Source organism: Vidua chalybeata, chromosome 1, assembly GCF_026979565.1.
Source record: "Vidua chalybeata isolate OUT-0048 chromosome 1, bVidCha1 merged haplotype, whole genome shotgun sequence".
Lineage (NCBI taxonomy): Eukaryota > Metazoa > Chordata > Aves > Passeriformes > Viduidae > Vidua > Vidua chalybeata.
In genome coordinates, this window is record NC_071530.1 from 67,389,969 (window position 1) to 67,678,326 (window position 288,358).

Sequence of the window (288,358 nt, forward strand, 5' to 3'; positions counted from 1 at the left end):
CTCCATGCTTATGGTACCTTGGAGGACTTAGCAGAAGATTAGGTGTTGTCTAACACCAGCTATGTATTCCTATATCTAAATCTCTTGACTTAGACTAAAAAATGTAAGTGTCCATCCACACTGCAGGCATAATTTTTAGTTCTTCCACTTAAGCACAGTAGAACCAAGGTCTCCTGAGGTGCAAAAGAACTACAGACTAATTTTAATGACTGGCAAATAAGCTCAGTTTGTAGAAGCATGCTGCCTGAAGAAATATTTGATTTATGATGAAATAGGTTTATTTCTAACACAGAAGGATTTGGCACAGAAACTCCTTTTTGGATTATAGAGTTGCTATATTTATAAACTGCAATCTCATCAGACAATTGCCTTCTTTTCACACCATGTTCCATTCATGGTCCCTTTTGTTATATCTGTTATTTTCACACATATCCTAAAGAACTGGGAAATACAAGCAGGCCTCCACTCCCCAACATATGAAATGAAACTAACCCAGTCCTCAATAAGCTTCTTTCTTCCAACTAATTAAAAGGCATAAGAAGAGGGTAAGGATCTGGCCCTCTGCCCCCTCTTGCATCACCTGGGAGAGCTGAGCCCCCTGCCCTGCTCCCCAGGGCTCTTGCAACTTGCTTGGGAGGTCCAAGGAGAACAGTGGTCTCTCTCTACAACTTGATCCTGGATGCTAATCTGAAAATCACCAGATTAGAGAAATGTTCAATTCCATCCACTGAGCCAAACACATCTTGCATTTAAATCCGTTGATATCAGTGCTCAAGGGATGGATTTGCTGCACTGCAGCTAACAACTGGATACCAGAAATTGCTGTTTTCAAATATTGTGTGGGTTTATCTCCTTTATGTCTATATTGTCCTGGCCCTGCTGGCCTCGGCCCACCTCCCTTCTTCATGTGATTGCTGGAGCAATGCTATTGAGCATCATCCCCATGTGGAATAGCAAGGCTAGGAAAGTACAGCAGTGTGGAAACTAGAAAGCTTGGGTGAGCACATTCCATGGGGAAAGGAGCATAGAGGCCTCAAATTTTGCCCAGACTTTCTTTCCATCTAGCTCCAGCACTCTACCTCCAGCACTGGTCTTCAGAAAGAAACAGTGCTCATGAAAAATAAGTTTGGATAATGCTCTGATGAATATGATTGTAACAGTGCTAAGAATCATCTGTTTTTCGAGAGATCAGAAGGGATCATTTTCCTTTTCTCCTCTGTATTAATGGGAAGTGATCCAAAACAGTCAATGGTCTAGAAATCCATCTTTTGAAAAGAATCCTGCAGATCCTCTGGTAGGTGATATTTGAGAACCTACAGAGTAAGCTTGCAAAGAATAGAAAAGCACATTGCACATACAAGTTTTCGTGTATTCCAAGCCTTTACCTTAAAGCACAGGTTGTCCACAGGTATTTCCACCACACATTTAGTTGTGAAGGACTTCCAGCTCGCCAGCCAAGAGTTTTATCTCAGAGTATAGCCACCTTTACAAGAAACCATATCAACATGCCAGCCAGACTCCTCCAGGAGTTATTTCCTACTATTTCCCACTGGCTCTTTCCAAAGTCACACTGCATCTGACCTTTTCAAAGGCCAGGCCCTTTTCCTGGGCCAGGAAAGGAGAATTTGCCTCTCCCATGCATCCCTGACACAGCTGCCCTAGCATGGAGCAATGGGTGTGGGAGGCAGGTAGCTTCTACCCTCCCATCCCCTCACTATCAAGAAACCATCCTTCACACTGAGTTGCAGGTGGAAACGTGCCCGTGGATGAGCTGCAGGTGGGAACATGCCCCCTGGCTGGCTGCCTGCCTTGGTTCTGCCACTGGTGGCTGTGAGTAATTATCAGTCAGCCCTGCAGAAAGAACAAGGTACTGTTTTTACAGGTTTAGCAAGCTGTGATTATAGAAGGGACCACAATAAATGTTGAAAATAAACCCACATGGACAACCACCAGTGGAGAGGGAGTGCTTTGCTGCGTGGATCCAGTCAGCTTTCCATTTTCCAAACTCAAGGAAATGCCCACTTCCCTTGGCAGCTACATGTCCGTTCTGCCACAGTGTTGTACCAGCAAGCCAGGAACGTATGCCACTCTCTATTTGCACACCCTCCAGCTCTTCCTGACATTCACTTGCCTTCCAGACTGAAAATCACTGCCCAGGTTAGCAATCACACTGCCAACAACAAAAAGGAGAGAGAGGGGGGTGGAAAACCCAAAAAAGCCTGTGGTGGTATAAAACAGACCCTGCAGCAATGGGGCTGGATAGGAGCAATGCCTGCACTGCCAGACTTGGTGCTGGGAGCGGGTGGGATTGCCTGCATTCATCTGTGGGGCTTATGGAGATTGAGAAGATATAACTTCTACAGGGCATTATAAGACCCCACATGCTCTGGGCAATCAGGCAAATAGAAACTGGAGCCCATATGCTGTGCAAATTCAGACATTACATCGGCTCCAGCAAACACTGGGCCGGCAGAAAGGAAAACCTTTGGGCTTTTTTAGGTGGGAACTGTCAGCAGTGCTAAGGGGAAGAGGGTAAGCTCCAAACAAAGAAGTGAGGGAGGGTCAGCCTGGGAAGACTGCTGCTGCAACCTGGCCCCTTGTGCGAGCACTGGCAGGAGACCCGACAGGGAGTAAGTAAAGGAGCTGATTCTAGAGGCTTTGAACTTATCCCTGCCCACAGCAGAGGCTGAGCACATCCAAACAAAAAGAAACTGGAACAATTCAGCACTTGGGGATCTATTGCTGGCACCATTGACAAGAAGAGTAGGACTTCAGGATAATTCAGGGGGTTGTGATCTTTTACTCCACCTCCTCTCATCCTTGTACTATTTTCATTCAGAAAATGAATCATCTGTCATTTTTGCTCCTCCAGGAAAGTCTTCCTCTGTTTAAAAGGAAACTTTTCAGAGATGCCTTAGTGAGGCATTAGTGAGTCCCATTTGTTTTCTATAGGTTTTATAGTTACTCAGACAGCTATTTTAGAAAAGCTTTGCTTGGAAACCAGGGATATTTATCCAGATGAAGGTTAGGAGCCCAAAAATCTTCAGACAGGCATTTGCCAAAGCCCAGTGGGCTAAAGTGCTGAACTTCCTTCCGCTGGGATATACTGTTCACCAAAGAAATCTTACCTCTCCCTTCTTTTCTTCATAAAGGCAAACAAGGGGAGAAATTTACATTATCCTGACATAAGTGTGTTTAAACACAGTCAAAAACTTCTGCAAGTTCAACCCATGATTTCACCCAGTCCAAACCAAACTGCTTCTCACTAAGCCCCTTGTCAATACATGCAGTGTGATAAAGTATTAGCATATCATAGAATGACAGACTCATTTAGGTTGTAAAAAGACCTCTTAGATCATGAAGTGCAACCATGAGCCTAGCACTGCCAAATCCATATTTCCTTAAAAAAACCAGCCACCCTTAACCAGTTGCGCAGGGATACTCTTATTACTTCACTACTATACAAAATAATGTCACTTAATCTGAAATGACATAAAGAGATCATTCCTACAGTGAAGTTGTGCTGTATTTAATGCAATATAATTAAAAATCTTTCCACATGTCCTGCATGCCTATTAAAGCACTCTAATTGTACCTGCTAGGAGAGTGCCTTTGCAGAGAACTCTCTGCAAATTTGGTATCAGCAAAGTTGTGAGAAATCAAAGCCCTTCTCTGGCCATCAGTGGGAGTAGCTGCAGTCCCAGTGATTAATGCAGCTAATAAGTTACAAAGAAAACTCTTCATCTGACTGTCCTCTGACTCAGCCAAAAACAAACTTGCTTTATCTCTCCTTCTCCAGTCCAGGCCCCCTCCCTTGCTCCTTTTCCACATCAACAAAGGAAAATGTGGGACAAGATGAAAGAGCAGGCCCAGGGCTTTCATTAGCATACCAGGCCAAGGAAAAAAAGGTAAGAAGCTCAGGGAAGAACTCAGTGCCCAATTCATGCCTTGTAACCAATGCCAAGGAGTTCTGTGTGAAGCAACATGGTTGGTGTGTAGCGTTTAATCACATTTAATGTTGCTGCCTCCTGCCAATACCAAATGTCATCCTTCAACATGGTTTTCAGACAGGCTCTGGTTTTAGTCCTGCCTTCCTTCTGACTCAAAAAGCACATGCAATAATCAGCACAGAAAGAAAGCTCATAAACCCATCCTGCTGAACACCTCTGTCAAAAGCTTTTTATTTGAAACTACTTTATTGAACTGCCCATCACATGGTTTTAGCTTTATTAATGTTTCTTCCTAAACCTGCTTAAACATATATTTTACTATGCCATGTAAAAAGGCAGCACTTTATCAGGAGGTTTCAGTGCATACAGAATAATTTACAGCAGCTGAAGAGTGGGCCAAAATATATTTACAGTTCCATTATTTGTTACTTTTTATTACTGTGTGTTTTTTAAGGTACTGTGTATTCAATCTGAAAAGACAATATAATCCAAGCAAACAGTACCAATAATGAGCACTGAATAATATCTTTTATATCACAGAAGGATCTCAACCAAGCTAGACATTGTCCCTTGCCTGCAAAGAATGCAAGTGACACAAAAGAGGGAAGATAAAAGAGGGAAGGAGGGAAAATCCACATCATCACTGCAAGGCCCAGTGAGATTTTCCTAGTTAAGCTGGCCAGGTAAGCTTCTACTACAAGAATATTTTCACTAGTATGTTACATTTTGGTATGGATGAACACATTCTTTTACAACTAGTCCTGACCTGCTACACTCTTAGCTGGCCCAAATAAAAGCAGCACTGTCTTCCATTTCAGGAATGGATGGGGAAGAACAGTGTCTCCAGGTGATGTCAGGAGAGTTCAGTCCTTTTTGCTACAACACCCCAGATTGTGACTCACCCCCCTGGCTGTGTGTAAAACCAATCCTTCAGGATGTTGCTTCTATGAGCCCCATCCTACTCTTACGCCCTTTTTCCCAAATGGAACAAAAAGGCAAGGGACAGTTTCCAGCATATGCTTGTGCCTGCTGGATTTGATGATTTATTTCATCCATTTCCTTATTTGAAAACCTTTTTATCTGGCTGGGGAAGAGGCTGAGCAAGCCCTCTCTGTGTGCCCAGTTCCCACCAGTCCCAGATGAACCACAGTGAGATCTCACATAGCAACATAGGATAGTGATGGTGTTTCTTCCTCCCACCAAGTTTTGCTTATCACACACCTATTAAGCTTCTGTCCTCTTCTGGAAAGAGGCTCCTACAGCATAAAGGGCACCCCAAACTTGCTTAAACCTTTCTACAATGCAGGAAATAGTACTATAAAATTTGTGAATGGAGGAAGAGCAAGTCCTGAAATGCCTTGCTTTTCCTATCTGCTCTTCTTTTGCCATTGATATGGAGCAAAATGGGCTGCTGTGGCTACACAGGGCCTCATGAAAGAGCACAGGCAGGAGTGAGCTATGGTGCCTCCCTCTCTCCTTTATGCCACAGTTGTTGGTGGAATCCTCTAGCAGCCATCCATCCATCCATCCATCCATCCATCCATCCATCCATCCATCCATCCATCCATCCATCCATCCATCCGAATAGCCTGCATATTTTCTCACCCCACTGATGACATCCCTCCGTGGCCATGGTTCTGCATGGACTTTGCCTTCCCCCAGGGGTGACATCTCTCCTAGTAAATGGTGAAAGCTCCTTGTGTTTCTATAACTCTTTAATTACTATGGCAGTAATCTTCCAGTAACTGACTTTGCTTTTCCAATAATTACACTGTACGGGTATTTATGGGTGTAATGGACACATAGAACAACAGATCCACCAGAGTACCTATAAAAATTAGGATTTATACTCCACCCAAATGCTGATTTCAGTAAGTACATATGTACATCATCTCCCAGTTCAGTAAGGCTTTCCACAGACATCCTCATGTTGCTCCTGGAGGCTCCATTTTCCCAGAAGACCAGTGGTTTGAATGCCTGACACATTTGCTGGTGCTGCATTTGATGCCAGTGAGCATTGCTTCTCTGTGACTGAAGTAAAGTCCAGTCCAATCAATCATCATCATCATTACTAACTGATTTCCCCGTTCCATCCCTTCCCCAGAGAGTGAGCAACCAACTAACCAGGCAGAGAGGTGTCACCCTGATTTTTTAAGATTTTCTAAAGCCTTCTGAGTTTACATTGTTGTAGCAAACTTTCTCACACAACTTTCTGTAAATAACTTACTGTTTTTTACATTCATTCATAGAGGAAGAGAAATTTGATGGACTAGTAGTTTGTCCAGTATTGTGGGAGAGGTGGCACTTTCACCCTCCAATCCACTGTCACCTTTAGAAAACTATAAATGTTAGAGTCAAAAATAAACTTCCTTTTTTTTACCTTCACAAGAACAGGAGTGTGCATCATGTTTTCTTGTGTCCTATAGTAACAGAAGGGTACCAGGCATGCTGCAGCACAGCCTCTTCCAGAAGAAACCTGACTTTTCCATCAGACAAGAACTGGAATGACATTTGCTTCCACACTTGCTTGAGGAATACTCATTTTCTCAACGGCTGCACAGTGCCCGTGTGGGGAATACAGTCTCTTCTGACAAAATCAGATTTAGCAAAGGTCAGATACACATTCATACCCAAAAATTATGCAGGAGACATTAATGTATTTCCTGCATCCTCCTCCTTGCTAGAGTTTGCAAACACACATCTCAGAGTTAAGTGCATGCCCACAAAGGGTCATAATCAGGTCAGAAATATCATTGTGGGACAGCATCCCATGCACTAAAATAGAATGGAAATAACTAATAACTAAGTCTGTTACTTTCTTTCCAAAATGTTAACACTCTCATGCTAAGTGCTACACACTTGTGTGTGTTTTTCTCTTTTAAGACACTTCCATATTTGTGCCAGCACTGCTGGATTTTGTAAATATGTTAGCATTATTTGTATTATCTTCACTTCTCAGCCAAAAAAAAAATATTAAAAGGGAGTTTTTCTTAATGGTCTAAATAGTCAAAGCTGGATATGTCCTACATAGCAGACTCATGAGGTTTACATTAATGAATTGTGGTTGGAAGAAGGACATTTGTGGCACATTTTTACATAGAATAATTTTCACTGAAAGAGATGAAAAATAGTTGTTGGGGTTTTTTCTTACAGAGACTCAAAAGTTGGAAAAATACCATCTGTTTTCATTAAACTTAAGAAACATGATATTTTCTGACCTTGTTCTTTATTGACTTTTTTCTGATAAACCTCTTTGATCATTTTATACCTAATTTCAAATCAGCACAGACAAGGTCAGTATCTTTCTGCATAACAAAAATTTGTATTAATCCCTGCATTAATACCCACACGCATACTTGACAGGCCGTACTTTTTTTGTGACATTGGTTGTGGACTGTATCTAGTATTGCTATCCAAGTATTAGTTAAGTAACACTTCAGGGAATATTGGTAATATTCACACCAAATGCTTTCACATGCACCTACATGACACACACTCTGCTGCCAACAAACATGATAACTAAACCTTTCTGAGGGGTAGTCAGTGTATCTCAGATAACTACAAGAAAATAAAAGAAAAGGGAGATGGGATTCCTGCTTTTTCTCAGCCTGTCCCTGTGGGGTTTCCCCACTTGCAAGGCCTTGAAGGATTGTTGCCTTCAAATCATCAAGATCAAATGCATCCAAATGAATTTGCCCTGCTAATTCAGGCCTGAGTATTCACAAAAATGTTGGGTTCTTTTATTCCTGTTTTGAAATCTCTTGCACAGGCTTCAGAAGAGGCAGCCCTCTGCATGTCTTCCTGCCATCTCCCAATAATTCACTACCACAGGGAAACTACCAGAAAAAAAACTGGAGCTCAGATGTTTCGGAGGATTAGTTTTCCATCTTTTATGAAAATAATTAATGGAAAAACACTATCCAGAACAACCATAAAAATAATCTCTAAAAACACTATCCAGAGCAACCATAAAAATAATCTCTTTTTTCTTCAGCTGGCTTTAATCTCTCCCTGACTTTCAGCAAGGATGACTCCCAGTGGTGGTCACAGATCAGATGCTGTACATGAAGCAGCAGCATTTCAGAGCACAGTAAATCACTTGGAGATATCCAAATTGGCCACAGATGCAGAGCCAACTCATCCAGCAATGTACAGGACAGTAATGCTCAGGAAGCAACTTTAGTTTCATCAACTAAGGTAGCTTGGGTAACGCCTTTGCCTGAAGCACTGCCCTGGCTTTCTGTTGCAGCAAAAAAAAAAAAAAGCTGCTGAGTATGGATAAATCATGGAACAGATTAAAAAGTAGCTGAGCTGACGCATGTTCTTTGTATATCATCTTCTTTCAATGTACGATTCAATCCAAACTCCTCAGGCATCAAATGGTGGACTGGGGATGTAACTTATTTTTTCCTCCTTTATTAAAGAAAAACCCACAATATGTTTTTTGAAAGGACCAGCTTGAAGTAATACGTGCCCACTCAAAAGCACCTAAATGTGCTTTTTGATATTGCTTCACAAATTGCATACGCAGAAAAGGGCTCCATGTTCTCTTACAACAGACAGCTACAGTTTTGCCAATACACCTGCACAGAGCTAATGGGAAAGGTGCTTAGGTCTCCCTGGTATCAAAGTATCCTGTGTGCCCCTTGCCTTTCCCTGGACATGATAAGAGTACATGTGTAGCACTTCAGAAATTAAAAAGTTTCTTTAATATCAAAAGTAGGGACTGGAGATATTTCACATCTTTCAGAAGCTCCTGTTCTGGGTGAGCACAGTCATGCTACATCCTCCAAACCATCAAGTAGAAGCACTAATGATTTGCAAAGAGCCTGAGGTCTGCAAATAGTTTTTAAAGTATATAAATCAGAGTGGGGGAAAAAAAGAATTGGACAATTGTTTTAACTTCTGGTGTTTTGCAAACATGATGAACAGTTGCAAATACCACTGTAGTTCAGGGGCAGGGGAGCTGCTGGAAAGACAAGCAGTACCTTTTTCAACAGTCTGAGGCATCTATCAGGGCAGAGTATGGAGATTTATGTTAACAGAGGCTTCACTGTGCCATGAGTACAGGACTTGATCTAACCCCTTCCTCGAGCCTGCTGCAAGCTGCAGGAGAAGCCCCTTGACTCCCATGGCCCGTGGGCCAGTACCACAGAGTCAAAACAACTTGCAGAGAACACAGTAAAAGCAAAAACACATTGCCAAGAGATAGAGAGCTGGAACAGGGGTTGGTGCATCCCACTTCTGGAGGAACAGCCACAGCTGGTAGCAAACGACAAGAGCCAGCACTGGGTGAGGCATTTGTGATTCAAAGGGGTGATGGTGCCAGAGGCAGAAATGGTAGTCCAGCAAAGCCCCTGCTCTCCCGCCCTGAGCACAACAGCAGAGGAAGGAGTTAACACCACGTAGGTTTCGCTTTACTAAAAAGATTTTTGTTTTGTTTTGGTTTGAAATCAACATGCCTGCACCTGTCAGGGAGAAACCATCCACTCAGTACAATCACAGAGATCTAGAGGGCAGATCCTCAAGGATCATCCATCACGCCCTGCTCTGGAGGAGTTGAAAAAATTGTAATAAACACAATGCAAGCAAGCAAAGGCTGGAAGGAGAGATCAAAGGGTTTACCCGGCATGCCTCGCTGTGGGAATGGGGAGTGCAGCTGCGTACATGAAAGGGTTACACCCAAAAAATGAAGATGATTGCCAAGCAGGGTGGAAAGAAAATCTGTTTACAATTGCAAAGCCTCATGCTTCCATCATCAGGTGTTACAGAGCAGGAATCGTTTCCTGCTAAATTTTCCAATTAGCTTCCTTGACTTTTTTAAATATGTAGTTTCCTTTCTTATTATTTGTTTGGAAAATTCTTTTCTAGACTACTGTTCCCGTGCAAACCAAGAATTAAAACACAAACCCAAAAAACTCTGATGTCGTTAGGATGAGCCGTGTGCCAGTTCAGACAGGATCATAATAGAAAAAAAACCCAAACTCTCAACTCTTTGCTCTGATTCAGGTTCAACTCTTCAGCTTCAGCTGCAACAAAAACAGTGATAACTTCCTGTGTCCTTATGGAGAGTCCAATTCATGGAATAATTTGAGGTTTTATCACCATCTTCCTCCAAAAAAAAAAAGTAATTTAGAAAGTAAAGCAAGTTACTGTTGTTTCCTCTCACCCAGAGCAAGTGCAAGTTCAGAACATGCCTTTATGTTTTTAAAGAAGAGGTCAATTTGAAAATAAAAACATTGAAAGAAAGAACATAGAAGTATTTTGTGAAAGAAGAATTGAGACAGCTACTGACTTAGTGATGGACAATATTTTGAGGTCTGAGAAGCTTAAGATTGCATCTTCAAGAAGGATGTGTTCTGCACTGGAGAGATGAGTTAAAAAGAAGAAAAAGAAAGGAACTGACAGGGAGCCCTTTCAGGCCAGTACGTCACTGAGGATGAGGCAGGGCCTTTGCTGACCCTTCAGGCTGTTCGCTGGGAGGGAACTCAAACTCTTCCTGTTAAGAGATAAGATTAAGAAAATCATCATCAAACAGCTGCATTGAAATGCTGCTAATAATACAGCATTCTGCTTTCCTGGGATGGTTTAAAAGCTTGTCATATTTTTATTGGACTTTCCAATGATGTCAGTTCGAGGCAGGGCTTAGACGAGTAATTGCTAAAGGGTGAGTCTAAAAAGGGTATAATTACTGACGGGAGTGTCTTATGTGGGAAAGTGGCATTCCAGCTGGAAGGAGAGATGGGTTGGCCTCTCCTGGGTCCTAGTGAACTCCCAGATGCCGCATGAGTATTCTCAGCCCCGTGCAGTCAGTTACATCCATGCAATGCTCCTGACCTCGGTTATTCTTTAGCAATTACTTGGGCAGCAGCAATTTCATGTCCAGCACTGCTCACTGTCACCGTGCTGGGAATGCAAGCACATCTTGAGCCCCTAAGATACGTAACCCTCAAGTTATTGCATCAGGCCAGGGTTGCAAAACAGACAATTGCTGACTTCAGTAAGGTTGCATGGGTGTAACTGGGAATAAAATTTGGCCCGTAGCGTTGGGAAGGGTTTCACTGTAACTTGCAAGAGGGATGGGGAGGAATCCTCCTTTTGAAATGGAAACACTACATCCCCTGCTGTCCATCTCCTACCCACAAAAGTTGCTCATCCTCCTCTTACAAATGAGAGGAATTCCAGGTGTCACTCTATACATCCATCCTCTTTTAAACCACTCCTTCACACTCACCTCTCCCACAAATGCTGACAGCTACCAAAGCAGCCTGTAAATAGTCTGTACCAAAATTCCCTCGTAGCCCTGCACTGTGAAGCTGCTCCTACACCCATGCCCACGGAGCCATTTCCTTCATTCAGCTTCTGGGTCTTGCCACTGACAAAGCCTGGAAAAGCTCTGCAGCTTTTTCTCTCAGACAAGGCATCAAACTGTCCCAAAATGTACAACCACAAGGCAGTGGGCATCACAGCCTCATCCAAGCACAAGCAGTTCAGTCTCCCTGTCTGGTGCAGCCTCATGAACCCTGCCAGACCCAGTAGCCTGGGGGCCACTCGGTGATATGAGGATATGGCTACCCTGGAAGTAAAACCACTCCTAACAAGCTACAGTTTTGACATGTCTGCTCTTAGCTGCCTTCCCACATGAATCTCTGTGTCTTCTGCCTGTACCACCCATCAAATCCAAAGCAAACTTCCAGAATCACCCACTGGAGGTTTTTGTAAGAGCTGCTGTGTTGGTCTCAGAGCTTAAGTCTCTTCATGGCCCTGGCTAACATAACTGCGAGGTAGCAAAAAGCATCAACAAAGAGTGGCCCAAGTCTGAAGGTGCTGTTGTGGTGCACTGGCACCCTAAAGGCAGGCATGGCTGAGAGCATAGCACACACTGATCAATGACTCTACGCACTCTGAGCCTTCACATTTAAGGATTTCAATTGTGTTATCTTATTTTTCTCCCTCGCTTGTTGCCTTTCCTTTTGGTACAAAACCGTGGGTTCTCCTGGCAACTCTCCCTGTACCAACTACCTTCAGGATTTGATCAAAATGCACTTCACTGTCATTTAAGCCTTGCCACCAAACTAATTTCTCTCAGCTCCCATCTCTAATACTTCACCATCCCAGACAGTACAAAGCAAGAGAACATCACATCACCCAGCCTCACCGACTGTCAAAAAATTGTACTCATTAAACATCTCCCAGAGCAACACACAGAGCAATGGAAACAGCACCAACATTGTTGAAATAGTTAATTTATTTCCAGGTCACAGAATATTCTGGGTTGAAAGGGACCCACAAAGATCATTGAGTTGAACTCTGAAGTGAATGGTCCATACAGGGACCGATCCCAAAACCTTGCTGTTATTAGCACCATGATCTGACCAACTGAGATAATCTCAGGTTGCTAATCCCATACAAATTGTAATCCTTTAATTCTGCACAGCACAACCCATAGGCAGCCACAGGGCACTTAATGTAATTGATGGGCTTCCTATAAAAGGGCCTAGCTGGTCACAGAAAGCCAACATCTCGTTTCTATTTATTGAAGTTGAAATCACTTTGCAGTAGCATCTGTGAGCATTGCTACTCGTTTTCCCACATGAAAGAAATGATGAGAGTGTTCCTGGTTCACCTGTGGGAAAGGAAATAGTCCATAAAATAAGTTTGACAGGGATTTGCCAGGATCTTGGGAAAGTTTTATATTGAAATCCTTGGAAAGCCAACACTGAAGGCAAGTTCAAATTGGCTTTTGATTCCTTTACGCAATAACAAATTTTGTCTGTCTTTTCTTCACTCTCAAATAAATAAATAGTTCCATTACAGGCTGGAGCCTGTTCAACTTTGAGGAAAGACCAGGGCTGGGTTTTCTCTCCACCATGTGTATAATGTTGAATGACATCTTAATGCAATCACTTTGGATGGCTGAAAAGAGATCTTCACAAATAGAGTATTTTCTAATTTTTCAGGGCTATAAGCAGTAATCCTTAGAAGCTCAGGGAAAGGGAAAAAAAAAAAAAGCACACAATGGATTCTTAGAACTCTTCTTTTAAATGCTTTTGAAACAATTTTGAAGGAACCATTCACTTTCTTCTACTCCACCAACACTAATGTGCCAGAACACCAAAAATGTGACATGATCAAGAAACCCCTTCTTCTGCTGCAAGCTATTCAGCACCACTTTAAGTCAGGCTCAAAGTTCCATTTCCTTCAGTTGCACCAGGAGTTGAGCCTTCAGCAGTATTGAGCCCTGGGTCTGGTCCCTTCCCATCCCCAGTAATGACTGACACCCTGTGCTGCACCGATGCACCTGATGTCAGGGAGTCAAGTCACTGCAAATCTGCCACCTCAGCCTCCCACAGGGAGTGGCTTTTCAAACTAGTCAAAACTGCCCTGAGAAGAGTCTCCAACTCTCCCTGCTGTTCCTTTGTTCTTCCCCATCTGTAGCTGGCGTGTAGCCTGTAGTGAATGTGAGGACCTGAGACAAGGTTGTATCATTAAGGCAGGGAGACTGGAAAATACCAGTTGGTTACAGCATCCAGAAAAAGCAGTGGTGCAAAAGAGGCTGAAGAACCACAAAGTGACGCCACCTTCTCCTCTTCAATTGCTCTTTCCCCTCTACTTTTTTTGGTCTCTCCAAACCACTGCTCCATCACTTGAACTACCACCAAAAGAACGCTATTCACCCCATATTCACCACTGTTAGAGCACAGCAAGTTGTACAAACAGTGTGTTGCACACAGTATGGTACCACCTCCTTACATTTCCTCGAGGGTCCAGATATCTGTCACACCTGAGGTCCACAGTGCACAGTGGTAGCTCTCAAGGCCATATAAAGGCCTCTTCATAGCCCAGAGAGGCACAGTGCTCTGCAATACGTGTCAACACTCCACAAGTTCATACCTGACTGAGGACCACAGGATGAGAAACCTGACAAGGAGAGAGAACAAACAATTCCTTAAGCTTCTTTTCTAACAAGAAGCAAAAGAACTAGAAGCAACATCTTATGTCAAACACATAAATCAGACTGTTTTCTTTTAAACAGCAACAAGCAGCAAACCCTCTGCTCTCCAGTTCTAGTCAGTATCAGCCTTCATCTCATCCTGCCAACTCACAGCTCTCTGGGCTCTGTGCATCCCAAATGCAAACCCTGGCATGCAGACCAAAACTGGTCCTCTTACTACCCCAGAGCAAACCTTACCCCAAACAACTCTACACTCAAACCTCACCTGAGCACTCAATCCTTACTAGATCTAGTGAGAGGCCTGCTTACCCAGCTCTCCCTGTCCAAACCTTGACTCCAACCTGCTTTGACTATTTATAGGTCAACAACAACCTTATGAATATGACAACCTTAATTTATATACCATACAAACACCAGTCTGCACAGTGAAGAATCCAGAAAGATACTACACCTTTTCAGACTTGCTGCCCACATCCCTAACCAAAGCACTGCTGGCAAACCTGCAATATCTCCCTGCTCAGAATTCAGCATCAAACATTCAGACTTCACAGAGATGCCCATCCCGAGTCTCATCCATCTTTCAAGCAACCCACAGCCATGGCTAAAGACAGCGAGAAATGAACAGTGAATTTAATTTCTGGATCCTGGAAGTACCACCAAACCAGGCTGATTCTGGACATTTCCAGCTTGGCAAGCTGCTGGCTTCATCTGATCATCTGATCATAGGTGTAGATTATGGAGTGAAGGGGCTGCAGAACCAGCTTTGTATCTGTCTTGTTTAGTGCCAGCTGGTGCTGATCATACCTCCCAGAATGATGTCTGGGGAATACTGGACTTTCCAGTTTCAGGGCAAGGCTAGAGTTGGAACTGGGGTTAACATTCAGGGCTGGAGGCACTAAAAAGCCAGATTTGCCCCCAGACCCCAATGTGTAGGGGGCTGCAGTCAGCTGCAGAGAATCTGCCGTGGCTGGATCTGGGAGGGAATTGACAGCACAGAGCACAGGGCTCATGTTCAGCTTCAGGGATTGAGGCTCAGATTAGGCAAAGGGATGAAAAGAATACTCAAGGTCAGGAATGCCAAGTAAATGCTCTGAATCTCTAGAAGATAACTATGAATCAGGCTTCCTGTCCTCATGTCCCCATCACCAGCCTTCATGCCAGCCCTTAACCCAGTCCTAATGCCAGGAGAAGGGTCACTGCCCATCCTTCATCCTGTTCTGCAGCAGCCTGCTGCAACCATAGCCTGCTGTCTTGGGGGGGAAAGAAAAGAGAAAAAAAGGAAACAACACACAAAACCCCCAAGCAATACCTGCCAACTGCAAGCCCCAGCCTTGCGGCCTTTTCTGCAGACGTGGATCTCTGGGCTAGATTAGAGAGATAACCTTAAACCTACTGCTGCAGGCTAGGTCCAACATTCACACTGTGCTTAGGAGAGCTTACAGTTCCAGGTAGGCTGCAGAGGTCAGAGGCGGGATGTTGCATGTCAGAAAGAAAGGCCAAGTTTGTTCTTATGTCAGTCCTTTGAAAATAAACAAGCATGGAGGGGAGGTGGGGAAGGGGAAAAAAAAAAAAAAACAGCATCTGTCAACAACTCAAATTGTGTTTAAGGCTAGTGATTGTGGCAAAATGATTGCTACCTATTGCATTACACAAAAGATGGATGTTTATGCCTGTGAATTTGGGCAGCTGAAGAATGATATCCTTAATATTTTTTAGATTCTTACCACAAGCCTTTATAATTTGTACAGGGGGAAAGAATTCTCCTTGGTTGGTCATGTGCCATCTAGAACCTCCTCCTAAACCCAGCATTAATACCACTGTTGCAGGCCTGGCCTGGCCTAGAATAAATTATGCCCCCATGTCCTCAAGATATAAAACTTTGTCCAAGAAAAGGAGAAAAAAAATACAAATAACATCTAAGTGCATGTACAACACCATCAAAATTTATAGAAAGTTATGTAGATGATTGAAACATAATTAGCACTTTTGACATTAAAGGAGCCTTGGCACTTTCCAACAGGCTGAGCATGAACTTACTTCTCCCTCTAGAGGACACGAAGATTAGCACAAGGAACATAAGGCTATGTCAAGACCAGGAAAGTAACGAGATGCTAAGGCAAAGGGTCGGCATTTTTGCTTTGAAAGTCTACTAGCAGTTTAGGAGGACCAAAATTACAACTGTGAAAACAATGAGTCATTAAGTTATGTGTTTATTTTTCCAGCGATACCCTAGAGAGGTCGAAATAAATTCTGAGTTAACTTTCTGAGTTAACCTGGTATTCTGAAATCCAGCCCTCACAGCTCTTCATCATCAGTTCCTCCACTACCTGTGACCAAAATCTGCAGGACATTGGTCCTCAGAAAATGTCAGCTTCGCTTCTTTTGTGTCTCAAAGCACCACAGGTGAGACCCTTGCCTGAGCACACAGACCAAAAGCAAGCATGCAGCCTTGCCACAGCTGGTTGTGCACTGTTGGATTGTTTAATCAAAATATTTCAGCATGGAAATAAAATCCCTCAGAGCAGACGTATCCTTACAAAGCTGGTTTTACTGGCTTTGTCACAGGGAAACCGAATCCTAAAACTCTACCTTCCAATGCTTCTACTGCTACATGTAATAAAATATATCATGTGGAAAAAGCAACAAATTAATACCAGCACAGATCTCAGACCTGAGAGGAAGCCTAGTTCCAACTGCTCAGAGTGCAAATCAGCCATATGGCACTGCAGAATTTCAGAAGGGTGGGGGGCTGAACCCCCCCCCAAAAATTCCACCACCTCACTAATGAACTTTTTTGGAACTTAACATATATTATTTAGCAGTATTTCCTTCCAGTCCTCTCCCACTGAATCCTAGTGAATGACTGCAAACACAAGACTATTAGAAAGGCCCTGGAAGATAAGATTAATTGCCTTTGTACATTTTTATCTTCAATAGCAGAGTTGTAAGTATTCCCACTCTAAATACTTAAGCTTTCTAATGTCACTAAATCTTCTGGCCTCAAATTCCCAGAAATGCATTTTTCCAAGCATCTGACCTGTGCCTGACAATTTGATGTCTTTCACATGCTCAGCCTATTCTAAAAAAGTGTGTATGTATATATATATATATATATATATATATATATATATATATATAAAATAAACAACAGCATCTCAGACGAGACAGTTAATTTCAAGCCCATTCTTACCCACACTGGTGCAAACACCACAGGCAGCATTCTGCCAAAACCCACCCACAGCCTGCCCTCTGCGTAAAGCACCTTATCCTGCCTTTTTAAAGCCAATCCTCCTCCACCTCTTAAAGCCAGAAAGGAGTATCAAAGTAGCTGAAAGTTCTGCTTTTGCAGCTATAAAAATTCCTTCTGATTGCCTGACAGAACTGGATTCCAATCCATTTTCAGAGAAGACAGAAAACAAAACAGTTGTGCTTCGAAAAACACACCAGATGGTTATCAAAAGCCCTGCTTGCAGAAACATTCCCAAAGCCTCAGCAACAAAGCAAGAGTTTATGGCACGACCTCAGTAAAGATGTTCTCATTCAAAAGGGGAAAAAATAGTAATCTGAGTGCTCCACTTTGGCACTGGAACACCCAGCGAGCAGTGGAGCAGAGGAGGAGCATGTTTGCAGTGAACAGAAGGGAATTCTCAGTCTAAGGGGTAGGTTAACACCTGCACAGTTCAGTCTCACTGCTGCTGGGACATCTCCACAGCTCACCAGCATCCCACTGCACCCCTCTCCAGGCTGTGTTTGCTTGTGCTGTGACATGAGGTGAGCTCCAACATGGAGATTCTTGCAATAGCCCACAAGACATGCAAGAGCCCTACCAGCAAGTACAATATTGAGGAATGGAGGAAGAGGGAGTAGGTGGGAAATTATGGAAGATAAAGGGGAAGCATTAGCTTTGAGCTGGTTTTGTCCCCATTGTTTTTATACATAGAACTGGTATATATGGTAATACTCTGTCTGCACAGGTGCCAGCAGCAGGGCACAGAAAAAACATGCTGCCATGGCAAACAGAGTGGGTCTCGTAGGATCTTCATCTCTGTGGAAAAGTGGGGTTAACTGAGTATCTGTGCTACTCTGAAGCTTTTTCTTTAGCACAGGATCATGCCATCCCATCCTTGTCCTCCCCACACCAAATCAGACTGGTGCCTTTTGGTAGTTATGTGTAGCATTCTTCAACCACTCTTGCTTCAGGGATCACCAGGAAGATGCTTCATCTCATGGTTCTGGCCCAAGAAGCTCCCCATCAACCCCGTTCCTGTGGACTGCCTCACTTTAGTACCTGTCAGGCCTGCAGTGGCCAGGACACATGAACTGCACTCCCAGCCCACCTCCAACAAGCACATACCCCACTGCAACAGCTACCCCCAGGCCATCTGCACTTGCACATGGGCTTTTCTGACTGTGCTTCACCTCAGGTCCCCTGCCAACACCCTGACTGTGCACACCTGTCCTCAAGCAAACACCTGAGGCAGGCAGCTCATGCTTTGAACAGCCTGCACAGACAGTCCTGCTGCACATCACTGCGAGCAAGGTTCCAGTCCAAAATGGTAGATTCAGGATCCTGCTACAGGACAGCTAGAGCTAGGCAAACTTGATAAGGCTGTGGTGCACAGCCTGGAGGGAAGACAAGGTTATGTGGGCTGGGACATTTCCTCTTCCCTCAAGCACAGATGAGAGCAACCTCCTTTCTCTGAAGTTTCTCCTCAGGTAATGGCAGTAAACACCGCCTCATGGGACATGCTCTGTCTCTGGGGCTTCCAGGCTCTTTGCCAAGAACCAGCACCTATCCCCGCCTTCAGAGCAGCCAGACCTAAAGAAAAGGTGGCTGTCTCTTGTGTCTGATGACTCCCACTCACATTGATCAGACATGGACCAGTTTCCTGGTGGAGTCATCCACTGCTGAGCTACACAAATTAAAGCACACACAGCTTCACAGTCACTTAGCTTACCTCACTTCACTAAAAACACCGAGGTCTGCCCAGTGCACAACTTGTTCCTGGGGAAAGGCAACAACTTGGACTTAATTCCCCACTCCATTCACAACCCTTAGGCCCTACACCCACTTCCTGGTGCACTATCTTCATGAATCACAGCTGCCGCGGCAGATGTGCACACCACGGCCCTGTCGGTCAGCAGGGAGAATCCCCAATCCAATGGGACTTCAAGGACAGTGTACAAAGCTGTTACTGCTTCAGTCACCTTCAGCACTGCACTGATGAACACAACCAGTCAGGCTGAGGGCAGCTATCACCAAGGCCACCGAGGCCTGAATACATCTGTACATAGGCGGGAAATAAGGTTTCCATGCTTCTGGAAGCATCTAAGCCCTTGATGTTATGAGAATCACCAGTATTCCCTCACCTCTGGATATAGGTCTTGCAAGTCCTTCTTCTTCACTTTCAAGTTAGAGGCTGGCCCTTCTCTTGCACCTGCTGTAATGCCAATTTCTAAAATGCACATATTTCATCTCAGTGTCCCAACAAACATCCCCATTTGCTGACAAAATACCAGTCTTGCTTGCTCCAGTAATACTGTCCACACTTACATGAGTACTGTATGTGAGAGTGCTATCAATCCCTGTGTGGAAGGAGAAAGGGAGCAAACAGAGAGAAAGAGAGATCTGGAAGCCCTGATCGGTTCCTCTCTTTCAAGATTTCTAGCCAAAGGCACCAGAGAGGCTGTGAAGGTCAAATTGGGGATTGCAGCCACGTGTGCACTTGGCCATCAAGGGCGATGCAAGCACAGAGAGGCAACAAAGACACAATGCCTGCAGGGTTATCCCGGGGGACTGTGAGAGCCTGCAGAGCTCAATTTGCTTCCATACTGTGAAGAAGGCACGGGGAGTTAGAACACAGGAACAAATCAATGTGAGTTTAGCAAAAGAGTCAAACCTGCACAGGTAAAGAATTTTAGCAGGCACAAATATTAGACTCCTTCTTTCCCATCGAGAAACCTGTGTCATACACTCTGTTCAAACAACTACACCATGTTATTAACAAAACCAGCCTCAGTTTATACTGTATGTATATAAATAAAAGATTTTTAATTTTTTAATAAAGAAAAAAGATGGTGACTGACTAATCCACAACACATCATCCCTTTCTGTGAGCCAAAGATGATTTTATTTGCCTTTCTTCATTTTTGCAGTCTTTTCTTTCCTCTTCTTCACATGCTTTGGGATTTTGGTTTTTCTCTTTTCTCTTTGGGCTTCTTTAACCATCTTTTTCCTTTCCTATAGGGAATCAAACACAATCCATGTAAAGCCAGAAGGGAATGAAGGATTTTAAGCAAGTCAATCAATTGTTACATTAACAAGTTAATTAACACATGACATAAAAATAAGGTTATCAAGAGAAAGAAATTTTAAAAATCAATAGAAATGGTGAGGGAAAAGGAAAAAGGAAATACAGATTGGGGGTAGAGCCCTGACCTGCACACTGGTAATGACAAGGCAAAATTCAAACTAGTTAGAACCTGAGTTTCATGCAACCTTTGAAGAAAGTGAACAAGAGGCACTCTTAACTCCTGCTATTTACACCTAAGATTACAACAGGTTGTCTGGCCTACATTTTCTGCTACCCACAGGGTTACTATAGTATGTGTTTCTATGTGTCATGCAAAAATATTGATCCAGTAAGTGCTGATAGAGCAAGCTGATTATCAGCAGGACTGGCAGGAAAGAATGTCATGGTACTGCAACACACTGTAAATCTGTGCCAGACAGAAAAGGGACGAGACTCAACTAGAAAACAAAAAGTCAGCAAAGTAATTGCTGCTAATCAGTTGTTCAACCTTCAGCTAAACATACAAGTTACAAAAATCCCTCTTTCACAAAATCTCACACAAAAAGAAGTCCAAATGAAAACCTATCAATTAGGATGAGAACTGGCCAAGACTTCCCTGTTTCACATCTAAAAGGCAGCAGCTGTAGACTGGCAGTAGAGTGTAGTAGAGCGCTGCATTTTTACTTGACAGATATGAAATATATTATCTTACCTTTACTAGGAAGCTAAACCTAAAATGCAATGTCCCAAATCTTGAACCCCTTAAGCCTGCAAGTTTCACCCTGCTTTTTTTTTTTTTTTTTTTTGCACAGCACCTAAAAGGCGGCCAAAAGACTCTCACTCATGAGTGATACACTGCAAGAAAGCCTCACCAAAACTGAGCATATTGTTCCACAGTTTAGAAACTGAAACCTCAAAGAAAACTCAAACCCCAGACCCTAACCATAATCCCTTTGCTGGACTGCATTACATCTCTTGCCCACAGCAAAGCTAGCCAGCTTGTACTAATGGTACTGCAAAAGCCGCTGTGGTACAATCACCATCACCAAATCTCCAGTTCTACAGATCAAGTGGTCTCAGCTGTCTGGGCATAACAAAGTTCATCAGGGACCATAGCCACAAACCTGAACACCAAAGCCTGGAAGAGTAGCCAGAGGGACTGAAAAGCTGCCCAGGATTCACTGAATTCTACTTTGCGTAGCCCTGTAATTTCCTGTAGAGATCTCTCTTCTAGCTTTGCCTAAGCTACAGAGAGCTGTGTTGCACACTGCTCTACATAAAACCACCTTTAATAAATCATCCCCAATTAAATTCACTGCCTCTGCTCTTGTTCTCCACAACAGGAAAGGTCCACAGCTTGTTTCAGACAAGAAGAAGCAAGAGCCACTAAGTTTGGATGTTTTTGTGTCATATAAGCAAAGGTGGGAAAAAATAAACAATTCCCAGACAGCTGACCTTTTTGTCCATGCCAACTTCAACAGGTTTATCTTTGGGATGTACAGATTCTTTACAGCCTGAATCAGAGTCCTCTGAGCTGCCACCATCATCATCATCAGAGTCTGTTTCTGAATTGTCTGCCTCTTCAAGGAGTGCAGGAATCTGCAAGATATATCAAGAATTATATCAAATCAAAGCCAAGAAACCTAATGACAGCATACACACACATACATGCACAATATATATATATTCACAAAAAAGAAAACAGAACCTGCTGCAAAGAAACCCTTGAGCAATCTGATGCTATCTCCCTTACCACAGCCCTCACTGAGTTTCAAGATAAAGAATGAAAAGTAGGTTAAGCCAAACTAAGAACAAGGAATCTAGAATGTACACTACAGATTCTTTTAGGTCAGGGCTCAAAGCACAGCTGTTATTTGCACTCCCAAACTAATTTCCCTAAGTTAAACAGCAATTTGCTAACATATGTGGAAGCCTATTTTTAATATCCTTGGATCATGCCCAAATCTACCTTGGGGGCACTGTATGTATTTCATATTGCAAACACAAATATCTGCACTGGAACACTCACTTATTCTTAAACAAGCCTGGAGACTGTGCTACAGCCTGATCCCATCCATATTTATATTTCCATTTTAAATCAAGAGTCTACACCACTGCTAGAGAACATTCACAAAGTAAGGAGGGGGAATCCACACAGGGCTTCTGCCTTGAATGACATGGCTCCAAGTGATCTGTATCCAACTTCCCATTCAATCTACTTTACAGAAGTGTCACTGTCAAGTACTTCAAACACAGTAAGAACTAATATTTTATGGGTTATACTGGAGGACTGTTCTTTATGCAATATTACAACAGATACCCTATCATATCAACATATCTGATATCATATCTGATATCAGAAACATATCAAAACTTGCAGTCATGCAACAGTTTAAATCAATTATCATGCAACAGTTTAAATCTATTACATTTTCCATAATCAGAAAACACTTTCCCTCATCATCACCTTAACTTTAGAGATCATGGCCACAGCAAGGATTTTAATTTCATTCTCAAACAACCCAGCATCAGCCACAATGCAGGGAAGCAAATTCTGTGTTGTGAAGGCACATTGCCATGCCAGACCCATCCTGACACAAATGGTCACTCTGGACACAAGAGGCTTCTTTCATGGTGTCAGCTGGAGGACCAGGCATTCTTTGAACTACCTGTAAGCACTTTTCTGAAAATGGCTAAAATGAAGGATTTCAAAAAGACCCTCTCACCTTCTGAACACCAGACAAATCCTTCTTCAGTCCTGTCACTGTCTGGTAGAGAATCTGCTCCAAGGGAGAGAGGAAGAAATTACATTATCAAATTATGTCTTAATCCTTTGTGCCCATAGAAAATTACTATCTAAAAATAAACTTAAAGAAATAAAGACCAAGATAAAATCCACAATGTTAGCATTAAGCACTACCCAGAAAATTTTAAAGTATGATATAGATTTAGTACGCCACACCTTGGTAGCAAAGCTTCTGGTTTTGTTTGTTGCTAATGATTTCCAGTAAGAAGAATTCATATTCCCTCTCTCTCTTTTGCAGGGCCTCAGCATGTCTACTCACATTATCTTGCTGAACATTCAATGCCATATCCTCTTCTTTCAATTTCATCATTATGTCCACATCCCTCTCATAGTTTTTAACTTCAGTCAGAGTTCGAGGTATGTAGGCCTTCTTAAATACCTAGCACAGTGAAAGGAAACACAGACTTACTAATTTACATATAGTGTCATGATGTTCTTCTCTCCTAATTATGCATCCTTGGGAGAATAATCACAATCAGAGAAACAACAAATGAACATGGCAATCATCCACTACCATTTGAACTACAGAGCTGTATTTTGTTTGGTTATTTTTTGCAGGGGCAGACTTAATGTGCAACCTAGACATTACTGATAGATCACAACTAATAAGGCTCCTTCCTTAGCATGACTCACACCAGCCCACTTACAAAATTATCCAACTATCTCTTAGCCTATTGGAGTCCTAAGGTTTTGTATCATAAGAATTTTTCTAATGCTTTTATTGTAATGTTCATAATGCCTTCAGGAGGCAACTCCATTGAAATGCACTGCTAGAACTTAATCTCTTTACATAACAATATCCACTTCAACCTACAACTTCAACGTCCAACTCAAAAAAAGGTTCTTGCAGCAGTACAGTACAATAAAAACTAACTGCAGTATTAATAACATACTTAAAGTTTGTCACATTTGAAACAGTCTTTCAGCAAGCCTACGACCCTACCAGATCAGAGAGATGTGTTTTGCTTCTCTGTTTCATGGTATCAGTTCAATCCCAGTACAGATTCAGTACCCTTCACAACCACTGCTCATCTGAGAGCTGTGCACAAAGCACAGGCCCCCACTTCCACAGAGCTGCGCTTACTCAGCTCTACTCTTTTGCAAGGGAAGTGGCTCAAATTAGCCATGGTCATATGGAAAGTCTAGGACAAATGAACTTATATGCTATGAAACATATATGAACATATGCTATGACTCTTACAGGTCAGTACCTCATATAAACAAAGGAGTAACTTGCTTGCAGAAGATGGGCTTGCTACCATACACTAGAATCTGACTCTACACCTCAGTAGTTTTATGCTAAGGCTATACTGGGAAACAAAAAACATCCTTCCTTGGCAAAGCCTGAAGCAGTTAGTGAAACCTGCTGAGCTCCAAGACAAAAAAGTCTTGAATAAATCAAGTAGTATTGACCTCAAAGATAAGAGGTTTTTGTTGGTTGTTGGTTTTGTTTTTAGACTCTTACGGAACAGATAGTTAAGACTAAGATAGAAATGGTTCTATCTTTATATCAAGCATTCTCAGAACATTAACAGCTTTCTGTAATGGACTTGAGATGGCTTCACTGAATGTAAAAGCAGTGGAAGAACTGAATTAGACTGGGAGTGGAGCTAGATAGGCAATTTGGCCAATGCATTCATCCCAAATAGCCTGCTTCTGTATCACTGGTCCAAAACCACTGGCACAGTCAGATCTCTCTACTCAGGTTTTTTGTTAACTAAACCCAAACTGAAAGATACCTCAAGAGACCTAGATGTGAGCAAACAAACTGGTTTAGGAAATAGAATATTTGCCTTCTAACAGCTTATTGATGTCAGCTTTTACACATGGCATCCCTTAATACTTCATATGTCAACTAGGTCAAGACATCTTAGTATCACAAACAATATTTTGTATATCATCAACTGTACATTTTTCCAAAGAAAACAGAACATTTTTCAGGGTTTAGAAGACGTAAGGTTAATATTAATTTCATAGCAGGAACAGAAATCCTCACTTCCTCATCCACTTTATCTTGACTGGATCTTTCCTCCTCTGTTCTCTTCGATGCTATTTCCATTGCCTAAAGAAATACAAAACATTACAAAAAAAGTTACCATTCTTTAGACTCGCACCACTAAGCCTTTAGAATCACATCCAACTATTCCCATCTGCGTTTCTCCCTTTGCTCCACCGTCACTCACACGCACTCCAGCTGTTGCTGTGGGAATGCCTTCAGCGACACCTAACGGTGACCAGCACTGCTGCGAAGCACACTGACAGCAGCAGACCAGGGCTGTAACAGCAGGAAAAACACAGGTCCTGCTGCTCCCCCCAGACCAAACTGTGGCAGGCCCAGCATGGCTACAGGACATACAACACCACTCTCCATATAAGCACAATTATATTTCTGCAGAGTTCCTCCTTGCCAGAAAGGAAGAGCTAACTTAAAGCATCCTGGTTCTTATAGCACCTCAAACAGACATTTGAGTGTTCATGATTAGACAGACTTTCTGAGAGAGCCATTAGAGAGAACATGCAGTGAAAAGTAGTGTCACCCTACAATGGTATAAATGGAAAAGACCTATATGCATTTTTGAAGCATTAGCACAACAATGTCATGTGCTGGCTTCCTTAGGATGTAGAATAAATGAGATGATGGAGCTTGAACTAGATCTGATTTTACTGTCCTCTTACTCAGTAACAAGGCTGTGAAGTCTTACCTTAGACAGGTAGTCATCAATGTTTTCACTTGTGATAGAAGGATCAGTAATAAATTCAAACAGCTCCCTCACTGTCATCACTGCAACATTGTGCTTCTGGAAAAAGTCTGACAGGAAACAAGGGAGAGACAAAATCCATTAGTAATTCCATCTAACATACACACCTTGGATGTTAAAGTGACAATTCCAGCGAGCCAACAACTCTGATGTCTTGGGAAAGTCTCAGCAGCACATTCTACATCAAATGGAGTTTAGTTATCAGATGATTCTTGGTCATCTGAAATAAAACTGTTCATCTCCCAGATGCAACAAATACTAAAAGGAGAAAAACTGCATAAATGTAAAAGCCAAATCAATTTCAGCAGGATCCTGACTTAAGGAGTATGGGCTAAGAAGTAAAGAATTCAAGACAGGTGTAGTATTTGCAATGACTAAGATAAAAAAAATGTATTTCGAATAAGGAATGGAGACCTCAAACTTTTGCTAGAGAGAAACAAATGTCCACTGAAATACAGTACAATATGATCCACCCAAAAGGGAAGACACATTGATGTCCTAGAACCTTCCTCACTACTACACTAAGAATTGGTTTCTTAAATTAGTTATGACCAAATTCATAGGCTGCATTTCTGTTCTGAAAAACAGCAGCAAGTGACACTGAGGACTGTTTAACAAGTATTTCCTACTAAAATTCCCAGATCTCTCACTTGAGAAATTAATCATAGAAGCATTAGAAAAGGACTTAGTTTGGAGGCAGCTCTCCATGCCCATGGAACCACAAATCTCTGCAAAGATCACACTTAGGGCAGAACCAGGTGTTTCTTAGAGTCTCTGCAGAAGGTTTAGACAGAGAAAGTTGCAGTGACAGAAAACAAACCAAACAATACCAAAACCACTGCAACTCACTGAGACTCTAGATTATCTAGGGAGAGTAAGTCAAAAGACATGAATAAAGAACAAGGGTGTGACTAGCTGAGACAGAAGGAGTTACTAGAAATGCACGAACTGAAAAAGAATAAGGAAAAGGTAGCATACTGGATATCAACAGACATACAGCATGCACACAGCTCTTTCCTAATTATGTGCCAGACTTTCAAGAGTCTCAGTAAAATAAGAAAAAGTCAATCTGAGAAGAAAGGGGGGACAAAAGCAGCCTATAGAGATTTTTTTGTCTTTGGGGACACACCCTACCATGAGGTATGTATCTGTTACACAACATGTATATTCACACATGAAGACCAAATTCTCAAGAGAAAAACACCATTAAACTTAACTTATCAAAATACTGTGACAAGTGATAACATCTCTAATTAATTACTCTGTGCCTCAATCCTCTCAGCTGCCCTTAGTGCAGGGAACTTTACAATACACAGAAACATCTTGCCAGCTGAGGAATCCCAGATGTGGATTCAGCTCACAGAAGGCAACCCATCAGTATGTCTGCAGAGTATTTTAAGTAAGGGAAGTTAAGACTGGGGTAAGCACTGCTGCAGACTGAGAGTGATCTTAGATCTATCCTAAGTCTGAGATTCAGCCATGTGACTCATTTCAGAGAGATGATTTCTAGCAAAATAGGCTGCACTACTCTGAACTCAGCACAGTACACTGCTCCCTGAGGAAGTCTTGAGAACATAGGAGAGGAAGTATTTTAATGGAATTCTGACAGCTTCTACAGTCAGTTACACCTGAAAGAACATAAGGTGAACTGAGTCCATCCTGCTAAATAAACCAGTTGTCAGAACAAGGGCTAAAGTGCAGCCTCCTCACCGTTAACGTTGGCACAATCCTTGCGCAGGAACTCCAGCGCATGTGGGTGGTCGTGCTCCACAGACTGAGACACATCAATGATGTACACGTCCCCTCCGTGGTACCTGCAAAGAAACCCAACACAGAGCTGCACCAACTCCACCAGTCTACTGAGGGGCAGGGAACAAAGCATGCCTCAAACTTAAGAACCCGCAAAAAAAATCTTAACTTCTTTCTCCAGCTCTGCATGTAAGGGCCAGGAAGGCTTTTTTCAGTCAGTCCTTTCCCTCCTCTATTCAAGCTGTATAATTAAACTTTTTTTAAAAATACTCTGCTCATTAACAAAAAAAGCAGAGCGGTGCATGAAAAAGAAAAAAAAAAAAACAAGAAACAAGTTATAAAAATATAGCAGTGAAATGATACCTAACTAATATAAAATACCTTACATAAAAATGGTATCTTACTAATTTTTGCCACAGCTGACAGGTTTTTTTTCTGGTTGTGAGGGGGTTTTGTGAGGTGATTTTGTTGTGTTTTTTTAACTTTTTTTTTCTTTCTTCTTTTATAGCTTTTTTTTTTGTTTGTTTGCCTGTTGGCTTTTTTTAACAGAGAAAGCTCAGATCTGGGCTAAAAGCAACATAATTAATTAGATAAATTACAAAACCCAGTAACGACAAGGACCCCGCCCTTGCTGAAAGGTACATCAGTACTCTCACACAGAGGCTGCCAATGCATACATTTTAGATGTCACAATTCAGAGCAAGGATTAAAAACATACAGCATATTAAATTCACTGAGATCTGCGTGGACAAGTCTGGCATCTTGGTACATTCTTCTCATGTACTGGATGATCTGTAGGTACAGTTCCCGGACTTTGGAGTCAGACAACTGAGCATTCTTCAGCAGAGGAGCAGGCCTTGAAATTACAAAGAAAAAAACCCAACAGAAACGAAATACATTTTCCTTCTTCATACCAGCAGCAAATGCTTTAATTGCTGTGCCTGATCCTTTCACTCCTGGAGTGTGTCAAGCAAGTCAGGATGAGCAACCAAGTGCAAGGAGCCAGCAGAAAGGGCAGCAAAACTTTGCTACGTGCTTGCCAAAGGTTCTGGAGCTCTATTTTCAACAGGAGCTAATTTGGACCATGCTACATTGATGTCAGTAACTACAAAACAATAAACTATCTTCATGTATGATTAGCAAGCCTTTCCAGCATTAATCTCTGGTTAAGCCACTTTATGACTTAATTTTGCACACAACTGAGCCTTCAGAATCACAGAGAGTGCCTGCAGTAGTAGCTGACAAATGTCTGGGACCATTCCACAGATCACATGCACATGTTAACTTTACAGCCCTAGAATAACTGTAGGTAAATTCAAATGGTTGGTTTTAAATCTTTGGGAAAAGCTATTACTAAATTTAAAAAAAAAAACTCAAATAAATAAGAAAAAATATTTTCTAAGGATACTTACCTATCACCTTTACCAATAAAGCCCATGACAAGCACATGACTCCTTAGCATTATTGGCTCTGGGCAAGGTATCTGGGCTGTATTCAACCTGAAACAAAGGAACAAAGCCACAAAAAAAAAAAAAAAATCAAACTCTATTTGCTTTGCACCAGTGCATAAAGGAGCTCTGCAGCTTTGAACATAACACAGTGAGAGCTCAGGAAACTCTCCCTTGTGAAGAGCAACTAGGAAATGCACACAAAAAGCCACATTTGCCTTTTCTAAGCATTCCTGTGTCAAAGAATCTTTAGACAGTTCAGGTTAATCCTAGATTAACCTATATCACACAGAGTGCTGCTGCTCAGCATCAGCTATTTCTAGCTTCTCCTTGCTGTTCAGTCATGTCAGACAGAGCTCAGACACTGAAGAGCTTCGAGCATTAGCAGGAAAACAAAAGAAGATCTTAATTTTTCCCTCCCCTTTTATTTCTCTCCCATAATGAAGCTTAAGACACTTTCCTGAACACTCCAGAGACCCAATAGGGTAGTGGTAGCCACAGTCTAGCAAAAAGAGAGCACCTCCTATAAACTTAAAAGTTTTGGTAACCTCTGCATGATGAGATAAAAGCTGGAAAAATCACCTTATTAAATTCCTCATTTCTTTTTCGGCCCATGTCTTTACCATTTTTCTTGGGTTGCCTTTGCAGTATCCATGACGAAATCTTTAAATTAAAAATATAAAAGACAACAGGGATTCTTAGTCTAGCACCAGTGATTTTAACACCTTTCAAAACAATCCCTCTTCCCCAGTAAAACCAGGCAGAAGTCAAACTCACCTGAATTCACCACTCACATACTTATCCCGATCTTTAAACATCAAAATAGAGGTTTTGTAAATCTTTATTGCTCTGTTCTCTCCATTTGCAGTACTGGCATGATATACATTGGCCTATCAGATTAAAAAGGGAAGAAATAACATGAAAGAAAAGCTCTTTAAAACAACATAATCTTCTCTCTTCTTCTCATTCTGACACCTAGAAAAGAGCTCATCACCCCAGCTCTATGTGTCACCCAGCTGAGGGAGACTGCACACCAGGGCAATCCTGTTACCATGGAAGGAAGCTTACAGGAAGTACATAAGATGGGGCAGGGGTGCAACAACGCCCACAGAATAAAATCAACATTGCATAAGAAAACTCTACCTCATCCACACTTGGGAGACTGAAACAAGCCCGTGTGTGAAGGGGTAACTTGAGCCTGTGCACTGTTCAGGCCCTAAAGCATGGCCCAAATGTCTCTTGTTTCCACCTCTACACAGGGCAGAAGTATGTCTTTAATCATAATTATCTGGGCTTGTACATTTTTTTAGGCACTATTTAATACTGTAGGTATATAAAACTTTGCCAAAACTTTTTGTTGAAAGATGCAATTAACATCCACAAATTTAAGACAGTATTAAAGCATTCTTAGAAAACTTTCATACTTGGGAAAATTGGTTTCCTTTAACATAAACAAATTTTTTCTTAAGATAACTTCTTACCAATCAAGCAACACAAAATATGTAGAACTAAGCCCAAGTATTTCAATACATTTTCTGAGCATCATAAACTTCCATACAGCTTGCTGAGAAAAAAAAAACCTACTACATTATTTGCAATAAAACTTACTTCTTTCCCTGTGCTAATGCAGCCATTGATTTCTGATATGATACCTCTAGAGAGCATCTTGAACAGAATGATTCGGGTCCTTGGGTCCAACACCTCAAATTTAATACAGAAAAGTCAGCAGAGAAAAAAAACCAAATAATAATGCCCAGTCCTACTATAATATTAAAGGATCCTGGGCATCAGACTGTTCTCAAGGATCAAATAATAATCTGAACAGCAACCACTCAGAATTTTGCCATGAATCTAGGAAGATATTTCACTTTTTGTTCTGAATTTCTTTTCTCTTTTTTTTAAATTAAGCATATGTCTTCAAGCCAACTCTAGAAGAGACAAAGAAATAATGTTCCACTCATAGCTGCATTAAATGTTTTAAAGTAAGATTTTTCTTGGGATACAGATACCACAACTGAAATAGAACAGCCATGTGGGCTCAGGCCAGTAATAATTCAGTCTTGCTACAGAAGAAAAAAAGGCAAACTCAGCATTTTTTCTTGTTCTTTGAAAATTAATGAAAACTTAAGATGGAATTCTGCATTACACATATGAGCAAATCACAGTGTTAAACACAAAAATGAGCTCTAAAATGTTTATGGAACCAAAGTTAACCTTTGTATGTGAAAGAAAGAAAGAAATAACAGGTCTCTTCAGCATAATAACAAGGGAAACAGAATTTCAAAACTCTGTTCTTGTTTTAACTGTTTTCTTCATTGATTCCAAAATTCTACACTATTTGCTCTGGTCAAAAGGGAATTTTGATGAACAAAGGACTTACCTGTTCTACTGTTGCTCTGTCTGACTTGTCTTTGACTCGGTACCTAGCAGAAGTGAAAATAAAATGTTACAATCCCACATATGGGCTCGGTACTTTGACAGAGTAAACTGTGACATTCTGTGTCAAAGATAGGATGACATCCTTAAGAAGTAAGGCTTTCAGTTCATACAAACCCAAAGGCTTCTCCTGCAGACAGAGGGATGGAAAAGAAAAAAATCAACAAACCACCACCATTAACATCAGAGCCCTTCATTATAGATTATCCTCCTTTTTCTGAATTATGCTTATTCAGGAGAAAACTGTACCTGTCTCTACAACTTAGGGCTATAAGCTGCAGGCCAAAAAAAAAAAATTCTTAAGAAATACCCTCACTAAATCATCAGGAGGAACTTTCTAAAGGTCTCCAATACCTTTTTGGCTCAGTGGCTTAAGGACTTCTGTTTAGAAAAAAAGAGTATCAAAGGGTCTTTTCTAGGGGAATGACACCCATCACTTCTGTCTTACTATACTACACCAACACAATCAGATGTGCTACCAGTGACAAAAGAATCAAAACTTTGGGATGATTCCAACAACTGATTTGGAAACCAAAAAATTGAAGACCAAAGGGCAAACTGCATGTAGACTTCTTTTAAACTTAATTTTTCTTAACAAACTTATTTAAACAAGAAAATAAGCACTATACTTCTGAGTTTAAAGTATTTAAGTGAAAATTGAAGCATAAGTAATACTCACATGTCTGCTTCCTTCTGTCTAGACTTTTCTGTGACTCTGTTTATAACAGAGTCATCAAAATTTAGCTTATCTGAAAAACACATAAGTGATGAAAAAAAACCAGAACCCCGAAACTCAAAGAAGTTTCCTACACACCAGGGTTAACCTAGCACTTCACTCTGTTTACATTTCAGGGTAGGACTATAAGGTAACAACACAGATGAGTGAGACAATTCCAGAGACTTGGAAATGTGATACCAGTAATGCCTTTTGGATAACATCTCACCATTAAATTTGTCTGTTCTTCTCTTATAACAATCAAATGCCATTTTTCTTAACACAATAAGCAATAGCCCCCCAGATTCTCTTTAACAATGCATTTAAATGGTGTTTGATTAAATGCTAAATGTATAAAAGCTGCTGTATTGGGCTACAAATACCAGCAGCCTTCACCCTAGCACCACTGTCTTATAAAGGAAAACTCAACCTCTGATCTCTACCCTGTCAGAAGGTGTCAATCACAGCTACCCCTAGTCCTGACAGGCTGTGCTGAGCAGCCATCTCCATCTCAGGGCAAAAATCAAAGCACACCAGGTGGGACAGCAGCCTCTTCACTTAGCACAGGAACTCTGCCCCTGGGAGAGAACTCCTGCATAATGTACCACCCCCCCCCACCCCCAATACTACAGGGGACTGCATTTGTCTAGAAAATGCAGCTGTGGTAGCAGCTGTGGGAATCACCAACATCACAACAGAGAGTTGAAACCCTCCCTCCACCCAAACAGCTTGTTCCTACAGAGAATCTAGGGAAGAAAGACTTCATGTTGCCTGGAGAAGTCAAGGGGAAAGACAAAACCCCAACAAAACAGCCATGTGGTTCTGAAGGTGGAGAGAGAGGAGGGTATGACAGCCAGTTCTTGAAGACTAAAGGCAACTTCAAGTACTCAAAAGCCATTTTTAATCTCTCTGGCAATGGCTAACTCACCCATTCCAGTGAGTTCTGGCTTAACATGAGTGGAATTAGTCTGAGAATGCCACAGAGTGGTAACTGTTTAAATAACGGACAACAGTGCAATTATACTCACCTAAATTGATTTTGTGTTCAAATTTTCTTAAAACCTTGCCTGCAGGGGTTGACAGTTTTGCTGAAGAGCAATTAGGGGTCTGCCTATTTGCCTGAAATAAAGGATTTGTTAACATAAGTCACTTTCTGTACACAGCCCTTTGAAATTCAAACCATTTCATTGGAAAAGTCATCTCAAATGCCTATGCCTAAAGCTGTAAGATGAAAAGCACATGAGATATAAGGAAATAGATATCGATTAACACCAGATTTTACTTGAAACGAGAAAAGAAAATGCAGGTAACACATCAGTTAGAATTCTAAAAGTGCTCCAAACCAGAGTTATTTTTCAGTCTATGAAGCTACAAGTCTCTCACACAGCACTTTTCTATCTGTAAAAGGAAGAGAATAGAAAATAGAAACAAGAAATAAAATAAGAAGGAAAAAATGTGCAGGTAATGAACTGAGAAAACTTTCCACGATTCTGTCTTTTCTTACATGTGGTCCTCCCCAAACACAGCTAATACCTGAACATGATTTCACCATCATTGAACAGCATAAACCTCTAAATAAAGGCAAGAATATACCACCCAGGACAAGCGCTGCCAGACATGCCATGCTATGATCAGCACCACTCTGATTCATCTCAACTGTTCTGCTAAGTTGGTAGCAATAAGAAAAAGGAGGGTTTGAACCTGTAGTGTCTAAGCTGATGTGAGAACTAGCATCCTTCTTACCTTCACGAGTGCTTTTCATTCTGCACAATGCCAGTGTCGCCCTGTTCTTCTAAAAGTTTTCTATGCCTTCTGATGTTTACATATTTCTACTGGAGTTTCTCATGCACTGTTCATGTAAATAATGATTGTTTTGCATTCTTCTTTGTGGGAGGAGAGAATTGATGGACTGTTGGTTTGACCAGTGCCATTGGAGAGGCAGCAATTTCTTCCTCCAATCCACTGTCACTTTTGGAATTCTATATATTGCAAGGTCAGAAATAAAACTTACTTCCTTTGACTCTTTTGATCTTAGAAGTGTACATAAGTTATTTCGTGTCATAGTGCGACATGCCAGAGTTTCTATGCCAACACCATACACGCTAAATTAATTCACTTCAAGCACTCCCCTCTCCATTTCCCATGCTTGTAGTTTTCTTTGCCTTCTTCACTATTAAGTCAAAAATAGAACTGGATTCACCCTGGATATGACTAGCAGATAGTCTAAAAATAAATAGAAAGGCTGGGGAAGATGCTCAGAAACACAGAGGACAAATACCAAAAAGTTAAGAACATTGGTAGAGATCAGGATGAGTAAAGAAAGGGAAGATGAGAAAGGTAAGTAAGAGAAGGAAACTGCAGTGGCACAGAGAATCCAGCAACAGGGTTTGAGACAAGAAAATCAAACAGAGCTCTGGCTACAATGTACATACACATACAGCACCTCAGAGGAACAGTTGCAAAGGAAGGGGATTCTCTCAAGAAAAAGATTCCGCTTGCATTTGTCCTCAGTATAACACTAACAAGAAACAAAGCCTCCAGGCTGGCGCCATTAGCTCTTGGGCACCCTCAAAGCCCACAGAATAACCTTCAACATACCTGTGGATTGCATCCACCGGCAGCATTGTGGCGCTTTGTGAGTCTTCCCACCTCATCATCCCAGTCCCAGTCTTCATCATCCTCTTCAGCATCATTGTCATCATCACCATCTCCTTCCTCAGCATTAACTTCTTCACACGTGCATAACTGGCAGTTCTCAGGGACCTCACCCTCTTTACATGCTTCTGTGTCTTCCACAGATTCACTTAAAAGAAACACAGATGTCTCTATAACTAAAAATTATTGTTACAGTCACCAAAAATTCAATACACTTATCCCCATAAATGACTACATTTTCAGTTGTGTCTTAATTCACCGAGTCCAGTTCTGAGGCCCTCTATTCAGGAAGGATATTGAGGTGCTGGATCAGGTCTAGAAAAGGGAAGTGAAGGCTGGGGAAGGGTCTGGAGCACAAGTCCTACGAGGAGCAACTGAGGGAATTGGGGGTGTTTAGCCTGGAGAAAAGGAGGCTCAGGGGGGACCTGATCACTCTCTACAGCTGCCTGCAAGGAGGCTGCAGCCAGGTGCGGGTCGGTCTCTTCTCCCAGGCAACCGGTGACAGGAAAAGAGGACACGGCCTAAAGTTGCAAAGTTGCACCAGGAGAATTTGGTAGAAATTCTTCACAGCAAGGGTGGTTAGGCATTGGAATGGATTGCCCAGGGCGGTGGTGGAGTCACCTTTCCTGCAGATGTTTAAGGAAAGACTGGACTTGTTACTCAGTGCCACGGTCTAGTTGGCACGGTGGTGTTGGGTCACAGCTTGGACTTGATCATCTCAGAGGTCTTTTCCAACCCAACTGATGCTGCGATTCTGTAATGTCAGTAACGTGTCACGGCTTTCTGCCAGGACAAGTGTCCCAAAGCAGCACGGATAATGGAAAAGGGAAGCCGAGAGACACACGCAGGCAGCCTTTCCTCTCACCTCCTCCAGTCACGGGGCAGCACCACCCGCTCTCCCTTCCCCGCGGCCGGGCAAGTCCCAGGGGCGCTCCCCGTCCCGCTCCGCGTGTTCGCCTGGTCCTCACCCCCAGCGCCCTCACCCCCGGCCCCTCGGCGCGCCCTCACCTGTCCGAGCAGTCCGCATCGTCGAACTGCCCGGGCACGACCTGGCTCATCACCAGCGCTCGGTAATCCATGGCGGCGGGAGGCAGGAACCGGGAGGCAGGAACCGGGAGCCGGGATGCCCGCGGGACGCAGGCGCCGGCCCGGCCCGGCCGCTACGGCGCCGCCAGAGGGACCAAAAGCATCGCGGGCGAGCGCGGCTGGGACGGACCCGCTGCCGTCCCCGGCCGCTTAGCGGGCTCCTGCGCGGGCAGGGCCTGGAGCCGGCACACGGAGGGACTTTTTACAAGGGCTTGTAGTGGGGAATGGCTTTACACTGAAAGAGAGTAGGGTTAGGTTAGATAGTAGTAAGAAGTTCTTTACTGTGAGGGTGGTGCGGCTCTGGGACAGGTTGCCCAGAGAAGCTGTGGATGCCCCATCCCCGGGAGCGTTCCAGGCCACGCTGGACGGGGCTCGGAGCAACCTGGGCTAGTGGAAGGTGTCCCTGTCCACGGCAGGGGGGATGGAACTAAATGATCTTTAATGTCCCTTCCGACCCAAACCATTCTGTGATTCTTTGAATCCCTAGCAGCTGCCGATACGTCAACACTGAACTGTGGCACATCTGTATAATAGTCAATAATATAACCTTAAAAGTAGTGCATTTTCAAGCCCTCAGTCCTTGACTGGGAATGACTGTTCCTGCTACAGATTCATGGTTGTTTTCCCTAAAACACAAGTGATGATCTGTGTCCTCTGCAGTAGATACTGAGAAGTTTTATTTTGTATACTCTAAAATATTAAATTCCGATCTTTATTAAAATAAAGCTCTAATTGAAGCAAAGGAATTCCAAATTTGCAAGCCTGGCTAGAAGCAGCTTAGTTCCTAGCACTCCTTGCATTGAATAACATTATAATCTGTTTATATACCAACATAATGTAGGATTAGGAAAATAAAAGTGAGTGCTGAGCTTTTGCTATCTGGTACATAAGGGTAAAATTTTAAAATACAGTTTCTTTTTTGTAGATGTTTTCGCATTATCCAAGTGGTATGTATAAAAGCTATGAAAAACCTGTGATTGTGCAGAAAACATGGATGCTTGTGCAGAGATACCTTTAAAAGAGATTTAATACAATAGGTGTCATTTGCATCAGCAACACCTCCATAAAATCAGCTCTTTGAGAGTCCCTGTGCTCATTTTCCCCAATGCACAGCTACCTACAACAGAAATAGGATTAAGATCTCCTGTTTACTGATCTTTTTCTTAGAACATGTGTTGAAGGACTCTTAATCCATGTGGGTTAATCCATGTGCATAGAGAAGGCGCTGTTCTACAGGATTATTTCACTCTCTAATAAATTATTCAGTGCTCTTAAGTAAACATACCCATTTATTGTAATGACAAGGGACTGTTTGAAACATAACTCTGCCAGAGGATTTCCACATTCATTTTTATTCCTTCTATGCTTCAGGCTTCTGCATAGCTTTTTCAACAGCCTTGGAGTGCAGCACACTTTTTTTGTCCCAGGCTTTAAGAGCTCCTTTGGAAGCAGGCACAAACTGTTCTACAAGCAATTCATCTGCAACAGGGTTAAGGGAAACAGTCCACTAAGCAATGGTGATACTTTCAGAGGGAGAATGGAAAAAGGGTGTCAGAGATCTACCAGTTATCACCCCTAATCCATGGGAGGACAAACATCTATCAGACCATGTATTTAGCTTGGACCACTGTAGCTCCATGTTCCCTGTCACACGAGACTACTCAGGAAATACTACCTCTCTTACTCTTCTTATGGCTACATTATTATATTTCTTGAAGATTAAGAGTTAAAATGTTTGTTCATACTTAAAGATGCACTAATTCTGTACTTAACACGACATATTATGTAGGACACGTATATATTCTGTTCACACTGAAGCTGGGAAACTGGTTACAGAGACCATACTCAGAATCCCTGGGAGAACTGCAGTGTTGCTCCTTCCTGGAAGAAGACTAACTTGAGAGGAGCACCAAGAGCTTCCTTTTCATATTTGCAGGATGAAATGTACAACTCAGTGGTAAGAAAAGATGCTGCCTGCCAGCTCTGTGAAGCAACCTGTGCTTCTGAGCCCATCTTGGAAAATCTGACACGCAGTATGTTCTTGTAGGTGAGGCTAAACATGAGAGGGATTTCAAGTGCCATGTGCTAGGATGAGCAAGTTTTAATGACATTTATCTATCACACTCCCCTGCCAAAGTATGCCAGGCAGTACTTGGTAGTTCACAATGCTGTCTAACAGATCTTTAGCTGGTGCAAAACCCATTTAATTCAACAGACTTTGTTAGATTTTGAGGTCATGCCATGGCATGAGTGAAGCACATGAACAATATGGACTGTACAGAGCATGGGAAGACAAGAGAAGGGGGAGCAAAGCACAGTCAAGGGACTGTTAGGCGATTTACATAAAATCCTATCTGAAAATGGAAAGTGGCATCTATGTCCTGAGCGGTTATTACAGCAACACAGCAAGTGACCAGGATCTTCTCTATCTCATGCATATGATTGATGTTCCATTATTCTAGGCTATATTTCCACTTTACACAAGACATTGGTTTAAATGGAATAGGCACACATATATATGAAAGAGAAATTAGCTAATATGATATTTGACTACTGCTGTGAACATTTATGTAGTTCCATCATATTTTTGATAGAGGACTCGTGATGAAAAAGGATACACACTGAGGAGGCCAAGTGATACATTCATTAAGTTCCAAGCAAAATACCTATTTTCCTCAGCTGTATTATCTCCATGAATATTCTCTGAAAACACTCTAAAAAACTTAATTCTTCTTTTGAGTTAATATAAATTTTAAGATACCTCTCAGAAAACTACAGAGTCCCAAAGCTATAGAAACATGTGGTGTAGAACCAACATACCTTTCTGCACAGTCGATTGGAAGCAGGCTTTGGGTGTGGATACATTTTTTAACCAGAGAAGGAACCCCTAGGCAAGGAAGAGCAACCACATCAAAGGAGAATGTTGGGCTGGCAAAAAGAAAACAATACTAAAAGAGAATGCAGGAGCCTGGGAGAAGTTTCATTGCCAGAATAATCATCAGTTAAGCCCATTTTAGGTTGTCATTAAGAGCCATTTGCAGAAATGTGGAGTCACTGCTGGATTGTATTATTAAAGTATCCTCCATAACAGACATGTCTTATTTTCTCCCTCAACCCTCTGTCTCTCTGTTCAAGACATTCTCAGGTTTTGATACTGAGAAAAAGTTTCCTGGGAAGATAATTTGAATTCAGCTAGCAATACTCCCTTTCCAGAAGAAGCCATGGTAAGATTCCATGGAGGCTTGAATGATGAAAATACCCTTCTCTGATAAAATTAGTAGTAGTAGTTTTTTTGCACTTATATTGCAAAATTTTATATGTAAGTGCCAGGCCTCACAGATGTATAACATAAAAGAGAAGTGGTAAGAATACCAAATGCAGGTGCTGTAGTTGTTCCTAGAATTAACTAAGTAATGAATTTAGGGAGGAATGCATTTGCATTGCAGTTCCCATTCTGATTACAAATTATTTAAAATTTTAATTGATATTTAAATTAAATTATGTTTAATTACAGTTATTACAAATTTAAAACTAAATTTAATTTTAAATTAAATTAAAATTAAAAATTAAAGAAGTTACAAATTACATGCTTTTGGTAGGCAGCCACTGGACAACAAATATAGCCTCCAAACAATTGGAGAGAGAATAACATGAGTATATAATCTGATTCTTTCCATGAGAACATAGTACACATACCAGGCCTGACACAGTCAAACAGAGAAGTGAAAATAGATATAAAGAACAGTGTCATACACTACAACAAAAGAGGAAGTACTCTCAGAGGGTTTCCACCAGAATCTAAAATGCTTTTTCTTTTTAATAGTTTTTTGGGTTTTTTTCAGTTACAGGTGGTATAAGAAAAAAAAATAAACCAAATCATTTAAACGTGGTGGATCAAACTCGACTCCTGTTCATTACTAAATTTATTATATACCTAGGAAATTCAGTAAAAAAATGTATAGCCTTCTTCCAACAGACTAACTCAGCATCATTTCAAACATGGTTTTTGCCTTCTTTCTTTGTCTTCAGTGAATAAAATCTCCCTTTAATCAGCCTTCTCAAAATTCAGTAAAGAGACCAATTCATAGAGCATGGAACACTTTTTTATTTCTTCTTTAATGTTAACATTTATTTTCTTGATTTTCTACAATCAAAGGGGTTAGCCAACGGCTGAATTTTGATTTCTTGGTGAGTTTTCTTCCCTTTTTAAAAATTCTTACTTTAAAATCAGGGATTACTGTACATTAGGCCAAAATCTGAAAATTACACTCTTTAGACTTGTCACTCCACTGGAACTTGATGCAGGTGCAAGGACTGAAGGCACTGTATAAGGGTGAACTTCTTAATTTTCATCATTTTATAATTTTGCTCACATTGACTTATCTTCACAGATGGAAAATTTCCACTGAAGTTGGTGAAAAAATAGTTTGCACAAACTGGACAGAGGGTGTCACCTCTTATTTTGCAATAGCAGAATGACACAAGTCCACTACTACAGTAACAGGATGGGTGAAGATTACTCACAGTTGTCCTCATTTGCTTTTCCACCTTCTCTGAATAGAATGCTGTCAAGCCATGTGTTCTCTCCTTCTTCTGATTAGTTGGTGATAGAAAGTGTTGTTCCCCCCAGGAAATGCTGAAAGTTGGTAAGGACTCTTTGCTCCAGCATTTGGGAATATTACTTGCTGCCAAGGAAGAATGAAAACAGGGAGATTAAATGAAGGGATAAAGGTGATCCCAGTAAAGGGATTCTCTCCACTCATAGAACAGGGAGCTCCTTACAGCTCCTCCTTATACACAGCCCAATCTTATCATCCTTTTCCCTATTTATATACAGCATGATTTGGGTGGAGAGGGGGGGTGATAGTCATATATATAGTGAGATGATCTTCATTAAGCTTGTTAGCACATGCAGGGATGCGTGCTTTAATCTTTAAACTACACTTAATTCGACAAAAGTTACTTTTTGACCCTTGTGTCCTTCGAAGTTTCAGTGATACAACTTTGTTTTGCTCCTCAGAGCAGGAACAGGACCTTCCTATCTCCACAGGCCTCCTCCTTCGGCCAGCTCAGCCTTTCTCAGTGTCAGCTGCATAAATCTCCATCTGCAATAATAACATGGAATGCACACAGTGTATCCACAGATAGCAACCCTTAGCCCTTGCCTGACACCTTGGTCAGCATCCTGCAGCACCAGGGAGGAAAAGGAGGATACACACAGAAATGGCTCCTGTCCTTGCAAACAAAATTCCAGGGAGAAAGGGATGACAAGTTGGCAGAAAGTCAACAGCCACTATCTAAATATAACAAGCTGGCTCCTTGGCTTAAAATCCTGCAAGCAGAACTTGAAAATGAGCAAGCTGAGATGAAGAAAACACAACAGATTTGTGAGTTCAGAAGGGAGAGCCAAAAGCTGCAGCAATAGAGGGTGAAGACCAAGGAAAAAAACACATACTGCAGCTCGAAACCAATGGAAAGAGATATGATAGAGAACCACAGACAGCTACAGCATAATTCTATCTGGTACTGTAAACACCAAAAATATCTATAATGCACAATCCTAGTTGCCATGTGCAGCAGTTCCCAGTTGCCAGGTGCAGCAGTTCCCCTTCTGTTCTAGGGACAAACTTCCACAGACTCCAGCTGAGGGTTCTGTCCAAAAAGCTACTTTAAGAACTTTAAAGGTAAGACAGTGCTCCTGAAGTCCTTTCCTGGATTTGAGTCCAAGTGTGGAATTCTGTATTGCACAGATTTTTATGCCATAATCTAATTTCAAGCACTGATGAAACAATTTGCAATTTATTATTTCAAATAAACAAAGGGATAACAAGTTCAGATAATGAACTCTTTTTTTCTTCTTTTTTTTTTTCTTTTACTTCTTCAAGGGGAAAAGGAATTAAAGGATCAGAGTGTAAATGTTGCATAGTTTTTTACTGTCTCTCTTTCTTCAACTTTGCAGAAGCTTGCAGATAGTTTTGTCTGTGTCTTGCATGGGTAAGGAAACATTAAAAACTGGACACAATACTCTAGATGCACTCCAATAATGATTAGAGATGTAGAAGCCACTCACTCACTCACAGATCTGATTTGTTAATTTCCCATGACATCTAGAAATTAATCTTTGATTTTTTTTCCTTTACCATTGACAACTCTATCTTAGCCATAGGTGGCTTTCTTACTTATTGATTACTCCATATGCAATTACATTTACATGTTCTCTTACTGGCTATATTTTATTTCCCTATTGTACTTTAGGCTTAAAATATAATTTTGCTTTCACAATATGTGACAATACTCACAATGATAAAACCAAGAGATTGGAGGTCGTTTGGATATACTCAGTGCTGCTAACAAATACTGCTGTAGTACATGGAGTTCACTCCCTGGGTGAGAAAGACTGGACTTATGAAATCCATGTGCACAATGACATGAATCCACCAAATAGCCAACCTATCATTGAATTAGTAGCAATAATTAACTTGCAGTGTAGAATAAAAATAGCTTTTTATCTTTTCATGTCAACAACTTTGTTTCTACTCTTCATGCAGAGGGAAGATAAAAAATCTGGTGGCTAAAAATACTCTGTATGCTTTAAGATGTATATATTGCAAAACCATCACCCCAACCCAAGTATTGCACAGAATCTTAAGCTGGGCAATCTTGAAGGCCAAAGGGAGCTCTGAAGTTTCCTTCCTGTTACCATCATATGGAGCATATGGAATCCATAAATCTGATTAAGCAATCATGGCTATCAATTACAAATGTATCTACACTATTAGAGTTTTCATTTGATTTTTTTCCATTTCTCAAAAAAACCCATCTAATTATTTAGTCAAGTTTGTGGAACACAATTTCTCATGTATTTCTGTAAGAGAGATCTCCAGAGAGGTATCCTTCTCCTTTTTTTTTTTTTCTTAGATAAAATACAGAATCTGTGTGTGGTTGAGACAATTTTCTGCAATAGAGTAGCTAAAATTCGTTCCAGCAAAAAACTCGGGAAAGTACCAATGTTCAAAAAACCACCACAATTCAGGCAAAAATTTAGCAGATCTCATTAAGAACTCCTGTGAACACTGTTTTGTCTCCTGTACTACCACCCAGCCAGAAGCAGCTGACAGGACTTCCAGAGATGGGGGTTGCTGTATGACCCCTTTCTGCCTGCATCAATTTCAAGTTGATTCCCCCCAGTTATAATCAGTGGTGAGAAAGAATAAAGACAGCTTGATAGGTCTAAGTGGGAGATTCTCACTGGAATTATTAATAACTACCACATACAATAACTGTTTGTAATTTTGAAAAGTACTATAAAAATTAAGGGGAAAAAAACCCTGAGAATTCAATATACATATAATTATTTCTCTGAACTACAGAAAGTAATGAAGAGATAAATCTTGGTACAATTTTTTTTTTAAAGTAATATTATATCTTCTAATTTCAGCGGGCATGACAAAATATGGAAGGGTACAAAATCACCAACTATTAGAAGAAAATTTTAGAGCTTCTGACAGTTTCTGAAAGCAAAAAAAATTGACCTTATCTGTGAGCCCCAGAAAAGTTTCAGAAAAAAATAGCAAGCAAAAATAACAAGTTACGTTTTTGGGGTGCACTGGAATAGGGGGTTACTTAACAAAACTATTGCATTGACCTGAACCTGAAAAGAACTGCGAAGGATGCAGTTCTTGAAAGCCCTCCGAACATTTTGCTAACATGTAAAATTCTGGGAAAACTTAGAGAGCAAGTGATCCTCCTGATTGTCCCAACAAAATTTCCTTCTACAATACAAGCAAGCTCTCTATCCTAGTCAGATTATATTGCAGCCTGTTTCATGACACATCTTGGTATGCCATCCAAAAGTGAGAAACAGGAAGCAGAAAACAGATTAGGGTTGTGCGTGTGACACTGCTGCTAACAGTGCTTTGCTGAATTCATCTCTCATAGAAGGCACTGAGTAAATAATGAAGAGGTAGTCCAGCTGATTACTGAACCCTTGGCCATGCCAAAAGCAAGTATTGATAAACAAAAATAATAAGTCTCTACATAAACAGATAATTGCCTTTTGCTGATATCGTCGAAGAGGAAACAACACATCTGGGAGATTCATTTAAGAAGTTCAAAATGTAAATGTAAGGTAAATATTACTTATAGATCACAGGTGTAATACACATTATGAAACTGAAGGCATATTTCCTTGTAACAGTTTTATGTGTAATTTCTAACTGAAAATCCTCTTTTAAATGGAAAGATACAATTCTTGTACATGACTGCAATCACATTCCCAGGGGCAACATGAACTCCGAGTGAACACCAGTCTTCTCAGAATTAGCATCCAGCATAACAGATGTCAAAGCTCAATGTCACAATAGTGGCAAATATTGTCAACACTTACTTTACTATGCCTGTGAATAAACGCACAGAGCAGTCCATGCAAAATGAAAAAAAAAACAAAAAAATTCTGCAGCTGATTTCAGGTTTTCATAGAGACTTTTCTTTCAAATTATAACTTGTTTAATATGGGTAGAATGCTTAGCACAAGAGAATGCAGCCTAATTGGTTTTAGGTACAGCTGTAACATTGGAGTCAGTCTTGGCTTGGTGTGTTTCTGAAACCAGTCAAGGAAATGCAATTATTTTCAGACACACTTTTAATTAACACCTTTCTGTGCCCCCACAACATACAAACCCAGTAAGAGCACCATACAGGTTAATTAAATGGTAACATCAAGAACAGTTAACTCAGATGGAACAGCAGCACTTAAAGTACATAGTTACTGTGTAGAAGACACAAAGTGCTTCAGATCCGGCAACGCTATATAGGAAACCTCCTACAGCATGCCAGTATTCTTTTCCTTTCCTGAAGAAAAATAATTAGCTGGTTTTCCCCCAGAAAGACCTCCTCCAAAACAACAAAACCACCACTAGGATAAAGACATCACCACCTGGTGAAAGACCTTTACAGAAAAAGCAATATTATACCATTGGGTGGATATTGTCTGACTAGAAATACTTTTACCAGTAGCAATTAATGTTTTCCAGTGTTCATATTTACATGCCAGTTTCAGTCAATACTTAACAGCATTTCAGTAACATTTTCAGCATGTAAAAATAAGATTAAGCTGAGCTAGAATGGTTACTTCTGATAATTTTTTAGTGAAATTTACAGGTTCAAAATCAAATTAGCGAAATTGAAAAGTGAAAGCCTCAAGACTACATTTACCATTGTCATGACAGCAAGCTGCATATGCCCAAATGACAAATTAAAGTTACCTCAAAATATAGAATGTATCTTAACACTACTCTTGTTTCATTTTACCCTGTATGCAAATTGCTGAATAAACTGTGGGAGAAAAGAAAAAGCATAGAGGCTGGTTTGGGCCTTGGCATTTTTATTTTCACTGAATGTTTTGATTGTAGGGCTTGGGAAAGCTCTCCATTTTAACATCCCTCGTATCGCATTTTACAAAAGGTCTACTGAGATAAAAGCAATGTATCGGTATCATATTCGTTGCCTATCATACTTTGGGAAACTTTCAATTAAACCATCAAATATATGACTCAAAACCAGCTATTCTAGAGCAACATGGAATTATGAGATTTCAATAGCACCTTTGTTTCAGTACTATGCTTTATCCTTGGTCTTTCCAGAGGTATGTTAGCCTAGTTCCGACAGAATCGCAGAATATTCTGAGTTGGAAGGGATCCACTGTTATCCAGAAAATACTGGATAACATTACACATTACCTGGTGTGCAATAAGCCAATACTTACACACTTGAGAAAGACATTGATAATTTTTTTCAGAGTTGCAACAGCTTGGGTGCTCAGTGGTATTCCACAAGTCAAGCACACCAACTATCCAAATGTTTCACTATTTATACATTTTAGCAAACAAAGGCATTCATGTTCATTATCTACAAGTTACATATTTCTCTTATTAAGTCATAGTCTGTCTTTTTTTGGTTAATGAGTCTTTCACTTCTCATGCTAATTAATCCACATGCTCAGTCTTTCTCTGCTTAGGAGTCAGGGGGTCGCTGGGGTCAGTGGTACATGAGTTGGTGGCCGTGATCTCCACCTGCCAGAATTGCCTTTTATCCACTCAGAGGTAATTCAGCATAGTTACTGGGTTTATTAAGTTTCATCCTTATCTTGGAAGTTCTGCCGAATGTCCTTGCGGCTTGCAAATTCTGAATTCTTTGTGTCCACTATTATTGCTACATCCTTCTTCCCAGGCTCTGCCTAGGTCTGAGATCATTGTAGCATGTCAAGGCCTAAACCGCAACAAGGCACTTCTACCGACAAGTAATTTGTCCTTCTAGCACCTGGACATCACACAGAGCTTGCTGGTTAGCTGCTGTTTGACAGATTACACCCTCAAATTCCATATTTTGCAACGCCACGAGGATCGTCGAAGTCCAACTCCTGGCGCTGCGCAGGGCAAGGACCGCCCCGCGCGCCCGGAGCGCTGTCCAAAGGCTCCCGGCCCGGGAGGCTCGGTGCCGCCGGCACTTCCCCGGGAGCGGGACCCCGCGCCGGGAGCGCAGGAAGCGCCGCCCCCGCCGGGCGCTCACGTGGCCGCCGCGCCTCCTGCCCGGCCGAGCCACGTCCGCGGAGGCGGAGCGGGGCGGGCGCGGCCCCGGATGGAGCAGCGGGGGGAGGCGGCTCCAGCTGCCGCTCCAGCCCTAGCGCCCGCCGCCATTTAGACATCCCGCCGCGGCGGCCAGCGCCGGGACAGGGTGCGCGGGAGGGGTCAGGTTCCCGCGACCACCGCCGCCATCCTCATCATCGCCATGAGCCGCCTGTCGCAGCTGCTGCTGCTCGCCCTGCTCGTCTTCCCCGCCGCGCTGCTGCTCGGGGGCGCCCGCGGCGGCCCAGGTGAGGGCGGCCGGGCTGCCGTCACTGCCGGGGAGCGGGGCTGGTGGGTGGGTGTGGGTGTGTGGGGAGGATCTCCGAGGAGCCGCGGGGAGGGGGAGCCGCTCCGGCCGCGCCTGCAGAGGCTCCTCCGAGAGGCGGCGGCGGCTCCGCTCATTCATCGCCCCGGCCGCCCGCGCACGTGGCGGCCGCGGCCGGGGCTCCGGCGCCCGGAGCGGTGCCTGCGGGGCCCCGGCCCCGTCCGACGGCGCCTGGCGGCTGCAGGGCCGCGCTCCGGCCCCTCCCGGCGCAGCGACCCGCGGTGCCGGGCAGGACCCTGCGGGCACCGGCCTCAGGCCCGGCCGTGACAGCGGCCCGGGAGAGCCGGAGAGCCCCTCCTAAGGTGGCGGCAGCGGGTTTGTACTTCTCCCCGCTCGCCGGCGGTGGGTCCCACATTCCCTAACAGATGCGCTGGCTGCCACCCTGCCTTCGCACCTCGTCTGCCGCCACCCCCCGAGTGTCCTTGGCGACACCGAGGAGCGCTAATCCCTGTTTACGCTGTGGCGTTATCTGATTCACGATCTGGAAATTGCCTCTCTACTTCTAAGTTTGGGAAGACAGGAGAGGTGGGGAAGGCTTCTCGCCCAGCTCCTACAGTGGGCTGCAGCACACGCCGTGTACGAGTCCCTTCCCAGAGCTCTCCTGCTACTGCCACATCATCAGCCCCTCTGACATCCATAGAAAAGACCGTAAGGGGTCTGAGGGCGTGCTGGGCAGCAGATGGCAAAGGGTGCCGACAGCCTACCTGTATGCTGTTCATTTTTAATTTAAAACCCCCCACCTTTATTTGTAAGAATTTTTGTAGAAATGAATTTTTTTACACACAAGTTTAAAACATCAAATAAAATCACGGTACTTAAGGCTTAGGTTAAGTATTGCGCGTGGCCGAGCAAAAGTCATTGAGTACGCCTTCTAAAGACACTTGGGAGGAGAGGTTGTGTTTACTCTTTCTAGCACTGACTGGCAATTCGTAAGTCCTTGGATACGCTTGTCCTGCTCAAGGATTCCTACTTCCCATGAGAATTTTAAAATATTTCTTTTAAGTTTTGTATTTATAGCAGCTAGGTCTTTTTTTCAGACCTATGTAAATTAGTTATCTATTCATTTATACTCTTTCATATTCAGAAAATGTTATGTTTGTTAAAAAAAAAACCCAAACCTGTCTTTTTGTGCACGTTTTAGATCTCAGCCTTGCTTGCATGTGCTCTGAACTGCAAACAGACAGAACTTTGTCTCATGGCCAGTGTTTTTATTAATCATATTTGCCCAGTGTTTGAATGTATGAGGCTGGGTTCCACAAAAGCAAAGAGGCAATGGACTATCAGATTGCACTTGCCTTGGAGCCTTGCTCTAGTCATATTTCTTTTCTGACTGGTGTTGTGGTTCTGTTGGATATATGGCTATACATGATGTTGAGGAGATTGTAGTAAAAAAGACATTCTTTAGGTTTCAAAACTTGGATGAAAATAAGTACAAAAAAAAAAAGTAACTTTTTAGGTACCTTTCAAAGTGTTTAATTGTTCTGTTATCAGTGTGCTAATAAGTTGTTAGATTTGCTAGTCTTAGAAGAAACAGTACTTACTAAATTAATTTCCTGGCAATAGGCAATAGGCCTTATTTTCACTTTTGTAATTGCAAAATTGCGTTATTTTCTTATGTTAGTGTGTTCAAAAATTGAATAATAGCTTTTAAGGTAATTGGTTACCTTCTGCAAATTTAGGCATTGCTGTGTGAATGCTGAACTTTTTTGTTATCCATCTGTAAATTTTTGGTTTAGAACTTAGGGGTAGATAAATGTGTAAGTGATAAAGTTTTTTGTAAAGGAACACGGCTAAAAGATCAGCACAGACAACATTTGAATAGGAGGATTTTGCAACTGAGGCTTCAAAACACTGTATTGGACAGGTTTTTAAGAAGTTCCTCAAACATTAGTTTGAGAATTGTATTTAAACATCATTTTTTTGTTGATTAACTAGACATTTAAAAGACTTTCTTGTATTTGCATTTTGTTTTGGCAGGTTTATTAGTTGCAGCTCAAGATGCTACAGAAGATGAGGAAGCTGTGGAAGATACTATAGTTGAAGATGAGGATGATGAAGCTGAAGTTGAAGAAGATGAGCCAACAGACTTGGTAATTGTACATGAATATTACTTCAAAAGTATGAATTAGACTGGAAGTGCTTGAAGCTGGATAACTTAAATAGTTAAGTTTACTTACATTGCTTTTTTCAGGTGGCTATTTCCATGTATCTGATTAAGCTTGTGTTCAGTTTGAAGTGTCAGAAGGATTTATCATTTCTTTCTGAATTACCAGTTAAAAAACCACATGGGGACAACCTGATTTCTGACTATCAAAACTGTAGGCCACAAAAAGAATCCAAACCACGAAGTGGGAGAACCACATTCTCATAGGAGCCTTCTGTAGTTCTTTTCTACCTGAAGCTGCACCTCAGTAAACTGAGAAGAACATTGAGGGATAGAACTACTTCATTCTGGCTTCTTTGGTATTGATTTCTAAGGGCAACAGAGTTCTTAGTTAAGCTCAGAATGAATTCTGAAACTCTTGGTAAAAAGAATACAGCTAAGTTTACAACACAAATTCAAAAAATTACCCAGAAAATCAAAAACAGAAAAGTGAAATGTTTTACATAGTTTTGTGATCTGCTTATGGCAGTAGAGTGTTAGGCTTACTAGACAGTTAATGTGCTTAGAGTGGTGCAAAATTTTTTCAAATCTCTGATGTACATTAAGGAAGTTTGGGACATTAGTAGGAGAAGACATGCATAATAAAAATGCAGATTTGCTAAAGTGTTACTTGATTCTGTGAGATTTTACTGTTGTTATTAAGTCAGTGAGCTTATGGTTGATCAGCTTTGCTAAGTTGTAGAAGGTATACTATGTCAATATTGCCAGAATGTTATTAAATAAACTTTGGATGTAATTTCCTTCTAATTATTTTTTACTCAGGTACAAAACATGGTGCTTTTTAGGCAATTTCTTTTATTTGTCACTCAAATAAAAGGGTTTTTCATAGTGTCTTGGAAATTCCAAGTGCTCAGCTCTGGTTCCCTAGTTCATGGTACATGTATGACTGATCCAGTAGGATTTCCACGGCTTCAGGAGGTTGTTTAAGCACTGAAATTAAATGATGCAACTGACTTGCCAGCACTTAACTGAGACTGTTCAATACTGGGTCAGCCTTGTTTTTGTTTGGTGGGGACAGTGGTGATCCCATGATGCCCAAGTGGAAAATAAGCCCTTAATGCTTGTATTTGTCAAATTAAGAAGTGATTCATCACAAGGTGAACTTGAACAAGTGAGTCCATGGACTTACGTAGTTCCAATAGCCTAGCCATTTCCAGGCATACATAACACTTAACTAATTAAAACTGAATAGAAAGCTGCCGTAAACACTCCCTGTAGTGAAAGTAACTCATTTGTTTTATGGCTGTCTTTATTTTGAAATGCTTGTTTTCTAACTAGAAATAGCTTAGATGTGAACACGTAACATTTAGATTCTATTCTTTACCCTCCACCCCAAACAGAAGCTTTACTGATGCTTTTTGATTCCAAACCCTTCAATAGAGCTAAATGTAGTTCAGATTAGTCACTGTGTCAGATATAACAAGTAGAAAGATAAGTGCTGAGAGGGATGCTCAGCAAATCTAGAGGGAGAACAGACTCTGGTGCTAATCCTGCAAGAGCAGGATTTGGTACAAATACTTGCCACTGTTGTGTGCTTTGACACATGGGATTCTCACGAACCAAGCATGGTTTTTGCTTCACTGTTCATTATAGGATTTTTCAAAAAAGTCTCTTGTCTTAGACAGAAGAAAAAGAGGAAGAAGACTTGTCAGGAGAACCTAAAGCCTCACCTAGTGCTGATACAACCATCTTATTTGTGAAAGGTGAAGGTAAGAGTCCTCTGCCAATGCACCATTCTCTTTACTGTTGCTTAGACTACATCAGAGTTTGCCTAAAACAGTGAAACCACAGAGTCTGTTCTAGATGCTCTCTGTTTGGAACTGGCTGTGTGTGGTGTGTGAGGTTTCTTATGATTTAATATTTTTTTTGTGTGTTACAGACTTTCCAGCGAACAACATCGTAAAATTTCTGGTGGGCTTCACCAATAAGGGTACAGAGGATTTCATTGTTGAGTCTCTCGATGCTTCTTTCCGGTACCCTCAAGACTACCAGTTTTACATCCAGAACTTCACAGCTCTCTCTCTGAACACAGTAGTTCCACCACAGAGACAAGCCACGTTTGAGTACTCCTTCATCCCTGCTGAGCCTATGGGTGGTCGTCCTTTCGGTCTGGTTATCAATCTCAACTACAGAGATGCAAGTGTAAGCCTGATGCTCCAATTCATTTGAATCTTTCTAGTTCATCTGGAGGTGTCAGGAGGGAACTACTTAGTCAAGTACCTCTCCAGAAAGTGATGCCTCTGTAGTATTTAAGCAAATCAGTGTATACATAAGCATAGCAAGTGATTGCCTACATGCACTTAAAGTTTTATCAGCAGTGGAAGCTGAGGTGACTTTAGAACTGTAGAGGGCAACAAAACATTTGTGCTTTTACGTGTTGAGTGAAACTAGCGTAACTTACAACTTTAAGGAAGTCTTGTGCAGGAGTTTCTGCTTTTTAGAATTTCTCAAGAACATGGAAAAAGGTAAACGTTTGTGTATGTGTTGAAGAAATGAATTTAAAATGTTATGTGCAAACTTTATTCTAGGGCAACAATTTTCAAGATGCTGTCTTCAATCAAACTGTTACAATTATTGAAAAAGAAGATGGGCTGGATGGAGAAACGTAAGGAGACTGGAGATCCAGGTTTAGTTGGTGCACTAGTAGAACAGGTTATTGGTGGTGCCATTGGATATAGTTCTTATATTGTCATTTTATTGAGTGTTAGGTCTGCTGTGTTTTGTTTATGATGTAGCAGCATTTGACAAACTGAAAATACAAACTTTACCCAAAATTAAGATCTCTATTATTAGTGAGGATCTTCAGGACTTCAGTGTGTCAGTGAGAAGCTGGCAGCTGTACTCAGAGGGCTTAAGCCTGGAGTAGGACCTGATGTTACACAGCTACATAGCAATTCAACACTGTTAAGCTTCTGTTATGCTACTGTGCTTTTTCCTGAGAGATAAAAGATGCAGAGAGTCCATAGTATCTGGCTGTGGGTCCTACTGTCAGGACTGGAATAGCTTTCTTCTGGAACACTGCAGTGTAATCTTAAGTTTATGTAAACTAAAAGACTTATTTGGAGTGCCAAATAGCACAGCAAAGAATGACTGAGTTCCTCTAACCCCTGTCTGTAGTAGGTATCTTTCAGGAGTGATTTTTTTCAGACTTAGGTAGATCTGACACACCAAATATCTTTCAAACATATGCTGTGCTAAAATGCTATTAAATATTGTAGCACTGGAATGGAATTTTAAGTGAAGATCTGCATTAAAAAAGTTGATCTTAGAAATACCTGTAGACAATGCTGAATATGTGAATTGTCCTGCCACAGGTAGAAATTGCCTTTTGAGCAAGCTTCCTTTTTAAAAAGGTCATCCAAAATAAATAGCTGTTGCATTAATTTGTATTTCTCAAGTACAAGTGAAAGAACAGTTGGTCATGTGAAAATGTGTGATGCTCTGAAAAAGGCGCTCTCAAAATAATTCAGATACTAGAATCAGTTTGTATGAATGTTCTGTGAACAGGTAATTGCCCTATAACAGGTATTTAAATTAAGTATCTTCTTTAGTTAAACTCCATAATTTCCTTTATCATGAATGAGAGTTCTGATGTTCAGCTTGGAATAAGTTCTTTACCTGTAAATTCCTTAATCCCCAACTAAATTTTAGCTGTAACTTAGGTTTATGTCTTGCTAAGAATCAGCAGTACTACAGATAAAATTCTTCTAAACAAACCAGAATGTACAGATTAAGAAAATTGATTTTGTAAGTAGAATTCTAACTGTGAAATACAGAGTAAGATAAGCAAAGTCTTTCATAGCTCTGTTGCAAATTAATAGTGTCCTAGCAGTACTTGCTTTGCAATAGCATGCTAAAAGCATATAAGAGACTTTTAAGGGTTTTGTAAGTGATTAAAGCTGTCACAGGTCTAAATATTGCCTGTGACCCAGTATCTTGAAACTTTGTGATAGTGCAAAAGAATTCTTGAAGTTACTAATTTTCAGTATTTATTTATTATATAACATTTTTCTAATCTAGACAGCGTTTTTCAAATGTTCTGTTGTTCAGAATTAAACTTACGATTACAGTTTCTAAAATCTAAGTCAGAATAATTACATGATAGTTGTTAGAACTTTAGTTTCAGATTCCTTGGGTATTTTCCTCACTTGCCCCCTACAGAAGTTCTTGGGAATGTTTAAGTGGACATGTGGCCAAAGTTAGGCTTAATTTCTATGCCTCTTCATATGCTGTCTTCAAAGCTTGATATTTTTAGTTAATGCATTGTTTCTTAAACTGTTTCTGAAAGGATCTTCATGTACATGTTTCTTGCTGGACTTGGTCTGCTGGTCATTGTTGGCCTACATCAGTTACTAGAGTCTAGGAAGGTGAGTGGTGTGTTTGTTTGTGTACTTGTTAATACAAAACATTTCTGATGTGAAAAGAAAGCAATTCAGTGATTGCTTCTGGCATATGATAGTAAAGGTAGAAGATTTATTTTTAGAACCTTAGAGGTTACTGGGGGAACTAGAGTGTTTAAAAAAAATGTTTCTAATGGAAGATACTTTGATTGCTGAGCTCATGCCCTTTGGGTCTGCCCTTTGGCTCTACACTGAAGTGGTTGAATTGGAATACCTTCTAATCACTGCATGTTTCTGCAGTGAAACTGATTCAGTACCTACTTTTCCCATGCTCTCTATTTCTGCCTATTAGTCTAATCCAGGTCAGACTTCAGGGGAAAACAGCTGCCAGTCCTTTAGTTAGTTCTAAGCAAAGCTTTGTTATAATGTTTGCTATTTCGCAAGGTCAGGTCACATGTGAGAATATTGTGCTAATCTGAGAAAGCAAAATGAAACTTATCATCACAAAGTTTGATCATCAGCAAAAGGTATAATGAATTTACCCAGCTGTGCATGAAATCTTGATGCCTTTACGTGGAATAAGGTTTGTAAGGTGTTAGAAGTGGTAATGCAAAGCTTAGAGGAATAAATTGCCAATGGGAAAGACAGCTCTGTACATTGTACATAGCCTTAAGTTTGTACCTTAGTGAAATAATTATAGTTTACTAAATATTGCCTTTTTAATAATTTCTAATACATGTGCTATCCAAGTCTTACTTAAAAATCTTTCTTCTTTCTTGAATTTTCAGAGGAAAAGACCGGTACAGAAAGTAGAGATGGGAACATCAAATCAGAACGATGTTGATATGAGCTGGATTCCCCAAGAAACTTTAAATCAAATAAGTAAGTAGTCTACCTTTCACAAGCTAGACCATAACAAACTTGACTTGACCAATTAATTGTAACTGAGTAAGTAGCTGATACCAATTTCTTAGAACAGCATGTGTCTTCTAGGGAATAACAAATTGTCTCAAGCATTGTACTTAAGGATGAGATTATTACTTTAGCAGCCTATTCCTTGTAGAACAAACTTCATTGGTTGATAAGATAATGACTACTGGTGACTTTTATGATTTGTTCTGTAGAATATTTTTCAACAGTGTAAGATCTCTACCCAAAACCTGGATTGCAAAGATGGTTTGAATAGGAGAAAGTAGCTGTCACCCCAGAGTTTCTGGAAGTTGTTTGGAACTTTACCTATAGACCAAAGTCTTAAATAAGCATTAGAAGTGTGTTTTAACTAAAGCCATGTAAATACTTTTATTGATGTCCTTCACAAATCCAAAAGTTCTACTTGATATCTGAAATGCCAACACTAAACCAAATATCTGATTTCTTTAGACTGTGGATATTTCTAACTTACTCTTTCTTTTCTTTTGCTTTCCCATGGCTTCAGTGCAAAGTAGAAGAGGTGAGGCAGACTCTTTGTGAGCTGCAGAGTGAAAAGTGCTTAGTGTGTTGTCCATGTAATAATTAGGCATGGATAGAAGTGCAGCTTCCTGCATGCTGTGACTGGTGATGTAGCATGAGCAGTGAAAGATGCAGAACAGATGCACGCAATGGCATACATTTTATATACTTCTAATTTTATGTTTTCATGTACTTTGTGGATATATTTCTGGTTATATTGTAGAAACATTTTTCAGTAGAATATCGATGAAGTATTGTTGTCTTCTATCACGGTTCCCAGAATTCTTTTTCTGAAAAGGCAGATGTTTATCTTGCCTTCCCCGCTAACTTTGGTGTATCAGGCTGATAAACTCCTGTCATCAGTAGCAGTCACTGCTGTGAGGTGAGAAAGCCTCAGTGAAGTGCATCCTACACAAGATGCAGAGAGTTCAAAAACCCTTTGCAGGAGCTACCCTTACTTGGCAAGGACTGCTGTTTTGATCAAATAAGCATATTCTGAGCTTCATTTGGTGCAGAAGGGCTAGAGGCCTTAGCTGTGGTATGAAATTGTGCCAGGAGTTGATGACTTTGGGCTTTTTTAAATTCCTTTATCCATTTTAAGAGTACTTACACAGCATAGGCATAAAGACTAGTGCTTCACTTGTGAAGATAAAAGTTTTCTTGTACACTTTCTTCTGTTAGACACTAGAATAGTATAAAATCCAGACAAAGGAATTTGAAAAGCCTCAATCTATCAAGAAAAACTGAAGGTCTAAATGCTACTTTTTGCTAAAGAGCAAGCTGACTTTAAAAGGGTTCAAATTCTGGTAACGTTTGGGCCCCACCACTGTCCTTTTCTTAAGCCAAATAGATATTCATATCTTAATGCTTGAAGTTCAGGAAAAATGAATGGTTAAGTTGTTCTTACTTGTGGTTTTTTCAGCTCCAGGTTAGTTTCAATTAGAACTCTACACTAACATTCTTTAAAATACATGACCTTCAAGATCTCAGATATTCTTGACTTTTTATTATTGACTTCATACTGTACTGATTGGCCTGTAAGGGCATGATGGCTGCTCCTTGTGTTTGGACATACTCTAAACAGGGAAGTTATTGGAGATTGTTCTGTTTAAGAAAGTCAGTCACCAGATGCACTTAGCAATCACTTCAGCACTTAATGCAAAGTACTGAAGGTTACTGAAAGTGTTCTCTGCAATAATCATAAACTATGGAAGGGTTTGGTTTGGAAAGGGCCTTAAAGATCACCCAGTCAATGTGAATGCTTCCTGGTAAAGTGCAGTTTTCCACAACAAAGACACTTTTCTTCTGCTGTTAGTTGTATGAATGTGGAAATATTACATGCAAGACATAGCTGTCTAAAGAAGAGTCAGCCTTATATTCTTTCAGGCATGTAAACTCAAGGCAATGGTCATGAAAATAATTCAATTAACTTTCTAAATGTGTAATTACTGAACATGAAAATTTTCTAAGCAGCACAGCCTGCAGTTTCACATACGGATGACATAGGGATTTTTTTGGGGTTTGGGTTTTTTTGCATTTTAGTAACTGGCAAATAGAACAAGCCTTACCCTGTTGTTGCATGTTACAGAATGGAAATGTATTTTCTTGTTACCTTCTATTTAGGGTGCTGGTAGTTAAAAAGCATTAACAAGTTGTTTGAACTGGCTTCTCTGTGGTGATGCATTGCACTAGAAGGGCCGCTTGTCTGGTGTTTGGGAGGAGAAAAATACATGCTTATGTAACAATTGCCATTGATGCAACTATAATTTTTTTTTTTTTTTAAATCTAGATAAAGCTTCACCGAGGAGGTTGCCCTACAAGAGGGCACAGAAGAGACCAGTGGGCTCTGATGAGTAATGTTAACTAGTGCAACAGTTGAACCTTTACTAATTCTGCCTGTTTGGTTTTTTGGATTGGAGTAGTGCAGAGAACCCATACCACCATAAGGAAAATACTGCTAAACATTTGGACTGAACAGATTAACTGAATGGTGTTAATATTACTGAAAATGCACTTCTCTTTTAATTTGTTTTTTTTTTCTTTAATTGTTGGGGGTTGGGGTGGTAGCCATTAAGATTTGTGCCTGCGTGTGTAAAGCGGTTGGTCTTAACAGAAACGTGTTACCTGAAATGTGCCTTTAGAGTTCTTTGTAATGCTGACTTGTCATCTGTACATTGTCATTGAAGGATTTCTCTCCTCTCCCTAATCTGAATGTCTGGTGACTTTAATCTGTCTTGATTGTATCATATCTGTATCAGAACCTGAATGCAATTGTTCTTATTCAGTCAGTAACATTACTCTTTACAAGGTGCGCACACTGAAGTTTGAGTGTGTGGTCCTGTCTCAGTGGCCAGGCACTGATCATCTCAACTTCTGCATAGATTTCATTCTAAAGGCACAATTTGGTATAGCTGCTTGTAGTGGTAGATATTTTGCTGCTGTTTTGATCTGGGCATGCAGTGACCTAAAAATCTGAACTTAGCTGCATAGATGTTAGGAAGACTCTTGCACAGCAGCAGAACTTGTGAAGCATGGAATTTGTGTGCTGAATTGGTATTACTACATAAATTTCTTTTTTATACCCAATTTGTTAAATGGTTAGTTATTGAATCGTGCCAGCATCTTAGGTATTCAGATTATAGTGGTAGTTTACTGCAATGTTTACTCAAGAAACTTTTAAATAAGCCAGAAAAACTTTTTGGTTCTCTCTCCTAAGAAGTAGAATTTCATATATATCAAAACGCCAATTTATTTTTTTTAAAGCTTAACAAGGATTTGCTGTACACACTTGAAACTGAATTTGAAAAACAGTTGGATTCAAATAATTCTTTTTATTGGCAAACTATTTAATTCACTGTTTACAGTTTTTAAATCTGAGACATCTTTACACTGGTCAGTACATTGGTCTGAGTTTTTTTTTCACTTAGTCTTTCTTAACTAGTAATACAGATGTATATTCATCACTTGCTGCATGTTGGTTCAGTAGTAAAGCAGAAAAGCTGTGTGCAAAATCAAAGCAAGATTTCTTTTTGTGGCTTACATGATTGCCAGGTATTGAGGTTTTGTTCCACATCCAATGTGTTCAGGAATGAACTGACAGGTAGAAGAGCCAATATGCAGAACATCGGTTTGCTTGGGCAAGGCTTGAACTGTTTACATCTCAACTGCCTCTCTTCCTATGTCTGAATGTTATCTGAAAGCTTGTTGAGTTTAGGAAGAGGCATAGATTTGAGGCTTCTCTCTTTTCCTCCCTTTTCTCAAGACACCTGTGAAAATGCCCTTTTACTACCACACTTGGTCTGCAGGGACTGAACTTCTGAGCCAATGGATGCTGAGCGATCCTTCCAAATCCCGACACAGTGTGTTTGAAGCATCTAGGTTCTGAAACTACCTGTGCTGGCACTATTTTGTTACACACTTGGCCAGAATGAACTGTGAAGATGTTCTTGACTTACACTGCCATGGAAGAGATGCTCTGTTTAACTTCCTGAAAATAGAGCTAGTCTGGGCAGAATATTTTTTACAGTTAAGAAGTTTTTTGCTTAATTGTCATTCAGATCATTTAGGAAACAGTTGAATGCTGCCCTCATAAGAGGTATCTCCACTCAAATTGTGTGGAACAGCTTTATTTGCCTTTAGTGATATCTGACTGGTTCAGTGGTAGGTTTGCAGGCTTGTATTCCAGCTTGCATTGATTCAACAGAGTGTTTATGGATTAAATGCTTCCTATGCTAAAGCCCCATAGTGATTGCAGCACCTGATGCACTGAACTTGGAAGTTCCCTCTCTTGGATTGTGTCTCTAACCTGGCATCAAAAGGCATTTTTTTCATCTTCTTGTAATAGATCATCTTGAACTGTATACTCTTAATTCTTCCTGAGATTTAAAGGTACTCTTTGAGAGGGTGGTGATGATACAGTGGTATGCCAGGAAAAAAGACAAAGTATCAGAACAGAGGATATTAATTTGTAATATCGTAGTTTTATTTGTACAAATAAGAAGTATTTGAAGGTTGAGCTCTCTTCTCTGCACTTAGTGGCTGACTTCCAAATACTTAAGTTCTAAGCATGAAAGAAGAGAAAAGCAGCTTGCACTGGAGCCAGCAGTGGGAAAGTCCAGGTGTACCAAGGTTGTCTTTCTGATGATACAACTTGGCATTGTTCATAGTGACTTTCTTAGCCAGAAGCAGTTCATAAAAGCAGGGGCCAGTAGACCACTGCTGCTCATGATGAATGTCATAACATTTTTTAATTACTTCTTTCTCATTAATTTGCTGTAGTTGAAATTTAGCAGTAACATTCCAGCATGCAGTGGTAGCTGAACTTTGGCATCTCTAGTATTATTTCTAGTGAATAAGCCAGTCTATTACACTCAGTTTTCTTAAATTGAGGGCGTAGAGTTGTTGCTTTATCCTATTGGTTAGAAACTTTTATTTTGGTACTTGAATTTTATACTCAATTTTTAAACAGGGATAGCTTAGTGTCACAGGTGTGTTGCTGGATATAATTATTATTCTCAACTGAGTAGGGTGTAGTTTTGCTACTTAAAGATGAGACAGCAGGAATTCTGCCTGTCTATGCCACCCATTTCCATTTGGCAGCCCAAGCACCTGTATAATCCATTCTTACTAGTTCTCAGCCAGCTTACTACACTGCCACACAACTGCTCCTGGGGGGGGTTCTGAGAAGAGTGACAACTGTGAAAGAAGCTGTGGGCTAGGGTTTCTTTATTAGTAAAAGATCCTAAAATGGTTTTAGAGAACAAATGAACTATGGGCTTAGAGTGAAGGAAGTCTGTGAATTCTTTTCTCACAGCTCTTTAACTTACTCAAAAAATTGTGAAGACCTAACAATTCTACACTAGGGGTAGGAAAAACAGCTTTAGAGTTCACATCTACAGAGGCAGCAAAGCATTAATTTAGGCTGCCCTTGAAGTGCATGTGATACCTGTAGCCCTCTGTATGCTGTCTGCTTTCTGGCAGAGATTCATTTTTTTCCCCAGTATCTTTCAATCAGAGAAAGAAGAGTGGCTGCTGTCAGACTAAAGGATTGAAGTTCATTCTCCACGAACAAAATTATTAAGTTGTAGGCTGTGGAGCTGGATGGAGCAGACTGGAGATGGCAGTGCTTCTGCTTGTTCTGAAACATGCTGAGCAATATCTTCCTTAGCTTGGAAAAGGTGTAATCAAAAGTATCACTTGTTATTCCTAGAATGCATGCTGCTAAACAAAATGTTGCAGGTGAGAGCTCTGAATCCAGGGAAGTCAATACTAAAGTAGGCTGGTTGTCCTGTTTTTCAGTGTGCTTGATGTACTGAGCAGTAGAGAGTCTGTTCTCTTTTCTTCTCCAAAGGAAGGACAGTACCTACCTCATAGGAGTGTCTTAAGGGCTGTTTCAAGAGTGTTTGAAGTTATTTGGGACTTGCACAATACACTTCCATGGAGATAGTAAGACACAGCACTAATGAAAATGGTTGGCAACTGTACACATAGATCCATACTGTACTAATTTAATCCCCTCACTGACCAGAATTTAGCAGCTTTACACTTTGACATTTCTAAAATATGCAGAGGAGTTGCAGTTAACATACAGAGGAGAACAAAGCCAGAAAGATCTCTTAGTTTCTGAAAAAATTTGTAGGTAGGCTAAGTAACATTCTTCCATTTACATTTTTCCATTTATCTAACATTTTTCCATTTTTCTCTAAATTTTCCCAGGGATTTTTTTTCTAATCAGTTGATACAGGTGATTGTTTATGTAGCTACAATCAACAGTCAATTTAAGAATGACTGAATTTTTTTTTTTGATGATTAAGTTCAGGTGATGTACTGCAACTGAAGTGTTAAATTATCTTTTAATTTCTTACCTGCTGACTTGCATTTATAAGTGAGATCAGATATCTTGAAAACAGCTGCAGGTTTTTTGTAAAGTATACTTGATTTTTTTTTCTTAGCATTGTGTAGCTTTTTTTTTAATAAAGCATGAGTATGGCACCAAAAAAAGGCCTTTTCCTTGATAAGCAATTAGTAGTAGCAAATATGCAAAGTGTGAAGACATGCCACTCTACATGTGTAATTAGAATGGAAATAATATTGAGGAAGTACTTTGTGATGTTTTGGACAATGGACTAATAATTAAGATTAGAGTTCTTTAAGGGAGGGCCCTGGGAAAATGTTCAGTAAATTCCTGAATTCTGATGGGTTGAAAGTGAGCCATAGTGCCTTACATTTCTAGAAGGAATAACCTCATGTTAAACCATAGGCAATGTAAAAAGGATCTGTTAAGATGCTTAAAGGTTGCTGAAGCACAAGGCCAAATCCTTCCAGTTTTTACGTGCTTGCTGTTTTGTGACCAAGCAAGCGCTCACATTCCATGCCATAACTCTGAAAATAGAAGTTCCAGCAGGTGTTCTGCATCCAAACAGAAGAAGGTAAGACTTGTTGGGGAAAAAAAGCCAACAAAAAACAAGACAAGGTTTAAAAATAAAGAATGCTGGGACCCTATATTTGTGAGCTGTATCTGTGGGTAAAAGAGGGAAAAACTAAAAGCAGATGTGCTGATGTATTTTTAGGTCCCAGAACACTTGAAAATTACTAGAATTTGAAGCCTGCCTCATCTTTCACTGAAAAAATCAAGACCGATAGATTGCAATAGCTGGCTCAGAAAAAACAGATACCAAGACCAAGATGAGGTCTTAAAAATCTGTCTGGCTGTCTTTTCTGTCCCCTTGTGTAAATAGTCTTGGCTATAAATTTATATTAATCTTGATGCAGTAAGATTTCAGCATTACAACATTCCAGTCCCTTAGCTGGTGAGGCAAAACGGAAATTTAACCTGCCTTTCCTCATCACTCTCACTCTGTTCAGCCTATGTGGAAATCACAACTGAGTTTTCCCTGTGCCACCTAAATTCACATAATGAATCTGTCACTTGAGAGCTGTCTCTTTCACATAGCAAAGAGAACACTTGGAGTTGATGCACTTGGTCTCACAATGGTCTGAACAGATTTTCAAGTGGACCCCACATCTATGTTCTAGTAAAGGTGGCTCAGTCTTGCCCTTCTGGGCCTTGATGGAGCTACACTGTTTGTTTTCCATAGAGATGAGGCTGCAGTGGTGGAGCGTTAACCCTGGAGGTAAAATACAGTACTAGGTTCACTAGTTAGAAGTTATTTGCAGCCAGCAATTCCCAGATCTGCCAGCTGAGGGATCTCCCAAACCTGTGACAGCTGCTTCTCATAACAGGCAAGCACAGAGAGCTTCAGCCCCTTCTCAAAAAGCAGCATCTAAAGCAAGGGGCCAGAAAAACTGTGTCTGGCCTTTCTAAATCACTCCATACTCTATCTTGGCCACTGAAGTTAGTCTGAGTACTGCACTTTTCTACGCTATTCAGAAAATAATTGACAGAAAGAAAAAGCTGTGAAAACAAACAGAAAAGCTGTAAAAGCTTGCGTCTGGTATTTGCTGCCAAAAAAAGTTCAGGGCTGTAGCCACCTACAGGGTCAGCCGAAAGTATTGCAGAGGTGGAGCTTATAGTGACATGCTCACTCTGCCACCTTGTGTTTGGCCCCACAGCCAGTTTTCCTTAGAAGTTAAATTAAATTATATCTTTAATATATGTATACCTTGACCACATTCAGACAGAGATTTCCATTCAGCTTTTCCATGCAAGCTGAATCAAAGAGCCCAGTCTGTTCAGAACACTGAAGGGACTCCCTTGGCAGAGCCTGGATCCACAGCCCTGCCGAAGGAAGCAGGGGATGGTACCTTGCCCTGAGAGTGGACTTGATCCAGTATCAGCTGGCAAATTTTCCACCCATAAGTTTTCAAGAGTGAAAGAATGAACAAACACCCTCTTCTTTGAGAGCAGTCTACACAGCAAGGAGGGCAGTTAAAATGCCCTGTTGCAGATTTCCATTGAAAAGGAAAAGCTAGAATTTAAATAGCATCTGGTGACTGTTGAGCACGGTATGGCAAACATTGCCACCAAAATAACAGGTTATATTTAGAAGCAAGTTCAAATACCCTAAAACACTTGATTTGGAAGTGTGTCATATTTTCCTTAGAGCCAGTATTTAAGGCTTGGTTAATGCTTGGTTGTTTGTAATAGTGGTTCATTCATAGAGTGTGGAATTACTTCTCACAGCTGGAAATTACATTTTGCCCAACTAATCCTAACTTGTTGCTGCTATAAAGCAAGTTGGAAACGAGGAAGTACATCTTGCTGTTAGGCACCACAGTAAAGAAAAAAATGAAGCACGATTTAGTTTGTATTTTAAAAAATACACTACTTGGGGACCATCTCCTTTCCAACATCATAGTAGCCTAGCAGATTGCAGTTCTGCAGCATTCCATTACCACCAGTCCAGCTAAAGGTACACCAAGGCCGAAGTACAAGGCATCAGTCACAGTTATGCAGCCAGAACAATCACTCAGTAGGTTTTTCTTTGTGTTCATGCAGGGCAAAACATTCCCTCAAGGTCCTCCTGAGGCTGAGCTCCTGCTCCCATGCAAAGCATCTCATTGGGTGTCATTTACTGTTCCTTTAGTGAGCTGCAGCACTCCTTGTGATGACTTCTTTCCTTTCACTGGCAATCCCCAGGGACCATCACCCTGACATTCCCATTCTTCTGAATTTATAGAATTGAATGGAACCAGATGTCACTGATGCAGTGCAGTGGGAATAAGTACAGGCCACCAAGGACCTGCTGACAAACTGCAAAACATCCCTCAGCTGCTGTTCACTAAAACATTGCCTGAAGGAACTGCTGGAGAAGCTGCTATCATTTTTAATTAAGTATTGTTCAAATTAAATACCTTAATTTTCAAGCAGGTGTTTTTCAGCTGCTAAAGAGACTCTTATGGTTCAGAAAAAGTTAAAAACTAACTGTAAAAGAGGTGCATTCATAAAAAGTAATAACCAAATGCATTAAAGGCAGCATGTGGCTCTGCATCCAATACATTCCAAAATGTATTACCACAGGGTGCCAAAGTTGCTCACTTCTCCAGATCCCTCCCTTTCCCTCACCTACAGCCCCAGCTCATTTTCTAGTGAGTTCTGGGTCTTGGGTAGCTGTGCTAGGCAGCCTCTGTGGTTTCAACTCCAAGATGCTGACAGAGAGTGATGTAGACACAAGATCAAAGATTGGACTCACTGTGTTGTGGTGCAGACTTACACTGACTGCTGTGTAGATGCAGGCAGGTTGATACTTTGATTTTCTCTGGCTGTGGAGTATTGTGGACCTGATGCATATAACCTTGAAGCCTGTAAAGCTTCAGTCATACAGGCATCTTGAAGGAAGCAGATTAAATGGTGTTAAATGTCCTGCCATCAAAAAGGGACTTTTCTGGCAAAGTGTGCAAATCTGGGAGTGCTGGATCCCATTCAGCAGCAGTGCATGCAGTAGGACATGGGAGGACGTGTGCTGCCTCCTCCCCAGGAGGAGCCCTGTGCATTGGTAGAATTAAACAGCAATGACAAAGGTTACAGTCTCTGTTTACAGCCAGGTTTTGCCCCTTCCCATGCAGTCAGGTCATGCAGTAAAGCTTGAGTTACAAAGACTTGGGAGGAATATTAGTCCAAGCAAGCCTGCATCTCACAGCTAGCACTGCCACCAACCCAAACAAAGTATAAATGCTTATTTTGGGTGCAGATTCTTTGGAAGTCAGATGCTGCTTATTGTAAACAACAAACCTAGGCTGTCATTCTCTGCAGGATCGGGTAACAGGAGATGGGAGGAAAGGCTAACACACCAATTGCTTTTGTTACCCAAATACAACTCCACATCTGAGGGCAGGGGCCCACGGTCCTGTGTGCACACATTCCTAGGAGCATTTATTTCTGCCATTCCTCATACCCCAGTGCTCAGGTCAGGCCCTGTCCTGGAGCCACCGACCCCTTTGGCTGATGTTCTGTCCCAACCTTGGCACGTTTTTACGAGCAGCAGGGCCGTGCTCCATGTGTGGTTACAGGCTAAAAATTACTGATGGAGTCAGCCCACAGCGGCGCTGGCCTTCACCGCATTAACCTCTGCCTCCGAGATAGTGAAAACAGATCAGGCCTTTCATGATGAAAAGCCTTTTCTCCAGCAGATTCCTCTTATTTACAGCCTCCCATTAACTGATGTTCGTAAACTGCTTCACAACTCTCTGCTGAAAGGCTCTAGAGAAGTTCAAGTGCTTTCACAACAGCGTATTCCAAACACCATCACCCAGAGTTTCCTCATACACTCCTGGCAGTTTTCCCTGCCAAACAAGAGACAGATCTGGCACAGGAGAAATAAACAAGCACAGCAAAGGAGAAAGCTATTTTCAGTTCCTACTAGTTGGGAGGATTGCTACAACATTTTCTACTGCATTACGCAGTGAGGTTGGGTGAGCCAGAGAAGTCTTCCCATTTTATTACTGTTTAATATGTGAAAAACTCCTACTTCCTTTTTATGAGGATTTTTTTTTTTTTTTATTCTGAGAGGGGTCTTGAGAAATGAAAGTAGGCAATACTAGAATTTTTTAAAAGCCTCAACAATGCTTCTCAACTCCATTTAGTTTCACTTCTTCAGGGTGATTTCAGACACATCTTGAAATGAAGGCATCAGAACCCCTTACCTGGCAATACTCTGGAGGTTTACATCTCCCCAGAGAGTTCAGTCAAGCATGTAATCTGTCAGGCAGCCCACTAACACTGGCACATGTGTGCAGGTTACATGTCACTTACCTGAGGTGACACTTGTATACAACAACAGCAAGGTAGATGCTCCTGTATCTTTTGGGCATCCATTCTGTGCAGTGACCTGCCAGCAGTCTGTCTTCACTGCTGCCTTTGAGCAGGCCAACTGCCCTCTGCCTCTCCACCCTTTTTCTCCCAGATACTAATTGACTCCTTTCTTAAAAAAAAGATACTTCTGGAAAAACAGCCTCATAAACATCTTTTTACAATACAGAAATGTTATGTTGCTTGTAAACAACTGTCCCCTTGCCCACAGCCCAAGTTTCACCCCTCCCCTTGTTTTAAATAGGCCTCCCTGCCCAGGTGAAGCCACTGATGAGGCCTGGCAGCCCACAGGGATGGTGCTCTTGCACCTTCTGCACTTTTTGTAGTGGTGCAGCTGGTGACAAATCCTAAAACCACCAAATAATTCTGTCCCAAAACACTCGTCCCTGTGCTATTCTCCCCCTGCTCCTTCCCTTCCTCTCCAGTCCTCTGATAGTTCCTGAAAATACATGGACATCAGTGGACAAGTGAGTCCCTAACTTGTCACAGGGCCAAGGACACATACCGTGTCTGACATTAGCTCATCCTGTGGGAGAAACACCTTGGGCTTACTTGGCATAAATCATCCTTTCAGGACTGGTGAGAAGAGTTTAAATCACATAAAAATGCATTCCCTGAAACTGCATTGCAAAAACACAATCCTCAGCTGAGGGGACAAGGAAGGACACTGTGGAGGCTGTGTTGAGAAAGGCCAAGAAGTCTGAATTTACTGAGTGCAAGACCCTGCACCTGGCAGGAGACACTTTAGGCTCTGGCAGGGGCTGCCACTATTCCTGTTAATGTTCTTCAAAACCAGAGGAACAGACTGACCATATATACCCTCAGCAAAGCTGTTGGCTCAGAAACCCCAGCTGTGCTGTACCTCCTGTCATTTTAGGGCTGTTTCCAGTTCTCCTAATCCTGTGATCCAGCATGGCACTAACTGCCCATGACTAGGGAAAACCTCTGATCCGCCAGCAAATCTGCAGGTACCAGCAGCCACCAGCTTCCAGACAGGGACAACAGTATGCTCCTGGATGTTTGTTTCCCCCATTCCCCGAGTGTGCAAATGAGGACATGGGCAAGGAGGGCAGCTCCAGTGTGGGGCTGGTGGCCAAACCCAGGAACTCCACAGCACACCCAGGACTCCAGGGATCGCTGTAGTGATGTGGTGCTTCCAAACCGTAGAGCACACACAGCCAGGTGACCCATCACGTCCCCAGCTCAGACAGCACCCAACCTAGGATGCAGATATGTATGCAGATCATGCCATCCCACTAGGAGGTTAGACCTTTCCTCATACACACTCTTCCCCCTTCCCAACCTCAGACCATTTTTCATGGAACATTTGGCTCCTCCCTGACATGGAGGAGGTTTTCAAAATCTAAGTAAATTCCTTTATTTCCACACAGATTAGAGCCCAAATCCCAGTATCTCCCTCAGGGCTCCTCTGGCTGTTGCAGTGTGGGTGCAGCCTCTCTCCTGCACAGTAATTACTGCCAAGGAAGGGGATGAAAGAAAGAGGGAAAGTACTTTAATGCAGCTCCTCAGCTGGAGGGCTCAGCTGACCCAGGACACCCAAAGATGCTGGTGCCTTGTTCAGGTTTTACTCACTTCCCTCCCTGATGCTGGCTACTCCAGTACTCAGGTTTTGGGAAGTGCTGGCATGGCCCCTTTTTCCACAGTCCAGCAGTTAAGAGATGTTCCAATTGAATAATCCATTTCTCCATCCTTTTCTTTTTTTGCACCATCAGACTGAGTGATGAAAAATGCTGCCTCTTTGATACACAGAAATTGCTGGTTATTCTGTGCTAGGGTCTTGAGTCTCCCTTTTGCAGATAATCCTAAACTTCAGGGTTTTCAAAAGTTGAAAAGAAATTTTCAATCCCATCATAACTACAGAAATGCTGAAAGAAAATGACATTCCCCAAACTGGAGACTTGTGAAGAAGGAAAGGTTTCAAGTAAACTTTTGCCTCTTGTTTCATTTGCTAGCTGAATTGTGACTCATTTTGTTTGAGAAAGGCTTTTTTCAACAGAACAGGCCAAAACACTATTAAGTGTCAACAGCAAATCATTTCTCATTGCACTCACATTGTGAAGATCTTGGTGTAGGTGTACAGCCCTCCCATCTCGCAAATACTGGTTACTTTGAGACAGCTGCATAATGAAAAGCAAGTAACTTTATTCCTTCCTCTTCACTTGTTTGCATTTCAGTAGCAGCAAAAATGCAAAAGACGCTCCAACCAGGCTCCACATTCTGTTTTGGAGCAGTTTTCACCCAATCCTGCTATCTCCTGCCCATCCCCACAGCTTCACACTCCACACTTCAGAAAAAAAACCCACTTTCCTGGTGCCCCTTGCTGCCAAGGTATCCCTGTGGTGGCAGAGGACTTGGGTCTACCCCAAACTTTAATGCTCTGGGCGAGCATGTGGCCTCCACACCTGAAGCACAGCAGTGCCTCAAAGAGGGGCTGTGCCACTCTACCTGTCCATGTCAGAAATCAAGTTCAGCTTCACCCTTGTCAAGGTGGGGAAAAAAGCTTTAGGGAATAAGGCGAGGAAGCAGCAAGTTGGAGGAGGCACACAGAGACACCACCACTACCACCTCCCCACCTCTGCCTCACATGGTGTTTCAGGCCAGCTCCAGCTATTGCTGCCATGGATGTTAGTGTGGGAAAGAATGGCAGCAGGAAGAGGGAAAGGGAATTGCCAGCAAGGAGCTCAGTTCAGCTGGCCTGCAGGGTGTTATGCTGTCCACGGCAGGAAGAGGAGGGGAATTCCCAACTTAGCAATAGTCACTGTCAAATTGAGGTAGAAGGAGAAAAGGGCTGGGCACAGCAGTTATACCCTTCCATGGCTGAGAACCAAGTGCTTTCTAAGTCATCTGTTTTTTAAGTTATTAGTCACCATCACTTCCTAGCCACATAAACTCATCCCGTTTGATTTTAAACCTCCTGACAGGTCCCCGGGCCACTTGGACGCGAGCTTCCCATCGGTCTCACGAGAGGAGAGGCGATTCAGGTCAGTGGGTGTGAGAGGGAAAATTATTTTCTGCAGGTTTCCTCCCTGTGAAATGATGTTTCCACCCCATGAGCTCACCCAGAGAGCATTCAGAGCCCCACTTCATCAGATATTCTCGGTTTGGGGCTGGCTGGCTGACTGCTTCTGTTCTAACCTGTCCCTCCCTGGGGGTGAAGGACCAAGGTCCTCAGCAGACCAAGTGCTTTGAGGAATTTTGACCTCCATCAGGAAGGTGCAGGAGGCTTGAGGGAGGAAAGCAGCAGCAGTTCACCCCCCAAGTCTGTCTCTCATTCTGAACCTGGTTCACTTCTCTACCAGAAAGCACCACCGCAGCAGGACTTAGGAAGATGTGGATGCTTTGCTTCACTGCAATTCCTTGGCCTCGAGAGCTGGATGCACAACTCAGATGATTCTTTGGCTCATTGTCCTGGGTTTTTTTATAGGAAGGCATATAAAATGCAGCTAAGGCAGCTCTGACAAGCTAAAACAAAGGATTTTTCTCTTTTTTTGACACATGCATGTGGCTTTTGAATACATCCTGAAGAGTCTGTGGCTATAAATATTTTTGCAAGAAGGAAACTATGGTAGCAGAAACCTACTTAATTTATAAAAAAAAAGACTGGTACACTACATGCTGAGAGGATGTTCACCAATGTGACCATGGGGCTACCATTAATTGAAAAAGAATCCTGACCCTGCCTATGCAGGAAAATCAGCATTTTCTGCTGTCTTCATTTGCTGCGTTGAGGAACTGCACCTGGGAGACAAGCAGCATTTCAAAGGGGCCTGGCTACCAGAAAATGGTGGTCAAAATGAACAGGAGTTTTCAGCTGCTATCATCTCCAGCTAAAATTCAGATCAACAGAAGGAAGAGAAACTGTGATCCATTGGCACAGACAAACTCCAGCTTGCACATCATCCTCCAGCAGAGCTAAGGCAGAGAATAAGTCACCACAAACCCACAAGAAGAGCCACGCCCATTTCATAACCTATAATTTTTAAATATAACATTTTATTGCTTAGATGGTTTGATACAGAACAAGTTTTACTTTTTATTTTGAATTTGGAAGTACTGTACAACTGAAAAAAGAGGAATAAAAGTACCAAAACTATGTGTGATTCTCTGTTCATGTGGCATAAACCAGTCTTGTACACAATTCGTAGCAGCAGTTTAAGTTCCCTTTAGAAAAATATGAATTCTACACATTTATTACTGTTTCCTGCATGGGATGAAATCACTAGGATTAAACTTCCTTCGTGGAGAGAGAAGAGAGAGAAAGGAGACACACAAAGAGGAAAGAGAAGATGAATCATTCTGAAAATGGAATCAGACTGTCACATAGCCCCCTAAAGTTATTTCACAACAGCCTCAAACAAGGTTCTCTCTTTTTTTTTTTTCTTTTTCCTTTATTTATTTTGCGCTTTCACAGTCAAGTGCTTAATGTAGTGATTGAATTATCTCCATGTTAAGTCCATTGCAACTCAGGCAAAAGAATTTTAGAAGATGTTTTTTTCTGTTTTGTTTTTTTTTTTTTTTTTTTTTTTTTTTTTTTTTGTTTTGTTTTGTTTTTTGTAAAAGCCCTGAGAGAGGAAAAAAAAATAAAAAGATTCAAACGAAAATCGTATAGAGACAAATTAGCTGAACATGCAAACTAAAGCCTAAGATTCACCCATAGTTTAAACACATTATAAATTTCACAGTTTAATATTGGGGGAGGAAGGGAAACAAAAAAAACCCCAACAACAGCAACAGTTCTCAGTCAAACTCAACTAATAAAAATGTCAATAAAATGTGGCAAGACCTTATACTCTACTAGGATATAGATAAAGGCTAAATAAAGCTTTAAATCAATAGTGATTATTGCTAGCAGATGTCCCGGCAGGCTGCTGGGAATTAATTATTTGCTACATTGTTCTGCAGCATATAGTTTAGTAATGGCTTCTCCCCCACAGTATTGCGCAGTTTAGTGTGGAGAGTTGCGAAAAAAAAAACCAAAAAACAAAAAACAAAACAACAACCCCAAAATAAACAAACAAAAAATTACAAAAACCAAAAAATACCCAAAATAATAATAATAATAATTATTATAATTATAATAGTAATAACAATTTAAGGGATGCGTGAACTGGTTTTAATTAATGCACCTGGGTAGAGTTTCAAATGAATCATTGGTTGTGTCTGATTTATCTATATCTGGCATTAGCTTTGTTTCTGAACTGGTTCAAACATCCCTATTTAAAAATTAAAAAAAAAACCACACACAAAAAAAAAATAGAAATCACATATACCTCAACCATTTTTTTCTTATTCTATTTGCAAGAATATTACTCAAGAACGTTTCTCTTCCTTTGAATTCTGGACAGTGAGATTTCAGTCTCCAGAAATTTTTCCGAGAATTTTTAATATATAGATATATATAGATATATATATATTATATAATATAGACTGGGTCCGAGGCCCACTTCCTCCATGTCTGGTGAGAGCAGGAAAAGCAATTCTGCGGTGGGAAGGAGGGAGGGTCACAGTGCGGGCTGGGCTGGGGGGCTGCAGTGGTGGAGTAGCACAGTGAGGCTCCGGCAATGCTATTATGGCTCTGTCTGTCCCAGAGGTCATGACTGAAGGACAATTAACAAACAACAATAACGACAACAACACAAGAACAACAAAAATGCTGGGCACTCTTAAAAAATGCACAGCTACAGTAGGATACATTTCGTTTAACCCCTTCAATATTGGTGGCTGGAGTGTCTTGTCACCTGTTGCCGGCAACAGGAGCCATATGGAGAAATTCCAGCTGCCAGCATTAAAGGGGTTAAATTACTGATATGAAATTTAGACACACACCTCAAGTCTTCAAGCATCAACCCCAAAATCTCAGGAAGAATTTATTTCTATTTTTTTTTTTCTTTTAAATTAGTTTTATTTATTTTTAACATGTCGTATATCTGTAGTTTTATTACCAGTAGTATTTTCTTGCTCTTAGAACATGACAGAAGCAAGATGAGGGTAAGGCTCGCATTTCTCTCTTGCTTTCCACTGGAAGACGGAATAACTTTGCTCTGTGAGTGACCGTCACATCAGTGACGGCAGCGAGGTCACTGCGGCACTGGTGGTGCCTCTCTCACGCACCCGGGGCCTCGCACGGCCCCGCTGTCGCACCCACGCCCACACTGCGAGGAAGATGTGCCCCCGCACGGGCACGGTACCTCGCTGGCCTCCGCGGGACGCTCCGGTCGGAGGAAGGGGTTCATGTAAAGTACAGTAGAAGAGCTGCAACAACAGGAGGAGGAGGAGCTGGTGAAAGTTGATGAGTCAAGAACACTCCAAGACGGGATCCAAGCTGCGCTACGCATCTCCGTGGGCAAATATTGCCCATTGGCTTCTGCTGACTGCAGAGACAAGCAAACTGATGGATTTATAAAATAATAATAAAATAATAATAATAATAATAATATACTGAAGCAAATCAAACATATGTAACAGCGGATGCATAATTTCCATAGGTTACGTTGCTATGTAACTCTTCTCTGTATACACGCTCAGTCTGTGACGGCCAGAAAAAACCCCTAGGATTTAGAAAGACCACTTCTAATGCTGAAAAGTGGAAACAAGCATGAAGTTGAAATTAATTTGTGTTTCCTGCTTTTGGCTTGAACCACTTTGAACACCTTCAACTGCCACGTTGTTCATGCCTGGAACAGGCTTAATGCTCCACCATGTGGCAAATGCAAGAACATCTACTGAGAAAAAGAACAATAAATCAATGTCTCCTCTGCATCTCTGAATATCTCATATGAAATTCACATCATTTTTCTTCCAGTTATTGGCTATGGTATCCAAGGGCCTCCCACCCCACTGCCCCATTTCCAGCTCAGAGAACAAACACAGCGACTATCACAGATATACAAGAACAAGCTCACGCACACCAATACAAAAGGTAACATTAATGCTTAAATGAAAAAGGGTCCTCTCCAAATAATTCTTTAAAATATTAAAATCATTTTTGAAAAAAAATCTATAATACCAAAAGATCTAATAAAGTAGTAAGGCACTCAAATCAGTATATACTGTAGTCTCTTGCATTATTATACTGAAAGGCATATGGCACCACGTCCAGTCTGCCATACTCTCCCTGTAGCTGTAAGGTCGCTCTTCCAAAACCAGACTCCAGAAACCTTGCTCTGCTGGCTTCCGTTTGCCTGCTGAGACGCATCTAACCTCCTAGCAAGTCACTCCACCCCCAAGAGCTGAGGCGCACTGTCGGCAGAGGCCAGGATGTGATTCATGGGAGATGGAGCGTTGTGCATCTCCAGCAAGTCTTGGATGAAACCTGAGGGCCTCTCATGCTCGGAGCTGCCCCGTGGTTCCTGGTCTTTTGCCGTGTGTTTCTGTGTGCTCTTGGTGGGCTCGGCGAGGCAGGCGCCGCTCCTCTCCTCTCCGCAGGGGGAGTCTGTGACCATGCCGGCCAGGGGCTCGTTCCGGCTCCCCACGAGGGACAAATGGCTACCGACGCCCCCCGCGGAGTCGCACTCGCTTTCGGAGATGGGGTTGGTGCCGCTGTGGCTGGACTCATTCTCACTGTCTTCTCCACACCTTGACTGCGTCTCCTCCTTGTCGCTCTCCTTCCCATGGTTTCGGGCATTTTTGACTTTCTGGTGGATGCGCTGGTGACGGACCAAGCTGTGCTTCAGAGTGAAGGTCCGTTCGCAGGTTTGACACTTGTAAGGTCGCTCACCTGGAAGAGAATGACAACGCAAAGTCAGCCGTGAGGTCACACACATGCCTCCCTCTTATTTCAAGCAGCATGAAACGATTTGCACTTTGGAAATTCAGTACCTCCATCGAACGTCACGTTTATGCAGATATTTTGCTTCTGTACTAGCGAACTAGCTGATGGATTGCTAGCAGGAATACAGGTAAATGCCCACGGCACAAATGGAGCATCAGAACTAGGTGTCTACAAGCTTGGCAAGGCCCTTCACTAAGGAGGGAGGAAGACCGTAAGCACCAGGTGCTCACTAGCATCCTTCCTAATTTAGTCAGCCACTTTTCAGGAAGAAGTTTACAGTCGATCTCTGGAACTCAAAATCCTTTATGAAACCAGCCCACCATGTGGGCTCCCTGCTGCAAGGTCAGTCCCAGACACATGTGGAGAGAGAGAGAATACTTTCCTCAGAAGGAACTCATTGGAAAGCAGAGCAACCATAGCCCCACAGACAAAATTCTCCCAAAATATGAACCACGCATACTGCCCCAAGGTCCTGTCTGCTCTGAAGAACCAAAGGTCCCACCCCGACCTGTCCCCCCTTTCCAACTCTGCCTCTTAAAGACTTCAGTGCTGCAATTCCATCAAGACACCACCTTGTGCCAATGAGCATCAGAATGACACATGCAGTAGGCAGGCAGGGGTTTCAGTGTGTCCCAAATGTTCCTCTTCTGAGTAAACAAATCCCAAAACCTTACAGGTATCTTTAAATAACCTCACACATTAAAACCAAAGTATAAGGAATGTGCAACCTGACAATATTTTGTCAGAATAGTTGAACAAGTGGGAAGGAGACAAGGAGAAGAGTCAACCCACAGCATTGGTGCAAAACCCTCAGCTGAAAATGCATTGATCTGACAGTGGGGGTAGGTCATAGTTACATTTATCAATTTGAAGAAAGCACTGTGCCAGGTTCCTGTTCGATACCTATTCTATGTTAAAACATCCTTAAAGTGTCAAATAAGAAAGAGAAACAAACAGAAAAAAAAAAAACATATTGACAAAGCTCACAATAACCCAGCATGCAATGAAAACAATTAAAACAGAGAGTATGGAAACGTCCATACTGATATCAGCATTGATATCAGCATTTCCCTGAAGCTTCTCCACTCGTATGAAAATAGGCACTAGAATGGGACCTGTCTCATTTCACTTGTAGCTCAATGGCAGAAGAAAACAGGTCAGTTTTGCACTCAATAGATGAATGTTTACGATTAGAAGCATTGAAGCTATTCAGGCATTACTCTTTGGTGTAGTTTTCTAAAAATCACTGTAAATTGCAGCACAAGTATTTTGTCAATGGCAAAGATCTTGTCTTCAGCAGAGAGAACCTTCAAAAGACACAAAATGTCAAAATGGACCAGTTTTCCCACGTCAAAGCAGCTTGCTGGCAGGTGAAATACATAATTAATAAGGATGAATGATTAATTCACCTTTGAGCTGGTTCATAGCTTCATCTTATTTGCAAGGCACTGCTGCAATCTGCCTATCACATAAAGCAATCCCACTGCCCAGTCAAGTCACTGGGCAAGTGTTTCACTACCTGTGTTCCACCTTCCCTGCCCAAGTGCCCACTGGATTTCTGCCTTCCACCCAAGCAGAAGGTCACACACATCACCAGCAGGTTACCCATATTAGGTTCAGATCATCAGACTCTTTCTTGCTCTCACTCTCTCTCTCTAAACTTTGACTCAGAGGTGAAGTCTCATGATACCCTGACAGTTTCTCCACTGCTGGTCAAAATATTGGGAAGAAGTAAAGCCATGCACACATGGCAAGAAGGGAGTCAGAAGCTGCTCAGAGATCTCCACACTTGCCCTTGCCTCTGAACTCTGCAAGCAATCATGGGGAAAAACAGTTTGGGAGTTGAAAATAAGGCAGTGGCTGCAATTCTTGCTCCCTACATAGGCGTTTTATGCAGCATGGGGGACTGGGGCAGAGAAGACACCTTGCAGATACCTTTAGGACTAAAAGCAGTGTCTCCAACCTCAAGTGCCAGCAGCAACTGTGCACCTCCAGAGCAGACACCTCAGTCTGGTGGGACACCTCATGGTCTGTTCTGCCCTCAAGCCTCCTCTTACCTGTATGAGACCGCATATGTCGCGTCAGATCTTGCAGAGACCAGAAACGCTTGTTGCACACAGTACAGACTTTCTTTCTTTTGTCTGCTTTTGCAGTACTCTTAGCCCCATCAGTCTTTGGTTTGTCATCACTGCTCTTCTCAGTGGACTTTCTCTCTGTGCCTTCCCCCTCAGAGATGCTTTCGCTCTCTTCATTCTCCTTTCCTGTTGCCTCAAAGTCCACAGGAGACTCCACTACCTTCAAGTCCAACGGAGACTCTTCCTGCTCAAGACCAGAGTCCTGCATCGAGGGAGCTCCTGCATCATCCTGAATGCTTTTGCTTTCATCCTCACTGCTCCTTTCATCCTTTCTGTCCTCACGAATGTGGGCCTTTTTGTGACGGCTAAGAGTGCCAGCAAACTTGAAGGTTTTGCCACAAATGTCACAGGCATGTTTCCTTTCAGTCTGAGAACTGCTGCCTGCACTCTGGTCACTCTCTGCCAGCTTGAAGTCCATTAATTTGCTGGCAAAATTGAGGTCAAGACTTTTGTTACTTACAGAATCTTCCTCAGGGCCCTCTTCATATCCATCCACTTTTTCTTCAGCATCCTCTTCTGCCAGAAGGGAATCGGCCTTCTGCTCCTCCTTGGGGCTGCGCTCACTCTCTGGTAGCTCTGTCATTTCCTCTGACTGCTCCTTCTCGCCACAGCTCAGGTTCAAGACTTTGTTTCCTGTAGCTAGTGTCTCTGCATCCGCCTGGCTCTCTGCAAGGAAACACAGAGAAACTTTCACTGGGGTGCTCCCTGATGATTCCCAACTACCAGCAGTGAGCCTGCACATGGACCCAGGAGCATTGCTTCTGATCAAGCATCCCAACATGTCTGTGACCTAGGCCAGTAACTTACAGCTGAAAAGAGATTAAAATACCACAGAACCCAATTAAAAAATGATACAAACTCTTTCACAAAATGCTTTCTTTTCCAAAACAGACTCACAATCTCAGCAGCTTCTTGAAATAATTTTTAATATAATCACTTTTAACCAGAGAACACAGCATGCTAAGACACTGAAGAGCTGAGGTCACTATCACAAATAGACCGTTCCAGAGACACATGGATGTATTACTAATAAACTTGTGTATGAAAAACATGAACACAGTTTGAAATAATATACAACCCACATATTCATCAAACTAATTTTTGTGTAGCAGGAAATGTTTTTCCAAGGAAATGTAAAGGTCTCATGCAACCACCTGGTACAATTAAATGTGAATAGTCAGTGCAGACAGTACCACAGAAGTTGGCTTAAAAAGTTGAGTATACACCGTGAAAGTGAAGATGTGCAAGTTCATCCACACCTGAGTTTTTGATATGCCACTTGGAATCAAAACGTAAAGTCGAGGGACAGTAAATAGGCTTTGCTGTTTTAAAGTTACCCCACAAGAGGACAGAAATTACCTAAGATGTGGTCCTTAATGGTGTCCTCTGCTTACTTACCTGTCTGCAGCAGTAATGTTGCTGAAGATGTCCAAAAAAACTGAAACAGGTAAGGTGCTTAAGGAGAACAGAAGTCTGGAGCTGTACTCCTCCCAAGCTCCACACAAATAGTGTATTAGTAAATAGGAAGTAAGCTGGTCTGGCTCTGGAGGCCAAAGCTGCTGCTGATGCACAGCATGTAACTGCATCCCCAGTGCCACTTCCCAGGAATTGTTCCAGGACACAAAGTTCTCAAGTGGTGCTTTCTGAAAGCTGAAAGTTTCCTTTAAGTCCTCCACCCTGCCTCCTGCTTATTGACAGCCAGCGGCAAAAGGAGCCCACAACCCACCTGGCATTTCAACACTCATCTGCAAGAACGATATCTGCGGAGTAACTACAGGGATTTAGAAACTCTAGGAGAGCAGTGCAAGCTCTCCGTTTGACACAGTACAACATGTGCTTGTCTCCAAACTGCCCAGATTTCCTCTTACAGGCTTTTTTTTCCCTAAGCAAGGAGTAAAAACAGAAGATAAAAAGATGGTTCTCAGGCACTTATTAGTTTCAATGTAGTCTTGCAACACGATTCACACTGGCCCCCATCTCCTCTCTCTAGTGATAATAAATGGCCATTAAACAAATGTCAAAGTGTAGCAGTGTTTCTGGTGATAGCGAATGATCACTTAATAGTGTGCAATTCTTGATACACTTTTTCTTGGGGGAGTTTAAGGGGGAGAAGTGACCTATCACAAAAAGTAATCTCACCTTTTAATCACAACAGATCTGTTTACACAGACAGTGGATTACACAAAGTTCATTGCTCATCTAATTATCTGCCCGTTAGAACACGCAAGCAAGCCCTAATCTGTGTGTAAGGCTACGGAATGTGAGGATGGGGATGTCTGAAAGCAGATGTGGGCTGCCCTGTCTCATCCCCTGCAAGGTCAGGAAATGCTCCCCTGATGTGTTGGGCCAAAGAAAGGCTGCCAGCACAGCACAGAGGGGGTTCATTAGGGAGAGGGACAGGAAACCATGTGAGCTCTCTTAGGATGGAGATGAGTGAAGAGCACAAGGAAACCAAGATTGGGAAAAGCTCCTCTTAATCGTACCCAGAGAGATGTTCTGTAACTCTTTACTGACCAAACAGAAAACAGTGAATGCAGAGGGAGGGTTTTTCCTGTTTTTCAACATGAAACATCAGAAGCCAAGTGAGTGAGGAGAATATCCATGAGTGACACTCGAGGTAAGAGCGAGCCAAAACCACTGCGTCTTAAAGCTCTCAATACAGTAGTCCCATCTTCAACATTCAATGTCATATATCATTCATGATTCTCCAATTTTTCCGTAACTTTTTCTTCTTCTGCTTCTAGTATTTTGAAAAATATATTATTTTTCTTATAGTATACTCATTCTTCATTGAATTGTACTTGAACTCTATCTCCTTCTTTCCTCTCCTCTGTGCCCTGGGCCTCTTCCCAACTGTTATTCTGTTCTTTCATGCGTGGCCTGCAACTACATTTTCTGGTGCACAAGAGAAAAACACTTCAAGGGATAGGTGGTCCACAGGTAAGTGATGTACTGGCACAGGCAAACAGATGAGATCTACATCAAGAAAAACAAACTCTTAAGTTTAAACAATGTGCCTTCACAAAGGGCAAAGCCCACACCAGACCCTAGGAACACAAATGTACACAGGCCTTCTCTTCTGAAGCTCCTCTGGACCCAGCACCCCTGAAGGAACATTCCAAAATGAGGTAGTGACATAGCCAGGGATATGCCAGCGACATGTGTATATGCTTGGGGGAGCGCTCTTCCCCCTCACCTGCGCAAACCAGACCTGCCCTTTTCCTTATCAAGAAGGAGTTTCACAGGCCCTTTAGGAAAATTCATGCATGTACCTCACATAAAGCAACAGTTTCTGACTAGCTGAGCTGCTCTGTGGTTATCTCCAACCTGTGCAGTTGGTTCTGCACCTGGTGAAAAAGTGAGCTACTTTGCACAAATCCTGGTTATTTGGGGACAGGTGAGAATCAGCCCAGTTTTCCTTCCAATGAACTGGAATAACAGCAGGGGAGCTGTGAAGGTGTGTGGCAAACACAATGGTTGGGAAGACAATTGAGCCAGGTCCAGTGTGGGACTTCTGCAGTGCAAGAGATGGCTGCAAGGGTAGTCCTGCACTGGTAGCTGTTTCATCCACTCCAGCAGAGGTTAGGCCTGGCCTGCACTACTGCTTTCTTCCTGCTTACATGCCCCTTGCAGCAACAGAAACCTTGCTGGCCACACAGCTCCAGCAGGCTTGTATCTTACACAAGGAGGAGGATTTTGACTGAGCTTTCAAATCTGGGAAAACATCCCTCCAATAAGACTGAGCTCCTCTCACATGGATAATTCCCATCTCCAGAATTCGGCTGATTTATGTTGCAGAGCAGTCACTCAATTCCAGGCAGTGAAAGAAACAGGAGGCACAGGAAAGGCCTGCGGTTTCTTTTGCCCCTTTCCCATTTTTCACTTACTAAGGCTGTAAAATGCTTTCCAGTCTGTTTGTTATCCCACAGAATTTACACTTGGTGAATCAAGAGGACAAGAGCAGAGAAATCCACTTTTCAAGGCTCCCTCCCACTGCCACCTTGTCATATGCAACCAGTGTGTCACTCCCCCAAAATGAAGAGAAGAAGGTGACACTATCTGAAGATCTCAATTCTGACACCAGAGTCAAAAAAGATGTGCAGGATAAGGGAGAAATAGGAGAAGAGCAGGGAGGTAAGGACATAGGGAAGAAGGTGACAAAAAACCACCGGTAACTCAGCTGCTGCCTCGTCAGCTCATGGGAAAAAAAAAACTTCTCATGAAACGTATTCATAAGCTAAACCTCAAGGATTCCATCTGAGAATCCAAAAACTTTGCTGCTTGCATGAAAGAAACCACTGTATAGATATTGCCAAAATCATTTTCCTTCAAACTGTGTAAAGACTCTTTTGCTGCAGTCTATTTACAAATCAAGTTGCAGTCTCCTGTCAGCCCAGTCAGAAGAATCCACTTCATCTTTTATTGGTGAAAAGAAAGAGGAGGGAACTGCTTTCCTACGTATGCAAAACAAATTATGAAGAGGGACACCAAATATGAAAAATTTCTGATGAAAGAGCAGATACAGATCAAAGTGGGAAGGTTGCTGGCACAATTCTTTTTACACATGGTTTTATTTTTTCCTGGAACTATGGTGGAATAGAGAGTAGAGGTTGAGATACTACAAAGTTAGTAGACAAAACAGGATGTAATGAAAAACATTTTGGTGCTAAAGCAAGTGTTTATTGACAAACATTCCTAACATCCCAAGAAAAGAGTTAGAAAACCCATCACATAAATAATCCTCAAAAATTGGAGAAAACAGACCACTGGAAATGGATATGGTACAAGCAGTTGGCATTATCAGTCAGATGAGCTGATGATTTACTATCTTCCCTACATTAACTGAATTAACCCCAGCTTGTTTTATATTTTACAGTAGAGGCAGCCACCACTAGGTGGTAGCAGTTCCAGTAAATTTGGGATTTTTTGGACCCACACACACAATGCTGCTTCTAATTCCACCCATGAACTGGAGAACATCTTTTAAACCCACAGAACCCACTTGAAAAATTTTGGGTGTTATCTTTGCCCATTTTTATTGTAAACATTCTAAATAATAAAAGTTGAGAGAGCTTTGGTTGTGTCTTCATGCCTTGTGAAATGAAAATATTCAAGCTAGAAAAGGACTATTTACAGTAAATGGAACTGAGTATGTCTGGGGAAAAAGAAAAACAATTCTGGGAATAAACACCTTCTGTCTTTAGCACTCAGTATTATTCCCCAGTACCTTCAACAGCGCAGCTGAAGTCACAAGAAAAGTTTTCAGGACTAGCTCTGACTGCACCTACCATGGGGGAATCTGCATTTAAGGGAGTGGGGGGAAAACCCACACTTTGAGCTCAAGATGGACTGCACCATTCAGTAGAAAGGCAGTTTGATGTAGAGCTGACAATACAGCCAGCAGGCTATACACCATCTCCTCAGTATCTTCATACAACAGCTCTAGCACTCAGGCCAACCCCAGCAGCAAATAACTCTTGCTTTACCCTGCGCTCTGGCTCTAGAGCAGCTGTTAAACTTTGCCTGGCACTGAACACACGATTTCAAGCCCTTTGTCCTCTAAGAGATACCCACAAATGTAGTTCAGAGGTACAGACAGCTAGAACAGTTTGGAAGAAATCCCCCACTATACCCAGGGCTCACATGATTTCTGGAGGGATCACAGTGTGGCAGATATCTAGAGCAAAGATGAATTCTGCTAAATGCTAATCAGAAAATTTATTGTTGAGTATACTTTGTAAATATTTGTCTCGTTAACACAGAGCAGTTGTGTTCCACTGTCACACAATAGGGGCAAGTCTCTTTACGAAAGGGATCTTTCCTTATTAAGTTCTCTTTCTCTATTATGTAAGAGATAATCCCTTACCCCATTCCTATCCCACATCTCTGTCAACTGTATTTTGTTGCAAGAAGGGAGCATTAAGACAGCCCTAAGGAGACAAAGGCAGGGCTGCTTTAACATGACGAAAGTGGGCAATTCATTAAGCTGCTCCACATTTTCTTTGTATGCCTCTCTGCCAGGACAGCTCTCCGCTGGTCTGACTGCTGTGAGCTGGGGGAAACGTCCTCAGTTTGCTTCAGGCGCTTTAGACCATTCCCTTCCTCTCCATGTAGCAAAGATATGAGCAAGCCCCATCACTTACACAGCCTCCTCATCTCTGAGGAGAGAGACCATCCTGTTTTTGTTTTGGTTTAAAACAACACCAAAGAAACCCTCTATAAACTTGTTCCCAGTGACACTCTATTGAATTGCACTTCCTGGCTTACACCTCATCCTAAAGCTTTGCTTCATTTATGGCTGACCAAACACCATCCAAGCATCTCTCTTCATTCCCTTTCTTTCTGGCATACAGTGAAATCCAGATGACTACTCACTTCCAAGGATGGCCCTCACAAGGACTCTGCATGTGAGCCCTGAGCATGCTGCTTACCCACCTTTTATAGCCAGCACCAAAAGAAACCACCTCATTTTAAACTTAGCCACAGTTTCAAATTCTTAGTTTACTTCCACCAATTTGGAAATCCCTTTTTCTCGGACAATGGAGGGAGACCACAAGTCCAAAGTTGTTGAACGATTCTGAACCGTGATTAACCACCGCTTGGTGAAGCAAGTTATAAACACTAAGCTGTGCAATAAAGTGCAGGTGGTAACTATAACTGTGTGCACTATTAGATCTCGGCTCCCTCCTTGATGCCTAAAGCTGCTGTTTGAAGATACAAAGCACTGACAACAAAGCCAATTTCAACAGCATCTATCCCAGTGGCTCCCAGAAGATGCTGCCAGCTCCACACCTCAGCTGCATCAATGTGCTCCTTTAGGGCTGTACTGACAGCCAGATCCGGGAACTGATCTCATGACTACGAGTCCCTCCCCTTGCCCTTTTAATTTTTTTGGGCAGCTGGGTCAGCTACAGCTGCAGGGATGAACAGTTGGGAACAGGTCGAGCCAGTACTGCCAATAAGTGCTTTGTGTTATCCAACCATGGCCCAAGGCTCTGTCTGCCGGGGGCAGGTTGAACCACTCTGACCAGCCCGGGCCGGCTGCTGAGAACATCTACCTTGCACCCAAGTCCTACCCACCCTAGGTGCTGCACCCGGCACTCGTCTCAACAGCTTCAGAAATGCTTGCCTCCTCACACCACCAAACAGCTGAGTGCTTTAGGACCCCTCTAACTATAAAGAAAGTCTTCAGTCGACTCAAGTAGGACATTTCAGTTTTATTCTGCCATGAAAATTATCAGAGGCGAGCACTTTCAGAGCCCTTCCTGCAGACTTTTGTTCTCAGAGGGGATCATGTCATAACATGAGTCTTCCTCTCTCACGCTGTAGCCATCTGTGTCTGCATAGACAGGATGGGCCCACGTGACACTGCAGACACCGTGCTACAGCCCTCTGAAATTACAGACTGTTAACATGGTAACGAGGCAACTTAGTCTCTTCGTGATAGGCAAGATCAAACCATGTCGTAACAGGCCCCCAGCACGGCAGATCGCAGTGCCAGACTAGTACTGAGACCTGTATTACCACATTTGAATCACTGCAAGGCAACCTGCCGTATTAAAAGAAGCAGGAAGGATGAGAGAGGCTGGCAAGACAGCAGACTTTCCCAAACAAACTGGTGCATGGGGATGCAAGAGAAAAATCCTGTGCACACTCTGTGCAATCTGATCAGCAGCTGCTCTGAGGTTGAGAGTAATAACTCATTTGTAATTTTAACTACCTTGACACACAGAGCCAACTTCTTGCTGCTTTTAAGTTTGTTACTTCCAACAATTCTCCGATGAAACAAACTCAAAGTGACACAAAGTGACACTGTCAGTACTGGAGGTGTGAATAACTTGGAGCAACAGCTCCGTTGTGCAAGCAGTTTTCAGGCAAGGGACACGTACCACCATCTGCTGAGCTCCTTCTTGCACCCATCCCATTTGGTCAGCACAGTAAACCCAGAGCTACTGTGCTCACCCTTGGTTTTGTGCCAGCTCCTCCTTTCTTGCTAAACGCCACTCACCTGCCTACAACGGAGTCTTGCATGATCTGACAGCCAATCTCTTTCACTACTGTCAAGACAGAGTGGGCAGTATGATGGCAGGTGAGCTTCAATGCAGATTAACACAAGGTAAAACAACCTAAACCGTGCCTTTGTGATGCTCAGTGTAGTACTGGCAGGTACATCCAGGTGGGAGGACTCAAAGCCATGGCTGATGTCTCTCCAGGATCACTGTCTCGGCCTGCAGCAGCAGTCTAAAACCAGACTGCATCAGCAGGTTCAGAAAATAACTGGAAGGACCTGCAGACAGCAGCTCCATAAACACGTTGTAAATGGAGTGGGCAGGAATGGGAATGTGGTGCCCTCAAATACACAACCCTAATAAAGCAGTTGTGGATCCTGATAGAGCTTTAAGAGCAACAGGCCGGAGGAAGTGGCCATGTCCACATGCTCACACTAAAGAGCACATCCTTCTGCTACCACTGGAGATAGGAATACCACTCCTCCCATGTGGAAGGGCACTTCTCACATTCTCATGCTTTGCTTGTCTGCAGCATTCAGCTTGACCAAGTGCAACTTGGCCGTGGTGTTCTAAACAGCTGGGAAAAACTGTGTGCCACTGTGAGATCCAACATCCTCTTCCTTAGAGGCTGGGGGATAAGCACACTTCTCCTCAGGTAGCAGCTGGCAACTCCAGGTTTGTGGAAATTCTGCTAGATTTGGTAGAAATGACACCACATTTCTGAGAGGGGAAGGGCTCCTGGCCTGTTGCAAGATAAAATGTATGAATATCCCCCTTGTGTGTAATAAGAAACTTCCTCGGTTTTCTTCCTTTGCCTCTGTTACTGCTTGGTGACCAGCCACAATATCCTGACTGCAAGCTCCTCAACAGCAGGCTCTCTCTGGAAATGCCTATCACCTATGTGAATTGGACACAATTTGCATCAAAGCCACAGGGCATCTCTCCACGGACTTCAGTGGAATCAAGGCCCATATGATGAATAAGCAATAAATTCATTTAAATGACTAGTACAGGGAGGGGACTAAGCACAGGAAAAGTTGAAAGAAAAGCCAGGATCATGCAGTGCAATGAGGAAGGCAATCCTGCAAGACATCTTTGTGATGAAGAAAGAGATTGAGAGGATAGTTAGTTGTAAAAGGAGATCAGCTCCTGTCACACCTTCCACCTCACACCCAAAACCTCTGAAAACACACACACACACCACCCACCCCCTGCCACAGCCAGCAGCCTCTTTGATACAACATTGTGGGTATCTCTCTCACTTTCATCTTCTGAAAGTTGGTTCTGTTCTAGTTAACATCTCAACCCGTACCAGGGATTCCCTGCATCTCACAGACATCTCAGGAGCTGTTTCCTTCTCTTCATTTTCTTCCAGTCTCAACACAACTTTTTAGATGCATCATGGTACTGCTTTTTTGTAGGCTTTCAAGTAACTCTTTCCTTTTAGATGCCTGCTAATTCAACCATAAATTTATGCCTACAAATATCACTGTTTTTTGCACTTCTATCTGGCTTCATTCACAATGCAAATACAAAACTTCAAAGTCGAGCAGAAATCCTTTTGCTTCATGGTAGCCCAATTCCTTTCCACATTTCTTTTCAAGCATGCAATGACAGGATTAGCTGAGGATTAATTACTTGAAACTCAACCTGTATCTCAGGTCACAATTTTCTCATATTTTCAGCCTTTAAAATGTTTGTATCGATCAAATATTTGTCATACAGACCAATATTTTCAACAGATAAAATATACTTCTTTCCACATAGATGTGCTAGCTGGGGGTCTCAAAACCCAAACAAAAATTCCACTTACTGTGCAAACTCCAATTCTCCCACCTGAAGTTGCAATGCCTTTCAAAAATGTCACCTTCAAAGGCATGGAACCAGAACAATTCAAAAAACAGAAGTTTTCTCTGCCTTCTGTATTTGTCCCTTAAAGGCAACTGCTCTTCTGATAAAATACACTTACTCACTGGAATATAACCTAAAAAGTCAATATGATTTGATTTTTTTTCTTAAATTTTTCCATATGAATAGTCATGGCCTGTATTATAGTGCATGTGTGCCTAAATATTGACTTGGCACTGACTGTAAATTTTGGTTAGCAGCACAGCATGACTAGCCTAGTCTGGACATTTCATAGTAGTCAAATGTTTGAAGAGTGTCTTTTTCAGTATAAAGGGTCACCTGAATAATCAAAGCACCTAAGATCAGTCCTCAAGGTATATCCTCCCACTGCTGTCCTAGCAGAAACACATTATTCACCGTGGTAACTAGAAATGTTGCAAAGTAAAGATGTTTACAATTTTACTTTGACTTAAATCATAAAAGCAAAGAATAGAAATGCTTCCAAGTCCTTTTTTGGTGACTTGTGACCTCCAATCAACAGGAAACATTCAGGTTCATGGGCTAGATGTAAGAGTTTTCTATTTATTTATTCCTTTATTTTGTTTATAGATATTTCCTTGTATGGTTTGTTCCTGTTGTAGCAGCAAAACAAAACCAAAACAAAAAAAAACCCTCTGCTATTAAATCTCACTTTTTACAAAATTTAATCTTGGGCCAAGTAAGACCTGCCAGTAACCCTCTGAAAATATTCTCAAGTGATTCTCTGCAAACAGATTAGTTTATCTATAACAAACTAGTGGTTAAAAACAACCATTACTGTAATTTTATACAGAACCTAGTCTAAGCTGCATCCTATAAAAGGAACAAAACCAACTGCATCACCTGCAGGGCACATCTTAGTCATGGTTCTGAGAATCTAAAACGTCAAGAGCAGCATGGAAGAGAAAAAAAAATAGCAAACCGAGTTGAACCTAGAAAAGTAAATTATACATTAAAGACATCAAGAAAAAGTATTAAAAGCAAGTGTTCAAGCATGTTCAAACAAAACAAATTACTGTATTAGGCACTCTATAAAACCAAGCTATGCCAAATTCCCAGTGTCCCACTTGTGAGCCCATCATTAAAATAAAAAACCACTGAGGAAGGTGTATGCTTCTTCATGAAAATGGTTTTGAATTAAAAACAAAACAAAACAAAACAAAACAAAACAAACACACAGTGGTGTTGAGGTGGATAAGCAGGGCAAAAGCTTCCACAAGAGACACTTCTGGTAGCATGAGGGATGTGGGACACTGGTAGCATGTGCATCTTTGCACTTTCACAAAAGGGAAATATGATCTTGACACCACATGGAAGGTGGTCTCTGTGTTAAAATTTCATTGAACATAAAAGACAGACTTGCAAAAACCTTCTTATGCCTGAATGGATACAGCAGTTCAAAACTCATAATATACAGATAGCACTTAAATGCTCAAAATTACATACCTTTTCCTCATCCTAACTTAGACCACTTACATGAATTACCTCAATAACAACTTTCCTACAAACGGACACAGAAGAGCTAGGTGCTGCTTTTTAGCTCAAACAACTACTTTGGGTTTTTTTTTTTTTTTTTTTTTTTTTTGATAGCAGTGTTAAACAGTCAGCTTGCCTGCTGTGATTGCCTATGGATCACATATCCAACACATGCAGTTTGGAAGCAGAGCACCAGGATTCTCATCTATCCCATTCACGTCAGCCTGTTAGTCCTTTCTCTACCCAGGTCAGGGAGCAGCCATCAAGCACAATAATAAAGTTCCCTTTTTCTCTTTACAAAGATTAGCAAATAGATTTTTTTTCTTAACTCATTTTAAAAAACAGAGATATCTGACAAGTCACAAGCTATCTGCCTGTGCAATAGCTGGGGATAGGAATGCTGTGCTGTACTACAACACTGTAGATTTCTCCACAAGAAATCCAGTTTGCCCATCCAGAAGATATAGCCAACAAACTGCTGCATCTACCACAGAGCTGCCAAACTCCTTGCATGCCACCAGTGCCTGACACCTACCATAAAAACACAGGGCTCGCTCCACCTGAATGCATCCTCAGGCTTGCTTTGGCACCACCTCCCTGGCCTAAATTTCCTCCACCTTCCCAGCTTAGCTTTCCTGCTCCCCTCCAGTAAAGCCTCATGGACACTGCTGCCACAGGGGAGCTGCTGAAAACTACCTGTTTAGAAAGAAAACACTCATGCCATCTGAAGGCAGATGCCCCAAGGCTAGCCAAAGCTTGCTGTGAGGTGGTCCTCCAGCAACAAGTCCCTCTCAACACAGAAATGATGATTAGAAAAGAGCTCAGTATTATCACTGCCAGAGCACACCATCTGGAGTGTGATTACTGCCACTGCTGTAGTATCACCAAAAATCCTGTATCTGTGGTGAGGATTTAGTCCTGTAATGGCCACAGTTGCTTGCTCTCCTTGTGGAGATTCCAGCACAGGCTTTCTAAAAGGACAATGCCTCCTTCCAAGCCTGGTGGTCGTAAGGGAGACAAGTTTTACCAGTGTAATTCATGGCTGAGTGAATTTTCCTGTCTTCATTAAGGGTTTACACCAGTGCTGCTACCTTGGAAGTCTGCCATCAATAAGCAGGTCAAACCTCTTAGTCTGGGAAAAGTCTCTCCATTGTCTTCTGTCTCATGAACAGTTCTTCAGTAACTATGTATTTTTTTGGAGACCAGGGTGTTGGAAAACAATCGAGATATGAGTAAAGCGCTTTCCTTCACCACAAAGTAAACTGTATGCTTAATAAGATGAAATAATTTGGTCTCTGTGGACCAGAAAACAATAGCCTTGCTGTTGCATTGATACCTTGCAAGTTATGTCCTCGTGTCACCCAAAGCAAACTGTAATAGGGACGGCTCCACAGCTCAGATTCCCTTTAAACCCCTAGCTAACCTCGTTTACCTCTTCAGGCTTCCCTCTTTAGCACAGATGTGAATCAATCATTCCAGGAAACTTCATTAAGAAAAAAAAAAAAAAAAGGCAGCAAAAAAAGCTAACTTTTATAAGGCCATACTCAAATCCCCTATGTTTCTTATAAAAATCCCTACTTTTTTTCTTTATGCCAGGAGCTGAGACGCATAACGAAGTAAGTAATATCAACAACTGTGACTGACTTTAAAGGGCGTAACAGCAAGTAGAGCTTTGCCCTCTCCCTCCAGAGCAGGATGAGAGTCTACTAATTACTTTATTACAGTGTGGGTGGAAGATGAGAGAACTTCAAATCAGCACAGCATTCAATGCAGTATTTCCTCTATAATGAAGAAGAAAAAATAACCCCAGATCTAGAATAAATCTCCCTACCCAATTCCTCCTTTTGTTTACACCAGATCTGAGGTTACTTACACAGGAGCACAATGCTAGAGAGTCCATACACATCTCCACACCTTAGGGCATGTGCCCACCTTTAGTTGTCTATATCTGAGGACAAACTTTTCCTAGAGGCAAGCTATTATGTAATGCTCAGGATGAGCAGTTTCTCACATCCTCCTTTGATCTGTTAAATAAAAGACACCGCAAAGAAAAAAAATGCTAAGCACTATATTATTTTATTTTCCTGACACAGTTCTACACTTATTGTCTCTCATTCTTAGAGATCTTTTTTATCATTACTGATGCAGACAAAAAGCCATCAGAAGCAGACAAATAAACCGCATAAGGCACAATTAAATATTCAACACACATGTTCCCCTTCAAGACAAGACAATTATAACAGAACAACTGAAACCTGAGCCTCCTTCCAGCTACGCTAAGTTATGCCACAGAAGTTACAATGGGTATTAATGATTTACCCTCTGATACTCAAAGACACTGGGATTATTCCATTTCTGAAAAATCTACCACCACCACTGCTGTTGCAACAGCAACACCTAGGGATTAGTAAGATAATAAAGAAGAATACAATTCAAACATCGGAGAAAGGAAGACTCCTCCACGGAGACGCCCTTCCATGGAGAACTACCTCAGGGGCTACAACTTACTGTAAGCACAGAGCACTCTTACCTGTGTGACTGAGCATGTGCCGCTGCAGGGCACTCGCCCATGGAAAGACTTGAGGACAGTAAGGACAGGGGATATTTTGCAGGCAGTCTGAGTAAGCGTTTCTCTTCCCTCTCAGCAGCTTATCCTTGGCAGTTTCCTTCTCATCCTCACTTGTTCCATTTCTGCCACTTTCTTCCTTGAAATTGTCAGTGGACTGCAGAAATGGGCTAAATTTGTTAGTGTCTGTGGTAGCTAGCATCTTCTCTATGCTGGCAAATTCCCCACTTGACTCCAGATCCACACTACTGCTAAGTTTGGGCTTATTTTTCGTTCCTTTCTTTCTACCTCTTTTCTTAGTCAACCCAGCATCAGTAACAGGAGACTGCTCTGGATCACAAGCCTGAGACAGGTCACTGGGCAGGCTGGAGTCTCTCTGAACTGTGGTCACGACTGTCACTTTAGCTTTGGCATTCCCTGATTTGTCACACCCAGTGGAGCTGCTCACTGCCTTGGGACTGGCGTCTGCAGCCTCCGTTTTCAGCAAAGTGGGAGCAGAAGACACAGATGAAATGATCTGTGCAATGGAAGCCAATGGTGGCAGCTCTTTCGTTACTGAAGGCTTTGGCAAGAGAGGTGGTGGTGGTGGCTTAGGCCTCAGGGGTCTCAGCAAGGCAGAATTGCCAGGGAGAGCCGGGGAAATGATCGGGACAGTCAAATGCAACGAACCTTTCAGTGGCTGGGGATGTCTGACACCCCGGTTTGTTTCTGAGTTTCCATTGGCACCAAAAACCAAAGGACACTGCAGACAGTTATAGGCTTTATCACTGTTCTCAGAAGCAGCCAACTCTTGATTCCTGGCTTCACAGGGGACATCATCTTTATCCTTCTTCAAGATTTTGGGGATGGACAGGTCAATAGGCTCCATGGAACAGTCATAAAGGGACAGAGATGAACCGAACAAGTTCTCCTGCTTCACCTGCACAGCACTCAGGCTTTTGCTCTTCTGAGAGAAATCCAATGGCTCATCAAAATCCATGGGGAAGTTTCCCACAGGTTCACGTTTGATGGAAACGTGAGATGATGTTCCCAGCAAGAAGCCGTTTTGTGGCTCCAGGAAAGGCGTCATGGGCTTGTGGTCCATGTAAGTGCTGTCCTCCAATAAAGAAGGGTCTGTCTGGCTTTCCTGGGCACTGCAGTCCACCATTAAGATATAATTCTCAATCTCCTTTTCCTGCACATGCAAGTGCTGCTTGAGGATGTGGTGAATGCAATTCCTCTTGGCCGAAAAGGCAGTGCCACACTCCTTGCACTCAAACGGCTTCTTCTTCTGGCAGCCGCTGTGCGTCCTCATGTGAATGCGGAGGGCCCGATAGTGCTTCAGGTCCTCTCCACACAGCTTGCACACCGTGTCTGGGGAGCAGAAGGCATCCACCATCTCTGCAGCATTGCTGGTGACATATTCAATGTTCTTCTCGATATCCTTCCTGGTCGTTTTGAGGTGCTTCTTTCGCAGGTGCCTCTCACAATTGGCTTTCACTGTGAACGGGTAGTGGCAGATTTTACAGATATAAGGCCTCTCCCCGCTGTGCGTCCGCAGGTGCCGGATCAGCGCTGCCTTGTCAGCCGCGATGTAGTCACAGATGTTGCACTGATATGGGGAAATACCTAAGTGAGAACGGATGTGAGCTCTCAGGACACCGGAGAAGGCAAACACCTGGTCACAGAAACGGCAGGGATACAAAACTTTCCTCATGGTTGGGGTCTTCTTGTTAGCTGCCCCTGCGATGATGGCTTTGAGGTCTCCTTCTGTGACTTCTTGCTTGATCTTGGCTTCCATACTTAGAGGCAGGAGAGCTTCAATGATGCTGTCCTGCTCCAGCTGTGTCTTCATCTCATGCTGAGTTAAAGGTTCTACTTTGGATTGGAGGAGCAACTGTGAGGAAGGACTTGATTTGGCTCCTGGTTGGAGGAGATGAGAGTTGGAGGCAGACTCCACCGAGTTCTTGATCAGCCTCAGAGGGGGAGGTGGGAGACTTGGGCTGATGCAGCCAGGGGAGGCTTGCTGGGCACTGATAAGAGGAGGTGGTGTAGAGGTTGCGACAACTGTTCGGGGTGTTACCAAAGGCTTTGGCTTCAGTGGTGGCATATGCTTGAAAATAGACTGCACAGGGACAGAAGGTGCCTTAGAAAGTGGAGGAAGACTGATTTGAGGAGGAGCAGAAGAAGCCATCTTCAAGATCTGCTGAATGTCTGCCAGCTCAATGGCAGACTCATTGGAGATGGGTTTCACCACAATACTGCTGTCAGGCTGGATAATAAAACCCTTCTGGAAAGGCTGCAGCGAGAGAAGCTTTATATTTTCTTTTGTAGGGGGAAGGACTGAAAACGACCCTCCCATGGAGGCAGCTTCCAGAGGAGAGAGGCTGAGCAGACTGGTGCTGCCAGGTTCCTGAGGTAGGTTACTCTTCAGAGCTCTGAGCCGCATTTCTTGGACCTCGTCTTGTGTATTGTCCTCCTGCTTGACAGGCTTGATGTCTTTGGTGTACTGTAGGCCCAAGGATGCCATGAAGGCTTTCTGGTCTGGGTTCTCACTGGGTGGAGTCGTGGACTGTGGCTTGTGCTTGTCTTTTCCCTGATCCACCACGTGAGTTTCTGTGTGCAGTTTGAGTGCCGAAAGCATGGGGAATGCCTTGTTACACATCTCACAAATAAATCGATGGAAGTCACTGATGCACCTTCGCAAATTTGTTTCACACCAGACCTGCAAGACATGCAAAAATATTTAGAGTAGGAATCTCAAACTGGAAAGGCATCACATGGTGCTGCAAAACACAAACAGTTCATTCTCTCTTCCACTGACTAAGTTAAGAGGTTTAGAGCAGCCCCCACCTCCCTGGCATGGAGATATTCCCTTTAGTCTCTCTCTCCTAAGGGGTGCATCTGAATTTAGGAGCTGATTTTCCACAAGTTCCTTTCTATAAAGGTAAATTCCTTCAGAAGATTATTCAGGCTCTCAAATTCTTTTCCATCCCAAACTTCCCTATCAGAAACGTCTCTTGTGTCACTGACAGGACAGGAGCCTCAGCATGCTACACAGCAAGGAAGCTGGGCAGTAGACTATCTTGTTTAGCTCTACTACAAAGAAACCAGGAAGATAGGAAACAAAAAAAAAAAAAAAAAAAAAAAAAACAAAAAAACCCAAAAAACCCAAAAAAACAAACAAACAACAAAAAAAAAAAAAAAAAAAACAAAAAAAACAAAAAAAAGGCATCCAAGAAGCCAAACCAATGTAAACCAACCAAAATAAAATGCCCCAAAAGCAGATCAATGAAACTCAGAGCTTAAAGCAGAGTGGGTTTTGGTTAGGGAGGTCTGATTACATTTATTCTCCCAAGAAAAATAATAGTAGAGGGCTGGCAAGATCTTTATAGACTCTAAATACTTTATAAATCTTCTCTCACAGTGCAAGCAAAATTATTACAAAAGGAAAATACCAACATTCAAATCCCTTAATAACGTTAAATGTCTGTCATTAATTACAAAAGAAATAAACTTTGTTTAAAAAGTTTTCTTTTGATTTTTAAAGTTTTATACCAAAACTGTAACAGACTGACAGAAATACCTACATGCTCCCCTGATCCAGCAGCAAATTTCAAGTCTACCACTTTGCAGTCAGAAGAGTTGGAAATCATTGCTTTAACCCCAGAAGAACAAGAAAAGTGCAGAAACTAAGCATAGTCCTGGTGGATTGTGCTGTTGATTTTTTAATAGGTAATGCAGCTTCATCCAGACCCAAACTAAGGCAGGAAAGGTTTGACAGAGGGAAGAATCATACTGCCCAATAGAAAGCTTTATGGCTCTCAGAAAAATACTTACAGACTACCTCCCTGGACTTTCCCCATCCACTGTCCCACAAACCTTACAGGAGAAACATCGTGGAGTAATTTGTGAGGCAATCACTGAAGATGTCACTGTTTAGTTAGTAAGGCAACTGCTCAAAGTTCTTTCTTAAAAACTTTCATACCCCAACTACATCCTTGTTAGAGTAAAGTAAAATAAATAATGTCTTCCTTACCATGTCTACTCCCTCTTGATTTCAGATGTAGGATTTTTTGCGTAAGTTCAAAGGGGTGAAGATCTAATATGATCAAAGTTTTCCTTCAAAATTTTTTATATATCTTTACACTGATAGTTATCCACTGTAATGGTAAAAAAGCCCCCAGTGCCAGTATTCTTTAGATGAAAAAAGAAAAAGGAGAGGCATAAAGAGTTTGAAGCCTACACAGACAGTGGTGATGTACCTTCCACAAAATATTCTACATGCAGGATGAATCGTCCAATGACCTCATCAGATAAGCACTGCAGCAGCTGGCACCTTAAGCTACCAAGAACAGAGAGTACCTGAGAAATGCGGGGGAACTTCCTACAGGAGAAGTCCGTGAATCCCAAGTCGTGGAAGCCTGCTGGAATTGAAGGGTTGTTCTGAATGAAAGGCTTTCCCATGGGATCTCTGGGAAGCTGCTTGTGGATAACTGCATTATGGCGCAGTAAGCCCCGATGAGTACGAAAGGTGATACAACAGATGTCACACCTGGAGAGGAATAAAACAGAAATGACTTGCTGACTGCTGCAAGCTTAAGAACTAGCATTCTTCTTGCACTGGGATGTCCTCCTTCCTCTCACCCCATGATACCAAGAACTTGCTGAATGCAAAATAAACCCACAGTGTGTCAAAACCTAGGCCATTTTGGTCACAGTCACTTTCTATCAGTTTCTGGCTAGTAAGTCCACTGGAAGTTTAAAGAATATGAGAACTGACAACTCATATGGGCAGATGGTAGAATGGCAGCTGAGATAACAGACTTCTGAAAACCTTTTCATTGTCCAATGAAAAATATTTCAATGACCTTACACCATTTCATTTTTACTGAAAAGTCCTGTTAAAATAAACAACATTTAAAAAATAATAATCAGTGACAAGGAGAGGCTAAATCTGACCTAAGTAGCAAGCAAATGTAAAAGCAGCACCTTTCATATCCACTGCTTAAAACATACTACTGCACACCACTTTAATACCTGCATGTGAATCTTCATCCCATTGCTTTTCCATAAACTTCCACTGGCATTTTTCAAAGCTGTTATGAGAAATAGACCTTTTGAAAAGGAAAACTACTGTTTCTTGAATGGGAGAAAGGTTCAAAGGAGGAAGACCTGAAACAGGTTCAACACTTCTGACACTTTTATATCCCCTTCACAGCCAGTTTGCCCTAAAGAAAAATGCAGAAACACTGTCTTTTCCTACCCACACTTTATTGCTATGATTTCTTGTTTTTCTTAAATTCTCAAATCCCAAATTCAGCTAAACAAGGGTTTCTCACATAAAACACTGCATTAAACAATCAAAGCTATGCTGCAGGCAGAAAGGCCTATGCAGCAACATTTGGTCAACACATCAACAAAGCCTTTTAAATATTTGGTATGCCTTTAAAATATTTGGTATGTGAGCTCTACAGCATGACAGGTCATGTCCACTCTGCATTCAGTAAGTGACACACAGTTTCACTCAACCTCAAGCTTCTTACGGTTACAGGTCCAGCTCCCAGCCAAAGCATGGGTTTCCCAGAAGCAAAACACCAGTGGATGTGAGGCAGTCAGATTCTGTCAGTGAGAATATTATATGCAATAGGAGTTTTTCACATCTGCCCATGGCCTTGGTTTTCCCCATACTGTCTTTGCTCTCTACATCAAGGAAAAGGACATGTGCCTACTCATTAAAAAAACATCCTGCAATTAGAAAATTACTTCTGACAAAATCCTGAAACCACCCCCTCCCTGTCCTGTCACTAACAAACTCCCATTGTTGTTCATTTTATCACTACATAAACTCCCACAGCCATTTTTTTATTCTCTGAAAACGAAGAGATAACCAAGTCACCCACAAAGCAACTGGACTCATAGTCCCTGAGTGGTGAAAGAAGCAAGTGTGAAGTGTATATAACATGGCCATTGTTATCACAGTACCCAGAAAGCTTGGACATAAATAACGCACTGAAGGTTTAATCTGTTTTAACTCTCCTGTCAATTCACTTGCATCCTACCTGTATAATTGCTACTGACATAGTTCCTGCATTCCATTAAACACCAAACCAATGCCATTTACAAAGCTAATGTTTACTTAAAGAGGTATGCCAAGTGTGACAACAATCTCAGGGGGGTGGGGTGGGATGGCCAACACATAGTACTTCCTCAGCATCAGGATCTACAGCTCTCCTCCAGCTTACCTGGCAGCACCTATTCTATGATGCAAAGTTTTCATCTTCAGTGAAGACAAAAAACACAACCACCAAAACCAATGGGGGCTGGAGAGCATTAAAAAATTACGAGTAGTCACCTGAAGAACTTGCAGGCTACTGAAATAAATTGCTTTTAGAGGTGATGAAAATGCCTTGCATGAAAACAAGCAGTGCTTCTGACATGTTCCTCCTGCTATGTCAACATACAAACAAGGAGGGCTTGGAAACAACTCTCCTGCACCACTGGCAGCATTGCAGGCTGTTCTGCTTCTGCATCTTGAAGCATCTCTGGGGTCCCAATGTGCCTGACCTGTCCTGGGCCTAGGAACCCAGTGCAACATGTATATCCCCCTTGTGTGTGACAGGGCAGGCACAGCTACCAGTGATGGCACCACAGAGTTACTGGGAGCGCTTGCTCCTGTCACTGTACCCCCAGGATCTGGGCTGAGCAGGAGCCAGTACTCCTTGTCAAGCAGCCACACATCCCACACAGCAGGGAGGTGTGCCTTGTTCATCTTGCACTCCCCCTCACCTCCCTCTTGCAACATGCTGATTTTCAGCACTACTTTATTTGGGTCTCCCATCAAAAGCTGCACTTCAGAGTTAATCTTTCAGAGCAAACACCCATGTGAAAGTCCTTCACAGTACACCTGTATCACCTGCTAGCCTCAGGACAGTAGAAATTTGCAAGTTAAAAATGGTGTTTTCCATGCAAAGGGAACCACCTCCCCTCCCCCAAACAAAAGTAATGTATCTTATAAAAGGAATATAAGCTTTGTCTTTTATTAAGTATATTTATTTTCCTCTTTCTTCCTTAGTCTTTTATTTTCCTTGCTGTGAGTGAAGAAGCAGCAAACAAAATGAGAAACTGGGAGAAAGATTAAGTTCTTTTTTCATTAGGTCAGAAAGAAGCACCTGGCTGAAGAAAGAAGCATCCAGATAAATCATGCCTGTCATCTCAAGAGGCAAGCTCTTCAGGGCATATAAATGCACTGCATCCCAGCTCAGCACCTTGCCCTGGTGGCACAACTTACAGAACCACATGGGAGCTGGGGCATGGGAAGGAGCTGTGGATGCCCTGCCCTCCTCTGTGGTCCAGGTATGGATTCCTAGCACCACCAAGAAAAGCTTATAGCTACTAAGTGTCAAAACCTAACTAGTTAAGGCAAGCATCACACTGCATTGACTAAGTCTTGTCTTAATTTAAAATGGAGTAAAACTGCCATGCCTAACAGTGCATAATCTGGAAGCATTAGGTTTTTTTTAAGGAAGTCTAACTATTAATTTCTTTGTTTTGTCATCAGCACTATTTTCTATCTTTGGGTAGTGTCACTGCCTACTGTACTTTTAAATCTAGACCCACAGTTTAAGAAGTAAAAGAGAAAGGAATCCTTGGTGATATGAATGTTTTTTCATCTTGTTTAAACTGCTTTAAAAAAGTATATCAGTAATTGTGGAAAGTCTGAAAAGTCCAGCATATCAAATAAAGCATCTGAAACATATGGTAATAGTTTGCTCATTATGAACTTTTTAAAAAAAGAAAAACCAACAAAAACAAACAACAACAACAAAAACCACCCAAACAAACAAAAACCAAAAAAACCACCAACCAACCAAAAAAACCCCGAAAAGCCTCCCTCTCCTTAAAATTTCACAAGTCTGCTCATGTGCAGTTCCAAGTCAAACATGGATGGCATGGCTGCAGAGAACAGTGATGGGAACAGGTTCTGAGGCTGTCAGCAGAACAGGCCAAGCAGTGTCTCAACACCTGTGCACAGATAAAAGCACTCTACTTGCAAGGTAAGTTTCCAGATGTATCTAATAAAAGCTGCTATGTTATCATGTGATTGCTAGTCTTGGCCACAGTCTTCAATTTTTCTATGAATATGATTACAGAGTAGGGAAGAAAAAAGCTGTTCAGTTCCAAGTATAGAGATTCAATTTTAAGTAAAAAGGAAAAGACTGTTTTTATCAGCTAAGGCCCCTTTAAAATTACTTTAATTCTCAATTGCCTTTACGTTTTGGACTTGCTCATATCTGTAACAATGCAAATATAATACTAAGGCTCTGGCTCACTGGCAGAGGTGTAAAAAACAAGCAGGTAAGGAAACAGAAATCCTAACACACAAAAGCAGATTCAAAATATAACAATGCAACAACCAGGCTGCCCTTGGTGCTTGGGCCATGTATCACACCAGGCATGTCTGATTAATTATTACTACACCAGTGCACCTTTTTCTTTTCTTTCTTTTTAAAAATTTCTTAATGCAGACAAGTGTATGCATCTTTGTGTAAAAACACACCATTAAAAAGCTTTCTTCTAAAATAAGTTGTTATTCTTGAAATCTGTAATGCTAATTAGGCTATAAAAGCATTTTAACAGGCTTTAAGAAATAGTCAGTGCTTTGCAAAGCTTGTTTGTTCAAGGGGGCAAGGCAGGATTTGCTATACTTTTTAAGCGGCACCTCTGCAAGAAAAGTTTACATAAGAAGTGCCGGTTGCCTTGCATTACACACTCTGAGACAACTCCAATTTGCCAGCAGAGGAAATAGCTGGTCTTCTTTAAGAAATTGAATGACATCTTAGAAAGGAAATACAGAGCCAAATTTTTAGCAAAATTAATCAGTCTTGATTTTGATTAAGGCAGACAACCACTCAATCCTACTAGATTTTACATTTCAGTAGTCAAGACAAAAATGCCAAATATTTGTATTTACCATTATGTTACCAAGAAATTAAACAAAACACTATGCTCTGCATTACCCAAGGCTGCTGATGAGCAAGTGACATTTACCATTATTCTGCTTGTACTTCTGAAACCACACAGACAAAAACCTGAAGTTTTCACCCATGCAGCTCACTAAAACAAAGTTGCCCATATTGTGGATGTTAACAAATAAAACAAGTTTTAATTTCTAGGCCTTATCAAAAATAAAAAGCTTGGTACCACTTTGTTCCTTTCCTGTCTGTGCTCTTTAGCAACTTCCACAAACAGAAGCAAGGAAAACAAACAAAAAGAATGAAACATATCCTGAGACAGAAGTCGTTAATACACATATGAAGTTGTCTAATTCCTCCCACTGAAATTCCCAGTCTCAATACTGTGTGTTTTTCTACCTCTGTTGTTATTATTCTCCTTTCTCTCTTAATGTTATTTGCAGAATTAATGTGGCTGTCATGAGCAAAGAAATTCCTATGCTGACCTAAAAATAATACAACTGGGTAGAAGAGAAAGATGGGTGATTCCCTGCTGATGACTCATGTCCACACTGGTGGTGGGAGTAGGCTCCCAGCCTCCACAATGGCAATGTCCCGCTGCAGGGGAGCCTGACAAGGAGGGGGAGATGGAGAAAAGATGATTTTAAACTCAAGGGCTTTCACCATCTGTGAAAGAAAAGCTAGCACGTTACAGACATATTCTCCTTCAGGAATTCCTTTTCTTCTCTGTTACTTCTTCTGGTACAAAGCAAAGTGAGAGAGATGAGAAGGAGCCAACTGGTTTCTGCTCCTGTGCAACCCCACCCACGTCCAGATACTAATTTCTTTTTGGATAAAAAAGCCAAAAAACAACCTTTCCTGGCCTCCACACCCAGGGCCTTGGGAAATAACATCCAAAAGCTGCACTAATCTCTCCCATTTGCTGCAGATGAGTGATGGAAAAGCAGCAGTGCTGCGAACCCGCTCCTGCCTCCCTCCAGGTCCTCCTGCTGTCCTGCAATGCCCGTTCCTGCCTCCCTCCCCCGCAGCTCCCCAGCGTGTCTGACCCCAAAGGACCTGCTGCTCTGCCATCTCGACCTCGCCCACCCCTATGGGGCTGTGCTGGAACCGCAAGCAGCACCAGGAGCCAACTCCCTGCCAGCTGTAGAGGCTCCCCTCCCCTCCCCTCCCCTCCCCTCCCCTCCCGCCTAAGGGGACGGACACAGCCCGCTAGATGTTCAGTGCGTGCTGCTTCACAGCCTCGGCAAAGGGGGCGCTTTTCTTTTAACTTTTCCCCCCTTCCACTGTCCCACTGGCCGTCTGATTTTGTTAGCGATGTTCTGTCACTCTCTTTAATCCTCTCCCTCAAAGAAGCCACCCTTGGGTGCAGCTGAACCCCCTGCACCAACCCTTCTATTAATAGAGGGATGCACAGCGTTACGTGCATTCCTACAGCTGCACTGTGGTCCAGGCAAGAAAAGTATCGTGTAGGAGCCAGGACAGACCCGATATAAACCACGGTGATGTTGTGCTTCAGAAATTTGTCAGCATGCAGCAGAGCAGTGTCCACACCAGTGACTCCCCCGTCAGATAACTCCAGTGAAATTAACTGCTCTAAGGTTTAATAAAAAGGCACAAGCCGTGCTGTGTCATGTTTGAACTTCCTCTGTGTGTGAGCAAAGAAAAATGAGTAAAAACTTCTTCCTAATACTGTAATGAATTGCACTTACCAGCAACACTTCAACAGTGCCAGATTTAAACACCTCTGCCCTGGTGAAACAGTAGCTTACTCTACCATTTACTTCAACAGAATTAACATGCAACTAAGACAAATAATGGGAAAATGGGATATGGCCTGCAGACACTCACACAAAGTACTCATTTTCTCATAATGACTTTTTTTACTTAATAAAGGTCAAATTTTTAAAAACAGAAGTGTCAATAATTTGGCTGTACAGAATCACAGAGAAAGAGATAAAGATCAACTTAAGCAATTAAGGGTTTAATAGTTAGGGCAAACATATCTGGGGGACAAAAAAACTGACCAGAATAGTCCTCTACAGCTACCAAAATTAGAAGCTGCACAACATCCACAATAACAGTTATTTGTGCACACCAACTCACGTGAACCTTCTGGTATTCTTTCAAGGTAAGAAATGAAAAGAGCTTCCTATCTTCTAACACATCTTTCAAATATGAAAGCCAAGTACTTCTGTAATTTTTAAATTAACAGCAAGAGTTAAAAAAGAAATCTATGTGTCTACCATGTTAAAAAAAGGCCACCACTTTTAATGAGTAACATAAGGAGAAATACATCTCCAGGGGTTTCTCTATCCTATATGCATCCACTGATCAGAAGAGGGCTCACAAATAGGTGCAGCTGAATCTGGATTGCAGTCCCTTGCCCTTATCTACATTTGCAGGTTAAGATATCCTCAGCATGCAGACATGACTGCTAACACATTGAGCAGCACCCAGCACTTAGAGCCTGCGAATAAACAAATCCTACTCCTTAGAATCAGGCAGATGTGTTAATAACCTATTTTGGCTCAGCCCCTTTTTCCTCCTGCATGCCCTTTTACAAGCAGCTTTCCTCTACCATCAGCTTTGCATTTATCCACTTTCTATTCTGGCAGCCAAGCTAAGATATTCAATACCATGTGACACAGCACACAGTTTCACATGAGAGCATCACTCCCTGTGTCCGTTCACCAGCCAATAATTTTATCCGGCTGCTCTGGATTCCCAGTTTCCTCACACAATGAGCTCCCTGATGTGAGCTGACCACTTCTAGGCCAGCATTGGACTCGCGCTGCTCTTCAGATGTTTCCCAGCTCTTTTTTCTGAACAGGAACTTCAGAAAGCACGTAACATGCACTTCTGTTCTGCTTTTGCAAGACAACCCGCTGATTCTACTTCTCTATTTGCTCAGTAAAAGGACACATTCACCAGCTTGTTTGCATCCCCTCTCTTCTGCCTCACCAAGAATTGCATTGTACCACAGCATATTTCAGGTCATAGCATTTACCAGAGCTGGACTTCATTGTCAACAGCTGTGTCATGGAATTGCTCCTGCAGTGAAAATGCTGCCAGCAAGAGATTAGGAGTTGGTTCCTAGTTTCTATTAGCAAGACATCGAGCAAACAGCTTGAGAGCAGAGCAGAACAGGAGAGTTGGCTGAATTGGCAATGTCACACCACTGCCCCTTGTCACCTCCATCTTTGGCTGTAACAAGTTTTGTAGCATTAACTGTTAGTACTCAGTAACTCCAGTGCAATTTCTACCTAAACTGTCCTTGCTGGTACAACCTCAGTGACTAAAAAAGGAAGTATTGGGCCCAAACTATAGTATGCCAAAAGCAGAGCTTAAGGAGGTCCATGAACATGTCTATGCTGAAGTGTTCTCCATCCCTCTCAACAACTGTGTAGGATACAACAACCTCAGAATTATCCATCTTCATTAAAAGAGCACAATGTTTCTTATTTTGAAATGCTAACAAGGAATGAGGCATCAACAGTTGTGACAGAGAGAAAAGTAGTATATAACCTTACAATGCTGAATGAAGATGACTTGTCATTCATCCTTCAAGTTGCTTCCAATAACAGCAGTGTCAACTACCAGAAAGAAGCTTCCTCTTCCCACCATGAACCTATAGTTTTGTCTCACAGTAAAATTAATTGCAAACAACATCTAGTTTTCAAACACCTTCACTCCTGCAAGTTTGTAGCATCCTGACACCCTCTTTCCACAAAAGGCTTACCACATGTAGAGAGCAGTGTGCTTCAGAATAAGGAAGCCATTCCCTACTATATAAGGAGAGAACAGATAGAAAGTGAATTCCTAAACTTGCTTAGATATGCATTTGCAGAAACAGGAATGGCACTTCAGGGTCTTTTTCTGGCTGTTTCCTTTTTTTTTTCCTTTTAACATTCAGTTCAATGTACTTTTCCACAGTCAGACTACTGCTCCGAAAACACCCTAATATTGTACTAGTCTTTTCTAGTGGTGCTAATGCCTGAAATAATCTCCATACATTTTAAATCTCTGTTCATTTCTTTTCTTGACTATTTTATCTCCCTAAAACCAGGGTGCAGAACTGCCTTGAAAAACAGTAACTAGGCAATAAACATGCCATATTCTATGTAGCTGGTATCTTTTTCACCCAAAACCCACTTCCTCTTGTCTTGACTTAAATGAGGCTGCTATGCACATTGTCTAAAATAATTTAAGACTGGGACATAGGTCCAGGTGCCTGGCAGCATCCCGCCACACACTGAAGAATGTGAATGTTGCTGGCAAAGGGGGAAACCTGGTGACCAGCCTGCCTGAATTGTAAGCTGCACGTGACAGATCTCTTCAATTTACCCACAGAGTCCATAAGACCATTCCTATGGCATTTAAATTGGTGAAGCCAGGTAACACCAAGAACCAATAACAGCATTTTTCACCCATAAGTGTTTTCAAAAACAAGACCTCACAGTGGTTACCCTGGCAAAACTAGAGGCAGATAACCACAGATCATAATGGTCAGACTCCTAACACTTTTCTTTCCAGGGCCTGAGTTCTTCTGCTGCTGTACCTGTTACTGATCTGTGAGCTGTTCCAAACAATAGCTTTCCATGGCAATATTCAATCTCGACACAATTTCAGCAAAACTTGAGCAGGCTGTTTTGAAGAACAAGGTAAGCTGTGAACAGTTTTTGATTTCCTTTGTTTGGAGGTTTTACAAAAGCACATAACCTGGGGGATGAGAACTGCTTTTGTTGTCCTTGTGAAAATATGCCCAGGATTTTCAAGTTACAAGGCTTAATAATTTATATCACTGTTTGGACAGGCTCTGTAGAAGGTCAAAAAACTTAATCTCCCCTGAATCCATTCATGGCAACAGGCATCTACTGGTTTTGGTCACCAGGTCAGCTCAGTGACATAGGCACAGAGTGACTTTCACACTCTAATGTCTACTTATTTCTTGTATCTTACAAAAATATAGCAAAACCAAATCTTGTAACTGAAGGCAATGCCACACTGAACCAGATGCAATCAGAAAGCCTCATGATGTTCATTAAGAAGCAACCTTTTACCACATTCGAACTGCACAACTATCCTGGCTGAGAAATTATGTTGGAATGAGTCTAAGAAAGGAGGTAACTGCAACACCATAACCAGCTCCCTCCTCCTCTCCTCAGGAAGATACCTAGACATGAGGCAGCATAATGGTCTCTTTGCTGCTGTGAGGAAGGAAAAGTGAAAAATACTTTAGCTCTTGGTACAGCGTACTGCACTAAACCTCCTGGAAGAGAAGGAAAGGAAATTAAAAGGGTATGCTCTGGCTACAGTGAAATCCAAGAGAGGAATTTTATAGTTCATATACTTTTTTTAAAAAGCCACACATTTTACTTTAAGCCTGTTCCATGGTATTTGCCAAAGGAAAGAGGAGAAACCCAGCATAGCATCTGAAGAGGTTTCTCCCTGGGAAATCCTCACATTTGCTTACACTGCTGACGTTGCTCAGAGCTGTCAGGTGACCTTTACAAGCACAGTTTCACGTTTGAGGGCAACCCTGCACCACAAAAGTTTCCAGAGAAACTCCCCTGCTCGGTGAGGTTTCTCATTTTCCCTATTGGCTGTGCAGCGTTTCAGCTCTCTGCTAATTATATCAACACCCAGATACAAACTCACCAAAATAGACAGTGTCCTGAGGCCCCAGCTGCAGGGAAGCAGACTTCTTTAAATAATCCAGGTAGAGAGGCCAAGGGGGTCAGAAAGCACTCCTGGGCCACCTCCTACTGCTCATGTGCATTGCAGACAACCTTGCCGGGGGCCAGCTCATGTCTTTAATTAGGGTGCAGGACACAGGGCTTCAAAGGGACAGAGACTGACCAGGGGGTGTAATGCCTTGAAGGAGATGCAGTGCCACAGCCCATTGTCCATGGGACAAAGGGCCCTATTATTACTCTCAAGACCAGGGCAGTTCCTACCATAATTAGGAGACAAAGATGCACGATTTAGGATTTTACATAATCAAGAGATACTCTCCCAAGCAGGAGGCCCTCTCACACAATCAGTGGATTAAGAATTGTTTATTCTGCTGCAAGTAAACAATGAGGTGCTCCCCGCTCTGGGTTTTACATGAAAAAGCAGTTCTGGGCAAGACAATGGGGAGTGTCTTTTCATCTGACTTTGAACAGCTAACCCTGTGATTTAACGTTGTTCATTTGACAGTATCTGGAAGGGTGATGGCCCACCCTGGAAATTAGCTGCTCACATACTAATCCCAGGGCTGTCAGACAACCTTACCTTTTCTGCTGCTTAGCAGAGGGTGGCCGGGACAGACAGACTCAGACAGCTCTGGGGGCAAGAGGCTGTATTTACACAGTAGCAATGAAATGGCGGGATTAAAGGACCACAGGGAAGCCAGGCAGAAGCTCCTGCCCACCCTGGCACCTTGCCACGACTGAGGATGCATCCCTGAAGGGAGGCTGGTGCCACCATCAAGGCAGTGCACACTGGTGCACTGCTTCAGAGCCAGTTTGCAATCCTTTATATAGGAGCTAGGGGAGCAAAAAGGAATTGGATGTTTGATCTGTGCATTTACAATGAAAGACATTGGCTAGGCAGATTGAGCATCACTTATTTTTGATCATGACAGAACAGTCTGTGCTGGGCTACTGTCTACTGCAGTAGCTCCAGACCCAAACGATCCACCAGACCCACAGTATCTGACCCTGGGATGCACATCCAATACCTTCCTCACAGGTCCTCATCAACTGACTGCTTTTACAATATGGGCAATAAAAGGAGACTGGGGGTGTTACGCTCCCTGCCCTTTGCTCACAACACAGTTACTGTGCTTTTTCGTTTGTTTGAACGTCTAACAAGAGTTACTTCCCCTTGTGCTCTACAATAAGGCAACAACAGGATTTGATGAAAGCCTTCTAACACTCTGCAGTTTGCTTCCCTGCCACAAGTACACCCGTATACACAGGTCTCCTGTTCTACTACTCTAGCAAAATACTCTTTTCTTCGGCTCTGTCACTCAAAAAAAACACTCTTAAGCCTCACCAAAAGGACTTCAATCACTTGTACTCGGGACTGAGAAAGGCATGGTACATTCTCCGTGTCTTGTTGAATCCTACAAACAGTATTGCAGAACCCTGGGAAGCAGGGGATTACAGCCCCTGCTGGCCAAGGATTTTAACCCATTTCGTTCAGGATGAAAGAGTCACCTTAACAGCAGTCCAAACTGCTCTGCTTATTAGAGGATTTTCTGTTAGGCTGGGCCAGGCAGACAGTGTCATTTGACTTGTCTAGACTAGGACAAAAGGTGTGGTTTAAACCAGATGGGCAGGCTAAGTTGCACCTTAATATATTAGCTGCCCAGAGAGGACCACATCTTACTTGTCCTGTTTTCACTGACACGTCTTAAATGGCTGAGGCAAATATCTGACAAAACCTCCTTACTATCACCTAGACAATTCTGTAAGTATAAGCATCCCAGCACTAGCATTAAATCATACCCACGGAGCTTGACAACTGTGACTTTTATTTAGGGACACATTCTAGTCTTTGCTGCTCAACAGAATCAAGGGTAGCAAAATCCATTTCAGGAGATATTATCCCAAAGCAAGTCTAATACTAGAGCAAGAGCTGCATAAAGATGAACAGCATGTCTGCACAGTCACTGTGTCTTTCTGCCTTGCCACAGCAGAGTGCAAAGCTGCCAAACTAGAAGGATATCTATTCCATTATCTTATCAAAGCAAGAAAATCCACCTCTCCACTCAGGTCCATGGAGTATAACTTTGCAAAGAAGTCATATCTTCAGAGAAGCTTCAAAATGAGAGTAATGACCCAATATGTCAGCCGCTTTCTCTAAAGCATGAAGTGTAAGGCAAAATTTTTCCAGACTCCATTTTGTGGGGGTTGCAGAGCTCTTACTGGACAACAACTGTTTTAGCTTTGATCTATAATGAAAATTTACCTCATTTATTTCAGAAATAGCGAAGTATGTTTAATTAACTACTATTGAATGGACCAAGCTTTCAACTCCTTTCCCCAGTAACTGCAACATTAACAACACCTTTAGAAAGTATTTTATCTACCAAGGTTTTCTAAATAAAAATTTTTTAAAGGGAAATTTTAATAAAATTAATCCCATTTAATAGACTGGGATGCCTCTGCTCCATGCCATTCTATTAAGAACCTGTATCCAGAAGTGAGTGTTGACACTTCAAGATGCTCAATTCTTCACCATTTCAAAAAGATCACTGGAGTCAAATGTCACAAAGTAAGTTTAAAATAGTGACAAGCTTCTGCAGATGGACAATCTCCTTTCCTAAAGTAGCAGCTTTTCTACATGTTTCAACTAGATGTGAAAAATTTCTTTTATATCTTCATATATCTGGCTCTACATTTTTCTATGGTAAAAAACAGGAAACAAAACAGTTTCAGGAGTCCCAGAGGCAATTACTTTAATCAAAACACAACATTCAGGCACCTTCCCAAACAATTAATAAATATTTTTTCCTTGTTAAGAAAAGCTCATTTAAGCCAAAATCCACAACATTCTCTAACCTCAAAAGGCAGAAAAGCATAAAACATTTTATTGAAAGTCTGAAACCAGAAACTCATCTACCTTCACTCACTCCAATGACTGAAAAAACCCTGGTGACACAAGATGAGGCAAAGCATTTAAAAACCTGCTCAAAACCACAAAGGCGGGTAGTTAACAGTGCAGGGGGCTGAGGGGCTCCTGCCCCTCCACAGCAGGCTTCTTCAGGCTGTCTGGTGACGAGAGACACTCTGGGTACTATCTCTTACCTCAATGAATTATCTGGATGTGTCTCCATGTGGGACTCCAGGCCATACTTGCAAAAAAAGTCTTTGAAACACACTGGACAATGATAAACTTCATCGTCAGCCCTCTTATCCCCTTCACCGGAATGGCCATCCTCGACAACCTTCAGAAAAAGGGGAAAAAAAAAAACCTCACTAGAACTTGTAAGCAACAAACCAAACTTGCAATCCATTCGAAGTCTTTCTCTTACACAAAGTTGCAGGCTTCATGTGTAACCTTGCTGCAAGCAAATACAAAAAATTTCCTCAGGAGAGATGGCAAGTGACAGAGCCTTGACACATGTGTAAGAACATGCATGAGAGAAAAGGATAAAGTAGGAGATAAAGTGTGCAGCTGAGTCACAGATATATCAGTTCTAATGAGGAACTGTGATTTGAAGAACTTATAAACTCATGTGCTCATATACCACTGAACTAGCATTCCCTCCCCTTTAGAAAGCCAGGGGAGCTGTCAGCCTAAATTATTCATGCCACTGAGATACTGCCAACTGCTAAGTCAAGTGGTTCAGGGAGAAGCAATGAACTTCTGCATGTTTTCTGTACTTCTCTTCTGATTAGAGGGAGAAAAGCATGCACAGAGCGAGGGATACTGTGCTAAATGGAACTGCTACTAGCTTGCCATTTAGAGATAGTAAGTGGAAAGAGTCAAGTTTGGCAGACACTATACATTTTGTACAAATGACTGAGATGTATTAAAATATTTCATTAACAAAACCCTAATGGAAACGTCTAGCCTTCAAATAAATATTTTCTGGTCACTCTTGCAACTCCAATAAGGCAGGATTATGCTACTGTGAAAGGGAAATGTACTGTAGATTTTTTTTCCCCTCCAGATCTAGACAAAAGCAGACTTTAGCTGCTGCTGCTTTTTAAATACAAACTGTTTTTTTAAAGTTTAAATCACCATCCTCCAAGAATACTACAAAATATAAGGGACGACATAAAAAAGCTAGGGGAAAAGCTGCAGCAGCAAAAGAATAGTACATCCTCTTGTCATCCCACAATAATTATTTATAAATAATAAGTAAATTCAAAAATTTAAACAATAAAGAATTTAAAAAATTAAATTATTTCAATCTCTGAAATTAGAAAATTATGTTCAATCCCAGACAACTATGTTAGCTACACAGGATAAGCAAGGCAACTCATATACAGAGCTGTAACAAGTCTGTGCTGACTGCACAAACCAAACAGTTGACAATTTAGGAGGTAACCAGGAACATCTTTAGCTTCATGCCCCATAAAGAACCTTTTTTGCAGGTGTCCTCTCCTCTCTGTCCAGCTCAGCATCGTGACTGAATTTCCGTTTCGAAGACAATCGCCTGCGCTTCAGCGGCGAGGGGGGAGTGGTGCTTGCTGTGCTGTTTGGATCCTTCTCATGAATCTTCATGTGCCTGAGAGGAGGGGGAAGAAGACACTGTAAGCAGGCAAATTCGGGGCAGGAAGTCCAATGTAAATTTTAATGCCAACACCACTTCTAAGGTTTGCGTTTAAAGGACACCATCAGAGACCCCATAAACCAGCCTTAACTTCTGTTTGGGGCCTGTGAGGGTCCGCAGCAGGGAGCCCACAAGCCTTCCCCCATGTCCCAATTCACAGCATGACACTTGCTCTGCTAACATCTATTTCCATGAGCACTATGCCCATTCCCCATCATCCACGAGGTCCTGGTTCTGCCTAAACCTGCTCAGCAATCCACATACCCAGCCTCCCTGTCTTGAGGCAGTCCAGAAAGCAAAAGCCTGCAGCTTAGCATCCACTTCTCTCAGTGCAAAAAAAGCATCTCATCTTCAACTGGCTCTCTGTCTAGAGTTTGACACTGTACTTCGTATAGATCTGTATATGCCAATGCCACAGGAACATTTCTTAAATATATTTGTTTCCTTCTCATCCTTAACACAATGGTGGACCCCAATATCAAATTTCAAGTGCAGCTTTGAAGTCAGGATTATCTGGTCCCATTGTTACAGTGCACTAGGTATGGCTTACAAAACTCTGTACTGCCAAGGCATGTTCACAAACCTGCTTTCCCAGGAAAACAACTATTTCTTGTCACAAAGACACAAGAAAAGGAAAAGGAACAGAATTACTCAGGAAGCAATCTCATTAATATCTGTTTGCCTGACCCACTTGCCTCTTGGTTTTCTGTATTTGCAACCTGAGGAAGACACTGTTGTCTAGTTCCCTTCAGTTAGATGGAAGGTATTGCTGCCACACTTTTTCTTCTGATAACTCAAAGCTCAAATTTAAATTTTCTTTTTTTTAAAAGATATGGCCTTTAACCTCACTTCAAATTTATATTAATATTGAAAAAAAATAAAATGTATGCTCTTAGATATAATGGAAATTTTTAGATATGTGAGTGCAGGAGGGAGCTGCCATTTGTCCATGACTGACTTCAAAGAAACACAATAGAGACAATGTTAATGGCACTTGGGCAAATCTTTCTGAACTCACATCTACAGCTTGGCTAAGGACAGTGCCATTTAACATGACTGCACAATATCATGTTCTAACATGAGAGAATGTTGCAACCCAGACAAGTCTTGCACGTCCTCATAACTGCTTTGGTGTTATGACATAAAATCTGTTTCAGTTTTGGATGCCAAGGGCATGATGTTTTGAGATAACACACTGGATCAAATTGACCCACAGCAGACCCCACTGGAGCTGCTGGGAAGACTGTCTCATCACACAATGCTTTTTTTAATGTTTCCTTTCACAGTCTCAGAAGCTTTAAAAAAAAATAAGGCATCTAAATCAGTGTCTCAAACTGCAGCCTGTCTCAAACTGCAGGGTGTTGTGCAGGAACAGCCTCAAGCCAAAAGCACCACAGATACCAGAATCGATGGAAGATTAAAATGGTTATTCAGCTACTGCCTGCTTTCAGCATCCATCAAGGCTGGGGCTGCTGGGAGGATCAGGTCCATGAGGAAAAAACCTATCGTTTCCCCAAATCGCCACTAACTCTCACTGGTTGCATAACTAGTGGATGGACACTGGTGACATCTGTCAGTCACATCGATGTGCAGATGTGCCCAGCAGATTGGACACAGAATCATGGAAATGTTGCTGAAATTGTCTGACCTCTTTCCCGGCCGATCACACATTTGGGAGGAGAAGGAATGTTGAAGGCTTGAGCATTTGGCTCTCTCCAGGTTTCACAGAAGCCAGAGAAAACCCAGAGTGCTGACACAGCATATAGAGTGCTGCGCACTCCCTGCCTTGGCCTTCTGGTAGCTCTGGCACCACAGGCACCAAAGCAACTGATTTATCCACATTAATCCAGCGCTACCTTGTCTCATAAAATCTGCAGGAAGGCATCTATAGATACTCTACTGCCTTGTTTTCTTCAATCTTGGTGTTTTGTTTTTTTTTTTTTTTTTATCTTACCCTGTGACACTGATCTAACTTCTTGTGCTAGCTAGAGCTTCTTTCATGGGTGATAAAACAACAGCCTGAGCTGCAGTTGTCTGTATTCACATGAGAATAAAGGAGAAGAAACCAGTTATTTGTTCAAGGGGTTCCTGTCCACAATGATAGAAGATAAAATTCTAAAAGCATCTTGGAACAAAAAAAATCAAAATATTCAACTGCACAGGCAAAGCAAAACCTGGAAGTTTGGATTGTTTGTCTATGTTTTTATTCTTTCTTTTTGGTAAAGACTGCTTTCCAGTTTCAATGACCTCTTGAAAGTAAAGACAGAGGCTTTTGCTGTGCCTGTCTGTGCCTGCACCCCAGGCACTCACACACAGCCTGACTGCTTAACCCTCTGGCAGCTCATCTGAAGGCCAGTTACTTTTCAAGATAGCTAGAGAGCAAAATCAGTCAAGCTAAATCACATACATCCTGAAAACAAACAATAAGAAAACTGCTATGCATTGGGTGTGGGACTTTTTCTTCCCATTTTATTTTAAAGTCTCTTTCCAAACATTAAAAAGTATGCACAACTCCTGTTTAGCAGCTACCTATGCAAAACAGCTTCCTCAGGGCTAAGTTCTTTCCTTCTGCTGTTTGTCCACTTGTTGAACTCTGCTTGTTTTGATGGAGGTGGCTCCTACTCACACCACAGCACACAAAAGGAAAAACCCTTGGGACCTCCAGGTTAGTGCCAGCCCAACCTAGCATCTCTGCCTGGCATGACCTAATGCATGCAAGCACACTGGCTCCTGGAAGTCCCTAAAACAGTTCAGCTGTGCTTGAAGTGTGAAATTTACCAATAAGGCAGGGCTTGCTAACATGAGTACAGCATCACAGTGATGGGGGCTTTGCTATGTCTGGTGTCAGTCACTGGCTGCCCCAACTGCTTGTAGTTCTCATTCCTGCAACGTGTGTGCTTTTGCCATGTCCTAAAAGCCACACCAGAAATCCATATCGCAGCAAGGAATGTGGTGACCCCTTCATGTTTTAGTTTTGCATATTTGAAAGGAAGCAGCCTAAGCTATTGAGCTATAAACAGGAAAACACCCTGACTTCACCTTTGGCTTTTACTATGTAGGTCAAACATCACAGATGCTGTGATATTCCTATGCATGTGATCATTAAGGAAAAAAGGGAAAAATCCAAAACCAAGCAGCAGGTTCCAGAGTTCTCAAGGAGAGTTGCAACCTGCCCATGTTACAGGCAGCAGGTTGTTCCTTTGGCAGGTTAAGCAAGTTTCACTGCATCAAGTTAAGGGTGGAGAGGAAAAAGATTACTAGAGCTACAGCCCAAGATAAGCGGGAAGATAGAAAGCCAAGAAGTACAAAGGAGAGACACAATCTTCATTTCTCTCTTTTACTTTGCAACATGGATGTCATTCTGCCTCGAGACAACATTTATCACCCAACATGGGCTGAACTTCAGCAGATGCCAAGTCACATCCACATCCACAACCTTTCTTTCAAACACTCCCTTCACTGAGGCTTCTTCTCCTTAAAAAGTTTCCTAACCATAATTAAGGGGGGGGGGAAGTATTTGTATTGCCTTACTCCTTTAGAAGAGTTTGCCTTGATTAGATCTTACACTGAAAATATTCAACCTCACTGTTCAGCCTGCCAAGATACAAGACGAACAGGAACAAAGCTGTGTTTAGAAGTTATTTTCCCTTTGTGACTATAACAACATATTTTGGCCTGACAACACTGGCATACTTAGAATGTAAAAGAGAGGCTCATAAGTCAGGCTGGCTTTCAGCATCTTACAGTGATAAAGAAAAATGATATGACATTTATCAGTTCCAAAAAATAAAGATAAACACTCAACACTTTAAGTGAGAATGTAGTTCAGAAAAAAAGAAGGGCAAAGTAAGGACATGCACAGAAATGCCTATATTCAGTTGCAGATGCAAGTTACAAGCACCAGCAGCTTTGATGTGACCACTACTGCAGCTCAGAAGACATCCAGAATCACACCAGATGAAACTTGGATTTGTTTTTCTAAATTAAGTCAATTAATTTAGGCTCTGAGCCATTCTACAGAGCAACCAAAGTACAGCAGACAAGTTCAGGAAGGTACAGAGCCCTGAAATCTGCACCTCATAGTCTCCCCAGCATGCATGCAAGTACATATGCACTTGGGACAGTGCTGAGGGTAGAACACTAAAATCCAACCATGATACACAGGATGACAGGAAGGAGATCAACACTTGAGCTTAATATTAGGGAGGACTCATTTGCATTAAGTGCTAGCTAGCCTTGATTAACCTCTCAAAGAAAGTGGTGGAATTCTATGTAAAATTAGACCAGAGAAAGAACCAGAAAAATTTGCAAAAAAAAAAAAAATATAAAATGAAAAGAGGAAACTAAGTATTTTCCAAACATGGTCTGATCCACCTCTGAACTAAACTCTTAATGTTTAAGAACTGCTATGCAAAAAACCTGAAATACCTTGCTATATACTATGCTTTATGCAGCACAGCTGTATGATAAAAAGCTCTCCTGATAATCTCTTCCCTCCCCCCCCCCCAAAGAATTCCACAGGTGAGCCAAGAGGATCCAATTGTGCTAGGACTGTGCCAGTCAGCCCTCCCAACAAAATCACATTTTTTCAAGTTCTTGACTGCCTTTCATTCCATCCTCCTACTGAGGATCACCTTCCACTTCCCCTCTTCTGCCACAACTTTCCTCTCCCCCTCTCAGGGTCACATGAGCAGATGAGCAGGATGACTAAGATGATAGTGCACAAGAATTCCCCTGGCTTCTTTTTTTTTTTTTTTTTTAAGACAAATGAGCAGAAAAAGTTTCCAGCCCCACACTGTAATGCAGAGCATGATTTCAGGAGGGTGACTATTCCACTAGAACAGTAGCAAGTGAATGTTTTGCTACTTTACATTGAAGAAGAGACTTCTGTAGTAATAGGCAAATGCAGAACTCAAGTGTCTTTTTCTCTTGTGGATGGTGTTGGAACAGTGTCTGTGAGAGGTGACTCATGGGGAGGGCAGGTGAGCATGTGTCCTGCTGAAGGGGCATGCAGGTACTGCTGGTCACATTCTAGTCTTTACCAGATCTCCAAAAAAGGGCTCATGTATTTTCATAATGCCAAGGGGATTTGCATATTGATCATATAAGCTTTCTGGAGGTCTCAAAACAGGGCAGCCTACAGCTTCAATGCCAAAACCAGAACGTGGGCAGGTTTTGACTGGCTGGCTCAAGGCTAGAATAAGCAGCAAAAGCATTCTGAAGGAGGCAAATGCAAGATGCAGCTGCTTTTGGCTCTGGGTCCCACTGAATTATGAACAAAACCAGGAGCTTCTGCTTTGCATGCAGATAACCTGATCAGCACCACTTTGGCTCTTGGATAGAAATCATCCCTCAGCATGCGTGGGAATCCCTCACCTCTTAATTCTGGGGAGATAAAAGTACACTCTAGCTGCACCTTGAGTTTCCACGCTTCCTGATATACTTTAGGTCCCAAAGTAAAAAGGCCTGTCTGGCTTGGAGGCCCGGCCTAAAGGAAGGTATGGAACAAAAAGGTGCACTTGCAGCCCCTGAGCAGGGTTCAGGGTTAAGCCTCTCCCTTAGAACTGTGGCAACACAAGCACTGCTGGCTTTCAGTCAAGAGAGGTTTATGCCAGGTAGGTCTGATTAGAAGGAGCAGCATGTCCAGAGGGGGAGCAGCAAGCAATTTCACTGAGGCCTGGTTGGGAAAGTCCCAGCATCTAAATCAAGATTAATTATTGAGCACAGAATCCAGTGTATGTATAAACACCCTCCTCCTCCCTCAAGTCTGTGGAAACCCGGTGGGGAGGCCAATGAATCTGGGCATTATCAGTCCAGAGAGATCATCTGACAGTATCAAGTTCAGGTTCGGGCTTCATATCCCACATATTATTATAAGTTTCTCCACTTTACCACTAGATGTACCCTATACTCTACTGTATTGCACATGATTATTCCTCATTTATCCCTCGTGATTTCTAGACAGTTTGGTATCAAAACCAAATGGAAAATCCTTATACATCTGATGCTTATCTGAAGACACATCCAATCATTCAAATCAAAGACAAAGAATAAAAATCAGTGCTTTCCATCCTTCACCAGATTTACATACATTTGTTTTTCCCCTTACAACAAAAAGAATTACTCAAGTTCTCAAGCTGGTCTGGGAAGGACTGAGCTGGTCAGTACAATTCTGCTGATTCAATTGCTTTTTGTCTTTCACTGTTTTGTGTTTCGAGATCTTTCACTTACACTGCTCCCCCCAAATAACAGTAAACAAACTCCAAAGAATCATAAAACCCCTTTTCAATACTTTAAAAAAAAAGTCTATCCTTCAGAACATGACCAAACATCTCTGTTTAGAAAAAAATACTCTGTTTTGTTAAAGCTTCAACTTAGTGACATGGTATCAGAACAAACAGGAGTGCACGATGCATCCAAGAGAATGAAATTTGGACCATGATGTAGTTCATGCTCCATGAAATGGAAAATGTCTCAAAGTAAGAGAAGACAGGCTTTAAAATTACACTCCTTTCAGATATTTTAATGTGACATAATCTTTGTCACTGTTTTTGTTGCATTCTTCTTAAAAAATGATACTTTAGCCCAAGTTGCCTGGAAATGTAGGAAAACACAGAGAACTTCTCTTCAAAGCTCCTGCCATTTGATACCTACAGGAAGTAAATCCTAAACAAAGAGAAAGTGAAGCAGTAGTATTTTTAGGAACAATCATTTAATACCCTGCTGCTAAGTCCCTCCTTAAGAGTCTCATGAATATGACTGAAACTTAAGTCAAAAGTGCAGTAACATTATGCCCTTGGGTTAAAAAGTTTAGTCAGTTGTTTGTTTGTTAAAACATGTAGAGAATCTGTATTGACAATGTATTTCCAGTGTTAATTACCAACATCACCCACTTAAGAGAGCAACCTACTCAGCCTTTGCCAGTTGTAATCACAGGAACCAAAAAGATGCAGGTAATTTTGCAAATCAGACATGAACTGTACTAGGACAAGTTTCTGTTTGTCTTCTCTTTTTGGCTTAATACTTGTATCCTCAAAAAAACCCAAAAATGGCCCAGAAAGCCCTCAGACATGCACACATACTTCACAGCAAGTCATGAGACAAATACCAAAATCCCAATCACATGGGAAAGTCCCTCTTACAACTGCGGAGCAATTTCAAAACAAATTCTAAGCGCCCCCATATACTCTAGTGGTAACCAGTGCTGAACCCTAGCATGGGACAAACCAAAGGAAACTGAGCAGCAGGAGGCCTCTATGGCTACGCTGGTAGGAAAGTCATGGCAGTGCATGCAGGGAAAGGGTAGGGTGGGGCAAACAGGTCCCAGGAAGGATGAGATTGGGATGTCCTGACTCATTTCTGCCACACGTCTGTAAGGAGGCCCAGCAGGAGATCCCCCTGCTAGCACACCCCATGACAGCCAGGCAGTGCCATCCTGCTGGCATGGCAGCACACCTCATCATCCTCATGGAGTCTCCAGCGCTTGTTCGCGCTGTTCACCAAGGCTAACGTGGCCCTGGGGAGCCTCTCCACGCAGCAGCGTGCGGCGGCATGCAGGTGTATGTGCCCCTTCGGTGCCACACAGGTGGCAGACAGACATGGCCTCAGCATCCTCTCCAGCTCATAGCGGGTGCTGCATCACCTGGCTCCCAGCGCAGTGAGATGCTCCCAGCAGAAGGAATCACTGAGATGACAGAAGTGCCATTATTCAGATCCACCAAGGCTGGCTGGGTGTGCTAAGGCTGAAAAAGCCATGGGTGATTAAATTTTAAATTTGAACGAGAGATTTCAAATCTCTTTTCAGTGCTACCAGGACAGTCTGCAAAGTTAGCCAGTGCCACACAGCTGCCAATACATGATACCTAAGGATATATGATACACACACATGCACACAGAGCATTCTATATTTTTATCCTAGAGAAAAAATTTGCTTTGCTGTGAATAAGGGCAAGTTGTAAGCATGAGAGGAAAGATAGTGATCTAAAATCAAAAGGGGGGGGGGTACCACTTCTGAATAATTATTCTGTATTCACATTTAAGCAACTAGTTGCTACACAGAATCAGCAAGTTCAAACAGGCTGAAATTGATACAACTGCATTCCCAGCTTGGCTCAAAATTACTCGTATTCCCTAACAGCGACGTTGTCAGAACACCTCAAATGAAAAAAAGGGAGACAAATATTTGCCTGATGATGCTGTGACAGGGAAGTGATTCAAACCATGCCTCCAAAGCAAAGCTTCCCAGAGGACTGCAGAAGAAAGCAGTTTCCATCAACCCTGGCATAAAGGAGGGCAAAAGAGGAGGAAATGCAGTGTGAGCTTCCCAGTACCACTTCACCAAGCTGTCACACACAGTTTACATTATGTTCAGAGCAGACCTAAATTAACAATGCCAAGTACTGCAAGGAGACTTCCAAGCTGTAAGAAACTTTTTTACTGGGACAAAATCCTCCTTTATTAAACAAGATCCTTCTCAGACCACCATACTTCCTTAAGCTTAGCGAAAAAAGGATTAACAACAGTAAAATTAAGCAGAAGTAATATTTTTTAAATGTACAAAAAATCTGGCCTGGGCCATTTCTTCAATCTTTTTGGAGATGTGTGGTTTTCAGGCATATCCTTTAGATACAAGACTATATAACTTTATTTGGTTACTTCACTGCTGATTTTTCAGGAAACTTTATGTTTAAAGAAAACAGGTGTTATTAGGAGGTAAGGATAATTAAGGCCATTTTAAATTTTAGTAACAGGGGAAAATGGAGAGAGAAGGAAAGAGAAAATCAGAGAAAGTATGTCACAACAGGGAAAAGATTTAGCCTGAAGAGCAAACACAGTCTAAGAAGTCCTAGGTATGTCCTGCCTCCCCTCCAGAACCACACCCCTTTCTTAACCGAGCAAACATAAGCCTTGGCTACTTCCCAGAAGCAAGCAAAGCCCTCTTGCTGTTGGTTCCCTCTCACACTCCACTGTTGAGCAATCCTGATGGCACAGCACAGAACAACTTGCTGCGTCACACAGCTCAAGAAGGAAAACACAGACGGCCAGGGACGCTGTGCAGATGGAGCAGGGTATCTCTCCCCGACACACACACACACAAACGCACACACAACAGACGCACGGATGCAAGGAAGCTGCGTGAGATAAGGGAAGCCCATCTTCCTTAAAAGCAGGGTCTCCACATGACCCCGGTATCAGCAGTCACCAAGTATCTTAAGGGGCAACGAAGTAAAAGGTTATCACTGCACACACACAAACTGCAAACTTCCCAGCGCTGAGGATGGCATCCTAGCAAAAGCAGTTTCACGTGCTCAGCCCATTTCCTCTCCTGTTCCTGAACATGTGGTCCTCCTTCCTTAGAGCGTTCCCTTGCTTGAGGAGAGAAGCACTAGGAAGAAGTTTCACATCTTGTTACGTGTCTGTTAAGTCAAACTGGAAACAAAAGTCCCTGTATGACCTGTGCTACTTTACAGGAGTTTGAGAACTTTAGTTCTCAAGTCGAGTTCATACAAGTCCATGAACAATTGACTCCTTACTCTCTCTCCCCACTGACTGAAACTGTCAAAAAAGCTACCACTGAAGTGTCTTAGTGTAAAAAATGAGCCACACAGAGGATGGACACCTTCTCTGTTTCAAGATATCCTTCCACATGAGTCTGCACTGGAAAGATGACTCTGAGGATTTAAAAAAAAAAAATCACTTAAGAGTGTTTAGCAAACTTCAGCTAAGGGACCAGCCTGAAAAACTCGGCATACCTCTAGATACCCTCAAGAAACAGAAAGCAGTATTTGCATATTGTGTGCTATTCAGTAGTTGTATAATGGCACTACTACTTTAAAAACTGTGTCTTTGCCTAAGCTGGCAAAGTTACTTTAAAAACTGTGTCTTTGCCTAAGCTGTGTACATCGTGCATATGAGCATCATAGCTCAACCACCCAAGTGAAAGGATCTGGCTAAGTCCAAATGACAAGCTTCCCATTGCTTTTTTAATTATTTTTTTTTAACAGCTACAGAAGCTTCCTCCAATGCTGTCAATCTACTGTTATGAAATAGCCTATTTTTAAAAGAGAGGAGGAAAGAAAGAAGAAAAAACTCGCTGACCCTGAGAGGGGGTATGTTCTGCCGTTTGCTAGTTCCAGCATGCTGAACTAGAACAGGTTGAGCAGGTTAGATACTGGGGGGAAAAAACGTAAAGCTGGAAGACATACATTAAAGGTGGAATGACAGAAACCACAAATGCAGTTTGTGATAGACTTTTTCCTCATTCTCATGGGTACTTTGCCCAGGAATCTTTTCGGGGGATAGGAGGACAGGGAATACATGTTCATAAGGAAAGTGATGCAAGTATTTCTGATATGCATGCACAACAGGCTGAACAAAGATGACCTTAACACACAAACTCTCTCAGCAAACTTTCTCACCACCAGCATTTTCTACACAGAATCAGGCAACTGAAGTACAAGCTACAAGACAAACCATGAACCGAAAAGCGAACAAAATAACACGTTATTTGTTAACCATGAGAGCTAACATGTCCACAAGAATCACATGTCAGGTTTATGGCAGAGGACTAAAAGCACCTCAACTCCTCACAAAGATCATCTGGATTTTCTAGTGCTTGCTAAGTTAAGGCTTGTATTTATTTTGTAGCTCTTCAAGGTGAGAAGGGGAGGAAACATCCCTGAGAATACTAGACCTTCAGAGGAGGTGATATTCCTGAAAGGGTACTTATGTGGAAAGATCAAGGTCTTGCACTGCCATGTGCTCTAAGACTAGAGTCTAATCTGTCAAGTGGCTTGTGCTTATTTGAACTGTGACATGGGTAACAAAGCAGCACTAAGCTATGCTCAATACGCTCTGTTATATGTGAGATTCATGTTACTGCCCATGAGGAGGGCAGCATTACCCTGCCATGTCAGACCACCTTCTCCTCGACACAAATCACACCAGAAACCTAAACTCATTAAGACTGTCCCCTTTTTTTGCCTTGCAGAAAACCAAAACACAAGAACCCACAGCCTTACAATGCACAAGATTAGGCTTGTGCAAAGGCACACACAGAGAAAGGCAACACACAGAGAAAATCTAGGACTGAAAAGCACACTGAAGTCTTATGTTTAGGTACTGAGGAGCTCTGGAGATGCCAGTATAATGTTCCTCATTGTGTACGCTTAGGTTCTCAAGAACAATGGAGCTAATTAAGGTCTGCGTATAAATCTTAACTCTGCACTTCCTTGCTTCGCTTGATTCTAATCAGATCTCAGCATTCATGTTTTTGTGTTAACTTCCTTTGCTGTTCTTTAACGATAACTGAAGGGGGATACTGTCCAAGCCTACAAGCAGCATGTAATACTTCTGAAATCATGGCATCTCCTTTCAGCTCTGAGGACTCACAGAGGTTCTGTGGCACAGGAGGTCATCCAGAGTCTTTTACTGCTGAAGATACTGGTGGAGGGTTTTTTTTGAGCACCCTATTTGTGAGGCATGTTAATTAAATAGTAGTTTATATATAGTCTTTCCAGAAGTAAATCTACTCAGCAACAGTGTGACAGACAAAAGTTTCTTCCTGGAACAATTAAAAACACTGTACACTTCTAATTTGAATCAAAGACACACAGAAACAGACTCTTCTCTTACTGCTATATTGTTGTTGAAAAGGCTTTCTTTCTCTCTTTCTAATTTAACCTTCTTCAAAACATGGGGGTCTCAGCAGAGTACCAAAAACATATTCTGGGTATTATCTGCTGACAGGAGAGGCCAAAAACCTTCCCTCCACCTGTTTCTCCATCCTTATTTACAAAACGTACTAACAAAAAATGTAACAAACATTCTTTACTGCAAAGAACACCAAACCACCTATCACATCTCACCTGCATCCCACAACTACAGTCCTCAGTTGCTAGAACCAGAAGTTAGTCCTCTAGTGTTCATTATCCCTGCTGAAGAATTAGAGCACTTACATTTGCTGAAGCTTGTCTTTCACTAGCATGCTGACAGTGGTTAAATCATCCCCCCACATATAAGGAATGGATTTAAAAGCCTGTAGTACGGCCTGGTTCTTAATAATTAAGAGCACTGCTTACCCATTACTACACTGAAATAAAAGCTCCTTAGGAGATGACCAAAGAGACATTTCAATTGTGCAAGACAATGAGAGACAGCCTTTTCACATGTGAGAAGTGTCAATCATTTTCTGTGTGGTGAGCTCCTCGGCTATTTGTTTTTAGCCTCAAGATCTCATACATTTGCTTTTTCAAAGCTACACCAAATTTCCACTTGCAAACCATGTTGTAATAAGGCAGTTCCTCTCCTCTTCTGGGAAAGAAAAAAGGTCTTCATCACATTTGGCTATGTTCTGACTCCAAAACTTTCATCTTAAGCAAATGCCAGCCTGCACGTGCTGGACTACAGAGATCCTATTTGTACGTGAAGGCTGGGCATTGTTACTGCACTGCACCCCACAAAGCACACACAACGTACTGGAAGCAGGCCAATGCCATAAATAACATGGGAGCGATTCACAGGTGGAATGCAAGAGAGGATGGATTCAGCCAGATCTTGAGGACACTCTGCCTATTGGACATTTGCAGAGTCACAGGTGGCCTGTGTACATACCTGCCCATGACACACAGACTCTTGTTAAAGGGAGCAGGGAAACCTTTGAAGTGTATGCATCCCAACCCCTATGCCTGTATCAGGATCCAACACTCATTTTCTGAGCAGTGCATTGCAATCTTCCAGACTTGCATGCTCTTCATATGCCAGCAAAGATGGCTGGTTAAAATGTCAAAATTCAGAGATTACCCTCCAGCATGTGCATTTTCCGTCCTTCTCAAGAAACTCAGTCAGCAACACACAGGTGCACACATGAAGTGTTGTTTCAGAAAGACTTGAACATCAGAGTATTACCACACCTTGATTAAAAAGACAGCTGTTTATCTCTCCACAGTGTATTAAAATCAGAAGTTTGGGAAAACTATCTAGTACTGAAAATAAGAATGAGAAATGAAAGTGCCTTCTTAATTAAAAGAAGAAATACCTTCTTTGATAGGACCCTTTGTAAGAATGCTTCAAAGCATAGCTTCTGCAATCCAGATCTTCCAATCTGAGTTTCAAAGACTTCTGCATGTGGTTGTTGCATGTGGTGTTTCACATGTGCCAAAAAAAAAAAAAAAAAAATCCCCCAACTTTGAGACCTGCTCCTGATATGGTACATAAACAGCCCACAAGTACCTAAGCAGGATGTAAATAAAAAGCCATTCTGAATAATTTTGTCACGTATGGGGCAAGGAATGAAAGAAGAGAAAGAAGGTAGATACTTTCTGCGTTTTAGTTTCAAATGAAACACTTCAGTTAGCTTGCATTACTGGACTTATATGGACAGTCTGGAGAAAACCAGCCATGGACAATGCTCCTTCATTTACCAAACTGGGAAGCTGTGGCTGAAACACATGCGTTATCCCTTTACTCTTTTCAGATTTGCCACAGAGCCTTTAATAGCTTCCCACTGGAAACTGGCAGGAAGGTCATTTCTCACCTCCCTTTTGGCATTTATACCCCATTAACATTTTCTACTTGCATGGAGAGCATGTCTTTGGCAGGGAGGAAAATGTGACTTTAAAGTGATAGGCACGGACTACCCTTAGTCACAGAAATGGAAAAAGAACTGCTGGCAAAGTATCCTACCCCCAAAGGAAACACTTTTGGAGCAAGTGGAGGCATCGCCCTTCCCACCGAAGGCTGATGCACGTTCTATTTGAATGCAGCACAGCAAGTCAAGGAGAACTTTTTCTCCACCTCAAGGTCCCTTCCTAATGCTCACAAACCACCACTACAACCACAGCAGCACCCTAACTCCTCTGTCTGCATTTTGGGGAAAGGTAGTGGTAGAGATAGAGTAAGATACTTGAAACGTCCTATTTAGTGTCAGAGTCCAGACCCAAAAGGTCTCCTCAGAGTTGGCATATTCACAGAAAAACTCCCTAGGGAGTTACTATGACAGCACAGATGAAAACCTTTGGAAAGTCTTTAGTAGTTACGATCTTCTGAGTGGAGACAGTACACTGGAAATCCCCAACTCTTACACAGCTACAGAAATTTTTCATACACCCCTGTCCCCTCCATATAGTTTATGTTCCTGATGGAGATATGAGTATTCAACTTTAATTCACTGTGACTGAGAAAAAGCCACAGGGTCTGTCTCTCTAGCAAAGAAGGGTGAGGATAAGGCATATCCTAAATTGCAGATTTTCTTATGTACTGATCATCACAGTGCCAGTTACAGGAATGTTGAATTCAAAACTACAGTGATTTAACCCTTTCCTTTAACTTTCTTAAAAAGCCCCAAGAAAACAATGCTCCCAAATCTCTAATCAGCTCCTGATTCTAGAAGGCTTGCTATTTCCAAGAAGACTTGCTCTTTCCAATAGTGGTCAAAAACAAAACTCTAAAAAACTCAGCATCATCTTCAGGTCTTCTCCAGAGCAATTCTTGATGCTGATACCAGGCACTAACAGATCTTCCAGTTGTTGTATCAGATTGCACCAACCCTCCAAAACAGTAGGAGCAGCACTGATATAGCAGCAGACAGTCTGACAGCACATCAGGAAGAATGAGAAAATCAGGTTTTTTGCTCTGGACATTGAGCATTCTCCAGAGACCTTTGCTCTCTCCAAATGTGACTATCCCCACAGAAGGCTCAGGTCACTCCTGAACAGCCTGGCATCCTGTAAGAGAGTTTTCTGAGATACCCTGGGCTCAAAGTTCCCTGTTGAATATCCTGGCCAAGAGTCACACTGGTCAGAAAAGGGAGCAGGTTTTAACCTCTTTTTCTTACTAGTATTGCACAAGAGAACCTTCCCACTCCACCCCAGTCTGCCGTGCCCATTCAACTTAACTTGTTGATGAGGAGCCAAGGAGCACAACAAAATGAAATTGGGACTTCATGTGAGAGGCTATGACTCATTTACAAATGAGGCGTTGCATGTATTGTGGGAGTCAGGAAGGCCAGCATCGATTTCACAAGTGAAGAGTACATGCAACACCCCAGCACAGCTACAGTAACTCAAGGAATAGATGTGCAGGAAACAGCACACAGTGAGTTCTCACTCACTTCACAAAAAGGTCATCTGTTGCACAGTAGTTTTACTGTAATGCAAAAGAGCATCAAGTAAGAGCTCTGGAGTTTTTTTCTCCCTTGGTAAAGTAAAGGTGGTGAAAGAATACTTTTGATGGAGATGGTCGGCACTTGAGAGTGTAACAGCATTGGTAATAATTTTCTAACCCAAAAAAGCAACCAAAACTTGTTCCCTTCCCTCCTCTACTCAGCTGAATGCCTAATGATGTGGCTGCTTTGAGGCTGAAAGACAGATCAGAAATTTCATTCTGTGATGGAACAGCAGTAAGTACTCCCATGGCACAGTATTTCCCTGGACAAAACCATTCCATTGAACTTTTTCCCCTAAAAGGTCTTTTAAAAGTCTGGATTTAAAAATAGTATAGACAGCTAAATAAGAGTCAGAACATGGCAGGGGGGAAAAGAGAAGAGAGGATGTACATGGCATAAGCCTACACATTTTTCCTACCATTCTGATACCAGCAGACCAACTTCTCTCTTGCTCCTCTCCTGTAAACTAAGCATATTTGGCGTAAGTGCAGTAAATCCTGGGAAGCTCCTGCAGGATCTTCACAAGTTACACTGATGCTTTACCAGCACATCACAAGTTTCTGCTGAAGCTGTAACTCCTCTCTCTGACTCCATGTTGTGCAATGGTCCAGGGATACCACCCTGCTGGCTACCAGGGGCACATGAGAAATTTTTTTTTGTTGTTGTTTTGCTGGTTTGGACATACGTCTGTCACTACTTAGATACATTAGCACAAAAATAGAGAACAATAAAACAGCTGCACATAAAAGAGGAGAAAGATGGACTTGTAGTATCATCTAGCTGGTACAGAAGAACAGACATGGCACCATCACAGACATGGCCTGCAGGAGTTAGACATGAGGCGGGACCTGGCAAACAGGTCCTTGCTCCGGAATCCTGAGGCAGAAGCAGTTTTGAATGAGATGGGAGATGCATTCAGCCATAGCACTGACAGTCCATTGGACATGATGCTAGAGCTAAGTTTGAGATGCCTGAAAAAGAAATTTCCTTCACACCAGCTTAGACCAGAAATACCTGTTTCAGAAGGAGGTACTGGTGGGTAAAATGAACGTCTTTGTTGCGAGTATGTCATAGCACCAGATAAAAAAATTGATTTCACTTCATATTTATCCTCATCTGCCTACTTGCACATTCATGCCTTCCTTTAGCAACAAGATCCAGTATTACAGTCAGTTATAGCAACAAGAAAAGGTTATTCATTGAAAAAGACCAGAAGGCACAGTCTGCCAACCACAACTCTCCTTTAGCAGAACCAGCCTGTTTCAGTGTGCTCAGGATTTTGCTTGCCATGGGTCTGGGGTCACACGTTGCAGAGATACCAAGCTTGGGAACAGCCTTCTGCTGCTGCAAGGCAGCCCTGCACAAGAAGGAGCTTAACAGAACTGACAGGCATCTATCAGACAAAAAAACTTTTAATATCAAGAGTTTCCTTGCATGAACTTAGGTCCTTCTTGGTGCAGTCAGTAAATACAGCACTCTATCCTGGTAACTTCAGGCATCATCTTGTTAAGAGAAAAAATTAAAACCAAACTATCTTCTCATCAGAAGGTACTGATCTCTACTTCTTTTGGGCAAGTCACTGAGTCTGGCAATTCTGGCTATAAATTAGCTACAAAAGCATGCTAAGAATTTCTACACGGGGAAAGCTGTGTAAGCAAAGGTGACTACATCAATCTCTTACAGGCCTGGAGTCAAGTTTCAGGGGAAGCCTCCATTTACTGCTTCTAGGAGAGCGTAAGAGATGCCCAGTGAGCAAAAACTCAAATAAACCACACAAGCAGATCTTCAGCAAGCCACCCAGACACAAGTGACTGACCATCCCAGAGTTCCACCACTGGAAGTCACCCTTGGATACTGACAGTGGCATCAGTTGCAACTCAGCAGTGGCCCTGCCTTCCACACGTCACACAGAGTAATGACCCGACCTGGCAAACATGGCTCACAACACCTCTGGTCAGATGAGTCAGATGTGTGATTTATTCAGTGCCCAAGGCCAGTATCTCTGTGTTCTTCCCTTCTCATTTTTTTATCTATCTTGCTAACTCTCCCCAGTTCCAATCAATTGTAAGTTAAATAAATATAGAATCACAAAACTGCATTCCCTCTCTTTTCATCCAAGTGTTTAACAGGAACAAAATGATACAGAAAAGGTAATGATGCAAGTAGATGTTGCTCCCACTGTGCAGAACTATGTTATCTTTCCTACTGTTATCAAAATCACCCTTTCATTCTACCTATAGCACAGGTATAGGTATAATATTTTCCTGATTATTACTAACAATTTTCCTACTGCTTGGAAAATTGTTAGTAATAATCAGGGAAACAAGACTTCTTCCTTTCCACACAGAAACAGGCTGTAACTATCACTCCTGCCCTCTTGCTTGTAAGCAATATTCTTTATCCCCCACCTGTCTCACAGTTTCTTTGTAGGTTGTAAACTCTTTGATATGGGGACTAAAGCTATGTGGGAATCCATGAAGTTTTAATCAGTTCTGAGATGTTCCACCCATGCAAATAAATGAATAATGAATCAAGGGATGAGAGAGGGGAAGGAAAAACCCATGTGCTTTAACGTTTTGTTTCCCCCGTTGACAACTGTACATATTGCTACATCCCTACAAAGGAAACTACATTTGGAAACTTGGATTGCTGAGAATTTGCCAGATCTATAGTGCAATAAGTTGTCTATAGTGCAAACAAATATTGATGCATATATTTAAAAACAAGATAAATATACCAATGAGTCATCTTCATGATACCTAAGTACATAACACCAACAAAACTCTAGATGTTCTAATACAACCACTTGAATCCATGACTCTGAAGCTACGAAACTAGAAGCTTGGCTATATATTTTTAACCCCTAAGAAAAATCAATTTGTCATACTACTATTACTATTAAAAAAAAAAGCTATAACAATTCTTGATAATACTTAAAGAAAGCTAGATCTTTCTCAATTCTGATTTCCTCCCACTACTTAAGCATCCTAGTAGCTGTAGTGTGTGTTATGACACATTTGTAGTCACAGATACTCCACATTTCCTGCCCAAGTGTCTTTAGTCAGCTTGCTAGTCCCTCCAAGGAAACAAAACAGCCTCCTATGCTGTAAACCTTTCCAAACTCCTGGGACACGATCAGCACTCACCTGTGCATGTTTCCATTGGTGGTGAAGGACTGTCCACATACTGAACATTTATAAGGCCTTTCACCTGAGTGCACCAGCATGTGGCGATCAAGGGAGCTCGCTGAGCTCAGAGACTTTCCACAGATGCTGCAGGAATGGTCTGTCCCTCCAGTGTCAGTGTTATGCTGGAGAAAGCAATGATTTTTTTTTTCATTGAACACACCTTCTGAAGTGCCAGTAAAATATCAGCAAGAACCATAAACATCTTAAATTAAGCAGCTCTGAAGAGCTACTTGGCACAATACCTTATATGAGGGTGTGCCCTGTAGATACCTCTCCTCCCCAGCCCTCCCCCCTCAACTCCAGCCCCTCCTCCTCCCCCCTCAACTTTAACCCCTTAATGCACCAGCACAAGTAGCTGTTTCATACAGCCTGCAATGCAGCATTTCTGCTGGGTCTGCAGCAGAAGAGGATACAGAGGGACTCAGCAACAACTCATCAGACAAATGGTACCTTGGGATACCTTAAGCTGTGCAGTAGTTTGGGGTTGTGTGAGTGGTAAGGAAAGGGGATGGAATGATGAACTTCACAGCAAAAGACAGACACTTAAAAACAAATTCTCTTTAAAGATATTAATTTTAACCTTACTGCATAGTAAGACAACAAAACTAAACTGCTTCTGAGTGTACATGCAGACTTCTGTGGCCATAAAAATGCATTACAAGGTCAAGTTATGGCCATTAACTACTGTGCTATATGTACCACTCTTTCTTACTTGCATTCACAGACTTGAAAATCTCTTCATATACAAAAAAAAATCCCCCAAAAACATCAGGAGAGTAAAAAAAAATTAAGTAACTGTTACAGTACAAGAAGAAAAACTGAAGTAATAAGTATCTAATGAAGCCAGTCATCAACCACACCTTAGCATCCAAAGTAGAACCTTCTGCTAGAAAAAAGGGCAAACCTCCTTATTAAGTATGCATATATTTCAGGAGGAGCAAGAACAGGCCTGTAGCTGACAAAAAAGTGCATTGTCCAGTTAAAAAAAAAAGCCTCCCAAAACTGCTACATCGTGTGAAAGACTGAGAGACTCTTCTACACTTGAGTTGATTTAAAAATTGTGTCTTCCTGCTTTGTAATTTGCATGACCAGTAAAAAATCTGTACTCAAACAGGATAATAAAACAGGACTTAGGCCTCATGATGGAAGTGGTTTTCCGGATCCTTAAGATACCTTAAGCTATGCAGAACAGGACACACACCCTCATTTGAGCCACTGGGTGGGGGATGAAATGCCGGGCAAGGAAGGGAGGAAAATTACCCACCTGAGGGTTAGGTTTGTGGGGTGTGCTTTTTGAAGAAAATGCAAGGGAAGGCTAAAATAAAAGCAAAACAATGGAAGCATTCCATTGGCTTGCACATGGAACTGTTTTTCACCACTGTAAAATGCAACCTGGCAAATGAAACACTCTTAATAAAAGTAAGAAACCAAGAGCTGGTACTCTGCATACCTGACGAATGTGCATAGTTAGCTGGTGCTGTGTAGTGCAAATCTTTTCACACAGAGGACAGGTATAGGAAGACTTCTCTTCTTTTGTTTCCTGTGGACAAAAGAGGGCAAAACAATCAGAAGGAATATCAATGTAAAAGGACTAGAAAGCTGTCAGTAATGAGGGTAGAAAAACATAATCCACCCCAAGTACAAAAGGCCACTACTAAAAGAATAACTTGCATTTATACATTTACAATTGACAGATCCCTCAAGCAAGTTTCAGAAAGCTCTGAATTTATAAACAGGGGCCATTTCAACTATCACAGAAGTACAGCAGCTGTTTTAACAGCACACAGATAGTCAGCAGTAGCAATTTAGGACAGGAAGTGAAGGCAATTGCAAAGAGTTCAAACTGCCAGGAGGATTTTAGCTGACCAGAAAGTAATTCCTGGAACATCATCAGAATACATGGGCAAACATCATTATTCTTCCCAAAGATTTTTAATAGCACAAGTTGTCAGAACTTCAGATTTTCCCATCTTGATGGCAAAGCACTATCTTGGTGCCCTTTTGTAGGGGCTGCATGTTCTGCTCCATGGCTGACTCAGAAGGAAGAGTGGCATTTACTGAATCATCAGCACCATTTCCTTCAGCATCCTGTGTTTCTGCTGGAAGCATCCCATCCAGGCACACCAGCCAGGCCCCACCCTTCTGAAGCTCGCAAGATCTGATGAGATCATAGCAAGAAAGAGGTGACAATGCAGGAGTGTACGTGACTCCAAAAAAACCCATTATGAAACCCATCATTCTCCGCCCAGGTGAGAATCAGGAGTAACCATGGTCAAACCACGAGTACAATCAATGAAGCCAACCAGAGAGCTCAACCTAATTTAAGAATGCCCTTGAGACACTGAGCAAAGCCACCACTCCTCCAGCCAAGGATGAAATAGCACTCTTGCAGGAACCAAAGCTGTTTGCCTCAATTTGTCCACAAGGATGGCTACTGGATGATGTAAAGGGCATTTTCACAACCTCACCAGAAGCCAGGCATGGCTTATGCACTAGCGTCTGTATATTGAAAGGAAGATGATTTAGCACTCAAAATTAAACCTCAGTTTTCCATTAGAATGATGCACACCTCTAGTGACAAGACAGTACAAAAACCATCTCTGCATGACCAATGGGAAAGCATAATTTTTATGCCAAGTGACATTTTCTACTGAAATTCTCTTCAGCTGTCTTAAGAATCAATAGTAAAAGCTTGAAAACAAGCAAAAAGCAGAACCCATTCTCAGCAGTTCTTTAGCTACAAGCTGATGGGTATGAGTGTGTCTGTGCATTTCCTCTCTCCACACAATTCTCTTTCCCCCAGTGATATTCCAAAGTCATCAACTCAGAAGCAACCATTTCCAGGTTGTCAGACATAAGCATTCACAAAGAACATTGTGAATGACTAACCCAAGTCTCTGTAACAAATTTGATGGCACATTAGGACGGCAAGATGCTGACACAGAGTTAAAAAAAGTTCTTTTTTATGCCTCATTAAAGCAATATCCCCTCCTGCATGATTTGGAGAACCATGTTAGAGAGTACCTGTGTTACATTTTGTTTTCAAAAACAGGGCCATGATAATTTTGCAATAACTTCTGTGACCTGTAGACATGGATGAAGAGCTATTTTACCATTTGTTCTGAAGAAAACAAGTATTGAGACTTCGTTTCTAAAATTAAAGGATTAGGTTCTCCCACTGCTCCCCATTCTTTTGCTTGTATATGTTTTTCTAACTACATTTCAGCCTCTACATCCCAAAGGTAATCACTGCAGGCCATACATACAGGCCAAGGTCTAATGTATTAGCACTTGCAAAACGTTAGAAAGAAAGCAAGAAAAGCTGCCATTATGAAGTCTGAACACTCAAAGAAAATTAAAATGCATTATCTCAGTGTCCCTCCCCCATCTTTTATATACAAACATGTAATTCACAAACATTCATTCCATCCTACTTATACAACTTTAATTTTACTACATGCAACCATGGAGTGATGTTCAGCTTCAGCTCCAATTATACTGCACCCTGTTAAAAGCTGGCTCAAGACAGAACACAAACACACTGTGCCGTGAGGAAATTCCCTGCATATATGCTGACAGTTTAGATGATGTTTAATCCCCAGGCTATTTCTGCAAAATTATCAACCCACCACTGTTGCCCCCCTCCTCTTTAAACGAGTGCTGCAGTTCTACATGATGCACTTGATGATTTCAAAGCCTGCTTTCCAGACTTCCTTCTCTTCAAATTATCAAAATAACAGAAGATAGAGTAATTACTGGTTCACCTCGAAGCAAAGATGAGAAACACACTGTAGTTCAGCCAGAGCTGATTAGTATTGAATCTGGGGTTTATTATTAACTAAAACCCAAACTTTCTCCAGTGGTCAGACAGGCTACAAGCTGCATACCGTAACACAGCTCAAGCAAATCCGTTGACTAACCCAATCCAGACCAAAAAACATTAGCATCCCTACTGTAGGAGTACCCCTATTCACCAATTTAAAACACAGCATTCAGCTACCCCACCAGAGCCAAGTTGGTGAAAACACAGTTCTTGAACTGAAAGATAAAATTAGCAGCTCATTTGTCAGCTACTCTCCCTTTAGTAAGTCAATCTGGCACAACTGCTCTGCATTCAACTGATGGCAAATGCTTTTGCAGTTGTGCATTAAGTCTGTCTGTTTTTCTCCAGCTCAAAAAACACCTCTGTCACATTTTTTATTTTCGTCAAGAGCAAAGCAAATGAGAAGTTAAAATACATGCAGGTTGATGTGAGAATATGCTTTTTAGACTATGGGTAGATGGCAGCCAAGATAAAGTCAGCATTATAAAGAGAACCATAGACTTTGGGACAAGGGTTCAGGGCAAAATGTTTCACTGCCAACTCATGGGAAACAGCAGTCAGACCCAGAAAATCAGCTGTTATTATCCTTGAAATTATAATAAGGGTCATATTCTGACCAGAATCTGAGGTCCCTGCACTGCTACACACTAAAACAATTTAGTGCTTTCATTCTGCTATGCTGAGAGTGGAAATTCGCTGTATTAGAGCCTGCTAACAAGACTGATACCCACTTAGTATTTCACATCTCACTTCTGTTTTCTCAGTAATGTAGCCATTTGCCCCTCTGGCTTTAACAATCTTTCAGCCTAAAGACAAATAGGCAATTTACTATGTTTTCAATGTATTTGTTTATTTTTATGCTGTAAGAATCCCTCTTAATCCTGTCACATTTACTCTAGAGCTTCCTTTGATTCAATGCCCACCGAAATACCAGGTGGAATAAAGGTCACCAACACTAATAAACTTCCCTGAAGCCAGACCACATGGTGTACCGGTGGACAGCTGTGTAACAGCATTGCCCTGAGACTGGTCTGGACTTCAGTGCCTCACTTCACATGATGAAATGAAGGAACCAGAGCAGCCCCTAAGTGAGAACATTGTAAATAAACCTTAGAGCCAGGTGCTAGACAATAGAATCCCACAAACACGGCTGTCTGTATATTGCCCATTCCTCATTTAAGGATGTCCATTTACAGCTAATGGCTTTTAACTCCTTTCATGCTAAAAAATCCAAGACAAGTCATAAGTCTGTCAACTCAGCAAGCTATTAATAAACTACTATAGGAACATCATATGAGTCATACCTCTCAACCTTTCTGATCCCTGTTACATCTTGATTCGTTTACAAAAGTCTCTGTGCTTCACCTCAAGCTCTAAACTCAAATGACCACAGGGATTTGGGGGTTTTCTTGATATTCTGCAGCACTTTCTTTGGTGGAGCTTGGCCCAGCAGGAGAAAAACACAGATATAAATAACTGCAGTTTAACTGATACGACTCTCTCCTTTCACTTGTTTAGACCAATATTGCTACCACCTGGTGCCATCAACTGGTAAACAGAAAAAACCTGATAAAAGCTACATATATTTACTCTGCAAAATTCATACAAGGCATTCTGCAATTGCTCTTCAGGCTTTTATTAACAAGGAAGTTAAGGGCACATTACACTACACATATGAACTGAGCATCCTGATGAATGTTTTGTTTCAGAACCACCTTTAACCATACATCACTCGAATCTTCCACAGGGCAGCTACACACCTCATGAGATTATGCAAGTGCAAGAGCCTGGAGAAAGGATGCAGGAGGACAAAATGGCAATTCTTAGGTGACTTTGTCACTGCGAGGGGCATCTGCTAGACCAGTTCAACATTGCATGGCACTGGAGCTTGAGCTCAAATGATTTTTATGTGTTGATCCAAGCACGTGGACCCTTCTCATTCCCAGTTTTCTAAGTTATGGTTTGGAGAGATACCAGAATACATACATAGAGGCAGAGGCAAGAAAAAACTGCTGAGGGGAAAAAAGGCAAAACAATCAAGAAACATAAATTACATCTTACCACTTTCCAGGCAGCTGCTTGCTTCCCCTTTGCCCTCCCTGCATTTGGATTTACGTACCTGGTTCCTCCTGCCAATCCGATTTGGTGCAGGAGACTTTGAGGGGGATTTGACATTTTGAGAATTCCCGCTGTTTTCAGCAATCTTCCCCACATTCATCACTGCTGACATCATGGCGTCAATGGAGGACAAGTCTGCTCCGTCCAAACTGTTTGGTGAACTTGGTGGTATCTTATAGCTATTTAAGCTTTCCAGCTGCTTCTCTGGAACTAAAACCAAGAACACACATAGGAGTTCCTAGGCCATCTTAAAAAAACCCCAAACAACCCACAGTATTTTCAGCTGCCTGTAACTCACATCACACTCTGCTGGATCATCATGGAGCACAGGCAACAGGCCATAATAATTGGAGCTCTTATAACAGGACAAGCTTCTCATATTAGAATGCATAGGACAAAGTGTACATTTTTCTCATAGGACATTCCCATTTTCTTAATTTTCAACCTTAACTCAATAGGAAGTTTATAGAGTGATTTACTTCATACTCTCTTGCTTTGAAATGGAATTATTTGTGGTACCTTGTGATCACCATGAACTAGTAGAGCAGTACTGATGAATGCACACTCTGGCAAGCACAATCATTCAAGCAGGCATGTGTTTTAAACAGGACTGCACAATTAAGACATTAGTAACACAGTGTAGGGTACTGGGTTCTCTTTTAAGCATGGCTTAAGCCAGCTCTGTACATGGAATAAGCTAAAGTAGCAAAAATCCAACCAAAACAAAACCCCATATCCCCCATATTGCCTCTTTACTGCCACAGATGGCACATATGTGATTTTGGTATGCCAAGCCATACTAATCCATGGAGAAGATGTGTTACATACATGACTAATGTCACAGCTAAAGCTGTCAAAGTTCAAACTTCTTCATCACATGCTCTAAGTAGCAGGGATGCTCCTATCTCTAACACACCTAAAATCTCATCTCTGGTTTCTTAACATACAGACATGTCAAACACACAGGAAAAACCTTATATTTTCTTCTTTACAGGTTTGAAAAGGAAGAGGCTTTCAAATTAAACACTCCTTTCCCCCTCAAGAAGTCTCCCTAAGAAACAGGAACACCCTGCAAGTCTACTGCTCTGTCACCTCTGGTGGAAAGGACAGAATCTTAATGTGTGTTGTGAGAAAGTCACTGCAACAGAAAAGCATGTGAGGGTGAACAAGGAGGAACACGTTTGTCTGTGAACATTTGATCTCTGCATAATACTGTCTTTGGAACATAAGTTTGAGGATTATAAACAGGTGGTTTTTTGAGGCTAAGTTATGTGGTGCCAAGTTACTGTGAGCCAAGAAAATCTTTGTTTGGATGCCTCCAGTGGTAGCTGAGAATTTATGTGCCCATGCTTCTGTTCAACCTATTTTATAATTTTCAGACAGATAAAGGTTAGGGATGGGAAAAGAAATGTATGCACCAGTGCTTCTGCTCAATGTATCTTCTACTCTTCACACAATATGGTGCACAGATGGCTGAGAAATATTTCTACATTCTTAATCGATGCCCTAATTTAGAGAGTCACAGAGCTAGTTGAACCAATTACCTTCATCTTTCTCCTCTGATTGACTGTGGCTCTCTTCTGGGTTGCTGGTCTCCTCACTTAGTGTAGTATGTACAGTTGCGTCTGGCTCTTCAGCCTCTTCTTCAGCAGCACCCTCTAGCACTACATGAGAGAGAAGGAAGAAAGAGAAAGGGAGTAAATTTTTATGGAAGATATTTTAGGAAATTAAGACTACAGCCCTTTATTTTGAGGGCTCCCCTGACTACCAGATAGGTCTGATGATAGAAGCACACCAGCAGTGCCAGTGCAGCCAAGCACCCACTCTCATGAGTGCCCAGGCACTGGGCTGGGAGATGCTGCTGCTTCCGCCAGTGGCAAAACCCGGGCAAACAAAGAAACCCCTACCAGCCCGGGCTGCAGCATTGAGGCAGCAAAAAACAGAGGAAGAGAGAGCAAGCCAGCCTGTCACTGACAGTAGTGGCATTTGGTCGAGAAGTTGGAAGAATATTCTGCAGCTAGAGAATTTAGGTGATTCAATTTCTTACATGTACTGCTCCCCTTCTCTTTTCTTGGAAGACTAACATTTACTCCAGTACATGAATTCATGGTGGCCACCTTCTTCCTTCTAGCAGTGGTAAAATTACTTCAGAGGTTTCTAGGACCATTTGGCAGATTCCTCACATCCACTGCCCAGGGTTCCCACACAAGTTGAAGACGTAAGTAACCATTGTATGTACCAAGAAAATTGCTCCACACCCCTTTCTGAAACCACAAACTTATCATGCTATCATTGGGGTTTAAGGAAGGGTGCCTGTTCTCTCTGGAGAATGACAGGGCAGTTAAACATCATTTTTAGAAGTGATGAGGAATGATCAATACATGAGAAACAGTTGTCTGCCCACAGCACTCATGGCTATAGCCTCTGGAAAAGGTTATTTGTAATATGGAAAACTACTGATATGTTTTTAACAGAGAAATACACCTTTACAACCCTACAAGCAAAATGTTTATTTCATTATGAAAACAAACACACTGTGAACATTTCATCATCTCAGATTTACAAATCACAACCAGTAAGCTCAACCAGTAAGCTCTTTTATCAAGAGAACAGAGATAATTGCCTTCAAACCACAGTTAACAGGGTTTCTTCCTTTTAAAGAAATGACATTCTCAAGGATAACATGCAAATCAGTCATGCAACACATCTTCAAATGCTGTTTGAACAGCATTTGAAAACAATCAATGACTGTGTTACCCCAACTGTCAGCAATTCGGAGCACCCAAGAACAGGCACGCAAAAAGGAAGGGGCCACCTTGTGTCAAACGGTTCTTCATTTCACACCATGCCAGACACAGCAGTGGATTCAACCTTCCTACATTTAGCTGCCAGCCTTGTAAGGAGCAGCACACAGATGCAGCCTAGAAACAAAACCTGGCTAAGCCCAGGTAGTGTAAGGCTCGGGAAAACATCACCCTCTTAACAAACACTGCTTTCCATCTGCACCTTCAAAAACAGAAAAACAGACTAACCTGAACAATTCAAAATAACTTTTCCCCAATTATTTTTGCACTTTTCTGTTCAGAAAATACTAGTGATTCCCGGGACACAGGGATTTCTTGCTCCAAGGTGAGGCCAAGCATCTATCCTTCTGTGTTTCCTCCAGTAATTATGGGAGTCATTTATTTTAACTGTTGTAACTGCTGTAACTTTACTGTTATTTTGTTTGTTTTTAAAAAAGATCCATCTCATTCAAGAGCAACATAATTATTTATTTTTCCCCTGCCCCCATCTTATTTTAATCACTTATGTGGTAGCTGACTTACTTTCGAATAGAACACGCAACAGAATTATTTTCAAGACTGGCCTAAATCTAAAACTGCTTGCTCTATCCGCTTAGCCCTACCAAAAATAAGGACCAATTTGAACTATTTTGAAGTATTTCTGTTTAAAAAAAAGTGCTTTAGTCCTTAAAAAAACCCTAAACAAACAAAATACACAATTCCTTCCAAAATACACATATTCATTCCTCTTTCAGTCAATACCTAGCACATTAATGTCACCACTGATATATCCTGGAAAAAAAATCTATTGTGTAACTGTGAAGACTCCTATGTTTGCCAAGATAACTTTAAGACAGCTTAGTAGCTTCCCAGAGAGCTACAGTCAGAATACTTAGTGTTGCTTTTAGCAACATTAAAAATGGGAAATGCACAGAGAGAGCCTGCAGAACAGACAGGCCTATATCAATATTAAAAAAACCCTACCTACTGTTTCAGAAAAACCTGCCAACTTGCTCTCTGTTGTTTTTCAGGAGGAATACTATGTATTATACTATTACAGTCTTTCATAGTTTCTATGAGCCAATGGTTGTTTTTCTTTTCTGAATCCAAATATTTTCATCCAAAGGCAAGCAAATATATGTAGTCAGAGATCTTGTCCTTAAAACAATTTTCTGCACATTAAAAAGTTACAATTTTGAAAGCAGTCTAGAGATCGCAACTGAACTGCTATTGCATGCTTTTATTTACCTATGTATTTTCCACTTGCTTGCATGAAACAAAAATGCACCACTAAAACAAAGACAACTGCATGAGCAGCACACACCAATTTCAGAAGCATAACTTTCTATTTGCAGTAGGATATAGAAACAATAAGAACACTGGGCCAAATCACTCCTTCCTGTGGGAAAACCCATGGCAGAGCGCCTTTAGGCAGGAACATACTGAGAGATTTCTCTTACAGCCTTGTTTTTTGTTGTTTTTTTTTTTTTTTTTTTCCTTTGGGCTGGTTGTTTTTTTTTTTTTCCCTGTTTAAAAAAATGCATCATTGAGGATGGGGAAGTGTTGGGATTTTCTTCCACAGCACCTGTGAAACTCAGGGAATCAGGCAGGCAGCAACAAGCACAAATGCCCTATGCCATACTGACTTCAGGACTGTAAACCCTCCTAGCTCACACCAAATGCCCCAGCGTGGAGGTTGTGCTGACAAAGCCTCCTTCCTCCCTCTCCCCAAAAGAAAACAAAGACCTCCAGGAAAAAGGATAAACAGGAAATAAGCTGAGAAACAGTGCAGCCTCAGGTTACATTCAACATCGGACCAAAGCCTCTAGGAAACAGGGAAGTGGTCACAAGTATTCAAGTCATCTTCTACTTTGAAGAAACCCCCCAGTGTCACATTCATCCTGTGTGAAAAGGAGGAAAAGCAGAAAGCAAGTGACTAAGCAAGAGCACTGACAAATGGTAGGGGGAACTGGACCAAATAAGACAATGCAGCCCTCTCTGCACAGCCACACCAAGAGACCTGTCTTTTCTGGAGGAATGTGTTTCTTCCACTTGATGAGGTTGCTGAAAACTTGAAATTGGGGTAACTTCCATCCCACAGAGAGCCCTGAGGGGCCTATAGCTCCTGCTTCTGACAGAGGTCCACCCCTGATGCCCCACATAACCAGCTAATGGGAGAGACATTGCCAAAGCAGAGCTTACAAAAAAACCCCCACCACCCTGTTGCTTCCCATTCAGTCTGTACAGGAAGACACTTGCTAGACCTATTTCCTCCTTTGGGAGTGTGATTCCACTGTATGTTAAAGCTGAGCCCATCAACAGTTACTCCCCCCACTTTGCTTATGTGTATTTATTTGGGGTTTCTTTGTTTGTTTGTTTTAAGACCACTCTAAACAGCTACAGCTGTTTTGCCTTCTGGTGAAGAGCATCATGGATAAGCAAAAAGGAGAACACAGGCCACAGGAGAAGGAAGAAGAAAGGAGAAAAAATGATGAGTCTTCAGAGTCACAGTCACTTGACTTATAACTGAGAGGCAGCTACACAAGCACAGAGCAGCATGTCCTAGCCCCTGGGAGCTGGTACAGGTCTCTGTTCCAGATTGCTCCACTGTCTTTGCACATGAGCTCTCCCTTTGGAACAGATAGGAAGAAATGCACAATACAGGCAAGAAGGGGGGAAACCTAGTATACACAGCACAAAGCTGCTTATTGTTCTGCCTTCTGAAAAAAAATCTACATTAATGTTAAAAGTAGAAACCATGCACTAATTGGGCCAGGGAAAGATTAACACTCTTGGCCAAATAGTTTTATTGGTTTCATTAAACATACTGTAGTATTTAGTAAAGAATACAGTGGGGGAGAAGAAATAGGGAAAAGAAATGACAGGTTTAGGAATGTGCACCCCCCCACACCATGCATTTCAAACCACTTTTTCCCATGAGGTCCAAACAGGAATCCTGAGCCTGCTTCATCATTTCCATCTTTGCAACACTATTAGCTTAGTCAAGGCTTTCCCACTGTTTTTTTTTTTTTTCTAAGTGGCATGAAAAAACCCCAAGGATCATTTAAATGAAGGCCAGACCTGCAAGTATACAAATTTAGACAAGAACAGAACTTCAAAGAGAGATATCACATTTGAATAAACAAAGTTTACTGTTTACCCTTGAGATTGTAATACCTAAGAATCGCTACACTGCACTCCAAGCTGCCTCTGATGCACTGGTCTCTTACTAAGCTTCTACACAGAGGAGTGGATTTTAATCCCAAAGCACAAACGTTCCCAAGCACAAATGGTCACTCCCGCCCTAAAAGAGATGCGCGCTATCGCCCGCACTACCTTTTGAACGTAACTTTCTGTCAAAGCTGGCAGGAAGGAAAAAGGGTGAAAAGGCATCGTGTGGGCAGAAAAAAGGGCTAATACTATTCAAAGCACTGCCTCAAGGCAAAGGAAAACCAAATTAACAAAGTTTTCCCAACTGACCTTTTTTAATACCAACTCTGCCCTTGCTACTGAAGTGTTGGTGCTGACTCCGCACCCAGCAGTAGAAAATTACATTGGGAGCATCACCTCACTGTCACCACCACTGCTGGAGCACCAGTACAGAGCAGCCCATGGGAAAGGAATACAAGCATAGAAAGAAACAGAGTGGCATGGGAGTAGCTGGTGGCCGCTCTTTCACTTAACAATAAAAACTAAGAATGCTACTACCCCCAAAGCTTTTGAACTTGGACCTGTAAGTAACATTTTCCTCTAAAAAAATCCCAAAACCAAACACAAGAACAACCAAAAGGAGTAACATCTACTGAAGGGTACTCCTTGAGCATCAAAGAAGACAGACTCTTTTCTTTCTATAAACTGTGAGCTATTAGTGAAACAATCATTTTAGCTGCGTTAGTGCAGGTATAATACTTTGCCTCTTGAAATAACCACGTGAGTCTACAACATCCATATGTCAAACTCGTACACAGACAGATACACCCAGACATGGAATAAACAAGTGAACCACATGCTCATGGACATGCCTTAAAACTGAGTTCTGGACGATCTTCTGGTGGGAGTGGGACAGGGGAAGAAGCTCTAAACAAGAACAAGATGATCCCAGACTATTTCCAGACTATTTTGCATGCTGTTGCTCTAACACCTAACAGGCTAAATTTTAAATATTCAAACATATTTACTGCTCCTGTTTTATTTCCTTGCAAGCATGATGGGATATATGTGCACATTCAGTTTTTATGTAGCTTTTGAAAATCCCTTTTTGGTGACTTACGGACTAGTAATGCTCCTCAAGACTTTGGCTCAGATGACCAGAAGCTTCTCTCCGTAAAGCATAGCAGAATTTGAACTTAGCTAATGCCTTTAGTGAACAACTCTTAATCACCATGATACTCTGGCATTACATTGGTGCAATACACTGGAAACAAGGAAGTTGTACTAATATAACAATGAGACACTATACCGGCAAAGCTGACGTTTCCTGGGTAAAATTCACCTTTATGGTCCAACTGGTTTACAGCAATGCACACAGCTACTGGGCAGCCTTAATACAAAATGAATTCATGCCCATCCTCTTGGCCCTGTGTTCCATTTGCTAACTTGAAGAAGAAAACTATGTCTGCACCTTTTGCAAGTGCTGTGTGCTGTGGGAACAGCCCTCACACAGAAGCCTGTGGTCGTGCTAGGCTAGAAAAGAGAACTCAGGCAAAAGCTGCTCCTGCACCAAGAGCGAAAGCGAAACCTGACGGCCCCCTGGCTCCTGACAGGAAAAGTTCAGCACACTTGGTAAGCACCTCACAAGAGTTTGATCTGAGCCTGCACTGGGTTCCTGACCAGCACTGCTCTTTTTGGGGACAGCAGGGCCACACAGAACACACAGCATTGCAAGAACTGCAATAACCTATGGCTGCATTTAGGATCAGCAGCTGCTGATGAATTTTGAGACTTTTCTAATACCTTAGCATTCTTTCCCCTGACCAAAGATGTATCTGTGAGCTGCTCTTCATTTCTGCCAATTGTATTAGCTTGTTGGTGAGTACCTGACCCACCAGGAAGCCTTTGTCACAAAACTGCAGCTAGCTTCAAGAGTTTGCTCAAGCAAAAAGGATACTGAGATTTGAAGACAGCTTAACAAGCCTGGGACCATAAACACCACATTTAAGCAACAACATAAAGTCAAGGCAACAGGGTAAACAAGTAAACAGGTAAACAGAGTAAAACAAGTGGCTTTAAGCAGACATCTGTCCATTCCTTCCCATGACGACAACTGCAAACACTCCTCCATCCTCATCCTTGCCTGCCTGCACAGCTGTGAGGAGGCCAGTGGGAAGGGAGTCTGGCTTCCCCCAGTCACTGGGAATCACGGCAATGTAGGGGGAACACGGAACAAGACAGGCCTTGGGCTTTACCCAGCACATCGCCTCCCCTGCGCCCTCCCCACTGGCTGAGGAAGGACACAAAAGCAATACTGTCTGTCCTTATAAGCTCTGCTTTGCATGTGTTCGGGGAGTGGGGACAGCTGTGCGGACGGCTTGCAGAGTTCCAGGAAGTCAATGTGTTTCTTGGCTTTAACTCCAGTTTATTTGCCTTAGATGAAGTGGCGACACGAGAAAGTCCCTTCATGTCTCCCCTGAGCTGGCACTGGCTGTAGCAGGGCAACACTCCTTGGGACACAGCCCAGGGTCTCTCCCCACACTATCAGTCTTCCCCAGACCGGTTGCTGCATCTCTCACTCGGGCCAGGGCTGGTGTACATCCCACTGGGCAAGGGGACAGCCTTGGAAGATGGTGTGGGAGAGGGTGGGACTCCAGAGCAGAGTCAGAGACTCTGGGCCCTGAAGGCGAGATGGAAGTATCTTGCAAAGGCAGGACAGGTCAGGCAAGTGGCATCACACTGCCGACCAAAACCACTGCCCACATGTCCCGAAGGAGCCCAGGGTGAGGCAAGAGAGCAGAAGAGCCGGGGGAAGCTGAATCAAGGACCAGTGGGCAACTCCACTGTGCTTGTGTCCATGCCCAACAGGCTGAGGAAAGGGAGATGCACCTGTCCGAGGGGAGCCCCAGCAATCCTGGAGAAGCACAGCCCTGGGAGACAAAACCTCATCTCCTGCTGCTGCTGCCATCTCAGACAAGCAAGAGGGGATGAAGGATTGCAAAATGAGGAAACAATCAAAATGTAGCTTTGTGTGTTTGTTGCTTAGGGGATTTTTTCATTTTCATGCTGCCCTGACAAACCCACTTGACTTAAAACCCTGGAGGGGATGTGGGGAGAGCTATAGGTTAATGTCCCATCACCTGTGTGCCTAAGCAAGTACTGTGCTGAGGGAATGAGATACTTATCTGAGAGCCCAATGGGTGAGCTAGATGCACTGCACTAGGGAGAGCCAGATGGAAAACATTTCTGAGTAACAGAGAAGAAAAGAGACCTCCCCTTCAAATACTCTGAGTTACAGTGCCCCTCTCTCTGACTGAGGAGAGGCTGCAGGCACGCAGGGCGGGCGAAGCGGGACACCGGGCTCAGCTGGGTAGCTGTGACGGAGATGCTGACATCCCCGACAATATATGGCCAGTCTAAACCACGGGATATCTTGTCCTTTTAAGGTGGGCCAAGAGCAAGCATCTGTGCAGCAACAGCAGCACAGCCTCAGCCTGCCATCAATAGCCCCTGGTGTCACTGAAAAAACAGGGGCTCCTGTGCCATACCAACTGGCTGTGCAGATGCCTGGGCAGCCACCCCGAGAGCAGACAATCCGTCTGGTTGCTCCTCTGCACAGCATCACGGAAACAAGTAGGCACATTAGCAACAAGAGGAAGAAAGCCACGAAACCATGCGGGCAGGGCTGCTCCCTGGCAATTGGTGCCTGCAGCTGTTGGGGAGGGAGGGAGGGAGGGAGGGCCTGTCCCTGTCCCCATCTCTGTCCCTCACCCTGATGGCCAGCAGCTTAGCCAAGGGCAGCTTCGGAGCCAGCACTCGAGGTGAAGGTTTAAAGCAAATCTCTGGAAGGAGAAACAAGCAAACATTTCACCCCCTCACACTTGCTCTTCACATGTAGCAAGAGCTGCGTGTGTGTGCAGGACGGGTTCAGCAGGGATTACAGAGGCAGGATGAATCACACTGAGGAAGATACAGAAAATCTCCTATGCTAGTGCCCTGCTTCTTGTGCGCTGCTCTGGTTGCAATTCTCTTCCTCCAAGATGAGTATCTGGAGAGTTTCACAGAGGAACTGAATGCACAGGCAATTTTACAAAAATCATTCTGAAAATAGGATAAGCTAGAGACCAGCAAAAAATTCCTCTTGGAGTAGCTATATCCCACATGGTATTTCACCACTCTAACTGCATCCATATGCTAGCAAACTCAGGGAAGCCCAAGGGGGAGAGCATCAGATTGCTTATTGCAGAGCTCCCAACTCATCCTTTGCAGCCCAACCACACGGTCTTTGCAGGAGATGCTAGTGCACTCTCTGCTTGGAGCACTGTACCAGGTAGCTTGCCAAAACATTCTGTGCTTCACAAGATAACACAGCAAAATGAGAAAAGAAAAAGTAGAAATTACAGTGATTTAGACCCATTTCCTGGTGATAGTGTTGTCAGCCATCAAGATTTTAACATGAGCCTGTAAAATCTGATGGTGCTACATTACTGCACAAAATCTCAATTTTTTAAAGTCAAAATTCTAATTTTTTGGTTTTTGGAAAAAGGACAAACACATTACATTGCTCAGCAAGATACAAAAAGCAGACTGAAGTGAACAGATTAATTTTAAAGCCTCAAGCTTTTAAGGATAACCATGATCTCAAAGGCTCAACCTATAATTTTTTAACATACAGGGATAGCAACATAGTGTCCCTTCTCTATGCAGTACATTTTGTACTCTGGTAAATATACCTTCCAAAACTAAAATGACTTTTTTAAAGAGAGAAAAGAAATGCAATATCTCAGCACGTTTCTAACATTTTATTTAAAAGCCAACACAGCTGCACTTTAATGTTACTTAAAGATGGAAACCTACATCAAATTACCAAACTTGTTTTAAGCAGACTCAACATACAAATACTTTGCAGATAGAATGATTCAAGAGTTTGAAGCTCTTCTCACTGCTCTTTTCCAGGGAGCATGACTTGCTGACAGGATTAACTACTGCCAGGCTCACGAAGCTGGGAGACAGCTGCCACATGGCAGCCATTTATTACAAAGCTCCACTCCTCTAAAGTTAGGAAAGAGGCAGACTGTTTCATCTGTGTTATCAGCAGGGTTCCTCTGCCCCACAGGCTTTAGTGACTAGGCTTTTTCTAAACAAACACCTCCTTTTCTCCCCCACCTTGTTAACATCGTATCTTCCTGTATTCTGTTTCTGGTCAGCACAGAAACTATTCCCCCTATCACATCCTCCAAACAACAACAACAATCTACAACCAAGATAATTTTAAAAGTTCAGAAATACAAATCATATCCCCACCCCCTTCCCCCGAAATACATTTTTAAATTAGGGAGTTTTAGCTTGAGATTTTCAGAGGGGAAAGCACAGGCCACAGGGAGGAGAGAGAGAGAGATGCTGGAGCAAAGAGGCTCAGAAGCATGCTGTACAGCCCTCCCTGTCCCATCCACCCTAGGAGCCACTTGTAATGTCAGCCTCCAACTGCAATATCCCAAGGGCCTACACAGCTTTTTCATGAGCAAGATAACTCGTAGCACTCCTTCGGAGATTGTATCTCCACGCCAAGCAGACTTTGCAGGCCCACAAGCCAAAGCCAACATCTGCCCCCCACCATAAGAGGCACAAGCAGATCTCACGTCAACTAACAGTGTGCTAAGGACCAGGAACAGATATAAACCAACTACATAATCTCCATGTGATATTAAGCACAGACAACCATCATCTGACATTTTAATGGTACTGAGAGCCAGAATTAAAAGATAAAAACTAGCTGTTTTAATTTTACCTGGGGTCATTTTAGATATATATTTGCCACAGATGCCAGAGTACCAAAGATCACTCAGACTGAGGTTCATTGCTTCGTCCAGGGGAAGAAGAAATCCAGCCTTCAGAAAAATAGCTCTCTCCCACCACCTATGAACAAGGTGCCACAAGTTTTGTGAGAACACCCACTGGCTTACACCAGCTGGCCAGTAGCCTTTGGGCTTGTTTCCAGAGCTCTAAATTCTGAAATACAAGGTTTCCTTCTTGGTTTAGTTAGGTAAATTAATTACAGCAATAGATAGTGCTGGCAAGACTCTCCAAGTTGATTCACACAGGAAAGCCACTTGGAAAATTTTAAACAGCAGAGCTACTTGCCAGTGGTACTCTTCAGTATGAGTTTTCTTTCTATTTTGAAGTAGATGCAGTGCAAGTAACCTATGGGAAGTGCTTCCAGCACACTGACAAAATGAAACAGCATCTGTTCATTTTGTGCATTTGTGTGTGCAACACACATGCTAAGAAAGGGCATAGGGATCTTGTTCATCAATTTCTTATGGAATTCAGAAGTCCCTCAGCTTTATCAGAGAGTACAAGAAGCCTTCTCAGAACAATGTATCTCTATCTGACCTGAAAAAATATGTATTTTTGAAACAAGAACTGCATACAAACAAATCCCCCTTCATCCACAACCATATCCAGCTGCTGACCTTCCGAGTTCCTTGTAGTATAGTCTATGCTCTGGGACTTTAAAAGCCTAGCAGGCATTTCTAAAGGATTTTACAAAGTACACTAGCCTGGCCTTGTAAAAGCTCATGAGGAATCCGTGAAGGTCATCATGCAGCTTAGACAGTCTGCAAACAGCATAATCCACGTGCTGGTGAGGTAAGAAATGACCAAAGTCGGGTGGATAGGCCTGAAGACTTCTGCAAGGAATGTTTCCTCCAACAATGCTGTAAACCCTGGAGGAAATGCCTGCTGATCTTCAAAGCCCTTCAGTAGGAACAGCCTTAAGTTTCCTGAACATGAGCATTCTGGTTGCAAGGCCACAATCCTCTTAGGCATACAGAGAAAAACATAAAAACAAAGGAAATAAAAAAAAATTTTAAATCCACTAAAGTTAATAACTGCAAATAACCAGCAGGACTGACCCTCTACTTTGCAACGAGCTGTCGGATCCATCCAGCAAAGTTTTGATGCTCCTCGGCACAACAGCCACACGGATCAAGCAGCAGCTTACAATCTCTGCAGCTTTCCTTTTTCTATTCCAGGCAGTCCTCCACACGTGTAGACTCCTGGACCGCAATACTCAGTTGTTCGGACTACGAGGGGATGCTACAGCTGTGGCTGCACAAGGTGTCCACCGTAACTATATCAAGGCCACCGCAGTGTGCTGCACTGCCAGCAGAATTTTAGGTACAGCCTTCAGTTGCCTGACGCGTTTCACAGGCGACCATGAGTAAAGGGGAGTCTGGACACCTGCACACTGCAAAGAATTGCAGGAAGTTTATTTCAGGAACGCTGGGAAAAAAAAAAAAAAAGAACAGACAAAATTGTGAACAGGTTTCTTCAGTAAGTGAAGTTTCAAGTTGCTATTCCTCCAGCCAAAAATGTCTGCTGCTAGTCCAAAACCACCCTCTTCTTCCATAAAATCAATTCTACTGCTAGTGTTTCACACATTTCCATGAAACAGATGATACAGACAATTCTTGAAACAATTCACATATGAAAAGGGAAATTAATTTCCTTCTGCTGACTCCATTGATAAATATTTAACAAAAACATTAGCTTGAAACAAACTCATATGAACTATGTATAGGTTCAATCCAATTCTGGTAAAGTAGTAGCTGCAAACAGAAAAATGAACAAACAGCAACAAAAAGTGATCAAGTGGCCTGTGCATCCACCCCAATTTCTGCAGGAGGACAGCAAGAGTTTGCAGTGGAAATTTGACTAATCACTTTCAAATATGCACACACAGCAAAGCAACATTGAAATATCATTATCAGACCTATGATACTGAAAGTCACACTTCTTTTGAGGAGTGATGCTTCCACATTTACATTTTCTCAGGCATATAAACATACACACCCACACAGCCACCTTCTTTAAATTCTAAGCATGAAATCATTTTGCTTTAAAGGTTTAAACCAGTACACACTATAAAAATATTTTTATTTACATCGATCTTGCTAGGGTCACTTAGAATATACTCTACAACCAGAAGTAAAGAAAACCCACAAAATAAAAAAAACCCTGATATTATTCATTGATTAGGTTACAACTCTTTCAAGGAACAAACTGTTATTTCTACCCAACTGACACTCAATCCTCCAAATTTCACACAAAAATCACGTTCATTTAGAGCAGAAGTAAAGGACAAAGAAACCTCAACATGAGAACTCATATTTTCAGTCAGATGCTAAATAGCAGGAGCTGTTTTCCACTTCCAGTTCAAACACTATTGTTTTGTATTAAGCTTTATATGCCTTGTGGAACTCAACCATTCAGTATAAAAAGATAAAAGAGAAGAATTCAGGCAATCAGTAGCCATCTCAACCTGTATAGCATTCAACATGTATTATGAATGAATTAAAACAGGAAATTGAAAGGAGAATGCAAGCAAAACCACTAGTTAAATGAATTACTTTTTACTCTAAGGTGGAAAACTTTTCTTAATCTACCCACTCATTTCACACACGGTAACGTGTCTCTATCATTCTACCAAAAATTAAAAGAGAGTCACCACCAGATTTGTTTCACTCATTTCTTCATGTGAACTTCAAATGGGATTTCTGAAGCTAGAAGATTTTGCCATCCCTATCTAGTAATAGCTAAAGACAGAAACTGGCCCTTTCCTTATCTGTTAGGGTCTGGCATGCCATGTGGGGCTATGAAGGTAGGCACTTTCATAAACAGAAACATGTCAGCGTTTTCACACCAAACCTGAAACAATATTCAATACAAATATGACATAAAAAATATGAGAGGTTACAGGTTCAAAAGATTCTCAGCAAACACACCCCTTTAAACTTCCAAAAATCTCCAAACACGGACAATTTCTGATGTAACAAGGTCTTTAAAAGAGCAGTAAGCAAGCTCCCTGAAGGGTGGGGTAATTGGAAGGGTTATCACACCTCTGGGGGAAGTCACAGGCTCTATCTTGGCAGTGTTTCATCCCTTCATATACCCAGGGGACTGATTAGTTCATGATAAGCAATTAGGCACCCCAGGGAGGACGGTTAACCGTCTTACCAAAACAAAAAGGCTGCACAAATGTAAGTCTCATTAGATTAAAGAAACACTATCTGCAGAACAGCAAATTTGTGTTTATTCCCTTCTACTGGAACTTGCAAGTACTACATTTTGCCTACATATGGCACACACAGATCTCAGAAATCCCAAATTTGAGCACGTACTTGCTGCTAAATTGGTAACAAATGCTCTGAAGCATTTTCTTTCCCAAGACACTAGTGCTGTGATGCAGGAAAAAAGGAGGAGGGACAGAGGGGAGGAATACAGCAAATACTGATTAGAAGACTTGAACTAGCAATCTCATTCAATTAAATTCACTTCCTCATTGTTAAAATAGTTCCTAACCAAGGATGAGCTGCAGAAAGTGGGACCTGGAAAGGCTGTATATGGCTGAATGCTGATTGAATTTCAGAATGAGACCCCAAGTCAGCAGCAGACCCACTATTACATGCCTTACTCCTAAAAAAAAATGTTCAGGGAAGCTCCTGCCTGCTGTAGGGTTTGTGGTGAGGCATCTATGCATATCACAGTCCTATCCATGTTAAATCTTTATCTCTGATGAAGCAGAGGGACAAATTCATCTTTTGCCTGCCAATTGATGTAAAAGCTCCAACAAACCCCGATGGGGCTGTTCCTGACTTACATCAGGCTCAGTGTATTTCAAAGTATTTTGATGGCTTAAAATATGAAGGAATGCTTTTCAATAAGGCGACCCCCTGTCCTTTTCTGTTCTTTTATCTTTTTTTAACAGTTTGCCATCCAGTAATAGGAGGGAACCCCAGCTGCATAGCCTGAGCTTTTATCTTCTGCTGACCATGCAACAACACAAAGCTCAGTGCTGGATTTCCTGCTGCTTGCCGAAAGGGGCTGTTCAGCTTGTTTAAATATTACTTGCCTTGGGAGCCTTGGAGATGTGCCCAAGCACTGTACTGTATCTTCCCAGCATCCATTTCAGTATGTACTTTAAAGGTCTTCAGGTTCCATGTACTATGCTCTGTCTGTTACGGGAGGAGCCTCATGACTCCAGAAAAGAAAAGAAACCTCATTCAACTCCTCCCTCTCTCCCCATTTTCCCCACTAATCCCTCTGCCTCATTCCATCATGCAGGTAACAGAAGTCCCTGTTCATCCCAAAAGCATGGAAACACATTTAGTCTCATAAACTGAAGCATCTGCAACCAAGGTAAAAAAGGCTGCCATGCATCCTATACAGCAAGCTATCAGTGTACAGTGAGCAAGCAACCAAAAAAGTAAAGTAGCAAAAGTGGATTGAGTACAGCAGCCTCCTGCCATACTAAATTTATAGTCTCCACTGCTCCACTGTGGATTTAAAAAAAAAAAAAAACCAAAAAAAACCCAAAAACTTTAAACACAACCTTCACCACACTTTCCCATTCAGGATGGTGATGAAAAAAACCCACAGTTTTCACAAAACCAGAAAGGATATTCCAACCTTTAGGATTTCTTTCAGAAGCCCTCCTTTTCACAATTACTGTGCCAACGGGAGGCTGAATTCTGGCTACAAGGTCAGGAGGAGATAACCTTGGCCAATAGAAATGATTTGCATCAGCCCAAAGGCAGCGAGCGCCAGGCCACCCATTAAGCAGCCCAGCAGGCCTCACTGTTAACCTGTGTGCAGCCAGAAACAGCTGATAGGAATGGAGAGGCAGGAGGTAAAATAGAGATTCACAATCTATCCATGACACCTGTGGACACAACCAATAAATTAGGAAAACTTCAGTAAATACTGACTGTGAGAACTATCCTGTAAGAAGATGCCTCTCATTTTCCATGGCAGCTGGGATGCAGAAATACATGCACCCCCACAAGCTGATGTAAGATTGCAGGAAACTCAAGGCTAGAAGCAAAAACCTGGTTTTAGTCTGTTCTGGTTTGCCTCAGGCTGCTGCATATACAGACTGATTTAACCTGATGTAAGCCACAGCTGTCATTCAGAAGGACAGACTGCCAGTCCTCACTTTACCCCACAGTCCTGGCCACGTGTTCTCCCTCCAGCCTCATGCCAGTTCTAGAGTTTGAACAACCACATGGTGATCCAGGATCACAGAACAGATCTGAATTGAGATTTGCGTTTGTTTGTGTTTGGTTTTTGTTTGTACTTAAAAATGCACATACATATAGTTTCATGAACAGCCTTCACACATGGGAGCTGAGACATAGTCAAATTACACCCTCTATTTGAGTGAGGGATGAGAGACCTGAGCAAGAATGTTGTCGGTAACTCTACTCCTGCGGTGCTGCAGTACCGGGGAAAGATGAAAAGATGTAGTGGAACGAACCCACAAGCGGCTCCATCTCCAGACTCCCTCCTCCTGCGCCCCCTCGCTCCCTTGTCTCCAACTCAGAACTCACTTGCAGCATCTCTGCCATAAAAACATTTAAAAATACACCTGAAGTTCAGTTTTCCAATTAAACCCAGTGAAAGTAAGTGCACAATAAAATAAACTACCACAATTAAAATATCTCTACTGCACCTCTCCCATGGCATCCCTGGATGAGGAGAATGAGAGAACAAGAGCAGTCTTAGGCAATGAGCTAGTACTTTTCTGCTTACCTATCCAATTTTTCATACATCAAGGACTGGGTGTAACTTTTGCACAGTGCTAAGCACAAAACAAACACAACTCGAAAATATCCACCTCCCTTCCCGCACATGGCTGAACTAAGCTTAATTTTCAACTCATTTGTTTGTTTGTAAACTTTTGTCAATGACCCTTTCCCCATGCATAAAAACAAAATTTACCCCCTCCAATACCACTCATGCTTCATTAAATCACATAAGTAACAATGCTGAAACAGCCTGCCACCGTGTGCCACATGTACCAACCACAGCTCCACAGCCACCAGCAAGCAGGGCAAGCAGCTCACCTGGAGTCCCCAGGTACTTTAGAGACAATATTTACAAACCTTGAGCCCTTGGATTTAACATACAGCACAGTGGGAATGGCACACATGTTTCCACAGGGGCAGCTCACCTCCCAGAGAGATCAGTATTTATTGTAAAATGCATCACCTTAAGGGGATAGGATGGGACAGAAGTAGAGAAAAGAAACCAAAGCTGCAGAGGGACAGGACGTGTTGCCCTGAGCATGTCCTCAGGCACTGCTAGCTCACATTGCTGGCACCATCTGATCTCTCAAAGCTAAACATGGAATGTAGGTAGCAAGTCATAACACTGTGCAGGCCCAGAGACGTGACCCATCAGCTGTTTCTGCATTATAATTATTGCACTGGGGCACAGTAGGACCAAAAGTTTGCCTGGACAGATTTCTGAAAAGTTCTGGCTTGTTGAAAATGACAAGAAAGGTCACATGCTGCTTTCAGATTTGTGATTACAGTCACTTTTCTGCAGGCCTGGCATTCCCTGTTTAAAATCCTCAGTCTGCAAGAACAGTGGAAGGCCCGGAACTGTTTCATGTTATTCTGCATTAAGAAGTGAGATTGTACAGAACTGTGATCTCTCTCACCCCCCTTTCATAAGACAGACAGGAGTTTCTCACAGATGCAGTGAAGCAGCACTCCTGAATCACCATTCTCTGCATTTCTCAGCTGGTCTTGGTCATTTCCCCTTCAGGCCACTTCTGCTCCCAGGCTTTCTCTCACTCTCTTTTTATTTTTAAAGTTTCTGTTAGTAATAAAAAAATTATTGCAATACCATCATTTCCTTGTAATATCATATTCTCTAGTGAACTGATTAATTCTCAGAGTGATCCTGACCCTCAGCTCCCACTGGGCCTCAAGTGATGCAAAAGGCTTCTTTCAGATTCTCCTCCATTTTGTTTTTGTCCCAACATGCAGAGAGTACAAGTACAGGACTCAGTTTTGCAAATCTGGACTTAAAATGCAAATATCTTCACTTCTAGGAAATCTGTTTATTTCTATAACATGCCCAGAATTAAGCAAAGCTCAAAGAGTATAAGTCAGTAAGGAAATTATTTCAGCCAATATACATTCAACACATTGTACTGTCTAGGATTTGCTCTGTAAGTAAACTTTAAATTATTAAGAGCCCAGTTTTGTCAGGCAGTGACATGAAGTTCAGTGCAACAGATCAATGGAGAACCCATCAACAAAACCTGCAGAAGGACAACAAAAACCTGCAGCAGTAAGCAACTGCAGCATTTCTGTTACACAAAACACAGCAGACATGGTAAATTTGGATAGAACAGCCTCTTTCCAAATGGCTGCTTTTAGAAACTCACAGACTGGAGGGATGCTTTAAAGGAGGCCACTTTGAGCTACTTCAAGCTTCCTGTTTGACACCATGTGGGCTCACCCTGCCCTCCAAACCATCCCTTAACCAAACAAAATAAAAATATTAGCACTTTTAAGTGTATTTCCCAACCAAGATGCACTCAAAGCAAAATCACTGTGAGGGCCAAACACTACAGGGATATTGCCCAAAGTTCTAAGGCACTATTTTTTGCAAGAGCAGAGAGGTACTGGGATGCCAGGTGGTTAACTGGGAGACGGACACAAGGAAGACATCAGTAGTCTGTAGGTCAGAAAAGCACACCTGAGGCTAAGAGACCAAAAGCTGTTAGCACAAGAAGAGCACCCATGTCTAGGAAATCACTTTCTATCTTATTCTCCCCATCCCCTTCCTGATACCCTTCTCCCTACTGTAATTCAGAACAGCAAGGCAAGTGATGTCTAACCATGCACCAGAAGAACTGGCTAATGTCACCCAGCCTACGGCATGAACAAAAACCAACACCGAACCCTTCTAGTGGTTACCTGCAAAACTTTGCTTTACTGATGGTATTACACTGCCAAGGGTTCCCTTGTCTTTGCACACACACTGCCATCTTAGAAACACCAAATCTGCTCGAACCCAGATTTACAAATACATGCACAGATATTCTACACATTTGCTTCCACCTGGTGGATTACCAGAGATGGAGACTGCAGCATTTTTTAAACAAACGTGTAAGCCCACTTCTAAATTAGCTGCATGGTAATTCTGTGGGCTGGTGGAGAGGGGCAGAGAGGTCAGGCTCAGGGGCAAGGGAAAAGTCTGCAAGAAATGGAATAAGAATCACTAAACTGTTTAAACCATTTTAAAATTCAGTTTTTTTCCTCTTGGAAAACAAGCAAAAGAGGGATTTTCTTTTATTTCCAGGAGTTCTTCAAAACAGAAGAGGATAGAGCTATTCAATATTGCTCTGGGATGCAATGAACATGAAAAAATAACTTCAATCAAGTGTCTTGTTAAAGAACTTAAAGTTCTCTTTCCACAGTCCCCCCTTCCATAATCAAGCAAAAAAAAAAATTATACATATACCTGGTATATAATCAAAACAGAACCATAAAGTAATTTATTGCTAGCTGTAACTACAGAAACCAGGGATTCTTTTAACACTTTAGCAAAACAAATGAGAAATGACAGGGAGTATCCTGAGAAACTCTCCGTTGCGAATTCTTTCAGGTCTGGTTTCTAAAAATTTCCTTGCTATGATACCTGCAAATGCAGTTTTGCAGTAACTTCCACTTCCATTTTCATACATATTTTTAAATATAGCAGCAGCCTTTGCCCTGTGTATTGAGTACCAGGGGTATGTATTTCATTCTCTGTGGCCAAGGTTTGCAGGAAAGCTGACTGGAGATCCTAGAGGTGTGGCACATTTCTTTTTTAGCTCTAAATACTTCTGACTGGAAGCAAAGGTAAGTATTACTCCAGCCTCAATCTGTTTCCCTCTTGCACCCACAGCAGCCTAGAAAGATACAGTCAACAGGCTACTGCAAATTACACTTGAGTGCTCATTACAAATCAAGGCCTCAGTCTTGCTACTGAACTGATACTAATAGGTTCATTCTACGGAGGAGAACCATTAGCTTCAGTAGTGGTCCCTGAATCAGGAAATTTGTTTACATCACATGCACAGGTATTTGCAATCTTCTGGGCCCTTGTTTTTATTTAGGAGACCAGTGGTGTTTGGCAAGGAGCGCAAATCTTGTCCAACAACTTTCAAGCTACCCTTACTCCCCATGGAGCAGAAGTGCCTACAGAGTAAAGCACTTTCATAAGAACAGCGTTTTCGTCTCACACTGACAAATCCCTCAACCAGGAATTCTATACCTATACCTGTACATCACAGTGCACGAGAAACAATCACACATTGTTTTCACATGTGTTTTGCGCCTGAAAGAGTGGACAAATACAGAGACATAGGCACAAGATCACTAAAGTGCTTACTCAAGACGTGGGACTAGGTTACCAAGTTCAGTCTTCACAGAGCTTAAATTACCTACTCTGCAAGCAAGACAGACGTGAGGATGCTTGGCTTCCACTGGATCATGCAAAGTCCCTTTTACTTCTGAATTACAAAAGACATTAAGAACAGAGACCACAGTGGAGAAATCACCATTGCCATTATCTGCAATGATAACGAAAACTTACTCAATTGATGGCTACAATTCCAGTCTCCCACCCACTTTGTCTTTCTCAAATCTCAATTCCCTGCATTACAGCTTTGAGAACTTGAAGAACAGGTCAACATTTTTCCCCTTTATTAGGGATTCAAAGTTTGCCATAGGTTTTTTTCTATTTTCTATAAAAAAAGGGGGACATGAAAGTAATTCAAAGCCTAAAGTCACTTTTCCCTCATCTTCATTCTCAGAAATGGCTGAAGATTTTTTTTTTACTACTTACTTTTCTTTCAAACGCAAATGTGGCCTGAAGCTAAACACCTGACATGCAGTGTTTAAGCACAAATGGTTAAAAGCTCTGTAGAGCCACATGCAAGAGAAAACAGGGGCAGTAATAAAGCTGGTAATCTCCAACTGGAAATTCTCCTGGCAGCCCAGATTCTTTCATGCAGAGCAACTTACTGAAATTCTCTCTCCATTCCTCTCCCTGATGACTTTCTCACTACACCTGGAAATTTGAAAGCTGACTAAGCTCCCTGAAAACTGGTCTGGTTAGCCCCAGTCACCCCCGCTCAAAAATGGTGAAAGCAGACAGTGTGACATCTCAGCAGATGAGGTCTGAGACTAAACTGGTGGAATTGGCAGCAAACATTAAAGGTACCTTTTTTTCCTCAAGTTCAGCTGCTGTCATTGACCATCATTCTAAGTCAAAAGAGATTTTCAATGCATTTTTGGGGCTTGCTGACTTTAAGCCCACAGGATAAACTCCACTTGTGATTGTTCACAACTCAGAACATACTTGGAGAAAGGAAGAAGAAAAAAGCTAAAATTCTCTCACAGACACATAAGCCCAAGAGCCACAGCCTTAACACTGCCAGTTTCCCATCTTATTAAGTGTCTTGCAATACTTGTTTCTGCAATTGTTTTCCATGCTGTCTACACAAAAAAAGTACCTCGGAAGCCAGAATAACTACATTCCTCAAACATGGACCCTTTCCAGACTCACCCCAAACCTTTCTATGCTTAAGGTCCTGTACACACATGAACATACAGCTCATTTGCAGGCCCAGCAGTTAATTCACCTTCAAGTCGCCCTAATTTTGAGGCTGAACACTTCCTAAAATTCTGCATCCCTGATGGCTGTCTGAGGGAAGGCAGGCTGCCTCCTGCTTCCTCTGCATTCCCGGCTGGCAGGACAGGACTGCAGCGCGGCCTACCCGTGCTGCTGAGCCCTAACCACGCCGCTGTGTCCCCGTGCGCACGGGCAGCCATCCCAGCGACCGCGGCGTACGTAGATTCCTTCTTCCCGAGAAATTCAGTGACAAACTGCCTGCTTTCCAGTTTTTCCTTTTCAACTCTTTTTTTTTTTTAGGACAAAGACTCCTCCTCACCCTCATTTCCTCATCACCTCCTCATCACGAGGCTTGCTGATCCCATGGTAGATGGCAAGGCCTTTGAATCAGTGTCTGGTAATGTTCTAGATAATGTTCAGACAGGGCACACATCACAAACTCTCTTCAGGAGCTTTAAAATCCAAATGCAAATGCTCCGCCCATCACCTTGAATGCTGTCAGGCAATAAAAATGCTAATAAAAGAAGTCACAGTAGGAGAAGTCTCTGGCTACCTGCCTGGTTCTGATGACTGCAGGTAAGTCCTTGAGAAGAAAAGATGTGATCCGGCCACCACTGGTGGTTGCTTCCTTCAGATCCTCCAGCACATCCTGCCCTACAGACCAGGCCCTGTGTTCAGCTCTCCTGGGTTCCTACATTTTTCAGGCACAACAAACAGTAATAGCAGAACATCAGTAAGAGCCACCCCAACTCGAGAGTGACTACATCCTCTTATCACCCTGCTGCGATGCCACAGACATCCCAGGACTCAACACCACCAACTCGGAAGTACCTCTGACTATGTCAAAACAAACGCAGTTTTGGAAAGGTTTTTAAGAACAAAAATTCACAGTCCTTCTAATTTTTGTGCAAGGAACAAACACTGAAATACCTGCCTTGTGTGCTTCAGGCCCTGAAACCTGACAGAAACAGCTGAAGGATGGAGAGAGAAGGAAGATTTTTGTGATGAATCCTCTTTTCAGGAAGTTTTAGAAATAATTGTACAATCACACAGATGCAATGCATTGCTCAAACAAGGATGTAAACTCAGAACGGGAACTATTTTAAAAATCACAATGGCTTTAGGTTTTATATTTATTTACTGTTTTGACTGCAAAGGATAAATTGTCTCCTGTAATAGAAAATTACTTTTCAACTTCAATATATCATTAACACAGGAATTGGTACCTTTACATCTTTCCTATGCATTTGTATCATAGACTCAATGGCACAAATACAAGGATGCCTACCTGTAAGGTTCATAACCACACCTCTGCATTAAAAAGATTACTGAGCAGTCTAACAAAAGGGTGTTTACTTTTAGTGCACCCTGATTCTGTATCATTCAGCCCATTTGCAATCTGTAACACTGATATCACTCAACTGATATTTACTGATATTTGAAGACAAGGGACCCATGTTTCTCCCTCAATCAGATTAAATAAATCCACAAAAGTCAAAACAAAACAAGTTAAGAGACAGAAGAATCAGACCTTTGGGATGCTATACTACTGTCTCCCGTGTGGCTAATTTTGATGAGCTTGTTGAAGCACAGCCTTTAGCCAAGTGCTTTTTCATACAAACATCCATAGCTCAGAGACGATTAATCACCATTTATTACTCACCTTCTGGCAACACCCACTCTAAGCTAGGCACCATCCAGACACATTAAGACAGACAGTCCCAGTCTGAAGGCTTTGTGGTAAAAGAAAGCCATTTCTGAGACCTGATCCTGATGCAGAGATATCTACAGACCCCTGTGGTACTCAGCACAGTTACTGGTATCTGCCAGAATAAAGGTACTCGCAGGAACACTTAATCACAAATACCAGTCTTTCAAAAAGGGACAAGGTACATATGAAATACATTGGCTAGACCTACTTTTCAGTACCTGTCAACTGCTACTGGTGTACAAGTAAGCCTCGTGAAAGGATTTTGCTGAAGAAATAGGGTGAATCTTCATCGATTTATCTATCAGAGCCCCTCACTTGGTTACAGGAAAGTAGTTATTCTGTTCTTCTGCAGCATTAGTAACTTCTCAAACAAAGAAGCCTGATTGAGGCAGACAGTGAGGGGCTTATCAGCTTAGGAAATGGGAAGGATGGTCCAATTAACTGCCAAGCAGTCAGACATAATTCACTCTGACCAGGCCAATGAGAGACGAGTCCCAGAAATGCATGTCCTGTCCATTTATGTAACACCCAAACATTCCCCCCTGCAAAGGCTTCCCTTCTGGAAGCACTGCCTAAGTAAGCAGCAAGCCACTATAGGAAAATCCACCTGTATGGATCTGCATCTGATTAAGCAACCATCTCAGTGGTACGGGAGGCACTGATAGTCACTACACTGCTGAACTCAGGCACTAACAGGCATCACCAAGCAGACAGCCAGGATGCTCTGTGCAAGGTTATCTGGGGTCCACACCACTGCGCTGTCTTCTCACACATCAACAAACAGGACAAGATGTAGATGGCACAAAAAGGAAAAACCCCACCCTAGTGTAGGTAGGAAGGCTTCATCTCATTTTCCTGAGCTACTTCTGTCTAGCACAGAAATAGCCAGATGTTACTGAAGTAATTTCACAATGTTAAAAACAAACAAACAAAAAACCTGAAGGCAAACTGTATGTAAGAGCTGATTAGCTGTGAATCCAGCCACAGTGCTGCTCTTCATGTCCTCTGCCATGCTTAGTACCCTGGTAGCACAGGGTAAACAGAAAGGCCAAGAGAAAGAGTAAGGGGAGAAATTCTACAAAAGATGCTAGTATGGAAAGAGCGATATCTCAGTCAACCAAAGTTTTAACTTGGGATCCATCACCTAGGATGAAGCAAGCATTTAAAGTTGAGAGAGGAGAAAAAAGAAAAAAAAAGCCACGTCTCCAAAACACTGATTTGTAAACACAAACATCTGATGTTTAGGGGAAGAGTGGAACCTTTACTCTGCAAAAAAATGTGCACGTGGGACCTGGTCCATCCTTTGTTAAGGTACCTTGTTTTGTATAATCCTCTCAGTTTTTAAGTGCCCGGCTTATGATTGCCACAGTCAGAAAAACATGCCATGAGCAGGAGAGTAAAAAAATCGAGTTGTGTGGAATATTTATGTTACATATGGCAACATCCTATTTGTCAGGCAGTTACCAGGAGCTAAGGAATCTGTGTGGTACCACCAGCAAATTCGCCTTGCAGCAGTGAGTTAGAGCAAGCACAAAACAGACTATATATGGTATGTTTACTGAATGATTAGGCATAAACATGTTACAGAAGAAATGATGTCTTGTATTAGATGCTGGGCTTCCTGCTGCAAGGCAAACCATCCTGTTCAGAAAGAAGTCTCACACATTCCTCATATGCTTCTGGCTGTGGGTGCCAGTGAAACCTCTAGAAAACAGGAACAGGTTATGTGGCAAGTAATGATTAACTATGTGGAGGATCAGCCCTCCAAGCTCCACCCGCCAGCATTCCCTGTCTCCTTGCTCCTCTTCCTCCCCTGCTACTTTTGGGCTGGGGCTGTTTGCAGGGCGAGCCGGCGGAGGGGATGAAGGCACTCAAAGGCACATGCCGCACCGAGCGCTGCCTCTGCCACAGGATGACGGGCACGGACAAGTGCACCCTCTCTTTCTTAAGAAACAGCTGGCAGCAGGCGAGCGAGCGCTGCAACCATCCGCCTGCCTCACGTCCAAACCCAGCTGGCAAAGGACTATTTCATAACGGGGAGGAGGGGGAAAATCCTGAAAGGGTAGAGGGAGGAGGGTGTAGAGAAGATGCCTTAAAGCACAGAAGAAGGTTCATTTCTGGCTTCTGCGTCCTGCCTAACCTGTTTTGTGGCATGTTCCGGTTAACTCTCCTTTTGGTCAAGGCTGTTCGTTGTTTTTCTTTTGGCGTCCAAAGACAAGCTGCAGCCCCTTCTCTCCTCTGACTCCTTTCACGCTCCATCACACTCCAGTACAAACATGGGCACACAAAGACGCCAGAAAACAAAACGCTGAGTTCATGACAGACTGAAACTGGATGCAGAGTTTCTTTAGTGGAGGGAACTGGATCTTCCTTGTCAACTCACCAGGACCATCAGCCCTCAGGTGCCAGACTTCTCACCTTCATCACTGCTTTCTGACATCAGCAACTCATCAAAAAAACTTAAAACTATACAAAGTGGTAAGGGGGTGGAAAAACAAAGGGAAAAAAAGTCCCAAACCTCAAAACACACACCTGGAAGACTGCATGCCACACAAATCTAACCAGAGCGCAGTACACGAGCAGCAACAGTGATCACAGCACCAGGACATACCATCACCACCACAGCAGATTTATGCCTTCACTGTGTACAGTATTCACAGGGTTAATGAGTAGCCCAAAGATCAGAAATAAACTTGCACAGCAACAAAAGCATCAACTCCAAGCAGTGCTGGGTGGTTTTTGACAGGGGTTAAGCAGTTGGTAGCTGGTGACAAAAACTTGGTGGTGGTTCAGTAGCCATTTTAAGCAGCAGATACATTAATCATGGGAGTGCAGTAACAAAAGAACCAGGAGCAAAAGCATGCTTCAGAAATGAAGACCCCTAAAAGCTCAGCAACACACACCCCTCCGTCATGTGCAAAATAAACTTAGAAAAGCCAGCAAAGAAGAAAGATTATTCCATGACCTCCAGAGCACAGCAAATCCCTCAGAGCAATGAGTGCTAGGCATCAGAAACTTCCTGGTTTCCAGGCCGTTGTTTCACATGTTTTCTGGGGAGTTTGCATGCTGTGGGAAAGATTCCCAAGTACACTGAAAGCAAGCCTGAAACATCCCCTTCCACTCCCACAGCAAGTATGCAGTCCATAAAAGATTAAAGTGTTGGAAACATATGCTTGAGCAAAGATTCCTCTTTTTTTAAAAAAGACACATCAACCATTTAGCAGTTGATGCATTTATCAAAATATTTTGCATCCCTTTTTTAAGACAGCAAGGTGGGGGGGGGGGCAGTGAGATGGAGCAAGCAAGCAAGAGAGTGTGAGACACATGCAGTCTGTAACCTGAACACCGTTTTACAGATGTATTTACTATCCTGCTTTTCTTTGGGGGCTTTTCAGGCCAGGATGGCTTTTGTCTCTGTGCTATATGCCAGCCAGCTCATAACAAATGGGCAATCACAGAGTAAGCAGATCTGGCTCCTTCTCTGAATCTACTGGGATGCTGAGGCATGAAGATGGGCCTGAAAAAACTGTTTTATTACGAGCCTGATCAACCCCTTTGGTCACACGAGTGCCTGAAGTCTGGTACAATTATTAACTGTGCTGCAGTCACATGAAAGAGAACAAGCTTCCCCCTCCCACCCTCATCCCACGGGTAACATTATGTGGGCAGTAAATATATGAAGGAACATGGTGAGGCTGGGGGGGCATGTGTAGAAACCACCACAGAAAGGCTTCATAGCTATACATTTTATTATTTCTTTTTGGTGGACGAATTATGGACATTACAGGCAAGCCTGACTGATGCCCAGACACGTTTGGGTACCCAAAGGAGAGTGAAGTGGGGAATCCTCATCTCTATTCAGTGCTGCCTTTGTTAAAGAGGGAAAATCATAGGTGTTCCAAATTCTCCTGATTTCTTAAACACCATGATGATGGAGCATGGCTTGCTTTTGAGGTGTTCTTACTTCTTGGAGGGGATTCAACAGGTATGAGAGAGGAGAGATGGGAGAAAGAGAGCACTGTGCTTCTAAAGAGAAACTCTTGGCATTGAGACAAATGAGGCAGGCAGTGTTGACTAAAACCCTAAGCTGTGATTCAGCTGTTGGGACCAGAGTCTCATGGTACCTCCCTGCCTTACAGCTTGCACTCACGTAACTAAGAATGGAGATGGCACTTCCCAAAAGCTGCTTTCCAGGACCAAGAAGGAAACTACAGAGAAAGAGCATTCAATCAGCACGGTACCCATCTAACCCTCAACTCAGACTGCACAACTCAGACTTCCAGAGGGCTGCTGTGGCACTATTTTAGCTGTGAACCAAACATCGCAGATGTGTGCGTGCCGTAGAAACCTGAGCTCAGAAATCCTGGCTGGGATGGAAGCTGTGCCTGGCGGATGTGCAGCCCCTCTGGCCTCCCCCAGCGCATCCTGGCCCAGCACAGCAGCCCCTCCTGCGCAGTGTTTCAGCTGAAAACAGTAAATTCTGCCGACCTTAGAAGGGGGGTAAGCAGGGCAGGTGGTGAGAAAGAGCATCAGGTTTGGCATAAGATGACATTTCCTAGACATAATTAAAAATATAGAGCATAGTGCATCTTTAAGTGGTTACATCTACACAGTCACCAGCCCTGTGACACTGAACAAGAAAAGGTGGTGGTGGGGGAGATAAACAGTGGGTTGATGACAAACATAAATGAGCACATCCTCTTTCAAAGTGCTACATATAATTTCTGTTTAGCTATAATTGAGTATGTCCCCAACAGAACAACTACATTTGTAATATTATACCATGCATCCATTTAAAAAAAATATTTTAAAATATGTTTTTGCCTTGGCCCGCCTATACAAAATAATGAAATATCACTTATCAAGAGTTCCCTAAGAAAAATAAGCCTTAAAATAGCATGATACACTCACTGAGTAACACGTATTTCTGCAAAACTCCCATTCTTTATATATTTTGCATCTGAAAACTGCAAGTCTCACACGCGCACACACAAAAGACAGACAGACTGCTGCTGTGGACAAAATGGTGCCATTTAATACAAAAATCTGGCTTATGCATAGCCTGGCTGTAGTGCATGCTGGGCCCAAGCAGAGTGGGATGCAGCCAGTTATATCGAACAGTTGTGCCCTCAGCAACAAATGGTGCATTCATAAAGCTGGAAAAGCCTCTGTCTAGGGGATCGCAGCTCTGCAAAGAAACAATCACTTGCTGACATTTCTGCGGGAGGATATGGCCAAAAGAGGTTGAGGGGGAGAAGTATGATCTACAGGAAAGTTATGTCCAGAAGAAATACCAAAATATAAGGGAAGAAACCCCAAAACTACCACTGAGCTCCCTTTGCAGCCTCCCTCCATTAGCTAGTCTCTAACAAAAGAGCAAGGCCACCTGAAAAGACATGTGGTTGGAGAACACTTGGCTAGTCAAGAGTATAGAAGAAAAAAAAAGAAAAGAAAAAGCTTTCTTGTAGAACGCTGGGCCATGGAGAAGCGACAGCCATCATGCAGGCTGCAGTACACAAAGCTGCATGTGACAGGCAGTTTCTCACAAGTTTCTTACCCTTGCCTTTATTAGCTATGCCACCTCCACACTGGTAACTAAAAGCCAACATCTGGTGCTAGCTAAATGTCACCACAGACAACCCTTTTAATAAAAATTTAAAGAGTCTGAATCCCAACAAGGAAATCATTAGTGCTTTGAATGTAAGACCCTATGCGAGTGCTTCAAGACTGGAAAAAATTCTGGCTTTTAAGCTACCCAGAGCAGTGACTTTGGTGTGCACTAAGCCCCTTCTCCAGGCCCCATGCCATTTCACTCTGGGGATGTTCAGTTCACAGCTTCTGGCCCATGTGTAGCCCATCTGGACAGTTCAGCTGGTCAGCACCCTGTGCTGGGAAGCCCAAACAGGTCTGTGGATGTGCAGGTCTTGCTGCAGGATGAGAGCATGCTGTCCAGGCTGCCCTTGGCCGAGGGAGCTCTGGCTCCTGAAATGCCACAATCAGCCCCAAAGACACCTGACATCTCCGAAAGCAAATTAGACCTGTCCCTAAGATGCACGAGACACCCATGCAAGTCTATGCAAAAGTGCTCCCTTTGGAGCTAAGCAGTTAAGCAGCATGGCTTATTAATTAGTATCTGTCACCTGCTCCATTCTACTGAGCTAAGTAATAAATCAAAAACACCCTCACATCATATACCATAACTGAAGTTCAGTGGGAGAGTCAGTGGCAGTTCCTGTAAGACACCAAAAGAATTAAGTCCCACCTGCACATTGATAGGAAATAAGAAACAACTCTGCCCAACCACTCCTGGCTGCCCTGAAGCTGTGCACCCTATTTCCTCCTGATGCTCACGCTCATGCAGCATAGAGGTCTCACACCTCACCCAATAAAAGTTTTCTCCTAAAAACTTATCTCGACAGTTTGGGAGAACTGACACTGTCTTCCACAGCCAAGGCAAGCCCAGCTGAAGGAAAGACGACAGAAATTTTGTGGCTGACAGAATAAGTCCCTCCATTGTATTATTAAGAGAGTGTGCATTTTAAGACATTATTAATAGAGTCCTCTTGCACTGAAGACTTTGCAAGGGTATCTAAAAAGGAGATGCATGTAACTCTTCCTTTCCCCAGTGCACCTAACTGTCTTCTGAGAGCCTATTATGAAACTGTTTCAGAGGTGAACAGGACTGTGGTCCCACAGGATGACAGTAAAAGTATTTTTCCACTGAGGTTTAAAAAACCCAAGCAAGCAAGCAAGCAAGCAACCAAAATAAGGCAAAACAGTATGAGTACTTCTTCAAGAGAGAGACAGCCATTCCTGCACCTCAGTGCCAGAAGCAGCCAAAACCTGCAGGTCCACTGGAGTCAAGGAATAAATACTGGGAGCATGCATGGCAAGCTACAGTAGTGAGAGCTGAGCCATAGTTATTGAGGCACTGGAGAATGAACGGTAATGCTTCTGCTTACCAGCTGTGCACTGCAAATGACTGCTTTTGCAAGAAAGCTTGTGCTGCAGTTGCATAAATAATTTCAATAAAATTGTATAGAAAGCCACTTCATTAATGCCGGTTATCAGGTGGAGACCTACAGCAAATACAAAACTGCAAAAGCTTTTACAGACGTATCTAAGCAATTTAAAAACTGTCTGACTTTACTCTTTGGTCAGTTTCCAGGCAAGGCAAAAAGCTACACATACATGTAATATTTTGTACATGCTTCCATTAAACCTGCCCTCTGCATTCTAGAATTCAAGCAGCACACATGATTTGGTTTCCCGCCATAGGCTTTACAAAGGCTTCTAATACAGCACATGATCGACTTACTAGGAAATTGTTGGTTAGTTTTAAATTTGGAAAAGGCAACAAAAACACCTGGGAAGCTGTGGGAGAACATCAACAGAGTTGAAAAGAAAATTATCTCCCAGCCTCCTGCAAAACTTTAATATAAAGCTCTTTAGGAAGTCTGTGAATAAGGGATGAACAAAGATGTACTCCATTTGAGGAATGTCTTTCCTGTGAACACCGAATCACAGAATACAAGTCTCCACATCACCTTGCAAAAGAAAAAGGAAAAAAAGTCCTGCCTGAAAAGTGCCACTTTTTTGCTGCTGTTTACTTTTTTGTTTGTAGTGGTTTTGTAAAATCCACAAATATTTCAGACCGAAACCACAGTCCATATTTTATATTTAGATGAACTATGCCATCTTTCAAGAAGCTGTAATGGCAAGCCTGCATGTAAAGCTCTTCCTCTGCCTGCCCTGGGACCATGCAGCCATTGCAGAAGGAAGAACATGGGCCACCACTGCAGCCCTGGTGGTGACCCTCCTCCATGCGCTGGCCCAGCCACCACACAGCCCAACTCCAGCAGGATGCAAGAGTGACTCCTTGCACATCCCATGATAAGGGATGGCTTTGAGTAGGATGGCTAACACCGGTAAGTAAAATTTAAAACCAACAAAAAAGTCTCTTCCTTTTTTTCTTTTCCCATCTGATCCAGGTGGAACAAACAGGATGGAATTTGCCTCTCGTGCTGATGCCTCCAGTATCAGCCCTGATTTGACTCAATATAAAACGCAGTAGGGAAAGGAGCCTGAAGGTTTCTAACCGGGTGTACTGAACACCATGACCTCCTCACACCCCCGCCCCACAATGCTTAACTGCTGAAAGAAATTCCTCTCGTTTCCTGCACTGAATCATCTGTGTCACCACAAAGATGAGATTTTTAACTGTGCGCACACGTTTCTGATTTGAGGGGCATGCAGTGTAGGGTGTTTCTCAAACTACTGTCAGACTAGCCACACACGGTTTGGATTTCTTCCGTGTTTGATGTATCATTTAACTAAATTTGTGTTTTTCCAATGAGCTACAACCTCTCAGTGATGCTGTTTTCTAGGAAATACGTAGGTGAATGCTGCTGCTTTTTTTGCAAAGTATTATTTGAATGGAGCTAGGAGGGACAGGATATGCTGATTTGCACAATTAAAAATAACTTATAATTTGAACTGTGGCATCAGATGCTTCAACAAATTTCATTAGGGTAGATTACATGCTCTTTTCAAAATGCCTTTTTTCCAGACCACAACGTAAAATAATTTCATTAATTTAGCCACAATTACCTCATTTTTGTTGCTAAGCTGATCAACTATTTTTTAATCACTACAGCAATTCATTCTGCAGAAAAGTTAGCAGCACTGTAGCCGTCAAATGCAATAAAGAAATATCCAAGTCACCCAAGAGAAAGAAAGGTGAGGCAAAATGCTAAACCACAGTTCCTTAAGCACCCTTCCTAACCAGGATGGCTTTGTATCATTGCAGGCACAGAAGGGAGGGAACTGTGATCTGTTTGGCTGTGCACAGCCAAAGCCAGTGGGATCTTTGTGGATGCTGGGTGGGAACAAGCCCCTGCAAATATGCAACAAGCAATAGCAAAGCTTATACTCTGCTCTGGATTGATCTGAGTCACGAGGAGCTAAGCTGTCAGTCAGCAAGAGTGCAAGGAGGGCTGATTGTTCTGGTCATCTCCCTGGAGCAGAAAAAAAATTTAATATGCACATCCTCCTTACAGTACCCCCACATACTCTCACGCAGATGAAAGCTTAAGGACAAGAATCATGTTTTCACACAGGCCTATTTTTCCACAAAGTGTTGTCAACCTTCTCCACCCCTTATTTTAATAAAGGAAAACCTACCATCCTTTTGACCTTGGACTTGTTCATTCTCTCTGTTTCTCTCAGTACATGCTCTTTACTAACCATTCAGCATGCTGCGAGCCCTGATAAAAGTGGTTAATGTTTACTGAAACCTGTGTATGAACTGTACTAAACCTGTTGCAGGGGGAGGCAAAGTTCTGCTAGCAGCATCCATGACCAATTAAAAAGAAGCGTTAGCTTGTTTTTCTTTTTAAACTCATCCCTCCTGCCCCCTGCTAAACAGATACATGAGTAGATCGGCAAGCAGCTCAGGGAGAAGACTGAAAAAATTCTTCAAATCCGTCCACCTAGACACTTCAAAATAAACTGCTGTTCTGAGTACCACAGGCCTTTCAAGAACACACAAAGGGAATGAAAGAACTACTGGGGGTCTCTTTCTGGGGGATGCATACTCTATCCCCAAATAATTATTTTCCAAAACAGTCTGAAAACCTGCATGTCTAGCAGAACTGTTGAGTGTTTTCTTTTAGCTTTCCCTCTGGAAGTCCACACATCCTTGGCTTGAGCAGTCTTCAAAACATCCTATCAATTAAGTGAAAAAGCAGAATATTACTACTGTAAACTCAAACTACAACTACCACTTGATCGGTATTATTCAGAGACTTTAAATTTATCATCATTTCTTCCCAGCAGAGACACTGCTAGGACACTGATTAGAAATAATCAGCAGTTATTTTAGAAACAATCAGCAGCTGTATCTGTGCACTATTTAGGAACAGTATTTTGTAGCATGGACTAAATGTGTGCATCGCCCCTTCTTAGCTTACTGGCATTTTCTCCATCTGTATTGTCATATCCAGCCCAGAGAGCTCCTACAGACAGTTCCTGCCTCCCTCCCACTGTCTGGTGACAGTGGGATGCTCTCAGGTGTTTAATGACAATTTTTTTTTTTTTTTTTTTTTGTACTAGAGGGCAGCAACAATGCTGCAGTCACCTTGGAAACAACCATCACCCACTGTTTGCAGAACAAACAATGGTACCTTTTCAGCCAGCGCAAGGCAGGCAGGGCAAGGGGCAGCCAAGCAATTCTGGGACTTACAGGAGTGTTAACATATTGCATTCATTCACTGCGTCAAAAAATAGTTCAGCACGAGGAGCAAGGCACTCTCAAAGTGAGAGCCTTTGGCTGCAAACCACAGACAAGTGCACAGGGCTCAGAAGGTCAAACAAGTCTCCCCAGTCAGCAACGAGGTCTTTTCCTCTGATTTTTTTACTTGCCCTCCTGTTCCCCTCTCTCATACACACAGAAGGAAGAAAAACACACCTATTTAAACTGATCTTATCCACGAAAAGTCAAGTGTTCAGCTTCCAAGTAGCACTCTCTGAAGTTTTCTCAGTGTGCCAAAATATTTTAAAGAACTGTTTACCCGCACTTGTAGTGCTTTGTACCCAATGCATCAAGAGCCGTTTCCAGAAGCGTTCCTTGTGAAGTTAGTGAGGATTGTGGTTATTCAGCATTTCAGACCGTATGCCTAAGCACTCAGTTATATACCCCCCTCTTCTCAAAATAATTCCATTTTCAGAGAGACTGCCTGCCTGCTTTAAAATACAGATGATGTACATCTGGCTCTACACTAACCTCTCAGTGTCTTCCTGTCTCCTGGAGACATTTCTCTCTGCTAAAAAAAAAAAAAAAAAAAAAAAAAAAAAAGAAAAAAGAAAAAAAACCCAGCACCAAAGAAGCACTTTTTACCTACAATAACCATTGGGAAAAGCTAAATATTTAAGGATTCAAGTTTTATCAATTTAAACACACTCTCACAAAGGGCTTCACTCTTGTGGCCTGTCACAAGTGGAGCGTTTAATGCGGAATGGAGACTGAGGTGTCACTCGGATACTTTAGTGCTTTACAATCTTCCCACACCAACTCGCAGACACCTACATTGCTGAGAGCAAACTGACAGCAGTCCAGCTGCCCAGCTTGTCCATATGGCCACTTGGCAAAGGATTGCAAGGCCCTACAAAACCACGCTGCTGCTTGACTCGTGCATAAAAGGGCATCCAGGTGTGCTGTGAAGGAGTGCCAGGCACAACACACCCTGCTGAGAACTGCACTGAGGTGATGAGAGCTGTACAAAGGTACAAAAAAGCAGCTCTTGGGCGAGATCTGTAGATTTCCACATCACAATATAAACACTTTTCTATAGCCTTCACTCATCTTTCACAGCACACTCAGCTTTGGCAAAATAAAAAGGGGAAAAAACGGCAAATCACCTTTAGACCATCAGAAACACTGACTGGTGATATCCTGCAAACTAAAGCCTCTAGCAACCTTGTCCATCTGGGCTGGACAGGTTCACTCACGACTACAACCGTGGTAGCTCAGATGAGTCAGACTAACATTAGTAAAAACCTACCTTAATGTTCATTAAGATGCAGGTTAACATATTAACTGGTCTTGCACAGCCACAAACACGGCTTTGGACATGGTAGGCTGTACCTTAAGGAGCATCAAGAGAGCATTTTTTTTTTTTTTAATTGTGTTCAGCTAACTCAGTTGACCTCAAACAATTGAGACACACACCCTTTTTGCCTGTCAAGACAGGGTCCTTCTCTGTCTTGCACTGCTGGGACAGGAGAAGTGTAATATGTATGGAGGTGATTCACATACAACCCATCCTTCACTTACTCCTAATAGGGGGTGGAGGGGAGGGAAGCATATGGGTGAAAAGCCACAAGGCTGTTCCAACTTTACAGCACACGATTTATGGAAAACAAAACAAGAGGAGCAGAAAAATAGGATTTGAACATTACTGACCTAAAAGAATCATTGTAAATACCTCCTGCTCTGTGCAAGGGCTACCCTGGGCTCCATCTGCCTTCAAGGCCAAGAAAGGAAACATTAAACTTGAACAGCAGCCAGGATTCACTGTCTGCTTCCTAACATGCTTAGATGGGGCAGTCTCTTACCTGTGGCAGAGCACAGGGAGGGCACTGCCCAAGCCTTGGTCCTGCTCTGCACTTGGCACTGTCACTGCGAGTGCCAGCCAGAGCCTGGCCAAGGGGCAAACACAGCTCTGTCCTGCAGGGCTGCCCTCTGCCCCAGCATCTGCAACCACCTCCGAGCTGGGATGGGAGCGCGTTCCTCATACCCCAGCAACCAGCTCTGGCAATTTTGGCAGAGGCACGTGCTCTGACGAAGCAGGCGACAGAGGTGCGGGTACCAGTAGGACAGGACACGCTCCTGTACAGGACAGGCTTCCAGTGGGCTGGGGCTGCTACTCAAGGCACCGCCCCACTGCCCAGTCGAACAGGGATGCAGGCACATCCCCTTCGCTTGGGTATCACTGCCAAAACTTCCCGTGGCCGTGCCCAGGGGACCCAGGCCTCCCTGCCACGAGGGCGAGGGAGCAGCAGCGGCTGCAGCAGGGCCAGCCCTTCCCTCCCTTCCCCCCGCGCAGCCGCCCCCACCCTCCAGGAGCTCTATCGCAAATCCCCAGGCTGCGCCGACTGCCAGCTGACAGAACTGTTTAGTCAGCAACCAGTGAGAGAGGAGCGGCCGCCCTCCTCCATCCTTCCCGGCTCCTTCCCGTGGTACCTTCCCCGCCGCCAGCAGCGCCAGGGAAAGAAGCATTCTCGTACTCCCCAATCCCTCCTCAAAACGGTGAATACGCGAAGTATTCACATTTCCGAAAAGTTTGTCGAGCTTTGCACGTAACTGAAGGGTCCGGGTTGTTGTTTTGCTTCTTTTTTTTTCCCACCCCCTCCGCTCGGTGCTTTGTATAGCCCTCTTTCACCACCCTGCCCCATCCCCCAGGCGAGAGGAGATCCAGAAACGCTGCTGCTGCTGGAGGAACTTCCTCCATTTGCTGTGAGAACATCACTCCGGCGGCCCCGCGCCCCGCGCCGCCCCGCAGAGGAAGTGCAACATAATAGCCAGGCCCCAGGTGCCAAGGTTAGCCTGTCCTTTTCCTCTCCCCAGGATGATTTCCACTCCTTTCAATACCAGCCTCCCCAAGAGCAAGGCCTTTAAAGCTGCGTGTTAAAGTTGTGAACAACAGCAGCAACAACAAAAACAAAGCTGAAACCTGCTCAAGCACCACCACACGGCCTTTGTACACCAGAGCTTACATGATTCAGAGGTCGAACACTATCTCTGAACCGAAAAGTCTGGTTTCATCCGTGCACTAAAGAGGTGAACAACTTCAACCGTACTTTTCTAAGTCAGAGCAGCAGCTCAGCCCGCGCCAGCGAGGCAGCAGTACCACCAGAGTATGGAACTGCCCGTGCTGGCGTTCTCTGCTTGCCCAGGGCAGATGTAACAACCGCAGCAATACAAATGTCTTGCAGTGTCTTATTATACTTTTCCCTTTTCAGTTTGCTTGCTTGGTACAAAAGCATGCATCTGCTTCCTCCAAAATGCAAAAACTCAGTGTTGAGGAAAGCTCCTACACTGGCTCATCTCACAAAATCCTCTGCCTTTCCAGGTAGAACAAGGGGAGATTAAAAGGTGTAACTATGCCCTAGGTGTTATGATGTAATCCATAATTTATGCAGAAACAAAATGTCCCATACTGACATCCCTGTAACAAAGCATTTATTTGGCTTATACAAAAGTGTTTCATGGCAGAAATAGCAAAGTCTCTCCTTTACCCCTCTCCTACCCATAACAAAATACATGCATGCATTCTTTTTTGCCTTTCCTCCCAGCTGGGTCTCCATGCAACTAGCTCCAATTAATTTGATTACTAAACTGCAGAACTGAGGAAAGTGAAGAGTTAGCAACCTGTCTCAGTTTATATGAGACACTCCTGTTACTGTGAACATAAGGAGTTACTGGAAGGAAAAAAAACAACCCTACAGTCTCCAAATAACTAAGCAATGGTGAGGACTGAAATTCTCTAGAAAAGAATGACTGAAGTTCAGAACCCCTTAATTCTCTCTTCCATGTTTCAAGTGCTAAAACCTCACATTCTTTCTACACAGGCTGCCTGCTGCCAAGAGATAGACAGCTGCAACACATAGACACAAAAAGAAGGTGTCTTTCGGCTGGAGTTTTAGATTTCTACATGTTTCTCTGTTTTATATGCTACTCCCCCAAACAGTTACAAAAAAAAAAAAAAAAAAAAAAAAAAAAAACCACAAAAAACAAAAACAAAAAAAAACCCCAAAAAACCTGCAGAAATCGAAAAACAAGAGGGACTATTGTAGCCGAAGTCAACTACTGATAGGTCCTGCATTAAATGTGCAGATGCCATAAGGCCCTTTCACAGTCCCTGTTCCTCTGCAATAAGACAATTTTCTAGGAAATGTGGTGTTGCAGTCTTTGTACTTACTTGGCTTTTAGCATATATTTAGTTTCATATCCTATAATAGAAGCCTGGGCATTCCAACAAAGCCTACATCAGTCTTCACTCTTATTTTCCTTAAGCTGGTATTTTTGGGCTGTGATTGATACTCTGCCCCCAGCTACTCAAACCGACTTCTTCCACAAAAGACACACCAACACTGGCAAAGCTGCACCAGATTTGTACCAGTCCAGTCAGAACAAAACCTGGACCACAATCTTACATGATGAAACATGATCTCCTTACACAATATCAAGTATGATTAAGAAAGACACTCTCTCAAGATGGAAATTAATTTGGAAACAGAAAGAACAGCTAAAAGAGACCTGATTTCCAGAATTTTTTACACAGCTAATGCAGTAAAAAGATTTGCATCAAGAGAAAAAAAAAAGAAGAATGTGTGATAAGGTGGGAAGATGGGGCTATCTCTGCAGCCAAAACTCTCAAGCCTCTTGATAAAAACAGAACATAGTTCTGTGCTGCTTGCACTGAGGGTCAACATCTCTCCAGAAGCTCTTCCCTTCCTTCAGTTGCTCATTTCCGTGCAAGGGAAAGCCTATCATTGCCTCCCCTTTATTGGTCACAACAAAAGTTGGTGAGGTATGATTGTTCAAAGACGCAAAAAATTAAAGAGAACTGGCTACTCAGAACGTTTTAGAGATAAGGCTTACAGTGAAACCCCACAAACACTTGTATCAGCATCTCAGAAGATTCCAACAGCAGGAGTGAACTGCTATAGGTGAGGTGGTAAACAAATTACAAAAAACCCCACAAACAATCAAACCTCTTCAAGCTGGTTTTACCACTTCTTCATCCTATGATGTCAAATGCCCATTTAGGTTGCCAAGGAATCCATTCTGAAGTCACTAATTCAGTGTCATTATGAATTTTTTTAGTTGCCAAGGCAAAGACACACCAGAAAAGGGAAAGCTGTGAGGAAATAACTAAATATCAAAAGACTCTTAAAAAATGCATCTTCAAAGAGATAAAAAACATCAAGAACAGATCTCCATTGAGATGTTTCCCTCTGCATTGTTTGCAGTCACATACCTCGAAGAATACTTGCCTTGAAGTGGTGGAGGGAAGATGCTTGAATACAAGTAGTGTTAAACACAACCTTTAAAGGCAAACACCACAATGTACCTGAAAAACAGGAGCAAGTGGGAAAAGGAAAAGGGGAGGGGAAAGTGCCTCTATTAACATAAGCCTGCCACTCTTACAGTTACTGGAATCACAGCAGAGATACCCATGAACTGACAGTAGCCGTAGAGGTGATGCTCATTCTCACCTTCAAGTAGGCTGGAAGCCAGAGGGCAGCTAAGAACCTACATGTTAAAACTGAAGCATCTTTAAAAAAATGCAAAATGGTTGTGCTGGTTTTTCAACGTTACAACTCTGAGACAGCAAAGATACTAAGCCAAACATACACAGCAGATGCAGTTCCTATAGACAAGGACAGATACAGCAGACATTGCTAATGACCCCCCCACCCACAGAGCAAGCTTGAATTAGGCTCTGTCTACAGGAATTCATTAACCTAGCAGCACTGATTCCAGGATCAAGGATCCATCCTAGCAGGCAATGCATCTTGTTGCATCCACATTTGATTCAAGGACCTTGCAAAGATAAACTGGCAAAAAGGCATTCCACTTGATTCTTCCACTTTTCATCCTGGCCCTTGCTTCACAAGGAAGATACGATCGTTGTGATGGTTTGAGCAATGGTCTTCATAATAATGGTTGCCTGGGCTTTTTAAAATCTGTTCTACCTGCATTGCAATCAGAAGTCCTGTCATCCTCTGTTCTTCTCCCACCTCCTTCTTCCAGCACAACTACATCAGCTGCACAGTAAGTCTGCTAAGAGAACTGACTGAGCCAAAACTGAACTTTCAAAAGACAGAGGGACAAATACAAAATCCTTATCAGCTTTCTGGCCTAGCACTTTAGGGCATACCTTTAAGGTATTTAAAATATTTATTATTTTGAATAAAACAGCAAGCATACCCCAAGAAAACAAGCAGTCAAGAAAATACTTCTAATTAAAGCAACATAAACATGCCCTCCTGCTTACACATACACAATTACTTTATTTTATGTTTATTTTTAGGTTTTCCTGATCTAACACCCAAGAGCAGAGAGACACCTGCAAAGCATATACCATACTAGGGTTCCATTCCTTGCTCCTCACGTGACCTTTATGATATTAAATTTAAATTTAAGCCACTAAATGCATAGAGCAGCAGCAGAACAATACAAGAGGAGCTCTGAATTCAACAGACCTACAACCACAACTTGATAATTTGAAAGAACAGCCCCTGCCCCCTTTTCTCCAAATACATAGGCTTGCTATTTTCAAATACTGTATAATTCACAAAGCCTACAGAGCTCAGTATTAAGTGCTGAACAGCTTATTTAGAATGGCTTTACACACAGCAACCGTCAAATATTATCATCATAAATCAGTACTACCTGATGAACAGGGCTTGTTTCTCCTAAGACCACTACATTTCATCTGAGAGGCTTAGTACATGGAGTAAGTAACCTAGATAAAACCGAGTTCTCACTGTGAAAGGCTTTCCTTACCAGAAGGTTTCAAATCACTAGGGTCACCCTTGCAACTAAGTTCCCAGTTCGGGCACCTTGGAATAAAGTTTTCAACAGCTAAACACAAATCAAGTAGTACACATCATTTGGTGGGCAGGTTAAGGTAGAGTTTTAAAAGGCAAGGTTCCTTTTTAGGCCATGTCAGCAGTGAAGAATGTGCAGCACACAGAGGAAGAAAGGGGTTAGCATGACCTGATCCAAACCTCTCCTTCCTCACTCTCCACAAGCGGCTGCATTTCGGCAGCCCTGTAAGCACTGATTTGTAAAGCAATCTAACTAAGTAAATAGTAGCACTATGGCTAGCACTGAAGCAAAATTGTTTCGGTCGCAAAAAGTAAAATCTCAAAAGTCCACCAACATGGACCAGTCAGTCCTACAGGTAGACAAGCGGGTTCACAACTAGCAAATATAAAAAAATGGATGGAGATACAGTAGAATTGCAGAATATGCTAATTTTACTTCAGTGAGCTCAAAATAATTCCTCTGATACTGGCCAAGAATAAACGGACGAATGAATCCTAGTCATCATCCCAAATCAGCAGGCAAGCATAGGACGTGGGCAAACTCTATTGTGGGTAATATCTCTCCATTTAAGTGGAACATAAAGAAACACCAAGAGTAAGCAAGGACAAATGTCCCTTGTCTCTGCTAAGTTGTATTCACCAAGGTTTTAGATACACAGGGCATGCCTCAGGCTGCCATTTGTTGGGAGGAAGCAGGGGGGGCATATTAAGTGGGGAGATACGAGGACATTGCTCATGAAAACCAGCAGTATATCTGGGAAGGAAAATAGCAAGAAAAGCACCATTTAAACAGGCAGTTCTCAAGCAATCAGGATGAAAGTAACTGAGCCAGACCTACTAACAACCTCACCAATCATCATCTTCTGACTGCAACTTGCCAACATGGAGAAAGTCTCACAAAAAAGCTGCTGCAGAATCATGGCAGCACCTGGAAATCTTTAAAGCCTGTCCAAGTATATGTCTTACAGCAGTAAATATCTAGGCAAATAAAGTACTTTTGGCATGTGCCTGTGATAGATGTTAACAAGGCAAACCAAAGCTTTTAAAAGCATTGATGAACGTTGTAATCAAAAGAATGGAACAATTTCTGCATAATAATGGCTACTCAGATTAGAAATCCAACCTGGGAGAGGAAGGCCACAGAGGTGATACAGCAGAGGTCCAGAAAACCGTGGAAGGTGTGGAGAAGGTTGGTAGCTAATGAATACCTGCTATTTCCCTTAGTACAAGTCCTAAATGGTATTAAGTGAAAGCATAAAATGAGAGATTCAGAAAATCAGTTTTTCAGCTCCTCTCCAACAGAACATGCAGTTAAACTGCAAAATTCACCATCACAACATATCAAAAGTCAGTACAGGGTCAAAAAGCCACTGGACAAACTCACAAAAAAAGGATTATTGAACCTAAATACTCTAACTACATAAATACCCCTTGGCTTAAGGGATTCCAGAAGCATGTTGCTGGTAGACTACATTAGGAAAGCATCGCTCATAGGTGCTCTCTTGCCATACTCTCTTTTGATAAATCCGCATTGACCAACATCTTGGGCATGACAAGCTTTAGGTCTGACTTGGTATTAAATCACAATCAGGATTCCCACTGTTTTTCAGGTTTGTGGGCAAAAAATGCAGCATGACCTACTCCACAGAATTTGGCACAGAACAAAAGCGCCTCCTGCAACAGATCCAGAGGCATTTCTGTCAGCTTGAGGAAGCATTCTCTGCTCTGAATCCAAGCTTCACTGGAGAAGCAGGTACCAGGAACTGCTCATTCCAGGACAGGGCAGTCCTGAGGAAATGTCACCAGAGCCGCAGCTTCAACGTGATCCAGGTCAGGGTGATTTCAGAGGTTACTGTACCAGGGCTGTCATCCCTGTCTGATGGCCAGTGGTTACTGTGCTTGCAGCAGAGACACGTACAACTCCAGAGATGCCCATAATTGAAGTTTTAACTACCACTCAATTCAATTCAAACACAGCAAACTCTGAAGTGCTCCGCTTGGGAGGAGACACATCCACCCTTCTGCCTCCTCTGCAACATAAACCAAGCCCTTCATCCAGGGTCAGAGCAGATCAGCAGGGCAAGAAACCTTCAGAAAAAAATAAAATTTTTTCTGCATCAAACATCTGCCTGAGGTTCTCACCCAGCCAGTAAACACAGGCATGCTTAGTTTCAAGCCTTTGGATAGGGACAGTCCTTACTGGCTCATTTGTGGACCACCTCCACCAGAAGAGCCCAGCACAGAGCCTTGTTGGCACTGCCACAGGCCATATTAACTTGTCGCCTTCAATACGCATCCAGCAGAGTTCAGGTCATGGATTTGTTGGAAGTTCATCACTATTCAGGCTTTTGTGTGAGAGGTCATTGCTGTCAAACTGTCTGCTTCACAAGCACAAAAGCTCATGTTAAAATGTAAATACTTACAGGTGTTCCACTCGGCACTCAAGATGAAAGTCAGAGCAAATATATTAGTCCTAGCCATATTTTACAATGCTGGTAGTACTTGAATGTCATCTGTTTGTGAACCAATGTTTTTATGTGGGTTCATCTGCCTAGACAGGAAGCATGATCTAATGGTGGAGACACAGGACTGGATTCACAGCATTTGGGCTCTTTTTCTGCCTCTCTTACTGTCTCCCTCTGAGACCTTCAGTAAAGAAATTCTTCATGCCATGTCCCAGTTGACAAGAATGTGACTAGATGCTTACTCAGCCACGTATGAGGCCATGACCCTATGTCGTTTTTCCTAATTACTACAATAATTCTGGAATGATACGGGAAAAGTTAATCCAGCTGATAAAGTTAACCTATGTTAACAAAAAACAAGAGCCTTATAAAAGGAGCACAACACCCTCCTCCCCCAATGCCTGTGTTTCACTGTTTGTTTTTCAAGACAGAATCTCTGCAACTTATTATTACATCGCTCTTGATGGAGACAGCATTTTGCAAATTCAGCTTTGCAAGAAGCCTGGGTAGGCTGGCTCACCCCTGTCGCCTAGATTTGCGTGCTGCTTACCACTTCGCAAGCCATTCAAAGCACGACTTCTGTGTTAGGATAACACCACAAGACTAGCAGCAGGACTACGCTGGCACAGGCCTGCTGGGAGAATCAACTCCCCAGCTGTGGGAAGAAGCAAAGCCGGCAGAGGCTGCAATCACCACGTCACCCTGGAATCCTGTTTCATGTCCAGTCCAACCTCGTTCTGTGATTGAGCTGCACAGTTCTGGAAAAGCTGGTATCCTCTTCCCTCAGCACTTCCAGCTACACGTCAGATTCTCTTGTGACTTCTGGAAACTGCTATGTTAGCTGTTAAACTGGAAAAAGCCATCTTTGGCCTGAGAGGAACTCACATTCATCCAGTCCAGTATTTATGACAGAGGTAATTTTGCACTGTGCATCCCACATCATGGAAGTCATGAGACAGGCCCCCCCCCCACCCTTAACCATGCAGAGGTATCTCCATCAGGGAACCTGGTTATCAACATACCAGGAAAGGCAGCTTCGGTAAACCTCATGGGTGACACAAAGTGCCGCCTCTCTGGAACAAGCAAGGGGAGTGGAAGGAAGCTGTGAACAACTGTGCTCTTCTGATGTGCATTCCCTTCCTCTGCTCAAGCACGCGCAGGAGGCCAAGTAAGCACACATGACATGCTCCCTGCAGGATGCCACATCCTGCCGTATTTCATACAGCATCCCAAGGCAAGCCGGATACTTTTCTAACACAGTATGATCTTTGACAGTATGATCTGTCACAGTGTGAGAGGTTCTCAGAGACAACACAGGGGACAAAGGAGGGAACAGCACTGACAGATTTATCCAACAGTGCCGAACTGTTCCTAGCCACACTTCTCTAAGAAGGAGAAAACCCAAGCAAACAGACTCGCTGCAGCCACATGCAAATTTTACAATGCATATTCCTTCTGCTCTTTGCTTTTGGTAACTTGTTCTAGTTTTAAGAATTTCTCAGAACTCTCACTCACCCAAACCCTTCCCATTCCTATAGAAAGTAGAGGTCTGTTTAGAAGAGGGGGGTGAAAAAAAGAACTGTGGAGGTGGTTTTATGTACTACTTAACCCCCTCAAGCTGCTCCCAGCCTTGCTCACCCCCCACACACAGTGCTGTGTTTTAAGGAGCGCTGGTTATGCTGACATCAGTGAGGCTCCGGGGGCCATCTAGGCAGCTGTTCCTGCTCCTGTGTGTGGCCACGAGCCAAATATCTCTGCCTTTTTGGTGATGTTCCCTCCTGCCGGCTACCCCCACTCCCGCCCACACGTCTGCAGGGTGGGGCAAGGTGGCCACTGGCAGCCTCTCCGAAGAAACTTAAATAGAAAAAAAAGACTGGCAGCTTTTTTTTCCAGCCTATTGTTAGAAATGCTCAGCGATTTTTGACAGCATGCTGTGGATTCAAAGAACTGCAGCTTCTCTTCCCCGAGAGCCAAAGACCAAGTTGCCCTTAGGACTTTGTCACCTAGAGGAGAAAAACACGTGCTCTGCCCTTCCTCTCCCCATTCGCAGGGGACAGCCCACGAGCATGGAGAGCACTCTGTACAGCTGTTCCCCTTTTAAAGCCGACCCATCCATGGAGGCAGCTATTCTCCAGCCAAATGATGATAACCGAGGAGCAGAAAGTTCATCCAGATCAACCCAAGTGCACAAGACTGGTGCAAGAGATCTTCCAGGTGCAGAAAAGGGGGGCCAGTGCAGCACTTTTTCTTCCCTCTACTGCTCCCTGGAAGGGCAGGAAGCAGTGTGAGGGCAGGAGAGGTGTGCCAGGGCACCTCTCGGCCCAGCCAGTCCCATGCAGGCAGGTTTTAGGCAGCTGGCTCTCTGCAGCCAGTAATCCCAGCGGCGGGGTGCGTCCCCGTGCTGAGCCGCAGCCAGATCCGGGGAGTGAAAAAGTGACAGCCCAGCCAACTTCACATACACCCTCAGAGCCTGCAGCTCAGACCCCATGTCAAGATTAGGAAAGTATGCGCACACAGAGAGCACATGAGCTGCTGGAGTACTTTCATTTAACTCTTGCACACACTGTGTATTGAAGAAGTTTGGGTTTATGGCCACGTTTCTGGCCACTTCTCTTCAAAACCAATTCTTCTCAGGCTGCAAGAAGTGTGGCAGTTCCTTGGGCTGAGCAATGCCTCCTGAAGAAGTTCAGAAGTTGGTGAGGTGAGTTTGGAGATGTGGCTCACATGGGTTAAAGATTCTGGCTTGTGTCAATACTTTTTCTTAAAGTTTAAGGCAGGCCCCAATCCCGAAACACTTCCCCTAACTTTTGCCCATGCCAGTATTTTGACTTCAAAAGAACAACCTGCTTAAGTAGAATTGTATCTGTGTTTAAAGTGTCTGCAGGATCAGTGCTTAGCTTGATCTAGACTTGCTGCTGACATATGCACACACACACACACAACCCCCCCAGCAAATTCAGAAAATTGAGAGCTATCATAAGACAAAAAAATAAGGATGAAGATGGTAACCCCCACCAAAGCATGTTTAAAATTTACATGTCTGTATGTTGGAGGATGATTCACCAGGGCAGGAAAAATAGAGATGCCTGAGGGCTATGGCTGGAAGCACAGAAAGGTCCCTAATACTCAAGTTTATCTGGGCAAAGGGGAGTCCCAAAACTAAACAGGTTTGTGCACTACCAGCACCAGAAACACTGATAATTCTGGGAGTCATGCTTTTAGTTTTATCTCTTCTAAAGAATAAGAATTTAGGTACTGTAATGTTATCAATCCTATAATGCAAAGAAGCACTCCTTCAGCCACGAAAACAAACTCGATTCCTTACTTCTCTGAATTGAGCACAAAAGCAGCACACAGAAACACAAGTTTCCCTGGAACAAACCAGTCAAATTCATTCAAATCTTCCCGAAGCACAACAGGGCAGAACCCATTCCTGTTCCCAGAGCTTATTACAGTAACATGACTAAACATGCTCAGCAGTCCAATGTGATAGGATGCATCCATTTGCTGATGCCAGAGGAAGATGCGTGTGTCTCTTCTACGTGGCACTGCTCTCACAGGCTGCTTTTCAAAAGATGTTTTGAAAAGCGACCTGCTGCGTACATTCTTAACAAGTCATGGTATCACCGGCTGTACAAGTGTTTGACCTCTACTTGCTATGCACTGTGGACAAAAATCTGACATCAGCTTATTCCAACCTTAGTAACACCAAACTGCTTCTGCAAAGCTGGCTGGAACAGACTACAGCAATGCACTGATAAACTCCCAGACAGACCCCTGGAGTGCTGAAAGTGCAACTAGTTTAGTACATGAGCCCATGTGTTTTAAATTTGGGTTGGTTTAATCCAAGTAAGTAACCTGATTAAAATGGGAGTCTTCTCTGGAGGTCTAATTTATAGATGTTTCCATTACTCCATATGCTTTTATGCTGTATAAACATAATGAATGATACATACATCACTTTTGGGATCATTTAAGAATTCCGTTTAAAACTACAACACAAGTCATTCAAGGCAACAGAATTATATTACTTTGTGAATGGTAAGAGCCAGCAACTGCTCTTCATTTCAGTCTTGGGAAGGTGACATACTGAGGGGGTGACATCTTTCTATTCCCAGTTTCTCCTTCTAATTTCCTAATTTCAGAACCCTGACATTTGTTCCTTTTACATACAGACCTAAAGCAAAAACGAGAGAGAGGATGTGATTTGACTGGTGGTTTCGAAGACATATTAAAGCTAGGAACGTATTTGCTTCTAAACCAAACAACCAGAGGCAGACGCCTAAACATGTGTATATGCTTGCACCTATACCACCTAGAAAAGAAATCAATAAATAATCTGTCCCTCATGTGCAAAGCAGGCATTTATGAGAGCTGCCCAAATGCTGCTTTGCAACCAAAGCTGTCTATTTATAAGGAGACACCTAAGCAGGAGCAGTGCAGGTTCCCAGCATGCCTCTACCTTGGTATCTGGAAAGGCTCCACTACGAAGTAAGAAGATAGTTACAATTAAACATTTATACTGAGGTAGTGCTGTGCAGGTCGGTTCCACAGTGTGTTAGGTGGCTTTTCAAAACTCAGTAATTGAATGCTGATCCCTGCCCCGAAGAGTTTACAGAGTAGGAAATCAAAGCATAACACTTGGCATCTGTATACCAGGAATTAAACAGAGACCACCACCAGTTCATTTCCTGGGTCTTTGGACTAGGCAGCTCACATAAACATCCATTACCAGAAATACTGGAAATTTTTAAATCAACAGTCTGGACTTTCCTAATCCACATCTGTGCAGCTCTGTTTGAATTAGTAGCTGGGACAGTAACTACAGCATGCAATTTGCACATGCTGCTGGCATCTTCTTGTCCAGTATAGATTATTTTTGGCCCAAATACTTTTTAGCAATCATTTTGAAAAGACAGCGAGCACACAAACGGAAACATTTACTGCAAGTCAGTCGATTCAGGCCGTGCAAGCACATGAGAGGCTGCCAATGCACGAGGTCGAAAGTCAGGCAACAGCAGATCCTTCTGTCCTGAATCTCCAGGACAACCCCAGGGAGGCATCAGTACATCTACAATGCAGTGCTAGCACACATCGGCTCGGGGCACACCATGGCCACGTGCAAGCCTGTGGCCTATGTGGCGTTGCAAAGCCACTAACCCACGTCTCTTTCTATGGAGATTGAGTTACGCAATGGTGCAAATAAAAACTCTGGCCCCAAACACACAGGGGCCATCTCTGTCCCAAATCCATCCTCAGGGAGAATTCTCTACATTCCCCTTTTCCTGCAGGGAAGCACAGGCCTGGGAAGGACAAGTCCTCCTCCTACTCACCAGACTGAATACACTCAAGAAAGTAAAAGCACAACCTCTAGGATTAAAAAAAAGGACACAGCAGTGGCCAGACTTGCAACGGTGCCCAAAACCTGGACGGAAGAATTTAGTCAAAATAGACTATGATATTGCAAATTCCATTTGCTGTTTATCAAACAAGCTCCTAAAACAGATGCATTGACTTTGTAACTACACCTGTAGGAATTTCAAACACCAAAAAAATACAAAGACACTATTAATATTTCAGGTTTTTTAAGTTTCCTGGCATCTTTCACGCTATGAATTCTCAAGAGCTTTCAGCTGTATATACCCCACATAAAATCTTAGTCTAGAGAAGCCTGAAAGAATTTTGCTGTTGATTGAAATGAAGACACGTTTTCCACTTCCACCTACTATTTACGTATCTTTTGATTTTTTAAACATGGAACAGCCACTGTAACAGGGCATGATCTGTGTTCACCTTATCTACTTAATTGTTCTGTGAACACCTCAACTTTCGTTTGTTGGCTTTTGAGCATTTAAAATGAGAAACCTTACTATTTATTTCTAACCTTGTTTTTTTCTCCTAAAGGGAAAAGGGAAGCGTGGAAAATCCTCAGTCACTAGATTTAAAGAGCTTACAAGTTCCAAAAGCTTTGCAAGTAGAGACTGGGAACTGCTTGAAACTGCAGTTAGTGAGGCCACAGAGTTTACAGAATCCACCAGATCCTTCCTGCAGAGTTTATAATCTGCATGGCTTCCTCCCAAGGTAACTGGCATGCACTCTGATGTGCAGATCATTTCCCCCACCCCTAGAAATTCACCCCCTACTTTGGCTGAACACAGTAGTCACTGCACACTCAGCAAAAAGACACTGCCATTTTGCAAAAAGGAGGAATGGAGACAGAGGACAGAGAATATTTCTCCCACAAAGTGTAGGCAACACTGATACGAAAAATAATTCTTCACTTTTTGAACAAAACCAGTTTCCAACAATAAAGCAAGTTTACATCCGAGAAATGGGGGCACTGTGATACAGCTCCCTTTACCCTTTTACAGCACGGACAGTTAGGCTCCTGACAGTCCAGAGAGTGACAGGAGATCTTACCAAGCAGAAAAGACACCTATCTGCTGTAAAGGCTGGGAAGTTGCTACAAGACTTCTTCCAGAAGCTGCCAATGACCACAGTCTTGAACCTTACTTGGAAATATAGTAGGATGTACTTAGCAACACCTGGCTGGGCCATCTGATAACAGAGAAAAATTATGCAGTGGTTGGAAGAACAGACCAAAAGAAATATACTCGACAACTAAATACAAGACATAAGTTACATTTCTGTAGAGAAGCACTTGTCACTGCACTCACAGTTCTTCCCCTGGAAAATACAGTCAAACCTCACAAATGGAATCCCTTAGTAATCCTGTTACAGCTCTTCTACAGCTGGCTTCTGTGGAGCATGCTTCCACTTACTGAACCTTCAGTGTCTTGCTCAGAAAGCAAGCCTCCTTCTGCAGCCCTCCTCCCTCCTACCCAAAAGCATAAAGATGTACACACAGCTAAGTATGTGAGTTGTGCTGCAAGTTATCCAGCTGAAGACCAATTCAGGATACCTTAATGCTTTTGGGGAGAAGGAGGGGATGAAGCAGGTAAGCACATGCACAAGATACCACAGACACCTTGTGTGTGTCCTCAATACACTGTCAACTGCATCAACATCAGAAAAAAAATGTACACTTGAATGAGGAACAGCACACAGGTATTCATGACCTGGTTGCTTATCATGCTTTCAAAACACAAAGAGCAAGGAGATGTGATGAACTTAATTTAATGAAGAAAATACAGATCGTGTAACAAAAAGAAGAACTTAAACTAGGGTCTTTCCCCTACCCAAAACTGTGAGTGGTCCAAATGAACAAGGAAGTAGTGCTGCATATTGGTGCAAAACCCAAAGCAGTTCTCTCTTGTCCAAGCCCTAATGTTACCAGTATGAAGGAGTCCAGCCTGAACACAGCAGTGGAATTTATTGCTGTGATGCAAGAGCTCTGAACAAAGCACTCCCAGGTACCAATACACCTGAACACTGACATCACCTGCTGTATGGAATAGGACTAACAAGGGCTCCAGTTAAAGCCAGCTAATCACACACAATAAAAGCAAAGGCCAGCTACACTTCAACGTGAACATTTTGTTTCTCTCATCCTCAGACAGGAAGCACATACCTAAATTAACTTTAAAAAGTTTGTCCACGGCTGATCATCCATCATTTTCAATGGACAGATGATGCAAGCCCCCATTCCTAAAACACCTACAGGTACATTTGTGCTGTTTCAAGAAAGCACATGCTAACACCTGCTAAAGTATCTACCAGAAGACGCCAAGTAGAGAAGTTCTACATGTATGAGAAGCTGAAAATTCCACTATTAATCACAAAATATCTTTCTCTTTCAGAACCAAAGTAACAAGTCACTTAGGCACATCAGGACAGAAAATTTCCAAGAAGCTTAACACATCTTTTATCCAGAGTGACTTGAAAGTCTAAATTCCATTTTTCAAAGCTGACACTGGGAAGTCACTTGGCCATTTCGTGCAAGCACCTTTCCCACACTTTTTTTTAAGAGTCTTACATAAATAACATCCCTTGTGCAAATGGATCTTCAAAGAAATTTCAGACCACAGGATGTGGGGATGTCTTCTCAAAAGCAAAAGGATCTCTCGAAATCCTGAGATTATATAAGTAAATAAGAGTAAACAAAACACATTTTTACTTAGGAAGGTTAGATGCATGGAAAATGAATTTTAAAGTTGCATTCCATGTGCTTCTACAGGAAGACTGCAAAGGAGACCAGAGAGGTCATCAAGGCCTGAAAGGCCTCCCTCTCTAATGGTCCTTGGAATACCTGCTTTAGCTCAGAAGCCTAACAATGCCCTGGGGGATTTTGACAGTTTTTCTTTTCCCTTGCTGTAACACCTCTGTGGATGGCTGGGACTCCACAGAAGAATCCTGCTGTTGAAACAGCTGCCTCTCTCTACATCTTTAAAGAGGTATTCAGATTCCCTTAGCCTTACTTAGTTGAATCATTCTGAATAAACAGTCACCACCCATCAACTATGTATTTTTGTAAAGCACCTAGTCAAAGGCAACCACCTTTATTGATTGCTAGACTGGCCAACCTGAAGGCTGAAATGTTATTATTAGGGAAAAAAAAAAAAGAAAAAAGAGCAGGATACACTTGAAGGCCTGTGATGTTTCTAAAGGAAGCACAGGTCCAGGCGTTGCTCAGTGACATCAGGACAATTCCTCTCTGCCTGCAGGAGGCTGCTCTAACAGGTTTCATACCAGCACAGCCACAAGCTAAGTATCCCACTGACTCTTCTTCCTTTTGTCCAGGCCCTTTTCCTTGTTCTGACCCTTTTCCACCACAACATGAACAAGCCGCCCAACAGAAGCCCAGAGCATATGCCCCAGCTGGCAATTATTTCTACTTTCAACATTTCATAATAAAGCATTAGCACAAGCTCTAAATAAGTTCTGTCACCCTTCTCCAAGTAAAATGCTGAAGGAAGGAGCGTGAGATGCTGCAGTACTGCTGTCTCAGAAGTTTGTACTCTTTTAAGTCACTGGCCCTCAAATGTTGCTATTCAAAACAGAGTGGTATAGGGTGAGGTGGAGGGAACACCTTCAGGTGGGAAAAACATCACTGGCAGACATCAAAGATAAGCCATCATCAGATTTCTTGCACCAAAGAAGAACAAAGAGTCAGTGCTCCTGAAATTCCTGTTCAGAAGTACCCCAGAACACAGCCAGCACTTCCCACCTCAGCCAACCTCACCTATGTTCATTTGTAATCAAACGCTGATAACCAAACCTGGCCTGGCAAAGCTCTTCAAGTTTCAAGCCCATCCTGGCTCCACACAAATACCTTAACTTTTCAGTGTAGCAACAGAATGACGTTCCCAAAAATAGCCAAGTCCTGCCTTTGAAATCACTACCTGTAAAGATTCTTCTAAATGTGTGTGGGGGAGAGGGGGAAGCCACAGCTCCCACAGGTGCTGGTTTATGTAGGATATTAAAAAGAAAGCAACAAACAAGCAAACAAAATAAAACAATGCACACAGAGAAAGGATTCCTCATATGCCTCCCCAAAGAAAAACTGCTTTAACTGCTGAGCAACAACTAGTCAAGTCAAATCTCCCACCCCAAAGCAAGAAAAAAACTGTCGCGTTGTCTCAGAAGGCAGTTCCTTCTCACCCTCAAAGTTTACATCTGCTCCATAAGAGACTTTCCACCAAAGCTGCAGGGTACCTGAGCACTCCATCCATGATAAAACTGCTCTCAAAAGAACACGAAGCAGTTTCTGGCCCTTTTCCAAGTTGTAGAATGCTGTTGAAAAGGCATATTTTAAAGCTGTAACCCTATGACTGTCCATCTTGCTTGAATTCAGAAAGGAGGTAGAAGACAGAGAGAGCAAGAAGCATTCTCACTACCTTCAGGACAACAAAAAGCAGCACTACCATCCTCCTCTACAGACAATTATCTCCCGAGAAAAAAGCTCCACATCAACAAGGCAGCAGTTGCAAACTGGTCTAGTAACACAGTCCAATAATACACTCATTTCAAAACAACCTTTATCGTGCTGAAAGAGGAAGACATGATTTCACATGTTTTAAGAGTGTACACCTAAAACAGAGATTTCCAAACTTAGGCATCATTCATCAAAAAGTTAAAAGGGGCTTCTTCCATACATGCATAGATTTCAGACTAACAGGATTTACTTGTTTTCTGCCTGTTCCCGGGGAACTTCTGCAGTTTCTTTTTTCCCAAGACTGTCCCTACAGGCTCCTATCCAACATACATCAGATGCTCCTGGAGCAACAGATCACTCTGGAGGGACATTTGCAAAGGGCACAAATCAACGGCCTGAAGTCAGTAAAATTTAGGTCTACTGGGGGAGGGTAGAATTACTCCTATACGTAGATAATTTGAACATTTGACACAGTTCCCCAAAAAGCTTTACTTATGCATCTAGGTATATTTTTTGGATGCCTTACTAGCAAAAGGTGTATTTTAAGTCAATTAAAAAATTATTGCAACTTAAAAAGTGAATCCTTTTCAAAAACACTCAGGTTAATTTTAGCATCCTTCTGTTTAGCTGCTTAGCAACACTTATCCTATGACCTTCTAAGCACCACCTACTTTTACAAGGGATAATGAATATAACCAAAGGGATTTATCTGTATGTTTTTAATCTATACAATGTAAGTGTATCACCAGTTTTTACTTAAATGAGAAATCCAATCCAACTGAGAGCAATTCAAACTATTTCTGTTTAAGAAGAAAGTTTCATAGACTAAAGTCAAGCTTCTGTTATGACTGTAGTGTTACTTCAATGTAGGCAAAGTGATAATATCCTTAAGGAGTGAGGAAAGCACTACATAGGTCAATGTTTGTACATTTTGGGAAATACTGCACTTATCTTTGGTACCAAAACAGATCACACACACTACTGACAGGTAATGAAGAGATTCAGTTTTCCCAATTTTGAAACTTTAAGTTACTTCCCAATCCTCAATCAAAAAGAAAAGCCATTTTGTCAGAAGGTCGCTGAATACTGTAAAGAGTTAAGTATGGGATCACAACCTGGGTGAGCTAAGTCAGAGTAAGATGCTTCATTACACTGAAATCTTCAAGTGAAGCTTCAAACACCCAGGTCCAGGTGGGAAAAAAAAAAAACAAACAACAAAAAAACACCAAGACCCCAGTCAGCACTCTGCTATATAAGCCAAATATATATATATATAAATATATATATTCTTTAGCACTGTTAGTTCTCAAAAGAAATGTGGAAGAGTGGCTACATAAGTAGTCACTTCTGATGGGCAAACAAAAATTTGACAACTAGAACCTGTCTGTGAAATGAAAGGAGAATAAAAGTTTACTCGATTGCACTTAAAGGATGATATTTTTCCAACTACATGATATGAATTCAGTTCTAAATACGGATGCCAGGAGGAGGAAGGTGAGGGAGCAAAAGAGGCCACGCTTGGTCAGGAACGGCTGCCCTGCAGCATGAGAGGCTGGATGCGTCCCTGTCGGCAGGTGAGGGAGAGCCCTGGTACTCTGATTGATTGGATGATGGATTCATGCTGTTTCTGGGTTTCTAACAAACAAAAGGGCCTATTCTTTCCTGGATGTACCCAACCCCGGTTAAGGCTAATCGGCATTATGCAGGCCCACCAAGAAAAGACTATATACCCTTAAGTCTTCAAAGAGAAAATTAAAACCTAAAACAAATATGGCTGGCCTGACCCTGAGTCACTGCATCCCTTTCACGCACGCTGACCCTGTGGAAAACAGGAACTGCGGTAACAAAACTCAGTGCTTGTGTCAAAACGACCGACCTCAACGAAAAACCTCCAGCCATCATAACAGCTGTCTACTGTGCACTGTAGGGGTGACAATACGGAGTTATTTAGCAACTGCTCCTGTTGTTAATAAGCAATTTCTTTTCCAAGCCATGGGGCTGGATGCTGGAATGGCAGGAAACATCCACTGCATTCACTGTCTTTCCTAGACCACTGCCCCCAAATCACACTGAACTAGATGTTTACTTTCTCAAATAAGTAAATACAATTGATCTTATCTCCAAGAAAAAACAGGCGAAAGAGGGAGTTGGGATTAAAACTGAATGGTTGGTATGCCCCCCACCTTCCCTCCAGCAATCAGCCCAGTGGCTCCCGGGCAGGATGCTGGCTCCTCGGCGAGCAGCACCAGAGCATCAGCTGCGGGCCGGACACCGCGGCGCGGCCGTGGGAGGGCGGCGGGGCACAGAGGCGCCCGGGCCTCCGCGGGGTGCGCAGCCGAGCACAGCGGCCCGGACAGGGAAATGTGCTGAGCCAGGAGAAGCGCTCTCCTCCTTCTGCGCAACCCCGCGAGGATGCCGAGCAGGCGAAGATATCGGAGCCGAGAAGTGAAACGGGGAAAATTATTAAAAAACGAAAGAAGAAAAAAAAGAAAAAAACCAAGCGTGCGTGAGGAGGGAGGCGGGGGAGAAGTGCAGGGAGAAGAAGCCAAAGGAAACTTATCTGCGACATGACAAAGTTCAATCCACCGCCCTCCCTCCTCTGCTGGAAAAAAAAAAGTTGCAGCATCTCGGCGCGCCCCGCTCCCTGCCCGGCCCGGCCTGCGACCCCCGCTCCCCCTCACCCCGGGCGGATGGGGCGGGGGGGATGCCGAGCCCGTGTGTTACGAACTGGGCAGGAGGAGCTGCCTCGCATCCACCCCGCGGCCCCCGCGGCGCCGCCGAGGGTGTCCGGCCCGTAGCAACGGCGATGGGAAGGGAGCGCAGTCGCCCAGAAACGGGGCTCGGCCGGCTCCCATCCGCACCGGGCACCGCGCCGGGCGGGCGGCAGCTGCGCCGCCCCAAACTTTGTTTTCACCTCAAACACCGCCACTGCGGGAAGGGAGTCACCTCTGCCTCGCCGCTCCCTCCCCCCCGCCAAGATGGGGCTGAAGGGGGCGAGGGCCCGGACACCCCTCCTCAGCTTCGGATGCTGCCCGGCTCCTTCCTGTAGTGGTGACGCCGCCCAGGCGTCCCTGCCCGCCGCTGGCCCCGCCGCGTAGGGATGTGTTCCTGGCACCGCACAAAGGCAGCGGGACGGGGGGGACCCACGGGGGGCAGCGCCCCCCGCCCTCCCCGGGCACGGCTCCCCCGCGCCCCCGCCGCGCAGGCCGGGAGGGGAAAGGACACGCACGTCCCTACCGGGACGGGGGGGGGAGGAAGACGAGGGGGGGCGGGTGGAGAAAGTGGAGGAAAGGCGAAAAAAAATCAAATAAAGTAAGGAAGAGGGGTAGAGAAGAGAGGGGAGAGGTACCAGGGTGCCGAGGAAAGGCAGGCGCGGCCGTCCGGCCCTGCCGGGGGAGCGGAAAGTCAGCGGAGAGATGCGCGGCGCAAGCCGACTCTACCTGCGGAGAAGGGGCGCCTTCATCCCAACTTCCCAGCTCCGGCGCGGCCCTCCCAGCCGGGAACAGCGAGCAGGGGCCGCCGCGGGACCCGCCGCCACCGCCGGCAGGAAAATAAGCCTGAAGGAAAAGTTAAAAGGCAAGCTCGGGAGACGGGGGCGAGCCGGGCTAGAAGATGTTGCTTCCTCGCAGCCCCATCCAAATTGTGGCGGTGGCTGGTTAAAAATAAACTTTGCAGCAGGAGGGGGGGGATGATCTGGCCGGATTCCTGAGCTCAGACGGTTTAATATGGATGAGCATCAGGTCCTGAAGGCAAAACGCCGCGGCTGGTGCCGCTGGTTGGTAGAAAGTCTGCAACAGGCAAGGAAAAAAAAAAAAAAAAAAAAAAAAAAACCAGGAGCCGCGGAGGGAGGAGAGGAGAGGGAGGAGCGGGGGAAGGGAAGAGGGAGGCTGCACGAACTCATCATCATCTCCACCGCTGCCAGCCAAACTTTTTTCCTCCTTTTTTTTTTTTTTTTTAAGGAAACTTCCCCCCCTCCAAGAAGCATTTAATTTTTAAATAAGTCGCACGACCAGCCGACACGCTGCAACGTCCTCACGCCCGCGCCTGCCCCCTCCCAGAAGTTTATTTTTCCTCATCTTTCTTCTTGCCCCCCCTTAAGAAAAAGAAAAAAAGAGGAAAAAAGAAATAGATCCCTCCAGAGTTAAGGCACGCTCCTGCCCTTTGTGAGGGAGCTCCGCGGCCGGGCAGCCCCGCGGTACTTACGCCGGACTTTGCTGGGGCTGGGCTGCTTGCGCCGCGACATGCCGGGAGGATGGGCCGCCGGGGGGGCGCGGGGGCGCGCCGGGGGGAGCGCGCACGGGAGGGAGCCGCAAACTTGTTCCGGAAAAAGGAATCAAAATGGCGTTTCTGTGGATGTGCAAAGTTCATCAACTCCGCGCTAACTTCCCGTCCTCCGCGCCTCCCTGGAGGGGAGAGATGGGCACGGTTAGGGACCCCGCCGCGCCGCGCTCCGCGGGCGCCCCCGCCCCCTGCCCGCCCCCGCGCTGCCCCGCGCACCCTGATAAGGAGACACATCACGTGTCGCTCCGGCTCCTCTCCCAGGGACGCGCTACCGCGGCAGCAGCAGCCTGTTGCAAATAGCATCTCTAACTCGCCCTCGTCGCGGGGAGGGAGGGGCGCCTCCAAGGAGAGGAGTGAGCACAACTTTCCCCCCCACCCTTCCTCCGTCCCTCCCTTCTCCGCCCGGCAGCGCAGCAGCGGGATGCCCGGGGCAGGCGCGGGGGGAGCGGGGGGGCGGCCAGGTGCCACGCGGCGCCCCGCGCCCTCCCGCTGCTCCGGCGGCCGCGCCCGCGGGGCTCTCCCGGGCGGGCCTGGCCGGCCGCGCTCCCGGCCCGGCGTGCGTGTCCCCCGGCGGCGGCCGCTCTCCCGGATCGGGGCTGGAGCGCATCCGGAGCCGCCGGTGGCGGTGCCGCGCCGCCGGCTTTAAGGAATTCACCGGGGCTCTCCGCTGCCGTGGAAATGTCTGTGCATCCTCCTCTGCCTCCCAGCCCGGTGCCTCACCAGGTACAGCGGCCGCAGGCAGCAGCCCACTGCTCCTTAGGCAGGAGTCACCTTTCTGGTTGTGTTTGGTTCCTCAGAAACTTTTAATCCTTGTGCGATTTGGGTCCCCGCAGGGGTCAGTCATCCACCCAGACGCAAAGGACACGTTAAATGTAACAGGACCGTGAACATCAGCACAGGAACAGGAGGTGCAAATGCTGTATCTAATCAAAGGCAAGATGCGGCCGCTTGCACGTACAGGTAGTCACGCAGCGCGGCACCGCAAGCACCATCCCTCCCGTCACTTTCTCTGCAGTGGAAGTTCAAAGGTGTAGGAGACTTAACAAGTGATGGAGAGGTGTTCAGAGTGGTGAGGATTTCACTGTAAAGCCGGTATCAGTTTAGAGTTGCATGATAAATAATAACAGTACATAAAAACAAAATACCTTGCAATACTCCATCCTGAGAGCTCGATGGGAAAAAAAGTAAACCAACACTGCTTCCGAGGAGTGCCTAATGAGTATAGGAGGAACCAGTTTACCTTTAAGGAAATGGTTATTTACACTATATCTAGAGCTACTAAAACTAGGCCTTTTAAAGCTGTTACTGGTGAGGTGGAACCTGGAGTATTGGCCTGTTTTTTAAAGAAATCAAGTTATGGCCTCTAGGTGAAAGGCTTGTGCCAGCTTACATGGTATCCTATCTCCTGATTGAAAAGGGATTCACCTGGAAAACAAGGTGAAATTCCAGGTATGTGGCAGTAAGGGCAGTAAGCCCTCAACTGACTATTTTCATGGACTAAGATGTCATAATTAACTTCATTTGCACCATTTTTTCAAATACTGGATAAAGGTATACAAGTCAGGAATACACAGGTCCTGTCTCAAAGCCATGAGCTATGATTCATATCACTAATAAACTTCTTCCCTTCTGGACTCAGGAGTAAAACACATGCGGGTCTGGTGAACTGGGAGTTTGAAATGCCACAACTGCAAAACTGAAAGGTAGCACACGTATATTCAGAATGTGAAACTGCAGCTTTAACATGCGTGTGATGTGGTTGTTTCTGCGGGCTGAATTTTTGCCACTTGTGTTCTGTACTGAGTTCTGTGCAGTACTACCCAAGGGGAGTTGCAGACTGACAGAGAAGCAGTAGCATAGTTTACCCCTCAATATTAGCAACAAACATGAGAGAAAGCACATTCTCATTGTTCTAAGGTTCTTATTAAAAAAAAAAAAAAAAAAAAAAAAGGGAAGCCATTAAAAAGAAAACAAACTGATAGCAAAGTGTCTTTAACCTTTTCATCTCTGTCCCCATTGTACTTGCCAACCTGCAGTGGCAGAACTGCTGATAAGTTCAGCAGCTTTACAGCCAGCTTGCATCTTCAGTATCATTTGCTGTGAGGCATCCAATTAATTAAAAACCTGGGCAGTTTATCCTTCTCAGGCTCAGCCCTTGAAACATTCTATTTACATTGGAAGACTGCTGTGATTTAAGCCTTCATGGCACACATATACAAACTCACAGAGACTAGGCCTGGTTCGCAGAGCCATTTATTTAGACAAATGGCTGCAGTTGAAACTGGTGAAAATTCCTGTATGGGTAATCATGTTTGGAGGTTAGCAAGGCATGTCTCATTGACCTCTGCCTAATATTTCTAGAACAGTCTTGGAAGCATTTTGGACTACCTCAACATGAAGATTCCCATCCTCAATGTATTTTTTAACTTTGGAGGTGCTTAAGAGCCCTTAGATGTGGGAAGTTTAGCAAGCAGATAGATGGAATAAAAGAACAACTGTTTTTCAATTCAGCATCTGAAATTTGCTCTAGAAAGGTGGACACGTAAAACGCACATTGGAAAAAAATCATGATTTTAGTCTTTGGAGAAAATATGCAGATAGCTTTTTATAGCACTTATCCCTACTCTATCAGAAAAATGGAATGAAGCATGAACCAGTACATACTGTGTTACATTAATACTGAAAATTAAAAAAAAAAAAACCAAAACAACAAAAAACCCAATGATGAAAAAAAAGTTATGTAATAACTTAAAAATCTCATTAACTACTAGGGTTTATAAAATAGCAAAAAGTGATACATCTTTTAACAGTTAAGGAATTAATTATAATTCTGGGCTATTGGTGGGCAAGAGAAATTAAATAATTCCGTTTTTCAGCCTTCTGTCATTTGAACTTTTATAATGCATCAGAGAGGTGCATTATAAAATTAAGGAATTCACCGGGGCTCTCCGCTGCCGTGGAAATGTCTGTGAATCCTCCTCCGCCTCCCAGCCACTATGGTCTAGTACTGAATGTGAAGTGTTGAGCAAATGGTTCCTTTTTTCTATTACTTATTTCAGTGAAAGAGGAGGTAGAGGTAATTTCTGACTAATAAACCCCACTTTATGAATGACTCTCCCAAAATGGTACTACATGACTTATATGACACAGCCATCCTCTTCATTCTGCACTTTTCACCATTTGCATTACTGTGGTTTATCCCCTGTCCTCTGACCACTCTATGACAAGATAAGTAAAAAGTCTTTTTTTCTCCTAGGACTATTCATATTTTCTATACTTTCTGGATATTGGGACTTGAATACCCACATGACTGTAAACACACTCAGGGGCAAGAAGACTTTCTCTAGCTTCTGTGTAACCCTCACACACCTCTCTGATCCTTCGCAATGAGGGTAAATACAATGAACAATAGTAGAAATAAAAACAAGTTTTGTGAAGATGTTTAGTGTGTTACCAGATTCACTGACACCACTGGGTGACATAGCAATATTGGTGACAAAAGCCACCTGCTGTGGTCCCAAGAAAAGGACAACTCCGCCCCCACCCATAATTTAAATATCAGAGATGCAGATTAAAGGTATTCAAGGAGAGAAGAAAAGCAGGATGTATAGCTTATATGAAGGCCACAACCTGAGAATGTCTTAAAGCACAGAGACTAAAGCTAACATTAGCGTTAAGAGAGAAGTTAAAAGTTAGCTAGAAAATCTTTTTCCCGCCATCTTATGAGACATTATCAACATTCTGTGTTTTAGATCATGGTGTTTAGAAGTTACTGTAATTTCTTGCAAATTTACACATCCCTTTCAGCCAAAGCAGCTTGGAGTAAGGCAGTTCTCTGACTAACCAGGCACATTTTATATGCTAAGAGGCAGGACTGGGCCCTGACTTTACAACACCTCACGATTGCTGGGTGAGGGCAGCTGCCAAGCCCCAGTTCCCTCACCCTGATGTGTGGCTGTCCAGTTACTGAGGATGTCAGAGGCATTTGAGGCCCCATGCCCTGCCTGAGCTTGTGCCTGCTCAGCATCTGGAGTCCTCTTGCTGCCATCCTTTTCCTGATGTCCTCACTCATGCCAAGAGGAAGAACTCGGCTGACATGCTAATGCAGGGAAAAGCCTCCTTGGAGGATAAGAGAATACAGCCCTGAGGGCTTTGAGAAGTAAGTCTTTATAAAACCTAAGACCAAAAGAAATGTTTGAATTTCCTTTATGTTTCAACCAGTTATTTCTTTAAATGAACAAACATGCCATTGCTAAGTCTTCTCATGGGTTGAGGGTTTTTTTTCTTAGAGGTTTGTTTTTTTTTTTTTCTGTGAGATACAGGTTACTTGGGTCAAAAACCCCATCAGAACTAATGCAGAACTGACAAATGTGACCACCATAGAGGCAGGGTAGTTGTACAAAATAAAATGAGGAAAGTTCAATTAAATATATGTCCTATACATTGCTTGGAAAATATGGTGAATTTGTACACTGAAAAACCACACAGAAGAGCATAATACATGAGCTGCAAACTCTCTCAGAGCATTTGTCTGAAGACACAGTATCCTACAGCATTCCCATTTTGCCCATGCAGGCAAATGCTCGGCTACCCTGGCCTCTGGAAACTGGGCAACTGGGGAACAAGAGAGTGGTGGAACTTGCTCCTGCAACAACCCCACTCACTATATCCAAGGGCAGCTTTGGATTAGCTAGGCCAAAGCTTTAGTCCAAACTTATCTTAACATTAGCCTTCAACAGAGTGAAAGAAAAGCTGATGTATCCCAGCATGCTTAAGCACTTTCCATCCCATCCCAACAGGCTGGTAGTGGCAGGGCTGGAATTAAAACCAGTATTTCCCCCAGAACCCCAGTGTAGTTCTCCAGGCACAAAGCCATCTGCTCTACTGGGTGACTCTTAGACAGTATCTTAGTGATAACAAACAGCAAAAGTAAAAGATCATGTGTAAGTGTTTGGTCCCTGTTGGCTCTGAGACATTTCAACAGTGCAAAACAGTCCTTGAGCTGACTCACCTAGCCAGCCAAGACTACCTCTTGGCTAAGGATTCATATGGAAATATGAAGATAGTGTTTCTGAAACCCACACCACTTTTTTCCCCCATAGATCACAGCCTGTAGGGCGTATTGCAGGACTGCTTGAAGTTTCTGGCTGCAGTAATTGCTAGGTCCATCTCCCTTCTCTCTTTTCACTGTGGGAGTCCCATGCAGATGGATGAAATACAGAGCAGCCCTGCTGCTGGGACTGGACCAGCTTGATGAACTAGTCCCTTTCCCCAGCTCTAATTTTCAGGATGTAAAAAGTAGCATAAACTATTCACCTAAACTATTGTAACAATAACCAGTGTTTCTAAACCCTTTCAGGGGAAGTCCACCAGCCTAAACCTAGTCTTTCAGGATATACAGTTGTAACTATAGAGAATGGCTAAAAGGATAATCAGCTGACATATCTTTCAGCCTCATAACCAAAACAAACAACAGAGGCACAAGACTGTTATTACAGTTTTAGTAACAAAAATTCTTTAAGGAAGAGTATTAAAAATAGCATGTTTTAAATGAATAAAACTAAGTAAGATTCCCTTCTGCATATTTAATTACTTAGCAAATTTTGGAGCAGCACAGCCTACTTCTTCCTCAACAGACTGTTTGAAAACATAGCATGAAAAAACTAGTGGGTAGATGTTTAACATTTACATTCTCAAGCAATTCTGAGATCACTAACGTAGAGCCTCAGGAACAGGTTGTATAATCCATGTGCAAGTGTGTCAGTGTAGAGACGGAGCGGGTAAAAGAACAATAAGCAAAATCACTCACTGCAATACTTGTTTTAAAACTCTGCATTGTTGCCCAGAAACTTTTGTTGCCTGGCAATGCAAAAAAACACAGGTGTGCAAAAAGAAGTCAGTGTTTAATGCCCAGCTTTTGATTTGGTACTAACATGCTTCATTCTTACTGACCACCCAGCCTCTCACACCTAATTAATTGTTAGCTCAAATGTGATTATTTTCCCTCCTGAAGGCAAGTAGTAAGCCAGCTGTGTGTTTCCTTGTGTCTCATTTGCTAGGGAGAGTGGATTCTGAAACCTCACAATCAAAAGAAATGCTTATGTTAATAGAGACGTCATGTTCAGTTGTTCAAATGGAGGAGACAGTGGCAGCTAAAGGAAGGTAGCAATATCCAGTTGAAGCATCACTTATTATCTTTTGGTGTCATAGACTAGATATGGAAAACACCTACTATCCGTTCTCTGAGGCTGCCACAGTAATTCTCTGCGCAGTACACTTTTCAGTACTGTCTTGGTTTAGCTTTAAGTATTCTCAGTTATGGAGGATTCAACAGTTTCTGTTGGGAGCTTGGGCTGTACCCTTGCTGATTTTGCTGTCAGGATGTTTCTCTTGATTTTTCTAGCCTGCATTTTTATTTTCTTAACTTCAGGCCACAGCTAATTATAGCTTACAGAGTGCAAATAGAAAAGGGGATGGGGAAGAAGGAAACCCCTGTTGCAGGGAGAAGATGGTAGGCAGTGCTTTAAGATGCACTCACAAAACAGCAGAGAGGGCCAGCAAGCAGCAGAGAAGTGAAGAAATAGGAAGTGAGGCAGCAGTCATGAAGAAAGTAGGCAAGGAAGCAGTTACCCTGCAGGGAAGGAAAAAGCAGGACAACTTTCAAGGGCAGAGATTAATGTAACTTGGGGGAGGCTGCAATAACAGGATTGGAGAAGAGAAGAACCAAATTACCAGGAAAAAATGGCCAATGGATGCAGTAGGCAAAGAATCAAGGAGGAGGCAGAAGAAAATGGTGGGGCTCAGGTAAATGAGTGTGAAAAGAGTCATTATGCTTTTGTACCTATTAAATTGTGCTTTGCGCCTCCTTAAATCAGAAGCAAAAAAGCACTGGGTCAGGTCTATGCTGTAAAGTTCTGCAGGCAGATGCGCAAAGGGATATGGTTTGCAACTGAGCTTAAAACCCAGCTATGCTACCAAAAGCAGCGAATGTTGAGTTACGCAGTCAGAACCATACTTTCACCAGCACAGCTTGTGTCATTCAGACAATGATAAGATAAGTCATGCTGGCAAAAGCAGAGTTTTGCCGTTGTAAATTGTTCTGGGGGTAGTTATACCTCTGCTGCAGTGTATAGAGCTGCAGCTACACCAGGAGAGGTCTTTGCTTGTCAAAACAGCCATGCTCTATTAACAGATTGTCCATAATGGACACATGATTAAGAGAGGTAAAAGGAATTCTTCTACTGACATGACTTCCACAACCACAGCAAAAAACTGTCAGCACAAGGTTTTTCCTGGCAGAAGAAGATAGCTGTTTAGACCAGAAGGGTGTAAGATACAGACATATTTTAGATAACTTCTGAAGCTTTCATACAGGAAAGTATTTGCTTCTACAAAAAGAAAACTCAGTAATTGCAAAGTGTATGAATTTAGGGCAATATGGGTAAGAGCATTTAAGTCCTTTTACCTTTATTTATCATTCAACATTCACTTGTTTTTAAATAAAGGATTCTTGACAAGAAAGTATTCTCAATACATTTTTCTTTGCTGTCTTCAATTTGAATAACAGACAATATACTCCATAATCTTCTTTTCTTATGTGCAATACAAAGAAGGTGAAACTTCTCTTAATGAGCATATAGGGAAGAAAGATTTGGTAGATAGATAAACTTTTTGTTTTGTTTTGTTTTTGTTTTTGTTTTCAATTACTTTGCTGGTCAGGAGGGACTGTATTCTAACTGAACTGAAACTTGAAAAGGAAAAAAATCATAAACTCCTATTATCAAAATGAGTGCAAGAGAGCTGTTACCTGAAATTATTCACTGTAGGGAAATTTCAACTCTTGAAACAAATGATTTCTAAGAACAGGCCACAGACATCAGCCTCTTCATCAAAAGAACTCCAAGTAACTAGGAAGGGCAGAAGACATTTAAACTCCCAATTTTCAGCTTGCAATCAGTGTTTACAGCAAAGGATTAAATCTCTTGGGATTAATGTCTATGAAAATATACTGAAATCCTAACAGTCATGCAAAATTTTTCCTTCAACCTCTTGTGAACTGGTACTAGACTGCCGTGGCTCTCTAAACTCAGCAAAGAAATAATCTTCTGAGCTCTAAATTTTGATTAAATGGCAACTGCAAATAAAATTTTCTCTAATCATTTCCTGAACAGTCTTACGTGCTCATTTCATACACACCTTCTGAGCTTGTTTCATTATGCTGTTTTCCTCTATGTCCTTTCCCTTTCAGAAGTGGCTAAAGGTAATTCTTAGAGTGCAAATGAGCAGCCTGAATAATTCAGCAAAATTATTTTTAAAATTATTAAATACAAGGAAACAAATTTTAGAAAACCACAAAAAAAAAACCCCAAGAGAAGTCCTGGGGGTAGACCTTAATGTCACTAGAATAAGAGTTATACAGCAGATAATCCAAGAGGAAGTTGAGGAGAACACTGCTAAGGTGACCAGTGGCACAGTGGATGGGAGCACCTCTTGAGATTTGGATGAAAAGCCTGATTTGAAAAACACATTAAAATGAATGTGATGAATTCATCTTAGAGCCTTCAGAGCAGTGGTCCACATGTAAAAATGAGGACCCTCTGTTGAAGGACACTAATTCCCTCCAGAGTTGCTTATCCCCCTACACACACATACACACATGCTAAGTAAGCCTAGAAAGCTGCATGAGTCTTCTGACTGAAAAGTAAGATTGCTTTTGTTTCCTGTTTATTTTTATCTGGTATTTAGAGAGTTTTGCTATGGTTAGATGCAATAAAGAATTGTGTAGCCGATATTCTCCTATGTGACTTGAGATTCAGAACTGTGGTTTCTGCTGTAAATGGGAGTGATTCACCTCAGAAGAACTAGTCGGTTGTTCTCTAGGCACAGACTTAATCAGTAAACTCCAGCCTGATGTTTTTCTGTTGATCCCTGGTCCACCAGCCAATGGACAGAATTCACCACACTCCATACATTTTTTTTTGGGATAATCTCAAAGACAGATCCACTGATGATGTTCCTGGTCTAGACTCTAGTTTACTGACACTGCAAAAGAGAGGAAATATTCGCTGCACTAGCTTGAATATGGTGATTCAGTAGAGCTCGTGTCATTTGTCCTGTCCTATGATGAACACCACATTACCCAACCACACTGGAAAAGAATGAACAGGCTCAGATTTCCTATCTGGAAACTGAGAGCTGTTGCAAAACTTGGTACTTGGATAAAATAGGAACAACATGTATGTTGCATGTAAATAAGAACAACAGCAAAATGTTGTGGTAGTAAATTGAGGTTAAATTGGCATAAAAGTGGTAAGTTTTGGAGAGCTAGGATAACAGTGGAATGAAGAGAAAGTAAGATGGAAATGGTGTATCATAGTTCAGTATACAAAAGTTTGGTAGCATGGAAATTAATACAGACAGTTCCTGGCATGATTTTGGGCTAGTGCTGACTGCAAGAGGGCTGCTGTACAGCTGGGGTACTCGTGTGAAAATGTTAGCAGCATATGTAATAAAAACCACTGAACTGGAATTATACAGAAATAAGTTATTATTGAAACACAGCTGTACTTTGAACAAAGCGTTGAGGAATTTATAAGACAATGATTTGCCAAAGGGAACAGCATAAACTTATCTCAGCCAGAGAGCCACAACCAGTTCCTGTGGCTGCTCCCCACCACTAAGCACAAACCCCACTTCCCTCCAGCAATGAAATGGGGACCAAAAGCTTTAATTGCATGGTGTGGTCCATATCAATTCCTATAAATTGATGTCCTGTCTTCATATGAACTAAAAACACATGTCTAGTGTTTTGCAACTTTTTCACCTTCTTTATCATTGCTATCAGTCTTATCATATGAAAGTCTATCACAAGAGAATTGTAATTATTCAGCTAGCAGCTAAGTGGTGAGAACATCAAAGCACAAGTATGTTTATAGGGTTAATGCATGATTATTTTAGCATCCCAAAGGCTTTGGAATGCCATACCATCCAATTATCCCAGGGCTATGTGAGAAGAGGGAACTTCATGTAATTAGGAAGGCCTAAACTAAGCTTTCAGGATCAGTCAAATACATCTTGTCTCATTTCCCAATGCCAGCTGTTTCTCCCCAAATTTTACAGTACATAATACTACATTTTTTAGAATTTAAGAAGTGCAACAAACATGTAAAATCAGACTGTAGGATTAGTAATTACATCTTAGTTTTTAAATGGAAAAATCACTGCATTTGCATAAACATAAATATGCATATCAGACCTGCCACTTCTGAATGAGCATGAGATCCATTAAGTCATATGCTCTGTTTCTGCTAGGAACCAATACTTCACCCATATTCAATACATTTTTTTTAAAAGTAGTTTCTTTTTTTCTAATTGGGATGCCCCTAGTCAGATATTTGATGCTGGATTTTCTAGGCACCCTCATAGCCTGATTTTCAGAGATGTTGAGCACATTCATTGCTTCTATGGCTGCTGAGCAACCCTGAAACTTAAGCACGTGAGTACAAATTAGATGCCAAACTACAGTCATCCCATTTTAAAAATTAATAGCATGATGAATATAATCAGTTCTGTGATCTCTGATGAAAATAGGATGAAAATTAATGGAAATATTTTCCTGCATCTTGGGATTAGTTTAAAAGTGAAACTCAATGAGAAATACTCATTTAGAAGCCTCTACAGTTTGTAAAATATGCTGCAGCATGTTGAAGCACTTGGAAAACTATTACTAAGGAAACAAGTTAGATTCTTCCCAATGAATTCTAAATAGTTGGGGAAAGTGGTGGAGACCACTGTGATTAAGGGGAGATAGGAAGATTGCTGTGAACATGAAAGAAATGGCATTCAGGAATACAAATAATATAATGAAGAAATATGTTGAACTTTAAAGAAGAGTGACAAAAGTAAAGAGGGGTTTATGTAGATAATTTCAAAAATTACATGTTTTGTAAGGTTTTCTTTGATTATCAAACATCAAAAATTATTTGTACAAAGAATGACAAAATGAGATCCTAAAGAGGTATTCTGCTATAGCCTGCATGCAAGAAAAATTAGACGATGGAGTCAGCTGTCTAACAACAGAAAAGTTTCCTGGTACAGTGGGATGGGGTTAATGTGCAGATAACAGCAAAGATAGCTGTTAATAATATTGTGTAACAGACATCCCCTTGTAAATGTGACCTGCAAACACCTTTAAACAGTCCAGTAATACTAGATGTTTGCCAAATGCTTCTGAATATCAGAAGGCTCCATGAGTTATTAACCTAAGCATTGAATAGCCGTGTGGTTTGTGGCTTTGCAGGATTCTGGTGAATCTGCTTGAAGTGATGATGCTGCATGCTGCCTGCTGGCTGTGTCTCATCCATAAACCCTTCCTGCAGATCTCACAGCACTTGCAGTTAGAAATATAAATGTTGACTTACTACAATGTTTTCCATTCTTTGGGGCCTACTTTTAATTTCAGCATTTTATTTATCATTTGGCATTACCATTAACTCTCCAAAGCAAAATTCCTGATCCCATTACACAGACACACTGGTCCATTGTTGAAATATACAGAATTATAATATCACTTGCACAGTGCTTTCTGGGGCATTCGTTGGAAAATGTGTCTGACCCAGGCAGGACCTAGAGGTAAAATGGTGCAAGGATAAAAAGTCTCAGCTTCAAATTAGTAAAATGTACAACACATACAACTGTTGTGCATCTTGCACTGTTGCTTTGGTGGAAAATTATATTTTAAGGGATGAGTTGGAGAAGAGTGAAGATGCAATGTAATTACTTTCCTCCGCAGTCCAGAATCCTGAATCTGCATGTACATTTCAGTTACTTTTAAAAATGAAACTGAAAATATCCATTAATAAATTCAGATATCAGATTAAGGAGCAGTGCCTCTGGTATCAAAGTTGTTTACATGATTCAGTGCAATTAATTACTATTTTTTTAATTGGGAGGATTTTAATTCCAAGTTACTTTGTGTTTGTCATAAAAAACCCCTCAGTGTCTTGCTGGGCATATGCAACAGCAAGACAATAAGGCAGTGTAACTAACAGGTCTTAGTGCTTATAAAACTGTTCCTGAATTATCCAACATTTGTTACATCCTACAAGACTAATTTCTGATGCCTGCTCCAAGAAAAGATAAAATTACAGAAATAACTGTAAGGAATTCCAAAACTGCGTAATTCACCTACTACCAGTTTTCTGTACAATATTAAGAGATATGCAGTAGCACTTAGTAATAAAATAGGAATAATTAAATCACTAGAAACCGTCCTGATTTCAGAGAGCAAAGGAAGACATGCTCTTTGTACAACATTTATTACCTCCTTGTAAGTATAGATTGTCTTGAGGTTAATAACTAGTTAAAAGAGAAATAGCTTTTTTTTTCCTTATTGCAAATAGTTCTGCCAGGATCTTGACAAGATCTGAAGCAGACCACACTAATGATACCATGCTACACAAGTATTTTCTTATCTAAGACTCTATTCTACCATAGCCAAGCCTAAGAGTAGAAGATGCTAACCTTGAATAAACTCTTGCTGCTTTGTGTGTACTAATAAGGTGTTGGAGAACTCTCCATGCAGTGATACTCGTATGTAATACTTCTGCAACAGCTCTGGCTGTCTACTTTCATCCCATGTTCCTCACCAAGAATCTTAACTCACTTTATAATAAAACAGACAGTTTTGGGAGCACCATTGTACAGCTGAAGGAACTGGGGCAGTGAGAGGGCAGCTAGATGTAGAAAGGCCAGGAACAGGAGCCCCCTCTCCTAGCTCTGGGCCTGCTTGTATCAAAAGTGTGCATTTCAGTGCATGAAATAGAGTAGGCTCCAATTAATTGAGGAAGAGAGGTGTGAGCTGTATAACCATGTTTAAAGAAAAATGTTTAGAAATTGCAGAAATCGCTGACTGATACACTCCTACTTTTACAGCTTCTGAGTGCAAACCAGCCTGTGGCTGAACCTCTGCTCTACACACATTGGTAGCAAAAAAAAGAATCTGCTGGTCCTTGACAACTCAGGAACAGACACAAAAATAAATATAGGGAATGATGGATTAATGCTTCTAGGAAGGCAAGCTGTGGCTTGAATAATACAGGGGGGGAAAACAAAGAAGACAGAGTAGGAGGCAAGAGGAAGAAAGGTTTAGGGGAAGAATTTTGCCTTATCCAGTGCTTTTTTTTTTGTGTGGTTCACTCCTGACCTTAACTTTTAGGGTGAAAAGACCTTGTGACACAGCAGAGCTGGTGTGTGTTTGTCACATGGAGAAATAATTTGAGGAGAGTGTACAGGTGTTTCCTGTGTTGCAGAAATCATCTCTACAGAGACTCTTGTTTGCGATTACCCAAGACTTCAAAGAAAATACCAAGATGGATGTATAAAAGGTCCTGCCAATAGCAGGATCCACCATCTATTTCCTACTTACTAAAACAGACAAAGATACAGCTCCCAGGAATGCCTAGGAGGAACCTCCATCAACAGCAGCTTTTCAAAACAGCCCTAGATGTAAAGGTGATTCTTCTTTTATCATTCCCTGCTGGATAGCATCTCCAGTAAACATTTCTAGAGTCGGGCCCTACATTTTTGTAATTAATTTCTCTTGATATCCTGATTTTTCTTAAATTGTTCTGCTGCTGACCAGCTGTACTGGAAGGCTCTTACCCTCTAGGTGAATTTAATGTTTAGTCTTAGATGGTATGCTTCAAACCCAGTCCCTCTCACTCTAGCATGATGCTACTATTTGTTTGCATCTGCTTTTGTGTCAGAAACATCTCCTGCAAAATGACATCTACAATTTCCTCTACATCTTTTTTTTTCTTTTTTTTTCCTTTTTTTTGGTTTTGTGGCACTCAGCTCCGATCGATTTTTCAGAGCAAGCTGTATACAATGAGACTGTACTTTTCAGAGGTGCTGAATAACCCATTCTAACCTGAAACACTGCTACACATCCAAAAATGGGGTGCTGAGAAGTACTGAGAAATCTGCGGCTGGAAAATGGGGAATCAGGAAGCTGGTGTGCTTTGCAAATTCTGTATCCATGTCTTCCCTCCTCAGACCTTCAGTGCAGAACAGGCACTGCCAGGTGGCTGCAGAGGAGCTGATCTGTCAGGCAGGCGCTCTCGCTGTGCCCTGGGCTTGGGTGGGAGGACCCGTGCACAGACCTGTGACCTGAAGCACAGCCCTTTTGCAGGAGAGAAAAGAGTACAGCCTTGGGCAATGAAACCTAATTTCACTTCAAGGAGTGTTAGTTAATAGGAACTCGGAGAAAGCAGGATTATACCACAGTGACTGTTTCCAGTGAAGTACGAAATGTCTGCATCTCTCATGGTCCAGTCACTGCAGAGCCTCTCCCGTGGGTGTTGGCTGACTTACAGTGAATTAAGATAAGGGGAGCTGGGTGGGTAATTAAGGCCTTTACATGCATGTTTTGAAACAGGATCCAGTAAATTCACAGCTAAAATGTTGAAAAAAAGCAGAGTAGGTTAAGCATTTTAAGTCCATCGTGTTCTTACTTGCAAGATGCAAGTCTTTTGAGCTCTTGCTGTAGCATCTCACTGGAAAAGGGGCTATAAATTGTAAAATATTTTACTTTTGTTGTTTGGGACAGTACAAAAAACAGGGAAATATGTTTAATGAACATTCTTCTTGTTCAAAGCATTTCAGTAGCTCAGCTCTGATATTGTTTCAAAACTGTTTTCTCAAGGCCCTCCAGCACATGGTGTTACGAAAAAAAGTTGTCAGACTGGTTTTAACACATCTTTTCAATACTGATAAGCAAAAGTTCACTGAAATAATTCCCAATAAGATACATGTGGGGATACACCTTTCTTAAGGCTTTCTTGTTGGATTCAAACTTTAGGGAGACCTGTTGCATTCCAGACTTAAGCAGCCTCTTTCAAAGTTATTAGAAAAGTAGAGGGATGCGTCAGATGCTGTGCTGAGGAGCGCCCATGTCACATCCTGTTACCCGTGTCTGCTTTTAAACCTGTTTCGTAAGTGCAGTGAGTGACTGACAGTCTTCAGCTGCAAACATCTTTGAAACTACATGAGCTGAGTTCCAAAAGAAAACACTGCTGTATTTTGGTTGCTAGAGGTAAAACACTCTATAAGTAGCTAGTTTTTCTTAATTAAGTAAACGATTTAATCTTGAAGCTACTTTGCTTAACAATGCCATCATTAAAATGGTAATGGGCTTTGAGGTCCTTATTCAGCTTGATATGGCATCCTACCTTTGCTGCTGTTGTTTCATCCTGTTGCAGAATTTTCTGCAATTCAGCCTGGTAAGAGCAAGATACTAACCAAGGAACTAAAGCTCAAAAATAACACGTGGCCAAATCTTTGAGTCTATCTTAATACAGTCCTATCTATCCTCCCCTTGAAGCCACATAGGCACTTCAGTAGGATGCAAAATGGCACCCCTGCTAGGTAGAAGCAAAATGAGCTAACATATTTTAAAATATTATTGCTATCTATTTTGGAAATGATGCTTTTAAAAGCCAGGACATGCTAAAATTTACTCAGAAAATAAGTATTTTATTAAACCATGCACACTAGCTTGCTATAACATGATTTGGTAAAAATTAATACATATTTTTTTTCTGTCTAATAACTATGGGACTCAGCTGAACACAGCTCGAAAAAGCCCTATTTAAATAGTGGGAGGTTTGCCCCTCCTGATTTTCCAGTGTACAAGTTAAAGCAAAAACAAAGAAAAAATACTTTGGCAGATGTATTTAGCTATCAATAAAGCTGGAATTTTCCCATGCTTCTTTTTCCACTCCTGTGCATTAACCACCAGTCTCTCATTGCAGACTAAACCCATGCCCAAATGTTGGCAATAGAGGTCTAGACTGAGATGCTGTTTAAAGCAGCCACAGTTTAACGTCAAATTCTCTGTTATACCTAAGCTGTGCTTCGTGCTTTGTCACATTATCTGGTCCTTCTGGGGACCTCTAAGACATCCCTGCAGATTTAGAGTGGCGTCAAGGTCCCTGTCATTTACCCTTGAATAGAAAGGCCTTTGCCAGAGCCAAGAAAAACTAGAAAGGAGCAACTTTCTGACCACACCTCCTTCCTCACATCATCCCTACAGAAAGGGGAAGGGGGGATAGGAAACACCATAGCACAGGAGGATTTTCATATTTCCATAAGGCTTAGTGTGCCCTTTGCTTGGCCAGAGGGGCATAAACAGGGCCCCAGACTTGCAACAAAACCAGATCCTCCCTGCCAGTAAAGGAAGGAATGGTTGGTAGCACAAGTGCCTATTCTGTAATGTTTAATTTGCCCAGCTCACTGAGTTGCCTCAACACACGGGGAGGCAATATGCTGGCAATAGGTGGGACCATCACAACTTTCTGTGGGAGTCTCCAAAGAGAAAGTTTCTAACCTGGCATTTTCACTGGCAATGATAGAGATTTGTGGGATACCCTTGCCCCAATCTGCAAGACAGCTCAATGGCAGAGGCCCTGGCAAGCAGATGGCAAGAAAGACTGTCCACTCACTGACTGCTCTGCATTGCCAGGAAAGTTGACAAAGCCAAGTAATATTTTTCCACCAAAAAAAAAAAAAAAAAAAAAAGCATGACATACCTAAGCCATAATAGATCTTAAAACTGTGGATGAAGACTGTCTAAATATTTTCCTTTACTGGAGTCAATAGGCTACATTCATCTATAAGGTATCACCCAGGCCCTTCAGTGAATTCTGTTAAAGAAAAACTCTGTGATCCATAGCACTTAAACCATTATTAGTTTCTACTTTTTTTTTTTTATAATTTAATAAAACAGGAATAATGGTACAATATATTAGTTATATTTCACCACAATTTGCTTATATCCATGTATCTTTTTTTATTAAACTCATCTTTTAGTAGAAAATGATAGGAGAAATCAACTGGAAAAATTATCTAATGGAAAAAGTAGAAAGAGTAACATTCATTATGCATCTTTGAATGTCCTTGAATTAAAGGGCATGTCTGCTTTTAAACACTGAGTAGCTTTCAGAGGTGGGATAAGCTAAAGGGATGTTTATGCACAGCAACACTACCTTGACAAATATTCAAGAGAGTAAAAGGAATAGCTGCACAGTTTGCTCCAGTGACTTTTGTTCCCTTAATGAAATGTACACAAATACCCTCATCCATCGACTGGATGCACCCCTGTCTGCTGTGTGGCCTGCGCTGACAGTCTGTGTGTCCCCTCACTCCTGATGCATCTGTAAGCTTGACAGCTCAGTTCTCCTCTGTGGGTCCTCAGGCTGGGAGCAGAATGAGTCATGGTACAGCAACCCATTATTTCTTCGGAATACCAGTGTTTTAGAAAAGACACAACTCTGGAAGAAAACTGAAGAAGAAATGGATATATCACAGTATATGTATTCTGTGATTCCTTTCAGTTCTTCATTCCAACTCTGAGAAATTATTTCCCACTCTTGTAAATGAAAGTGTTTATTAGAGGAAGATGGAAATCAGATTATAACAACTGGAGGGAATAGGGAGAAATTAGGCATAACGGGCCTTCAAGTTATTTTAGTTTTGTTATTTTAGTTTGCTTTGAAAGTAGTTTGTGGATTTTCTTTAGAAGTAGGGTTGATGGGTTCCCTTTTAATCTAATTAACAATATTGAAAATTGTTAGTCTAAAGTAAGAATGCTGAAAAGAAGATGGATGAAAACTTAAGGTGTTGAGCCAGCCTTCACCTTCTTTCATACCCCTTAACTTTCAAAAATTCAGACCAGCAAACAAAAATTTTTTACATTGAAAAGGGCTGCTCAGGGCCACTGCAGTTGTAGGTGAGGTTTGTACCTCCTGCTATATCACTAAGGCAGTTTACTTCTATCTCTGTTTTCTTAGTAGTTTACAACAAATAGGTGATAAATTCTGAGAGTTTTATTGCATGAGAAAATGTAAAAGTCGTGTACTTAATTAATACAGTTTTTTTTTTATATTTTTCAAACATTTCTTGACCCGCCTGCAAGAGCTGTCCAGCCTGTACAGTTCCAGCTTCCTCGTCCTCCTCCTCCTCCTCCATTTAGCAAGGCTCACCTATGCTATTTACTGCATCATTGCATCCAAGCCAAACTTGGTTACTGCGGCAACTAAGTTTTTCTTCTCAAAGGGTCACAGGGAAACACATCCTTCAGGATCCCCTAGTAACCGTCAGCCGCCAGGACTGGGGAACATCAACACTGAAATGCCTGCTTTCCATCGCTAAGGCAGCGCCGCCTGCGCCTGCAACAAGGGGGGCAGAGTCTAGTTACATTCCTGACCCACTTTCACATCCCTCCCTCCTCCTCCTCCTCCCTCTCCTCCTCCCTCCCCGAGCACAGCAGCAACCAGCAGGGCAGCAGAGCCTCCATTTAGCAAGCCTCGCACACCCGCAGCCCCAGAGCTGTCTCCTAGCAGGCGGCAGCAGCGCAGGTTTCCCCACCAGCAGGCGGGGAACGGGAGGGGGGACTGCGGCCCCCGGGGAAAGGAGGGAATTCCCTCTCGCCACCCTGTCTGCGTCTGTGCAGCGGTGCTGCTCCTGCCCTTTCTCCAGCCCTTTCGACCCGCATCGATGCCTGCACCCTCACCAGCTGCAGCGTGAGGCTGTGCCCCTTCCCTCTGCTTTCCCAGCCACTCTTGGACGAGTGTTGAGCTTCCTCTGCCAGCACCCCTTCCGCCATCCCCTCGCCCCCGGATCAGCCTGGATGCGCACACCTGTCTGGCCGTTCCCCTTCTCGCCCACCTCCTTTATGTAACCCCGCCATTCCTGTCCCACCCAGGCTCCTGACGCTCGTCCCTTTCCCCAGATAATTGCAACACCTCCCCCCGCCTCCCCAAGCGGCGGGCAGGCAGGTGAGTAAGAGGAGGGCGCTCCATCAGTTCTCCTGGGAAGGACACTCCCTTTCCCTGCGGGCAGCTGAGAAGGATTTCGCCCCACGCCGGGCCAGACATTGCACCCACCTCCCCCAGCCCGCTTATCCCCGGCCTTGTGCTCCGGGCAGCCGAGGCCTCTCCAGGCCGTGGGAGGGCCCTGCTGTTTGGGAAGGGGGTGTGGACAAGCCGGGGGCAGGTGCCACCCTGAGGGTGCCAGCGTTTGGAATAGGGCTAGGGCTCACGAGGTCCAGGATGGGGGCTGCCAGCCCGGCTCCGCCTTTCCTGGCTCCCTTCAGGGAACAGAGCCGTGCCCGAGGCAAGGAGAGAGGAGGGTGGCCCCACTACCGCCGGCTCCCTGAGCAGGTGCTGGGCTTGGGAGCTCCCTACACACCGAGGCCTGGAAGGGGCAGCTCCCCGAGGATGCAGATGTGCCGGGCCTGAGGGCACGGCGGCAGGAACACTCCCGGGGGCACAGGGGAGCCCAGCTGCTGGGACACGCACCAGCCCACCGCGGTGGCCACGAGACGTGCTAATAGAAGCTTTTTTCTTTTTTCTTTTTCTCTTTTCTTTTTCTTTTTCTTTTTCTTTTTCTCTTTTTCTATTTTTCTTTTTCTTTTTTTTTTTTCTTTTTTTTTAATGTTTATTTTTTCTGTTCTGTTATTGCAAAATACCAGTTATGACCAGCTTCTTGCTGTGGAGCCCAGCCTGCAGGAGTGCCCTGGTTTGTGCCAAGGAAGTGCTCCTGTCCCATAGTTTTAGACATCTGCTGGCCTGGGGACCTGGGCTGATGCTGGACAGGCAGTCCTTGGGGAATAAAAAGGAAAAAAAAAGTGATTTCCCACCTCCTCCATGGTGAAAAGGAGCCTCAGTTTTAAAATTATAACTTAGATTTCATGTGTTTCTCTCTCAACTCCTTTTTTTGGGTGGTGGAGATGGGACTAAAAAGAGCCATTTAATTTCAGAACGCTAGAAGCATCTGCTTAAAAATTAGTTCTCTGTTCTTTGTCCTTGTATAACTTAAACCCACCTGTTTTCAAGTTTGGGCTTGATACATATTTCTGCTCCATTCCTGTAAGCACTTCAGCACATGTTACACATATGCTTACATCTGCGGAGTTCAGGGCTGGAGTCTTCAATGTCACCCTAAATGTTTAGTGCTGTACAACATTTACAAACCTGGCTGAGTAATAGATTAATAATGACTCAAAATAACATGACACATAAACAGTATATTATTCCATCACAGCGGAAACAGTGGTTTTCCAGATATTCTCTCTTTCTCTCTATGTAAATGTGCGTGTAGCAGAGGTCTAGGTACTCAGTATGAAGTACATTTGTGTTTTTACTTACTAAATTTGAACTAACTTCTCAATTAACCTAACATTTTATGCACAAAAGGGCCACAAAACATATTTATTATTTACATAAGCTTTAAAATAGCACGCACTGTGCTGTGTGCTGTGAGTACTAAGCTGGTAGCAGTACCTCAAACATCTTTAAACTTTCCTCTGCACTAGGGAAGAGTTACACACGTGCAGGGAGGTTTGTAAGGACACAGGATTGAACACAGATTATTTCACTGCCTGAAAATGTTTTTTAGTTTGAGTGATTACACTGGGCTTCCCTGCATTTGTCGTGACCACAAATGACAGTGACTGCATGCTGTGAAGTCCTTTTGTTAGTGGGAGACGTTTAACTGGAAATGATAAAAGAAAAAATAGAAAAAAAAACTGGCAGGAACCACTGAGAAAATAATAAATGCAGAATGTCAACAGTGATAGATATAAAAAACTACTAAACTAATTTTTAGTGCAGTATTTTTCACTGAGATAAACAAATCTTGAGGCTGAAATAATATACACTTCTGAATAAGCAGCAGTAGCTGTGCTGCAAATGCATTTTTCACCTTTTCAGAGTTTTCAAGAAATTAAAATGCAGTGACTATTTGCAAAACAGTTTGATAGCTTATTATTAAAATAGTAGCATCCTCATTCCTAATGTCAGAAGACACGATTGAAACAAACTGCTAGGCTGTTTAATGAATGATTGACCATAAGCAGCGTATGCCTTTTTCAATAAAAGATTTTTACTCTTACTAGGCTTCAAGAATTCTATCCAAATCACAAACTACAAGATATTTTCAAGAAGACATGTAGAGAAGAATGTTTTCTCTGGATTTGTTGCATATAATATTGCTTTTTAGTATTTTATAGCGAAGATTTAGTAATTAAAATGCCTGGTTGGGGAGCTTTTTTGATACTTCCTAGAGGTAGCAGAGAAGGGCAGGGGAAATTAGGTGATGCAAGTTGGTACAGCCAGTAAGCCTAGCTGCACTTGCTGAAATTTAAAGGTGCTCTGCAAGGATGTATTTTCTGTACTGCAAGACAAGTTTTGAGGTTAAATCTTTACCACATCTGCAGAAGCAAAAATGACAACCAAGTAGGTGTAATATCCTGGTCATGCACTCTCCTGTGGTGAGTCCAGGTTATAGATGGTTTGCTACAGAACGGATACTGAAATCCTGTTAGCAAAGTGGTAAAGCGGGCACACGCATAGGAGGCTTTGGGAGGCACAGAAGAGTGTGGAGGGGAGGCTGTCCTGGGATGCTGGGATGGCACACGGGAGCACGCAGCCTAAGACAGTTACTTAAGGTGGCTTTTATTCAGGCATCTACTGCAGCCATAAAAATAGGTGTGCGAGGGAATATTTTGGGAGAGCCTTTCCCAATGAGCAAGGCATGCCTCGAGGCACACCGTCATTAAGGGTGAGGTGCAGAGGGGCCCTGCTGTAACAAGAGGCGTGTGGAGGATCCTGAGGACAGCACGGAGCAGGAGGAGCCAGGCTGCAATGGAAATGGCTCTCCTTGTCCCTCCCCACTTCCCTGCAGCTTCAAGCCATGCTGCCAGCCACGGGGCAAAGGCCTGAGGGTTGGGGTGAGAGAGCCTGACAGATGTGCCAGTGTTGGGGGTGGAAGGGAGAGGGATAACAAATAAGCCCAAACAACCCATTTTTCATACTCTTTTTTTCAAAACAGACCTTAGGGCTGGTCTTTCCTGTGCTCAAGGATTTTTTCATGTTTTTTTTTTCTTTTTTAAACCCTGCTGTAACTGCTGCTGAAGTAGGCGAGTCCAGCAGCAGCCCCCACTTGACCTTGCCTGATTTGCCTTGCAGTGAGGCTGAAATTGCTTTTTTACCTTGGGACAGGTCAGAAACACTAGCTTGAGGTAAAAAAAAATGCATCGCCTTTCAAGGCAAAGGCAAGGCCTCACTCTGCCTCAGCCATCTCTCTCAGTAACTGGAATTTCAGCAAGTACCTGCCCCTAAGATGAATGTTGTGCAGCATTCCCAGGCACGCCCCACCTCAAATGCCAGCCCTGTCTTCCTCCGGGCCCCAACACAGCATCAACAGCCTTCTCCCTCCCGGAGCAATGCATGAGCTACTGATTCATGCTGCTCTCCCATCAGCAAGTACGGAGATGTCTGCGCCATCTCTGGCACCTGGGTTCGAGTAGTTACCCAGGCAAAGTTCTTGCTTGGAAAGAATGTCTTTTCCTCTCTCTCCTGGCCCCATTTCCCAAGATTTATATGACCAATTTTTAAGCTCTTCTTAATTGTAGAGATAAGGTATTTAAAACATATGTTCTTCCCGTAACACTGTGGAGTGCTGTCTGCCTCTTGCCCTGCCTTCATTCACAGAAGGTGCTCATGCATATGGAAACAATCAGGCTACCCAAAAGACAACACACTTGATACTGCTAATTACATGGGGTAAACACCGCTGGGACTATAACTGGTCTCTAGATCTGAGTCAGTGTTCTGCTGCTGAGCTAAAGAAGAAAGTCTATTATGTGCATTCATATTATATCCAGCAAAGTCCCTGCTGCACATATTGCTGATTTCTTTACATGCTACATGGCACAGAGCCAAGGAATTGTAGTGCAAACAGGATTTTATAACCAGCATTATTGAAGGATGGGCAAACTGTGAAGCTCCAAAAGTTAATGATTGTAGTACACTTTCAATTAATTTTTATTGTCAAGCTGTATTTCAGGGCACTAAAGAGCTCTTGCGATGACAAGCAGGAGTGTGTGGGAACAGCCGGGAATACAGTATGCATTGTTATTCTCTCTGATTTATAGATCAGAGAATAACCTATCTGGTTGACAAGTTACCTTTTCCTCTCATGTTAGATGAAATTCATCTCTGTGTTGAGCTTCCTCCAGAAACTGCATTTTAGCAGTATGAATGCAGTGTCAGTCATCAAATTTACAAATGGTACACATAAGCCCCTGCACAGAAGTAAATATCACCTTTTTTTCACTAAGGATATCTGTAGTACTTTTGTTGTTAAGACAATTTATCTTACAATAGCCTGATGCAGAAGTCACTGAGTTGATTCAAAAGTACTAACTACATTTTAATGACTCAGAGAAGGAACTTCTGACAGCATGCTTTCTTTTGAAACAGAAGTATACACTGAAGTCTACATGCCATAAGGTTCAAAGTGTGGATAAAGGCAGGCTGGGCATGAGCAATTACAGTGACAAAGCCTAGCCGTGTATGATGAGCATCAAATTCACCACTTCAGCTCCCTCCCTGCCCTCTGAAGCCACAGGCCAGAGCTGTGTGTCAACTAAAGAGCAGCATTGGGTAGCAGCTGAGTTTTGCCTCCTTTTCCCCTTGCAGAAGACACAAGTTTGGGCCTCTACCCAGACACTGACAGATTTAGAGGGTCATGCTATGTTTGAAACTCTCTCAGATTTGACTGAGAATGGGAATGGGACAACAGACTTGAAACAGATTACAGGAAAACTGACAGAAAGAGCAATTACATAAGTCTAATTTATCTAGGAAATGTAAGGAAAAAAATACCACCAGAAAACCAATCCAAACCAAAACAGACACTTTGGATAGTATAGGTAGAGCTGGGTCACAGACAGGTGTCCAGCTTTAGCTTGCAGCTGAGAGAGGTGGCTGCTCTGGCCGGCTCCTTCTCTTCTGCCCCAGGTTACTGCTTCAGCGGCTGTGCTGATACAGCTGTTTGTCTAGCTGCCCTTTAAGCCAGTCCTGTGAAATGATCCATTTCAAAGAAAAGACATGCATTTCAGGGAGAATGCATCGTGGGGTTTTTTTAAACCAAAGGTCCTTAAAAAAAGTCTTTGGAGCTCAGCTACACAAACAGTTGGCTTGATGTCATGGGACAGCAGGTGTAAGTCTCTGTGGGTTTGTGAGGAATGAGGGGGAGCTACACCAAAGGGCTCTGCTACAGTCCAAACAGTTGCATGTCTGTAACCTGAAGTGTTCCTCTTCTTCTCAAGTCCACCAAGACCATAAAGTGACCTCAGGCTTGCCTGTGTGGTGCATGCACCCACCAGGTGGTCACTCTGTGGCTGGCTGCCATCCTCACCACAAGGTACCGTGGCACTTCCTTTGCCCCCACCAGTTTTGGCAGACCTAGTCTACACTGGTCTTTTCCAGTTAAGCTAAATCATACCAATTTCAAAATTTAAATAATGTCAGTGCTATGCCCACACCATTTTAAATGTTAGCCAGGACTTAATGCATTAGCACCAGGTTAATTTCCATGTGAAAGCTGGCATGTGACAAGCCAGAGGATGAACTTCTGGACACTGTTACCCTGCACTTAGGCCACAGACATTCACGTAGGCTGTGGCAGAAGTTTCTGTCTCCACCTCTCCCCTGGTGCCAGAGGTTCCTGCTGCTTCAGATCCAGGGAGTAAGCTGTGGGTTGACCACTTCCTGTCATTTGGTGGCAGCTTGTAATGTTGAAATACTAGGCCCCCTCTAACCTACCTCATTCAGCCTGAAAAATTGTGAGAAGCAGTCCAGCACAGTTGAGCAGAGCAGGCCTGAAGGGATGGTAGTCACAGGCTGGGTTGATAGACTTCTCCAGCAGCACCTCAGCTTGGGAGGATGTGCATCTGTAGCCCAGTCTCCTGTGCAGATATTGTTACATTATCTTTAGAGGATTTATTGCAGGGACAAATGTTGCTTAGTACTAGCATGAAACCACACAGCTCCTTCTTTGGGCTGGCATTGTCCTCCAGGTAGTGTGGGGCAGCTATTCAGATCCTCCATATGTCTGCTTAAAATGGGTACACACGACCTTGAGTGTGCTGAGTGGGAGGTAGCTCACCCATCTTTGAAACACAGGTAAGCTGCTTCGGTGCTGATTGCCAACCCAAACATCTTCATGGGGAAGCTTTCTGCTGAAACCAAAGTGAAACTTACCCTTAGCCTTCTTATTGCTACCTCTGGAGCCACCACATCCTTCTCTCAGTTCAGCACCTCTCAGTTTAGAAAGTGGCAACGAGTGACGGTGCTAAGCACCAAGAAGTGGGTCTCTCTGTGTTTGTAGGGGAAGGGGTGAATTTTTGGAGGGGTTGAAATTTGCTCTTTGAAAGCAGTGAACACCAAAGGGTCCACCTGAGGAGAATGTTCCTGGCGTGCTGCAATTTTGTGTTGCTTCCCTACATTTCTTGTGGAGACAAGCCCCAAGGAATCTAAAGACTTGGCTTATTTTCCTGATCCTGCAACAGATTCCCTGTCTTGCCCAGCCAAGGGCAAGTCATTTAGGATCACATTTTTGAGTATGGGCTTTAATTTTAGCCCTGTAGCTTGAGATATCCAGAATCTGTCTTACACGTGTATTAATCACTTGCAGCTCTAGCCAAAATGAACAGAAGCTGCCTGTACATAGAAGTGCACTGAAAATTAGATGTTACTTAAAAAAACAGGGCCAGGTCTGTCTTACTCAGCTTGCTACTATGTTCATTGGAGGTAGTAAGTAACACCTGTCTAGCTGGGGAGACATCAAGATAAATTAATTTTTATAAAGAATATGGAATGATTTATTATTTTTTTAAGCATTATTTGCAAATGTAACGGAGAAAAGCTCTTGGAGCATTGTTTCTCTTGTTTGGATGTTTTTATTGGATTCAAATAAGGATAAGCATTACCTCCTTCATCAGCAGGCTTGCTGACCATAAAGAATTTTGTTTTGCTTTCAGGGATTAGGGCATGGGATTTTGGTTTCTCTCACTTGTTTATGGCAAGAATTTGCTACACATAAATCACTGCAGGTCAGAACATTGCTGTTTCCTTAGCATAAGGTAAGAGAGCACAGAATCACTCTTTAATGTTGTGCAATTGGACAGGATTTGGCTTGTCCTGATTTTGTGTTTGGAGAAGCCAGGCTGCCCTTTGTGCTTGATGTTTTACCTCTTTTCTCTTGAAGGTCCAGTGGAGAAATCTGACTGGGTGCTTTTGCATCACTCACTCGCTGCCTGATCTTTGTTTTGCTGAAATTAAAGTGCAGCTTCCTAGTCTGTGGCTTACTGTGGGATTTCCCAGTGTTTCACCAGGCTGCAGTCTGATGTACTCTTCAAATACTGAAAAAAGTAGTTATATTATCTTTACACCTGGTCCAAAGTGCATGTGGCTGTAAGGCAGACCAACCAGTTCAGGGGAGAAATCTGGCTCAGAAAATGGCAGCTTCTGTTTTTTAGTCAGTTTAGTTTTGTGTGGTTCAGTTTGATGGTAGAGCTGAGCAGCAAGGACAGGTGCAGAGAGAGGCAGTCAAGCCCCAGTCCTTCAAGTGGCCTTGTGTGGTGGTGTTTACAGAAACTTAGGCAGTCCTACTGCCCTCTGTCTCTTCATCTCTCTCGCCACTATGTCTTGGGGGGTGCGTGGGTGGGGTGGCAATAAGTTAATGTTACTCAGTAGCCAGCAAGCAATGGGGATAAAGACCCATATTGTGCCTTTCTGATCCCAAGGCTATCCCCCTCCCCCCTTCCATTCTTTGGTTTACTCAGTAGAGCTACCCTGATTCACATAAACTAACAATCTGTTTGAGAAGAAACAATTAGGCCCATAGAAGTTGTTGACATCTTATTTTCATTTTTTTCAATGGCATAATGGGTGCTCCAGTCCAGCTTGTCCTTTTGTGTTCTCCATCCCAGGCATTCCTCCCAGATGCAAAGTCCCTGTGAGGCTGGGGACAGAACAGTGGCTCTCCCAAATATTTTGGACCAAGAGACTGCTAATGACACTTAGCATTTCTCACAGAACATGATGTGGCTGCTGAGCAGGCTAGTAATTGAAAACACTGCTGAAACCAGGCAGGCTCCCTAGGCCAGCTGCGGGCCACTTCCCGTGCCTTCAGAGTGCACAGTGCTGGCAATCGCTGGGACCAGCTGTAGGGGCTGGGGAGGATGGAGTGTGGTTGCAGGAGGCTACAAGAACAGCTTGGGTGGCTTTTCCAGGAAGTTGGGTGCACTCTCCCCGCTTCTTCTTTCTCTGTGGTCTTTTGGCGTTCAGCTTAAATCTGATCTGGAAAACAGCATCCTGCTGCAGAAGAGCCAATGGTCCTAGAAACAGACTCCTACTATAAAAAATCTTACGGGAGCCAGATGCCCCCGACCCTGACAGAGATTGATCAAGTGGCTGGTGGTATCACCTTTCACTTTGCTTTGGCAAGGGGGGAAGCACGGAATGATGGAAAGTTTTCAGATGGTACTTTCAGAAAGTATTTAAGGGTGGTTGTTTTTGTTGTTGTTGTTGTTGTTGTGTTTTGTTTTGTTTAAGTGCTGCAAACAGTAAAGAGTCATTCTACACCACACAGTGCAAGCACAGAGACAGAAAGGGAGGAGGACGGTGGGTAGCAAGGAGCAGTCACTCTTGAGGAGCAGCCCTTCCTGACTGCAGCACGCTGCAGATGTGTGCTTTGTTAGAGGCTGGATAAGTTCATCGCCATGGAAAGGAAATCTATTAAACGTGCCTCCTGGAGGTATGGGAGGCTCTGCGACAAGCCTTCGAGGACAGGGGGAACCTTTGGCCAGAGAACCAGTTTGGAGAAAAGAGAGAGAGAGAGATGCTCGGGTGCACCACCAGCAGCCTTTGCAGAAGCGGTGCGCCAAGCCTTCCCGCGGGGTGTTTCTGCAGCGGCGGAGGTGTCCCGCCCGTCGGTAAGTGCGGGATTGTCCCTGGAAGCGGGACAGGGATCCGCAGCCGGGGCTGGCCCGGCGCTCCCGGCAGGTGCTGCCCGCGCCACCCCCGCGCGCCGCCAGAGGGCGCTGCGCCGTGCGCGCCTCTGCGCGGGCGGGGCCGCGCCCGGGCCGCCCCCGCCCCGCGGGCACCGAGCGGCGGGAGGGGTCAGGGACAGCGGCGGGGACAGCGGCGCCGGGGCACCGCGTCCCGCTGCCCCCTCGGCTGCACGCCCTGGGCCCTGGGCGTGCCCGCTGTCCCGCCCTGCGCGGAGCATCCCTTTTAAAGACATCGCTGGGCACAAAGGCGGTCCCCGAGAGCAGGATCCTAGGCTGAAACGAAACTTTCTTGGAATAAGTAAATAGCAAGGGTTTATAGCCTGTTGCGCTAGCAGAGCGTTTGCTCATCCTGCTGCAGTTTGCAGTGTGTGACCAGATACGGGTGGATACTTGTTTGTCTTCCTTCCTCTTTATATTTCCAGCAAAAACTTAGTGAAAAGAGTAACAGCATCGGTGAAACACAGAGAGGAAAAAAAAAAAAAAGGATGAGGTGGGCCGGCCCAGCAGCCAGCCTCAGGAGATGGTGAGACAGAAGAGCTATTCATTCTGAGAGCCAGTTGCTCTTCGCCCTGCTAGATTATAAATTGGACACCTTATTAAGAGCTGATCCTCCAGCAGCCCCACCCAGGGCTGTGCTCATGCGCTTAACCAGTGGAACATAATCCCATTTCACTAGTGGTGCCTGTTACTGGATAAGCACATGTGCAAGCATGGCAGAGGATACAAGGAAAAAAGAAGCAGCACTCTGGCTGTTTTCTGAATTGTCGGTTTAAGAAAAGAAGATAAGAGTTTTGGGGAGAGAATTGGGGAGATTTTGGGAGAGAATTTAGTTTGCACTAAAATTTGGACACTTCCATGATGATGCCTTACCAAATGATTAAACCGACATAGTTTTTGGTTTTGTTTTTTTTTGCTTGTTTTCTCAGTTGTAACACAAAAATGCTGTCTCTCTGGCACAATGTGCCAGCCCAAATGTTGCTGCTGGAATCAAGCACTGGAAGAGCCTGACAAGACATAACCTCGCCAAGGCAGAGGCTTGGTGTGGGCCTCTTTGGTGATTCCAAGTTTCAGTTCTGATGGTTTGCTTGACCACTTACTTCATGTCAGATGAGCCTAAAGGTCTGAAGAAATTTAGACAGATTTCAAGTTGAATGGTTGTTGCAGTGAAAATTTAATGGAAACTTTTGTTTAGCATTTCAGCGAAGTTTTACCAACTTTGGCGAGACTTCCAAGCTTTTCAACCTTCACACACCTTTTAACCATTTGAAAAGTTGTCTGCCTTGCATTTCAAATGCACAAAGTTACTACCAGTTGTTGTCAGAAAAAATGCCTGATATGGGTTTATTTTTGTGATGAAGAAAACAGGATGACTTATTATGAACCTGTTTTAGTGTCTCTGAATGGTATCCCTGCTCATACATGCACATTTTTCCTCCCAGGCAAGACCAGCTGGAGGATTCATGGAATGCTAGATGCATCACAAAATTCTGCATTGTCAGGACATTTATTCTCAATAGAGTATGGATACATGTGGGGTTGGTTCTCCTGTTGGGGCACCTCTGCTTTACTTTCCTTGGCAGGGAATTTAAACATAGATGCATTGCAACTAAACAGTGCTCAGGAAATGAAAAAGTAACATGGAAGTGCGACCTTAAAACAACGTCCCCTCCCTGTGCAGCAGTGAGTTATGGACATAGAATCCAGGTGTATTTCACTGGTGTCTCAACTTTTTGCCTTGTTTTGCATCTCATATAATTGAAAAGCAATCTTTGGATTTGTTCTAGGAGGAAATAAATTTCTGTCAGAACTAATTATTATTAGTGACTCATTTGTCATTTGGAAATGTTTGTAGGATTCTCTCCAGGTTCTGAGTTGCTGGCTGTTACTGGTGTGTTGGAAGGCAATGACTCCTCAGATGTTCCTGTATCCCTTTATCTATCTGCCTCCAATCATTTTATGAGCTCATGAGAATGAACACAAGACATCTTTGACATCCCTCTTTCTCATTTCCTCTTCTATTTTTTACATACAGTGCTTTTGCCAATAACTCTTTCCTGGTAAAACAAAGCATCTGAACTCATGCTATGTGTGTCTGTCTGTGTACGTGATTCCATGTGCTTTCCCTTCTCATCTCTCCAAAAGTTTGAGCCTGTTGACAAAAGAATACAGATCTAAAAGTGAAATTCCTGTGAGTTTGAAAGAGAGGGGCAGATGTGTACATGAAAGAGCCTGTTTGTGCTGAAGCATCAACATGCTGCCAGCCCAGCTCACCTTTTCATCAGACACCAGGGAACTCCCAGACTTCCTCCAATCTCTCAATCATGGACTCCTTGTTCATACTGATGGTTTTGGTACTGTTGGAACAGAGAAAGAAAGGCTGGGTTGAAAAACTGGAATTTATCTCTTGTTCTTGCACTTCTGAGTTTTATAGGTGTTTCTTGCAGGTTGTGTCCTAGGCAGCAGGGAATCTCTGGCCCTGGTGCACACACCCTCCAAAGTGGGCATTTATTTTGTTACAGAGCAGTATAACTGTCAGGTTTTGACCGTGTCATGTTTCAGAGGTGTGGATGCCCTTATATCAAATTTTGCTAAAGTCATGAAGGTTTTGAAAAGAAGAGCAACGCCTTGAATTTAAGCTGGGACTGAGTAGTCAGCAGAGCAAAGAGCAGAGCTTAAGCTTGTTTGGTGGTCTTGTGCTGCTGAGTAAATGGCCAGAAGCCTTCTTGCATGGGTTGTTCTAAGTCCATTAGGTTGTAGAAATCAAGCATAAGGGCCAAGTCCAATCTTTTCAGTTATCTGATTGGAAATTGTGCTGAAGGATTGAGGCTTTTGCAGCAACAGTTGTGGGGTTTTCAGCATGATGGAATTCAGATTAACACTAAATCTTCAGTTAGTCTTAATGTCAGCAATGGACGTTATCAAAAGTATAAAATACTTTCCTATATCATTGTCAGCCCAGGCTCTTGCAACAATTCAGCTTCTGCCAACTTCATTCATTTGCTGATCTTAGTCAAGCCCTTGAAGAGTTGAGTAATGGTGTTATTTGCATGGGAGGTGAAGATAATGTAGAGATGGGTGTCATATGTGTACTGCTGACAAGTCAGTCTATGGTGCCACCGAATCTTCTCCAGAGGCTTTATATAGATATTGAACAGGCTGGGTGAGAGGAAAGACTCTTGAGTTATTCAGCAGGTGGAAAAGGTTTTGGAGGTTAAGGAAAGAGCAAGTGTTTATCATAAATCTCTTGAGTGTACAAGAGATTTATGTAAGGGATGTCTGAAGATGTACCAGCTCAGTTCCCTAAGGCTGTGGATGGCATTTATTTTCAAACAGCTGAGCTGGTTGGAAATTTTACAGCCATTCCAGATGCTTGCTACCAATCCTCTGCTGATGGCATCTTTATCCCTTGCTCTGCTCTTAGGAAAGGTTGTTCAAGGTCTTCCTATCTGTCAGGTGAAGCCTTTCAGATAGTTCTAAGTGCAGGAAAGGGTGGTGCTTGTTAAGCCAGCTGACATTCCTTATGTTTAAGAGAGAGCACTTTTACTAACACTGCTTTACCCTGAGTTTTAGAAAAGAGGGAGAGGAGAGAAGGTGGCTCAGTTCTTTGCCACAGAACACAAACAGTTCCTGCATTGCCTCCTACAGGCCCGAAGACGTGTGTGGGACTGGATGCACCTACTGGAATAGACTACATTACTCCTGTTTCATGTGTACTTCTAATTTTTGTGCCAAGCATGTGTGTAAAATATGTGTGAAGTATTTATTTGTTACATGAGCAACTAAAATGGTGTATTTGGAACTATGTCAGCCTCCTGTGTAAGCAAAGGATCTAGGATGGGCACACAGTGGAAGCCCAGGTAACGAAGATCATTATTTTCCAGGTTTACTAACAAAGCATTTACAAGAAATTGTTATTAATTATTACATTACTACTGCTGTGGTTAAAGCTGAACCAGTGAGTTATAACAAAATCTTCAAGAATATCCTGTTGGGGCAATGAAGAAAGCTCCTGTACTCAAAGGATCATTGATAAATGGGAGGAAGGAGGAAGAAAATGGGCAGGTGGTTTTTAAGAGATCCTGTAGTTTCTACAGGCTTTCCACATCCCAAAATATAGAAAACTGTCAAAGAATCCTTGGTGCATGCACAGACAAAACAGAGCAAGCTATAATACTGTGTGTGGCCTAATGGTAAATGTGTGTGTGTGCTGATAGTGCTTTAACACAGAGAGACCTGTTAGTACTCACCACTGCAATTTTTAGCTAGCGAAATGTGCTCTCCTTTATTAAATGGTAACCTTAGAGGACTGGTGAAGTCAGAAGTCTTCCCAGCATCCATGAAACAATCTGCAGCCTTTCTGAAATGTGGAAATGGGGACACAGTTTCTAAATTCCTCCTTTCTTGAGGAAAAAAAAAAACCTACTTTGCATGTACAACCGCTCATTTATTGTGAGACACAAACCTGTCAAAATGGACTGCCCCTAATGTCTGAGCCTGACTCAATGAGATCCCTAATTTACTGGTTATCCTGTTTCCGAATTGGGCCATATTGGAGCATCCTACCTTAACAACAGCCTGAAACTCTAGCGGAATTTGGACTCTGATCCAAACTCAAGGCACAGGCTCTTCTCTGAATAAAAATAACTAGATCACAAGCTATTCTGGGGTGGTGACTTTTAGACAAGAAACAAAGGGCTTACACAGGTTTTTACTCCTGTCAAATACATCTGGATGCTGCCCTCCTTCCAGCCGATATTCCCAAAGTGCTTTCATTAGCTCAGAGCCAAATAACCCTAACTGGAAGTTGGAAACTTTAGAACAACTGACATTACTCATGGTAAACCCTGGTGGTTTTCTTGGTTGAGTTTTTTCCTTGCAGAATATTCTGCTACTCTGGTTGCTGTTGATGCTGATGTAATTTCTGTCGTGGCCTGTGATGATGAATAGCATGTACAATGCTGGGTTGAGATAAGAGCCAACAGTGTGTTGGAAAGCCTTCTCTAAATATGAATCCCCGTGGTTCTGACTTTCTCAACAGAGAGGTGGCTAAATTGATGTGCTTGGTACCATTTACATGGCTGCCAAAGCTGCTCATCACCATCACCTTCTCCCCTCCCATAGCACCTGATGGCAAATCTTCTGGGTTTTTTCCTGTTTACTTGGCTATTTCTAGTATAGTGATAGGAATAGTTTCCATTCAAGAAGAATGTGGTGGGATAGAGATGGTTATAAGGGATAGGAAGTGGTATGCTGGGACTAAGTAGCAAGCACTAAAATATGTTTTACATCAGTGGGAGCTGACTGTGTGTGGTACCCCACTGACAGCATTCCCACTGTGCTCAGCAGATGGATGATGGGAGAGTTTTGTTGCTGTGTTTTAAGGTAAGAGCACTTTTCTCCTTGGGAGCTGCAAGCAGTCTGTGCACTTCAGTTACTGGAAAGCTCTGGACTGTGTAAAATATTATCCTCTCGGATTGAGGAGCAAACTAGTTTGCTTAAGATGTCACAGGAAGCTTTCAGCTTTGTCAAGAGCATAAACTACATCTTCTGACCTGTAAATCTGGGCTATAATTGAAGGAGTTTTCTTCCTCTTGACATAGCTGGCCTGCCTTCTCTTTGATATTATCCCAGCTTCCCCTAATCACTGGGTGACATCTGATCTCTGTGACTTTTGTATGGGATCCAAGATCTATTGTACTTGGTCCAAGATCTCACCTTTCATTTCTGGCTCGTCTAATTTTGCTTCAGGCCCTGGCAAATCCGAGAGGCTCATCCCAAGTCCAGCTGCTGAGCCCTTGGAAAGCAGGGATGCATCTTGGCAGTGTATCTCGCCACGGCATGGATATTTTCCTGGACCAGCCACAGGAATGGTCACAGTGTCCTCCACTAAACTCTAGTGTGGAGGATGGCTGTTGCCACCCACACACTTCCTGCAATTTCTGCTTAAACACAGTGATCTTTACTTGCTGCCTGCGGTTGGTATGTAAAGCTGCTTTCTGTAGGTTTGAAGCTGCTGCCCCCTCCAAACTGGCTTTTATTTTAGTGTTCAGTTCAGTGATTTCAACAGAGAACTTACTAGGCAGTATCTAAGGTTTTATTTAGGGTCAAGCTAACATATAGCATTGCTTTCATCAACATAATTTTTTTTTTCTTTTGTCTCTAATCTCACTAATTATTTTAGGGCCATTGTCTGTTTCTTTCCCCTGCTGCCCCTTTAAGGATTTGCAGTCACTCTTTTGGACTATGGATATCATGGGCCAAATCCTGCCCTAATTTACACCTGTGTGACCAATGGGACTGCATACATGCACATGAGAATACAGTTAACAGGATGCTGAATTTGCCTGTTTTGAAAAGTTGTGTGAAGGATGAATGCTGAGAAATGTCACTTAGGATTATATAATTCCTAAACCTGTAAATACTGATGTATAGATAGCTTCTCTCCTAGCTGCTTATTTTATTGCTTCTAGAATATATGTATGTTTTCAAAAAACTTAGATGTTGTACTTGCTGTAGAACCCCCTACTGGAGTTACAATAATTTAATAGCAGCTTCTTACACTGTACATCAGTTTTATCATCCTGTCTAGTACTAAAGGCTTATCTACACCAGGGGATTTCACAGACTGAGAACTGCATTCAAATAATGTTTAATATTTATACAAAGGGTGAAAATTGATATTTAGGTTTGGTTTTATTGAGGATTTTCGCTATTCAGAATTTGATTTGGCAAATTTTAAAATCTTCAGTTTTCTTACTTTCAGCTTTAAAAAAAAAAAACTGGAAGCTTTAGTTTGAGTTTTGCAGCTTACCTAATGAAATAGAAGGAGACAAAAGTACAATTAAAGTAGCTTTGAAATAGGAATAAAAAAGCAGTTATGCTGCATTTAAACATGCTGTAAAGTGTTTCAATGCACTCTATCAGGAACTCCTTTTTTTTTCCTGATTTTCTTCTTAAGGAAAACCCTGACCAAGTCAGCTGGATTTTGTGATGTCTTTTGATTCCAGCAGAACAGTACTCCAGCAGAGGTTTCTTTTCCTGGTGGATTGAGAAGAGCAGGACCAGCCGAGCTGCCTATGCAGAGGGTGTTATTTCAGAAGAAGAGCACTCCCTTACTCACAAAGAGGAGTGATCCAATATGCCTTCCGTCCGGGGGCAGAAGTGGGAAGGAGGGAGGAGAGGGGGAAAAAGGATGCTTCCTTCACAGAGCTCAGGGCTGCTGGCCAAGAATGTATGTCTAAATTCAAGCCCACTGAGTGCTGTGCCAGATCCAGAGACGTTGGAGTCCCTTTGTCCAGAAGCTTGCAATCAGTGAGGGAGTTGCCAAATGGGATATGTGGCATCCATGTAATATATCTGATGCATGAAAACTGGTTCCTACTGAGCTTACTGTATGGCCTGGGGCAAAAGTACTTCTGATTCCCTAAATGATGCAGGGATCACCAGGCCACTGCTGTTCTCTGGAAACCTGGCTCCAATGGCAGCTCAGGACAGCTCCTGCCTCGGGTCAGGCTGAGGCAGGTGGTGTGCGCAGGGAGAGGAAAGGTGGTGCTGCGTTTGACCCTGTTCTCCCTCTCTGGGAAGGGATGACCTGGTGCCTTTTGCATTTCTCCCCAGGCTGAACCATTAAGTCTGGTGACAGAAATGAACCTTCCCCCCTGGACTTGGGCCAAAAGGCTTTTTTTTTTCGTTCCCTTCCCCTCCTGTCTCTTTCATAACCGTCATTTCCCCGTATCTCTGGAACATATCACGTACTACTGTCATGTGCTGTAGGTGCGCGCCCCGTTTTTTCTTCAGCTATGTCCTGCCTCCCATCTGTTCGATAAGAGCCTCTCCTTGTCTGGCTGATGCCTTTTTGCTACAGATGACAGGATGGACTGAAGCCATTGCTGCTGCCCCAAGGGAGAGCCTCCACATTGAGGAGAGAGGGAAATCTGCTCTGGAAACACCACCTACAAGCCTCCATGTCAGCAGGGCTGCAGCAATTCCTGTGGGATGTGTCTCACTGGAAAGTTCAGCCAGTTGTGCTTGTGCAAACCTCTGGAGTGTTTCTGAGGTTGAGCAGGTGTCAGCGAGGACACAGCCTCGGTTGCAGAACTCCTGTGACAGGCTGTGCTGGACAGAGAGGGACCTCACCTTAGTAACAATTGTTTTTGTGCTCCATATGGTTGCCAGTGGAGGACAGTAGGCAGGGGGAACCCAAGCCAGTGGTACTCAGTTTGGGTTTCCCATTTTTATCCTAACGGGTTCACATCAAATGCCAAGGTTGCTGAGGGCTGCCCATGGAGCAATTCTGATACAGGACATGCCATTATAGAGCCCTGTGCAAGGGTATTGGTTCAGCCAGTGCCCAGGCAGAGGTGCAGCAGAAGTAATGTGGTTTGATGCGGGGTGGGTCTCTTAGGCTTGAATTTCCACTAATGCAGTTCTGAAAGGACCCACCAGGATGTGTGGCAGTAGGTTTATAGCCCTAGTCCATGCCTAGATCCAGGCCATTGCTAGAGAGACTAAAGGAGATGTGATCCCTTCATCCCTCATCCTTCTAACGTCAGTCATGATCCCAGCACATGTTTCAAGAAGCTTTCTGGGGCTTCTTGTCAAAACTGTGCTCCTGCACTGACAGCGAGAGCTCTGGACCAGAAAACAAGAGCTAAAGCTTTTTCCTGGGGCTGCCCCTGAGCAGCTGTGCTGTCTCCTGGGCTGCAGCTCAGCTGCCTCGGCTCCACAGGAAGCAGCCCTGCTTGTCCCTGCAGCGTGTGCCAGGAGGTGGGTTTCAGCTGTGAAACAGCATGGTCTATCCTGTCCTTCCTGGGTCAGGGTCCAGAGAGCATGCCCTTTCCCTGCATCTCACCAGCACGGGAGATAACCTTTCCTCTGCACCTTACCAGCATGTTCATCTTCTCTGTTCACATCAGGGCTGCTTTTTCCCTGAGCACAGCAAACAATCCCCTGCCTTTTTGTCCCATGCTGGCCTGGAGCAAAGCTTTCTGTGTGAGCTTCCCAGGCAGTGTGACTTGTTTCTAGCATGCTACAGGCAGGCCATTCAGATGAATGTCCCTGTTAAATATGTATGAATTTGATTGACTACGACTTCCTAGTTGTCCAGGTTTTATTCCTTTTTATTAATTTGTTGATGCCTCCTGCTAAACAGGGAGATGTAACCACATCTCAGTGAGTTTTGACTCATTTGAGGGGCTGCCCTTAATCTGCCTATCTTTAAAACTTCTTTCCCTCCTCCTCCATTCCATCCCCCTCTGGCTCATTTCCCCCCCCGCCTCTCTCTGCAGCTGCTGGACAGCTTTGTGACCACCACTTTGGATGGCTGTTTGCCACTCTCCCATGATTGCTGCCATGTGCTGTTTCCCTTATGCCTGTTGTGCAGTCAAAGAGGAATTCTCCTCTGCAGAGAGAGAAGCAGGTGCAGTTGTCTCTGGGCTGAAGTGGGAGCTCGTGCTTAGATCTTACTCCATGAAAAGCCTGGCAATATTTTTTTTATGGCGACCATGTAGACTTGGCAAGCAGCAGCAGATTTCTCAGCCCAGCTGCTGGCTGCCTCTCTGCTGCAGGTTTTTGCAAGCAAAACGTGCTCGCACGTTGGCTGTGGCCACGTGGAGCCTGGCGGCTTCCCAAGAGCCACCAATGCCACAGTTGCTGCGGGAGGATGGTCAGCAGAGCAGCAGGAGATGCTTTGGGGTGACAGGATTTTGCCCTGCTGGCTCCAGTAAGGAGATGGGATGAGTGGCAAGGAGCAGCACTGCAGCTGGGGGGGCTTGTTGATGCTGCAACAAGTGGTGAAGCTGGAACAGGAAACTGGTGCTTTACAAACAGATTTATTGTTGTGAGTAGAGCAAAAGTCCCAGGGACAGTGGTGCCTGTGTGTGGGCAGGTTTGACTTGTATAACCTGCCTTTGCTGGGACTTTGGATGGGATTTTCAGTGGCACAAAAGGAAGTTCTGTGCCTGAATCCTGCTGTGATTTTGCCTTTTAAGCTTAATGTTGCTGTTTGCCTTCCTCCTCAGCACTCAGGGAACTCTCCCAGGCAGGCCATGCTTGCAGTGATGTGAAGAAAGGGCAGGTTTTGGCAGAGAGACCTCCAGGTGCACATGCTGGCACATAGGCTAGAATGCCACCTGCTGAAGTGATGGCTGGTCAGAAACAACACCAAAGCTCAGATGAAATCAAGGACTTGGAGATTGTGCATCCTGCCCCTGCTGCATGTGTCCTATCAGTGTGTTTTGGAGAAGCTGGTGAGCCAGCCAATGCCATGGACATAGGAAAGTGGACATCTCCAGTGCTCTCTTATGTTCCCTGAAGATTTTGTACTGGGCAGCAGTCCCCCCACAGGGATGTGCACAGGCCACCTGGATAGGCAGGTGATGTCAAATGTCCTTGTCCTGCCTAATTCAGGAGGGCATGAACTGAAAAAGGAAGTGTTTTCCCCTTGTGTGTGTTTTCATGGGAGCAGTAGTGGCACTAGCTCTGCAGAGGGCTTGCTGTGCCCTCTGAGCTGCTCCAGCCTTTCACAGGGGTGTTGATTTCCTCTTGAAGTCCCAGCCAGAGCCATGTCTGAAATGGTGGATTGGGTCAGGCTGAGATTGGGCCAAGGAGCCCAGGGATAGTGGAAGCCCTTTTGTCACCCACCTCGTTGTGGGGCAGCCTCCTTGGCCACTGTGGGTGGAGGTCAGCTCCTCTGCTGTCCACAGAAGGCTCCTGCTGTGGGATCTGTCCACTGGGTGATGTTCCTCCTGGGAAAAAGCCCTGTGAGACCCACTCTTATACTTCCATGAGCTAGGAGAGGACTTTCCTGCTGAAGCAGGAGCCAGTAAGAAAGTGGCTACTTCTCCTTCCCCTTTATTTTTTATGGATATATTTTTTCACTTTGCTCTATTTATTTTCACTTTTTTTTTATTTACTTGGCTCAGCTCCTTAATTTTTACTTCTCTCCTCTGTGTGCTCTTCAGACTGACAGTCCCTTTCACCCTCTGCAGCTCTCTGCAGCTCCCTCCCTGCTTGATGGGAAGGCTGTTCCTCGGGTGCTGGAGTTCATTCCTGCGCATAGAACACTGTTCAGCAGAGGAAGCTGTGGGAGGGCCATCCCGCTGCCCCAGCTGGGTGAGTGCCTGTGCCAGGCTGCTCTTACCATGTGTGACTCAGGTGTCCCTCACTCCTGCTCCCACACACTCGCTGACCTTTTCCTGCCAGTTCTGAGATGGGGCCACAGGCCACCTCTCACACAGCCTGTCCCTCTTTAAAGATATGATAGAATTCCTTTATCTCCCAATGCCAGGCAAGCCTGGGATGCTCAGAGGTGCAGATAACATTGCTGCTGTGTGTACCAGGGGCTGGGCAAGCGAGTGGGAAGCCTATCTTCTCCCTAAGCACTCAGCAGGACAGCTCCCTGCCCTTGCTTTTATTTCTGGGGGATCCAGTTTCTCTTTCCAACCTGTTAGCAAATCGCAGTGCAGCCCTTCTGGGTCCTGGTGACCAGCTGGCTGTGCAAAGTCCTTGAGGAAGGGGCAGCAGTCGAAGCCAGCTGGCAGGGGTGGCTGGCTACAGCTCTACCAGGAGCTGCAGGACTCTGGAGCAGGGGTGGCCTGGGAGAATGGGTGGGTTCAGGCTGTGGTGCAAAAGCTGGTGGAGAAGCCAGGAGGTGCATGAAAAAGCAGTTCATGGCCTGGCAAGGGAGATAAGGAGAAACTTGATCCCTTCCTAAACAACCAGGTTTCTTGTTTTTTCAGGTCTGCCCCTGCGGGGGCATAGTGCAAATGTAAATGTCCAGGTATTTATGTGCTCTGGCATAAATTCAAAATTACTTTTGGTACAATCACAGAAGAAAGGGCAAAACTGTAGTCACCATTAGCACAGAATACTTGTGATGCTCCCATCTAATACCACAGTGCATTTTCCTGTGATATTTTACAGTGAGAACATAAAGCCTGGCAGCTTTCAATTTTATGATTGAAAGATGTTTACAACAACAAAAATATGTGGGAATTCAATATTTTCCACATTATCAGATTAAAAGCCCTTCTCTCTGCTTATTTACTGCTCCACCTAAGGCTTTTACTGCACCTGTCTTCACAAGCATCAGAGCATTCGTGTTTTGTCTGTCTTTTTGTGGCCAGATGAAGTCATCTTGGAGCATGGGTGCGGTGGTGAAAGACACACACAGAGAATTTACGTCTCTTGGATAAAGGGAGAAACCGAAGAAAGATTTCCCCTGTGAGCTGGCTTTTATCGTCAGTGTGAACATCTTAGTCAGCACAAGCTCAGACTTCTAAAATTGTGCAGCCGTGTGCTGTGAGAGCTACAGCTTCTGCAACCTCCTGCTTCCCTGGATCAGCCAAGGGTAAAGGCTCTAGGATCTGGTGCTCCTCTGGCAGAAATGGCTGAGCCCAGGTCAGGTGAGTGGCAGGCTCTGAAACTTTGTGTGTGACCCTGCTCCTCTGGAATGTGGGAAAACACCCTCCCATTTGATTTTAACAAATCACCTCAAGCCGGATCCTGTAGCATGCTGAGCATCAGTGGATACTGACTAGAGAATAGAATTAGCTGGGAGAATCCTAGTGTTTTGTGAAATCATTTCCATGACACAGACGTGATACCAGAGTGGGATGCTGCATGTTTGACTACTCAAGTCTCCAGGAAGCAAGAATGTGCAGATACTCTGACTCACTAGAAGAAAAATTACTTGCAGTGACTCAAACTCTTGGATGCTGTGGTTTCCTAATTAATCACTGTGCTCCACCATGGGTCTAAAATCCTTCTTTCAGGACCAGAGAATGTTTGTGGCATTGAGGATTCCTACTCTGATGCAGCTGTCTGGGTGGACAGATTAACCTCTTGCTGCCCATCTGCAGTACGGTCTGCAGGCCTAATTAATTTCTGGGCTTTTGGCACAAATGACCTGGTAGGCACTGAAAGCTTGATGATGGTAGTTTTGCCTAAAAGAGGGACTTAGCAGGCAACACTTTGTTGGGGTGACCCTGTGACTTGAGGAATCCCCAGGAAGGTCTACTGCAGGTTTGGCAGCAATCTCCCGGTCAAGGGGCTGCAGACTCAGACTTTTCTGTGAGGAGATGGATCCAGTGGTCTGTTAGAGCTGGGAAACCCTGGGGAACCCTGCAACCCTGCCCTTCTTTTGCAAGAGAACAGTACGAGGTGCCTCCCTTTGCCTTGACGTGCCTGGTCGGCTGGGAAGCTGTTCCCATTGGGCAAAAGGTGAAATTTATGTCTTTCATAACTTCGTGTTTGGATTTTGTGCTGTGCTTATTTTGCACAACGCGGTACAGAACACGGGTATTATGCATTGAGATAGCTCATCTCCTCTGCCCTAAGCCCAAAGTGCATGTTGCTGTCACCACAGGAAAATAGTGTGACCACGGATGGAAGCAAAGAATGTTTCTTTTCGAAGTTTGTGCTAATTTTGCACTTAATTGGTATGTTACAAACCTAGCAAATCATAAATAAAACCTGAGTTTTCCTTTTTCTAAAACTAGGTCTTAAAATATAACTTGACTTAGATTTGAGTTGAAAAGGCAAGCTTTTGAAAGAGATGAAGCATGCCCTCATGTGGCAATATTTTTTCCTTATAATACCTGTTTGGTTTGGTTTTAATCCCCAAATAATCTATTACAACGAGTTAGGTCATGACGTCAGAACTGGCATACACCATGGGTGTTGTGATACAAAGCTGGCACACATACAAAATGTTCAGAAATAATTATATGGGTTCTAACTCTCTTGAGTCCTTACATGAGTGCTTTTATTTTAAAATAAGGCTAGCTCCACACAGGAGTTCACAAATAAACAAAGGTGTGAAATAAAACTTGTCCTGTCCTCTGCTCTGTGGGAAAGTCACTTTCCACAACTGAGAGCAAAGTTTAAAATTGTCACAAAGTGGACAACTTGGTTTGAAACCAGAATAATTGATTTTGAAGTCCATTTTAATCTAAACCAAAATAAACTGAAAATTAAATACACATTCACAGAGCTGGCCTGAATAACTCACTGTAAAAATAATGGTATTTGTTGAGCTGGGAGAACTTCCTCATGTCTATACAAGGCTTGCAACTGTGTAGATAAACTTTTGGAAGCCTGGCTCTGCTGTGAGTTTTACATTTTTGACACATAAAGGTTGGGTTTTAAAACCCCAGCAGACATTTCCCAGCTTGATAAATAGGGAAGTTCTACTCTTTCCTGACACAGCATTGTCTGCTTTTACTGTAGATCAATTTCCTGTTTTTTCTTTCCTGAACTTAATGTAATTCATAGAAATTACTGGGTCCCAACAGCTTATTGGGACTTTTTATAATATTATTTTTCTATGATTACAGATGGATTGGTATCTTTCATCCAGAGCACCATAAAGAGTAAAGAAAAAATGTATGGTGATCATGGGAAGCCTGACTGGGAAGTGCATGATGGAGGCCATCAAGTTTTAAACTTCAAGGAAGCCTTTGAAATCCCAGGGTTTTCAGTGTGCTGCCTGGTCACTGTTTCCATCAGCTAGCCCTTCACCAGATTCCTGGGAAGATGTCACCTGGCAATCACATGGACCACAGGTTCCCCAAGGTTCATGCTCTTCCTTGCAGAGCCTAGCAAAGCTTGGAGGATGGTTGGGGCTGGCTGAAGAGCAGTAGGAATTGCTTTCTCCTCATCTTCCTCCCCAGGTTACATTCCCTGCTAATATAGGCAGCTCCCTCCTGTATTGAGGGTAGTTTCCATGGTGTCAGGAAATATGAGAAGCAGAGAAGTGGGAAACTCTGGATCCACTAGGCAAGCCTCGACTCTCCTTGGGGGCCTGAATGTGTGTGAAAGCTGTGGGTGGTCTGAATTTTGGGTGCTTGAGCAGGAGGCTTTGGAAATTGGTGTGGATATCCAAGTTGCTTTGAGAATACTTCAGGCTGAATGAGAAGTGAATTCCCTAAATCTCTCCCCTAGGGTCTCATTGACTTTCAGCAAAATTGTCCCTCAGAGGCAACTCAGCATTCTTCATTCATGGAGTTCTCAGCGATGCTCTGCTATCGAGTTCCCTTTGAAAAGGTTTTTGTGCTGTAATCTGCCGGCTGGTTACTTAACTGGTGCAGCTTACAGACCTCTGCTGGTTGTTGCACGTCTTTTAATTTTTAATTTTAATTTTTAAAATTTTTAATTCTTATTTTTTTAATTTTTAATTTTTATTTCAGCTTCTTTGTGAAGAAGCTGAAATAAAAATTCCATAAGGAAATGGATGATTAGCAAAATTCTTCCCAGTATTTTAGAAGCATTAGTAAATGTTGAATAAAGGGCAATCACACTGTTGTTTTCATGGAAACTGTGAAATAAAGACTGCTAGATTAGGTGCAATCCTGATCTTAAAGTCACAATTCTTACACAATGTTTTTTGCACTCTGGTGCAAAAACTTGTATGTGAGAATGTGTACTAGCAATGAGCCAAGTAATTCAGCACTGCAGGAATCCCACCAACTTCATCTCCAAGCTGGTAATGAACATGGTCCTGGACACGTCCAACTGATGTATTTGCCTGCAGAAATTATCTATGTACAGTCAATGCCAGCAGTGTCTTTCAAATGTTGGGTTTGATGCAGTGAGCATATGTGACACTTTTGCTTTGCTTCCTCTTCTTGCTGTGCCCTGGACTTAGCTGTGCTCTGCTTTCTGTAATCTAGCCAGAGACACCCTACTCCTGGGAAAAGGCACCCTGTGCCTGGAAAAAGACAAGCTGGGCAGCTGGGTTGGAGAACTTGTGTCAGCCTCCAGCAGCTTGCTGATCCCCTGTGGCTTGCTGCTCTTTTGCACGGCTTCAGTACCTGAGCCCGTGTGTTTCCAGCTGGCAGTGGTGTGCCTGAACAGCGCTGAACAGCAACTGCTTGGAGGACCAGAGTGGTGTGGTTGGAGCAGAGGTGCTTGCTGACGTAGCTGACTAGATGAACTGGTTGACTGGTTAAATACTGGTGGCAAAAGAACTTGCAAAGCTGCTTTACAGAAGTGGGTGGGTCTCAGCCACATCCTCACTGGCTTTGGTATTTGTCCTCAAGCCTGATTTCCATTTTCTGTACACCCTTTGCCTTCTGCTCTCCTTTTTTTGGCAGGAGATGTCAGCCAGTAGGTTGTGGCAGCCTATCTGGAGACCTTTGTTGGATGAACAAAGCCTATCCACTCTCTGTCCAGCCTGAAAACGACACAGAAGGCATGGGGCACCAAGTCACAGTCCTGTTGCTCAGCTTTCAAACTGCAGGAGGTGAATGGCTATGTCACCCCAGGACACACCACCCTGGAGGCATTGCCATAAGATGGCAACATCTCAGCAGGTGGTTTTTAGGTGAAGAGCACTAAAGGCCATGGATGTGAATGCTCTCTCTTTTCCCAGGCCCTTCAGCAATTTATAATGCTTTCTGTTCAGGTGCATCTGAAACAGGTATTACAAGGTACATGGCTCCTGCCACTCCCTCCTGCAAGGCTGAGGTGCAGGGCAGGTAGTCCCCTCCTCCCTGAGGGGCTTCACCCATCTGTGCTTCCTGCACTGTGGGGCTCCAGGCTGTTTGCAGAGATGGCACACTGACCATTTTTGATGGTACATTGACCATTTTTGCTTCTTGCTGTACACCAGTGACCCCTGGCTGCTCTGCCACTGATGTAGCTCACCACGCCAGTGGGATGTCGAGGTGGCAGGGGGATAGCAGCTGCTGGGGATGTGGTGGGGAACAGCTAGCTGCTGCCTCAGCCTTGCTGCCTAGGGGGATGCTGGCTGGAGAGGTGGGGGGCGGGAGGGGAGAGATGCCTCCAAGAAGGAGCTGGGCCACCACGCTCAACTTCCTCCAAGCCCATCTGCCCCTGCTTGTCTGCAAGGCTTTGATGCATGTAGACAAACACCAGGGAAGTTTAATCCAACTGGCTTTGGTGCTGTTAGGCAGGGAATTGCCACCCCAACCTTTAATCACCTAAGCAAGTGTTAGGTGAGCTTGAAAAGCTCGGTCTGAGAATGATGGCATCGCAGAGAAAGGCAGAGGTTTTGTCCAGCATTGATCTTGGCTAGCAGCTCCCTTGTGAGGAATGGGCTGTGCTGCACGCGGTCCTTCAGTCCACTCAGGCCACTTCTGAGGTGCTGGTCTTGGAGGGGCTCCATCCCTGGCTTGCAGGAAGAGGAACACTTGTCTGGGCCAGGTGAAAACCTGAGGACCCTGAAGCATGTGGCCAGGTCTGCTCGTCTTCCACAATGTCCTACAACAGCAGGAATATTGTACAAGGAGGTGACTTACTGTGGGTTTTCACAGCACGTGGCACACCCTCAACTGAAAATTTGCATAAATACCTTTCCAAGTAACAAGCATTTTCTAAATAGAACCAAAATCACATGAGAGGCAGGGAGGGGCATTTACGAGAAAGGCAGGTTTGCTACATTTGGATCTCATGCAAGAAATGGGATTAGAACTGTCCACAAAAGTTAGAGCGTGAATTTTTAAGGGTCTGGTTGAGGAAGTTCCTTAGCACAGATGGAATGACCTTGATGCTTTTGACCTGACAAAGCCAGTTAATGCCAAGAAGCAGTTTTTGTGTCCATGGCAGGGAGACGAGATCATTGGTCCTGATGACACCTCTTCAGGACACCTCCATGTGAGCCCAAGGGACCAGAGAGATCCCCACATGGTATAGTGATGATTGCTGTTGAAGACTGCAACCCCCAAAACCCAGGAGCCATCCTCTTTTTGAGAAAGAGTTTGAGAGGTGGAGAGGAGGCAGGGGAGAAGTGAGTTTATTTAGAATTATCCACTTAAGGTCTTCTTCTCTAGTTGCTCTCAGAGTATTTTCCAGAGGACACTGCTATTCTTACCCTGCCTTATCCCATGGGGAAAAGCACAGCAGTAAGGTGGCTGAGCTGTGGTCAGTGCAAAGCCTGGAGAAGGACCTTGCTCTCTGGGATTTCAGCTAGGTGGTTCCTACCATTTAAGTTATAAGTGATATAAAAATATCTGTTCTGCTTTCTTTATTTAGAAATCACAATTTCCAGTGAGAAGCGGGTAGAGGGAGAGTCAGTAATCCCTGCTGCTTCCACTTCTTTTCCTTACTAGTCTGCCTGTCAATTCCCTTTTACCATTTTACATGTGGTCACTTGATACCAGCAGCTGTTTTGGGACATCTCTCTCTGTCACATCCTTCTTTTTATTTCATGTCCAAAAGTTTGAGTGCACCACAAAAAACAAAAAAAAAATTAAAAACCCCACATTAACAAAATGTGAGTTTCCTCCCAGGTTCAGTTCTAAACATGTCACTTTAATGATGTCTAAACTACATAGCACTTGATGAGCAAAACATTACTATCTTCTAGCCACATTTGTTTTCCCTGTCTCCCAGAGCATTATAGTCACCCAGGGAGAACTGTGTGTTCTACTTCGCTGCTGTAAAGCTATTATGGGTATGAAAAGTTCCCATTAATCTGCTCCACACATGGATGTTTCTGGATAAAGTTCAGTAGCCAGATCCCTCTTTCTTTGTGTGCATCAAACGAAGCAGAAAAATGCCTCCAATTTAAAGACACCAAATGAATAACCAAATAGATGAGATTAATTTTTGTTTAATCCACGTGCAGCGAACCCAATGGCCAATGTTTGTGTGTGGACTTCTCCTGGGAGTTCATTACCAGCTGAGTCTGTAATAAGTTAATGCAGAGATTCCATGGAAATAGGGGGTTAATTATATGCAGAGGATGTTGGCCAATGTACAGCTTTGAACAACAAAAATAGCCCAAGTCTTCTGTTTTGGATGTGGAATCAATTAACGAGGTCTGTGACATGTACCAGAATTTAAGATAGTTGTACTATAAGGATACTTATTTTCTTTTTTTTTTTTTCTTTTTTTTTTTCTTTTTTTTTTTTTTAATAAAAAGCTATAGAAAATAAGTGGGTAATGGAAGTTAAGGGAGAGAAAGACATGAGACTGGTAATAAAACACTGGACTTTGGCCTGGGGCCAAGGCAGGCTTTTCAATGAGTCTGAAGTTTGGACGGCAGCACAGTTTGAACCAGTTTTCACTAACTGTCCAAAAGGTTATAACGTAATAGATGGAGAGAAGAGGTTGATTTTAGTTTACCAACTCCCTTCTTTCTGCTGGCAGGAGTGTTATGCTGCTAAGATGCCACAGTCATTACACTGATGGATATCAGCATGTGGCACGGCGTGCTGCAGATTCAACTCCGAAGCTGAAACACAAAAAATTCTCCTTGATGCTGGTTGGCACAAACCTAATTTTCCCCCCACCCCTTTCCACATCTGGTTTTAATATAAAATGTGTCTTTCTGCACTTTTTTTCCCCCTTGCCACATCTTCAGAAATGGCTTCTTAAAAAAAAATAAAAAAGAGTGTACAAAGTGTCACTCCCCTTCCCCTGTATTCTTAGGTTTTAGAATTAATGGTATGTATTTGTGGTAGTTCAGTAGTGCAGCTTGGGAGCTGAATTGAGAGCAGCTTATACCTTTGTAAAGGGATGTTTCATAAAAAAAAAAACAGAGGAAGACCAGATTACTTTTACTTCAGAGCAGTGAAACACACTTTTTGGCTGTTGCAAGTTTTCAAGGAGACACTTAAACAGGTAGAATACAAATTTGAAAGAAAAAGATCTGACCCCTTTTCACCCTGTTTCACTTTAGGACAAGCTCTGGGCATGTTCCAGACATTTCTAAAGTCCCTCACTGTTGGTTTTTTTTTTTTTTCTCTCTCCCCCTTCTTCCAACTTGGTCCTTAAACACATTAATTTGTTCCTAGAAATTATCTACTTGTTTGTTATGTTTTGGGTTGCTTTTTTTGTTGTTGTTGTTTGTTTTGCAACAGAAATCCTCAGACCAAAGCAAACACTGCCACAGAAAAATGTTGCAATTCAACCCAGTTTTGAGGGAAGTGCCCCTGATAATGTCTCAGCTCCAAAGAGAAGCAGTGGAGGCTGGGGCCACGAGTCTCCATGGAAATCACAGAGGGTAAGGTTTGTTTAACTAATTAGTGGTAATCCTGAATAACTCTGTGGGCTTTAATTTATGGAGTTTCCACCGGGTTCTATGCTCAGCTCCTCACAGAGTGCCTGGATCCCTGGGTTTTGTCACACATGGACTCCTGGAGACTCCATGGTCTGGAGATCTGAGGGGCCACCTAGGGCACAGTGACATGGCTTGAGGTCAAGTGCCCTCCAGTCCCCGCATCTGGTGGTGGGCAAGCATCATGTCTGGCTGTTGTCCCAAAGGTACTCTTGGGGATCCAGAATGCAGGCTAGGACCTAGGCAGGACGGACACCCACTCTGAGGAGGCTGACTGTATGCGGGACCGTGGTGAGCCACAGCAGGGAAATGGACTCTGTCAGCAGGGGCAATAGAGGGACCACCCTGACCTTTCACCTGCCTGCCTGGCTGCTTAGAGTTAAAGTGTTACCAGAAAAGGTGGCTGCAGCCTCCATACAGCAGATCTGGTGTGACCATCACCGTCCAGGGGCACCTGGGGACAAGGTCCAAGCAGTGGGAAGGGAAGGTTGTTTCTGTGGCAACTTGTCAGGCAGATGGGAAAGCAGAGGCTGGGGAGGCCAGGCAGGAGGAGGATGTGATAGCAGGGCTGAGGTGACCAGCCTCGGGCCATCAGGGTGATGAGGAGACACAAAAGTTGTGGGGCTTGTTAGTCAGGGCCCCAGCTTGCCAAAGGAGCCCACAGTAGGGAGTAGGTTTCTTAGCCAGTGCGTGGGAATGGGCAGTGCCTTTATTTTGCCTGTGATGCCAGGGGCAGCTTCAGGCACTCTTACAGGTGCACTCACACTGAATGCCATCATTCAGCTTCCCCATGAGCCCCCAGAATCTGCCAGGTGTTGGAGCAGGAGCAGGCTACCTCTGCTCTCTGGCCGGCCACAATTCTAAATGGAAAAGGTACTTCCCAAGTACCAGAGCACCACTCTATCATTTATATCCTGGAACTGGTCCAATTAGGGTCATAACCAAGTGAAATGGGAACATCCAACTCCATTCATGCTGTAAGAAAACAACACCTTTCTTTTGTTTTCTGAACTATCTGGGGAGTGCCATAAGAGAGGTGGTCTCTCCTGTCTGGATCTTTTTAGTTTCTTTTTAGTTCTTCCTTGTTTGGGAGTGCTTCAGGATGGGATGACCTTCTGCTGACATGGTTGAGTAGTGCCATGTCCCATGTCTTTAACACAGCTGAAACTCTTCACAGAGCAAGAATGGGTGATGGCTGTCTAATCCCTCTGTAACCAACCTGAGCAAGGAAGTATAATTACGATAGTTATCACTGGGGGATGTTTCAAAGAGAAAGCATGCTAGATACTTAGACTAAGCACTTAATTTTTTTTTCTATCAAATTACTTCCAGCCCAGCAGCTAGCTCTATGTCCATAACAGTTCTGTTGGATTCAATGAGGTCCTTCAGTTAAGGTCAGCTAAATACCTGCCCCATGATAGCAGGCCACAGACCAAATGCGAGATGCCATGGTGTCACCTCATCCACTCCTTTCCTGTTCTGCTGCAGACTCCCACCCCACTAGCTAATTTTCCGCATTTGGCTTTGTATAGTTTTAAATTAATCAAGCTCCGTGGGACTTTACTATTGAACCACTTGTTCATTTCCCTTTTAAAACCCAGATTTTTGTTCACACTCTAATAAGAGCACATACCAATATTTCATCTTTTCTGCAGTGTATCCCCAGGCAGAAATTATATTGTAATAATAAACTGGCTAGCTTGTTTTAACAGTTCCTGGCTTTTGGCTTTATGCAACACTGCAGGTGTGATTCTAGTAGCAATACTGTAGGTGTGAATTATTATGTTAGTGTAATAGGCTGTACTTTATTGTGCTTTATTGCTTAATTGGCTTCTTCCATAAGGATTCTGCACTTGCTACTGGGAACTAATGCCAAGCTTTTCTGTGAAAAGAATGGTACTCTTTTTTTGGTGTTTACTAAGGTCAGTAATTTCAGTAGATGACTGGCTTTGGGAAATGAAGGAAAGATGTCACTAAATGAATTAAGAAAGTGCTTACTAAGTCCTTAATAAAAAACAGAGTAGGCTAAAAGATGCTCTTTGTTATGCATAGATACTTGTAGCCCCGATGAGCCCTTTGGGAAAACAGCTGGCTGAGCTTTCTGGCAAAGAAAGCCCTCTCCCATGCTCGGGGGATTTCCGGGTGGTGGGCAATATCGCTGGGTGGTTACATGCTCTGTGACCTCGTCTCCCCTCTCTATCTTTCCCACCACTTTACTTTTTTCAGAAGATGGAAGATCAAAGTTTTGTCTTCACAGCAACACACAGGCTGATCCCCTTGCCAGTGTATCCCTACAGGGGTGCATCCTGGGCAGGGGGCTGCCTTCTCCTGCCACATGGATTGCCGGAAACATCAGGAATGTGGCCAGCCCTCCAGAGCATGTGCAGATCCTGCCACTCTGCCTGGGAATCAAGGGGCAGGGAGGAGTCCCAGGGGTACCCAGATGCCCCACTGATGCCTCCACCACATGAAACCTGAGACAACTTCAATATGTGCAGCCACACCCTGGTGTGGGGACCAAGGGTGTTTTTCAATGGTTTGAAATAATGAAAGCTGCTGCTCCTGTGAGTCACTCAAATTCCCACCATGTACTCTTGCTAAATGATTTCACCTCTGCTTCCCTGTGCTCCCCAGCACTGTGCCTACTCATGCTGCTGAAGTTCATTTTTGGTCTCACACCTTCATTTAAGCTTTTTCTGTTTATCTGGAGCTGCAGGTTTAGCAAAAGGATCTGTATTTACTTTCAGCTGGGTGAAATATTTATGCCTGGTACCTTGTTTGCAGGAGTAGTGGGGTAGGTGATTTCCCAAGTGGGATCTTCATCACACAGAGTAGGAAACTTTTGGTTTTCCCTTTTTCTTGTAATGGTGTTTTCCAAAACTGTTAATGCAAAGCAGGGCTGGGCAGTATACAAAATATGGATGCAGATCTAGATTCTGAAGTCACAAGGTTTTGCCTGGTTCCCCCCAAAACACTGAGGGCATATCTGTGGTGGACACTACCTTGCCTAACTGGGATCAAACTGAAAATATGCAGAGCTGAAAGCCCAGTGTATGGACCATTAATGGTTGGGTCAATAGGTGTCAGCCATGCACAAATTGTCCTTTTTCTATGAATGAGGCACAAAAAGTTGTAGTGCTCATTTCTTCCTTCTTCCAGGTCTCACGAGGTCCAATCCAAAGGAGATGAGCGGGTTTGAGCTGTGTTTGCTCTGTCTGGCCAGGAAGACAGGACTCATCTCTGCCACAAAGGTCTCAGTGTGGTTTGTGCTGAAGTGGGATCCCACATCTGGGATCTATCCAAGAGCTACATCATAGTCTCTTAGAGATAGGAAAGCTTCATAAAGGGAAGACTTTGAATCAAGAGTCCGCTGTGCATTGCAACATTTATCGCCGTGATTCACGTACCTCCAGCGTTACTGCAAATCCGGGCAAAGTGTGAAATGATTCTCTCTCTTATCTTTGAGGAAATGCAACGTGCTCCAACCACGCTGACTCTGAAAGTCAGCCCTGCTTTGGGCCACAGAAATTGTTAGGATTTTGGAAAAAGCTCAACAAACCTCTACACCACAATCTAGCCAATGAATTTTGAAGTGCTCAGGGATTTTTCTTTTCACCTTATGCAGCTCCATAGAAACCCTTGAAGTTCTGCAGGTACATACCAAGTTATGAAGAAGCTGGAGGCACTGAGAGAGCTGGAACATGTTTAATAACTGTCAAATTACAGGGAACACTTTAAAATCCCTTAAACCTCTCCCTTCCCCTACTTCATCCTGGCAACTAGGACATGAGCCTTTAGCTAGGCTGTCTTTCCCTGAGGCAGTCCCTTCACTTGATGCAGGAGATGATTTGAAACCACAGGCAAGGGGTTCAGAAACTTCATGACAAAATTGTGACATGGAAAAAAAAAAGAGAGACTGGGTGAACTGCAGCACAGGGGATCATGCATATGCCAGCATCAGAGTCTTCAGACTTTCATCATATTCACAGCTTGACTGCCAGATAAACCACCTGCTTTTGTATTCACAATTGCAAAATGGCTCTGCAGCAGCTCTAGCAATTGCTCAGAGAGGAAAGAAATACTTTTCTTGCATCCTTAGTATAGCAGGCATTTTTACAAATTAAAGAAGAAAAGAGATTAATTCTGCATTTTATTTTGGCCTTGCTCTGCGTCAGAAATGTTTTCTTTGCCAAAGAGACAAATAGAGGCAGTCAGCTCTTCATAGACGGCGTTTTTAGGTTTATCAATGTTAAGGTTGTTTTCTTGTACACGTTTCAGTACGGCTTTTTGGTTTAGATAGCATGGGGTACTTTGTTGCCCTGCTGTCTTTAGCAGAAAAACTTAAGAAGTTTGTTTCTCACTCCTGTTTGCCGTGGAGGCCTCAATCCCAGAGAAAATTGGAGAAGAAACTCAGTTAATCAAAGGTTAAACAAAATGAATGAAGTTTGTATGGTGCCCTGAAGGTTATTAGACTCAAGGTCTGAGCAGCTGCCAAGGGGAGTGAGTTCCAGGGCAGGAGCATTCATCTGAGAAATTCCAGTTGCTGGACGTGGAGGGGTTGAACCTGGGAGCTGCAGGCGCCTCCCAGCTGAGCTCGGCTGCCATGGCTGCATGTGCGGTAGGACCCCTGGCCCTTCCTGCACTCCTGGTCCAGACAGCAAATGGATGGGAGGGCACGCCCCACTCCGTGGGAGGGCAATAGGGACTTGCCAATTGTTCCAGATGCCTGGCTGTTTCCATTACCAGCTGTGGAGCGAGCAGGGAGCTCTAAAATCACAAAGACAGGCAATTCCTGGGCGTCAGGGCTGATAAAAGGGCTCATGGAGCCTGCTACAAGGGAAGTCTGGAAGTGGCACAGAGTCAAGGGGTGGAGCAAGCAATGCAGCGTGACCAGTGGTCAGCTTTGTGTCCTCTAAGCTGCTCTCCATCCACACGTGTCTTTGTCTCCCTATCAGAGTGATGCTCTGGAGTGGCACCTGTTTTATCTTCCACTTCAGCCCAACTTGGAGGTGGAATTAAAATCACAGGGTACAGATGCAAGATGGAAACAGACAGGCAAGTGTTGTGGTGTCCTTTCAAGTTCCAAGTGTCTTCCAAGTGCCTCTTTCTATGATATAGAAGAATTTTGACTAAATAAAGTCATTAAGTGAAAACTATAAAAGCAAGATAGAGATGTATCTGGGTACACCTGCACTCTTATACATGAATGTTAAGCAGCATGTTAAACCTTCCTAGACATCAGTGTGTGTATCTGTGCAGCAGTCTTGATATTTTATTTCTCATTTGTGCCGTAATTGCAGGAGTCCCTCATGCCAATGTAGACACTGATCTCACTGCATGTCAGAATTACAAAATATATGAGAGAGCTGGAATAATAAGAATGTGTGTTTTCTGAAAAAGTAGAAGGTTTCTGGAGGAGGAGTTCTCCCAAAGGGAGCTAAGTTTACAGATCTAACTCATTCAGGCCTTTTTTCTTCTGAAGTTGACTCACACATGCACAAACACACAGGCTCCAGTATCTATTTCATGGACACATTCTTCCCATCTCACTGTGTAAAGGTCTTGAAAGCAATAGCTACTGGCAGTACCCCAATTCAACATATCTAATAGGTCCTTCCCAGTTTCAAAATCACTAGGGACACACGTGGCCAATGAAAGCAGGGCTTAAAATGCCTTGTTGTCAGAAGCAATGGAACTACCTGCCTGTCCTTGTGGGCTTGATTTGTGGGTTCTTTGTTTTTGTAGTCTTGGTTTGCTGAGTGCATCTCAAGAACTGTGTTGCTAGAGCAACTTAGTTAATCTAACTCCTGCAAGTAACTCCAACTGTTAAATGCAGGACTTTTCAAAATCTAATAATACACTGCAGTGGGTTTTCATTGTTTCCCAAATGTTATAGATTAATAGGCTCCAGGCAGAAGGAAAAAAAGAGTAAAACTGATTATTTATAAACTACCTCAGACTCTGACTCAGTGGATCTGCTCAGATTCAGGAGGGCATGGCCTGCCTACATACTTAGAGAAGATATTTTGGATGAGCATCAAATGGCCTAACCCTATTGACTTAAACAAAACATTTCCAATTTACATCACCTCAGTGTTTGAACCTGATGTTACATATGCAGACATTTAACCAGAGGAGGGACACTGCCTCTCTTCAGTTCCACATTTCACCTTCTCTGTGTTTGCATGTGATTGTGTGTGTAGAGAGATATGGAAGGACATGTATGATCACAAAATATCTGTGCTTTGCCTTGTTTTCCTGTCTGCTTGGGTGGGAAATCTTAGCTCCAGTAACTATCAGAGAAAACTTTTTGATGCAAACCACCACTGGAGGAAACAAATTCCCCCAAAAGTGGTCCTTGTGGTTTGCACCTGGTCAGGACACTGTGAATCTCCACGCTAACGGGAACAGAGTTCCTTACTGGCTGACATGCATTTCCCAGACCTAAATTTCTGCTAGGAGTTTTTTTTGGGGGTTTTGTTGGTATTTTTGTTTTTTACATTGCTATCTCTCCTCACAATTGTCACACTGCTGTTCATACTTCCCAGCCTAGAGGAACTCTGTGCAGGCTTTATCTTACTGGTTTGTATTCCTATGGTCAGCACAACAGTTGAGTCTTATTATTTTCAACAAAATTAATTATAGTTAGGTTATCTGGGAGTTTGACTCAGAGACTGTATTCCACTAATAAGCATAATTTTGAAGAGCTTGTGCTTAAAAAGAGTTGTTATCTACTGCTTACTGGCAGGTTTTGAATCTTACATCCCTGTTGAGATTGATTTCCTTTACATGCCTAATTACTGATGACACAGTTAGATATAGGCTAAAGAGATATCTTGCAACTGGAAAAAAAAAAAAGAAAAATAAAAGCTTTAAGCCAAGTTCCCTTTGACTTAAACAGAAGGAGGCTTCATTTTATTTCATTTAGTAAAGTCACCATGGAAGGATCCTCCTCCAAGAACTCGCAGCAATATGAGGAGTGTGTACAAAACAAGTCCAGACATCAAACAGGGCAACTCCCAAAATGTCTCTGCATTTGTAAACATGCATCACATCTGCTCAGCTTGGCTGTAAGCATGAAATATAAAACTTGGGATATCTGTCTTATTAATTTATATGGATGCTAATTCAGGCTGTGGCTTGAGGAGATCAAGGATGCAGCTGCAGCTGGCTTGAAAAAATGTTGAAAGAAAAAAAAGGCACCCTGAAAAATTAAATATGTTTTTATTAAAAAAAAAAAAAGGGATCAGTTGCCTGATCTGATTTGTAGTGCACCCCTAGGTAGGCCATTTGGAGCAACTGCCTAAGCACTGCTGACACTGTTAACCTTTTCCTGGGATCAAACAACAATCTTTGATCCAAAGGATGTTCACTGATGATGAAAACATGGATTGAAGGAGAAAAGCTTCTTTGGCATTGAGATATGTTTCTTTTATCCACAGTATGTGTGGAATATGTGTACTCATATCTTTATTGGGAAGAATATTGAAGCTTTATAACCATACAACCATGGACTGTGCTGCTTCAGCAGGTGCACTTTTCCAAACACCAGTAGAAAAGATAGCAGTGAGAATGGACACACAGTAGTTTGTATGGGTGTAGAGTGGCACAGCTTATCCCTAAGTTAGAAATATTTATGTAAGTACAAACAAATAAATTTCTAAAAATCCGTAAATAAATATATTAGAGGAATATATTTTACTTAGTCAGTAAGGAAAAGTTTTATACCAACATAGGTGCCTGTGCAACAGGGATAGTACTCTTAGAGACTACATAAACTAAACCAATATATATTTGATGCATACTTATATAGGCATAACTATATTTGATATGCAATTATAACATGCAGAGCATATGGAGATCAAGTCTGAGATGTGGTGTAAAGTGAGTGGCTCAAGGTGACCTTCATTCATGGTCAGGCACTACATGAGGCTCCTAGTTTAAATGTTAATATAATATTGTAGTCACTACACTCCTGGCTTTGGACATGTTGGTCCACAGTTGCTGGAAGAATGTTCTGGACACAGTTGCTGGAAGAATGTTTTGCTCTGTCCCTCCTTTGCAAGTTACATCTCTAAGATTTTACTGGCAGAGCTACTGATCTGACTTGTCTCATGCAGTTCTGTCAAAATACCTACCTGCACATCTGACTGTGAAGAAGGTGTCTGTCCATAGCCAGGGGCTTTTGACTTGAGGCAAAGCATACTGAGCACAAGAAGAATGAGCAGGTCAAGACTGATTTGGACTTCCAAGAGTTTGGGGGATCTGGAATTATTTACAAACTTGTTGAATCCATAAATACAAGCACAGTTATCATGCCATCATTGGACTACTTTCACACACTGGTTAGTGTAAATATTGTCTCTCTCCGCTCATGTCAATATCTAGTCAGATGTACCAGCCAGGCACACTCTTTTCCATGAAAAATGGTCTTCTTTGAGGAAAGAATTTACACAATTTTTGGTGGAGAGACAGTAAATCTTTCACTAGTTAAACATGGAAAACACAGTTTTGGGAGTGCTGCAACCTCCTGGAAAATGTTAGGCTTCACACTGCAGATACCAAATACCATGTAGTGAGAACTGTGTGTGGATGTTGGTGGGGCAGAAAAGGGAAAGTAAGGCACGTCCTGATGCAGAAAGTGAGATCTGCTTCTTAAGGGTGCAAAAACGCCTTGACCTTTTGCCTTTGGCAAAATCTCACTTTATATGTGTTCTGTGGCCTGTGTCACTTGGCCACGTCCCAAGCTCACCTCTAACATGGCTACCATTTCATCACTGTGGTGTGTGCAAGTGTCCTGGATGATTATCCATGTGACAGCAGTAGCCAGAGGCTTAAGTCAGGGCTGTAGCCCTTCGTGTTAGGTAGAGAGAAGGTACACTGGCAGTCTCACTCTGAACATCTCCTGGTCTAGAAAGATTGGCCAAAGAGGAGGAAAGGAAAGAGAAGCAGCAGGAAAAAAATCCATCCTTGCTTAGTGTGGAAACAGGGCAGCAGAGGTTCCTGCTAATGGGTGGTGGCTGTTTTCTTGCCTTCCCAGCACCCAGTGTTGTGACACTTAATGCAGGTAACTTTTGGGTCATGTCTAGGCACAGGGCTTTTGCAGTGCAGCTCCACTGATTTTTTGTGCTGTGACAACCTAAGAGCATTGATCATCCTGTATGACTGCTGTGCCCTCCTGCCAGAGTGACTGTCCTAACACCTGAGTGACAAACAGGTACATGTGTCCATGTAGAGGTTTTTCTCGGGCAAAGTTCAGTCTCCAAGTTTCAAACTGCTTGTATGCAGCAGATCATTGCTACTGCTGGAGTGGGGCCTTGAGTACCTGGACCTCTGATGCCACAGCCTCCATCTTACACTTTGGGCTGAAAAGTGGTCTGCAAAGGATACATTGTGATGTTAACACAACTGATTTCCCAAGGGAGTTGTGTGCAAGAGGTTATTTTTGTTCTTTGATTTTTCCCTAATTCACAGAAATGTCAGATGTTCTCTAGAGTCCAATGAATTTTATCCACGTTGCTAATAATTATTTCTATTCAATCTCCTTAATAGGACTGAGGGAGCAGTGACTGGTCACCCCTCTGCAATGTTACTCATGATCCCTCCTGGACCTTTTGAGTGACTAGGCTGGTAGGAAATGACAACAGAGTGCTGATGAGATTAGCACTTCTTGCTCTTCATGTGTAAAAAACCCCAGGACTAACTCATTCTTCAAGCTCCTCAGTGACTAATAGTTGTTTTATCATCCTTTCAATTAGAAAGCATTTATCAGCAATCTTTGCTAGCTCACTGCATGAATTGACCTGTCATTCACTGTCTCAGCCCTTGGAACTGGTAATTAAGTTTAGCAATCTGCCTCAGCAGCTCCAGTTGAGATACTGGTATGTTTCCATATGAATAGGCAGACACAGTTTGGGGTTCCCTTCCCAATAGAAAAGGGCTTTAAGAAAAGTGAAGAAGGGTCCCAGGAGATGCCCTTTGTCAGGTACCTGCAACCCTGAAAGGCTCAGAAGCAGAGCACAGTGAGTGGCACAGAGCAGCTCTACCATGGCTAGGGGTGGGCTGCAGAAGGGTGTCAGTGGGGCCAACCTGACTACCTATGGCCCAGGGAGAGGAGCAGCTTTGTTTGGAGCTGGCCACCATAAGCTGGGACCAGCACACAATGCTCCCTGAGCACCTGCTTCATCCCTGAACTTTCCAAACGCATGCTTTTGGAACAGTAAAGGAGATTTTGCACTTCATTCTCAATGTTGAGGTACGTCAGCCTTGAAGTCTGGGCACAGATACAAAGCTCTGAAGGCAGGGTACCTCTTTGTTGTTGAGCAAACGGTAAAGCAAAGCAGTTGCAGTGAAGTTATGTGTGATGAAATCTGGGGATCAAGTACACTGACACAGATCCTACGTCTTCTCCAGTACAGTTCTCCTCAGTGCCGGCAGAGGACACGTCCTATTGACAGTGTAAACAACAACAACAAATGTAAGCCAGCCTCCTACTGGAGGAAGTTTTTTAAGGAGGTTGACCCTACAGAAAAGGGACTGAACTGCAATGGCACGGTGTGATTTGCCATGCTAACCCGAGGGTAATGCTAGCAATGTCACAGGTATTGCTGACATTGAGGCTGCCTGTCTGTTGTTATCGCCTGGCCTGTCCAGGTATCGTTTTCTCATTTTCTTTTTCAGATAAGAGGAAATCTGCAGATTGCTTATGCTAAAGCCATACTGCTGGTAAAGGAGCTTTGCCCCTCATCTGGATCTGTGGCTGACAATAGTTGATAGGGGCTGATTTTCAGTAGCTAGCCCACTGTTTTTTTAAGCAAACTTTACTCTGAAAAAAATGACATCTTAAAAAACCCACACAACCCTCTTCACAACTGCCAAGGGGTACAGAAATGCCAGGGTCCCCATTACTCACTCTAAAATCAGGTTCAAGTTGCCTGGCTTCGGGTTTTGGAGGAAAGGCACAATTTGCAGAGTTCACTGAACCCTACAAGATTTGGATTTGAATTTTTCTGGAGCTGCCCTAAAATATTTCTTACTGTTTCTGAAAATATTCCTTACTCTGTTTTACCACAGGAAACATCCTAAGGGGTTATTTCTGCTTCTTCTTTTTCCCCTCCTTTCACTACACCAGGTTCGTCTCCCCGCTGTCTTAAAGAGACCACCTACAACTTAAGGAAATAAAGACTTCTGTGAAAAAATACAGGCAAACCTGATATTTAAGGGTCAGCTCCCCACAATATTTATCTAGTTGTCTGAGCTGGTCCAACCACAAAATGGGGAAGAAAAAAAAAATCACTATCATGTGGTGGCTGGGAGGGTAACCTCTGTTAAAAAACAACAACAAAAACAAAACACAGCAGCGTAAAAGTGATGGGAAAAGTGCCAAGTAGAGGAAATGAAAAAGACTGATATTTATGAGGTATAGTAAATAATAGCACAAGGAGGTAGTGCTTGGTGAGGATAAAGCAGCAAATATCTTTAATTTTGGAGCAGAGAGGTGGGGTTTTGCCTAGTATAATTTATTTAAGAGGTTTCTCTGTGTTTATAGGGGAAAAAAGTGGTACTGAATATGAATTTAAAAAAAAGGCAAAAAAATTACACTTCCTTCCCTGAAACCACCCAGAAGTTCCTTACAGCATTCTGCACCCTGAAGATCATGCGCCTTAACTTCAGACCTGAAAAGCAGAGAAGGAAAGAAACACTTACAATTTGGAGCAAAGGCTGCCTTTCCTCACTGAGGCACTAAGCAGGGATGTAAATTACAGGGTATCTGTTTCAGGCCCCTTTCAGTATACAGCTCCTATAAGAGCTCCAGAGTAAGATAATCCTCTGGAGATCAGAGGCAGCGTGCTATTAGCAGGAGCTCATAGATTACATTTAGTGGTGCCTGGGGTACCTTTATGCTGAAGTGTTAGTGTCAGCTCAAAAGCACATAATCTTTCTCTTGAGTCTAATTATACATTCATTGCACACACAACAGAATATTCAAATGTGTTTAATTAGTTGAAAGATTGTGCTTTAAACCCACAAAAGCAAGGCAGGAAGGAATAAGAATGAAAAGTCAAACAGCCTCTTTTACCTAATTGCATCTCTGACTACCTGGGAGTCCCCAAGCACCAATGTAAAAGATACTGTAAAAATATTTAAATATAAACCCATAGCTGAATATGCTATAGCCACAACATACCCCTGTGTTTCTGTTATGCTTAATGACCAGTCAAATGGCTCCTGATTTACACCAGTTCATATAGAAAGGGAAAAGTGTACAGTTTGTGTCCACTCGGCCCCTCAGTTGGATCACCTGTAACATTGGTGGTGTGGGCAAAATACCTTCTGTTGTTTGCAAAAGAAGTTTGTTACTTGCTTTAAAAATGCTTTATTTACATTTTATCATTAAAGTGTATTAAGTAAAGTTCTCAAGGATTTCCATTAAGGTTTGGTCAATAGTGCAAATAGAGGGCTATATTTAATTATTAAGTGTAAAGGCTTCACCCTTGAAAACAATGTCATCATTTTATCTTTTCATCTGAAGTACCTTGTTTTTTCTTGGTTTTGGTGTGGTAAGTTAACTGGATTCTGTAGGTGCTTTCTGAAATCTAATGGAAACATAATTGTTATATAAAGGTGCAGCAGATAAGTTTTTACCATGGAGTATGTGTCTAAAGAAGAGATCCAGCAAGAAGGAGAATGAATGCTTCTGCTAGTTCACTCACTGCTTAGCCCTGGGTGACCACTTTTGGCTCAGATTTTCAGGAACGGTCACTCTGCCCCCAAGCCCATTCATGTGACATTATTTTATACTCATTGCTGAGTATCAACAGCCCCAAAGGAGACCATCTCTGGGCAGGCATTGGCCCCCAGCCAGGCATCTCCAGGCTTCTCCCAGGGGAGCTGAGTGCCCTGGCCATGCTCTGGGTCAGCCCAGCTTCACGCAGCTTCAGCTCTGCTTATCCCCACTCAAACAGTCTTTATCTCAGAGACATTTTGGGTGGAAGGGACACCTTCAAAGTAGGGTCATCTTCCATGTAAAAGCAGCTTTTTCCTCGGCTAGGACAGGGGCCTGAAGATATGAGTTTTCCCAAGGTGTGGTGTGTGGTATGTGATTTAGTGCAAAGACAGTGCAAGAGTGAAAGAAAAAAACAGACCATGAAGTGAGCTGAAAATCGAGGTCCTAGAACTGGAGGAGTTAAGGGCACTTGGTCCTGCCTTAACAGAGTTCAGACAATTAAAATAAGGCATTACTACTGAGGATTAATTAGGTCAGCTGGGATGGGTAATAATGAGTGCGCTTCAGTGGGTTGTGACCATGAAGATGTTGTATCCATGACCCATCTTTGAGAAACTGCAGACTTTCCCCAGAGAACGGGTGTCAGAATAAATCTGCTCAGTATTTCCAAATATAAAGGTTTCATCCTGGAAAGACAGGACTTTAGTGAAAGCACAGTAGAAAATAGCCACTTCACTGTAACACGTATCATACAATATAGTGATTGTTTTATTTCCTTCTAGGCTGGGAGCATGGTGCCATATGCCGAGCATGAAGCAGTATTTAGTGAATTTATTTCTTTAGCACTTTTGAAAACCACTGAGTCTGTGTACGCAGCGTGTGGAATTTGTCATGCAAACACCTATGTTGTTTTAGATACCCTTAAAGAGGCTTTGAAAGGGATCTCAAAGAATACAAGATATTGAGGGACTGATTGACACTTTCTATGTATGGCACAGGACCATGAGACACAGCTCCTGAACTGAGAGCACTTGCTCTTGCTACAGGCACTAACTGAGGGAAGCATAGGTGGCCATACCTCCCTGCTCTCCTCCCAGCTCTGCAAATAAATGCTAGGTAAGTTTTGGCAGTCTTTGGCACTTTGGTGCATGTAAATCTCCTCCTGTGCTGACTCTTTAATAGAGGAGATCTGTTTGAGCCACATTTTCTTCCTTCTTCCTCCTCTGCAGCTCCTGTCATTTGGAGGTGTAGCTGGGGAGCAGAGTTCATGCCAGTGTGCCTTCTGAGGAACAGGTTGGCCTGTTTGGATTTTTTTTTCTGAGGGTGCAATGACCAGGCTGTAGAAAAGGTGTTGTTCAGAGGGCTGGAGCCACTGTGGCATGGCTGATAGCAATATTGAGGAGGAGGTGGTGAGGCTGCAGTTGTAACTGTAAGCACAATCTCTGGCCATAAATTTGGTATTTTCTCCTCCTAAAACACCATCTGCTTGTTACTGTTTATATTTCATGCCAACCCTCACACACTCAGGCAAGTCTGGGATGAACAAGGATGCTCTTGCAAGGAGGAGCACTCAAACCACAAGGACACCTGTGGTCACAGCTCCTCCCTTAAATCATCTTTGCCGCTTGGGAGGAAGGTGACCTCCCTTTTCAGAGTACTTTAGCATGAATTAACAGAAAACTGCCTGTGGTTGTGGGCACATTACTTTGAGTGTTTATGCCACTTATCTGTTACCTAAAGATGGAGGTTTTGAAGACACTTTAAAGTGTTGGTTTTTTTTGTTTTGGTTTTTTTTTGTGTTTTTTTTTTTTTCTTTCAGCTGCTAATCTTACAGCGTCAGGAGCCTGCACTCATGGGAAAGTTGCACCAACTTACCTCAAGGGGCTTTAAGTTTAGTTAGAGTGACATGGGACGAATTATGCATGTGGAGGATAGGAAGGCTCTGCAGAAGGATCTGGACAACACTAGAACCAAAGTGTGACCTTGCAGCTTCCCACTGTGCTCTTTCACTTCACTTTTCTGGTCAGTCACGAGAGCTCAAGCAGAAGGCAGCCGATACTCCCCATCTCCCATCACTCTTGCACTGCTACTGCTGTGTATTCCACTGCAGGGCAGCCGTCCCTGGCATGAGGTTTGCTCCCAACAGGCTTGTGTGAGCACTGCTGGGACTCCAGGCTGTGGATCCTGTGCTGCATGGGCTAGGGGGATGACTCATAAAAGCTGGGATTGTGTCCTGCCAGCAAGCAGCAAAGTGAGCAGTGATGCTGCCAGTCCTCTGCAGTGTGAAATGAGCCTCCCCAAGGCAGCCCTTTGTCCCTTGGAGGGAGGATGAGGAGGAGGTGTAAATCACAGCCGGGTTTCCACATGGTAACCTGAAGGCCTTTACCTGTGCATGGTGTTTCACAAACAGCATGGTGGGCCAAGAGACGACTTCTGTGCTTGTTCTGGTTTTCCCACCAGAGTGGCTTGGTCCCGAATGAAAATCAGCAGGCAGCAGATTTCTTGGGTAACCACCGCTCCATGAGACCAAGTGAGAGAAAAAACAAACTGGGAAATATGGACTGTTGGGTTTTGCCTTGCTCATCCTTAAGGCCTGTGTGTAGATGAGAAATGCCAAAGGTTTTTGGCCATTGACTTAATCTTCTTCCCCTTAATTTTTATGTCCACTGTTACTGGATGGGATGGGCCCAGACTGTGGATGCCTGTGTCTCACTGCCCTTTTCAGGATGCTTCCCAGTGTTTTTGTTGGGGTGAGGACAGGGACTTCCTATGGGAAGTCAGTCCACAGGGCCTGTTACCACCTCTGGCACCATTAATGTGCTGAGGGATGAGCAAGGATACTTTTGCGAGGAGCACTCAACCTTGCAACTGCAAAATCCAAAAGCAAAACAGTGGAAAACTGGCTGGATAAATGTGGAAAGCTCTTGAAAATAAACAGCCCACAGAGGCACAGCCAACCTTTTTGAAACTGGTTTAAAGCGATCGGTTGCTGAGTCCTCCTCCATGTGGGTTAAGCCTGAGGGGGAAGGCTGGCACTCCCTGTGAGGTGTACAGGGGGCACAGCAGGTCACTCTCCCAACCTCCTGGGACTATAACGTGGAGAAGAGAAGCCAGCTGGCAGCATTGGAGGCCAAAAGCCTCCCTTCCCAGGGGCTGGAGCAAAGTTGAGGGCGTTGAGCAAGATGCAGGGCTGAGTCTGGTGTCCCTCGATGGTGGCAGGGGAGGGCAGGGGCATGGCAGGGCTGTGGGAGTTGTTGTCGTTGTCCTGCATCCATCTGCCCCGCAACACTTTTAAAGTGCTAACATGTTTTATGACGCCATGCAAGTGAAACGGAATAGTGGCTCCTGGCTCCTCGTAACTCGTGTAAATTCCAGATGTGACAATCCTTTTACTGGCAAATGGAGATGTTTATCCCTGTGCCCTTCTCGAGTTGAATTAGCTCCCACTAGGAAGAGCTCGCTGAAAATGTGCCTGCCTGGCTACTAAACAGCTGCATAATTGTCCCTCTGCCCCTTCCCGGAGCTGCACATAAAAAGTGCAATCCAAATTCCTGGGCAAACCAGGCAGGGCCCTAGAGAACACTTCCCACCCCCCTTCAGGAATTGAACATCATGCCTAAAGGATAATGCAGGATTAGGGCAAGGGGAAAACGAGTGGCTTAAACAGATCCCAACTGCAGCGAGGCTCAGCAAAATGTGTCCTTATTCCCAGCCACAGGCTTTTTTTTTTTTTTTTTTTTTTTTTAATAACATTTGTTATTATTGCAAGGGGAAGGAGGAAAGGGCCTCCAGATTGTGAAACAGGCGGAAGAGGAACAATGTTAGTTCCCTGAAAGCCCCCAGCCCAGGCCACAAGGCTGCCCTGCCCTCTGCCACACGGCAGCCTACATGGGAAACCCTTCCCAGCCCTTCCCTGCCTGTCCTCCCCCACCTCCTCCTCCTCCTCTCCCGGAACACACAGGCACTAGTTATTAGGGATTAGGTGGAACAGATGCATGTAAGATGCTTACTGCCTTTTCCAGACACAAGGCCACTTTCCAATCAGCTCAGAGGAAACAGGGTAATTAGATGGAGTCGCGGTCAGGGAGTGGGGGGGAATTAGCCTCTTACTCAACCAGAGCCTGCAAGGCCACCTCTTCCCCCCCACACTCCCTTCTTTCCCCTCCTCCCCATTCTTCTGCCCACTGTTGTTTCAAAGCTTTTTATTTTTTCTTTCCCTTTTGCAGGAGGCAGCTGATGCTGGCCGGCTGGCTGCCAAGCAGGTCAGGCCTCTGCAGCTGAAACTGCCCGAGATTCCTGAGCGGGATGATGAATCAGCTGTGTCCTTTAGGACACATCCTCTCTTGGACGTGCTGCTGGGATGTCGTGTCTCTCCGCCGCTTCCCCGTGGTGAGAGTGTGCTCAGAGCTGCTGGCTGATGACACTGGGTGGGTTGATGAGTTTGGTTTAACTCTTCCTCCTCCCCCTCCTAAACCAGCTTCGCCTCCTGGTGAAGTTATTGCCCCTTAAGCTGACGACAGCAGCTCTAGATGTCTCAGTAGATGTGAAGTGCCAGGCTTTGAAGGAAATGATGCCTTGCTTGTCATTTGCCTTCTTTTAAAAGCATATTAAGACAGCTTTGACTTGAGTGTCCTGCAGGCAGGAGTTCTGAGTAAGGACAGGCTGGTTTTCACTGTGTCCACCCCTGCTCCCAAAAAAAGCCTTGACTGTTGGGGTTGCTGAGTGCAACTGCTGCAGAGTGGAGGCTGATGTACCCAGGCTGCCTCATGCCTGATGACTCTCACAGCATAAGAGATTTTACTTTTCCAACCTTTAAAAGTTCTTGGGTGTGTTTACACTTCAGTGCTTGTTCATCCCGGAGGAGATTTTGCTGGGAAAATCCCCCAAATGTGGAGGGCTGACCTGTCACTGTTATGCACAGGGCAGCTGAAACAAGGTAATGGTTATCAGGCACCAGGGATGGTGATTAAGAAGCTGACTATTGTATTTATTACCATCTCCTCCCACAAGCTCCTGCCTCGCTTGTTTGCCTTCTGAGGCCTGACTGTAGTGCTGTTTATTGGGAGAGCATTGCTCTTTCCCAAGATGTTTGGTTTTAAAACCATCAGAATGTCCCCAGGGTGTTTGGAAGGGGATGTGCTGTGTCAAGAAAGAGTGTTCCCCATGGAAAGATTTTTTCCAAGTGACAGGTCAGTTGTGCAGTAAACATGCAAAGGAGTATCACCATTACAAATGTAAGAGAGCAGAGAAAGCTGACCCCAACTCTGAGGCAAAGAAGCGAGTGTCTGAACTTCCCCAAATGCAGGTGCTTCTCCTCACTGTTGGTACCCTTTTGAACATCATGTAGATAATTTTCTGAAATTGACATTAACCTCTTTTCATAAGCATGCACAAGCACCAAATGTTGAAACACACTTCAGGGCTGGATGGAAAATTTCTGACTATGGTTTGCTGTCAGGAAATGCTGGTTCAGCAAGAGGAAAAAGATGTCAACTTCAACAGTAAAAAAAAAAATCAGAAAGAAACAAAAATATGGAACCAATGAAGAAACTCTCCTGGGGGCTTTTTGAAGCAGTGAGGTTTATTTTTCAGTGCCCTGTTTTTATTGTTCATTGACATGTAGGATAAACACAGCCAGAGCAGAGGCTGCACCATCTTTTTCTCTGTGGTTTTGCTCAGTATATGGTAAGTAACAGCTTCTGCACACCCAACACACCCTTCCCAGTGCCTACCTGCAATAACACAGGTGCTAACAGTGCAGGTAAAGTGGGAGGAACTTTTTCTGATGTACCATCTTTCTTTAGGAAGAGCAAAGTGCCTCTGTGAAGCACAAAACTCCCATGGAGGCATGCTGGGATGTGTCTTGGAGGTGGATTGTCCCCTTCACACCTGCATTCCTGGCCATGTGGGTTAACTGATGACCTTGTAAAACCATTGGCTCTCCTCAGGTCTTGACATACTCCTCATTTATGTAGCTGCAGCTACTTAGGTCTGGTTATTCTAAAAATGGCATTCTTCCTGAGCACCCAAATCCTCACAGGAGCACAAAATTAAATATGCAGGGCAGAAACAAGACAAGGAAGAATAACCCTGTGTTGCATGGGAAGTGTGTCTAATTTTGGTTACTGCTCTGCATTTTTTTATGTCTGCCAAATACATGAGATTGACAAGTAAATAGACAAAAATATGTATGTTGAACCAAAAAAAGCTAAGAAAAGCAGTATTCTAGTGAAGTTCTGAAAACAGCTAACCAAATAAATCTCCCCAAATACACAGCTTGGCTACCCAGGGTGGCTGTTTGGTTCAGGACCTTCCCAATTAGCATTATAAACATACCGAAGTGCAATGCATATTTTTGAGTAAATCACCTAAATAGATTATTACTTTTGGATAGCAATTAAAATGATTGAGTGGTCTAATCTATGTCCTGGTGTAGTGCCAAGTATCAGAGCTCTGATTTATGCATTTCCCGCTCCTCCCCATGCTACTTCTGAAATGGAACAGCGTGGGAAGCCTGGCAGGACATGGGACAGAACTCCTCTCAGCACTATCAGGCCACTTGTTCCTTGAATTCCCCTCCAGGAAGTGGGATGATGAGAGAAGAGACTTGGCACTTCCCATCCCTGCTGATGAATGGGGCCAGGCTTTCTTTGGACTACAAGTGAATTCACTGGGCCAGATGCTCAGGTCAAACCCCAGGGCTGCTAGTTCCTAGGAAGGAAAGGTAGACGATTCCTGAGGTAGTCTTTTTGTTTGTTTGTTTGTTTTTTATTTTGTTTGTTTGGTTTTTTTGTTTGTTTGTTTCTTTTTGTGTTATGGTGAAGTTCCTGTCTCAAAAGTGATGCTTGCATTTTAGTCTCCTTTTTCAGTGCTGCCCCCTAAGGCAGAAGATACAAGAGGGGAGCATCATTTTTATGACAACAAGGATGCATCCTTTGCAATTGTGACTCCCTTTGGCTGGAATGTGGGCTGCTGTGGCCGGCCTGCTGTGTTTTCTGTCTTTCACTAGGACAGCTGAAGTGAGTACCACAGTAACAGATAGGTTCGTGATGGATGGACTGGCAGAACCAACATATTTTACAGAGGTTAATAAGAGTTTTGTAGCTGTTATTTATTACCAAGACAGGGAACGCCTGCATGTGTCCCTATCTCTTATTGCAGTAGTAACGCTTGTCTTGAAAACCAGCTCATCAGCTTTCCCCCAGGCACTTGTCTGCTTTTCCCCTCCTTACCATTTCTCCAGGCCATGCTGTCCATTTAGCATTCCCTGAACTACAAGGGACAGACTGAGTGTCTGGGAATGTAACAAATCATATGACCCAAAACAGCCTGCATTTTTTTCCCCCTGTTACTGGATCACTCAGGTGTTCTTGCTTTGAATCTCCCTCTTTGTTACCTACCAGGCAATTCGTGGCTGGAAGGTTGTCGGGACAGGGGCAGTTTGACAGAGCATGCACAACACAGAGGAGCAGTCTGACCTGCTCACAGCTCCACGCGCTGCTGCTCTAGTGACAGCGGTGATTTTTCATGCCTGTTATTGGAAGAAGAAAGTAACTGTTTGCAGTAAGCCACATACTAATCAGGAGCTTTTGGGGACCTTTTCCTGTTTGTTCTCCTCTCCGAGTGACTCACCTCTGAGCGGGACACTTTGCAGCCCCGAGCCTATGTCAGCGCTGCCGGGGTCTGGCATTTGTCAGTCACCCCGAAGATGGGAGCTCAACTGAGAGGTTTTCCCAGCTGCCAGATATTGTTCTTACTATGGGAGGCTTTTGGTCCCAACCTTACAGAAGCTGTCAGTGCTCTGGCTGCCGGGCAATGCTTCTGCCAGCCCGGGGGTGAAAAAGGAAAGGGTTGTCCAAGTCTCTGGCCAGATAACGCCCGGATTTCACCGCCACGTGATGCAGCTGTTTAGCAGCTTGTGCATGCAAATGCTGTTGAAAACCAAAGGGGCATGGGAGAAAAGGAAGAAACGTTTTGTTTCTCCTCTCCCCTCCTCTGCCTGTTTTTGTCATGTTGCTGTTCTCCTGCCCTGCTCCTCAGCTATTTGGCAGAATCGCTGCCATTGCAAATGTACGTGACTAATCTGTTACTTGAGGAAACGATTCACAGGCATGAATGACCTAGGCGTCAGGGAGCTGATGGGATCCTGTGCTGGGAGGAGTGTTTTGGGGATTTTGGGGGTTTGGTGTGCTTTTTTTTTTTTTTTTTTTCCCCTAGAGGGTTGCTCCCTCTGTTAAGTGATGGGAGATAGATACCCATCGGAGTGCTAGATGCACGGATAGGGTCTCTGTTACAAAGAGGTGGCCACCCTCTTCCCAGCCCCAGGGGTAGATGTGCTGCACCAGGACTGCACGTCCCCCTTCCTCCCCAGCCACGTGGATGCCGTTCCCTTGCGGTGGCACGGTGCCATCGGCCACAGCGTGCTCGCCGGAGTGCAGAGGCTCTGGAAGGTCTGGGTGCGAGATTAGGGCAGATCCTTACTCGTTCGTCTCCCAGCCAGCTCAGGCAGACACCCGAGGCCGTGGGACCGGAATGCTCTGACCTCAATACAGCCAGGCACTGTCCCTCCAAGCTCGGTCCTCGCCTCCCTCCACCTCTTTGCTTTGCTCCGTTTCAGCTGTGCATCCTTAAGTGATTCAGGGGCTCCGGGCCAAAGAGCTCTTTGCCCCGCTGGGCTGATCCTGAAGAGAAACGGTGATGTGCCAGGAGGTCTGGGAGGCGAATGTCATTTCATCACTGTTCTCCCGGGAGAGGTAGAGGGATCCAGCATGGGAACAACGGGGGTGGGGGGGGGGCAGGGGTTAATGAGGAGAAATGGGATAAATTAAAGAAGGGAAAATGTAGGCCAAGTATTTGGAGAAAACATATGTTTAAATGCTGTCAAGCCAAGAATTATTTTCTAAAAAAAAAAAAAAAAAAAAAGTAAATTCCAGAGAATGACTAAATTATTGGACACAGCTCCTAACTAGGTACCTTGAAAATGTGTTGAATCAGGCTGTTGGTGTGAATTACTAGCCCAGCTCTGGAAAATATACCCTAGGGAGCACCAGCTTTCCTGGTTTTCCACTGAACTTAATGCCGAAGTGAAATCTCCTGAGGCAAAGGGACATTAACTAACTTACAGTGCCATCTAGCCCCATCTAAGACATAAGACGTCTATGAGTGGTTGCTAATTTTGTTCCTGTAACCGGGAGGCTGAGTCACTTCAGCTCTAACCCACCTCCTAGGTCATGTGCTTGTGGATATAAGTGTATCTTGGAGTACATCTGTGCATGCGCTGGGATGTATTTTTAAAAACCTGTCCATGAGCTATAAACTTAAATGCCTGACCAGGAGCCACCCCAGCTGGACAAATTCTAAGTGTTTTCACGGCCACAAGAAGTGGAGAGGACAGCTCAGTGTTGCTTAGGCCTGGCTGGCACTTCCCAACGATAAGACCTTACTTTGGATGGCTCAGGGATTTGTCAGCCTGCAGGTGCTTGAGCTGGGCGTGTTGGGTGCTGGGTGCTTGCTGCAGACTGTTTGTAGGGACTTCTCCACAGAGCAGTGTTTGTAACAGCTCCCAATGCTCAGAGCACAGGTTTCCACTCTCTGAGGGTAAAAAAAGGCAAATATGAAAGCAACAGTGCTGCTGCTACTGCTCATCTTGTGAAGCGTAGCGCTGTGACTGAACTCCTGCACCTTCCACTGCACTCACCACAGACACATCATCCCCTGAGAGATAGGGACATGGGGTGAACTTTGGTGGGGTGAACCTATCAAAGGCCACAGAGCAGAAAAAGATGCCTTGTGCTCCCTGGTACAAGGGTTCAAGGCTCTCTGAAGGCTGTGAGAGTTCTAAAGTTATTGTTTTAGCTCTTTGGGCCTCTGCTTTTTACCCTTGTGGGCTCCAGAGGGATTCAGGGGTTGTTGCTGGGGCCCATGGGTTTGGTGCAATATTTTTGTTTTGAGTCTGCAAAGCTGGTGTCAGCCTTTCTCTTCTGCCTTGAAAGAGACTAATGCAGGGAAGCTGGCCAGACTGCCAAAGGTAGCGAAGTAACCTTTTTCTATGGAGGAAAACACCCATTATCCTAACTGGGCTTGGATTACCAGTGTTTTTTTGCACTTTCTGTTTTATGTTTCTTTTTTTTTTTTTTTCCTTGTGTGCTTGCAGTAATGTCTGTAGCCAGACATATGCTCATGGCCTGGAATGAAGTCGACTGCAATTACATCCTAAGGGAGTCACTCAACAGGGGTTTTGTGGAGGCAGGATGCAGGCTCTGGTGGAGCTGCACATGTGCTGTTAGACCTTCAACTGCACTCACTCTGCCTTCAGTTTTGTGGGAATTAGGAGCAGGCTCAGAAATACAGCCAGTCTGGTGCACATCTGGAGGCAGTAATTGGAGGTAAAGCATGCACCTTCTGTTCTCAATCGAATGAGGTGTTTTCTTGCATTTGTGATTTCAGCGCATCAGCACCAAAATTCATTCTTTAAACACACTTGCTCCCTATCTCCCATGCTCTCTGCTGGTCTGAACCTTCTTCAAGCATAAGGGTGTTGGGAGCTGGATTGCAGGGTCAGGCCTCTCTCCTGTAAGGCTCCTTGTGCCTTACTTCCTTTATCTCCAAGAGCAGCCAGAAGCACATGCTGTGGCAACATAATCATTTAATCCAGGCTGGTGAAACCTGTTCTCCAGATGAACAACTGACAGATCGTTTGCTCTGTAGCTCTGCATATGAATGCAATGTTTGTTGGGGTGGATGGATGCAGGTGCCAGTTTTCCACTCCAGTTTCCAACAAAACCAAGCAGCAGCCTGACCATGAATGTGCTTCTAGCTCCTTCCTCTGCTCACTGCAACGTCCTTGCTGCAGCCACATTAGTGCTGGGGCTCTCCCTCCGTGGCTGCTGGCCCCTGATGTGGATGCAGTAGGTCCACAGATTCCTGGCAGGCGGACGCAGCCCTCAGAGGAGCACAGCAGGTCTGTGGCACCCAGGATAGGAACATGTTTGCCTGGGGAGGCAGGTGATACCTGAAAGGGTGCAGCCAAAACTAACAAAGGTGTGTTCAGAGATAGATACAGTTTGATCTTTAGCCCCTGATACAAACCTTGCCTTGGCTGGGGAAGCTGCTCTGCCAAGCCCTTCTGTAAGGGCGTAACAGCCTGGCGGATTGCTGGTGATTCCAGCAGTGGGTTGGAGTGAGGACATGTGCTGCTGCTTCCCTTGCAACTGCTGTGAGTTAGTAGGGGCAAGGGAGAGGTGCACCCCCTGTTTTAGGCCTCTGAAGTTATCAGGTCTGAATGTCAGATGTGAGGAGATGGTGCTCTTATAGTCTCATGTGCAGTCATAGAACTACAGAGTGGCTTTTGTTGGAAGGGACCTTAAAGATCACTGAGTTCCAAGCCCCCCTGCCATGGGCAGGAACACCTTCCACTAGACCAGGTTTCTCAAAGCCCTGTCCAACCTGGCCTTGGACACTTCCAGGAGTGGAGCATCTACAACTTGTCTGAACAACCTGTTCTAGTGCCTCACCATGCTCACAGTAAAGAATTTCTCCCTAGTATCCATCTAAATCTACTTTCAATTTAAAGGCATTGCCTTTTGTCCCATCAATACATGCCCTTGTCAAAAGAGCAGAGCCAGTAGTTCATTGCACATTGTGCAAATGCATGTGCTTATGTAGGTTTTCTGAGTGCCCAGAAAATCTGTCATCTCCTAAGTGCTGGAGGTACTTCTGATGAGCAGCCTGTCCTGTTCTGCTGCGATCCTTGTTTGCTTCTTCTCTGGTTTCAGGGTCCATCCCTTCCAGATTTTGTAATGCAAGCAGCAGCTGACACTCTCACAGTGTCAGCTGAGATGGCTTGGTGGTGGCACGAAACCAGGGAGAAGGCTGTGGTGTGCACTGGTGGCAGCCACTGTTCTGACAAACAGCATTAGAAATTTACCAGGTGAATATGCAATGGTTTTGCCTGTGTATTCTTTATTTTTGGCTTCAGGAGGAAGCTGAAGGCTGAGACTTTACCAGGGCCAGCTTAAGCCTCTTGAATTGCTTGATCTGCTTGCAATGCATCTGAGGATGGAGAGCTGAAAGAAGCTGCTTGCATTCAGATTGCAATTCAGATACCTTTTTTGAGAAGAGCATGCATTAAATATTTTTTGGGGCCAGCACTGTGAGGTTGGCCCAGCCTCAGAAACACTTTCTAAAGCTTGTTGTCCAGAACAGTGTGCTCTAAATATGTACTGCATCCCCCTGCACTAGCTGGTCTGACCTACTGTGACCATTCAACAGGGTTTTTCTTTCAGCTCAGAAGAGATTCATATTAAGATCTGTATTACTTGCACAGTGAAACAGCTTCTTTTTCTTCCTTGTTCCCTGTTGCACACCTCCAGTGCCTGTCTCTGTGCTAGATGAGAGCCTGTGGGGAGTTCAGGGAGTGCAGGTCTGGGCCGTGTATCACCCTGTCACCAGGACCAGGCTGGGAGAGGTCAGTACATGTGCGCAGCTTGGAGCAATGCATGCTGTGCTGGGGAAGGGGGTGGGGAATGGGAGGTTTGAAACCCTCACTGGTATTTTATCTTCAGTTTAGCATGGCTCAGGTTTGTCAGCAAAACACCATGGTCCTGAAATGTCAAGCCTGAGGTGGAACTGGGAAAAGAACATCCTAGAGGTCCTGGGTTTCGTCTAGGGCTTTGGACACAGCTTCAGTCAAAAATTCCCCCTTCCTGAAAGGAGAGAGATGTCAAAGTGTACTGTTTACATCAATTATGTGAAGTCCATTCAGACCTATTCAACCCCTTGACTCTGCATAACTTTTTTTGGCAAGCATTAACTAATAAGGAAGGGAGTAAATCTTGCTTGAAGTTATTTTTCTTCCTGCTCCTGTGTCCCACCCCCAGGCGCCCCATGGCAGGTGCTACAGAGGCGAAAACCAGTGCTCCTGCAGAGACAGATTAGCAGCACACAAAATGATCTCCCTCCTCCTTGTGCACCCCAGAGCCCGGAAACTCCCCCATCTCTCCAGCCTTGCAGCCCAGCTGTCCCAAACCCCAGACAGCAGGGATGGATAACAGCAGGCTGCTCTCTGCACTGCTGCCCAGGCGATGGAGGAGATAATGGGAATGATTTCTTGGTACAAGTACAAGCATGAATCCTATGAAGAAATACTAAGTCTAGTTGTGGTGGAAAAAAAAAAAGAAAAATAAAGCAAATGCACACACATGCACACACACAACCTCGACCTCATGTAATGTTGGAGGGTTTGGTTCTGTCTGACTTTTTTTTCTCAGCTGCTGGTCCTTGAACTCCTCCCAGTGTGGCTCCACCACTGGAGCAACAGCTGGCATGCTGAGGTGCAGTGCAGGGCTGCTAGCTCTCATCACTGCAGATCAAGCCTTGCACTCTGTTACTGGGGGATTTCCTTGAAGTCCTCGTGCCTCTCTGCCAGAGTGCTCGGATTGTGTGAGAATTGTGCCTTTTGACGGAAGAAAAAGGGGTGGGGCGGGGGGAAGCGAATTAAGAAAATATGTTTCGAGCACTGCACTCAGGATTGTGTAGGAAAATTAACAAATAGGAAATGAGTGCGACCTACAGTGAGTAAAATAATAATCTTTTTGCCCCGAGCAGGGCTGTATTGGCAGACACGTGGTGGAGCAGAGGAGTGGAAGAAAATGAAGCCCTGCTCAGTGCTGCAGGCCTTTTGCCACTGCAACTGAAGGAGTAAAAACTTTTTTTGCCACTCTGGATGCTAACTCGTGGCAGGCAATTGCTTTGGCTATGGCAAATGAAGCCCAAGGAAGGGTCCATCACAGATTAACTCCTAAGCCTTAGGGTGTTTTGCTAAGTGAGGTGCCAGACCAGTCTGTGGAAATCTTGTTCTTGAATTATTATTCCTTTTAAATGTTAGACTCTGCCTGCAAAGATGAAGTGTTTCCTGGCCTTGCTTTTCAGTATTGCTATTCTTTCCGTCCTCTATTGCTTCCACAGTGGGTACAGAGACATGAGCTTTCAATACCTGCAAATTTCCATCTGGTTTGTTAGCAGCACTCCTCATTAAGGAGATTATGAAAAGTTGGAGATGCTACAGGTAAGCAGCCAAACAATAATCCTGGCTTCCACAATGAGGCAGTGTGTTTTGTGTGGTTAGAGCAGCAGGAATAGGACTCATGAGTGACAGAGCAAAAAATCAGTGATTGCTGTTTGGCAGGAGATACTTAAACTTTGTCAAGCTAGGCAAGTATCTCCATTGTGGTCTCTGACTCACAATTCAAGTATGCTGGGAACATTTGAGGGGGCTGGGTCAGTTCTTTAAGCAGTGGGAAAACAAGGCTTTAATGCATCACGGCATGGCTTTGGGTCTGTGCTCTACTGTTCTGCCTTTCTTTGAGGAAACTGGTGTGGCTGGCGGTGGGGAGAGGGAGGTGTTGTGAAACCACACATACACACACACTCACATGTGATTTTAATCCCTCCTAACAGTGTTTCAGATTCATTTGACTGTGGTGGCTGAGCTGAGCCACTTCTGACTTGCCCTTCTGAAGGTGAACAGAGGACAAGGATGTGTGGTGGGGCTGGTGACGACTCGGTTTCATCCTCTGCTGCAGCAGCCTGGCTGAGGTATGCAATGCAGAGGAGCTTGTGGAGGGGCTCACCAGCCCCTTCTAGCTGTTCACTACCACTCTGTGGGCACAAGAGTGTCACAAACTGGCCAATGAAGCCAGGCTTGCAGCTCTGGTGTGTGGTCACTGTGGTGGCAAAAAGCAGCTGGGCTGATCTGGTGAATCAGGCTGTGAGGGTAGGAAGACTTGCCAGCAGCTGGGCTCTCCTGCTTCCTTCCACTCCTGCAGATAACGCCGTGCAGCCTCCCGGGGAGGGAGGTGCATTTATGCCCTTACCAGAGGTGTTTTCTGTTGATATGGTGTGTTCCTGCACATGGAGGGGAAGGCAGATATGGCCAGACATCCTCTCCCAGATCCTGTTGCGTGGGTGAGAGCGGCTGCTGGCAGTGGGGTTGCTCCTTTGTGTTCCTCCAGCTGGAGGCAAGCACCCATTTGGGGATGCTTCCTGGAAAATACAAATGCTTTCTGTCTATGGCTTTGCACCTCCTGCTCCTGGGAGGGGCTGGAAGGAGAACTAGGAAGTGTTTCTGGAAAAGTGTGGCCAAAAATGGTCAAGGCCAGGTAAGGAGCAGCCATATGGCAGATGAGCTGCTGGCTCCATAATTAAGCCAAGTGCTCGGGATGCAAGAGGCTTGGCTGTGCTCAGTCGAGATCCTGGCTTCCTGTGTGTTCCTCCCTGCTATGATTCTGACCAGAAATTCCATTTTTGACCTGAAAAACCTTCCAGATGAAAATTTAATTATAAAAGTGATGTATTCCCACAAGAAACTTCAGTGTCAGCAAATAAGCATTTTTTTCTGAAAAACTATTTTATTCACACACACAAAAACCTGGCTCCCGCTGATTCCATGCTAGAGCATTACCATGGTAAAAACTCTGTTGATTTGTTTAATAAAAATTATTATGGTTTGCAACTAGCATCCATTAGGCATACAAGTTGCAAAGAATTGACACCGGTCCTAAAGTCCTCTTGCATGGGATAAATTTTCTTGGCAAGTTATTAAATCATGACCTATGCTATATCTGTGATTTATAACAGGTTTCTGGCAGTGGAGAAGTGGGATGAATCAATCATGGGAGTGTTAACCCAGATAACAAGATTTTCTTTCCTTTGGTGCAACAAATTCCTTGCTTTCTGCAGAGCAAAGGTGCAAGTGTTTTCCTCCAGACGATATGACTTGTAACACAGACTTTGGAAATATTTTTCTTATGTAAAGATCTTTGCTCATGGTTGTTATTGGTTCCATATTTAATTGGGATATTTGCATGCAGAGGATGGCTTTTGGCTGTGGTAAGCCAACATCTACAACATTTGGCTTGTGAAGAGGAACTTCTCCAAGGCTGGACTGTTTCCCCTTACGCTCCTGAGTCTCTCCAAGATTGTATGTAATGCTCAGAAAGGCTGCTAGGGGCAAGGTGCTTTTCTCTGTCTAACAGAAAATTCTGCAAGCTCATTCATAAAGGCCAGATAAAATAAAGTTTGTAAAGTCAACATGTTCAAGAAGATATGCCGTTCTGGGAAACAAGCGGAGAGGAGGTGTGTATTTATATGGACAAAAGCAGTCCAAACTGTAAACCATAATATATCTGTTAGCTCATTAATGCGTCTGATGCTGACTAATTCCAGGGGTGTTCCTGCTGCCCAGCAGCAAAAGTGCAAATAAGTGGACAGCTGTGATTTAGTGCCAAATATTTGAACACATCATGACAATTCAGGCCACCCACTCTCTTAAGTAAATACAACTTCTGAAGAATCATTTCAAACTGGGCTGAAGTGCAGAGCAGCCACTTTCATGTGCATCTCAGCCAAATGGCCCTTAAGTATTTGGGGCCAAACTTTGCCTTCTGTTACACCCCTGGAGCCCTCATTCACTCCAGGTTTGCACCATGGAGCTGAGGGGCAGAGCTGACTCTTGAGGCTAATCTGACTTTTTCTAGCTCAGTAAGTACAATTTCACATGTAAATGTAAATGTGGAACAGATCTGGACTCAATTAGCTCCTGAATCCTTGACAAAAAGCCATAACTGTTTATCCAGATGATGTTTCTTTCTCTTTTATTTTCTCTACACTTTAAACCCAAGGTTTTCATGGACTTGTGAAATAAATACATGAGTGTAGATTAGAGTGGTATCAAAGGTGTGAGGAAAACCCTTCCCTTCTCCTCAGCAGGGCTAAATGATCACTTGGTGCACACTTCAGTTGTGCTCTCCAGAGCCTTTGGCAAGGGTGGCTGTGGATCTGACTGATGGTGGGAGGGAGGGTATTTCCAAGACAACACTTAGCCTGGGGCTCTCATTACAGATGTGAAGAACCTGTGATATATATATATATTTTTTTTTCTAGTAGGCAGTGAAATCTGTGCTAGTGGCTATATCTGGGGCACAGGGTTGTTGGAGGAGGAGAAAAGCAAGGGAATATGGAAAAAAATTGTATTTATCAGGGTAATCTAGTTTAGGAGCACAAGTACTAAAACATTTTAATCACAGTCATACGGCTGTGTGTCACTTCAGGGCAGAATTAAGGCTATTTGTATTCCTTGGTAGCACACTGCCACACTTCAGCAAGTTTGAATTTATTTAAAGCATAACTTTAACTCTGAATTCCCTGGGTTTGTAATGTCTGGTCTGGAAATAAATGCAACCTCTTTATATTGTACTTTACTCTTAAAATAGGCTTTCCACTTTAGCTCCATTTCTGTTGGCTCGGCAAGAGCATGGGCTGTCATTTCCTGCCCTGCTGGGTTTGCTGTTTAAATGGAGAGGGCGGTGTATCCGAATAAAGGAACACAGCAGTAAAAGCTGGGATGGGAGAGGGATGGCACTCCTGGGGCAGCTGTGCCACAGCTCAGTTATTGCTTTAACTGCCCATGCCTGACTATCTCCTGCATGAATCCGGCTACCTTTGGCACAGAGATACTTTCCTTGGGGGTAGAAGGAGCTCATAAGGAGTCAAAGTTTCAAATTCACTTTCATGCTGTGGAAGTGACATTGTGATCTCAGCTCCCAGTAAGGCCACTGGAATTGGTGGGATGATGTTCAGCTCACACCAGGCTCCTTGTGAGCTTGGCTGACACCTCTGGAGCTGTGTGCTGTAGGTCTTCATGTGCCACAATGGAGAGGCTGCTCCCGGCCAGGCTGGGCACAGCTGGCCCAGCAGTGTGCCCAGGAATGGGGCACTGGGATATTCCCCTGCAGGAGAAGTTATTCTTTTTGCCTCCTCTCAGGGCAAATCACCTCCTCCTCCTCCTGTGATAGGGAAGGCTGGTGGCTCAGGGAGATCTGGGGACAGAGTCCATGCCCTGGCTGTTTTTAACATGGATTTCTTTGGACAAGGCTTCTTCTTGATAGGAGACAAACAGCATCATTCCTGGAGTTTCTCTGCCTTGGCTTCTGCCTGCAGCCATTACCTCCTTCCCTCACTCCCAAGCCATCCTGCTGGGCTCGCCTTGCTACACATCCAGTGGCACAGTGAATACATATGTCCCCCTCTCTCCCTCGCTCTCCTGTGCAAGTTCCCTCACTCTCTCCCTCATTTCCCTCCCAATACACCCATTGCCCTACCCCCTGATTAAAGCAAAATTTCCCTCTTTTTTTGGCAGCTGGCCTTCCCAGGGGCCCAGACTAACAGAAGCCTGAGCCCTGACTGACTGTGCCTTGGCCAGAGCAGAGCAACTCTTTGCTGAGAGATAATGTTGCCTTAAAGGAGAAGGGATTTTTTTTTTTTTATTTCCCTATCTGTTTCGCTGTCTTGCTTACCCATTTGTTTCTAGGCTCCCATGAGGAGAATGATGGTTGTGCCTGGGACCTGCTGCCTCCCAGTCACCTACTGGGAGTTCCCCTCTTCCTGGACAATCTTCCTGCCTGTGGAGTTCACCTCTGAGCCAGGCCTCCCGTAATTAAAGCAAGCTTGCTTATGACTTTCTGCAAGCTCTGGATTTCTGCAAGGCCTTTCCAGGACTTGCAGCTTTCCTCCAGCTCAGCCCTTGCAAGCCAAATGATGAGGCTTCCAGGGCTTCTCCCGCGGGATGGCTCCAGTGCATGCATCTCACTGTCAGGAAGCTTTTCCTGACACTCAGCCTAAATGTTCCCCTTTTCAAATGTCATCCTGGCACTCCTACTTAGCATGCACTTTCTGTGCATCTCACTCCCTCTGAGCAGGCTGTGCTTTTCCCTCTCCACTGCCTGGGCTCTTTCTGGTGCTTGCTGGCTGTCACCCACTTTTCTTGCACCCGCCTCAGCTTGGCCAGTCCAAGCACATTATCTTACAGCTCATTTCCCTTTATAAATCAAACCTCCCAGCCATTTTCCTCTCTTTTTTTTCTTGGCTCTTTCTTCTTTTTTAAAATTTTTTCTCCTTTTCCCTTCTCCCCACCACAGAGGAGGGATTTTTGGGTGTCTGCCCCATGGCTCAGAAAATTTTTCTCTCCACTTTCACTGGCAAGGATTTTAGTATAAAGTGCTGACATTTCTTTGTTGCGGTGGGCAGCTCCCTCTCAGAGTAATGAATGGCTGGGAATGGGTAAATGTGCAACCAGAGGTCCTGGGAGCAGCCCAGGCAGGTGCTCCTCAACCTGTGCCATGCTCATGCAAACTCTCCAGTCAGTACAGACTGAGCTCCCACTGTTGACTTCCTCTGTGTGGAGTCATGATCACTCTCCCCTATCTGGACTTGTCCCATGGATTTTGTGGATCTGATGATATTAAACCTCTGCCGAGTTAGGTCTGTGTGGGCAATGACCTTGAGTTCAGAGAGGACTGGAAATTAAGAGGGGCAGGTTGTGCCCACATGAAATGGCTCCGTGTGCCTCATTTCTTTATCAAGCCAGCCTGAATATGCTGCCTGATGAGGAACAGAGTAGCACCAGAATGGAAAAGAGTAAGAAACAGGTTGCTTTTCCTTCTGTGTCCAACTTCTTTGCTACCACATGATACGGATTTTGTTCAGGATCAGGACCTGGGCTGAAGGGCTGAGCTGCACTCCCACTTTGCAATGCCACTGGCATTGAGTTCTTGCTTTGCCATAGCCAGAAAATGGTTTCTCCATGCAAAGCAACAAACACAACCGTGGAGGTTGCCATGACACCTCCGAGGAGAAACTGGGTCAGCCCTGCAGTCTGGGGAGGGGACCAGTCATGGCTGCCTGGCGGTCACCTGCAAGCCCACAAGGGCAAACATGTTCCAGCACTCTGTGTTTTCTGGGAGGAAACCAAAGAGTTTCAAACTTGGTTACCATTTTAAAGTTGCTGTGGCTAAAATGGTTGGTTGGAATCCACACCACTACCATGGAAACAGATACATACACATTTTTTTTGGAACATGAAACGAGAGCAACTTTTCTGGTGCAAAAGTAACTCTTCAGAGGAGGAGATGCTGAGGAACTGGAATTAGGAATAACCTACTGAGGGGACTGGAGATTTGAAGCCAGAAGAACTGAATACAGGATCATTTCAAAATTAAAAAGGAAGTCAAGGATGAATGGTGTGGCTGAAAAAGTGTTTTGGCCAGTAAAATTCCTTAAATAATAGCATCCTCCATGGACTTAAAACCAGTTATGAAACACATCATTGGTTTCATGTCAAAATAGTTTTTTCAACAGACAGAAGTTCATGTTCATTGATTATTGATCCCTTTGGAGAATGTGGTCACAAGTGTTTCAGGGGAGCATTGCTGAAAATTGTTGAAGATCTATCCTTTTTTTCCAGCCATTTACCCTCATCACCTTCTATATATCCCATTCAAGAGTATTATATTGATCTGTTAATTCTCCTTTTCTCTTCCTACTTGCCACTTTTGAAACAGAAGACACTGGGTACCCTTCTTGAAGAACAGAAGGGATGGGCAAGGCACATCAAACAGTCCCTGCAGTGGAAGCCAAAGTCACCATTGTTTCTTTCCTTTGTCATCACCATAATGCTGTGCAGAAGGACAGACAGTGATGGCCTATCTCCCATGGGTTGTGTATTACCAGCAGTTTCATAACAGAGTAGTTTTAGGCTTAAATCCAGCTCTGCTTTTGTGTAGATACCACTGAAAAGTAATGGTGTGACCTGTTGAAGTGTGACTATACAATCTGTGGTTATTTCCATGTAAATGAAAATACATACTTTTGTGGCAACCAGGAGATATTTGGGGAATTGCACATGTGAAATATAAATGGATGCATTGAACAGCCTTTTGTACACATACGCATGCACACACACAAAAGCATGGATCAAGTTGCAAAGTTTGCTCCATTAAAGTGGTGTTGATTTTGAAGGTTTTGGTGCTGCCTTTTGCAGCCTTTTTCCTGTCACAGAGGCAAGGAGCACCAGAGGGTTTGCCCCATGGGGCAGTGACAGCTTGGCACTTTGGACTGCATGGCTGGAGGGTCACTGAGCCTGGCATTACCTGATTAGGAGTGGAGTTGTGGAGCCTTAGGAAGAGGTACCTCTGTTTCTGTGCAGGTAGCCAATATTGCAGTGCTGGGACAGTGGTTTAGCCATGACAACAGAATGATGACCTGTGCTTGCTCAGCACCACCGCTGCACAAGCAGTACTTTTCTGAGATCAAACTGAGCCCTGGCTCGGTCAGCTGGAGCCAAGGCTGGGCTGGCCACGGGATCTTTCAGCATTGGGTTGGAGTCCCTCTGAGGCATCAAAATATGCAAATCCTTCCTGCTGGCCTCCTCTTTGCCTGGTTTCCATGTCTTTGACCCTGTCTGGATGTGAGGTCCCCACCCAACCTGCTCTATCACTCCCCTCCTCAGCTGGACAGGAGAGAGAAAAGGCTCCTCCATTGAAATAAGGTCAGGTAGAGATCACTCAACAATTACAGTCATGGGCAAAACAGACTCGACTTCAGGGAATTAGTTTAATTTATTATCAATTAAATCAGAGCATGATAATGAGAAATAAAACTATATCTTGAAAAACCCTTCCCCCCCATTCCTCCATTCTTCCTGAACTCAACTTCACTCCCAAATTTTCTACCTGCTCCCCACAGGACAGGGGAATAGGGAACTGAGGCTACAGTGCAGCGGGAACAGGGAACTGGGGCTGTGGTCAGTTCATCACATGTTGTCTCTGCTGCTCCTTCCTCCTCAGAGATGGGACTCCTCACATTCTTTTCCTGCTCTAGCCAGGGGTCTCTCCCATGGAAGACAGTCCTCCATGAATTTCTGCAAGGTGAGTCCTTCCCATGGGCTTCAGTTCTTTATGAACTTCCCCACTGTGGGTCCCTTCCATAGGGTGCAATCCTTCAGGAACAGCCTGCTCCAGTGTTGGTCTCCCAAAAGATCACATGTCCTGACAGCAAACCTGCTCCAGGGTGGGCTCCCCTCTCCACAGGGCTGCAGATCCTGCCAGGAGCCTGCTGCAGCATGTGCTTCCCATGGGGTCACAGTCTCCTTTGGGCATCCACCTGCTCCAGCATGGGGTCCTCCACAGTGAATATCTGCTCCATGGTGGACCTCCATGGGCTCCAGCGGCACAGCCTGCCCTCACTATGGGCTGCACCATGGGCTGCAGGGGAATCTCTGCTCTGGCACCTGGAGCACCTTCTCCCTTCCTCCTTCACTGACCTTGGTGTCTGCAGGGCTGTTTCTCTGACATATTCTCACTCCTCTCACCAGCTGCAATTGCTCTTGTGTGACAACTTTTTCTCCTTTAAGACATTATCTCAGAGGTGCTACCACCATCAATGATGGGCTCAGCTTTGGCCAACTTCAGTTCTATTTAGGTCTGGCTGGAAATGGCTCCATTGGACACGGGGGAAACTTCTGGCAGTTTTTCACAGAGGCCACCCTTAGAGCACCCCACTACAAAAAAACTTGCCATACAAACAAAATACACAGTCTTGGACATCATATCCTCTCCAAATTAATCTGAAAGCATTTCTTTCAAAAGTTTCTAGAATCCCAGAAGGGACCTTAATCCCTTCATCATCCTCCTCGTGCAAAGTGTACCTGGGGTGCCGGATGGCTGAATAACCTCTCATGTACTGAGAGCCATTAGCATTTGAATTAGTGACATGAGGCTAGCAGGCGATTATCCCATTTAACAGCTGTTGAGTGCTTTTGAAGGGACACCCTCGAGAAGAATGAACAAAAATGTAGTGAATTTTTCTCTTTTAGTAAGGGTTTTCCTGCCTTGTATGAATATTGATATGCTTGAAGAGTGGTGCATTTTCTACAGGGACATCTTATGATTGTTAAACGTCTTTCCTGGGGAGAGTTGGACACCTCACTACAACTACAGCATGCCAGCAGATGAGGGTGAGAAAGTGGCACTGTCCCCAAACAGGAAGGGAAGTGGTCCTGCCTATTTGGGAAACAGGCTAAGCCAAGCATAAAGAGAACAGTCATAAGAAAGCTGCAAAAAGAAGCAAAAGTTAAAGCATCTCTTCTGCTCTAGAGCACTTCAGCCATAAGAGATGTACCTGGGATGGGCCTCACTGCTGTTCTTCTAGGTGGAAATGTGACTGCTTCAAGGGGCAGGAGGAGCCAGGCAGCAGTTAGAGCCCCCAGTGTGATATAAAAGATAAACCAAAAATGCCCTCTCTGAGGATCTGGCTAGATGCAGAGAAGTTCATTTTAAAATTGTAGGATCTATCAGACATACTGTGTAAGGAAGCCTTTCTGTATGCAGGGCATTTTTGCAAAAGAAGACAAAATGAGCAGGAATTATTGCAATTATTAGTGCAGTTAAACCTTTTTCTCCTGGTATATGACTCCATTTCTCTTGACTGTGTGTTAAGAAAAAAGCCACATACCAGGCCTCATCATCACAAGGAAGTGCTGTTTGGGCTCCTGCATCAAATACATTAAAACATGACTGTCCCCATCTCCCACTTGGAGTCTTGAACGTGACTCATTTTGAAGCTCTGCCTTTTAGAGTATGCTGAAGGAGCTGAGGATGCCGCACTTTCACAAGGATTCACCTCTGTCACGTCCCACTGGGATGCTGGTGATCTGCCTCCCAGCCTTTCAGAAGGTCAAGTCCGTCATTTAGGTGTGTTGTTGATGCCTGATCTCCTTTCTAAAAGCTGTCTTAGCCTTGAGATGTTTGTGGAAAGTCGCCTTCATTGTCCCTCCAGGATCAGCATCTCAGAGAAAACAGAAATTACCCCCCCCCAGGCTTTTGTCTTCAGTGGAGAGTGAGGGGGACAGCTACTGTGGGAGAAGTGAAGTGGCTTTTTTGTTCTGCTGTGATTCACATCTGATCGTAAGACATGTGTATTTGGGAGAGGTTACCAGTGCAGGGTTAGAAAATCAGTTTAAAATTTTGAGGTTGTCCCTGGGGCAGAAGTGATGAGAGTGGGCAAATAGAAATATTTTTCCAGTCTTTTTTGTGGAACTGAAAATTTTCATTTCCTTTAGGCTTAAGGGGGATAAACATTTTCTAACAAGCCAGAGGATTTTATGGGGTACAAGATTTTTCCACCTGACTTTTCAATCTTTAAATACAATTTTTGTTTTCTTTCTAATTTTTTTTTCTTTTTCTTTGAATAAACTCCCTTTGAGGTGCATGCAGTGGCAATATCCAGGCACAGGTGAGGATACAGAAACATTTGCACTGTTAAATAATGTCCTTCCTATTATTTCCTCCCTAATTATTTTTACCCTCTGTGATGACCACTTACAGTTGAATGAATGTAAGCATTATTTCCATACAAAGTAGTGGTAGCAACAAAGATGAAGATGCCTCTTTTTAACCTTACTTATTTCTAAGCAGGCCTTTTTCATACCATTCTTACCACTTATCTGACCAGTAAATCTGCAAATACATGCAAATGGTATTTACTGTGTTGTTACATTTACCTTGAAGCAGATGGTGAGCCAATACCAAAGCTCACATTTTTTACACCTTTATGCAGCATCTGGGGAGCTGGATTAAAATCCTGCCCTGCCTGGGGCTTCACACAGACCTCTGCCTCTATGGCAAGTGACTCACAACTGCTGCCAATCCCAACTGCATTGTTTCAGGGTATTTTTCTTCATACAATATGAATAAAAGAATGCTGACAACACTTCCTCCGCCTCCCTGTTCCCCCTGCCCACAAGTAATATTTCGAAAGAGCCATGCCAAGGTTTTGAGCTATTATTGTGCATGCTGCTGGTGTCTCAGTCACCTGGGTGCCCTCCTGCTTTTTCCATGCTCTGTGGCCCAGCTCAGCTGATATTGCAGCATCCCTGGGCACTGTGCATGGGCTGTACAGTGAGGTAGATGGAGGGAGCTGGACGTGCTGCAGGATGGAACCCAGGGCAGAGGGCTGAGCCCTCTTTGCTCACTGACATGGAAAAAGGAGTGGGAAGCATTGTTCTAGGATGTGAGCTGAGCTTGTAGAAAGATTCCTGGTGACATTAAACCATCTGAAAAGCTGTTATTAATTACTGTAAGGAGATCAGGCAGGTCTGTCCTGTAACCAGGGCTAGCAGCAGGCTGTGTGGGACTTGGGTGACCCTGAGACATCAGGAGTTGCTTTGACTCATCCACATGCTGGGCAGGAAGGAGAGGGCAATGGAGAAAGGGCTTCACAAGCTAGGGCCTGAACTACATACAGCCTGTTTGAAAGATGCCAAAGCCTGCTTGCTATGGACACACAGAGGCCTAATCCTGCGGCATCCTTGCTGTGCCATAGCCACGGGCAGGGTGAGGGGCCATGCCAGTGCACAAGCTGCTCTATCATCTCTTGCAGTTTGTCCTGCAGGCTGGCTCATTGCTCTTGGACATATTGTTGCTTGCTGGCCCTATGTGCATCCCCTGCTCAAAGCCTGTGGGGTTAAATGTGTGAGATGGATATTGCCAGCAAAAGTGAAACCCACTTGTGGAGTTCCTTGGGAAAGTCCTCTCTGCTCAGGAGTTCAGCAGTGAAGCAGGACTGAAACCTACTCATCTTTTCTTGTGTAACACCCAGCCCTGGGGAAAATCTCCCAGGAGATCATCCTCAAACACACACACACACACAGCCCTCATCCCAGAGCTCTGCCCTTCCGCTTGGCACCCAAGAGCAGACGATTATTAGGCATGAAAGTTTCTTTCACTGAAATCTGACCTGCTTGGGGTAGGTGTCTTCTTCTGGAATCATTACTGTAGCTCCCTCTTTCCAGAGAGAAGTAGATGTATGATGCATTTGACATCTGCTTTGGGACGAGTTGCATCTTCAATACATCTGCTTCTCAAGTGGATCTGATATCTTTGTATAGTCAGATGAATTCTTTCGCCTCACTCAGCCACCTTTCTCATCTATGTAGCCTTCATTGTCATTCCACCCCTGAAGCACCCACACTCATTTTCATCATCTTTCCTATCTTTTTGTCACTTTGGTTTTGAAGGCCTCAGCTATGGGTCATTCCTTCCCATCCATGTGGTCCTTCCTTCTCCTGTACAGTGCCTCATGGTATAACTCTCATGTCCTTGGAACCTGTGTTTCTCCATGATGCTGTGTCTTTCTCCATATTTTCTCTGGCATAATGTATCAGATTATTCCCAATCTTCCCACACACAAACTCGTGCAGTCTCTCCTTCCCATATCCTCTCTTTGCTCCTCTCTCTTCCCCTGGGCAATGGCTTGCTGCTTCTGTTGAACTGTGTTCTTTGGGAACACCTGTGTGAGCTGCCCCAAACTTTGCCTGCAGGCTCCAACACAGCCATTAACATTGCCATTATCTTGTTTACCTCCCAGCCAGCCAGCAGCCAAGTACTGGTGGACAGATCTTCATGGACAGAAGGAGCTTTATTGGAATGATACTTCACTGGTGTAAATGGTCATGTTAGAAGGGAAAACAGACCTTGGAATGCTCGCTCTGACACTGCAGTCAGTTCACCTCCCTGGGATTCACCAGGCTTTCTTCTCTCTATGTTCTACACTGCAGCCCAGACCAAGCACAGGAGTACCCATTGCATGTCCCCAATTTTTGACCAAGCACAAGACTATTCAGGGCTTTTTCTCCAGCAGCTGCTGAGTGCAGGGGTCCTTTTATAACCTTATACCCACCACAGAGGGTTAGCATGCAGGGTAGGTAAACTGAAACCCTGCTCTGAAACCCTGGAGTGTGATGCACAGCTGGAGTTCAGCTGGGAGCTCAGAAAGTCTGTGGTCCCATCTAGTGTTGGACTTGTTCAGCTAGGGGTAGACCTTTCTTTAAAGTAGACCCCTGCCCCCCATGCCACAATGGACTCTTTCTCTTCTGCTGCTTCAGATCCAGCAATGGGAACTGCTGGGAGAGAGAAGGACTTAGGCTGCAAGATGTTTTCCCTTTTGGCTGAGGGGACGCTGTGTTTATTACCTCTTTCCCTGAGAAAATACAATTCCCCAGGGTGACTGTGCTCTGACACTGTCCCACTGTTTTAACAGTGGCTGACAGATGCTCTTTTAGCCCTTGGTCAGTATTCAGGCCATTTTGGTAATGAGGTACAACAGGAGCTGTACAGGTTAAGAAAACTTTCTGGGATAGATGGCAGTGTTTGGAAAGAGGGTGTTTCCCTAGGCATCACCTCAGAGATGACTGTCATTTTTTTCAGATTTAATCACAGTACCACTGGCAGCACCGACACAGACTAAGACTCAGCGTGATAAGGTCAAAGTACCTCAAGTCTGCATGCACAGACATTTGCTGGTTTACATCCAGGCCAGAAAGGACAGTTACTGTTATTTTTTCCTGCCATGGGAGACATTGTGAAGGTCTACAAGCAGACTCTGCAGAACCAGAGCCGGCAACAAGTACACTTGGAACTTCGGTCCTGTGGCTCTCAGCTTGTGCTGCCAGCACAGGGGTGTTTCTGAAAGTGGGGCACCATGCTGCACTCCTCCACAGCTGCCCTGCTCTCAAACACACAGGCATCTGTGGGAGAGGGGAGGTACCTCTCTGGCTCAGGCATCAGCCGGATGGCAGCGTGCCTTTGACCAAGAGGAAAGGAATGCAGCATCTCCCCGTGACTGAGAAAGCTCGAGTGGTTTTGCACATAGGAAGCTCCTTTAAATGTGTTTCCTCCCACTGCCTGGCCTTTTGTCTTTCAGCCATGCTTGATGCTGGTGTTGGAAAGCTGAACTCCCCAAAAGTGAACTTCCTCTCCTACTATAAACTGACCCTTGGGGTTGCTATAGCGACTGCAGAGTGGCCAGCAGGCTGTGTAAACACTCCCTCCCCGCTTCCCATCACACAGGGCCTGAAGGGCTGAGCTACGGGATGTGCACAGCAACCTGGATTATGCAGGCGGTTGTGAAATGCAAACCCGACAATTTCTCTGCTTCCTCCCTGCTTCCCCCAAGGGGAGGCAAACCCAGCAGGCTGGTAGCAGGCATAAACACGCCCGTCCTGACGAATTTGGGCACATGGTGTGGTACCGCAGAAACCAAATCCAGACACTTACCTGGGGAGCTTGAGCAAGATGTGGAAATATATGGTGCAACTGGATCCTCTGCAACATCTGATTCCCTTGGCCTCACTAACTGTGGAGTTTCCAGCTGTGTGGGGGGAGCAGTTTGGTACACACTGTCACAGCTCCTTTTATGTAATTAATTGCAACAATCGACCAAGTGTGAAATCCATCAATTTCTGTGTCCTCTGTTGCTCACTTTGATGTCAGCTCTCCCTCTTTCATTTTCTTCCTTCTTTTTTTTCTTTTTAATGCATTTCATTAACGTTCCTGACTCTCTGAGTCACTCTCCAAGCGTTGATGTTCACGTCTGTATCCATCCCTGTAAAACCAGGTCAGGTATTTCAGCAGCAGTAGCCTGAGTGACACACTGAAGCATGTGGGAAGGTGTTTCCCAAGCACAACGGGATATGCATCCCCTCCAGCCACTGCAGATGTTCTTCCAAAATGGCAGGTACTGCTTAACCAGGGATTTTGTGAGAGGAAAGCTAAACTACCCTACCAGGAGGAGATAATCAGCTCTGCTCCCATGGCATTGTGATGCATCTTGCTGGGTTGTCTTCAAGAAATATGGTTGTTGTTCCACCACAACAGACCTGTGACTGCTTTAAAGAGCACAAAGCACATCATCTCAAAGCTGTGTAAAATGAAGCCTCTGCTCCAATGCTGTCTGGAGGAGCCATTCAGAAGTGCCAGGCATCCTGCAAAACACCCATGTCTGCCAACTTCCAATACACTCTTTGTTTCACTGTTAAGAGACTTCCTGGCACAAGAATGGATGGACTTACCGATCCCATCTTTATGTGTGCTGGGTGTCACTGACCAAGCTGATCGATATGTACCTTTGATCAGGAATTCCCTGAATTTCCATCCTTTCTGCCACATCAGAGAGCATACACAGCCTCTGTTAAGCAAGGTACTGGCAAAGGCGGAAGAGAAGGAGATTTCTGGGAGAGTGCTTGTCCGTAATCCTAAAATGTCCCTCTAATCCCAGCCTGTGACTCAGAGCTGGGGGGATGCAGAGGGCCGGTGTGGTCTGCTCACCCACTGCAGTGAGTCATTAGATCCCAAAGAGAAAAGAAGCCTTAAAGCCTCACTCTGATTTCTGTGAATGAGGGCAATGGGACATGTTGCACAAAGTATGCTAAATGAAGGGCAAATCTGATATGCATTTGTTACAATACTCAGTCCCTATAGTGTCTCACTTAACAGATGGCAGGAGCTGAATCTGATTAAACAGGTTTTTTTGAATCACTCACAGAGACAACTGAGAGGCAGGCAGAGGCATAAAGCAACACACAGCTCTGAAAGCCTTCTAGATCTCAGTGGGTTTGCACTTCTCCATTCACTCCATGCCTGCCTTATTACAGCATTTAAAAATAAATCAGCTGAATTAGTTGGTGTGAGTACATGGTCTTTCCTGCTCCTGTCAAAGGAGTGACCCAGGGTCGAGCAGTGCTGCCAGCCTGCCTGCATTCAATGCAGGAAATATGGTGAGCTTGGTAATGTGATGACACTGATGCTCCTATTTTCCCTGAAACGAATGTCACAAAAATAAACAGCCTGCAAATCCCATATTCAGGTAGGGGTTTAGAAAGTGTGAAGTGGGCCACGTGCATCTATGAAGTAGCTGGGGGGAAGGGAGGCAGGAGGAGGGAGGAAAGGCAAAACAGAACTACTTTGGCAATTCTGCGAGCTCGAAGATGGCTGGTCAGGTGAGTTTACAGTTCAGAAAGAATCTTAAGCCAGATTGGCCCTGATGAGGGATGGGACAGCCTCAAACAATGGAGCATCTGAATTATGTCCACAGAAGCGATTAAAAACCTGGCTGCTATACAAGTTATCAAAACCTCTGCAAACTGGGGCTTTTTTGGTGCAAATTTTGATGATTCTTCTTGGGAGGGAGGCCCCAAAGACCACTTAGTTCTCCAAGCCTGGTTGCCCAGTGCCAGGGCAACATCTCAGACGAATGCCTGGCGTGGCAGGGAGCATTAGCAGGCATCACTTGAAGTCACCAGCGGTCTTGGTGTTACTGCAGCACTAAGGAAATCTGAAGGAAGACAGTGCAAGGGACCTTTCAAGTCTTTCCTGCATCTGGCTCCAATCCAGCTGCAAATGGCCCAGTGATGCCCTTTCCAGATGTGGACTGACACCATGGCTGTCCAGGGAAGCGAAAAATTGCTGGGGGAGGGAGAGGGAAAGGATTATTAACCTGGTTCAGCTTAAAAATGAGGGGAGGTTTGTGAGGCTTCTGCAAAGTCTCCCTGCTGCAGGAAGCATGTTTTCAGAGGTGCCTCTGGCTGTGGATTGTGAGTGGCCGGCCGGCGCTGCGGTCGGCTGCTGTTGCCTCCCGAAGCCGCAGCAGCATTGTCGAGCTGCAGACGTGCAGAACAGCTCACGCCAAGACTGCGTGCTCACAGGTGATCTTTTGGTCTGTACATTTTCCAGCAGAGCTGGCAGCTGCTCCTGCAGTGTGCATGCTTCGTTGGCTGTCCAAAGAAGGAACTAGGCGGGCGTTGATCCAGTTGAGGCAGTTTCGAGGAGTGAAGGCAGGAAGGAAAATTACCAACTTTGACATATGTTGCTCCCTGCAGGTCTCTCTTATTATTGCCTGGCGGGATGTCAAGGTGCACAGACACGACCCAGAGCTGTAACACACGATGGCTGCTTCGCCTCTTGTCCCACCCCTTTCACACAGGCAGGAGTGGCAAAACCATTTCTGGCATACCAGGAAATCCTGGTTCTCGCTATTATCAAGGAGGGAACGTGCAGTTATACAACCTCGAGCTGCCATCAGCAGGACCTGTGGGAGGGAGGGGGGGAATAGTTCACTTGGAAAGGAATGCTGCAGTGTAGGGCAGTGGTTTTGACATGCTGGAGTGAAACTTGGCATAAGGGAATAGAGGGAATTCGTTTGCCAGGTAGACGTGGCACTTGAGCAAGAGAATAAATGAAATGGCAGTAGAAATCTTGAGAGATCTTAAGAGGTGGCTGGTTATTATGGGGCATGTATCTGCAACCCTTAGTGCAGTTTTCTCTCTGCTGGGTGTCCACATCTTTCTAACAATTAGTATTTACCTGACCCTCTGGCTCTTTCATCTCGCCAGCACACAAGAGAAGCCAGCTGTGTGCATAGGCCCCCAACTTGCCAAGAAATGAAGATCCAGGGTGCAGTGGCCTGAAGTGTTTGTTAGCCCTTTCTGATGGCAGAAATCTACTTAATTTTCTGAGAATATTTGTCTACTCAAGTGTGCCAGGAAGAATGTAGTGTGGCATAGCAGCCATCCAGAACGATGGCAAATATTTGTTCCTGGTAAAAATTTGCTTGCCACACATCTTCATTTGCAGCGTATCTCATGTCTTGGAGCTGATGGGGGGTGGTCTGTGTGCCCTTCTTAAATGTCACTCTGAAAGGGCTGAGTCTTAAGCAGAGCACTTAGGTGGGAAAGGTGGGTGAAATACACATGTGCATCAAGAAGCACTAGGTGTGCATTGGATGAACACTTTTCATTGCCTCTCCTGACAAGCCCCTGCCAAGGGCTTGACATCTAAACAAACATGTTAAACCTTCCTCTTCGCAGATTCTTTCTGCTGGGGCAAGTCCCCCATCACTTGCTTTCATGCTGTGCTTTCATGTTTTTGTAGTCTGTCAGCACAACCTTGAGAGAAAGGACTTTGGCTGTGAGCTGAACACACAGTACCAGCTGTACTGATTTCCATCTCCTGGTATGTAGCTGTGGACTTTCACACTGTGCCTTCTTTGCCTCCCCCAGTTTTCTCCCCACAGTTTCTGCTCTTTGTGGTGGAACTTACTTGGCCATGAGAAGCAGAGGATTTATCCCCCTGCAGCCCTGCTGTCAGGAGGGGAGCCCCTTGGCAGGGTGCAGCCAGCCATGTGGGATGAGGGGCTGAAGGCATTGGAGGACTGTTGGTGTTCCAGCAAACTTTGAGATGAGTGAGGGAAGCTGGAATGCATGAGTGGATCAGAGAAGAGGAGGAAATGAGTGGAAAAAGGAGATACCGTGTGATAGATGGGAAGGAGAGCAGAAGGGCAGCATAAAATCACACAGGGGATGGGCAGGATTTGAGGAATAGGGGCAATAAAAGGTGAGGGAGTGTTATGAGTCCCTAACTCTTGGGGAGCTTGTAAAAGACTGGATGTCCCTCCCACCCGCATCTCTGAGTTGAACTGCATTTTGAAATTAAAAGAAACCCAAAAGATAGCTAAGTGACTATATATATATTTTTTTTTTTTTGGTAGTGAAATAGTTAGGTTGTTGCACTGTGACCTTTTTTTTTTTTTTTTGCATTCCTCTGGTTATAGGAGTGAAGCAGACTAAAACCAAACCAAAAGTACCATATTTTGCACTTTGGCACGTGCTTTGCTTTTCTGTCCTTTTCTCCCTTCTGTGACTCTGGCAAGGAGATGTGCAAAGCACAGACTGCTCCTCCTCCTTAGCAGGGGTTTTACCCTGACCTTGTCACCTGTGTAATGCAATGTTGCTACCTGGCAGTTATGATGCTCTTTAACCTTAAACAAAGGTTCACGTGAAACACAGACCTTTTGTGTGAATAGAGGGAAAGAAGATGAAGAAATTGGGTAATGCCAGAATAATAGCATGCCTGGAACAAAGGCTTGGAAGAGTAAGTGGGAAGAGGATGCTTCATCTTCCTTCTCAAACATCCTCTGGGTGCTGGGACATGATCCAGAAAGTCCTCATTGTCCTAGTTTCACACAGATGCAAAGGCCTCTTCATCCCATCACGTGGCCTGCAAATACTGGTCACCACCAACTCCTTTCACCTGCTTCCCCTTTGCATGCCTTGGAAAAGGGCATAAAACGGTATTTCTACAGTGTCTCCTCTTTTGCTACTGTTTGTCCTTCCAAAGTGTACCTAGCACACCTATTTTCTCTGGCAGCACTTTTATTTGCATCCCAGGGGACTACTAAGGATTAGGGTCAGCTTGACATGAGAAAAGTACTGTATAGAGATATTTACAGCTGTTTGCAAGGCTTGTGTTGAGTATGAAACCAGCAGCAATTAGGATCCAAGCCAGTACCTTCAGTGAATAATGGTCTTGGTTACTTGGAAATATCAGATGGCTTCAGCTTTATGCAGTTGCTATGAGGAAAAGAAGTTAAGTAAACAAAGAAGAAGAATAAGAGGAGGGAGTGGTGGTTTTTTTTTTTATTGGCATAGTCAAGAAGGACAGTCAAAAAGAGAGAAAGAAACTGGAAAACAATACCATGGGTCTTCTCTTGCAGCCCACAGCACAGAACATTTTCTTTGTGTGCCTTCATGTTCAATATCCTTTGCCACAACCACTTTTGGTTCCTGTCCCTCAGAGACCTTTCTTGGAGGCCAGTGTTGTTTATTTGGGTGCTTTGCTCTTAGGATGCCTAACATAGGACCCTGTTTGCCACAGAGTCCTGCGACTCCATCCCTGTGAAGCACCTTCACATCTCACGGCCTCCATGGCAGTAGTCAGCAGCATGTCCCTGGGGCCAGCACTCAGCAGTTGTCCCCCTTTTGTAAAATTTGTCCAAACAGTCCACTTGGTTTCCTCTGGGAGTTTGAAGATGGGGGATCCTGAGAAGAGATTATTTCGGGAGGTTCTCCAGAGCCACAACACTGAATGTTGCAGAGATGCCTTCCTTTCCTATAGATAAAGAAGAAACGCTTTCAGATTCCTGGAAATAGTTTAATTTTTGTCTTGGGTAAATAAGATAACATGAGGGAACTGATTATATTTCTTAGTGTCCAGCTGTGGAAACAGGCTATTGGCCAGCTATTGGCCACCTTTGCCAGACTGGCCTTGGAGTTCGTAGTATTTTGTTCTTCTCCTCACTGACAGTGTGGGTCCCACCTGGACTAGGAGCTTCTAGGATATTTGGGCTCATCTTTCTTTTCTGATGCAGACTAGCCCTGAGCACAGAGCCAGGCACAAGGCTTTCTCAGCACATCACTGTTCTGAAATAGATCAAGACTGTTTTTCTACTCCAGAAGAATCCCTCTCAAGACTCTGAGGTGAGGCAGAACTTCTCCTTGCATCTCATTTTCCCTCCCCTCAGCAGGGGTTGGCTCCTCTCACAGTGTTCTCCACAGTGGCCCACATTTCCCCCTGGATATGCTGCCTGTAATGAGATCAAGATGGAGGGACAGTCTTTTAGCAACCCTTCAGCCTGCTCTAGCAAAGGAGGAGGGCTGCCAGTGCATCTGTCAGTGGGACAAGATCTGGGTAGTCTTGCCTTCTAGCAACGATGGAGCCAGTACTTCCAGACCAGTATACTCTCGCTTGTGATGACACCAAAAAATCCTTGGCTCCATGCAGGCTGCTGGCACACACAGCTTGCTAGAACACTGGCAAGTTTTTAAGGTTTTGTCAGATGGGAACAGTGGTGGAGAAAAGAAAAGTGAAACCAGATGTTTTTCCTTACAGTTGCTTCATATTCATATGAGGGAGGAGAAGAGAAGCCATAAAAATGTCATAACCCTTGATCCCTGAGGCTCAGTGTTATACTATGCAAAAGCCAGTGCTATAAATCCACACCTCTGCCTCAGCAGCCAAGGGTCCTGACTGCACAAGACCGTTGCAACAGCTGAGGGGGAAGAATCTTCATATTTGTCAGCAAATGGAGGAAACTGGAGGAAAAAGCCTTTGAGAAGTTAACACTGATAGGCTACTTTTATGGAATCAGTTATTTTTTCAGATTTCTCTGGGGATGCATCAGTGCTGAGTCCTGAGGCTGACCAGCAGGCTTAGAAATTTGGGATGTGTTTGCACTGCAATCAATCTATGCTGCAGGCTGTGCCGAGGGAGTGGAGTTAACTTCATCCTCCCCAGAACAGGCTCACCTGCCAGCACAGCCAGGGCAGCACAGCACTGGGGCAAGGACTTGCTTCCAGGGCATTCACCTGAATTTCCAGACAGGGTTTTGCAGCTCTTGCTGCCCTGTGCCACTGCAGCTACACCTCCCTGACACCTCACACCTGGGTACCCGACCTGGGTACCGCTGCATCACAGTGCAGTGCCAGCAGCCATGGAGAAGCAGTTCTGATCAGAGGGTCCAGCTGGCACCAGAGGAGAGCTAGAAAAATCTAGGAAAACTCTGACTCCAGTCCTATCCTTTTTGTATAGGAGAGGCTGCTCGTGGTAATCATAAAACAACTACAAGGAGTGCCAGGCAGCACTTTCCAGGGAAATGTGAGCTTGGGTGAACACAAAGATGGAGGAGAGGAAATGAAAGTTGTGTACACACAGGCCTTGAGCCAAACAAGGATTTTAAGAGAAAGCAGGAAGGCTTTCTTTGCCCTGTACAACAAGGATTGTGATAACCAGTAGTTTTTCTTGATATTTCTTGATATTTCCATGCTCAGTTTCTGCCTATCTGTTAACAGAGGGGAAAGACTTTCCCTGATCTGATGCAGACTGTATGGGGTGGGAGGTCTTGCAGGGCCTAGGCTAGACAGTGATTTCAGAATGAGTCGGGATTCTGAATCTGAATTTCCCTACAAGATCAAAAGTGACTAGGTTTAGTCCTATTTTGGGTGAATAAGCTGTGCTACTTCCCATAGGATTCAGGTAGTTTGCTGTGCTCGGTGATATATAGTTATACCTCTACTTGTACTAACGGGTGACCAAGAGCAAAACCAGCATGAAAAATGGGGAATGCACAGACAGGAATATGGCCTTGGACTTACAAGATCTTGTTTTGGATCCTGATTCAACCAAAGACTCCTGTGGTTTCTGTGGTCAAATAATGTAAACAATTTTTGGAGCCTTCTGCCCTTTTTTCAAAAGAAGTGAACAGCCCTTGGTAGTCTGTGTAGGGCCCTGAGACTGCACACTGTTCAGGTAGTATGACAATGTGGCCCAATTGGTTAGAATGATTTTAAAAAATATTTTCATATGTGAGTTACTCATCCTGCAAAATAATTTCATGGAATGACTGCAGGTTTTTTTTATTTTGTAACATGTTTTATTCACAAGATGACTAAAAGTTTAGTCTTTTTGGAATAGGAATTGCAGACATTTTGCCTCACTGCTTTATTTCTCTTCTCCATCAACATGCCAAGCGATGGAAAGCTGGAGTCATTTGCAAGCTGCCTGGCACTGCTTTGCTGAAATTGGAATCCTGGGCACCCTGGTGCACTACAGCTATCACAGTTATCAGAAATAGGTTAGTCTGTGGGCAGCTGTGCTTGCATGAACTTTGAATTGACTGGGATGCTCTCAGACAGACACAGTTCTTCTGGTCATTTGTCACTGATCATGTTTTCTAGGCCTGTTGTCTATCTCACACCTCTCTTCTGGACTTTTTCCAGTTGGTTGGTGTTGAAGAATTGTCTCCAAAACCAGAGAGCAGTCCAGCTCCAGCCTGGAGAGTCCTGGATGGAAGGATTACTTCACTCGTCCTGAGGGTTTTCTCCTGTTTATACATCCAGCATGTTGTTTGAGTTTCTCCTAATGGTGTTCACTGTTGACTGACTTTCTACACATGACCCTGATTTTCCTCTGCAGAATGTGTACTGAGACAGTCGTATCACCATTCTGGATCTGGGAACCGATGTATTTCCCATAGCATATAGTGCTGCGCCACTTGACATTATATCTGTGACCGTTTCTTTATTTTTCCTTTGGTTAATGGAAAGAAACTTTTATAATTGAACTCAGATAGTTGATCAATATTCATTTGAGGGAGGCTGGCTTGGGTGATGGAGTTGTGGTGGGCCAGAGCACTGGGAGTCATAGGCAGATGTTACTGGCAAGACTGAAATATAATGGCTGATGTTACAATGCTCAGTTGTGAAAATACTAGTTAGTTTTGTTATAGGGGATAAGTGTTGCTGACTGGCTTTAAAAGTAATTACAAAAGATTGCCTGGTAGTAGAAATGAACATAAGAATAGTTTTGCATCTCTCTTTGAGTTAGGGAGTTAGTAATAGCCAGAGGGTGAGGATTTCATGTGCATACCTATCATCTCCTGGCATTTTGCAAAATGACT

The 288,358-nt window shown here is 43.5% G+C and overlaps 3 protein-coding genes and 1 long non-coding RNA gene across 6 annotated transcripts; 2 read left to right on the forward strand and 2 right to left on the reverse strand.

Moving 5' to 3' along the window:
* Positions 1 to 19,936: 19,936 nt before the first annotated feature.
* On the reverse strand, positions 19,937 to 35,902 carry RIOK1 (RIO kinase 1). The gene is made up of 17 exons (XM_053965387.1): positions 35,775 to 35,902; positions 34,710 to 34,914; positions 33,140 to 33,230; positions 32,076 to 32,145; positions 31,341 to 31,383; positions 30,569 to 30,661; positions 29,738 to 29,850; positions 29,543 to 29,623; positions 28,925 to 29,011; positions 28,231 to 28,368; positions 27,474 to 27,577; positions 25,707 to 25,813; positions 25,001 to 25,066; positions 23,264 to 23,383; positions 22,925 to 22,978; positions 21,654 to 21,797; positions 19,937 to 20,146 (listed from the first exon to the last, which is right to left on the reverse strand). Exons 1-17 carry the CDS (start codon positions 35,843 to 35,845, stop codon positions 20,036 to 20,038), a joined length of 1,698 nt encoding a protein of 565 aa, XP_053821362.1. The 5' UTR covers positions 35,846 to 35,902; the 3' UTR covers positions 19,937 to 20,035.
* Positions 35,903 to 46,475: 10,573 nt separating this feature from the next.
* On the forward strand, positions 46,476 to 57,774 carry SSR1 (signal sequence receptor subunit 1). The gene is made up of 8 exons (XM_053965060.1): positions 46,476 to 46,722; positions 48,777 to 48,889; positions 50,585 to 50,672; positions 50,843 to 51,105; positions 51,492 to 51,568; positions 53,252 to 53,330; positions 54,092 to 54,185; positions 56,542 to 57,774. The coding sequence occupies exons 1-8, from the start codon at positions 46,638 to 46,640 to the stop codon at positions 56,607 to 56,609; spliced, it is 867 nt and encodes a 288-aa protein (XP_053821035.1). The 5' UTR covers positions 46,476 to 46,637; the 3' UTR covers positions 56,610 to 57,774.
* Positions 57,775 to 67,565: 9,791 nt separating this feature from the next.
* On the forward strand, positions 67,566 to 69,634 carry LOC128800114 (uncharacterized). The gene is made up of 2 exons (XR_008434917.1): positions 67,566 to 68,522; positions 68,841 to 69,634. It is a non-coding gene; the product is annotated as an uncharacterized LOC128800114 (long non-coding RNA).
* On the reverse strand, positions 69,515 to 190,797 carry RREB1 (ras responsive element binding protein 1). 3 transcript variants are annotated; one of them, XM_053965035.1, is made up of 12 exons: positions 189,127 to 189,191; positions 145,752 to 146,121; positions 134,449 to 134,568; positions 132,906 to 133,114; positions 128,414 to 128,503; positions 126,922 to 127,085; positions 108,423 to 108,567; positions 107,138 to 107,277; positions 93,730 to 93,919; positions 89,350 to 92,089; positions 75,370 to 76,113; positions 69,515 to 73,258 (listed from the first exon to the last, which is right to left on the reverse strand). In XM_053965035.1, exons 2-12 carry the CDS (start codon positions 145,780 to 145,782, stop codon positions 72,753 to 72,755), a joined length of 5,079 nt encoding a protein of 1,692 aa, XP_053821010.1. In that variant the 5' UTR covers positions 145,783 to 146,121; positions 189,127 to 189,191; the 3' UTR covers positions 69,515 to 72,752. The 3 variants fall into 3 exon arrangements, with proteins under 3 accessions (XP_053821010.1, XP_053821000.1, XP_053821021.1); XM_053965025.1 differs by lacking the exons at positions 145,752 to 146,121; positions 189,127 to 189,191 and adding an exon at positions 190,649 to 190,797; XM_053965046.1 differs by lacking the exons at positions 145,752 to 146,121; positions 189,127 to 189,191 and adding an exon at positions 190,649 to 190,797 and having other exon boundaries at positions 73,117 to 73,258; positions 75,908 to 76,113.
* Between the last annotated feature and the right edge of the window lie 97,561 nt (positions 190,798 to 288,358).

Coding starts and splice junctions, on each gene's coding strand:
- RIOK1 (XM_053965387.1), bottom strand. CDS start 35,845: ATGGATTACCGAGCGCTGGTGATGAGCCAGGTCGTGCCCGGGCAGTTC. Junction 29,851..30,568: donor GCATTAGCACAGGGAAAGAA/GTAAGTTTTATT, acceptor TTAATCTGATAG/GCCAATGTATATCATGCCAG. Junction 20,147..21,653: donor AAGTTGGCATGGACAAAAAG/GTCAGCTGTCTG, acceptor GATTCCCTATAG/GAAAGGAAAAAGATGGTTAA.
- SSR1 (XM_053965060.1), top strand. CDS start 46,638: ATGAGCCGCCTGTCGCAGCTGCTGCTGCTCGCCCTGCTCGTCTTCCCC. Junction 48,890..50,584: donor AAGATGAGCCAACAGACTTG/GTAATTGTACAT, acceptor CTCTTGTCTTAG/ACAGAAGAAAAAGAGGAAGA. Junction 51,569..53,251: donor GATGGGCTGGATGGAGAAAC/GTAAGGAGACTG, acceptor TGTTTCTGAAAG/GATCTTCATGTACATGTTTC.
- RREB1 (XM_053965025.1), bottom strand. CDS start 190,688: ATGTCGCGGCGCAAGCAGCCCAGCCCCAGCAAAGTCCGGC. Junction 134,569..190,648: donor CAGCCCCAGCAAAGTCCGGC/GTAAGTACCGCG, acceptor TCTCTCATGTAG/TGCTAGAGGGTGCTGCTGAA. Junction 108,568..126,921: donor ACCAATGGAAACATGCACAG/GTGAGTGCTGAT, acceptor CCCTCCTCTCAG/GCACATGAAGATTCATGAGA.